The sequence below is a fragment of the Limanda limanda genome, chromosome 16 (genome assembly GCF_963576545.1).
Source record: "Limanda limanda chromosome 16, fLimLim1.1, whole genome shotgun sequence".
Lineage (NCBI taxonomy): Eukaryota > Metazoa > Chordata > Actinopteri > Pleuronectiformes > Pleuronectidae > Limanda > Limanda limanda.
Window position 1 is genome coordinate 18,057,967 of NC_083651.1, and position 243,793 is coordinate 18,301,759.

The following is a 243,793-nucleotide window of genomic DNA, read 5'->3' on the forward strand; positions in this document are numbered from 1 at the left end:
CAGGCCCTCACGCTCATCCCTCCCACCTGAAGGAGAGACACACACAGATTAATACAATGTTTGACAAGCCCTTAGCTTTTATGCAATAACAGTGTTTGTGTTTTTTGTCAGTCAGATTTTTAAGCATATTAAATAATGGTTCAGTGTTTAGACAAACTATAAAATGTTAAAGTAACAAAAATATGTTGTAACTTTAACATCAGATACAGTACATTAGATAATTTAATATTTTTAACACCTGCAAATGCCCGGGTGTGAGATGCCGTCATTGACTTGGAATGTTTACAGAGAACGTCTGCATACAAATTAACTTTGCATCTATTACATAAGATAAGAAAGAAATTAGCAAGGTATAAATATACGGAAGAGACAGAGGAGGATGAGGAAGATAACAGGGCTTGTGTCTAAATTATTATTTTATTGCCAACAAATTATTACTGACAATAAATCAATTAGTTGATCCAGTCGATTCAGTCAATCTACAAAACATCAGTTAAACATAAGCTCAAATGTAGGGAATCATTGCACATAAAAATGAATACACACACATACACACGCACACGCAAACTCTCTTCCTATTCAAACTCATTCACACAAATAGCCTCACTCTCATTTCCTCTCTGCACACACAAACACACAGACACACTAATCTTGGATTATCACGCAGGCCTTTTCAAGGGCACAGCTTCATTTACCCTGATGCACTGCGGTTCAGGCTCGATGTGGCTCTTCAGGATGACGTGTTACAAGGGTAACACAAATGCACATAATCAGGACAGACCCACACAGATTTCACACACATACAGCTGTTTTCTTTCTTTACACAAATAGCTGTTGTTCAAAAGGCCTCTCTTCTCATGAACCGGCACTCGATGAAAATGCTGCATATCCTTAAATTTTTGCTTCTGGTAAAAGCTCTCTATAAAAAATAGCCACTGATTGAAAATATGCCCCGAAGAAATAACTTGCCTACTAGATATTTTTGGGCTTGGGGTTGAAAATATAACCTAATTTTTTCACATCTAAAGTAAACTTCCCCATATTTATAAACTAGCTAAGGCATCAATTCAACTAAAGCTTTAAACCAAATCTTACATACAGCAAAAAGTGCACAAAGCAAATGTCCAACTGATGCAGTTGTCACTCCCATCCTGCACCCACATTGTTTAAATAGCTAACGCACTTGCAACTTTCTGAGTGAACATGGGAGTGTTGGTCTTAGTACATTGTTGACACATTGCTAAATCAAGGCAGTGGAAAGCTTTTGATCAATTAATCTTGTATTTTTTCCTCTCTGGACTTTCTTTATGGCTGCTGCTGTCATCTAGATGTCTGTTTTGCACTGTTTTCTACAGCAGAGTCAAATTCACTCTAGCTACCTGGAAATCCACCATTAAAATCCAAGGTTTAAGTGTGAGTGCATTTGACCTTACTAGGAGATGGCACTCAAAGTGGTTTATCGCATGTTACGCCCAAAACACTCTTGTAGAACATGTGTCAAACGTTGGTTCGAAACAGTCTGACATCAAAACATATTTTCTAATAACAACCCCACATAAAAATGACCTAGAGGTGTGTCAGTTTCCTGTCCTGTGACACAATCTGATGAAGAACCTTGAATTTTAAAATGCTGTGGTTGGTTTAGCCCTGAGAGAGACTCTGATAAAACAGTGGGTTCATTTTATGACAGGATATCATGTTGTGTGCTGTGGCTGCTATCAAAAGCAGAGAAATCATTTGTCTGGCGCTTTGATCAATCTGCTGCTAATCAATACGTGAATGATTGGACCATGCAGAAAAACAAGTGTGCAACTTGGGGCTGTCAGTGAGACATTATTCAGGTTTGGTGGAGCAGACTGATTGCTTTGCATGAAAAAAGCTGTATTTATGAATAATTTTTCAGAAGAAAGAGAGAATTATTTTCTACTGTGCTGGAAGGTTCGAAATGATTTATAACTCATAACTCATTTTGTATGATGGGTCAGATTAATGAGAGTTTGTCCCACAAAAAGTCGGTTTCAGTTTTTTCTGATATGAGATGTTTTTTGTTAAATGATGAAGATTATAAACAGGCAGCTTTTTTCTGGGTGTTTTGTGAGTGAATTTCTCAGCATTTACAAAACCTGGCTTATGACTGTAAATGGATAAGAACGTTTTCCCATGGAAGACATCGCAAACCTGCTTGCCTCTTGATTAATGGCTCAGGAAAACAATCATGCAGCAGCTTGACTGATAGTTAACTGATAAAATTAAATTTCGTAGCATTTAACCAATTTGGCCTCCAGAGACTTTTTCTTTCATGGAAGCAAATGTGATAACAGAAGACAAGGATGACTTCCTTTGTACGTCCAGTTTATCGATCCCACATATCACAATGTGTCATTTCATGGAAAACCTAATCCAGCTGCTATTCTGCATCTTTAGGAGGCTGCTAAAGAATTTATTATCATCGGCATTGAACTTTTGAACTCCGGGAATTAAAATGGGGAAATGGAAGATGAAGAAATCTGTAAATGTTGATAACTTTAAAAATGTACCTGATTTAAAACTCCATCCGTGACCTTATCACATAAGTTATAGTAGTTGATACCATTGCATTAAAGTAAATGTGTGTAAACGATTAACAAACTAACACAAAATTAAAGTACAGCTTCAAAATAAACAATTTATAATTTCATTTTTATTTTTCTTGTTGGGATGTACTGCTGTTTATGCAGGAGCACAATATTTTCCAACACAGAATAATTTAAGTGCAATTATTTCTCTTAAATATATTCACTTTCAATCAAAACCTACTCAAAAACACTTCAAGGCAAATTGCACACTGATAAATCTCCAACTCTGACATTTGCAGGTGCACAGGCTCAAACAATTAACTCCCCTCACGCAAGCACTCTGGTCACACTCCAACTGAAATATGCATCCACTCCGTTACGAGAGTCGGATCTATTTTACCAGCAAATATTCTCACTTCATGAATTATCTCAAGAGGTGGGGGGGGAAATTGAACATGGAGATACACTCTTTCCTCCGGGATCAGCTTCAATACACACGCAACTGTCTGTGTCTATGACGCACACTTGAAGTTCTTCATGTATTGATTCTGTGTGTGAGTAATCATACAGAGCATAGCTCTCAAGTCTTGTTATCTTCTGCTCAAACCGTCTCCAAGGATTCTCTGACACTGACTTTGCGGTGTATACTCAGAATGAATAAAGCTCGACTTTTCAAACTCGTGAACAGAATGGAAAATTCTGTCTCACCCTGGAAGCCATACCGTATTAAACATATTGCTGTACTGTGCACGGCACAGTTGGAGCAGTAATGTACTGCACCTTAAGTGGGTATTTTAAGAACATTTATTTTAAAATATTCTCTGCCAACCCATTTTATTTTTGTATTTCAGGAATCATCGCAAAACATCACAAAACAGAGTGATGTGAAAGGCTCCCATAAGGTCTCCACTCCTTCGACCACCTCCCTTCAATCAACACAAATACCACAAAACAAGACTAACATGTTATTATCGGCACATAATACGGCTGGACACTAAATCCTTACATCCCATGAGACATCCTGTCACATCCAGATATCGACATAAATCGTTACTCATTAGTTTCTTAACCAAGAAAGACTTTGTGGCCATGTCTTTGTAGATGCAACCTAAGTTATTAATGTTTCAGTCCACTGTGGGGACAAATTGCCCACTACGGATTTGTGGTGTGTGTGTTGTGCGTCACATTCAGGCAACAGAGCTCCCTCCTAAAAGAGAGGCTTCTACTGTCGCCTGAAAGCAAATTTTTTGCCTGAACATATGCTATGCAGAAGAACACAAATCATATAGTCATATTGCCGTAAAGAGTGATGTTTTTAAAGGGAAAATGTTGTTTTTCCATTGTCAGCCAACATGTATACTCATATTGCAAAGCCCTGGCAAATATTAACATAGTTTTACTGTGATATGAAATTGTCGAGCCTCTATGTGGGGGATGGAGACAATCCCAGCTGACATTTGACGAAAACACCCTGCACGGGTCACCGCACATCGCAGGACCAACATAGAGAGACAAACAAACAGTCAGATTGTGTGAAGAATTCAAGTAATCCGCAGAAAACCCACACTGACGCAGGTAGCATATGTATGTAAACTCCAAACAGAAAGACCCAGGCCTCTGTGTCATTAGCAGTGACCATGCGCTCTCCAAGGTGCTGAATCAAGAGTTCAGACTGTTTCAGAAGGGTGTCTTAAACTTCAGCCTTCATTACTTTACTGTTTAATTGTTAATACACAATTAACAATTGTGCATGAGCAACATTATCTTCCATTTGCATTTGCAGTCTCTGGACAGGGAGTACAACCTCTCTGCAATGTGTAAATAAGGTGGTCCAGCTCAAGTGGGTATTTATACAGACTGTAAAATCCCTAAGTAGCTGTTGTCAACAAGTGAAGTACTCCTCATCACAGCTACCACAGAATGTTCAGCAGTTTAACATGATGATTGAGTTGAGCTGAAACCAAACCCACTGACTGGACAAATAGAGTACTGAGTCAAACTTGATCCTGATAGCTTAATGGGCACAGCAGAAACGACACCAGTCCCTACGGGAGTGTACGTTTGAGGAGATGCTAATGGCAGTTAGCTCAGCTGCCAGTTCTGGGTTGTTGGCTGAGAGAGATGTTAGAGGAAAAAACGGGAAAACGCACTTCCTCCAACCACAGAATCCTCCAGACAAAAAGAACAAAGCACAATAATACTAACAATTAAACACAGTGGAATCTTACCACCAATGTGTCTCCAACACAGAGAAAGCTATAACCAGCTTGTGTGAAGCTGTTTGGTAGATCATGATAAGGAATATCAAAGAAACAATTTAAATGTTTTAGGAAAAACTGTGACAATTATAATTTCACATTTATATTTCTACACAACCTGTTACTAAGAAGAAAAGTCTGAAATGCACAACAAATATCAACATATAGTTCAGAGCCTGTGGAAAGAGCAAACTATATATTCTCCAACTGCACACATGTGAATATGACCGCAGCATTCATCCTTCTTTAACAGTGGAATTTATTTTCATCAGTTTCACCACAGGGCAACAAACACCCACTGCTATCACAAGTGGGATTATTGCTCCAGCTCCGGCTCACGGGCATCAACATCAAACCCTGAATCCTAAACAAAACACTTAAGTGTGTGAAGGAGCTGAACTGTTAATCTGAGTTGAAACCTTGAAGTGCAAAACATTAGAAGTGGGAGGCAGGGAGGACATCAGAGGTACTGATCTTAAGTGGCTCTGGGAATAAAAGATGAGGGAGTGATCAATGTAGTACATCACCTTGGTGAGTAGGTACAAGGTGGCACTTTAAAAAGGAAAGCAGAAAAGTGATACACCATATAAATGTATACGACATAAGGGGTTCATTCATTTGATAATGTCTGCGCAGTACACACACACACACACACACACACACACACACACACACACACACACACACACACACACACACACACACACACACACACACACACACACACACACACACACACACACACACACACACACACACACACACACACACACACACACACACACACACACGTATGTGTGCATGTGAACATGTGAACGTCCAGAGTTCACATGCTTTTTTTATTACTTGTATTTAAAATAAATGTTGTGCTTTTTCACCAAAACATTTAAAAAAATATACTTTGTAGGTAGTCAGTATTTTTGTGCTCTGTAAAACGATGATGTTTCTCACATACTACAAGAACCTGGTATAAATAGTTTCTGTCAATTCCTTTATGAGACTTTGTTGGGTCCCTTCCAAAAGCAAATATCACTGAATAATTAACAATTACCATAGAACAATACAAGACCTTGTTTCATGCAAAACTTTAATTTGCATTTCACACTCAATTTGATATTAACCTTTCAATCCCAACAGAGCTCAAAAATCATCTCACAGTTTAGTATCACATATTTTCTAATGATGAAAACAAACCTCAAGACGGATCAGCGGGGTGTCGGGAGGCATCTGAATGTGCTACTGACCTTCTGATACTAATTAAGGATTTCCGTCAGCAACAGGCTTTTACACAGACGATTCCTTCACCATTTGGGTTCACTGTACAATACGTATTACTTTAGTATAAGGGTATATCTCTGGAGCCTTTTATCTTGCTGTCGCTCCACCAACAGAGAGCCGTCTTCATTCAACTAAACTGGATGTAGTACATGATACACCAGGACGCCATACGAAGATAGGAATTGGATCAAATAAGGTTTAATTATTGTTTCCAGAAATTCATATATTGTGTAGCTTGGATCGTCTTAAATAAAAAGGTGCCTCGAACTAAATCCGACCAAAAGAGGTGGTCTTGTTCCGGATGAAACTGAACCATGGCTAGGTTTGGTTTGTAGCGTGAACATTTTTTTGGGGGGGGTAGTTCTGACTTTTGCACTGCACCTGAAAATGGTGATACTGGTAATAATACCATCATGATATTACAGTGGCAATGAAATTAACCATTTTATTCATTTTCTCCATTCAAGCGGAAAGACTACTACCTGTCAAACGGACAACACACACCATTGTCAGAAACTCGTCTGCCTTCAAACCAATCAATGTCAAGTACTAAGACACAATCCATGTAAGCGATGATGGCAGAACGTAAGTATGTCATACAAAATCCCAAAGTGTGCTCCCTGAACTGAATCTGAAACCAAAACTAACTGAATCAAATGGATTAAAGAAAGAAACCTTGGTTTGCATTTTTCAGGTGTGAAAATATCCGAACACTCTTTAACCCCATGGACCCTTAAACACGACTAGTTGATTCACAAAAAGATGTATTTTGACATTTCGTTTGATTATATGGGTTTATATTTGCCTCCTAACCTTTCCAAATACCTTGATTGCGACTGTTTCCATCTGCATCTATTTTAAAGCAAAGGTAAAAGAAAAAAAGACACTGTGATGACAGTGGATCATTGTGTTGGATGGTGCTGTTTACTAAAAGTCATAACTCTTAACTACAATTCCTGTGTCGTTTTCAAATTGATTGACAGGGATTCAATTAAACGTGCTGACATTTCCTACCACACACAGCCTGACACAAGTCTTTTCGGTTCTCCCTGTGTTGCCGCTGATCATCCAGCTGAAAACTCATTTAGGCCCATTTAGCAGTGATTAAGGGCGTTTTCACTATCATCTCTCAGGTTGCTGTGCCACCAGCTTTACACCTGCTTAAGCTGTGAGCGCGTTGACAGATTGCCTTGTCAAGCTCACTGCTGTAGGCAGGTGGTTATAACCTGGGCATAACTTACTTTTATGGATGTAAAGTCAAAATATTCAGAATATATTAACGTATCAAATCATCCAGCAGGCTCAACCAAATCACAATTTTATTCTGTTTTATTCCCAAGCATGAAGAAAGAGAAACTTTCTGACAGAAACCAACACAAGTTTTGTTTAATACACCATTATATATATCTTTTGAGGCTTTATGTGTAATGCTGCAACAGTTATATCAGTTTTGACATATCTATTTGTCTTAAAAGCTGGAGTCCATCCACACAAATCCATGTTTTTCAGCCCGATATAACATTTTCTCCTCATAAATTCTCAAGGCTAAATACATTACGAAGGAGAAAAGGCTACTCCTCCTCAAAGTTATATTATAAAGTTATATAAAGCAACGAGAGAATGAGAGAGAACTTACAAAAGGGTTTGTGACTCAGAAAATTGAGTGAGTCTGCCATCTAAAGAACAATGCTCCCCAAACAATGTTTTCTCTTTTCTTTTATCTTCTTATCTCCATGCATTTTGCTTTGGTTTATTTTTTTCCATAATTTATTGTGTTGCTCCAGGTTTTATTGCTTTCTCTTTTTTTATTGTTTGTGAAGCACCAAAGGTTATCATTAATATTAATATATTAATAGTACCATTTATTTTTTGAGTGAAAAGAGATGCGAGTAAGCCCAAGGGGAAATCTCATTGTCATACACGTGTGTTTACACTGTATCTCCTGCGATGCTTGTGTGTCTCATTTGTGTGGCGGTCTCATACTGTACCTATGATAACGTGCACGCCCAGGCTGGCCATGTGGCGGACTACCTCATAGCCGATTCCCCTGCCCCCTCCTGTCACTATGGCAACCTTGCCATCTTGTCTGGGCATCACTGGCAGAGGCAGAAGAGGACACACAGATATCAGGGACAATGTCATTGGATAAGGAAGCTGCTTCAAGACGGGACGCTATCTCACAACAAGAGAAGTCCTTGTAGTTCGACTTGTAGATAGTGTGCAGATCTCAAACTGACTTTATTTAGGTTTTTAACTTCAGGTTGTACTGTGAGAGGACTTTCCTTAGCTTTCTTAAACGATGTAAAATGGAGTCGCTTTTGTGTCCTTAAATCCCCTGAATAACAATTTTTAAAAACTGCTAACTTCCTGCCTCTTTCCTGAAAAAAAAAATTAGGACTGGGCAATAAATTTATATCAGTGCCAGCACAGTCAGGAGTTATAACACTTAATAGATATTTTCTGATCGTACAGAAAAGTCTCAACCCCCACCATGAAATTAAAACTGCTTGATATAATTTTGGGTAATATCGCCCAGCCCTATATTAAATCACTTCATATCACTCATAGTATGGTTTAATGTCTATGGAGTGCACTGCATGTAAGAGATGTTTAACACAAATTTTTTTGACTCAAATGTAGTTATAAGTATGACGTCATATTATAAGTATAAGTATAGAACAAATAAAACTAGTATAGTATAAGAATATACTTTATACTTAGAGTAAATGGAAAAAGGATATGTATAAGTATAGCTATATAAGAATATTATAAGTGTCATACTTTTCATGTATGATGATGACCATGTTGCATGACGTGTAGCCAACCTGTTCTATACAGTATACAGGAATTTGTCACTGTAGGTCTAACATTCAAAAACACCTACAGATAACCAGAACATTCATGTGAAATGATTTGCTGCAAAATATATTTTGTAATGTACAATTCATATTTGATTTGTTGACGTCATAGTGAAGCATTCATCATTGACCTGTGGCTGTGATACGTTCTGTCCTCTCGTGAACAGCCACCACAGACCAAGCCACATTATACAAAGTGTTTATTTAAGCCTACGCAGCTCGCTGACAAACGCAAACACTTTTAAAACGATAATTTCATGTTAAAATTATCTATTAAGCTGTTCCGGTGAATTCGGCTAACACAAGACACCAAACAGAGGCTAATGTCTCTGGTGTTTTGACTCCTTTCAGTCTAAAAACTAGCTAACGCGGCTAGCTTAGCGTCTGACACACGTTACAGCACTACGGTGACAGCCCAGGTTAGAGAATGGCTCCTACAGGCTCAAAGTAACGTAGCGACGTGTAACTTACAGGCTAAACAGCGTCCATCACTCACAGTACAACCTGACAGACACACAACACAACCTGACAGGTCCACAACAGCAGGTGAACCATAGGCTGAGCATGGAGGTGAAGGAACGCAACAGCAAAGAGGACAAACTTTTCTCGGGAGTGGGACCGACCTGGCAGCCGGAAGGCTGAGGTGAACAGCTGGAGCAGCAGCACCTTGAGCCCGAGCAGGTAGAGTCTGAGCACCGGGAGGACACGAGGCCACAGAGAGGACATGTCTGTCAGGACCTGAGGAGGAGCACAGAGGAGCCGCTCACTCTAAATGGTACTGATCCGCCTGAGGGACACGTTCCAATAGGAAGTCATTCAGCCTCACCTCGCTGCAGAGGCAGTCAAACCTGCGTCGAGACTTTACAAACTGAATTTTATGTAATTTGTATTTTAGGGTGTTTTTAAGCGCCCGACATCCTGTTCTATTTTGCAGTAGTTTTGACTGTATTTAAATTTTATTCCGTATTTATTCTGTATTTTATAACCAGAGATGTATGTTTTTATGAGGTAGGGGTTAAAGGGATAGTTCACCCCCGATAATGAAAATTCACTCATTATCTACTAACCACTATGCCGATGGAGGGGTGGGTGAAGTATTTGAGTCCACGAATCACATTTTGAGTTTCAGAGGTAAACAGTGTTGCAGCCAAATCCAATACAATTGAAGTTAATGGTGACCAATACTTCAAATGTAAGAAAACAACAGAAAAAAATATTAAAATGCCTCCATTCTGCTCCGCTCGTGTGATCGAAATGTCAGCGAGCACTAGCATTCAAATTTGATTCAATACGATCATGTTTTTAGCCTAAATGTCCGCTGTGATCCACGTACGAATGCGGCTTCAGAGCAGGATATCGATAAAGTCTACATCAACGATCCGTCCAATACCAGAGATGAACCTTCTGAGCATGCTCAGTAACGATGTAATAATTAATCCTTCTATCTGGCCCTCAAGGACTTCCTCCATTGTTGGCCCCGAAGACCGCAAATGTGTCCCGCTCTTATTGCTGTTTCCCAACAGCTGAAGTTGGACACTACGTAATTTTTTTAATGCCCCTTGTTTTTTAAAACATTTGCACTATTAGCTGTTCGGTTGAGGTGAAGCTTGATACTCGAGCGTTGGACATCTTGTCAGTGAAGAGCAATGCATAGGATTGATTGGGCCGGGAAAGGATCTTCCCGCTTGAGCCTTTGTTTCTCGGGGTCAAAAGGACAGAGCCTTCGAAATGTGACAGCCTTGTCGCACTGCTCTGATGCAATAGATTGCAACAGATTCCCATACATGAAGACAACACGGACAAAGATGTTATTTTGGAAAGACGAGATTGAAGAGCTGGGTGATAGGACCGTTGACATGCTGTAAACACAAACATGTGATTTCCACAGAGGAATATAATCTCCCTCCTGCATCCTCCACCAAGACACCACCCTTCGCCTGATTGTTCTGGTTGTTGTGAAGGCGTCTGTCCCGGAGAATCTCCTGCTGCATTCTTTATATGTGAATTGAATGCCTCTTATATGTGCTTTTCTTGAAAATCACCAAATTGGCCAATTTCCCCGATGAATAGTTGACCTTGAAAAGTCGGATCTCCAGTAGCCATCCATCACTTGGCTGTCGAGGTTGAATCAGCGCATGATGGAGGGGGCTCGTCGCTGCTGCTTGGCTGCTTGATGTGCCATATTATCCTTCTCTGTAGATCCAGCATATTGCTCCCTTCAGCTCACTGACTATCTCATTAACCACTGCCAGAGAGGTCACGCACGATGGAAGCAACAGAGGGATGACACAGTAGTTTGATCCATAATTTCCCAGGATAGGCTTTAAAAGCATGTTACTGGAGCAGCGCGGCTTCTGTCTGCAGCCTTATTGCTCCTCTTTTACTCGGAGGAAGTGATTTCTGGTTGACTGCTGGATGTTAGATTTTCCTCTGGGATCACTTGAGTCCATCGCACCAGTGTACTCTTATTAGAGGCCAGTCATGCTGCCGCGATAATTAGTCAAGAAGGACCTCAGCTGTGAAAGTCCTGACTTTTTCTGCAATACTAATTCAACACTAATTCTCTGATTTAATCGGCGCTAAGTGTCCCTTCAATTTGCACAGAGAAGATCCCCCATCTATGATGTGAAACAATAAGGTGTAACACAAGTATGTTAACTCAAATGGTGTTGTGATTAGAAAATTAACCACATACTGTTTTAATAGAAATGTCTAATATGCGTCATATCTGCTTCACGGACAGTGTTTGAATATCCTGCTTCCAATACACCCTGTAGATATGGAACATCAACCATTACACTAGGCATAAAGTTTTTTTTGTATCATAATTCTGCTTTAGTAAACCTTATTTTTGTTGAACAGAGTAGATAATAATGCTGGAAGTACTCAGATCCTTTACTAAAGTGAAATGTGCCATCACATGTACAATTTAAATCTCTCCATTACAAATAAGGGGAAATTATTAATAAGCAAAAGTAGGCTACACAGGTGTTCACAGCTAAATGTGCTTAGAAGCAATTCTGGAGAAAAGGGTCACAGTGACCGGAGTACAAAATATCCCATTATTAGACTGCTACTTCTGACACATCATAATATGTCACTTTTTAAATTTTACTGTTGTCAAAAGCTACATCTAGATATCTAACTATACAGGCGGCTGTGGCTCAGGAGGTAGAGCGGTTCATCCACCGACCAGAAGTTCGGAGGTCAATCTCCCCCTGGTGGCTGGGATGGCAGCGTAAGAGTGATGTGTGATAAGTAAATGCACTACCACAACTAATATTGTAGAACAATCTGTATTTGATCATGTAAACTGAACTGCCTCACATGACTGAAAAAGGAAAAAGCAACGTGTACAGTACATATCAGTCTGTATCAAACTGACAAGCAGGTAGAGGCCTTGTTCACACCAGGCAATAACACGTGTCTTCGGTAATCTGATCACAGTGGACAGCTCTGAGTACAACTGATCAAACACGGCATTAGAATGCGTCTCCACATGCGACACATACATTCAGGTTCCACTTTCTCGCTGGTCTTACCATTTGAATTGATTTAGCCATTGCCATAAGTCACCTTCCCTATTGCAAAATTATGCTAAGGGATATAAACACTCATATATGAAAGGGATGGACAAAACGTTGCACTGTCCAACTATTTTCATCCAAGCTTTAGCAAGAGTTCAAAAACAGGTCGATGAATGAATTTCAAGTTGGCTCTGTTGATTTGTTATTATGCTCAAGTAATTAAACATTTCCATTTACGGTATATAAAGCAGGTATGTGGCGCATGTCTTTGTCTTTTAGCAGCTCGGCTAAATTCAAACACTCAATCCTCTGTTAGCAAAGACAACAGGGTGAGCAATTGATTATCCATGTTGTGTTAGACGCTGGTGGCCAAGGCTAATGCCAGTTGTTTTTGACGAATCAGCAAAGGCTATGTCATGACCGAAAAGGCTCAATCAGCAAACAGTTGTAAGTCTCTACGTCATCTTTACCGAAAATCTCCGTTTCTGCCCATCCAGACTAAAACTGAACCAGTGGTTAGCAGCATTTCCAAACTTCCAAACACAGATGTGTTGTAGTGTTGAGGTAGCCTTAGCTTAGAACAACCGTTCTTCAGAGCATCTGGAGACTGAGGTGGAATGGACTAACTCACCTGCAGAAAATGGTATAAACATACACACACCACAGATCTAAGAACAACATTACTTCATAAAGATTTTAAGCTTGACGTTAATCTTTTGTTCATCTGCTGCAGTGATGCATCATGTCTGTGTTAACAGGCTAAGGAACCAGCCGCATCTGTTGTCCCTGGCGCTTTTAGTTGGCCAACCAAATTCATCACGACCCTCCCTTCAACCTAATTACAATAATTTCTGTTAAAGACAGGTCTGGGGGCATTCACAATAGCTTCTTCCTGTTTTCTCTTGGCAGGGAAATCAATAGTATTGGTTTGTGTCTTTCTCACTACCCAATAGTTAAGGTCTAACTCGACCGGTAGTGCTGACAAGCGGTTGGCCCCGGTTATTAAGTCTGCTTAGAAGGCAGCTAAATGAGCAGCAACCTAAAGAGACTGTGTCATCACCACTGGCCCCGTGGAGGCTGAGCTGCGGGAGGCTGTGTATGTTTGTATTTAAATGTGCGAGTTAATGCAAGCTGAGAGGACGCACGTGTGTGTGTGTCGTGTATGTGTATGTGTTTCTTCTGCCGCAGCCTGAGAGGTTGGGGGGTCACCGAGGCGAGCCGGCCTGCTTTTGTTAAAGGGAAATCGCATCTCACGGATGACTGTGGAATGATTATTTGGGTTGATGGAACATCAGGGAGACAGTTGTCTGCACACACACACACACACACACTCAAATGAAGACATATGTAACCCCCCCCCTACACACCAACACACACACACACACACACACACACACACACACACACACACACATAAACACACACACGAGACATGCCAGGAACAGGACGTGACAGGAGGGTGTGTGATGTAAATAACATTTGAACAGCAACAAAATAGCTCCAACCAACAGTCACCTAGTCTTATATGACAACCACTGGCTGGCTGCAAAGCCCAACTTGTCTTATTTTGTAAATTCAGGCTGACAACCCCTCTACAGCATCTCTGTGTGTTTGTGCCAGTTAAAAAGTAATCTCTGTTTCACATTTTACAAAAGTTTATTCCTGCTGAGACGAGAAGGTGGATGTTATTCGATATTTTTTAGCAGCTAATGACATAAAATTTTCAAATAGTGTGATTTTGACACGTTATCAATGATCGTTATTATTTTTACTACTGATCTGCTGTCACCCGGGGAAGATGGCAGGTAAAGTGTCATATTGTAATGAAAAGGCAATTTTCTGGCTCTGTCATGGGCAATTTGGACTACAGAGTGTAAAAAGCTTGGTCGAAGTGATTCAAACTAAGAGGTGGTGGCAGGCTGATTCTTTAAAAGGGATACTTCACCCAAAAATAAATATTCACTCGTTGTCTACTCGCCACTATGCAGATGTAGGGGTGGGTGAAGTGTTTGTTGAGTCCACAAAACACTTTTGGCGTTTCAGGGGTAAAGTTTTCAAGGTATAATAGGTTCAGTTGCAGTGATCTGTGAGTTTTTTTCATGACTTCTTAGCAGATTTATGAACGTCTATTTGTGACGGATATATATCATTATCTACTGTGAGTCACACTGCCTTTAAAATACTTTGACTCATGAGCCTCCCCTTCAACTCTCCTATGCCTCCCTAGGGAGACAAACAGTATCTCCATAAAGTTAGAAAAAAAATCGATGCACTAAACTTAAATTAAAGGGATAGTTCACCAAAAAATGTAAATTCACTCATTATCTAGTCACCACTATGCTGATGGAGGAGTGGGTGAAGTATTAGAGTCCACAAAACACTTTAGGAGTCTCAGGGGTAGACAGCGTTGCAGCCGAATCCAATAAAATTGAAGTCTATCGTGACCTTTTCTTCAAACGTAATAAAATATCATAAAAAACATAACTTGCTTCCATACTGCTCGTGCCGTGTCCGCAATCCCCGACATTCATATTCAACTCGAAGCGGCGTCATTTACACTGTGTGTTTAGCATAAAAGTCGTAGGCGCATTCACGTACCCTCGGGCACACGGAACCCCGCACACACAATCGCCCAAGGGCACGAGCGGGGGGGTGCACGAGCAGCATGGAGGCATGTTGTGTTTTTCTGTTATTTTATAATGTCTGAAAAGGGGTCGCCTTGGTTGAAACACTGTTTACCCCTGAGACGCAGGAAGTGTTTTGTGCCTCCATCAGAATAGTGGTGGGTAGATAATGGTTGAATTTTTTATTTTTCTGGCAACTATCCCTTTAAGCTGCTGGCTTCACCTTAATCTCACTTTCCACAAGAAAAGATATAATTGCATTTCCCAAAACGTCAAACTATTCCAATCGGCACATGTTTCAGTTAAGACTTCTATCAAGACATCTTAAATGAGGAACTTTTACCTACTTGCAGTTGTTTTGTGGGGCCCAGTACCATATACAGTGTATCAAAGGGTTTTATTGAGTTTCCAACATAGCCCCAGGTCTACATAGGGACAGAGGGAAACCACAACAACAAAAAACACTATTACATTGTAGGAAAAAAAAGAAAAAACTCAAGAGAGGCATTTCAGAGAGAGAGGGAGAGCGAGAGGGAGAGATCTCCTGCTTGTGCACTGTAGCCAAGGGTGGGAAAAGGCAGCGGACTGTACATGGACAGATTTGGTAATTGTTGTGTCGCCTCAGCTGCATCTGCCACAGGCTTTCCATGGGGAGCGAAGCCAAAGGCCAGCATGTAAACATGAAAGCGAAACCTGAGATTTTTTCTGCGTGTGTTTGCAGTAGGAAACTGCACACACCCTATATCAACATCTCGGAGACGCATCTGGTTTTGGATTTTCTCCTCTATTTTTTTTGCGACACAAAGGCTTAAAAATGTCCCAAAAGCTAAAATGTCCACTCTCGTATTAGGAACTCTTAAAACAGTTACATTAGGGCACTTCCGTTTCTATTTGCTGATTGCTTCTTGATTAGTTTGAAATAGATTTGCATGTGTAACGCATGTTGTAATATGTTTATTTTCTATCTATTGATATCTGGGACATACTGTAAAAATGTTTCAAGGTGTTTTAAGGTGTTTCATATCTGTTGGTGTTATTTTCATGCATACATGTGTGTTGCACTGTGTATATGTATATGTCACTTTTAAGGGGATACATTTCTGTGCATGTGACTGTGTTTGTATATTCTTATGTTCATCAAATATATCCCAGCACTGTAGAGTTAATATATATATATATAAGATATAGAACAAGGAGCAATGGGGGAGATATTTGCTTGCACCGATAAAGAGTGTCATTAACACCATTGAATGAACACACACATGCCGAGCACATATTGATTTCCTTTCATTGTGGTGAGCCGAAACCAAAACCATATCCCTAACCACAAATCTCATTTTACTCCTAACCCTAAACAGGACCTCAGGAATTATGTATTGCCCCATTAGGGCCACGCTTTGGTTTATAATGACGTCTACTGGTCCCGATCAGGTGAGTAATTATGGTGGAAAAGGTCCTAAAGAGGACAGCACACAGTATTTAACGCATTTAATTTAACAGCCTCTGAGTCTGTGTGTGTGCCTCTGTTTCAGTCTGAAACCTGTTGTCACTGAGACGTGGCCTCTGCATGAGCACAGAGATCCTGCGTGAGAGATGGTGTATTTAGGTCTGTCTGTGTGTGTGTGTGTGTGAATGTGTGTCTCTCTGTCTTTCCGTGTGTGTTTTGCTTCCTTGGCCTCTAGCCCTTCCCTAGCCCTCCATTTAACCCAACAACACAGTTTCTTCAGCTCCATGATGATATCCAGGTGTCCTCCATCAGAGACACGCACAGGCTTCAGACAGAAACAGAGGCACACACACAATGACTCACAGACTGTTAAATTAAACTTGTTAAATACTGTGTGCGTGTGTGACTGTGTGTCCTCTTTAGGACCTTTTCCATCCTAATTACTCACCTTGTCAGGACCAGTAGACGTCCTGAGGACCAAAGCCTGGTCCTAATGAGGCAAAACATAATTCCTGAGCTCCTGTTTAAGGTTAGGACTAAGATATGAATTGTGGTTATAGCTTAAGTTTAGGGTTAGGTGTGAATTGGCCTTGTTATGGTAAGGGATAAGGTTTTTCGTTAGACTAACCACAATGCATTTTGTTTCATTGTGTGATTGTGTAAAACAAAATAATTTTTTTCCAACATTTGCATCATCATTCCCAGGGTTCTTGGTGAAAAAAATCAGGTATGTTAAGGGGACTGACTTGTATGTTGTTAAGCAATCCTGCAAAACTCAAAGTGAGTCTCCACCATTACTACCTTTATTCGCCTCACCTTAATGAGAGCAACGATTTTAGTTAAATTAAGATCATTAAATGGGCCCATTTTACAACCCATTCCCTGCAGTTATTTCGAAAACACTTCAGGGTACATTAGAGTTTCATCGAGGTGGGAAAGCCTTTCAACCTGCATCAGACCACCAGGGGACAATAAAAGCCTCCATTCAAGGCCAAATTTATAAGGGAGGAAAAGAGATTTGCATGGAGGATGATTAAAGTAACTCGATATAAATTATGCAGCTTAAGGTTTTCCCATAGGAAACCCCTGCAGATGATAAATATCTAATCAAACACCCTGCACCACATCTGCTTTTTGGAGATAGAGGAGGTGACACAGACAGATCTGATGTTTTAATGAAGACGATGGAAAGCTCATGTATGTGCTCTAGATTCCAGCCCTTAGTTGTTCCAGGTTTACCAACATTGATTGAACTGTCCTCCTGGCCGTAGGGAAGCTGGATGTGGCTCATGTCTGTAACGCAGTGTTTCTGTTTCCAGTCTGCGCTGACATGCTAATCATGTGCGTTGTTTGGGCTGGAGGGAGTCTACTACGCTGACTGTATCACATCTATATCCACTGGGGGACACACACTGGGGAATGTAGCCTCAGAAAGGAAGGAAGAGGGAGAGAGGCTCGCAAGCACTCTGGGAAAAGTGTGTGTGTGTGTGTGTGTGTGTGTGTGTGTGTGTGTGGAAGCTCGGACACAGCAGACACGTGTCACCTCAGATCCAGTGCCGTCAAGCTAAACTGACATAAACAGCCCCAGGCGTCCCTATCAGAGATGGACTTTACATAACGGCTGAGTCACTCACAATCTATTTTTATGGCTTTGAGGTGTGTGTGTGCGTGTGTGTGCCAGCGCTTGTATCTTTCTAAAAGACAATTTGAGTTTTAGGTCTTCAGAATGAGGACATATTTGTGATGTCAGGTCATCCTGACCAGGCTCCACCGCTCTGAGGTGCTGTTTGAAGGCTGTTACTCTGGTTTTCAGGTTAAGGTTTGAATTTGGGTTATGGTTAAGGGAGGCTATGAATATAGTGCTTTTTAAACTTGAGATAGCCTTAAGGAGAGAGTAGAGAAGTGATAGGGAGGGAGAGAAGAGGGATAAGGGGGATAACTTGCAACAGGACGCACCAGTAATGATGGCACTGAATGAGTCAGAGAATGAGAATCCAAGGAAATAGAAGGAAAAAAACGACATTTTAATCTGGTTCTTCATCTGCCTCTGCATATGCCCAACTATTTCTCTTTTCTGTTCAAGACAGCGGAGTTAATTATGTGAAAAGGTAAAACAAAGACCTCAAGATAGATATGATGGAACGGAGATGTAATGTAAACATCCATCCTTCCATTATCTATATGCAGCTTATCATTTTAGGTTCGTGGGGGGAGCTGGAGCTTCCCAGCAGACATTGGGTGAGAGGCGGGGTACACCTTGGTTAGGTCGTAGAAGGAAATTTTAATTAAATTCACTTCCCTTCAGGGAAAACCACATAGCTACAAGGTTTGGATCTGAGTCTATGCAAACCACTGTATCCAAATTATGGAAACCTACAAAAACAACATAAGCTGACAATAATAATGATGTAATTAATTATTCCTGAGCTTACCCACCACTTAAAAAAAAACATCTCAATAAAAAATGTATATTCCAGCATGTATCAAAGCAAACTGTCTGTTCACGTGCTCCTCGGAGGATCCTGTTTCCTGAGCTGTGAAGTCGTTCTGACTTTGATATGTTCAAGTGCTCTGAAGTTGGAATGAGGAAAACGAACACTGTGAACAAAATGTGTTGAATTTGTGTGTTTAAACAACACACCGCACATTGACACCTCTTTCCAATGTTGGAATTATAAGAAAGAAAAAAGAAAAAGGATCAGGTGTGACAGGCTGGTACATGATTTAAAACCTGTGCACGTTAATCATGAAAATGTCTGTAGGGCAAAAGGTAATGGTGAAAGATGGAGATAGTTTGTCAGTGACAAAATGTAATATTGGACAAGTCGACTTTAGAAGCCCCTATTTGATTGTTAAATGAGTTGATTATAAAATTATGTTAACGGATTTATAAGCGATGAGGTAGCAACATTTTTGCCGGCTTTCCATATTTTTTTTCCGACTTGAGATGCCAGTCATGTTAATGTTCCAAGTCAGGACCCTAATTTTTCAAATTATTCCGACACCACACGAACGCACAAAATGACCAGATGTTCAATAGTCACATCATGCATACTTTTCCTATCACTATAAGAGGGAATGTGAACTACAGCGCTGTTAATACCACAGCAGCAATATTTTAATTTCAGTGGGAATAAACAAATTGGAACCCGTTTTTGATAAAGCTTCATTTATAAGGTTTACGAGCCATAACTAAAGGATTCATTAGCAGCTATTAAATTATTGAAACAGTTTAGTGATGGATTTTGGTCTACATGTGCTGCAGGCTTTTCCAGAAGATGAGTGGTCAAACAGACAACAGACGGGGTTGTCCTAATAAATTAGAGAGCTAAAAGTCAAGCTAAATGTCACAGGGTTTCCCCCAGTGCTGTATAGGCCTGGCGGGCCGCCAGGCTTCCCCCCCCCCCGCCAGGCTAAGCGTCGATTGTTTTTTTTATTTAAAAAAAAAAAAAAAAATCCGTCACTCGCGCACATCAACAACACTTCACTTCCTCATTGAGCCCCGATCACAGACATGGCCCCGATCACAGATATGAACACTAGATATCTCGGCCACGTTGCCGGCCAACGGAGACGAACGTCACCACATGGCGGCCCAAAACATTGTGTTGTTAGTGGTAAATAACCATAACTTGCTCAATTTGCAACCGATTTTGAAACGGTCTGGTTTGTTATAAACGTCAGAGATGTAGATATGACACTGTGTACTTATGAATAATTATGTTATTTTCTAAAAAAAATTAATAAGTTATGCAGTGTCATAACTACATCTCTGACGTTTATAACAAACCAGACCGTTTCAAAATCGGTTGAAAATTGAGCAAGTTATGGTTATTTACAACTACCAACACAATGTTATGGGTGAGAGAGCCTCCCGCAACAAGATGGCCGCCATGTGGTGACGTCCGGCTCCGTCGAGCGAGATATCTAGTCTTTATATATAAATGCATAAATGCCATGTTCAATTACTTGTACAAGTAAGTATTAAGTCCTACTGAAATGTCCTTGAGCAAGACACCGCCTATCCAAGGTCCCTATTGTGTAGCTGTAGCTGACCTCTGACTTCAGGCAAGAAAATTACTTTTAAATAGACTGAATACATTGTTTATGTAGGGAAAAATAAAACAGGATTTATATACTTTTCTTAAAGCTGCTAGTCTTACTGTTGTTAATTGTTATAGCTATATTTGTGTGTCACGGTGTTATTAGAGTTTATCACGGTGCATGTCTGTGAAAAATAATGTTCATCAGGCATGTTAATTGTTTTAGTGTTAATATTATTAATAAATAATAATAATATAAAAATAATAATGAAAATATTTATTTATATAGCACCTTTCAAAACACAGTAAGGTGCTTTACCAGTATTTTTTTTATAATTGACAGCAAACATGGGAAACAACAAAGCTATTTGAAGATCGCTCAGCATTAAAGCACAAATACGAAAATGGAAAATATATAAATAAATGAATTAAAATTGTAATTAAAAATGTATAATTGACCTTGTTATGGACTGACTGATAATGGAGGTTGATGTGAGGTGCATTACTTGCAGCTGTTTGCTAAATGGTATTTGCAGCTGTTCAACAACTAAAGGAAAATATTGAAAATTTAATTATAAATTATTCTCAGTATTTGCCCAACAATATTATTATTTACTCAGCTCTGACTTGATTCAGCTTCTGGGCCTTGCTCTGTGACCTTAAACGTCACATCCCAGCAACTCGAGCAGAAACTTTAACCTTTACAGCTGCGTTTTTAGTTTGATGATGCGTAACGTCTCTGATCATATCTGTGTTCATGAAGGCAGGTATTATGTGAGGCTTAGGAATTCATCAGCAATGGTGGTCAAGCCGCTCTGTCCACTATGAATTATTTGTCAGAATGAACAGCAGGAGGCAAACACACACACTCATTCATACACTGCCAGTATTTACACATTCTGAGGTCAGAAGAGGTTCCAAAAAATCAGTCTTAGCCAGTTTTAATAATTTACTTTTATCCCTATATTTTATGACTTCAGTCTACATTCATCAAGGCGTATTCACTTTCAAGCTTTCTGAAAGAAGCCACGTCTGTTTTCATCCTACGGCATCACATCAAGTCTCACTCTGTTGTGTTAGTGGAATAAAAATACCCCTGATCGCACATATGACCATAAAGATTGAGGTGAAACCAATCCAGTGTCGCAGTCTGACGCATTACATTAAAGGAGATGTGTATCTCTGTTTATGGAGAAAACTGTGGACAGTGATTTAAATTGTGGATCATATCAAATTCAATCCAAGAAAATGTAGAAAGAGAAAAATAATGACGCAGTGTGATATCTTTTAGCTATTTTAGGTTATCGCGACGCATTAATTATCGTATGATTCATTTGCTATGTGATATGTAAAAAAGAAGGGACATCAGAAAAAGGTAATCTTTTTGATACAGGTTAATGTAAGTTCATCTAAGTATATACAAGTATAAGTGTACTGCACAATGTACAACAAGAAAGAACTGCTGCACAATTTATATATTGTATATTACAAAGAATGGGCAATTGTCCAATTACACAATCTTGATCCCTATCTTGACATTGTACATTTCGATACGGTATTATTTCCACTTTTATGTTCTTTATTTTACTTACAACATTTCCCCCTTCCACTGCAACTTCCATGTGTCAATTTTGAATTTTCACTACGGAGGATCAATAAAGGTATCTCATCTCATCTTATTTTATCTTATTTCATCTTATCTTATCTAATCTAATCTTATTGTTTTGTAAAATCCTTTCCAGATTACAATGAAATTAACTAAATTCAAAACTAAATTGGTCTCCAATATGTCTGTGATTGGAAGTGTTGTTCAATTAACTTTTCAGCTCACGCACGCGGCAGAGAACATCACTTCTGCCATCACAGACTTGGTGCTCTGCAATATTACAGTTTGAAGGAAAAGATTTTCAATAAAGTTGAATTTTACTCCTGGTCATGTACACACTCTCCCACACACACGTGCACAGGAACACAAACACACCTGTCTCCCGTGCTGAGCCTCCTCTGCTCCACATTTGTTTTCCTCATCTGTCATTCTGGAGCACGTCAGTGTTTAACCCCCTCCCACGCTGGCACTCACAAACGCACACTGCCTTTCTTTTTTTTAACAAACTGCACAAACATACACACTCGCTCAAACACTGCTTTTTTTCCACACTTTAACACACACTTACACACACCCACACCCAAACACAGGCAATCCAGGGCAGTGGTTTAAACAGACACCAACAGTAAGAGCAGGATATTTTTGTGTTGTGGCTGATGAAGTTGGAACAGCCTGGAACAGCCGTTTACAGTGTGTGTGTGTGTGTGTGTGTGTGTGTGTGTGTGTGTGTGTGTGTGTGTGTGTGTGTGTGTGTGTGTGTGTGTGTGTGTGTGTGTGTGTGTGTGTGTGTGTGTGTGTGTGTGTGTGTGTGTGTGTGTGTGTGTGTGTGTGTGTGTGTGTGTGTGTGTGTGTGTTGAGAAGTGACAGAGGTTGCCTGTATATCTACTCATGGCTGACAGGAATCATTTTGTTGTCCGGTCAAAGAGGGCATCTGCCATCCCTCCAGACTCTCCTTCTCTCTACAGGAGAGTGCACACAGCCGTTTTACCGGGCTGCATCCAGCATTTAGGCTGCTTATGGATTTTTTTTAATTCTTCCACGTTGCGCCTGCAGCTCTAAATAAGAAGGTTTATGAAAAAAATAATCTTAAACTTTCATAAATTGTGTGGGGGATGCTTGGATGTTTAAATCCTCTGGGGGTGTTAAGTGGTGTTCTGTGAAAAGGGGCTAATATTACAGTGTGTGTTGCTGATACTGATTATCAATCAGCACTAATCAGGTATGAGTCATAATTCCTGTTATAGGACCACCCTCATGTTCAGTGAAGATGCGGATGTGTAATTTGTGTCGTATGGGGTTTGCTGTGTGTCCTTCTCTCCACATTCCTGCTCCAATGTCTTAAAAAAGCCTCAAAAGGCAACATGTCCTTGGTGTGTCCTTCACATTATCTACTTTAGAGTGTGCACAGCTTCTTCCTTCCCCCCTGTCTGGGGTTGCTGCGGATGAAAACATATTACTTTGGATCCGTGGAAAGCGGCAATCATATCTCACATGTTCATTATCTTCAAGATCTTTATGGGCCATGATACAAAACAAATGTAGCCACTGTGCAGGGGCCAACGTGCCTGCAATGTTGAGAGGTCCTTCATCAAGCGTGCGGCCAGGTTGTGTGTTCGTGTGTGTGTGTGTGCGTGTGCATGTGTGCGTGTGTGTCTGTGAGACATCTTACTATTAACTAAGATTAGACATATAGTGTGTTGCAACAAGCTCGCAGGATGTCCAGGGGAATATAAATGCGCTATGCGTAAAAGCATTAGAGGGTGCATTCGCGATAAGGGCTCCAAAACATGGCACAAAACAGATTAGGGAAGAAGACGCGAAGGAGCCAATGGAGATAATCCCGTTATCTCCTTGGATGTAAAACGCCAAAGTGGAAGCATCCACATAGACCAAGATGAACTGGACGTGAACTAACGCTGCAGATGTACAACGGGAGGAGGAGGTGGAGGATTTGGGAAGAGGAGAGGGTGGAGGGTGGAGGGGGGGCGCCAAACAATATTGGAAAACACTGTTGTTCTTGACCTAACGGGACACCCACCCCCACGCTGTTTACCGCAGTGTGACCGGCGGCCTTCGGGTAGCCTTTTTAAATTCGATACCCTCCTCATGACATTGTTTCACCTTTGAGTATTTCCCTGTAATTACAGCAGTGGGTCCGTGGTGCATAATGTTGCATATGGATAGATGACCGATATGAAGTTGAACAGAATTGATTGGGGGTCTCTCTCTGGGTTCAGGGTGCCGGGGTGCCGGGGGGTGGGGGGGGACGCACGCCGGTCATCACCTTTCTAAACCAGAGCGCATTTACCATTACGCACGATGGGATAGGACAACGATAGGAATGCACGCGTGTACACACACACACACACAGACACGCACTGCCACAGACAAGCCACAACACACACACAACCAGAAGCAGCAGCGGACAGAAAGAGCAGACTCACGGGATGACCCTGGGCTCCTCTGCGCGCCCCATCGCGAAATCCCCCTTATTCCCGTTGCTCTTTGGGAACGGGAGTCCTCAGATGCCGTGGTCGCAGTCCACGTCCCTGCAGATGTACCAGAGGATCACATAGAGGATGAGGAGGATGGCGAAGATGAAGAGCGCGACGAGGATGGCCTTTGTCACCGGAGAGATGATCGAGTGCATGTCAGGAGCCGAGCCGGGCAGAGGCGGCGTGCAGGGGGGGCTCCTCAGTCCGCTGTCTCCCTGGCTCTCCTCCGCTCCTCTCCTCCGCTCCGGGGGCAACTGTTGAGGACGGAGCCCGGAGCTTGGCCGTGCACGAACTCACACATTTAGACCCCGACGCACATGCACCCGCACTCCACGCCGTGAAGGTCTCCTGTACAGGGACGCGTGGAGGGGCTTCCCCGGCTGGAAGAGCGGCGCAGGAGTGAGTGAGTGGGCTGTCAGTCACAGGTCCTCTCTGTCTCTCTCTCTCTCTGCCTGTCTCACAGCAGAGGACACACAGCAGTGAGGAAGCTGGATAACGCGATGAAATCCAGCAGGTGGAGGTTCTGATTCAAATCCAGCAGAGAGACGTCTCTAGACTCAAGAGAGGAGAGAAGTCCCAGATTGCGCGCCGAGCTGCTGCACTTGTCAGCAAACAGGTTGATTAGTATTCCTCACATTGGAGGGTGTGTGAGTGTGTGTGTGTGTCAGAGAGGGGGAGAGAGAGAGAGAGAGGGGGAGAGAGAGAGAGAGGGAGAGAGGGAGAGAGAGAGAGAGAGAGAGAGAGAGAGAGAGAGAGAGAGAGAGAGAGAGAGAGAGAGAGAGAGAGAGACTATCATATCACGACCCCTCAACGTGATGTGTTGTGGTAAAACAGTCATATACCTCCTATAAGTCATAAAAGATTCCCTGGATCCTTCTTACTTGTGTATTAGAATAAAATATAATCCTCAAAATTACATTTTTTTTATTTCTTATGAGTTTTGTGAATGATCAAACCAAGAGAATAGTCTGAAACACATTTATTCTGTAAACTTTTCATTGACACCCTGACAGTGAGCCAGGGACCCCCAGGTCCACAGACCCTCATTTGAGAACGACTGAATATGACCGTTAAACCCACTTGATTAGCCCATTAGCCTACTTGTATTTTACACTTTTCTGATTCTAAAATATTCTGTATAGCCTTTATAGTTCAGGTTTTTTTGAGACACCTTTATTAAATTACTCCCCGTATTAAAGGGGAGATATTTGAGTATCAGTCGATATTAATAATCATCAAAATAAACGTCAGATTAGTTCTTGAAGGTGCTAGAAAAAATGTTGCTCCTGAGGGAAGTATGTGGTTTAAAACTATTTGACAACAGTTGATATATGTGTTAGTGTGTGTATGTGTGTGTCTGTGTTGAAACTATATATTGCTATAGCTGAGACCTTTAGTGTAATATGTATTTGTATTGTTTTATCGCCCAGCTTGAAGACTTGATAATTTGAGATAGAATATAGTAATATTAATAGTAAAAGGCCCATTCCATGAAACAGAGTTAAATATAAATTGGTATCAAAGGATTGTGGTTCGTTTCTCCTCGTTTGTTGATTTGTTTGTTCTGTTTAGCCTCATAAATCAAATGTGTTCAGCAGTTTCCACTTCAGCGGCGCCCTGCTCAGCGCACTAACCCCTCGCCACCGCTAGATGGCGACAAATAGAGACGTCCGTGCCTCCATGCATGTCAGTGATGGTGTGTGTGATTATTCCGCACACCATCGTTACACTGTGTTCTTCTTGCACAACAACCATGTCAGCCGAGCGGGTGTAGGACGGACAGAAGGTAAGAAGAAACACTGCGGCTTCAGCAGCTGACATTTCTCCCGTTTGCCGCCGGCACGCGCCGTATCGTTCGTCTCGGTAGCGAGCTACAGCTAGCTAGCTTCACTAGCATTGTGGCCTGTGGAGCAGGAAGCTAGCGCCGCTGAGAAGTTTGCTCGAACCGAAGTTGTGTTTTGTGTCATTCGTGGCGTTTGGTGCGAGTTGGGATTGATTCCCGCGTTCTGCGTGTGAGAGGACTCGTCCGTCACTGGACACATGCGGTGCCAGCTGAACACTGCGACTGCAAGAGCTGCTCCAAGACTGCAGCTACGTGCTAGCAGCTAATTAGCTAGCTTCATGCAGGCCGTGGATAGTGGTCGCATAGTAATAGACTGGGCTTCCGGCCGTAGCCTTCAGAATAAGGCGTCCGGTAAGACATGTCTTGGGTAGTCAGTGGAAGAGTTAAAGCAGATGTATTAAGTTTATCCTGTGACATTTGCTCGGTGAAATCATGTTATAGTTATAAGTCTCGACTTGAATAAAAACAACTGAAGCAAGGTCATATTTAGTTTTCAGGATACTTAATTTGCTTGCTTTATGTGGTGTATGGCCCTATTCAGATCGTACCAGTACCAGCTTGCAATAATAATCTAAATTTTATTGGTTAATTTGTTTATTTTTATAGATTATGTACACGCTGTCCTGTTCGAAATGATAAGCGATGTTTTATTTTGAAGGAGCGCCGGCTCCACATCCTACGTGTCCGCAGCGGTTCTGTTGTGAACGTGATGAAGTTCGCAGCTCTGACAGGCGCGGCTAGCTAGCTAGCAGGCTAGCTGCCAGGCGAGGGACTTAACCCACTTAACCCGGGTGACACAGTGAGTGTGTTTACATATGGGTCGCAGCGGTTGTTGTTTAACCCGGGACAGACACGTGTGCTGACTCCCGGGTCAGTGTGGATTAGCTCCCGTTCACACGTCCACTCATTTTAAACGGTAACACAAGTGCTAGGCTAGCTTGTGTCACCGTTTAACACCGAGCCACTGCTGGTTAACTAAGGAGGTGTTGAAGTGCAGCTACAAGTCAGTGTCATTGTTCAGTGTGAAATATATAGAAATGGTTTTATATCTACTCTCTCAGCGCTGGTCATATCATGATCTGACATTTAAAAAGGCCACATCAAACAAATATATTTGACCTGGATCATGAATACATTAACTTACACAGCCATCAGCCAGGACACTGTAAGGTTAATGGTTTTAATATTGTTTGTGATCAGTGCATGTGATCAGCTCTAAGTAAGGTTGACTTGCTATCTTTTATATAAATCTAAATAACTTGTATTTCTCTCTCTCTCAGACCACTGATACAGGGCCTCTTATAAGTTGGTGTCAACTTTAACTGGGTCAGCTGTTGTGTGTGATCAGACCTTACAGAGAGGGATATACAGTGTAAAGTAATAACAAATACTGTGATGCAACAAGAGGAAGTTTGAGAATTTACTCTTATTTTGTGCTTTTTCCATGGGCCTAGTGTTATTAAGATTATTGAAATCACGTACATAGATTAGTACGTTAACTTCTTTTACATTTTATGTTCCCATAAATTAGAATATGTTCTTTTAACACATTACTAATAAGTGACCTTCACAGAAGAAGGTCAAATTATGGTTTGTGAAGAAATGTTGTACGGAAAGTTTAAGCATTTCCTTCGTAGGTACAATTGTCTGTAATTTAGATAATTTTATTCATGATGATATTCTGTTCTATGTCAAATCATCACACTTTGAGCCACACCATGACAGATCTTAATGTAATCTGGCATAAATTTACCAGTGCATGGTTGAAGTAAGTTGATTTAATTTGGCCTCTTAAGACAAGATTTTACATGAGAGATGGGTGCATAACATGGATTCTACTATTCCTCCCGGTGGTGCTGTTTTGTGTTGTTCATAGTTAAAATTGTTACCAGAAATTGATTCCTACAAAATAAGCTATTGATTTTGTTGTGATATATGATTGTAAAAACAGGCACAAAGTTAAATATTTGTAATTGTCTTTTGCAAAACCTCTGGCTGTCAAAAAAATGAAAGAGAAAAAAAAGGAGACATTTTCATGCTGATTTAGTCACATGAGAAATCTATGGAACCTAATGTCATGTGTCTCGGATCCTAATTAAGGGAGATATGGACAAACAAAGCCTGAATCTATTTGAATAAATACAGTATGCTATCCCAAATATAAAAAAATAACATGAGTGATTATAACAGTAAAAAGGGAATTGCAAAAACATGGTGTTGGTTAGGCACATGCAAAATTGTCCATTTACTAGTTACAGCATGAAATATTTTACTAACATTTGCGACTGTGCGGCCCAGAAGTGTGATGGTTTGCAACAGAATGACCTACTTATGGTTAGTTTATTGGTTGAAGGCTTTTTATGATGCTGCTGATATTGACCTAGACTTCTGTTTCTCCACTATATTTACAACATGGACTAATGTGGCAATATAATGTCTCTTTTTTTTTTTCAAATAAAACTCCAGAACTACTCTATGTAAGATGAATGCTGACGACAAGTTGGATGGCATGCTGCTGAAGTACAGCAGCGGAGGGATAGATGGAGGAGGGCGAGTCGGGCTGGCCGGCGGAAGAGGACTAGTGGTGATGACCCTGGGTGAACGGTCACTGGTGAACCACCCTCTCTTGGACGAGGACGATGATGATGAAGACGACGAGGAAGATGACGAGGAGGAGGACTTGACCGGGACCTCGCTGGTCACTCACGACCTTGTCCCACCAGAGCAGCTGATGATGCAGGAGGAGATGATGAGGAATAATGGTGGTGGAGAAGAGGAGGAGGGAGGAGGCGAGGTGGGAGTGCATTTCCCCCTAAAACTCACCAATAAGTTGCCGTGCTTGCTACATATGCCAGTGAGTCCATGCTGGTTTAAGAAGAGTTCTATGTATTGATACATGTATTGTGTGCTTAATTCTTTACTTAATTTTACTTCACTTTATTACCTTTATTGGACAGGGACGGTTCATATTAACAACATTTCTGAAAATAGGCCTATTCCCATCTGTAGTCCCCTTGGCAGGCAATAAAAGCGGGACATAAACAGGGCCTACTTTACATAAAAGCAAGAGCAACAGCTGTTAAAATACACAGAAGGAACAGTACATGGCAACAAATAGCAAGACAACACAATTTTTTGTACAAGGCCTGGTGGTGACGTGTGAACACTTTGCACAAAGACATTGACAAGCAGAGCAGCTGCCAACCTGAGCAAAAAGATGACATGCAAAACCTTAAATAACAAAAATACCATTTTGTGGTTCACAGTTTTGATTTCGAATAAACCAGTGCTCTTGATGTTGAGAAGGAATGGTAGTTGGCACAGTTTCTTATGTGTTGCTGTACTTTTTAAAAGTATAGGAAATGTTGACAAATCTAAATAACAGTCACCTAAATAAAACCAAATCAAAATACAATAATTTAATACTAAATAATAGTTTCAGTGATTAGTACAGCAAAAATGCTCCAAACTCTCAAGAAGTCAAACACGGTGCAACCTTCTGTTTTCACATTTGTCCCGTGTGTCAACAGATGCTTCATTATGCTTGTCGTGTTCCTCCCTTCACACAGAATTGTTTTCTGCTCATCCCAGTGTGGGACTCCTCTCACGTGAAATACAGCCACGCTTTAGCTTAAGGTATTTTTAGGTTGTCGTGTGAACTCGCGTTTGAGGTAGCTACGTGCTGACTCTGGGCTTGTGTTACAGGCTGCCAGATCCTTACAGAGTGTCTGTTGCTACCGTACTTAAGTGTAATGTTAACTAGGCATGCTTATTGATGTTTATGTTGCCTGTAAGCAGGGCAGCTATTTCAGTAGAGCTCAGGCACTAAAATGAGGCACCGAAATGTGCGTCAGGTACAGGTACAGTACAGACCATGTACCAAACCTCTAATGTATCAAGTAGAAACACTAAGAAGGTCAACTGGTCCATAGTCAGAGTAAAGAGAGAGAGACGGCAAACTGAGGAAAGCCTCAACCAACATTTTTTGTGCTTTTTATTTCTATGCATCACAGATAAGATGAAGCAAATGTGCACCCAAAATGCTATTTTCCCTTTTTATAATAATTGGATCGTATTTTCATATGTTCAGGCCATCCAGTAGGTTATTTTTAGGAAATCTTGGAGAGTGGCAGTATAATAAAAAAAAAGTCTCTCGCAGGTTTTCTAGGACTAGAGGTTTTCCTCTGGTCTATTATCCCTCCAGCAGGGGTCCTTAGAGGATGCTTGAACCACATACACTGGCTGCTTAAGCTGTGAAGGAGTTGTTGCTAAATAGCGAGACCGCCTTGATTTGGTTGTGTGAGTGCTGGATGGTTTTAGTGGAGGTCATGTATCTGACTTATCTATGGTCCTACATTAACAGATAAGCATCAAGCAGGAAGTGAAGCTGTCTGAACCAGCGGCCCAGATAAAGAAGGACAAGAAGGCCTCCAAGGACCTGCTGGTGTGTCCCAAGAAGAAGAAAAGGAAGCAGCATTCACCAGCAAAGGTGAAGGTCACAACACAGCAGAAATTCAGGGTTTAAAACCTGTTTGCGAGCTTGAGAATGGAGGGACTGATACATCCTGTCAGAGACCGCTGAAAGATTGAAACAAATACCCGTGTTTGTCTTTGTTTTTTTATCGTAGATTCTCAGCAACAACGACGACGAATCAGTGGGCATGCAGAATCCCAAGTGTCACATCTGTGGTCACTGTAATGCTGCGTTCAGAACCAACTATCATCTGCAGAGGCACGTCTTCATTCACACTGGTATGAATTACTCAGTAGTGTGTTTTTTTACGTTGCGGATGGATTATTTTTCATTATTGAAATGCTTAATCCAAAAAGGAGCCTTTAGCAGTGTTCCGCTTTTTGTCCCTAAACTGAGGTTTCTGCATATTTATGTATTTCATTCAAACTCTAGGTGAAAAGCCATTTCAGTGCAGCCAGTGTGACATGCGCTTCATTCAGAAATATCTCCTCCAGAGACACGAGAAGATCCACACTGGTGAGTGGAGAATACAGTCAATGTTTACAAGGATTTTTATTCATCATTTTAGTTTCTTAGAAGTTAATCTAGTGTATCTCCATTTTGTTTTGTCTGTTTGTGTTTAGGGGAAAAGCCTTTTCGCTGTGATGAGTGTGGGATGAGATTCATTCAGAAGTATCACATGGAGCGACACAAGAGGACTCACAGTGGAGAGAAGCCCTACCAATGTGACTACTGTCACCAGGTACGTTGTTACATAGACAATCTGGAGATATAACGATTTGTAATATTCACCCAATTCACATTTATTTGTCCTTTTAGCATCTTCATTATTGCAGACACACTTTATTCTATTCTGTATATTATTATTTAAGAAAAAGAAGACAAAACAATCACCTAATAAGCTGTGACTTGTGTGTCCTCCATCCGCAGTACTTCTCCAGAACAGACCGGGTTTTAAAGCACAGGAGAATGTGTCACGAGAACAGGGAGAGAAAGACCAACAAGGCTGCTGGAAAAGTGGGAGCTTCACGTGAAGCAGATTCTTTAGGTCTCCCCATGCTTGCCAAAGAGTGCTCACTGCCCAAGAAGAAGCGGAAGAAGGGTGCAGACAAGAGCTCAGGCGCTTCCTCCACTGTCCAGACGGAAGGGCACATCATCGCTGTTGTAGAAACGGAGGAGAAGGAGGAGCAGAGACAGAAAAAAATTGAAGGTCCACCTCTCTATGATGTGACCTCCAAGGTCAAACACGAGTATGTGATTGCCGACTACTCAGTGGAGTTTCCTGAAGACACTGCCAGCCACCACCAAGAAGAAGAAGACGTGTCCTCAGAGGAGACGACCCCTCCTAAGCTCGTTCTGAAGAAAGTCCCCAAGACTAGTCTGAAGCAGTCCAGCGAACAGACTCCTCCTTGTCTGTCCACGTTGTCTTCCTTCGAGGAAAATACCAAGGTCACACAGTACACCTTTGAAATCGTGAACAAACAAGGCCTTCTAGAAATGGAAAGCAGCACTGCACTGGAGCCAGTCGAACCCCTTCAAGGTGGACCAATGAAGCCAGCAGCCAGCAGCACAAACTACGACGACGCCATGCAGTTCATGAAGAAGAAACGTTACCTTCAGGCTGCGATGGCCAACAACAGTCGGGATTATGGCCTGAACACGAGCAGCATCTCCTCCCAGCCGCCTGTTACACAAACCGTGGTGTCGGCAGTCATTGACGAAACTGTCCCCGTCACCATTCTGGAGTCGCAGCCAATCACCGCCGAGATCAAGGCAGCTCACGACAAGAGTGTGTTACCAGATGAGGTTCTTCAGACGCTGCTGGAGCACTACTCCAACAAAGCTAACGGCCAGTCGGACATTTCCTTTAGCGTGGCAGACACGGAGGTGACGTCAAGCATATCCATCAATTCCGCCGACGTTTCGGACAGCAGCCCCGTCGAGAGCCTCGGAGCCTCCAGCGCCCAGGCCCCCCCGGCGACAGAGAAGGTCAGCCTCCTGCAAGAATACTCCAAGTTTCTCCAGCAAGCCCTGGAGAGGACCAGCCAGAACGACACCTACCTGACCAGCCAGAGCCTCAGCCTGGTCTCTGAAAGCCCCACGCTAGCCGGACAGCCGCTGTTCTCCACCGAGAAACAGTTTCCTTCCCCCAGCAGGTTCAAATCAGGAATGAGCTCCCCGCTGAGGTCCCCTTTAGACAAACCTCACTTTGGATTACTGGTCGGGGACTCCCAGCACTCGTTTTCATTTTCAGGCGATGAAACCACCCCTCCCTCCGCAGTGTCGCCCGCTGAGGAGGACTTTCTGGAGCAGGTCTCGCCCTCTAAAAAGACAGAGTCCTCGCCGGGAATACTGCAGACATTTCAGATAAGCTCCTTCGATCAGAACTTCAAAACTCACTTCCAGACATCGAGATCTGGAGCCTCCGCACAGTTTACTGTAAACAACGGACAAGTAAGTCTCCGGGCACACAGCACGGACTTCGCAGAGTTCCCCTTAGTCAGAGTCACTGAGACCAGATCTCATCTGAACTCCTCCCCAGACGTTTCATCCAGTGAAACATTTGGCTGAAGGGAAGGGGGGGGGGTCATCATTCATTTCTGTCATTAATTTCAGCTGCACTTTATCTCATGTCTCCTGTTTTGCCAAAACAAGTCCTGTTGTAAACGAGTGCTCGTTCTCAAAGCATTTTATCACAAAACTCATTCATGATCTTTTTTCTTGCTAAGTTCAACCTTAACCGATGAATTAATCACGAGCATTTCCCCTTTAAAAAAGAAATGAATTCTAATCATGTGTGGGTATATTTCTCACCCCAGAATGTACATGGAGAGAAGGTGACCAAAGTGTAAAGTGTGAGGAAATAATACGAAAACAATAATGGAATATTCTCTCATACTTTTGCCATAGAGTTTATTTTGAATGTTTTTATTTGTCAATCAGTTTGCCTTTTGCTGCTTAATGCAATATTTCCACTATTTAAAATATAGGCCCTATTTATGTATGCCTTTTTTGCTCTTTCTGTAGCTACCTCCCCCGAGCTGTGTGTCTGGTTAAATTTCAGTTCCCTATGACGCCCGGGCCACACTGGATGCGTGAGCGCTGCTTGTGCATTGGAGTCCCGTCTCGCTTCTCATGTCTGTGCCTGTGTCCTCAGATCAGAGCGGCCACACTGCCCATGCTTTTCTTTTAGAGACGTTGGGTCTCACCTGTTTTCTCTGAAGTACCGCACTTGGTTCACAGCAAAATAGATGGTGAAAATTATCTTTCACCAGAGTTTCAAAGTCTAACGGTTGAATATGTCACAAACATGGATATTTACGTAGAAGCACCCTCGCGTTTCTGTTGACTGAATCCATTTATCTGTTTTAACACGGTGTTGTTATTATAGGACCATAAGATGCACAACTTTCCTACAGTAGAGTCCTGGCATTTAGTTGAGCACATCACTTTATTATTCTATTGATATCTATATATATATATATATATATAATTATAATAGTTATTTATACAGTTATCGAAGCAGAAACTTTACGTAGCAGCCCCGCAGCAGACACGCAACAGACACCTGAACAGAAGCAAGCGAAACGCAGCTGTCACACACTGCACACGCTCCCAGTGTGGCCCAGGTTGGAACTCCTGTTAACCTGCTCATTAAAATGAAACCAGCATTAGAGATTATTGACTAAATGTCCTTTTGAACTGGCCTGAACAGGGTGTTTCTACACAATGCGTGTAATGACAGTGTTTGTCAGATCTGATTCTCATTCACAGATTGAACCTAATTTGGTTTCTGTGATGTCTCAAAGTAATTCTCAATCATGAATTGTTTAACATTCATGGTGGAATTTCCAGGCAGTGACTTTTACCAATATAACGTCAGTGCAGTATAAACTGTGCAATATATAAAAAGGCTGGGCTAAATCTGAAAGATTTTCTCTTCCTCCCCCCCCAAAAAAAGCTGCACACATGTAATGACTGCAGGATAATTCTTATTTTCTCTTGGTTGTTGTGAAATCACATAACAGGATTGTGGTTAATGTTTGCACAACTTGCACATTATTCACTACAAGGGATGTGGCACTTAAATCACATGGATGAGTTGCATTATACCTTTATTTAAAAAAGGCAAAAACTGAGATTTCTGACATGGACCACTTATAGTGAAAGCCCCTGTGTCAGATTTACATTATGAGATGACCCTCTTTGCTTTAGTCACTTAGCTGCACTTCGCTGATGTCTCGTTCTTATCGGAGCTTGCACAGGTTTCTGGGGAACAAATCCACCATGACGAGAACCCTTTCTTTTCATTGAAGGTCAAAGGTCAAAGGAAACAAGGTGATTGGTTTTCAAGTTTCATTAGTTTTGTATTTGTGCCTTTCTTTTTTCTTTTTCTTTTCTCATTCTTTTACATGCATTTCTCTGCCAATGTTCTAAAGTTACTAATTCAACTTGCACAATATCAACACGCATAAGCTATATCAACCTGTTCAGTCTGTGATATGTTGAGATGTGGGAGCTTTGTTTAATTTTGCCCGTCATAGAAATAGCACAGAGTCAAGTCTCAAACCCCTATCTGTACCACGCTACAGTTTGTCCATATGAGTCATGTTATATATATATATATATTCGTAGTTTTGATAATGATCAGCTCGTAAGCAACATCTGTCTATAGGCCTTGTTTTAAATATGGTTGAGTGAGATCTCTTCTGTACTTTACCGCACTCTTCACTGTATTCCACATGTACATGTTTGTGTAATGTCTTAGGTGCTATTGTGTTGATCACTGTACCATCGGAAATTTAGGTTCGCTCCCTCCCCTTTGAGCTCCCTCTTGTTAAAGTCTCTGCTGACAATCAGGGACAGGCGGACATATAGGCGCCGATTCTGTGGGTGATCCAGGGTAACATTAGCATTGATTCGATACCAAAACTAGGATTGGTAATCCTGGAAAAGCTATCAAGAGCAGGCTACCCTTTGAAAAAATGCAACGAAACATCCCACACCCGCCCATTGGCTCTCTCGTCAAAGCTACGCCTCCAAAACACATGAACAAACACTGACTGACAACTGCTGGAAGCCGTATTTTCCGTGACTTGCCCGCCAACTTCCGTCTATCGTCTCTGCTTCAGCTGTGTGTCTCTCCAGCTGAAGACACCAGTCATGCGCAATCAGAGCACAGGCAGGGTGCACACATTCATGCAGGTTGGTTAGTGACAGACAGGGTTGCAAGCAATTGGTTTTGTTTAATACAGTTCTATGAGCAGTTGTATTTTCCCCGTCTTTATATTGTGAACAGGATTTCAACAACTAGGATTAAAAGTGTTTCAGAAACAACTGACCAAGCCTGAACTTCACGGATGGTGTGAGAATACAACAACTGGAGGGACCACACGTCTGTGATTGCTTGCTTCTCTCTCAGTGTCCTGCTCAAAACCCAAATCACCAATCTGTGTCAGTTAAACTTAAGATCTCCGGTCATATGTTTTATTAAGGGCGAGTGTCAACTGAGATGAAAGTTACTTCATGGCTGCGTGTGGGTCGTCCCTGTTAATTTCCTAAGGTGCTGAAGTGCACGCATTTGTCTACTTTTTACAAATCCGCAATTCAAGTAAGCTATGGTTTTTGCATTAGCTTTATTTTAGGACGTGTGGGTCGGGTCGGCGCATTCAACTGTTTCAAGCACCCATTGGCTGCAGCATAAATCGACATGCAGACAACCACCCGCATTAATCCCAAGATACTTTATTTTATCCTCATTGAACATTCCCTCTAGAATGTACAGACAATATTCTGCTGTAAATATATTGTATATTTTTACGTTCTGAGAACTGTTTGATCTCTGTGTCGGTTGCGGGACAAGGCTCATGCAAGCGACACTTTTTGACAGAGAAAGGCACATCTATTCGTTTAGAGCATTAAACGCTGCGTGTTCCTGAGGATAGTGTGTAAACAATGTTAGTAGAAGACAATTGACACTTTTACGGTTTTATTGGTTATAAAATTGCTTGGGATGTTGATTTTGCATCATGATGGGTTTTTACTGTACAAATCTGTATGTAGAAAAGCACCCAGAAAGTAATGCGCCAGCATTTTAGTATTCAACCTCAGCAGCTTAAATTCTTGTCAGTTCAAGTAGATTTTGAGTGGAATACTCAAAACAAATCTCTTTCCGTGGGTAAAATATTCCTTTACCTCCCTGTTTCACTGAAAGCAGTTTTAAAAGCACATTGCAGATGAGTAATTCTGTTTTGGGAAATTGTAAACTCCATTAAAGTGTTCATTTTGAATTCAGTTATAAAAAAAACTGTTGCTGGAGATTCATGACCTTATTATGAGCAGTACAACGGTATTTTTCCTTTTAATGAACTACTGTCAGTAACCTGGCCATAAGTGTCCTTGTATAAGCTAGAGAAAAAAAAGCTTGTCTGAAAAAAGAAAAAGATCTGAATTATGAATTTTTTGATAAAAAGTATTTTTGAAACATGTCCTCTATTGCTACCCTCGTTTTCTCTCTGTATAAGTCCTTTGTGTCAAGATGATTCAAACAGGATGGAGCGTGAACCTGAACCTGAACAGGCGTTTTCATACTTTTAACGAACTCTGACGAGGAAGCCTCATCGCTTCACTGCCACCGTGGGACGGGATGGCGTTGATCTTAAGTTAGACAGGGAGGATGTTTGCATGGGCTCTAACTTGTCGGTTCGAGTGAACTTGTTTTTTTTAATAATGTGCAGCTTTAATTGTAGCTGATAAATTTCAGTCAAGTAACCCCATATGATTACAACTTTTTGCAATATGTTATGGTTTGTAAACAATCAGATTAAATTGTTGTTTTGATTGTTGTGTGTCATGTCCTTATAAATAAAAATGATTCACACCATGAGCTTGGGTTGTTTTGAGATGAAGAGGCCTTTCAGCTTCTGGGGCCACATGTAGAATCACTAGTTTATTTAATTTGTCATAAGTCTGAGAACAATTGATGTGTTGTTGTATTGATTGTTCTTACTGGTAGATCCTGAATGGACTGTATTTATGTAGTGCATCCAGGGGCGGCTTGCGTAGATCAGTCACCTGTGAAGACCAGCATCATTTACCCCTGAACCAGCGCCATGGGTGGAACCAGGACACCAGTGGACACAGGAGCTGGGTCCGAACTCATGGGTAAGTTTGGCAGGCTGTCGTGTTGGCAGGACAAACAAAAATGAACCATAACCATTTCAAATTAAATATAAAACAAAATTTAATTAAATAAAAAAATGTAATTTAATTATTTTTTTTTTAAACTGCGCGTGCACATCCTGCGCAGAAGCTCATTGCGCAGGAATTGCGTGCGCAGTTTTTTGAAAAAAAATGTTTTATTCATTTATTTAGTTTAATTTTTCTTTTTTTATATTTAATTAATTTAAATGTAAGATATTGTGCAATGAATAGGTGGTTGAAGTCCTGCCAATTTTAGGGGTTCATTATCTTGCCAAGGACACTTTGGCATGCAAATGGGGAAGAGTGGGGATTGACCCACCAACCTTCTTGTTGGAGAAAGCCCACTCTACCCCCTAGGCCACACTGCCTGCTCATTCCCATGAGAAACAAAGCACACTAAGAAGATGGACAAGTTATTGTGTGTGTGTGTCTGTGTCATTCAATGCTGCTTTTGATACACATTTCAGAGAAAACCATTGTATTTTCTACTTTATTACATATATTTGACAGCCTTACTTAAAAGTTACTTTATATTTGTCATTAATAATGTCCATCTTAGTTTTTTAGAAGAGACAACTGTCAACCAAAAAAAGTATCTAATGAATGAATCAGCTAATTGTATAAATACGAGAAGGTAGTTGGAAAGTGAACAAACTTCATAAATTTGCTGTGAATCTTCTGCCACCTGAGGGATTATTATCCCTGCCACTGAAATCTTGTAAATAAACAGTTAAATCCCAAAGCACACTCAGGATTTCAGATCACTTCCTACACCTGCATGTTGACATTTCCGAGAACAAAAGAAAGAATCTTCCTCATATATTGAAGGGCCACATATTCGTGCATATGTTTCAGCTGTAATCATGAGTCAACCTTGTCTGCAGTGGGCCTTGCCAAAACTAACACAGGATCCTTGAGCAAAGCAGCACCACCCTGGAAGGTAACCAACACATCTACACGAACACCTGCTGCTGCTGACGTTTCACTGAACACGTGGACCTGATCACACTGACTGGATATAGATTCAAAAGGAAAAGAATGGATCGATGAATTCATCTGACATTTTACGCACGATTAACCCTTCTGCACCAGCATGGACTGACATGGAGCTCTGCCACAGGTACGGGTTCACTGCTCATTCTCAACATCACGCTGCACTCAATTAAAAAGTCTGTCAATCTAAAGTAAAACTTAAAGTAGACCAAGCTGTCTTGTGGAATTAGAAATAAACAGCGTCGGAACATATCGCCGCTTGGCCTCAAATGACTCGGCCGCGCGCAGTGCAGTCAATAAACAGACACTTGTTTTGCTTAACATTTCAATTTTAACTTGTTATACTTGTCGACTAATTCAATTGTTTGTTTTTTTTATTAAGTGGCCGAATTGCTTATAGTTTAATTTAAAACTGTCTCGTTTGATATTTAGAGTCTGTGGGCCAGTATGTTATACGCTAGACACCGGGAAACCTTAAATTGGAAGTTTTGTCAATGAGGTCTCGTTCCAAACGGTGTTCTACGCTTTGCACTGTGTAAACACGACAGCCTGTTAACGAGGAGACGAATGCTGTGTCTGAAATCATTATATCTATTCATCCTATATATTTTTTTAATATCCTCTTTTGTCTATTTAATTATTCTAATCAATATATTTATTGCAAGACAACATTTGAAAGTAACCACAAACATTTTGGTTTATGAAATCTACAGCTAAATGAGTAGACAGCTTAGTACTTGCTGCTGAGTGCAGGTCCATTTATCACTGTGCTGATGTGTTATTGTAAATACCAGGTTCACCATTCAGGTGCACACACCCTGTTGTATCCGGGTGTCCTCACCGGGAGAGGCGGGACTAACGCAGCCTTCTGTCAGTCTCATGACACAATCACAGCTTCACTGCCTCAGACGTTCATGCATTTGCTCAGTAATCAGAAGAAAAACGTACGTGGATTTATTTTTTCTTTTCATGTTGTCTTTTGACTTCTCGATCCGCTGCGGGACCACCCTGAAGGGGACATACCTGTAGGTTGCCATGGATACCCTCCCATTTGGTTGGACGGTCCACACTGGTGACCAGAATGGAGATGACCCTGGACTGTTGAAGGAGGGGGTCATCGACAACAACACAAACACACACGTCCAAGATCTGTTTCATGAAGATGCACAGGTATGATACGATGTAAATAAAACACAAGAGGTGAGAAATGTGCCTTGATATCTTAAATATTACCCAGATTCATGGAGATGAAGCCAATCTGATGACGAATACAAGAATGACTTTCTTATTTTTGTAAATTAAACAATAACAGGAGCCCTAAAAAACATCAGATATAGATTTACTATCACCAAGGGGATTGTGAGATTAAAAGGGTTACATAAATTGATATAGTTACTGGGTGGTGTCCAGTTGTGACTAGTTTTTAAAGGCGAAGTGAAGTAGTGTGGAAGTTTCCTCAGTCGTTTTATAAATGAATAACATGCAATGACTGTTTCCTCTTGTATGAAACTTAATCGTTAATCCCAGAGGTCAATCAGTAGAGTTCATAACTCTACCAAGATCAAATAAGGCCCCACTAAATTTCACTCACAAATATCAGTTTCCTAAATATTCCAGATTTTTTCATCAAGATTCCTGAATTATTCCCTTAGAAATTGGTGAGTTGTATAAATAGAAAACAAACACACTATCTTGGAATTTGACAGACGGTTTTGTTCTAATCTGTCCAGTAGTTTTTTGCATAATCAAACGGACAGTGGTGAAAACATATCCTCCTTGGTAGAGATACTAAATCATCTTAGATCTTCCAGCGCTGTACCGGTTGTGTTCCTGTGTTTTCTGGGTTTCCAGCAGCCGAGCCAGCCGTGGTGGAGGATCCAGGTGTTCGTGTGGGAGCCGGTGCGGTTCGGCACCTGGGACGGAGTTTTCACCACCTGCATGATCAACATTTTCGGTGTTGTATTATTCCTGCGCACCGGCTACCTGGTGGTGCGTTCACACTGCGTTTTACTCTCCATGTCTGTGCCTGTAGACAGTTATACAACCTTATCCAGTTAGACTCTCAACGTCTTTTAGAGAGAAGCTAAAAAATATAAAGAAATGCCATTAATTAAAAAGACAAAATCTGTAAGGAAAATGTCAAAACAAATGATGAAACTGATACGGATGTCCTCAGCCAGATTTTTTCCCCCTGACATCAGATGCATCCATTCGTCACTGTATCACTCTTCTGTAAAGGTCACAGAGAAGGAGTAATAACAGGAAATGAGACAGCTAAAAGGGGACAGACATGTTTCAAAGGTCCTTGGACATCAAACAAGGGACAGTACAGTTCATTGATCGCTTCTTTAACCCCAAGGCCACCGGGATTTCCCGTTGTCATTAGTTATCCTTAACATCAAGGCCACTAACAAGTGTGAGGAAGTGAAAATATGTTGGGCAGTTCCCTCCTGTCAATATAATTTTTAGTGTGCGGTATAAAGTAAAAAAAGTTATTGTTTTCTTTTAGAGAACTATGTAAGTTTTGAACATAGTGCAGCTTTATCTGGAATATACACATTTTTACATTATATTTACATTGAGTATGCAAACAGCTGTATTAGAAAAACTAGACATAAACTGAAAAATATTGGGGAAAATGTGGAGCTATATCTGTATATAGCTAACAACATTATAATAATAATATAAATGATAGAAACCGCAGATTTACATTAACAGTAGTATGTGCATTCATTAGTTTCTCATTTTCTCTTGTTTTACTATGAAAACTTCCAGGGGAACACAGGCGTGCTGCTCGGGATGCTCCTGGTTTCCTCGGTGGTGCTGGTTGCCTTGGTGACGGTGATGTCAGGGATCGGAGTGTGTGAGCACTGTGGTGTCGGGAGCGGAGGAATCTACTCCATGATCTCCACCGTCCTGGGCGGCAGGGTTGGGGGCACCATGGGCCTCCTGTATGTCTTTGGACAGGTGAGTATTTATGAAAGCTGAATATAATATTAGTTTGTGTGAAGTTTTGTGTAATATAACTTTGGCTCTGCAGTGCTCGGCTGGAGCCATGTACATCACCGGTTTCTCTGAGTCGGTGGCTGAGCTGCTGGGTCTGCAGACTCAGTGGGCGGTGCGCGGCATGTCGGCGGCAGTGCTGCTGGCCCTGCTCGGGATCAACCTGGCCGGCGTCAAGTGGATTGTCAGAATCCAGCTGCTGCTGCTGGCCGTCCTGGCCGTCTCCACGCTGGACTTTGTGGTTGGAAGCTTCACGCACCTCGACCCAGGTAGGATTTGAGCAGTAAATACTGATTTAAAGGGTAAAAAGGCAGATGGTTACTGACATTGTGGTTAAATCAGTTCTGCTGTGTCAGGCCGGTCTTTGTATGACTATTATCAGGTATATACCATGATCAAAAATAATCTTCAAATGATTCAATGGTGTAATATCACTACATCACCTGAGGAGGTTATGGTTTTATTGTTGTCTGACTCCTTCTTTCTGTCTCTGTTTCTCTCTGTCTGTCTGTCTGTCTGTTTGTGTCTTGAGGATTTTTGTAGATTTTTGTTGTTATTTTATTGAAACTTACTGGAAGGTTTGGGTATGGCCATGAATTTCTCATTCTACTGTAGATGGTCTTGGCTCTTTTTTGTTTCAGGTTTGAATGTCTGACCCGCTGAGACCAGCAGGTGGTGCTGTGGTACCACTTATGTGATCAATGCAAGTCTGTTTCCTGTGCGTTCTGAACACTTTCCCATCATACTGTGTGTGTGTGTGTGTGTGTGTGTGTGTGTGTGTGTGTGTGTGTGTGTGTGTGTGTGTGTGTGTGTGTGTGTGTGTGTGTGTGTGTGTGTGTGTGTGTGTGTGTGTGTGTGTGTGTGTGTGTGTGTGTGTGTGTGTGTGTGTGTGTGTGTGTGTGTGTGTGTGTGTGTGTGTGTGCTCTTGTACAGCTATCTTTGTGAGGACCAGTTTTAATCTACAACCTATGGAGTGAGGACATTTGGGGAAAGTGAGGACACTTTTTGACCGCCCCTTTAATGGACTGTTTTGGGGTTAAGACTTGGTTTTAGGGTTAGAATTAGATCTAGGTTAGGTCAAGGGTTAGGTATTTAGTTTGGATGATTAAGATTAGGGATAGTGGCTAGGGAATGCATAATTCCAATGAGTGTCCTCACTAAGACAGCTAAACAAATATTTGTGTGTGTGTGTGTGCTCTTGTACAGCTATCTTTGAGAGGACCAGTTTTAATCTACAACCTATGGAGTGAGGACATTTTGGGAAAGTGAGGACACTTTTTGACCCCCCCTTTAATGGACTGTTTTGGGGTTAAGACTTGGTTTTAGGGTTAGAATTAGATCTAGGTTATGTCAAGGGTTAGGTATTTAGTTTGGATGATTAAGATTAGGGTTAGTGGCTAGGGAATGCATAATTCCAATGAGTGTCCTCACTTAGACAGTGTGTGTGCGCTCTTGTACAGCTATCTTTGTTAGGACCATTTTGAGCCTAAAACCTACGTAGTGAGGACATTTCGGAGGAAATCAGAATCAGAATCAGTATCAGAAGGTATTTATTGCCAAGTAGGTTGACACCTACCTGGAATTTGCTCTGGTTATTGGTGCAATGAACATAGAAACATAAAAACACAATAAATACACCACACATAAGAAAAACAATAATAATAATTTAAAAAAACCACCAATATATATTTACTCACTATTTACTTCTTATTTACTCACTTTTTCTAATATTTATACAAGGTAGCATTTATTTAGACATAAACATATCTATATAAAAATATATAAAAGACAAAAGATATAAAAAGTGAAGTAAAAAGTGAAATTCAAAATGCAAAAAGCAAAACAGTGAAATTTTGGCAGGTCCTCACTTTGTGTCCCACCTTTAATGGACAGGGGGTTAAGACTTGGTTTTAGGGTCAGGGTTCAAATTAGAGTTAGGATAGGGTTAGGCATTTATTTGTGATGGTTAAGGTTAGGTTAAGGGGCTAGGAAAAGCATTATGCCAATGAGTGTCCCCACTAATATAGATGTGCAAACGTGTGGGAGTGTGTGCGTGTGCGCGTGTGCCATGTCTGTCTCGCTTGTCAACCTTTTAACCTGTTTGCCTACAGTAAAAAAAAAAGATTTCCCCTCAGTTTCTGTTTCCTTTTTTTCCAATATTCTGGTTTAAGCAGGTACAAAACTTGCATTGTGCTATATTCTTTTTTTTTTTGTGGTGCGGAAATGTTGCCCTTTTTAAGTATCTTGTATTCTTTTGCTGGCTTCAGGAAGTCCTTCCCTACATTTCCTGTTCTCACTGATTATCAACGTCCTGTCCAGTGGGCAACAAAGTAAATCACGAGTCGAGCCAGTAGTTTTGTGAATAAAGCAAGAACACACAATTTGACTTTACTTTACGCATTAATAGTAAGAGAAAACTCAGTGCACACACAATTGGCTTATATGGGTTTCAGACCACCTGTCCTATACTGGTTATTGTGGTGGATTCTGGCATGATCTAGCTTTAGTACTATAGTTTACCTCTGTGCCACTTACAGCAACAGTTGGTAGAGTAAAGTATGCCCTTGCTGAAGAACTGTGGGAGAACCGGGCGTGTAATGCCTTCTCCAGGTTTTTCCAATTAAGAGCTGCTGTGTGTTTTGCGGTGACCTCATGGTTGGCAGTGGACCAGCAGGTCCCCGAGCTAGCTGAACCAGCTCAGATTAGCTTGTGCTCGCTGGACGCCGAGGCACATCCTGAAGGATGAAGAGCCAATGCCAAAACCGTGTCGAAAATAAATGAGCAAATATTTAAATATTTGGTTCAGTTTCTAGTTTGAACCGTTATTTGAGGCTTTTCTTACTTTTTTATAAACGGCACCTGTAAACTGAATAGCACTTCATGAAAGGTCTAAAATGCAGGATTAATTAGAAATATTCATAAATTTATGATATAATTATTGAAAATATTTGCCAGAATAGTCAATACAGAAAAATATCTAATAATCGAATTATGTTTCAACGCTAAAAATGCATGATTCTGTTTATGTTGATTTTTGTTTGCGTTATCATCCAAGGTCTTAATGAGATGATCTTTCAAACTCTGATGCTGTTTCAGTCAGTTAGTTTATATATATATATAATGTACGTATTAGAACTCTCAGTTGTAGACTGACCTGGCTTCCTCATTTCTTCAGGCATTAGGATCTGCTAAGTGGCTTATAATGACAGGTCCTTCCTGCATAACTCTGACAGGTGGAGTTAGATTTGGTGACTGCACGGCTCCAACACCTAGAACAGCTCAGAATAGCGTTTTATCTTCCCATGTGGGAATCTGGAGGAGTTTTCCTTTTTCCAATTGGAGAGTAGTTAATAATTTAGTCTGGTCAGTAACACTGCCAAAGTATTGTCTCTGCAACTAAACAGTCCAAGTCCAAGCCGCTCTGATTGTGCTGCTTTAATGAAATACAATCTGACACAGATTACTCTGTCCCAAAACTTGGAGCGTATTCCCTACACAACAGGAAGCCATAATGTTCCCTTTGGGTCTGGAGTTTAGGGTGTTAGCCAGACTCACCCACATTTTTGGAAAATGAGGAGACAAGGCCGGAACTGAGATCTGAGGCTGTGGCCGCGACTCCAGGGACCGGCACACTTCACTCCGTGATTCTGTGGTAATATATGGTTCTCAGTCATCCCAGCAGGACGTGCCCCACCTCTGCAGCATCACAGCCGGCCCTGCTCCCCATGCACAGCAGTTTATAGTCATTGGTGTCGGAGAATAAGAGGTCAGTGAGTCAGGGAGAGAGGCCTCAGATGCTCATGTAAGCTGACTACACATTCCAGTCGGTATCAGAGGAATGCTGAGCTCAGAGAGGAGCCCCACTCCGCCTGTGCACTTGCTGTTCAACATACACGCTGAAATGTGGGTGCTGTGGTCTGTAGAGGGTTTTTAAAGCTGGGTTAGCAGCTCTGTGAGGACGTCAGGAGATACCTTGAGCTAAACGCTAACATCTACATCCTACATGCTCTCAATGACAATGCTAAAATGCTGATGCAGGATTACCACGGTCACCGCCTTAGTTTAGAATGTTAGCATGCTAAAATGAGCCAATTGGCACTAGCAATGTAATACAGAGGATAATCATGAGAATGCCAGTTGAAGAAAAAAATGAGAATGAGTAAATTAGAATGAAATAAAATGAATTGTGACCAGGAGGATTAGAGTTTGGCAGCACAACACATTGGAATCATTCCAATGAATCGGGTGCTTGGGAAGGAGACTTCCTCCTGGAGCCTCGACACTAGTGGTGATGGTGATGAGGAAAAAGAGCAGGTAGTTGGGATGTCTTATAAAGGCCTCTAATTGGACAGGATTTAAGTGTCCATTGAGATGGTGAAGGGCAGAGGAGGGTCACTAATTAATCACGGTACCGACAGCTGAATGACAGGAGGGAGGGAGCACATTTTAAACTCTGGCAGATCACAGGTGATTGGCTCAAGGCGAGCCTGTCAGGTTGTAATTCAATGAAAAGAAAGAATGATCCTGTGGAGCGTAAAGAAGGCAGAATCTGTGCATGTGACTTTGGAGAGATGTAAAGTATCGTCATCCAATTCATCTTTGTTATCTTAAATCTTTGTGCAGGCCATACTACAAATAAGAGCTTGGTATTGGAGGTGTGAGTTCCCACATAAACCGGAAAACACAACTTCTAAGGCATTTTTCATAGCTTTGTCCACAGCTCTTGAGATCAAACGCTGAAAACTCGGACAGTATTTCTAAACATTGAATTTGTGTTCATAGAAACACATTTTCCTCATAAATACGTGAACGCCCTCAACTGCAGAGAGTTGTTGGATGTTGGAGCATGATGTTGTAATATGGGTGGAGAGCCTGTGGTGCAGACATGGACACTGACTGGCCTGGATTTGTTAGATTGTGATTGTTTGCACAGAGGGCGGTCGCATCGGGTCCCAGAGTGAACAAGAGTTTGGGCTCCAAGTACCATTTGATGTCAAGTTTTTGTAGCCTCCTTTTAAATTCCTACCCTGGAAATTATGTGCACGAGGAATAACAAGCTTTTTCTTGGTTTGGGCTTTTGACTAACACAAAAGAGAAAGAAAAAAAAGTGCAAGGTCTCCCTCTCTCTCTCTTGGTCTCACTCTCTGTCTCCCTCTCTCGCTCGCTCTCATTCTTTTTTCTCTCAAACTTGGAAGCTGTTGAGCTTCTGAAAAGGGCGGCGACTTCCTTTTGGATAAACATGTCATTAATCTGACAGAACACATTCTTTCCCATCGCAAGATAACCGAGGGGGAAATGTCCGGTGTTGTAACAAGTTCAGCCTGCACGCTTTAAATGCCCCCCCCATCAGTGCAGAACAATCTCCCTCACTCAACCACCAAACTTAGACTCAACAACCCGCACTCATCTTTTATGCTGCATATTTTTTTTAAATGAATTTCTACCTATTGTTGTCATTTGTTTGATCGAAATGCACACAATTTAATCTCATATTCTGGACATGTGATCCTACAACTTGTTTAGTGCGTTTAAATTGCTGGGAATTGCAGATCTATCCAAATAAGTTCCTTAGAGTTATAAACTCCAGCTTCCCTTTGTGATGTACTGATTGTTAAGCCTTGTGTCTCTACACTTTGCAGACATGATGGGATATTTTCCAAACCTATAGTTTTTGGTATCTTACAGGTCTTGCATAAGGAAAATCCCCTGGTGCAGACATGATGTGTTCACATTTCCCGTTTTTCTCAATGTCTCCAGGAAGTGCAGTGTAAAAAAAACCCATCACTATTAAGCATCCTGGACAAAAAATTATGACTGAATAGAAAGAAAATGAAAACACCACTGCAGTAAGCAGCTGATTACATTACATCATGCTGTAGCTGGAGGGAGAAATAGAGGCTGTAGTCTGGCGATACAGTCATTGGGGAAAAGGGCTGATTTAAAAGTTGATTATCACATAGGAAACATAGAACAGCCCAAGGCCCAACGGACCCTTAGGAAAAAACACATATAAATTCACTAGATCCAGATTTTTATCTGAGTCTGCAACAAATTGCAGTCCCCTAAACATGTCTCTTTTTTTTATTAAGATCCATGAATTATTCTCTGAGATATCAAGTCAAATGTTTAAAAGTGGTAACAAATACAGTGAAAAAAAAAGCATTACTGGAACCGCCCCCTGATCCAGATCTGCAGCAAAAGGTATTGAGTTCTTTGGTGGGTCATGCTCCGCCCCTCCACAAAATTTCATGGAAATGGGTTGAGTAGATTTCTGTGTTAGCCTATAAAAAAAACAAAACAATAGCAAACGATAAGCTAATGTTCTGTGCGAAGGTACTATTCAAATATTGTTTATACCTTCTGTAATTTATACATAATGTGATTTTTATACAGCTCATTTTATACGTATATCTGCAGTTGACATGTTTATACTCACCTTGTCCCGACCTAAGGTTCACTGCTGATTTTTATTGTTCGTTGCTTGCTCTTCTTTCAGAGCATGGTTTCATTGGTTATTCACCTGAGCTGCTCAGCAGCAACACAAAGCCTGATTACACTCCTGGAGAAAACTTCTTCACAGTGTTTGGGGTCTTCTTCCCTGCTGCTACAGGTGATTAGACCCCACCCTCGCCTTTAATAGTTAGAAAACATGTGCTGTTAACTCTCCCATTCTTTCAGCTATATGGAATATTAAAAGATCCTTTTGTATTGTAAAGTATGTTGTGTACATTTCTGTGGTTTTCCTTAACCCATGTGTGTGTGTGTGTATGTGTGTGCGTAGGGGTAATGGCAGGCTTCAACATGAGCTCAGACCTTCAGCGGCCAGAACACAACATCCCTGTGGGAACGCTGGCAGCTCTCTTCACCTCGTATGACAACAGCCCAAACACACTCCCAAACAAACGTATACAACACAGCGATATTGTAAAAAGACGAAAACACCCCAGTGAAATAGTACACAATGAATTATATAAGACTACAGTGAAGGTGCACAGACTGACCAAGGTACCGTGAATGTAGTTACACGAATTCTAGAAAACCACCAGAAAACTGATTATTTCATAGAGTTCTTTTACTTCACTGTATGGATGGAATGATCCTTCTTAAATTTTGTGTTATCTTATAACAAGGACGGCCTTTTCTATTTCCACCAGAGAGAATAAACATCCCACATTCCCAGCATGACTCTATCTGTCACTTTTAGAGCTCTGATGACACAATTTTTCCTATTAATAGTGAGAAAGGAGCCGTTGTTAATAGTTCTGCGTGGTGTACTGTTGGTGACCCGCAGGTGGTTCCTGTATCTGGTCTTTGCCTTCCTCCTGGGGGCCATCTGCACCAGAGAAGCTCTGCGCTATGACTTCTTGATCGCAGAAAAGGTAAACTCCTCTCTTTGTTTCCATCCTGCCCTGTGAGAGAGGCCCTCTGGCAGCAGGGTTGAAAGACTGTATATATTTTCCTAAAATGGTTGAGATGTAAGAACCTTTGACCCTATTTTTTCCCTCAAGTGGACATTTTCATGTTCAAGCTAGGCAGATGTTTCGTCTGCTCATCATGAAACATTTTTCTGCTGCATTGTTTTTGTAAGTATTCAACAGAATTTGTGTAATTTCTTATTACCCTGGACCGATTACCATGACCACAGTTCCCAGACCTTTTCCCACACATGCCAATAGTGCCAGAGGGCGACCTACAGCCATGCAGCAGACATCACTTTGAATTTACATAAGTTACTTGGATATGCTAAGAGAACAGGAAGCATCACGTACAGTTTTAATGCAGTGCAAACATCATCACATGATTCAACCCACTCATTTGTGACTTTGAAATGTCATGATCATGCAACTTTTTTGAATCACATTTACTCGAACATTTAAAGAGCATATCAGCCCGATCTGTCACTTTTGGATTGGGTTACATTCACTTACATTTATTGTGTCTATTTCACTGATCACTCATTGGCTGTTTTCTTGCAATTATTATTTATTATGGAGTGGTTTCAGAAATTCTAAAAATGTTTACAAGCACACAATCACAAAGTGAAAAGAAAAAACATCTGGATTCGCCTCCTGATCCGGATCTGTACCAAAATGTCAGTGGTCCTTCCCTGAGCAATTCTGCATCATTTCACCAGGTCTTGCTGTAATTGGTCTTGTAGTTTTTTGTGTGACCCAGCTAAATAACAGACAAATAAACAAACGCAGATGAAAACATAAGCCCCTTTGCTGGAGGTAATAACTGACTGGAAGATACAGCTCATGTAACATAAAGACGTAAAATAGCATTTACACAGGTTTAACGTGGGTTCTATGAATTTCAGCAACAATGGAGCATGTGTCAGGCTCCATATGGACAACTGATGTGAGGAGGGCAGGGTAGATTTACATAGAGCAGAGCTGAGTTCATAGGGACAAACACAGGAAGTCTTTATTAAAGTGGGAGGGGGTGATTGAGCTGTGATTCTGATGACGAATCAATGATGTTTCGGATGCTGCTGAGTCATCTGACAGTTTGTGGCAGAAATTGTTTTAGTATGAGCTCAGCTGGTGGCGGACTACTTCTCACCATATAACAGTTTCAAACAGCAAGACTGTGATCAATATATTATCAAAACTCACCCATTACACTCGCTCTATAATGAAAACATAATATTTGGCTCAAACCCTCAGTGTTCGGCTCTCATTGTTTTCGTAAGGAGCTGGCTGCAGCGGAACTGAACTGGGTGTAGCTGTTGTGCGCTCTCGACCCCACCCCATCCTCTTCCACCCCTCTGTTTGTTTTCCTTCTTCCTCCAGGTCTCCTTGGTGGGTTTCCTCTTTCTGCTGGGCCTCTACGTCTCCTCACTGGCTTCCTGCATGGGCGGCCTGTACGGTGCACCCAGGATCCTGCAGTGCATCGCCCAGGAGAGGGTGATCCCGGCTCTGGCCTGTCTGGGAAAAGGGGTGGGTGGATGGATGAATGGATGGATGGAGCCACGAGGGGAGTGATGACTGGATTCACATTGACAGCTTGCTGAAAAATATTGGCTTAAGACTCCAGTCTAGATTGTTCAGTGAGTGAATGTGTCTAAGAGTGAGTGCACAGTAGTTACCTGCTGTTAACCAAGTTTAAACTTTCACACTTACACTTTTTTATCCGATGACCTGGTTTGGATTGAGTTGATGATCACAGTCAGTAGAACCTGATGAAATTCTGCTAAATTCATCATTTTGGCATTTTACAGCCTCAGACACAAATCCCATCAGAGCTTGTAACCTGGAGTGAATTAGAGAAGGATCATTTCATTTAGTTTGGAAATAATGTTTTTCCTTAACCTTAGTGTCAGATAAACATGCTGATGTCTTTTTAATGCCTCTGTGTGCAGTAATCTGAGTGAGATTACTCAGCTTTTTCCCAATTTATTCAGTTTCCACAGTTTTAGACTTTATTGCCGTTTGCAAAAACATGAGGACCATGGAAGTTTTGTGCAGTTCTCCAGTTTGGTTTTAAAAGAAATGTAACCATTTAAAAATAGTAAGAAAAGCTTGTACACTTTTTAAAGTATATATATCAAGTTAATTTATCCACCTTTGAAGTAGTTTGACAAAATAATTCCAAATAAAATTCCGCTTTTTTATGTCTCCAAGCCAGCGACAGCTCTCAGGTCGACTGTCCCGTTCTTATGAACACGATATCTTAAGAAAACCTTGAAGGTACTGTTCAAATTAGTTTTTGTACAAATGTTCATTTGGACTCAAGTATGACCTGAGTATAATTTGGTGGTGAAAGGTCATAGTCACCTAACAAAGCACGTTTATGGTCTTGTGAACGCAACATCTCAGGAGCACCTTGAGGGACATTCTTCCAACTTGGAACAGACATTCACTTTAACTCAAAGATGAACTGATTACATTGTGAGTGGTAAAAGGTCAAAGGTCACTGTGGCCTCACAAAACATGTTTTTGGCCTCTTGAACATGATGTCTCAAGTCAGCCCTTAGGAATTTCTTTTCATTTTAACCAGTTGTCACTTTGACTCAAATATGCACTGATTAGACTTCAGTGGTCAAAGGTCACAATGACCTGGAAAAAATGGATGTGGACTAAAACTGCATTGGTTTGCAGAGGCATACAACCACAGGTCAGTATTTTTGGTTGGACCTTTTTTTTTTAACTGTATTGTATTATTCCGGCACTATACTGATCACAGACATTCATAGATTGAACAGAAATACAATGATCTCAGTATTCACTGTACCTTCAAACTACAATCTCATAAAAAGGGAATGTGTGTTTTTTTTCTAGCTCAGACAAACAATCCCCAGGAACTGAACAACACCTTTAAATGTTTTTTCATTACCTGAATCCTTATTATTATTATATTTTCAGTAATGTTGTCCCAGATTAAGAGTAACTGACATTTTGTATGTAAAAAGTTTACTAAAGATGAATGTACAGGGCGTTGTGATGGCTGGACTCAAAAGGAAGCAGTGACACGACTACCTAATTATTATGTGCGGGCTGTTCTGTAGAAGTGCGTTCAGTGGGCTGACTGCATCACAGCCAAGACTTAAGACTCTCTCCTGCTACACACACATTGTCACGTTGCCGCTCTGACCTCGTCCACCCCAGCTTTCCTCAGACTACCCTGGGACAGCAGCAGCGCCTGACCTCTCTCAGCGGGCTGGAATGAGGCTCTAGACATCTTGGGCCAAATCAAAGCATCAGAACAAACGCAGGAAGGGCGACGGGCAGGGCTGCGCTCCGCTGTGTGCTCTGGAGGGCTGCCAGGCACACTGCAGGGCTCCTTAAACTCTACGACAGGACCTGGGAAGTGAAAGCAAAATGCTTATCAAACCACATGCACTGCAGAAAGGACAGAAAGAAAGCACTTGGTTTTAGAATTTTGAGGCCAACTCAAACTCGAGAAAAGATTTGAAGAAAATTGCCTGCAGTTCTGCCAACCATCTTTGGGGTTTTCTTTTTAGATAAAATATAACAATCAAATAGTAACTATTCTTGTGTTGCTGCTCAACATGGTCTGGTATAAACCAATTTACCCTTTAACCAGTGTATACCAAATACAAATGTATTTTTTATTTTATTTAGTGAAATTAATATATATAAATATACATAAACAAATTATCTTCTGGACACTCAGTAGTCACTTGGTAGACCTGCACAGTCTTGGTGAAAAGCCAGAGAATTCCTCTGTAGACCCCGTTGCATGACCTCCACTCTAAACAACACTTTTGTTATTTTGTGTCTTGCCATCATGCATTAACTACTATGGGTAACTTCACAAATGAAACTAAAGAATGTTAGCGGAAGCAAATTATTTCTAAGTTAAAAAGCTAACAAAGCCATTAAATATGTTTTGGTGACTTTAATAAATCCTAGTAACCCAAACAATCTCAAGTTTAAGTTTTACAGTGTAAAACAAGGTCTGACTTTTGACAAAGGAATTTTAGTCGAATTGTTTTTGTTCTCTTGCTTGAACCCATGTTTCACAAATGATATAAGATTTTTAGACCATCAGATTCAGTTAATTCAATTGTTTTTTCTCCTTGGACATTAAACCCTCCTGAAGTCAAACTCAAAACAACTTTTTATTGTGGAGAATTCTCTAATAGAAAGATAAGCATCATTTCTGAAGTGGGACTGACTTTCTCATGGGCCTTGCAGATGTCCAGGGTCAGGTTAGCCTGTGAGTAATGACTGAACGTGGCTCCTGACCAACCACAGGCCACATGAAGTCATGAGAAGATTTTGTGGAATGGTTTATTTAGTTGTAACAGAAACATGAACTTGTATTTTGATAGTTGTTTACCAAGATCTTAGTCTTACTGAAAGTATATAAAATGCACTATATTTACAGTATATACAGTATGTATGTATAAGACATGGTATAGTCATAAGTAAACATTCCAGTGCTAATTTCTAATAAATCCAAATATCATTGAGAGGAAGTAAATGATCTCTAAATAAAAATAATATCTTTCTGCTGGTTTGGTTTTATTTAATTCAATTGGTCAAAGGTCACAGTGACCTCAAACATAAGACTGGCATAAAACCACCATAATTGTTTTGTGTGGTGCGGCTGTCACTAACCTCACTGTGTGGATCTCTCGCAGAAAGGCCCAAACAAGACCCCGGTGGCTGCCATCTGTCTGACCAGCCTGCTCACCATGGCCTTCATTTTCATCGGCCAGGTCAACGTGCTCGCTCCCATCGTCACCATCAACTTCATGCTCACCTACAGCTTCATCGACTACTCTTACTTCAGCGTGGTCATGACCTTCCGGCTGCAGAGCAAAGAGAAAAGGGACGCCCTCACCCTGGCCCGGAGAAACCAGCGCAGGTCTGTCACACAGAGCTCCAGGCCGCTTCTTGAAGATTCTCTCCCCAACTATGGGAGCGGAGGCAAGAGTCCGCAGAGCAAAGGCACTTTATCGGAGTTCACCAAGGACATGGATCAGATGTTTCCCCCTGTCTCAAATGTTGACGCAGGGGCTGAGAACTCCTTTTCTTTGCAAGAGTTGAGCAGCCGGGGAAAGGGCAGAAAGGCTACTGCTAAACAGACACTGATGGACAGCTTTGGTTTGGACCTGAACAGAAACATGTTCTCAGAAGAAGAGAAAGGAGAGGAAACTGGTTCATACGAGGAAGTTGAGGTGCAGCCTGGAAGCGGTGAGCCCAGAACTGGAGAAGAAGAGTCGCAGGTCAAAAATTGTACAAAACCGGATTTAGGTGCCGACCATCACAACACAGGTGATTGGCTAATCCACTGAAACATTAGACAACTATTTGTACCTGCTTTTTATGACCCCCCCCTCATGTTATTTAACATGTCCAGGTGCTGAAGCTAAAGCAGAACAACAGAGCTTCGAAATCAAGGCCTTGCAGGATTCAGTCTACACAAAGTTCAGCAACCACTGGGTCGCTCTCATCGGGGTTCGTTGAATATTTCTTTTTGTCCTCATGGAATTATTACTGATAGTTGCAGAACTCAGTGATTTAGCTTAATTTGTTTTCCTTTCAGGCTTTGACCTCTTTAGTGATCATGTTTGTTATCCAGTGGGTTTATGCCTTGGCAAACATAGTCGTGGCCTTGCTGCTCTACTTCTACATCGGGAAAACAAGCCCCGGACTTCCCATAGGTGATTGTTTCACTTCATTTTCAGTCATCACTTAACCCAATAATTTGTTTTGATGCTGGTAAAAACAAATTGCTGTTTTTGTTGCATCGGCGAGTATATTAAGAAAACATAACTTCCTTGACTTAGGTAAAAATCCATGACAATAACTGATATGTGCTGCGTTATAGTGTTTCTTGCTTTGATTTTCGTAGAGGAAATAATGCGATTGGTACTTAGATCTGATTATCTTCTCAGTTGTTACCAACTACACTTCATTCACATTGCATTTTATGAATTATCTGTCTATTTATCTATCAATCTTTCTATCTCTCTATTCAGCTCTATATCTCTCTATCTATTCAGCTCTCTATATATCTAGATTATACATAATCAAATCCTATTTTATGAACATGTATTGTTTTCCATATTTACTTTAAATAGTCGTCTGCTGCTTTTTACCTGGTGTGTAATTTTTAACTTAACTTGAGGCTTTATAATTGTAAGTGTAGCCTAAAAGTAATGTCTTACATAACCTTGAGCAAGATTCCTGTCTTAATATTGTTAGTTGAGCATATAGTTTAAATTGTCTATATGTCCAGCAAAATGAATCTACATTTTACATTTGAAGCATGTAGATTTGATGCCCGTGCTCCGTGGTTATTTGACCTGGTAACGTAATTACACACATTGCTGGGAGTTTCACTTGCGGCCTCTTTGCCTGGAAGGCTGGCAGCTGTTGTGGCTTAGAGGATTTCTGGGATAGCTGGATGGGACACTCTGCATCTGACTCACCACAGTACAGTGTGCCAAGAGCCGTGAGTGTCAAACACTTGTTGCACAGGTGGTCGATGAGATTGTGTGTGTGTGTGTGTCACTCTCTGTTACTGTTACTCTTGCTATGTTACAGCTTCAGAGATTTACACACCAAGCAAGGTCTCCAATGTAAATTCAATCTTAATAAAGTATTATTTCTATTCTTATTAGCTCTGTCATTGCTGCTTGTAAGGGTTGGCTACAGGCCAAGGAAGAACCCATTCACTTTTGGTGTGAGATGTGACCAAAGGGGCAGATCTAGGATTAAGGATTACAAGGGAATTTCTCGACATCTTTGTGAATTGCTCAAGAAATAATGCAAAATACTTTGAACATTTGTAAATAGCAGATTGCAGATATTGCTGTGTATGTGGTATTTGTATATAATCTCAATCCATATGGTGATAAAGTGGTCTGTCAGCCTTGGAAGACGTATGAACTCTCTGACTAACCTTCTAGTTATACAGTTGTCTTCTGCAGATACAATTTGAATTAACTTGTTGAGCTCATGTGGAAAAAAACTAATAAATCTTATGTATTTGCAGGTATTGCAGCTCGATTCAGCTTTTTCACGTGGCTCAGATCAACACTGAGTAGCATTTGCAGGTATTGTGTGCTCGTATTTATCTGTTCAGATCATTGATAAAAACAGGCGGAATCTTGAGTGATTTTTCATCTTTTTTATTGGCTCTAATACAAGGTCATAAAACATTTCATGAGGAATTCTGCTTGTAATATTTTTTCAGTAATATGCTATTTTCCATCCCAACCTTACCGTTTTTCTCTGCACTGGTTCCCTCTCCTCCAGGGGCAAAGGATCTCCCCGGGATGAGGTCATAGTGACGCCCTCTCTGTCCGGGGTCGGGCTGAAAACCAGGCAGCTGACGGAGGAGAACGCTGACTTTGCCTCTCGCCACCGCTACCACCAATCCTCATTCATCGTGTCGGACAAGATGGTGCAACCGCCATCACTCCGCTGACTCAATCAGACACTGCTCCGGTTGCATGTCGTACAGCTTGACAGCCCGAACCCACACTATCTGCCTCAAATTGTGTCACATTTGTTCTCACAGTGACATTTAACGGCACCACGCTGAGGAACTCTGAACTGTTTCTAGAGTTACAGTGTGTGGGTTTGTGCAAGAGAACGAGAGAGATGTCTGAAAAAGTGGACGTAGCTGGAGTTTGTCGCTTTTTTTCTTCCATTAAAGAAAATAGTTTGTCTTAATATACTTTAATTTTATCAACTTTAACTGATAAATCACAATCGGTGATTGTCAGATTATTCTATTGCTGGGCCACTTCCAGGACGTCCAGCCAGCACAGTGCTTATGAGGAAAACATTATCCTTTGTACATACGACACATAAAGGTTTAATAAATAGACATAAACTCAATTCTGCACGTCTCCAGTGAATAATTGTTTTGGTGAGGTTGTTATTGAGCTTTTCTTAGTAAAATTGCAGGGTTAGGGTTATGGTTATATGGTACTGAGCTCTTCAAGGTATGATGGTGCCATATTATTAAGGGCCTTGAAGGCGAGGAGGAGAATTTTAAATTGTACTCTAAGTTTAACAGGAAGCCAGTGTAGTGAGGACCAAAGGCCATTCTTAATTCTAGGAACAGCGATATTTGAAAATGACCTGAACAGAAGGTCTATTTAGTGGCTGTTGTGGAACTTTTGTTCGAGAACAGCAAAAAAGAGAAATGTGTGCCAATAAACCAAGCAAAGAAGAAGATAAAACAGTTTTCAGACCATATCCATGCCAAAGAGTGTGATTGAGATGGCGGTAATGCACCTTCACATTGGTCTCCGGCCGCCAATAAACCAAACTAAGAAGTATTTTTTACTCTCCTATCATAGTTTTTGTTTGTATAGGCTGAAATAACAACAATGAGCCACATTGAGAAAAATTGTCAAATACAAGCAATGCAGAAATACAAAATAATAGGAAAAAAACAATAACGTTTTACCTTTTCCCTTAAATGAAGCATTGCATTTGGACTTTTTTGGGGGTAGCAATACAAGTGTGTGTGTGTCTCTGTGTGTGAGTGTGTCTCTGTGTGTGTATGTTTGTGTGTGTGTGTGTGTGTTTGTGTGAGTTTGAGTGTGTGAGAGAGTGTGTGTGTGTGTGTGCAGCAGCAGCAGCAGGAGGGGGAGGAGCCCGGGCTCCTCCGCCGTGATAACACGCTGCCTCCTCGGCTCTTATCTCCCGCTCCCCGCGCTGTGCGCCTCCGAGCACCAGCTCCTCTCCTCCGGACTCCGCCAGGATTTATCCTCATTCTCAGAGAACTTCGCCACCAGCCGACCCGCTCCTCTCATGCTGTCCCCGGGAGACCACCCCGGCATTCACTCGACTTCCCGGATACTATCGGCGACTGTGTTGCGGTCTTGAGGATCATGGAAACGTGGTTGTTGAATCACGTCCTCGGGCTGTCTCTGTGTCTGCTGCTGCTGGGTCTGCCGCGGCCCCTCGGGGCAGGGACCCCCGCCAGCAACAGCTCGGATCCCGGATCGTATCACTCCACCTCGGCGGATGAACTGAGCAGCGTGTTAAACAACGCGACTTCAAGTTCATACTCCAGCGAGAGTTTATCCCCATCACAGAGGAACCTGCTCACACACACCGGGGCTGCTGCTGCTGCTGAGGGGGGGAACTTCGGTAAGACACTGGTCCCTGAGGCCTGCTGCGGCAAGTGCACCCTCATGGTGTTAGTCCACTGACTTTATATTAACACTCCACTGTCCTTAACTTTCTATTAACACCCCACTGTCCTTAACTTTCTATTAACACTCCACTGTCCTTAACTTTCTATTAACACTCCACTGTCCTTAACTTTCTATTAACACTCCACTGTCCTTAACTTTCTATTAACACTCCACTGTCCTTAACTTTCTATTAACACTCCACTGTCCTTAACTTTATATTAACACTCCAATGTCCTAAACTTTATATTAACACCGCAATGTCCTAAACTTTATATAAACACTCCACTGTCCTTAACATTATATTAACACTCCAATGTCCTAAACTTTATATTAACACTCCACTGTCCTAAACTTTATATTAATACTCCACTGTCCTAAACTTTATATAAACAATCCCCTGTCCTAAATGTTATATTAACACTCCACTGTCTTAAACTTGATATAAACAGTCCACCGTCCTAAACCTTTTATTAACAGTCCACTGTCCTAAACTTTATATCAACAATACACTGTCCTAAACGTTATATTAACACTCCAATGTCCTAAACTTTATATTAACACCGCAATGTCCTAAACGTTATATTAACAATACACTGTCCTTAACTTTATATTAACACTCCAATGTCCTAAACTTTATATTAACACCGCAATGTCCTAAACTTTATATAAACACTCCACTGTCCTTAACATTATATTAACACTCCAATGTCCTAAACTTTATATTAACACTCCACTGTCCTAAACTTTATATTAATACTCCACTGTCCTAAACTTTATATAAACAATCCCCTGTCCTAAATGTTATATTAACACTCCGCTGTCTTAAACTTGATATAAACAGTCCATTGTCCTAAACCTTTTATAAACAGTCCACTGTCCTAAACTTGATATAAACAATCCACTGTCCTAAACTTGATATAAACAATCCACTGTCCTAAACTTTATATCAACAATACACTGTCCTAAACGTTATATTAACAATACACTGTCCTAAATGTTATATTAACAATCCACTGTCCTAGACTTTATATAAACAAATCCATGTCTTAAACTTTTTATAAACAGTCCCTTCTTTACCTTTATATTAACACTCTCTAGTCTTAACCTCCTGTCCCACATGAGAGTGGCTGGATCATATATTTACTTTCACTCTCACAACATTAACATGAGCTTCAGTACTAAGAACAATAACGTTAATTTATGATTACAGGTGGAGTTGTGAAATAAATCAAGTAATCAATCAATAATCATTGCAATGTAATTTCCACAGCAATATAACAAAGGTTAAATAATAATTATGATTTAGCCCTTAACATATAATGGATATAACTCAGATTTGTAAACCATAACCTTTACTCAGGAGCAAAAACCAGACTTTAAACTTTAAAATAGATAATAATGTGACATATGGTAATAATTATCGTAATCCACCACAATGTTCAGTCCTATTGTGTCAACATTGAGAGTGAAGTCACTGCTTGTAGCCACAGTGAAGATGATACATCCTGTTATTGACTACTTAAATTATTAGAATAAGTGAATTGAAAATCAAGTCTGCATTTTCAGCTTATAGGAAACCGTTCAATGCAACAGGTGCATTGTTTTTGTTGTTTTGGTTGCCTGTTTTAAAGGCTGCAACTAACCATTATTCCCATTAGAGATTCAAACTTTTATTCTCTGACTGAAATAAGGAAATTAGTATGATTATTTATCACAATACGACTCGGAGCGATGTGATAATGGATCCAATGGATAATGGATTGTTTGACTTCTATTTGAGTGTAAAAAGTGTGTTAAGGTTTTTACTGTATGTTCAGTGGTTCTGGTAAAGAGGAGGGTTAATCCACCTTAAAGAGATAGTTCACCCAAAAAAAGAAAATTGCCTCATCATCTACTCACCACTGTGCTGATGGAGGGGGGGGGGGGGGGGGGGGGTTTGACATTTGAACCCCAGCTCATGCAGATGTTGATAAGGCAGGGTTTCCCCCAGGGGGGGGGGGGGGTTGTTGAGTCGGATTTTGAGCTGGACACCATTATTTCTTATACTCTAAACATGTTGCACTTTGTTTAATATGCACACCTAACTTGTTTATTTTGAAAAGGGGTTAAATAGATACTTTGATATCTTTTTGAGTTGCACTGCTGACTTAACTTATAAGCCTTCTTTTTTATTTATTTTTATCACGTTGGAGTTGCTAGTTTAAACCTACAGTTTTGCACTTTAATATTTGAGCCTTTGTTTACATTTTGTTTTGTGCTGCATTAACATAGCAGTCAGGCCTCTTATTTCAGAAACAATGAACCGTAACAGTTTGGTTACCAATAAAAGGTAAGCCTACTACTTATTTGCTTTCAGCCAGCTACTCAAACAGACAAGCAACAAAATAACAAACAAACAAAATACACAGGCAAGTGTCGGCCTACTTTGAAATAAATTAAACACAGAACTTTGTAGGGCTATTTGAGTCCTCCTCATATTTGTGGAAAATGTATGAAATAAGAAGTACCCTATTTTTAAATAAATAAAACCAAATAGCTGCAGCCTAATAGTGTAACGGACTAGGTTTATGTTTATGTTTGGTTTTGACTTATGTTCAGTAAAACACTGTGTTGAAGGAGCGTTCTGATGTCTGACGGTCAGTGAAGGTGACGTATGTTCAGTAAAACACTGTGTTGAAGGAGCGTTCTGATGTCCGAGGGTCAGTGAATGGGTCTGGGTGGGACATGTGACTGTTTGGACCAATAGGATGGTTGCTTGGGGATCGGGGCCATGTCTCTGATCGGGGCTCAATGAGGAAGTGAAGTGTTGTTGATGTGCGCGAGTGACGGATTTTTTTTTTTTTTTAAATAAAAAAAACAATCGACGCTTAGCCTGGCGGGGGGGGGGGGGGGGAAGCCTGGCGGCCCGCCAGGCCTATACAGCACTGGGGGAAACCCTGATAAGGTGTATTGAAACCTTCATGAATCATTTCCAACCTCTGCTTTTTGGACACAGCAAGGTTAGGTTTGCTTACAATGTGCAGTATGCAGGACGGTAGAGTTCAGTAGAGTCCACCAATGAGCTCAGTTCAGCTAAAAACCACAATGCTTTCCCTTTATAATAATACATGTAAACTGGCGATGCTCCTAAAGGCCAATTTATGCTTCTACGTCTTTTCTAAAACGGATACATAAGACCGCCCTATCCGTCATGGAACGCCCTCTCCGAGCACCTCGGACAGCTTTTCGTGCACCTCTGATTTTTCTAACTGTCCGTGTTTATTTCGGAGACCCAACGGACAGACCTTGGCTGTGATTGTCCGCGAACGACATAATTTCCGTATGACGTCATTTCCGGACCTCAAACTTCCTGCTTCCTTCCCTGTGTCTGAACAAACCCAAACACAACTATGATTCTACGATTAATGTGACGTGTGTGTTAAGCCAGCAGAGTTGTCCGGCTGACGGTGGCTCGTTAGAGCACTGACGGCATGTGTGCACGGTCACATACCGTTATAACGAGCTTTCATAACGGCGCTAGCGTGCTAGGCTAGCGGGCTAGCCACCATGCTAACTGCGGTGGTAACGGTGCAAAAAACCCGCTGTCACGACTTTAATTCCACCTCTATCATGACACTGTTTCTATAATACCGTCAGGTTAGAAGAAAACACTGGGTAGTAGTTAGTGCCGGGAGTCCCTGCTGACTGTGTGTGGAAGCTGGGATGGGAGCTAGCTAGCTCCTTGTAGCCTCAAGCAGATTCAAGCTGTGGAATCAGCAACACAGTTCGGAAACAAGACCGGAGAACCGCTGCGCTAAGAAACGATAACATCAGCATTTTGACCCGCTGGGTGTCACTTTATTTAGTTCTGTTAGTTGCCATGGTTCAGTGTGTGGGAGGCGAGTCGACAGAGGTAAACAGACACACGTGGACTTCTTCTTCCCAAATGGGGTAGGCTTCTCTGAGCTCGTCTTCCGTTGCGCCACCTATGGGTTTGGCGGTGAATTGTTTTCAACGTACAGTCGTCGGAGAGGTAAAAATCAAAAAGACTCTCTGCTCTCCGTGCAACCCTCTCAGAGAAACGGATACGTAGAAGCATAATGGAGCCTTAAGGAATGACAAGTGGAAATAAATCACTTAATTCACTCAGCCTTTACCCCAGTGCAGCTTTCCTGCCGTGATCCAGTCATTCAGGTTCACTAACTGAGCTGCGAATCAACATTAGATACGTGACAATAGTAAAAGTCATCATCTAAAATCTCCTATTTGTAAATTAAACATTAAATATTCACAACACTGCTACCTCCTTCAATCAGCTGTTTTCATTACTGTTTTGGAACATACTGCATATACCTACAATGCCAAGCCACAGTGTTTATGAAGTATGACAGATGTGGAAAAAATCCTCACAGTGGCAACTGTGTTAAGAGTTGAGAGCTGAGCGATAAACAGCAGAGAATCTGGGAGTGTCCTTCACTCGTTGCCAACACCACGTTCCAGTCTGAGTTCTGCTGGATCAGAAGAGAGAAAATGAAATAATGAGAGAGACACATGCGGAGGAAGTGAGAGAGAACGATAGAGTCTGGTGGCCCAGTTCTCCCTACAACACTCCCAGTAGATGAGCTGTTGTGACACTTGAACTCCATCCCTTCATTGGATGGTGGCTGCTGGTCACTGTGTGGTGGATGTCAGGAGGTGTCAGGCTCCCACTGCTGTTGCTCCAGTCCTGGGAATCAGACACATAGAATGCTGGGGTGTGCTTAGAAAAGGCTTTAGGTCAGAGAGAGACCACTCATCTTTGTTATAACTAAGTAATATCTTGATGTCAACAACGGATCCTGTGCCCCTCCATTGGATCCTGACCAATAGGGATATTTGAGGGCCAATGCCGATGCTGATATTTAATTTAGTAGAGGCTTGATATTTTACAGTGTAGCCGTAAACAAATAAATAACTATAAATACAAAGAAAACATAAATACAACCAAAAATATAAATGTTTAATCAAGAAAATAAACGGAACTCTTTCAAATATAATTTTAATATAAATGCACACCGGTTCTGCATTGTTGACGTTTACTCTTCAAAATATGTATATATCGGCCAATGTTTTTCAGCCAACTGAATCGGTTGAGCTCTGCAATGCATAATAATTATCATCCAACTCAGTAGTTCCCCTTAGCACCGCAAAGTTTTCGGCGTCTTTTAGCGTCTTTCAGCAAACAGATGTTTGGTTTATTTTGTATTTTCATTGAATTTTTTTAATTTACAAAAATTTTGACAGTATTTAGACAAAATTATAAATTTGCCTCGAAACAAAGTTCAGTACAAAGTTAATAAAAATCCCAATATTTTATTAACAATTTGGTGGAGACCAAAATGGAGCTAACAGGGGGTAAATATTGGGATTAAATCTTGTCATATGCACATAATCTCTACATGAAAGGCTAATGCTAGCTTGTGTTTGCTAGATGTGTTTATAGTTAAAAAAATGCAGAGATACTATAATCCACTTAAAAAGTGATAAACGTTGTAATATGTAACTGTTGCATTCTCAGTTTGTTCTTCTCCCCCAAGTGGACAAATGATAATTATTGCCGCTTTAAAGTAGCGAGTTCAAAACCATTTTCAGGGAAGGTTGCTACAGATTAATTTAATTTAATGTCAGTCAGTACCCCTAGACTGAATCTGACAGGGACGAGTCAAACAGGGCTCTCTCTCAATGATCTCTGCTTCACTGTCAAATGTTAATGTCAAAATAAAGCAACAATCTCAACTCTATAACCTCATACTTTTCTTGAAATTTCACTTCTGGAAGTGTGTGGTTTAGTTAATACGACCTAAAGAACAATAAAAACACACAATGAACATGAACCCACGCCCAGATCCATGGTGACAGTTTTCTGCCAGCGCCTTGTGCTCGCTCAGCTTTAGGAAGGAAACGGCCGATTCCCAGTGGAGGCCGTCACCGCCATATTTAGGACATAAAGCCTTTGTTAGAGCAGACAAGCTCGGCTGCCAGTTGTTCTCCACCCAAAAGTTATTGCCCCTGCAGCAAACTACAGCACCTCACAGCAACCCCCCCCCCCCCCGTTTCTGCAGGCTGCACACAGTCTGCAGGGTCAGCGCCCTCAGGTGGCCATAGCATGTGGAAGTTCCACTTTTGACAGTTTGTAATTTGAATTTGTGATGAGAAAGCTGGAAGAAAACAGACTGAAGAGGAATATTGATTTCAACATCCATCGCATGAAAAGCCATATGTCGACCTAGTTGTCGATGAGACTGTGATTCAAGTATTAAGAGTTTAGATTACCAGTACAAACATTCACCTAAAAAAATAATAACAATAATAATGATAATTATAATAAGCTTTATTTATATACTAGAACATTCAGCTGATCTAAAATGGCGTGAAGGCTCATGGGAAGTTTGTAAATCCTTGTTGCACACAGGTTGTGTAAAGATCTAAATGTCATCAATAAAATCCTAAAATTATTGCCAAAACAAACAGGAAGCCAATTCAACGTTCCTACTGTATTAAAATTGAGGGTTAGATAGCAAGGTAATAAAAGAAATTATATTTTTTTCATTTAAAATATTAACAAAAATGTACTCGAAAAGTGATTAAATGATCATATTTGAGAGGTTGAAACCAGCAAATCTGCCATGAATGTTTCATTGATACATCGATTAAAAGTATTTTTCCGTCAGTCTAATAATAAATTAATTGACTAAGGGCTCTGTCACAAGTATGAATGTTTCAGTGGCAAACCTTCACCTTCAGGTTCACTTCAAATCAGTGCGATTGAGGGGGTGAATAAAACATTTGATTCTTATGGCGGAGCAAATCTAGCATGGCTTCACATGGAGTTAAACTTTGGTGAAATTTGACCTGCTATATTCCCTTTGCATTCACGAATGTGTGACCATGCCCTGATACTGTGAAGTTGTAATAACACGCCAGGGTTGTTCTTCTTGTCTGAAGATGAGAACTCTTCATTTAAAACATTGTTTTGTTTCCCCACAGACACAGAGGAGACACAAACCTTCACAGAAACGAGCAGCAGATCACTAGAGATCAATCTTTCTACTGAGCCGCTCTCCTCCACCCTTGTTGTAGCCACGACTGAGGCCAGCAGCAGCGGAGACAGTAGCAGCAGCAGTGGCAGCAGCATCGGCAGCATCAGAAGCAGCAGCAGCGGCATCAGCAGCAGCAGTGGCAGGAACAGTGGAAGCAGCACTAGCAGTGGAAGCAGCACTAGAAGTGGCAGTAGCAGCGCCATTAGTAGCAGTGGCAGCAGCAGCAGCGGTGGGAGGAGCAGCAGCAGTACTAGCAGTGGAAGCAGCAGCGGCATTAGCAGCAGTGGCAGCAGCAGCAGCATCAGCAGCGGCATTAGCAGCAGTGGCAGCAGCAGCAGTAGCAGCGGCGGCAGCAGCAGCACTAGCAGTGGAAGCAGCAGTGGCAGCATCAGCAGCGGCGGCAGTAGCAGCGGCGGCAGGAGCAGCAGCAGCACTAGCAGTGGCAGCAGCATCGGCAGCAGTGGCAGGAGCAGTGGAAGCAGCACTAGCAGTGGCAGCAGCGGTGGCAGCAGCAGCATCAGCGGCAGCAGCACTAGCAGTGGAAGCAGCAGTGGCAGCAGCAGCAGCAGTGGCAGCAGCAGTGGCAGCAGCACTAGCAGTGGCAGCAGCAGTGGCAGCAGCGGCAGTGGCAGCAGCAGAAGCAGCAGTGGCAGCAGCACTAGCAGTGGCAGTAGCAGCAGCATCAGTAGCAGCATCAGTAGCAGCAGCAGCATCAGTAGTATCAGTAGTATCAGTAGTATTAGCAGCAGCAGCAGCAGCATCAGTAGCATTAGCAGCGGCAGCAGCAGTGGCAGGAATGACTTAGGTATCACAGACCTGGTGCCCAGCGTCTCACACCCTGTCTCCTGGAAAGCCAGATCCTGGACGTTGACAGAGGACGCCAGCCGGCCCCAGGACCACCCAGACACCACTCTGCAGCTGAGAGACGCCACGGCCTTGGCGTCGCAGACAGCCATCCACACCGACCGCACCTACACTTCCTCAGACATCAGCCGAGCCGGGGAGAGGACCCTGCTGTCCGTCACCTCCTCCTCTAACAACAGCACCTCCTCTGCATTCACAGAGGATTCCAACTCCCATCAGCCCCCCTCTACCTGGGGTGTTCCGGCTCGGGCCACAGAGACGGAGGACTACACCCACAGCGCCCCATCCACTGGGACTGACAGCAGGGACGCAACAGAGCAACACATGACCCAGTCCTTCAAGGGGACGTTTTCCGAGACTGGGAGCCCAGAGGGGTCCAGAGGAACTCAGAGTTTAACTCAACCACCAAATGCCACCTGGCATCAACACACCTCAGAGTCTGAGGAGACCTCCGACTCGACGCCACCTCTCAGAGTGACAGAGCTCAGCACTGACCAATCAGACGTAACCGTTTCCTCCACGCCTCCTGTCACCTCAGCCGCAGGAGGTCCGACCAACACCTCAGGGACAGAGATGGAGACGGTGTCTGATGTGGGAAGCTCCACCGAGGCCTCGCAGAGCTTCAGCACTCTGAACCAGGAGGGCACCGAGGGGCTGTCATCCCAGACCAGAGAGGAGAGCATGGGCCCGGGTCTGACTACAGCGCCCCCTACAGTCAGAAGCAGTACACATGATATGGATGACTTTCTGACAGACACTCCAGTGCTGGTTACTGAACTCTCTCTCAACACTTCACCTGTTACTGTCACAGAAAGGTACATTGTGTTGTTTATTACACTTTTTTAAATAATTCACGGAAAGATACTTGACTGAACACTAGGTGGTGTTATGAGCCCTGTTCAAACTTTAAATGTAGATTTTTTAAATGAGCATTCATGTATATCATCAAAGAACAGTCATATAACTTAGATTAAGTTTAATTACAGTATGTTTTTAAATAGTTTTAACAGAGAACTTCAGCTCCATTAGAGTTTTAAGTTTCTGAGAAGTTGTCATGTCAGTCCTCAGATGAACTAGGTTGTAGTAATGAAGACATTGTTAGTTGTTGTCAGTAGTCAGTGAGAAACTGATTTATTTATTATCTCATCAACAGATCACAGATAACAGAAGAAGAGACTTTTAAAGCCTTCGCCTCCTCCACCACATCCAGCACCAGCCCTCCTCTACCAGCGATCTCATCCTCCCATTTCAGCAGCAGCACCAGCAGCAGCACGACGTCAGGGTTACTCACCGAGGCCACCGTCCCTTACACCACACCCCTCACCACAGCCTCCACCCCAGCCCTGCAGACCACAGCAGGGCACACAACTCGCCGTGCGTCACCGAGCCAAACCCAGGGTCCCTCAACAGAGAGTGCTAACCCCACAAAAGGCACCACCCTGCAGATCGAAACGGGCACTCTGGGAGGCACCACCTCTCAGGACCAGCATGTCACCACGCCCAACACCCACAGCACCCCGACCAGGAGCCCAGAGGTCCTGCACACCACCGGGAGACAGAGTGATAGGGGGACCACAGAGCTGGTGGTGACTACGTCACCAGCTGACATCCAACCCACCAAGGCACCGCCACCACCACCACCAAGTGAGTTCACTCTCTTCTTTCACTGTAAATAGCAATTATGGACATGCAGCTTTTAAACCAAGGTTGTTAGTGAGACTCTCTTTTCTTTCGGTTATGTAAACTGATAATAATCCTTTTTCACAGAAGCCATTTTGACACAAATAGTAGGTAAACAAAGGCATAAATAATCACGTGTGTAAAGGGTTGTGGTCTATTTAGGTATAGAGCCTTTTTTAATTAATGAAAACTTCTGTCCAGCTACTGCACCATGCAAATGAATCTCACCTATTCCAAAAATATAAACATACTAAAATGAGGTGTGGCATGGAAATGGGCATCGCAAACATTTTACATCATGAGATTAATAAGACATAATAAGAATAAGATCATTTCCAAAGGTTCAGTGGCATCTATTTTATGTTAAAATGTCTGTTCTCCCGTCTGACCTCCAGGAAACCCCTGTGTGTCGAACCCTTGTTTGAACGGAGGGATGTGTGTGAGCTACAATAGGCATCAGTTCACCTGTCAGTGTCAGCAGGCGTGGACAGGACCCACGTGCAACCAGGGTGAGCTTCTCTTGAGCTGCTCTTCTTTTTCCTGACTGCTTTAAGTTTTCCATCTCTGTGCATCCAAGCATGACATTTCCTGAAAAATATTTCATACTAATGAACAGTGTGGAATGTAGAGATTAGGTCTAAGCTCCATGGATTCAGTTGGTGTGTTATTGTAATAGCTGTTTGTTCTGTATGCCAAGATATGGATGAATGTGAGAGGGACCCCTGCCCGGTCGGCTCCAGGTGCGTGAACACACGAGGCTCCTTCAGCTGCGAGTGTGCGCTCGGCTTCGACCTCGAGGACGGACGCACATGCACCAAAGGTAAGATCCCTGTCTGCACACATACATACTGATTATTATTTTTCTAGCTGAGTTATTTTCTCAAACTCCTTTGCTTTTGATTTTTATGCACGTTCACAGCAAAGACATTTCTGGGAACGTTCAGCTTCAACAGGCTGCCACAAGACCCTGTAATCTTCAAGAGCTCCACCATGCATGAGATCCAGAGGGAGATTATTCAGCTGGTGAGCGGCCGTCCACATCACTGCATCGTCCTCTCTGCTCATTTCTGAGAAAATCGGAATGACCTCACACACAAGTAACTCACACCCACTTTCTTCCTGTCGTCACTGCAGCTCAATGCGTCGTTGTCGATCCTTCAAGGCTACAGCCGCTCGACTCTGAGTAAGAAGTGAGTTCTTCGATAAACCTTTTGATTTGTATGTCAGAACTGCAATATGTTTCAGTCTAAATGATACAGCCTGAGCATTATGTCAGTGTCGACGTCTGTGCTGACGTCTTCTCTCCTCCTGCAGAGAAGAGGACGGGCTTCGTATCTTTGCCGTCAACATGTTTTCCATCTCCAGCGACGTGACGAGCGCTGAAGTCTACAACAGCATCCAGATGTCTCTGAGCAACTGCAGCTCCTCCATGGCGCACTGCCGTATGGTGCTGCACCACCAGCTCACTTATACCGGTAATAAGAACCACAACAGCCACATTGTATACAACATAATAATGATTATTTCTGATTTTAATACTGTTTCCTCCAGGATTGAGGCCCCACTATCAAAGTTAAAAACATGTTCAGAGCCACTAGAGGGCAGAATGCATCTGTAAACTGTCCCCTGTGAAAGGTGCCATGATAGATTCGGGAAAATATTACACATCATTCAATATCATTAATAATAACTTGATTATAATAACATTAATAATAAAGTGGCTTTCAAAGTACCTATGGCTGGTGGGTTAATATATTATGTAACTTCTTGAGATGAAACCTGATAGTGAATCAAGGGAATGCAGCGACCGAACCGTACACATGAATTCAACATTCAAGAACTTTATTGTACTTGTGCTAGCACGACAGTACATAATTAAAGTAACTGAGACAATATGTCTACCCTGTTGCAACATCCCTGGGATATGACAAAGTAAATGTTTGGTGTTTTCCAACTTCTTGGGACATCTCAAGTTGTCAAGTTTCTGATCAGATTCCTGTGTCGGTACTAACTCTGTCCACGTTGCGTTCCAGCGGAGAGTCTGTGTGTGGCTCAGAAGGCTCAGTGTGACCCCGAGCGCTCCTCGTGCTCAGACAGCAGAGGCACAGCGTCCTGCCAGTGTCTTCAAGGATACTACAAACACAATCCTGAGGACTTGTCCTGCCTCGGTAAGCTCACTTTTTCTCTCTTCTGGTTCAAGCTGATACTATGACTACTACTACTACTACAACTAATAATAAAAATAATAGTAAAAATAATAAACTCTATTTTAAAATGACTTTTCAAAATATGGTTACAAAGTGCATTACAAGGTTGAAAAAATGTCAGGACTGAGGGAAACAAGATTGGGGAGTAAATTAATGTAGTGATAAAACATCAAAACACAGCAGTAAAACAATAACAATAAAAAAAACTACTGTCCAAACAATCGTTCATTAAAACTAACAAAAGATAAGAAAAAGATATGTTTTAAGAAGTAATTTAAAAGATCTCATTGATTCTGCAAGCCTCAGCTCTTCGGGCCTGGAGCTGAGGAGCCTTGACTACAAAAGCATGACATGCCCAAAAGTAGACAAAATAAATATAAAACAGATAATTTTATACAATTAAAATGTTACAATTCTGTTATACACGTTTCCTTCCTGGCAAAGTAGATTCATACAAATTAAGAACACTTAATAATAGTAAAACACTTTTGGCCTTGGTAACCCATAGAGGAAACTGTAATTGGATTTTGTTCTGAACAAAATGTTTTTCTCCAGATTGTGGGGATGGCTACAAGCTGGAAAACGGCACTTGTGTCCTGTAAGTTTGGCTCTATTTTTTTTTCTACCTACAGTATAAGAGGATAGATTAAAAGATGTAGGATCATATTCTCACTGCAGTTTCTGTCTCTGCTTTTCAGGTGCACGTTTGGATTTGGAGGATTCAACTGTGGAAATTGTAAGTCACTGTAAAAATTAACATTTCATTTATTTTCTCATCGTGTGATTGTTGTGTACGTTGATTTTTTTATGTGTAGTATTTAATACTGTATCTGGTTTTTTGATGTTGCAGTTTACAAGCTGATTGCAGTTGTGGTATCACCTGCAGGGGGCGCTATGCTCCTCATCCTCATCATCGCTCTCACTGTCACTTGCTGCAGGTAAGTCTGCAGATATTGTTTGCATTAGAACGTTGTCCCTGTTTTGCTATTAATCTCGTGTGAATCTAATGTCGATAAATTGACAGCTCAACAAAAGATATGCCAAGTCATGTTGATTGCCACCTGGTGGCTGGCTGCAGTATATGTAATGAACGCCACCTTCTCCAAGTTAGTGGATGGGACGTGGACCAAGCCAAAAAGTGCAACTGTAAAACTTGGCAGGGGATTTAATTTGTTTGTTTTTATCTCCCAGGAAAGATAAGAATGACATTAACAAGATCATCTTCAAGAGTGGAGATCTGCAGATGTCCCCTTACGCCGACTTCCCCAAAAATAACCGCATATCCATGGAGTGGGGCCGAGAGACGATCGAGATGCAAGAGAACGGCAGCACCAAGAACCTGCTGCAGATGACTGACATTTACTATTCTGTAAGGACACCTCAAATACCCTTCTTATTCTAAAACACTCTTATTAAATTGTGATTGTTCCTAAATGTGTCTTTCTTGCTCAAGTCGGGGTTTCGTTTTGTGTGTTTGGATAAAACTGATGAGTGACTCTACCTGACAAGAGGAAACTGTCAATGAAAAACATGTTGATTTTCTCTCTCTTTGTATCCATCCCCTCAGCCTGCTCTGCGTAACTCGGACCTGGAGAGAAACGGCCTGTACCCGTTCACAGGTCTGCCGGGCTCTCGCCACTCCTGCATCTACCCCGCCCAGTGGAACCCCTCCTTCACGAGTGATGATTCACGAAGAAGAGACTACTTCTAACTGCTCCACCTGAAAGACACGCACGGAAACTCACCGTCTCTCATACTGTGATGTGTCATGATGGTTTTCACAGTGAAGATGCTCGTGTGTTAGCTTCACTGTTTTAAAAAAAAAATTTGACCACCTGCATTCAGGGCTGCAAATTAATTATGTAAATGTTTGTGTGGGTTTGAGTGAGTGAGTGTGTGTGTTTGTGTGTGTGTGTGTGAGAGAAATACAAATTTTTGCAAGTAAAAGTAAGTTTGTGATGAATTCAGTGTTTTTGCATGTTTTACCTCACTTACTTCAACTTGCATGTACTTTACATTACCGCTGTGGCGTTAGAGATGGTGTCATGTGTTTTCCTGTCCTCCAGGAAGCCACTAATTCTCATTTGTCAAGAAAAACAAATTTGCAGACCTATGCAAAATGCGTAAATGCACAATTGAAAGTAGAAAAAGAAATTTAACTTTGTTTATCAACTGTGCAAAGAAACATGTGTGTGAGGAATCTGGAGAAACACATTTATATTCTATTCAAAACAGCAGTATTATATACTACATGTGATGTGTCCCAAATAGACCAGAACATGCAAAAATAACATTGATGATTTATGGTCCTTAAAGTGCTCAAATATGAATATGTGCGTGCCACTGCTGTCGTATGGAAATGATCCGTTTCTTCATATTGATGGAACATGATAATAACAAACCACTGAAGGTTGTAAGTTCATTTTTACACCATCGTAACGTGAGGAACGACTTCCTGATCTGATAATTATGTTTATTTATTCCCTGTATGTTGATATCCTGTATATGTAGCTAGTGAGCATCTCATTCATACACACTGACTGGAGGGGAAAATATGTTGCTTTAAATGCGCGTGTGTGTGTGTGTGTGCTTGTGTATGTCCTCTAAGTATTGATGATTGTGTGTGTGTGAGGAATAATGAACTGTATACCAGAATGTTTTTAAGTGTTTAAATGTAAAGGTGTATAATAATTGGATATTTCTGATGAAGTGCTATTGCGATGTATTTTTTTCATATGTCTTTTTAAGATCTGTTGACTCTGGCGTTTTAGTCAGACGTGCTTATTTAAATAAAAAATATAGCAGAGCATTTTGTCTCTAATGAAATTGTCTTTAAAAGTCTTTTCAATCATTTACAATTTGTACTCTGTTGTTGACACAGTTTGTGTTGCCACTGTAAGAGCTTGAATTGATATTGTTAAATAATTTAAAATCAAAATGACTGATAGAAAAATTAACATGTTGTGGAAATGTTATTTTCATCAATAATATAATTTTTGGTAAAATACTAAGTCAGATTTAAAATGTTGGCACAAAACAAGAATACCATCAGCAGTTACAATATATTTTAAATAAGTAAAAAAATACATAAAGTTATTATGACCTACTATAGATATTCCTATAATGTCATTGTGGCTTTATTGTCACTTTGTGAAACTACTGAAGTCATGAGCCTAGAGAGGCAGCGCTATTATCGTAGCTGAACAAGGCGTCCAAGTTACATATTTAGGGAGGTAAAGATAAATGATTACTCACAGCTAGATATCAGGAAAGTCAATGTATGTATCTGTCAACTGAAAGTTCTGGCTGGCTTTAAACTTTGATGCCTTTTGTTTGTCTGTTCCACTCAAGTTGGCTTCCTGTGGGTTAATAAATACCCATTTGTTAGGTAACGTATGGCTCACACATGCTAAGATAAGCTTCCCCCCCCCCCTGCTACCCTTGAAAAGTTTTTGAACGTCTTTACAGTCTGTCTGATGTCCTCAGAAACAAAACTAATGTGTTAACTAGTGACTAAACTGATGTCAAAAGCACTACACAACAATTTCTCTAAGTTTTAAATTGAGGGTGCATGACAGAAATCGATGTGTATGAATGCAAATGGATTAAACAAAGAAAGTACAACGTGCTTATTAGCGATCTTTACAGATGCTTCAAGTTTCGAGTAAAGCTCTCTCTCCTGGTTTTCAGTCTTCAGAGGTCAAAGTTTGTATTTACATGCTATGCCACATTAGGTCTGGTTGTTTACATGATGTATTACTGTTATGGTCCATTGGTTTCCCTTTTATTCGACGGGTGAGGAAGAGACCATAAAACAGGCACACTCAGAGAGGAACATTTCATACGTTGGACTTTTTTTAACCACCAATGGAACGTCAAAAGCTCTCTCTCAGTTCTCAGGCTTTTGTACTGATCAATGCTCCTCTCATCTTCGGCAACCTCACTGCGAACATCTTCTACGCTTGGTGTTTGATCTCCCTGTCGCACGGCCGAGAGAAACTCAAGCAGCCGTTGAAGACCATTCTGGAATGTCTTGTCAGTTGCTCTATACTTTATTGTGTCTTTTTGCCTTCCTTGTATTATATGTACATGGACCAAAATGACGTACCATTGTTTACCCTGTTATGGGTGATGGTGATGTACTTCATGAACAACAGCATGATGTGTTACGTTCGGCTAAACTTCTACTACTATGTCCAGATTGTCCCTGCACGGCGAGCTCTTTGGATCTGGGTAAAGAGGAACATAAAGTCTTTCATGATCTGCGCCTTTCTTCTCGACCAGATGGTTCTTCTGCTCAACGCCATTTTGAGTGTGTTCAGTCGATATTCCGAGAGCTTTACGTATCCTAACAGCACAAGGACAGAATGTAGCTTTGACCTGGACCTCTTGAACTCTTTAAGTTTTTACATCTTCACAGCTCACATCCTGGGGTGTCTGTGTGTCACAAGCGTTTCTAGCTTCTCAACGATCCTCTACCTCTACAGACACATGAGAAACGTGGCCAAGAGCGGCAGCTCCTTCAGCGCTCCGAGGATGCGAAGACATATGAGAGTAGCCGTCACCGGGGCCTGCCAAGGAGCCATGTACTTTCTCTATGCCACCTACTACCTCTTAACCTCATTGAGTATTGTCTACTCGCCACAGTTTTTCTTTGGTTACTGGGCCCTTTTCACTGGCGCCTCACTGTTCATATCAGGCACCACAGTCAACCTGGGGATCGGTCAGACTGTATTCAGGCAAAGGGCAGCCAGAACGTGGACGGCACTCAAAGCACTGTGTAATGTTGGCGTGGTAACAAGCGATGGCCAGCTGACAACGGGTTAAATAGCTGATAATCTTAACTGTTGTTGTCCAAATGTCATAGTGATTATTGGGTGTCTGATCAGGTTGTGTTGAGGTCCATTGGTTTGCTTGTTTAGAAAACAATAGAATAGATTATTAAAGAATAGATTACTTTAAAGAATGTTATGACCCTCAAATCTATATGAATGAATGCTGACGACGAAGCTTGTAAGAAATAAGGAATTCTTGGTTTGTATTTAATCGTATTTTGTTAAATCTCATTTTATTTGATCTAATCTCTTTTTATCTTGTTTATTCTCATCTTGTTTCACCTTATTTTATCTGATGCATATAAGACACAACTGTCTTGTGATCACGATTCTTCACAACTATGACAAATATTTGTGGTATATTACTGGTATGTTTTTTTGTAGCTGTGGGATATTTGTTGTTGTTGTTGTGGGTCAGACTTCTATAAAAACGACATATTGTACCATAATACTGAAATTGAAGTCTCTGTAATTTGTTGCCTGGTAAGAAAAATCGGATATGTCAACTTATCCGGAGTCAAATTAGCTTTTTCAGGTACAAACAAAACCGTATTTTCTGGAAATTTGAAAGTAGGCGGTGTGAAGGGGGGATTTTTCCCCTCCGAGTGCTCTGCGGTCTGAGCTTCTGTGGAGGCCGTGAAGGCACCATGAGTCCGGTCCAGCCGCCTCTCTTCAGATGTGTGTCAGTTGGACTGAAGAGGATTCACACACACACACACACACACACACACAGACACACACGTCAAGAAAAACACATTTGCCGACTTATGCAAAATCGTAAATGCACAATTGAAAGTAGAAGAAGAAATTTTACTTTGTTTATCAACTGTGCACAGAAATATGTGTGAGAGGAATCTTGAGAAACACATTCATATTCTATTCAAAACAGCAGTATTATAAACTATATGTGATGTGTCCCAAATAGACCAGAACATGCAAAAATAACATTGATGATTTATGGTCCTTAAAGTGCTGAAATATGAATATGTACGTGCCAATGCTGTCATATGGAAATGATCCCTGTCTTCATATTGATGGAACATGATAATAACAAACCACTGAAGGTTGTAAGTTCCTTTTTACACCAGCGTTACGTGAGGAACGACTTCCTGATCTGATAATTATGTTTATTTATTCCCTGTATGTTGATATCCTGTATATGTAGCTGGTCAGCATCTCATTCATACACACTGACTGGAGGGGAAAATATGTTGCTTTAAATGCGTGTGTGTGCTTGTGTGTGTCCTCTAAGTATTGATGATTGTGTGTGTGTGAGGAATAATGAACTGTATACCAGAATGTTTTTAAGTGTTTGAATGTAAAGGTGTATAATAATTAAATATATCTGATGAAGTGCTATTTTGATGTATTTTTTTTTATATGTCTTTTTATGATCTGTTGACGGCATTTTAGTCAGACGTGCTTATTTAAATAAAAAATATAGCAGAGCATTTTGTCTCTAATTAAATTATCTTTGAAAGTCTTTTGAATCAATCACACTTTTTACTCTGTTGTTGACCCAGTTTGTGTTGCCACCTTAAGAGCTTGAATTCATATTGTTAAATAATTTAAAATCAAAATGACTGATATAGAAAAAATAAACTTGTTGTGGAAATGTTATTTTCCTCAATAATATAATTTTTGGTAAAATACTTAGTCAGATTTAAAATGTTGGCACAAAACAAGAATACAATCAGCAGTTACAATATCTTTTAAATAAGTAAAACAAAATAAAGATATTATAACCTACTATAAATATTTCTTCAATGCCATTGTGGCTTTATTGTCACTTTGTGAAACTACTGAAGTCATGAGCCCAGAGAGGCAGCGCTATTATCGTAGCTGAACAAGGCGTCCAAGTTACATATTTAGGGAGGTAAAGATAAATGATTACTCACAGCTAGATATCAGGAAAGTCAATGTATGTATCTGTCAACTGAAAGTTTTGGCTGGCTTGAAACTTTGATGCCTTTTGTGTGTCTGCTCCACTCAAGTTGGCTTCCTGTGGGCTAAAAAAATATCCATTTGTTAGGTAACGTATGGCTCACACATGCCGGGATAAGCTCCAGCCCCCCCCCCCCCCCCCAATGCTACCCTTGAAAAGTTTTTGACCTTCTTTACAGTCTGTCTGATGTCCTCAGAAACAAAACACAGTGACAAAACTAATGTCAAAAGCACTACACAACAATTTCTTAGTTTTATATTGAGGGTCCATGACAGGAATCGATGTGTATGAATGCAAATGGATTAAACAAAGAAAGTACAACGTGCTTATTCTCGATCTTTACAGATGCTTCAAGTTTCGAGTAAAGCTCTCTCTCCTGGTTTTCAGTTTTCAGAGGTCAAAGTTTGTATTTACATGCTATGCCACATTAGGTCTGGTTGTTTACATGATGTGTTACTGTTATGGTCCATTTACATTGGTTTCCCTTTTATAAGACTGGTGTAGAAGAGACCATAAAGCAGACACACTCAGAGAGGAACATTTCATACGTCGGACTTTTCTTAACCACCAATGGAACGTCAAAAGCTCGATCTCAGTGAACAGGCTTTTGTACTGATCAATGCTCCTCTCATCTTCGTCAGCCTCACGGCGAACATCTTCTACGCTTGGTGTTTGATCTCCCTGTCGCACGGCCGACAGAAACTCAAGCAGCCGTTGAAGACCATTCTGGAATGTCTTGTCAGTTGCACTATACTTTATTGTGTCTTTTTGCCTTCCTTGTATTATCTGGTAAAGGACCAAAAAAACGAAAAATTGTTTGCCATGTCATGGGTGATGGTGATGTACTTCATGAACAACAGCATGACGTGTTACGTCCGGCTAAACTTCTACTACTATGTCCAGATTGTCCCTGCACGGCGAGCTCCTTGGATCTGGGTAAAGAGGAACATAAAGTCCGTCATGATCTGGGCCTTTCTTTTCGACCAGATTGTTCTCCTGCTCAACTCCATTAGAAGTGCAACAAGTGTTTGTTTCGAGTGCTTTACGTACTCCAACGGCACATTGACAGGATATAGCGATTACCTGGAACTCTTGAACTTGTTGATGTTTTACATCTTCATTGCTTACATCCTGTTGTGTCTGTGTGTCACGAGCGTTTCTAGCATCTCAACGATCCTCTTCCTCTACAGACACATGAGAAACGTGGCCAAGAGCGGCAGCTCCTTCAACGCGCCGAGGATGCGAAGACATATGAGAGTAGCCGTCACTGGGGCCTGCCAAGGAGCCATGTACTTCCTCTATGCCACCTACTACCTCTTAACCTCATTGAGTATTGTCTACTCGCCACAGTTTTTCTTTGGTTACTGGGCCCTTTTCACTGGCGCCTCACTGTTCATATCAGGCACCACGGTCAACCTGGGGATCGGTCAGACTGTATTCAGGCAAAGGGCAGCCAGAACGTGGACGGCACTCAAAGTACTGTGTAATGTTGGCGTGGTAACAAGCGACGGCCAGCTGACAATGGGTTAAATAGCTGATAATCTTAACTGTTGTTGTCCAAATGTAATAGTGATTATTGGGTGTCTGATCAGGTTGAGTTGAGGTCCATTGGTTTGCTTTTTTAGAAATCGAATAGAATAGATTAATAAAGAATAGATTACTTTAACGAATGTTATAACCCTTAAATCTATATGAATGAATGCTGACGATGAAGCTCGTAAGAAATAAGGAATTTTGGGTTTGTATTTAATCGTACCTTGTTAAATCTAATTTTATCTGATCTAATCTCATTTTATCTTGTTTATTCTCATTTTGTTTCATCTCGTTTTATCTGATGCATATAATACACAACTGTCTTGTGATAAGGATTCTTCACAACTATGACAAATATTTGTGGTATATTACTTTGTAGCTGTGGGATATTTGTTGTTGTTGTTGTGGGTCAGACTTCTATAAAAACGACATATTGTACCATAATACTGAAATTGAAGTCTCTGTAATTTGTTGCCTGGTAAGAAAATGTCAATATTATGTCAACTTATCCGGAGTCAAATTTGCTTTTTTAAGGTACAAACAAAAACCGTATTTTCTTGAAATTTGACTGTAGTCGGTGTGAAGGTGGGAGTTTCCCCCTCCGAGTGCTCTGCGGTCTGAGCTTCTGTGGAGCCCGTGAAGGCACCACGAGTCCGGTCCAGCCCCCTCTCTTCGGATGTGTGTCAGTTGGACTGAAGGAGACCCACAGACACACACACACACACACACACACACACACACACACACACACACACACACACACACACACACACACACACACACACAGACAAACACAAACACACGCACGCACACACTCAGTCCACAGAGCAGTGGATGATCTGATTTCACCGCAGAACAACCTCTGATCTGATTTCTAAAAGCTGCATCGGGAAAAACCATGAAGATCGACTAAGGAGAAAAAAGGGAGGAAGAAGACGTAAACATAATCAGGAGTAAATCCTTCAGGAATAAGAGATGTGACAAGTCAGCGGTTCACCTCCTGCTCAGGTGAGTGATCACAACACGTCCGCTAGCAGCCACTCACACGGTTAATTCACTGTTTATCTGATTCTACGTGATGAACTAACAACCACACGGTGCATTAAACCCGTCGTTACCCGGATCCTCCTGCACTTGTTTCTCATCGTTCGGTGTCGACCTGTTGCCTTGTTGTTATACTATACATCACGTTTATTCTACCGTTAGGATGTAAATACTCAGTAAGTTGCTCTTTCCAACGTTTTCCCAACGGTTTTACATCTTTCCAATGTCACCACAAAAAATACTCGTATAGTAAAGAACACTATGAGGAATGTTTGTCCTTCACCAAAAAGTTGAACCATAAACTGTATATAAAGATGTAAAACAAAAAAGTAGAAATATAGAAAAATATAAATGGAATTAAACTGATGAATACAGCGTAAAGAAATACATGATGTGAACATGTGGTGCTTTTGAGCAACAGCTGGGGTGTGTTGTTTTTGTTTTCCTGTCTCTAAATATGTATCGTTCCCGAGAGATTCTCAGGCATTAACCAGACACTGATGTTTTGCAGTCACAGTCGTTTCACACCAAAAGTATTTTCTTGGTTGAATTGTTCTTTAGAGATATTTTATTGCTTATTTGGCATCATGTATTTTGTTCTAACTGTCTTAAATGTCTCTCTAACCGTCAGATCCTTTAAGATGCACTCTGTGAAGTCTTCCATCGCGGCTGCCTAAAGCCTCAGGGGTTCAGAAAGCAATATGGCCCCAGCCCTGCCCAAAATCCTGAAAGATGGCCACGGCATCCACCTGTCCTCACCTCCTTCCTCTGTCAGAGGGGAGTCCAGTAGGGGAGCCGTGCACAGGACTGAGCTGGATCCTCACGTGAGGCCCACAGAGGACTGTGACCCCCAGATGTGGCTGAACCTCCCCTTCTGTCCCTCTCTGGACCCCTGCCTGCCAGCGAGACCCCTGAAGGTCCTTGCCAACCCTGTGCTTCCCCCATGTCTGGAGGCGTCTTCCAGCCAGCGTGAGTCGGCGGTCCTCTCCAGCTCAGCTTCTCTCCTCGGATTCCGCTCCTTTAATGAAGATCTGAGAGATTCTCATCAGGTGGTCTCTGTCCTACCAGGTGTACCAGACATGTTTTTAGGCCCTGTCCCTGAGCACAATAGCCAAGAGGCTTGTTTGCTGCATGGCCACGGTGCTGCTCATGAATGTGGGCCAGATGGTGGTGATGTGCACCGCTCCCCTTTCACACTGACTAGTGTTTCTCAATCAGATTTCTCTGGGGAGATTAAGTCTCAGGACTGGGCTCCCTTTTTTCCACCATCACCGACACTGACACAGGAGAGAGCAGCCACAGTGGACTGTGCTCCTCTAGCTTCAGAGCAGTCTTGCAGTGGCAGCTTGAACTTTGACCCGATGGTACCCAGAGCTGCGCTGGAGAAGGCCACGAAGGAGCAGCTCTCTAGGCAGGAAGACTTGCAAGGCAAAGCTTGGAGGCTGCAGAAGAGACTGCAGGCCCTGCTCGGAGAACACGCTTTGCGACACTGCAACCAGCAGCTGGAGGGGCTGGAACGGCACATTCATCTTGGGGATGGACTTAACGACAGCCTGGACTCCAGCCATCTTGGTATGGTACCTCCACAAGCGGGTGGGAATCCCAATCTGTCTTCACTGGAGTCGTCCACGGCGTCATCTTCCTTCACAGAGCACAGAGAGTTGAGCCGCTCCAGCCAGGCCGTGCTGAGAGGCCTGCAGGAGGCCTTGGACTCGGAGGCCACAGCCAGCAGCAGCTCAGACAATGAGGTGGAGGAGGAGAAGAGTCTCAAAACCACATCATCACGTGTGTGAGTATCCAACAAGTAGAACTAACTTTAATTGTATGATAAGACATATTAAATCCCTTAAGATGGCTTTTATAGAGATGATGTTTATTTCTCTTCGCAATGCAAGGTTGGCAGACAGTGGCAACTGTAGTGTTATTTTACTTCAAGATTCAAGATTTGTATTATCAAATGCACAACAATAACATTAAGCAGCCGCTGGCAATGAAAAGCTTGAGTCACAGGCTCTCTTCTAGCAATGCTCAATAATTACAACCAAAAAAATAAAATAGAAATAGTATAAAATAGAATAAAATAGAATATCAAAAATTTAAAATAGAAAGTAAAATGTATATAAAAATATATATATACAGCTCAAGAGAAAGATAGAACAACAATAGTTAAAATAGATTTACCTGTGTGTCTCATATGGAGCCACAGTGTGTATGTGGCCATCACATCTGGTTATCACAGAATCAAGCTACAAAGGAGAGACTGTAGAAACCCCCTGAACTGCAGGTTTTGCACATCAAACTGATGCGAATCATCATTCCACACATCGTCAGGTATAAAGTTACTCACAGCTTGTGCTATTTTGAAGATAACAACACCAGCTCAGAGGCGTCTGGACTGTTGTCCCGCTTCCAGGAGATCTGTTGTTCTGTTCCAGTAATGGCTTTCCAGACCCAGCTGTGGTTCAGGCTGGAGTCATTGGCCTCGATTTAACTCAAGACAAGTGGACAACAAACAGCCGCAGACTCTCATACTAGGCAACCTTTCAGTTCAGGACAATGAAGGCACTGTAAACAAGGTTAAAAACAGCTAAAAAATGTTGTAACTTTGAGTGAATGAGCATATTTAGTCACATCAGTTTTAAATTATAATTATTACAGTCAATCCCAATCATATGTAATTAATCACAAATGTCAGGGATGACGAAATAAGTATTTAATTCCGGATGACAGCATAAATTGCGGAAAGTCAGCTGTTCAGTGAATGAGGTCCACTGTTATTCCAAAGTGTTGGACACATATTTGTCTTGGCTACAAAGTTTACAGTGTGGTTGGCACACGTTTTGTCCTCCCAGTGTTATGATGTTTTTTTTAGCCATGCACACACATTTCTCTCTTTATGCTGCAGTTGTGACGAATTCTGCAATAAGCCAACCCTCCGAATCCACAGGGCAGGAAATCAACGCAGACATGCCAGCAACCCTGCACCGTGCCAGCCACTCTGTGCCATCATGCCTCAGCTCCTTCTCTTTATAGTGAAAAATACCTATCTCATATTTAAAACACCTGTATGATGCTTCTTCGGCTTGTCCCATAGTCTGTATAGAAAGATGGATGACCACATCCTCAAAAGTGAATCAAGGATATGGGTTCTGCCATTTTGGGCTTTTGACATGAAAAATCTGGTCATCAATGATTTTGTGCAGCCGTGACATTAAAGGGATAGTTCGCAGAAAAATTTAAATTCACTATTATCTACTCACCACTATGCAGACGGAGGTGTGGAGTGTTTGAGTTCACAAAACACTTTCAGGGGTAAAAAAAAAACAGAACTGTCCCTTTAAGGTCCTACCGATTCAACCAATAGTGAGACTCAGTCTCAGCTTTCAATCGTGACATTTCAACCCATTTTTATAGCATCAAATAACTAATTAAAACCAAATTTACTGTAGAAATTTGCTTTTCAACAAACATCAATGTAATATTTAATGTTTTAACTTTAAAGTTTGGTCAATATCCACTGACATGTAGGAAGCTGGGCTAATGACCTATACTTCAGGGGGCAATCCAGTTGATTAGGCTTCGCTTTTGGGCAGCTGTCATTTCCTCTGTCTTTTTATGCAGACTAAAGTATGTCCCTTGTTTTTTGTGTGTCACAGCTTTTGCAGAGAGATGTTTTCGCAATTCCTTCATTTGTGCGGATGGTCTGCTAAGTTCTGTCTTGCGTCATTGTATATCCAGGTCAATGCTCTTCCTGGTCAACATGAAGTGGAGATGTCAATGTGTTATTTCTGTTCTCAGAAGTGGGGTTACATCCTGTTCCTGATGGGTCATTGTAAAAAAGCTTTCAACCCATTATCACAGTGGTTTTGACTGCTGACCACTTTTACCTTTCTTTTAGGACTCAAGCCAGGTCTAGTTTAGATGCAGTGGCATTCATTTCTGTATAGTTCTTCAAGGTGTCTGCGATTTTCTGAATCAGTGTGATAAAAAGGTAAAGTTTAAGTCTGTTTATGTGAAAACATGGGACAAAGGGGAGTGTTTTATGAGTGCCTTTTTATTTGGCCAGCGTCAGTCGTTTAGGAGGTGTCAGCTTGCTTTTTGTCCGAGCGTGTTCTCTTCCTTCACGGAACAATGCTCTGTGCTTCGTCAGTAAATCTCCCCCTGGGTAGTTTTTGTGGCAGGTTCCTCCTCCTTGAGGATATCGCCATGCTGGAGAAGGAACAGGTCGTTGTCCTCCTCTAGAAAATGTGGAAACGGTTGACCTTCATGAACTTGTAACACACAGAGAGTGTTTTGATTTTGGTTTGAAACCATGTGTTCACGTCGCTCTTTTTTTATGCACTGACAGAAAGTCCTTCACACCTACAGCTGTTGCTCATTTTCTGTTTCCAGTCTGTTTAAATATACTGCATTGGAGTCTTCTGAAAGGCTAAATGCTAGAAAGTTAAACTGACACACCCTAAAACCCTAATGTGGCTACACAAGCCAAGAGCCCGTGTTCAAAGAGGGGAATTCATAAGCCTAAAGAACTACTTGCTTGGGCTGGCCTGGGATTCCACCAGGATTTGGCATTGCCAACTCATACTTTCTCACTGTGGAGGGAGGCCAGTGGGTTGCTAGACCTCACACTTCATTCATATGCGTCAATAACTTCACGACAAATAGTGTAAGAGACAGAGTACTTGTGAACTTGCACACTGTCAGGTGTAAACCAACTTCTCCTCTCCTCTCCTCCTCCTCCTGATTCGCCTAATGCTCTGCAAGTATTCCTGGAATTTTCTCATTATAGAGTTGGAAAGAGCCGCAGGGCAGCCAGGTCTGGTCATTGTCTATGGAGGAGAGACATGGCCTACTGCTTAGCAAAGGGTATCAGCTTAGTGTGTAGTTACCTTTTCCACTGGTCGAAAAACCAACTTACACCCACAACCATCAGATTTTTGTCTGCAATGGGAATGGATACAATCCACTCCTGGGTCAAATGAGTCCGCAGTAGACACAGGTTTTTATCTGACCCGACTCCGATAATCAGTGATGGAAATGTGACACCAGGGTGAAGTTGGCGAGACAGCAAACTTTTGCCTCAGGCAAAGTCCTTCACTGGCAATCAGAAAGGAGTCAATTGTCTTTTAAGCCATGTTTAAAAAACCCTCTAAATCCAAAAGAGATTAAACTCAATTTAGAGCCAGTCGATCACCATTTACTGTGTATACCTTGTTCTTCATTCTCCCCCAGATCAACAACAAACTAGGCTTGGGCAAACTAAACTAATTTCGGGTATGTTATTTACTTTCAGGCTAATATTAGTTTAGCTACCCTGTAATACCAAATATTATCGTAGTGTATTCTGTGAGTATCTGCTTCCTGCCTGGCCTAACCTTTCTCTGCCCTGCATCCGAGTGTGTGAAGTGGGGGGAGTCACTCCCTTTCTGAGCCAAGGTCCAAGAGCAGTGCCATAGCAACTATTGCCCCACTGTAACTATTACACACACACAGACACACACACAGACACACACACACACACACACACACACACACACACACACACACACACACACACACACACACACACACACACACACACACACACTCTCAAGATAAATGTTAACTGAACAGTCTAGTGCCATGGAAACACACGATAGACGCACACCACACAAATCAACAATGTTCTGTGGGCTAGATAAGCTTTTGTGCTTCAGCAAAATGCAGCCCTCCCTCCAAACTGTGTTAGGATGCTAAACAATTTAAGCTCTATATTCCAACATGGCTGTGTAAAATAGGTGGTATGTTGACTGTGCAGCAGTACAAATGTGTCTAACTGTTTGCTCTGTCTTTACTCCCTTTGTGTCGCTCAGTCTCGCTCTCTGGTGACACACATGTTCCTGGTAGGGATACTCATATGCTAAGCTCTTCACACACTTCCTGTGGTTGAATTTCAGCAGATGTATTTGGGTTTTTATGACCCACATTTAATATCCTTAAATTGTTGCTGCCTTTTTAACCAAATTCCAAAGTCTTACAAGGACATTCACTTCTTGTGAGGTTGGATCAGAGTCTGAAGCCTCTGACGAAAGGGAATAAAACATATCGTAATACTATAACATGGGTGTAACTGTTCTCTCTCTCTCTCTCTCATCTGCCGCTCCACCCCTCCTGGCAGCAGCAGCAGCAGCAGATGTGAAAGGCGATGGCTGGAAGAGAGAGCGGAGCTGGGCAGCAGATGGAGCTGGCTGCAGCTGCGTCTGTCCGAGCTGGAGGGGAGGATACAGCCACTGGAGGAGCTCCACAAGCATTTCCGCTCGTCCAAAGTAAAACAATACTCCTCTGTATCCACCTCAGTCAAGAGCAGTTGACATAATGTAACATCTGGCAGATATAAAGATATGATCAACTTATTGTATCTAGACAACTTTGGTGTCTTATTGTATCAGGCTAAGTTTTGTTGATCTAGGTTTTCTCACGTTCACATTTTACTGAGCAGTTACTAACCACTAGGGAACAGAGAGAAACTGCAGACTGTTTCAAAAAATTGACAAAATGGCAGCTCCCCAAAATGAGGGCGAAGGGCCTCAATCGCCCAATTGTGGCTGTCTACATTATAGGTCACAAACCCCACGTCCTCCATGCTACTGGAGGGGACATGGACCAAAGTCAGAATACACAGTAATTTTTTTCTCAGAGATGGTTTGTGTTATTTGAAGTAGTTCTTATCAAACATGTATTTTCAAATTTTTTGATCTTCCTGGTTTTAAATTGCTGATGTGATTATGGGTGAATCGTCACGATTGACAACTGAGACTGACTCATCACAATTGGTTCAGCGCCTTTATCGAAGACCTTCATATTTTTAGCTCCATCCAAACAATACCTTTGGTTCTGGAAGGCTACATGTATATGAACATATAATATCCGTGTTTTTCTATGGCTCTCAGGGTGGTGTGGTGCTTGCAGCGTCCCAGCCGCTGACCGACAGGCAGATTCAGCAGACCCTTCTGAAGGAAGCTGAAGGGTTATGCTGCACAGCCTCAGATGCTGACACTGAAACTTGCAGCCCCACACACCTTCTGCACAGCATACAGAGGCAGGTAGGTGAGAGGAGCTAACATACACAAACACACACACACATACACACACACACACACAGACACACACACACACACACACACACACACACACACACACACACACACACACCCCTGTAATGGTGAGTGTGTCTGGAGTCAAGAGGATTAATAATCCAATAATTCTTTGACACTTTGTTAGGACATCAACCTTTTTAACATACTTTTTTTTCATACCGATTTCTGTGAGGGAAATATTAAACTAATGAAAATTAAGTTATCTGTGTGTTTTTGTGCTAAATTGCAAATTACAAATGGGATGCATGAATTCCTACTGCTTTATGAAGTCTATTGTCATTTAAATCAAGAGAACATTTCCAATCATCCTTCCACCTGTAAAGACTGTCCCACTCACCTTCAGGCATTTAATCATTTCAGAGACATTTGTTTTAATAACATTTCCATGCTACACCTGAGGTTGTTGAATAGAACCCCAGCTGTGCATCCTTGGGGCCAAGATAGAGCAAAAATGGTATTTAGATGGTTAAGAATGTTTTATGGTTATGTATGGTTAAGTGCATATATTTGTTTGCATATATCTATCCTTCATAAGTGCCATTTAAAATCTGATGAAGTTATAAACAATGTGTTCAACAGCAGATGTAAGACACTTCAAGAAGTACAGTGAGACAGTTGAAAGGAATGTGTATTATAAATATTCATAAATATGTAACAAACGGTGAATAGAGAGGCTTCTGAGGTTCAAAACAACCAGGATTCTTTAATGAGTGTGTTTTCTTTGGTAGCATGAATAACAGGGAAGGTACCTGCATTAGCATTCTGTATGGAAACTCACACATCATGTGTCTCTCTCTGATCCTTCGATAATCACTTCAAAGCAAAGGACATTAGAGAACTGAGAGAACAGTTTGTTGGTGACTTCATCACACGCTGTCACTTCTCTTTCTGTTTAGACGACGGACTGTCAATTTGTCACTTGTGAAATGTATTTATGTTGGTGACGTCTCTCATTACAGAGCGCCGAGCTCAGCCAGATCGTCAGAAGTCTGATGCCTCCTCTCAGCTTTTCACCGCTCTCTAAACAAGCACAGACCTGTAAAGACAAGAGATCCTTCACCAGGTGGAGAACACACACAGTGAGAGTGTTGCACATATATCAACATAATTTGTGATGCTCATGAGTTGGGGTTAAAGGATACAATAGTTTAGAGACAATGTCTGTTCGTTTGTTGGTTAGTTTGTTTGTAAACAGATTATTCAAAAACTATTGGTCAGATAACCATGAAACTTGGAGGATGGTATGAGTCAAGGAACAACCCAGGACATTTGGGTGCGGATCCATAGATCTTGAAGAAGAAAATCCGGCATATTTAGGGAACTGACATTTTGGCTAAACTCTCTTTACAGCTATTTGCATTTGAATGCAAATCAATTAAAAAGCCACTAGCTGATGCATATTCATATGCAGAATGTGTTTACAGAGATTATTAAGTGTGTGCACTTGGGTGCAGATTGAATTTAGTGGATTGTTGGGACTTGGCAGAGGTATGTGCTGAGTACAATTCTGGTTCATCATAGATAATCTTAGACTCATACTAGGTTTGATCAGACATGCTGTTAATTTCCATCAGACAAGCTAATAATACTAAATAATAGTTTGACTGATCAGTTGTATCCACTGTCTGTTTTTAGCCTCGGCTGTAGAATACAATATTATGGCTGAGCCCATGCTCCCTGTTTGTAGTGTAACCCAGTGAAACAGTCGGGTCCCATCTGGCCTGACTTGAATCATCCCTTCATGTTCTCCCTTCTTGCTGCCTTTTTAACTCTGTGCCTGCCTCTGGAGATAAAAGCAATGTAATAAATAGAAGACTCTCTGCTTGTTAATGCATCGACAGGAAAAAGGTTTTTTAGGTAAATTATTTTTTTCAGCTCGTCCTTTGTGAACAGCATCTGAGAGACGCAAGACCTTCAGAATCTTGCCCTTTTATTGCCTGTGATCTGATCATGAATCACATCCCTGACATTTACATGGCCTGATGTGATCTCTTCCCTTCAGTGGTCAGAGAGAAGATGATGCTTTTCTGCCCGGCAGCTCTAAGAGACAGAGACTGGCGACCACAAGGCGGTACAAGACTGATCCGGGGGTTTGTGCCCGAACCCGGCCTCTGGTCTCCTACCACAAGCCCAAACTGTTCGCTTTCAACACACACGACTCCAGCAGTTCACAGGTAGGCCCGCATGCATCCTCCTCCATTACCCAGCCTGTCCATCTGAATATTTACTAACAACTAACAGTCGAACCACAAAAGCACATTCTCTATGACAACTGGAATATCTGTAGTGCACATATACACATCTGAATCCTGCTGTGTTCTCACATCGACTTCTCCTGGATTTCTACGGACATTATAGTAGGAGGCCAGGCGAAGAAAGTCAAACATTTGCTTTCACACATGCACGTCCTCCGGAGAAAGTTCGGAGGAACTGCGGAGTTCAGTGCATGTCTGAAAGCAGCTTATGTAAAGACTTCAGAAGCCCATCCCCCTAGCCCTTACATCTTCTCACTGTGTAATTATTCTTAGCTTAATCCCGCTCTGTGCTGCTCATACAAATCAATTTCGTCATGGATACGCTAGTGTTTATATTCATTAGTGCTTCTTGTATCCCTGCACAATGTGAGTGCCTGCATTTGTTATTTTCCCCCTTCTATCTATCCTGAGGACGAGTGCTCATCACTATGCTTTATTACATTACCACCAGCCAACTGTACGTAACGAGAGGGTTTCACAGTAAAGGTTGTAAAGCTGATGAACACGTCACATTATATAAAGGTTATATTCGTCGATTGATCTAATAAAAATTACTCACTTATAAATGTTAAATGTGTCTTCAAAGCAGTTGCTCTTGGCCCTGTTTCAGTGAGGCGTGCCATATCGCTTAAGAAGCCCCTCAAATTAAATAGGAATTAATGTTTAAAGCCCCACACCAGCTTTTAATCAAACACTAGAATCTGATGGATTTGCTTCAAATAAACAAATCTAATCTGTGGTATTATTTGAAAGTTCCAGCCTTTATTAACCTCCAGGGGTGCTAATGCATAATGCTTTGTTCTGACTGCCAGTAGATAAACAATATGATGCAGTTTATTTTTAGTGGCGTCTTTATTTAAAGCTGTACCAAACAATATGTTGGTGGATCAAATGACTGAATGTAAACCCAAGTGGTTGTTCTTTGTGAACAACTCACAGTGAACAAGTAACTCTGGATTGTAAGAAATCTCCTTTTCTGCCTCATCTTTGAGATTGAGCTTGTTCTAGAGGACTGTGGATCAGTCTTACACAATAGAACACAAGTCCATTGGGCCTGTGATAGAATCCTAAAATAGAATCCTTATTGCATGTGAAATATAAATACAGACTATTGAGATACAACATCTGGTTGAACACTATTATTTCAGACTGTTTAAAAATCCTAGAGCCGTTACAGCTGCTATAAACAACGGCACCAAACCACCATATTATTGCCAGATGACAAAGAAAGTGCTCAAGCTGAGACCTTCCTTAAAACCTTCTGATGACAATTTTCTCTGTCTCTTGTTTTCTTTTCTCTTGTGCTCCAGGAGCTGGGGATGTCCACATCCACACTCAGCTCTTCACTCTCTTCATCTTCCCATGCATGCTGCTCCTCTTCCGCTGTCCTGTGTTCTGATGCGGACTGCAGTTCCAGCAGCTCGGCCCTGACCTCCAGGAGAAAGAGCTCCAGACCTCACTGTGCGATGTCTCTTTCCTTTGGTAGGAGAAAACTTAAAATGGCATAGTGAGGGGTTTTATGGTCACAATTTTGTATCATATGTATTGTCCTTAATTGCATTTGTATTTCACAAAGAAATCTTTCTTCGGAAATTTTTACAATTTTGACCAAGGTCACGCTGTTTACTCTCAGGCACTCCTACGGCCCACCCCCCACAGAGAGCCCTCGCTCGAGAAGAATGGTCCCAGTCGCCCACTCCAGTACACTTCAAGAGACGCACCTCCACGCCACTGCACTACGGTAAGATCCTGCCCTTTACCAGCAGTGCTTACGTACCCTCTTTATCTTTGTTCTCTCACATCCTGTCTATTTCTATTTTTCTCCACTCTGTGAGGTTTGGTCCATTTTCACCAACACAGTAGAAAACATGCAGTATCTTATCGATCCAGTATGTTTAGATGGTGCCTGTGAGCAGGGTCAGAGCCTGACTGTAACCTGCTGTGTTGATGTCATAGTCAACCAATAAGCAAGATGACAGGAAGGCAGGTTTGCATTTTGAAAGACCGAACCTGCTGTTTTGTTGCCTTTATTTAACTAACAGATGGAGACCTTGCCTTATATTGGAATGGCTGGAATGGTGGCAATTCCCATTTTGAAACATAGAAATCAGAAAGCCTTTATTGTCTTTGTAAGAGCTTTTTGCTCTGTTTACTTTTGTTTGTTTTTGTGAGGCAGATGAACATGTAAATACGCAACTTGTATGATAGGCTGTGCATGTAAGTGTATGTACACGCACCATCATACTAACTTTATTTTAATGTGTAGTTATTTTAGTTGCCAGTATTATATATTTTATCTGCACTATCTTTTTTTAATCATCATACCCCGCACAAATATTATAAGACTGTTGTTGGTATGATTAATATTATACAAGAAAATGTAATTATTTATTAACTGGAAATTTATACAAAACAAGGATATTGATTTGAGCGAGTTCACAGAAAATTATGTTGTCACTTATTATCTCAGGAGTCATATGGAGACATTAATAATTGCTATTTTCTCTTACTTTCAAAGTATAATATAATTTGGGAATATAATATTATCTTATCTTATATTCTATTCTATTAGTTAATTTTAAACACATATATTATCATTATAAACTGTCTTTAAACTGTAATTATCTCATTGCTTGTCTTCAGTAAAGAGACGCTGTGGAAAAAGATGCTGCTGTAAAGCCTCCCACTGTGTCATCTTGTTTTCTCCCTGTGGACCAGTGTAATTGGTTGCTAGCATGGCAGATATCCCCCTGTGTTTGAATGAGGCTTTCAGGTGAACAGTAGATGGACATGAAATCATTCAGCATTTCATTGATTTTGAAATTGTGTCTGACTATATTTGTGTAATTAATGATTATTTGCCTTTGCATTTACACACCTATGGCAGCTATTATTTCAGTGGCTTTTGTGGTAGTCCACAATGGAGATTGATGAGCCACAGGAACCATTGACTGGTTGATTGTAGAATTTCCCCTGTTAATCCAGGGAGGGTTGACTAAAGCTTATATATGCACTTTTATCCTTTTTGTGTTAATTACGGAGGTAAAAATAGACACAGAATGGTGTACCAGAACTAAGAGGTTCTAAAGGTGGAGACACAAAGGAGGGAGATTGAGAATGGATGAACACATCACTCACCCATCACCCTGTCGATTTCCTGTCAGCTTGAATGATCTTATTCTCCCTTGTTTCGAGCAGAAGAAAGAGAAGACATGTGTGTCTCCTCATATTATCTCCTGACATGTAGCAACAACCTTGTTATCCTTTCTGGTCGTAGTTAATAAAGAATGAGTTAAAAGTCAAAACAAGCAGGAGATAGAAACATTGGCGACTTGGAGAATAATTATGAAAATGGATTTATCGGAAAATAAGGAAGCTGTTTTTTATTGAGCTTTTTTCAGTTGTTCCTAATGAGGAGGGAGCATTTGTGGAGCCAGTTGGACCCAGAATGTTCTTATGGGATTGGATGAAGTGCTCCTCAGTGTCCTGTAATGTGTCATTGATATAAAAGGTGGATTTAAAGCATTTGTCCATTAATTCCTTTCTTCATTACCTCTTCCTTCCTTCTCTTCTCCTCATGAATTCTTCTGGAGTTCTGTGTGTACATTTCTATTTTTTTTTTGGTTCGTTAATCAAAATGGGAGAAGAGGTTAAACACTGAGACCAATGGTTAAGATGAGCTTTTTTACACTTAAACCAGGGGAGGTTGAAGGGAAAGAATATTCCTGTAGTGTATGCACTCAGGCTTGTGTGTGTGTGTCATCAAAGGTCACAAATACAAGCAGCATGCAAGAGTTTGTGATGGAAATTCATCTTGAGATTTGAAATAATGAAATTCTCCGACTTATGTTGCTTTTGAGTCTTTATAATAATAAGCTCTGCAGAGTTTATAAAACAAGCATGGGTGCTCAAAATGGAACAACTGGCCGCAAGTTCACAAAAGCCAGAACTTATACAAAGAGGCGTTAGATAAGAAATTATATTAAAAAAAGAAGACATCAGAGACATCAAAGACATCTAAGACATGAGATCATTATCTTTGTCTTATCTGCTGTGTCCGTCCTACCGGCGTAACAGTTGGAAGAAAAACATCACCAAATAAAGGTTCCATCTTGTCAGGTAGACAGTATCACAGCAGTGAGACACCTAGTCAGGGGATTTCCACTACCTTAGACACTGGTCAGTGGAATTTTCCATTACAACATCTTAAAGCAGAGTTATGGGTCTCTCACCTATTAGGATGGCAGGCTCTTCTCAGGCTCGACACAGGAGAGCCAATCAGAAGAAGAGGAGAGGTGTGTGACGTATGCAGTGTATGTTCACACTGCATCGCAAGTAAACAGTAAATCAGTCTGTGACACTTGGCGTCACTCGGTTTGTGTGACATGTTTTAAAATCAATGATGTCTGTGTTTGTGCCCAGATTATAAAGATGTCCTGTACCGGCCATGTGAGCCGGAGGGAAGATCAGACGAAGTGCTGGAAGAGAGCTACACACAGTTTCCACGCAAGCGGGACTCTAAAGTAAATCATTTACAGATTACATTAGTAGACAGAAGCTTTTAAATTACTGTTTGCTTCTCAATCATAACTCACAAGAAAAATGGGAATTCTTCGATCTAGGTGAAAGGAATTTTATTGGCACAGAATCCGGATCATTTTGCATATCTGCACCAAATGTGCCCTGTTCATTAGATTAGATTAGATTAGATTTCTTTATTTTGTCCACACAACGGGGAAATTCACTTGTTACAGCAAATAAGAGAAAACTGAATTTAAGTAACAGTGCCGAAGCACAATAAAAAAGATCACAATATGTACACTACTAAACTACACATAATGAGAGTACAGAAACAAACAACCTCATAGATGTTAGCACTCAACAGAAATCTCTACATTATTTCTTCCTCGGCCCCGACCCCACACTTCAATCAATTTTCAAATCAGTTGATTCCTAGTTTGTTTGTTTTTTAATACTGCTAACAGACAAACAAACAGCGATGAAATTATTACCTACCTGGTCCAGATGATTACAATGTGAAATGTTGGATAGAAGTTAGATGTTTTTGAATTTTTATACTTTAAATGAAATTGTATATTGAACTAAATCCTACATTTACTTCAAATGATTCCCAATCACCAGACAAAATCTGTGTACCGCACAGATTAAAGTATCCACGTGCATCCCTTGATCACTGTATCTGTTAAATGTGCGAGGACTGTGTTGGTCTGTGTGAACGTGTCTGAATCATTGGTGTGAACTGTCACATTGTTCTTACTTCAGTTTGGCACGTGTTTCCTTTCAGAGCTCTGTTCGCAAACGTCAGAGAGAGAGTGTTTACAACATCAACAACATTGTCATCCCCATGTTACATACCAAAGTGGAGAAGCTGCAGTACAAAGAAATCCTCACACCGCGGTATGGAGCAAACCCACCCGTAAAGGATTGCCATAAAATTCTTGAAGTCACTTTTGTATTACATCTTAAAAATTTATTTTCTCCCCAGCCTAAAAATGAATACATGCATTAACTATATGTAGTTTTTTTAATAAATTATGAGAATAAAAAATAATTTCTCTTACCATGGACTTATTTCCCAAATTTACAGGTTGATATCTCGGATTTGTTACACTATTGGTTTCAGTTAACATTCTGCTTTTGATCTTTGAAAGATAGAAATAGAAAGGGGATTTTGACATTGTCCATTGATGTTATCATTCTCTCTGCAGGTGGCGGCTGTTGTCCAGCCAGTCTCCGAGAGAGAAAGAGACAGAGAGCAAGGAGGACAGTGAGGAAGCACAGGTGATGTCTTATACCTTTTAGAAATGAGCACTTTATTTTAATTCGTTCAAAGAACATCCTCCTCATCCCGTTGTGTTGTGTGCAGGTTGAGGATCTCAGCGATGAAGCCTTTGCTCAGAGGCACGCGGCTTTGGAGAAGAAAGAGAAACTGCGCCGGTCTTCGTGGGGAAAGACAAAATGCTTCAGGCATCCTACAAGGTACACACACACACACTCACACACACACAAACACACACACACGCAAAGTCCTAATATCATTCAGTATCCATATTGTTGTTTTAGATTCCTTGACTTGTTTTTAAAGCACTTCATATTCTTGCAACAGCTGACATGTCTCACATGCTTGACGTATATGAACCTTCTGGTAAAAATCAGTTAGCTCTTCCACAGTGCAGGACAAAAACCTGTGGTGAGGCAGTTTTCTGCTTTTATGCTCCAAACCGAGTTAAGGTCCTGAGAGCAGCCAGAAATACTGAAACCTTTAGAAGTAAGTCATCTCTTTAGTCACGTTTGATTGTGCTCCCACACAACCTGGAAAACATGGAAAGAGTACTTTTCTAGTCAAGGAAACAATCTGTGATTTGATCCTAATGACAAGATATCTTTGAAATAATCTTTATTGTCTTGGAATTTTTTATATCGCAATTTACTCCCTTTCTAACATCACCTATGTAAACTTCAGTGCATAAACCAAAATAAAACACCACATCCATATACCTACTTGATAATGTCTTTCAATAATGTCAGAAAGCTGGTAGCACATTTCCAAAATGCAGCATTCTCAAATCCAGCCTAGACTCCGGGATCTATACCTGTAAACCTCACTGAAAGCAACTCTACCACATGCATCAGAAATGAATAGTTTATCAGACTTTCTTAAATGTCAGAAACAACAGTTAGTGTTTGTCACAACCTTTAATACTTAAATCACAAGATCACAACAAAGAGAAGCATGTGACAGTGGGATTAAAATCCTGAGCTCACAAAGGCTGCGCTGACTCTGCCATGCAGCTGTTGGAGAGTCAGTGTGTTCACCTCTGTGCATGTAAATACAATCTGTGTGAAAGTGGAATGCTGAGAGATCTCTTGGCAGAGTTCCATGGGGTATGCTTGTTTTTTCACTCCAGATCTGGCAGCAGGCTGTCAGGCGGTGGGGGCGGGGTGCTCACATCAGGAGAGGAGAGCTCTGCGGAGTGGAGCGGTGCTCAGCTGGAAACAGACGAACAGCCGAGCTCGGAGGAGTGGATGGTGAGATCAAAAGCAACACAGCTGAAACCTCAAATCCACCAAACCAATATCTGAAGATTATGATCCTGGTGACATAGGCAGGAGCACACTAGTTATTTATAACAGAACAAGCTCTTAATAACAATTTCTCTGTCCTTCTTTAATTGCTTAAGTTTTATCTTTTCAAAGATAATTCGGTTTATGTTTTCACGCTTATAGCAGCTGGTAGTTTCTGAAATGGGTTTTAAACTGGAGGGAAGAATGTTTTTCTCAGATGTAACTCAAATTGAATAATAATGAGTCTGGGGTCAGAGTGGTTCAAAGATCCTAGTTGACAATTCTTTCCTTCCCAATCAAAATTATAAAAAGACCCACATTTGGGATAAATATGCGAAATATAAATAACGGCTAGGTTGACAGGTTTTGTTTTATTCGGCTGAAATTTATTTGTTTGGGTATTTGAGTTTTTTTCTTAAAAAATGCAACATACCTTTTTTTACGTGTTCCTCCAAAACATTTTCAGACCTTACATTTGCCACTGTTTCCTTCGGGGAAGTTCTGAAACGTTAAAACCTGAGTTTTGAAAGGGCATAGCTTTATTTTGAAACTCCACAGACATACACCTGCCCTCCTGTTGCAGTCTGTTATTTCAGAGTTGAGTTTGCAACACATAGTTTTCAGAGATTGACCCACACATTGATTTTGGCAGAGTTCTCCCGAAGCTCTGTTCTTGGAACTTCGAAACCCATGTTTTGATTAAGAGTAGGGATCCAGGAGGCAGGGGCATTTGCTAAACATATTATTTGCTCTGTGCTGAAATACAATAACATTTCGGGTTTATGACGTGTTGACAGACTATGCACAGGATTTTTTTTTTTTCAAACGCAGAATTTCGACCTTTCAAAGCCTTTTTTTCTTCTAGTTTTAGAATGTAGCTTAACACTTATCCCATACCCAGAGGTAAAATAGACTGACTGATGTATTCCTTTGCTCGTACAAAATTATGTCTCACTTCAACGCCAAAACATTGAGGGACTGAAAGATGTTTTATGTAGCGTTCCAGTCCGGGATGAATTTGTGTTATTTGTGCGTGGGCAGAATTAAAAAGAGTATGTTACATTAAAATGCACTGCAGACTAGTGTTGTGTGTGTTATGAGGCCTAGAAGAATTCTCGAGAGCCAACACAGATACTCGTCGCCCCTTTCTTGAATCGACGTTGCTCTGATTGAAGTGCTCTCTATCAGGTTTTTGCTTTAATTGGACGAGTGAGTCGATACTAAACCAGACCGTCCTAATCAACCTTCTCAACGCCACAAATTTCCTCCTTCACTGCCTTACACTACTTATGCACCCATACAAACCCTGATTGAAGCACGACGTTAGCTTTTTTATTTTAAAACCGGCATCTGAGCACTGCACGGTCTAAATTCAGAGAAGGGACGGATATGGAAAAAGCAATCGTCATGATTCAGAGCATTATTTTAGGGGGTCATTGCATAAATAATATATCAGATACATGTGTTACACTCTCATCTCTGTGTCTATAGCAATCAATACCCACTATACAAACTGAACTCTGTTGTGGAAAAACAAGCCAGTTACAGTTCTGTGCCCTTTCTGTCCTCCGGCAGCCTGTGACACCGTGGGAACGACGAGTGTTTCCTCTGGACGAGGATGAGGAAAAAGCCCTTCTCTCTGACAGTTCAGTGTGCTCAAATTCTGGTTATCGATCCGCATCGAAGAACTCCAACTCCCAGCTCTCCCCAGCAGAATCTTCAGGTGCTACACTGCCCTCTGGTGAACAAAGCAGCAGCATTACACCTTAAGGTCGCTGAGGAAGCAGTACCTTAACCCTTTTTATTGTAAGTCAGGAAATATTGTGAATTTGTGTTAGTTATCTGTTCAATAATGGATTCCTGATTTTATTTTTTACATTTATTCATTCATTCAGTATACTTTTTAAATTTTGGATGTGAATTCACTCAGAAAAAAATTAAGAATTTGGGTCCTTTTCTTCTTTCTCTACCTTTTTTAAATGGGAAATCTCTTTTTTTGCAAATTAATGAAAAGGGGGAACAAGACCCTTATTACTGAACTACACAGAGATTAAAGTTTCATTTCAAAACTGTTGCAGCTATCTGAAAACTTGCTTCGTTTTTCCAAATAGTTTTCATGTCAAATATTAAAAGACGAGTATTTCGCATTTTGTTGTACTTTTCATCTAATCTAGGACACTTTCAAACAATTCTAATAATTATGAAAGTTTTGATAGTTACTTATATGACTTATATGTTATATTTGTAAATTAAGTAATAATTGTACTATTTCCTCTCCAGATTGCCTCATATCTGGGAACGGGAGGAGAAAACGTGCCCTGGGAGCCTTGTTTTTTGATACTAAATACATTCGATTTGTATAGTGATCTGATGTCATTAGATAAATACTTTAAGTAAAAGCTTTTATTTTGTGAATATTGTAACACGTGTTCTTGTAACTGTAGCTCCTGCTACACTTTCAGGTTTTAATGTAAAGAAATGTATACCAGCACAACTTCCCTGTAGTCTCAGGTGTGTGTACTGTTTGTAGTTGTTACCTGCTATTTATTTACACTGTTGTCTTAACAGGTCTGTATATAAAGACTTAAATATATACATATGTCAACCTTCACCTGAGTTACTTGAGCTTTTTGATTTCATGGTCTTTGTTGATATATGTCAAAGCGACAGGTCAGTGGGCGGATATCGAATATATCCTTCTTTTAAGGATTTATTATAGTTAAGGAAATTACAAATGAGTAAACTTAGTTAAAAACAGTAGATGTCATACATTTCCTGCCTTTACATTATATTTATATTGATATTAATATTTATATTGAGTGGGAAAGATAAAGCATATCGTTTGTTTCGGTCATATGAAATATGTCTACAACTTCGACCAAGTTTATTTAGCTATGATGTCATTGATATGAGCTAATACTTGAAGAAGAGATACATGTGAGACAATTACAATGTTTTGACTTTAGCTGTTACCTCCATATTTATATAGTTAATATGGGTCATAGCTTTTTAAGGCCTTAGTCCCAGGGAAACAGCTAATACTTTGAACCCATATAATAACCTCTTACCAGGAGGCCTACTGGGCAGATGGTGACTAAGGTCGTCTTTCTCATCTGCATGTATGTGTGTCAGTGGCTTCACTGTGTTGATAGGAGTCTGGGTGTCACGAATGTGACATGAATTTATACATTGTAATTAAATGAATCCTTGTCATCGGGGTGAAATGGATCCTCAACATCCTCCCGTGAAAAATACTAGTGCGGTCTGGATACTTAAAATGTGCCATCTTGTACAAACACAAACATTCTTCACCCTACTTCTTCTCGAGAACTCACACAAACAGCAGTGAACAAACAGGTCGTTTTCACTTTGGCCAGTTGCTTCTCTGCTCAGGTGCCGTGATCAATAGGCCTTATACTGTCTCCATGCAAAGTGAAGAAGAGCCAAGAGTGTCCTCTTCCCCAGCAGGAGGTCTGCCCAAACTCTGTCCTCTCATGCTCCAGATTTCCACTGTGATCCTGATGGCAAGCACATAACCTCTCATGGCCACATGGGGGCCACCTTCCTCCTTTAGAAGTCAGCTTATAAGCAGTCAGTTAAGTAAATAGTTAAATAATACAATAAATGAAATTGTAAAACTATAAAATAGGGCGGTCACTTGTATCCTATATTAACTGATGTGTATATACATGGAAACAACTATGAAGAGTTTTACTTTGCACAATACACAATATGAGCTAAAACAATGGGCTGTAGTGTAAGAAGTCAATTTTAAAATGAGTCCCTCTGCTACACTGGGCGTTAAGACTGCAAAATAAACCTTTTTTAAAAATTTATTTTAAATTTATACATTTTTTAGTTGTTAATTTAATTTAAACATCGTGTTTTAATGGCGTTTAATCAAACTTTGACGCCACGCCACAGTCAAACCGTGTGACGAAAAACCGATCGTTGAGTTTGTGTGGAGATATAATGTGGAGATTAATAGCACGATTATTCACAGTAACAATGATTTAGCAATGAAATGACACCTCACTCACACACACACAGTGTCAGTACCTTAACCTAAACACACATTTGCTCTTAAAGGAACTCACTTCAAGATCCGGTGCTTCAATGGGAAAGCTGCGCAGTGCGTGAAGTCATATTGGCAGACTGAAAGCTGGCATTGTCTGCCCCCCCTTGATCTATTGCCAGTAGCGCCATCACCCTTTAAATAGCCTTTCAAATTATAACATCCCACAAGATCAGAGAAAGAGTCAGGGCATAGGGATTTTATTTCACACGAATGCTGGAATAAAAAGGCAGGTAGTAGTATGTCCTTTATAAGTCTTTTTTTATCAACATCATAAATGTATTTAATCAAAGAACGGTCGTATAATTTAGATTCCAGCTCAAAAACACACTTAATATGAGATTGAGTATTGACCGGGTTGACTACACTAAAGCAAAACAGACTTTCAAACACAGTTTTCATACTTTTCGCCTCTACTTCGGAGAATATGTTGCTTTATAAAGATTGAATGGTTCGAAATAAACCATGTCATCCTGACTGTAGCAGAAGAGAACACAGAGTGTTGTTTGGCTAAATATTCCCATTTAACAGTTTTTAATCATCTCCTTTAAAAAAAGGACAATAGCTGCAACACTGGTACTTTGTTCTACAGATTTTTCTACATGGTTGTAGCTACAGCAGTTACACTGAAGGGGGCGCTCTTGCATATCCAAGAACACCTTTACCAACCAAACACTGCAACATAATCTGTGACAGAATGACTTGTGTTATTCTTATCATTATTTCACTACAGGAAACCAAATAAAAATGGATGTCCACTAATATGTCAACTGTTCAAGTGGAAGTGGATAATATTGTTTGTGCTCCATCTGATATTAAATATACATTTTCAAAGCTGTTAACTTCCCTAAGGTGGTGAAAGCAACCTGGTTAAAAGAAAGCTTTTGGGTTCAAAGGTCACACGTGGGGTAAGTAGGATATAAAAAAACTGGATTTAGTTTGTTTTTAAATGTTCAGTGCACCATTGTTAGCTAACAAGCTACAGCTGTGGTTTCTGGTCTTAATTCCAAGCCATTAGGAGCTAGCCTAACCTCTGTATGCTAACTCCACAAGCTAGCCTCAACATACCTTTTTTAATTCAGTGTCATGTGGTTACATTTCTATGACTAAACAGTATGGGGTCTTTATTAAAGCAGCACGTTTTACTTTTAATAGCCAGTCATAAGCCAACCAGCACATTTTCATCATTTTGGGTCACTTGTTTGGACAAATTCTTCTCCAGCTACATACAATGTGAGCTCTAAGGTGGTAAAAAACATAAATACAAATATATAAATTAAATGTTAACAAAACTTGTGTGGGGGGTGGTGGAAACCCGAGAATATTGTGTTATGAGCTAATTTGCTACATCCTCACAGCCTTTTTGAGTTAGCTTGACTTGCTAATGTCTGCGTGCTAACTCCACAAGCTAACCACAACGGAACCATTGCCTTTTAGTGTAAATAAATAAATAAATAAATATATATATATATATATATATATGTTTTTTTTATGAAACTTGATGACTTTTCTTGATTGCACTCATAACTTGTACAAATTAAATATTCTTTAAACAAATTCCTCGAGATGTGACACAGATATTTCACCTCAGTTTTGTTCACAGTGACCCCCACTGTCTGTATGTCAAGTTTCAGAAGATTTTACTGTAGAATATCTTGGAAAATGAAATGCAAATTTGGTAACTTTTTAATTATTGCACTTATGATGCTGATATTAAATATTCTTTTTTATAAATCTTTGAGAGATATTGAACAGATATTTCACCAAACCCACACATTCAGACAGTGGGTGTCACCACTTGGTGTCCAAGGACCTATACCGTAAGACAACAGGTAGACTCGCATCAATTTTCAAAGTGTAGCTGGCGTGACCGGCTTTTCGCAAACGACGGACCACATGACCACAGTGATGTAACAATGCAATGTAAATAAAGTGGAAAACATATACAATCTTACAGATACACGTTAATAATCATTTCAATCCAGCTAGCAACATTCACGCGAATAATATTAGTAGTTCTACTTATTTATATTAGTAATGATCTCATAGTTCATTTTTCTGAATGTGTCATTTCTAGCAAATGGTGGAACACGACACCTTGATGACAAGTGAAAGCACGGCCACGGTGTAGCGGTGCGTCTGCTCCCGTCATTACGGTAAATGGAGGCTGCGGAGCCGCTCTGTGTCTGTCAGACCAGGAGTTGCTCTGGAAAACGCTGCGCCGGACAGGTGAGAAAAAATATATATTGCTCTTCTTTATTTCTCCTACAGCAATGCAATAGAAATGCATAACTATAAGAGACAATGCCCCAGAAACGGCGTGTCAGGGGGAGTCTTTCCAGCGGACACTGAATGGACATTAGAGGGAGCATTGAAGCAGAAATGATGAGGTGCCCCTCTCCCTCTGTGTGGATGGAGAAAGGACGCATTGTTCGGAACTGGGTCTGGGTTCTTGTGCGTTTGTGTTGCTGTTGTCTCATCGGTGTCGTCAGCCAGGTTCAATGACTCGGGACTGGAACGACACACGAAATCTCAGCTGAGCAACAGATCTAGAAAAGCAGATCTCGGAGATTTAAGATAGGTATTGTTTGATCCGATATCTATCGATCCAATCACGCGTTTAAATTGTTGTTTTTGTTGACGTGCCGAGAGGATTGTGTCTGCATTGTGCTCCATAAAAAAAGGCTTCACCTATTGCGGTCACTGCGGGAACTTGCGCTGCTGCGGTGGCGGTGCACAATCAGTGCTGTAGTATTACCACATTCTATACGGCTATTTAACATGAGGGTTACTGTGGGAAAATAACAAAGGAATCCACTGTAGGATTGTATAATATTTGATTTCTGATCTTCCTAGTGGGAGAGATGAGAGGGGTCCAAACGCAGGTGCTGAGTCATATTAGCTGTGCTTTAATTGATCACACACATTAAAGCCCATTATGTTAATAATTATTTTTGCCAGTCATTACCATATTATTTGTATGTTGAAGAGCTAATTTCATTCATTTTAAACTGAAGTTAAAAAGCTTATCTCTTGATCAAATCCCTGCTCCACCATAAAACACAGCAAATGCAGCTAAAGGAGTCTTGGCTGTCACACCTCCTTTACTGAATGGATATTAAATAGCGAGCTTGTACATGATAGAGCTAAACAGTACATGTAAGCTTCAGTCGAATCTCATTTACATACAGGAGGCTGGCTATTGATTCCCCTCTGTCAAGTCCACTTGCTCCAGTGTGTGCATGTACATTTAAATGCCTGATGAATTCAGAATGAGGCTGGGATGCATTGAGTCATGAACGGTCAGGCTGGCATGCTGGGAGCTCCTCCTTGCTGAGGGAGTGGGCTCGTGTTTCTGGAGGTGTAGGTTAGTCATCTATTGGTTTCTGTTATATCAGCTATGTCTGCTTTTTGCTTTTTTGGACACAACCCTTCGTCTACTAACCCAAATGCAAGGAAGCAGAAAATGTATCTCCTGCGCTGTTATCTGAAGATGTGTATAATTTATGGATTACCATATACTTTTTGTTGTGCTATTTTTTATATTAAGTAATACGCAGTAAGCTATTATTTGCAGCCCCCGAAAGTGCATTCCAATTGGCAGATTCTGTCTGACACTCGGATTGTACGCAATAATGTGCACAAAAATTACTCCTATTGCTGAATACTATACAGAAATGATAAAAAAACAAGCTAGATAGGTTGCTGATTGTATTTGTGTTTTCAATAAGACAGAAAATGAAAATGAATCTATCAGAGAAAAACATAACCATTTTTTCCCTAGCTGAGATAGAAGAACTCATTTAGAGACTCATCCTTAAACTCCTCCTGGTGCACAGTAGAAATTACAGTCTGATTTACAGAACTAATTTGATAGTAAGTGAATAGTCATTAAATATTCATCAGGGGAGGAGACATCAGCTGAAAGTGCAGATGTCTGCATTGGGTGAACTACACTGTTTCAGAGCTAATGAATTATGCCTGTGTTGTGTGAGGTTGATACAGCTGACAGGTTGGATTCAGAGACTGTCAGTCAGATATCGGATTGAGCAGTCAGAAGATGAACCAGAGCATTGAGTGGTTTTCTGACAAAGGGACGATCTTTCGAGTCTTTTGTGTTTCCAGTAATCCCAATGAATTTACACAATAGTGACGTGGACGACAAAAGCGAGTTGAGTTTTTGTGAATTCATTAAACAAGATGTGTTTCCCAGGAAATCTAGGGGTTTTAGTCTTGATGTGCTGTCTGATAAAAAACACCAGGGAACATTCAAACTTTATTGTCCTGTATGGAGTATGGATTTACATATAAAACAAATACAAAATATGGACAATCGTTATGTGAAAGAAATCCACAGTTTATTCATAAGCCAAAAAATATAAGATAGATCAAAAGACATGATTTTTTTTAAACACCAAGAAAACTGGACGTCTATCAAAATGGAAACTCTCCATTTGGTTTTCACTGACAAGAAAAAAGAGAGCCTGATAGTGGAATGGGTCAGAGCAGCCTCGAAAAAGAAGAACAGTTTCAAAATGTAATTTCTTAAAAAAGATAATCTGACTGGTGCCCAGTGAGGGGGGGCTAGTGTTGAGGAATTTGTGGACTCCTCTTAGTGCCAGTCTGGATCATGGTGGTGGCAGCATGTTAGACCACCTGCAGGGCTGAAAGCAAGGAAGAAAGACAGAAAAGAAGAAAGATATTAATACACAGAATGGCCCTATGTCACATTCGAAAAACACATAATGTAATGTGTCACTGGACTGAAGATGGAAACATTTAATACTTAAAACATTTTATGAAAATTCAGGACATTTACCACCTCTTATTGTTGTATTGACATTCCCTCAGTTAGGATACTATTTTAATCACAAACATGAGTCACATGAACAAAAAAACATGGCATCAACACAAAGAGCCAGTGATGACGAAGCACAGGTCAACATACCTGCGTTGTGTGTTACAGGTGTCCACTGCACTGATGATCTCATGGATGTAAACAGTGTAGATATTTTTGGAATCATATGCAACACTGGCCCGTGTTTCCAGCTCACGATAAGATCATTTAGATAATTAGGTTAAACTGGGGATTTGTTGTCTAAAACAACATGTGTTGCTTGCCCTGATGGACACAGCTGTTCGGGAATGCTGTGTGTCTGTATTCCTGTCACAGTTATAACATGTATGTGTAAGAAGTAGTGAAAATTGGTAGGATTAAATGGATACAAAAGAAAATGTAAGACCCAGGCTGTAAGGGACTTTTTTACGTTAAGACCCCACAAATATGTCTATTTAAATTTAAATGATGGAAATGTAAAGGATTGATTGATGGTTTCATTGTATATAGTACGGCCGGCCTTCAGAGAGAGCGCTCCTGGCTGAGGTGCCAGCTCACTCGAGAAGTGCCACCACGTACTGTAGGTCAGCTTCACAAAGGCTCCGTGTGCCAGTGTGAAAACCTAATCCTGATTCCTGCAAAGATACTTAGTCAGCTGGTCATTCACATGCACATACACACACACACACACACACACACACACACTAGAAGCTTGACGTACTGCTCTCTGAGTGTGTGTTTGTTTGGGTGTGTGAGAGACAGAGGAAGTGGAAGAGGCTCTTTGTATGAAAGAGAAGAGATTCTCAGTGGTACTTTGACAGTAGCACCAACAAACTCAGCTGCCACGTCTGCCTGCCAGCTGACAGTCTCTCCCTTTTCTCTGCCTCTCAGGCTGAGTAAAGTGCTCCAGGTTTTTAGAAGATGAGCTCATTGGTAAATCTGCTTACTAAGATTCAGAAGACGGTCCTTTGTTTCATTCCGTGGGTGAACTAAGGTAACAGCAACTTCCACAGCAACCATATGGTACTGTATGTCTAGATTAGTTTTTCAGATAAGCCATGCTCTGAGTCAGATTTGAACTCCTCAGATAATATCTCACATCTGCTGTAGTGATTTGATATCAATGTAATTTTGATAGTATTGACTGTCACTTCAAAACACCCAGTCATGAAATCTTTGTGCAATAGACAACTATTGAAAACAGATTATTGATTGTTAGAGTCATCTACTGACTGCGCAGATTCAGCTTCTGAGACCCACCACAAGTTGACCTCTCTTATTTTGAAGGGTAGGAGAGCAAATAACAACCAAGCTGGAACATTGGCCCCGTAAACAACTGGCATGTCATTGATAAATGTCTTGACATTGTACATTAGACGACTGCTTGTATTCAGTTTTACGTAAGAGGGCACAGGTTCAAGGATACTTACACAGCAACAAATCAATCCCTCTACCAGATATCAGGTCCGGCTTTATGGTCAGTGTAGATTTTTTGTATGTTGTGAAGATTGTCTCTTGTGTGAAATAACAGATATTGACACCTGGGTCAGGGTTAGTTACAGAGGATCGAGATTGACCTGGAACAGTTGGGGTTTTGCTCCAGAGCACATTCAGGTTTGTGGACACAGTCGCTTGAAACTTTAACCAAATGTTTGATAAAACTATGGTTCGTCAGATATAATGGTTTCAAGAAAAAAAGTTCATGAATGTCTGTTATCTAGATATCTATATCTATCTATCTATCTTCTCTATCTATCTATCTATCTATCTATCTATCTATCTATCTATCTATCTATCTATCTATCTATCTATCTATCTATCTATCTATCTATCTATCTATCTATCTATCTATCTATCTATCTATCTATCTATCTATCTATCTATCTATCTATCTATCTATCTATCTATCTATCTATCTATCTATCTATCTATCTATCTATCTATCTATCTATCAATCAATCTATCTATCTATCTATCTATCTATCTATCTATCTATCTATCTATCTATCTATCTATCTATCTATCTATCTATCTATCTATCTATCTATCTATCTATCTATCTATCTATCTATCTATCTATCTATCTATCTATCTATCTATCTATCTATCTATCTATCTATCTATCTATCTATCTATCTATCTATCTATCTATCTATCTATCTATCTATCTATCAATCTATCTATCTATCTATCTATCTATCTATCTATCTATCTATCTATCTATCTATCTATCTATCTATCTATCTATCTATCTATCTATCTATCTATCTATCTATCTATCTATCTATCTATCTATCTATCTATCTATCTATCTATCTATCTATCTATCTATCTATCTATCTATCTATCTATCTATCTATCTATCTATCTATCTATCTATCTATCTATCTATCTATCTATCTATCTATCTATCTATCTATCTATCTATCTATCTATCTATCTATCTATCTATCTATCTATCTATCTATAATACATTGCAAATTATGTTGCAGACTGGTCCCCACAACACACTCAAACACCACTAACCTCTATTAACACCTACACAGGCAACATGTTAAACAGTACAGAGAGAGTCTACAGATGAGACGCACAGAAGTACTCAAAACAAACCCCAGACTCAGACTTTACAAAAGGCTTCTGCCCGTGGCACACCATATGCCAAAGAATGATGGAAGGAGGTAACAGCTGCTGTTGCAACTTACATCTGCAAAGACATGGCCCTAGTTTACACAGTAAAGAAAGGGTATGGCTACTGAGAAACAAGTCAAGTCAGATGTTAATCTTAACTGAATATTAGGTTTTAGTGCCTTTACCACCTTCTCAATTTCATAGAAGGCGAACACACTCCATCAAGTCTAGTCTAGTCATTTTTGGCTGTGGTCCAGGAGTGGTATGGCTGACCTCCCCTGACCTGCATGTCTTCTGATAGATTTCTACCTGCTATATGACACAGTGATAAGAACATTTTTAAAGTCTTGTTGGGCTTCTGTTCTCCATCTGTGATGTTTTGTGCCCTGAGGGACACTTGGGCTCAAGCTTGCTGACCTTTAGTTTTCAGTAGGCTGAGATAAGTCAAGACAAACCCACAAGAGTCTGTCCCAACACACACACACTCTATCTGTCTTCCTGACAGCTCAGTTCAGGTAGGATTAAAAGCTGGACTGCTGTATTGCTCTGCATTAGTTTTAGCTTTGAACAAAGGAAACTGTGGACACTGACTGTATTATCCAGTCGTTTTGTACTTTTGACAGCATGGACAGGGTGTCTGCCAGTAATCCTATGAACACAACACACATAGCTTTACATGGTAAAGACCCTTTCTTCTTAAGCATACAAATGTTGTAAATGTTTAGCTATGGCTTGTTTGAGAGGTATATGTATTCCTATGACATATCACACTAAGAAAAGCAGCACAAAAATACTAAAAGACGGAAGTAGAATTTTGGATGGGGAATTTCTTTTGGGACCCTCCTGAGGCCAGAAATCTATAGAAAGGACCTGTTCCATAGAAAAATAGTCACCTCATCCAGCTGTATGTGAGAGAGCAGATCTGACAGAAATAAAAGTGCTGAACCTCCTCTCCTCTCCCTCAGCTTGTGTGTGGGAGTAAATGCTAATACACTGTGTGTGTGTGTGGGAGTGTAATGCCCGTGTGTAGGTATCATTTACAGTTTTATGCGATTGTGTTAAGGGAAAATGTCTTTTACTTTGATATCTCATGGCACTATTTTGTGACATAATGCTGTAATTTAGTTTCTTTTGGCCTGTTTCATCCAATTCAGTTTCACTCCAAAAAATTCCTATATTTTGCAGAATGATAAATAACAAGCTCCACAGTGGAGTGTGTGGGGACGGAAATACTCATATCATCGACCTGCAGAGCCGGAGAGCCCCTGTTCCCGCCCCCCAGCCACCGTTTCAAACGTCAAATGTGCGAGTCATGGAACCAACGTTTTTGTACTCACCACCATTTAAACGCATATGTGGAAAAGTAGGAGAACTGAAGTCTTTCAAGGCTGACAACATTATTAAAATGATATATATATTTTATATATAAATTAATTAATATATATATATATTATATATATATATATATATATATATATATATATATATAGAGAGAGAGAGAGAGAGAGAGAGAGAGAGAGAGAGATGTTTTTGGTCAATATATACAGTTAGTTAAAGTTAAAACAGCCTTATGGCTGCAAAATAAACATTATTTTAAAACATCGGTATGCCTATGCACTTACAAACACTAAACTTAAAGATATTTTGTTTGACCTTCATTTGGGCACACAGCCATTGAAATCAGAGTGGAAATAGAGAATGCTTCTTAAAGCTGCTCACTATTATGCCACCGGGGTATTTATTTGTCTATCACAGAGTGCTGTTATATATTTAAGCCTAGATGATGTAATACAAATACTCCTTCTCTTTGTGGGTCTAGAACTTGCGCACACTTAGGTGTAAAACGGTGCTTGTTAAACATAGGTCTAAAAAAGTGGGGGGCAGTTATACAACAATAACTGCAAGAAAGCCCAAAAATATAAAAACCTTCATTTTATAAAATATTTGAATTTACTTGAAAGCTGCTCAATAGAATTTATTAACATTGAGGGCCTCTTATTGCCAACTGGATAACATTTGCCAGATTTCTAGCAGCAGATGGATGCAATATATCAGTAATCTTATGCAATATATCGGTCAAACCCTCTGCGGGATCCCTGAGTTTGTGAACAGTGTGTAGACTGGGACTCACCTAGCTCATTACCAGAAAGCCAAAACCCCTGAGATGTTCCAAAGATAATCCTAAAATGGCGTCTTCCCACCCGGTGCCCATCAAACTCCCACCACCAACCAATTACACGTCCACAAGAGTTTAAAAATGAAATACTTTTCAGTCAAATATCTTGAATACCCCACAGCCTTTTCTATATTTTCCTCTTTTATTTCAATACATTTTTTGTCATGCGCTGGTAGCAGGCCTCACAGTCTTGACGTCTGACAGCATCGTACATCTGTCATCTGACAGATTCTGTCAATCAAGAGCATTAATCTATGAAGGAGCTAAATGGACAGGAGATTCCCAACGGTTCGTGGTTAGGTTTCAGGTGGAGCAGGATGACATTGAAATACACACAGCAATGGATCAATGTGGTTTTATGCTGCGCTTGTATTTTCATTTACTGCATTGGTTTTTTCTGAATTCCTACTTTGTAGTGTCCTAATCCCACAAAGATTTGTGTTGTCATCTGCATAATATAGTATTTCTTTATCAAATCCCTTTCTAACAGTCTAACTTACTGTAAATGCAGTAAAGGCCAATATGAGCTTACATAAATCGCTTGTGATACAGCCTCCATCTGGATAATTGGGTCTCAAATCACTTTACTGAAATGCTTTTATATTAGTGCCCTGTCTTCCATTCTGCTCCTCTTAATGGCTTCTCTTGATCGAGCTCAGGGGTTGATGGTGACGCCCCCTCCAAGGTTGTTCGACACAGACACACGTCTTCAGAACAGCAGCACTGCAGAGGAATAAATTCTTCACTTTTCTTTCTCCACTTAATGAGAAAACAGACAGAGAGCACTGAAGTGAGCAGCACAATATGAACTTCTTTCCAACTGCCTTAACACACGTCTTGGATAATGGCACTGTATTCACAAAAATGCAAAACCCCATCGTGAACCCAAGATAAATGACCATTTATTCACACCAGGGATTGGCAGAGATGCATTTAATCACATTAACAACAGCAGGGTTTAATAAAATGTCACTATGTCCCAGTCTACCAAGAAATATCAGGCTTGTAGCTGTGAAACAAGCAGAATGAGAATTTCTTTGTTAATTATAAGAGTAAATTGTGAGAATGTGATGTTTGTAGAAATAATTCTAAATGAGTTGTTTCTACTGAAAATGGGCTTTAATGGAGCACATCAAGCTTGATCTCCTCATTACGAGTTGAGATACAGTGAGGAGACAGGATGCATGAAATTAACTAAATGCTGATTCACCATTTTGAGACAGCTAACATCTGCATTCCTTTGTTTTCCATCCCCTTGCATGCTCACGTTCCCTGTTTCACACCACGAGTACCAGGAGACGTTTTGTGAAGTGTCAGGTGGTTCTGAACTTGTTAGAGATCTCTGGGTAATCGGGCCGTAAAAGCTTACAAGTTAGACATGAGAGAAGAACATGAATAATTCTCTCATTGTTTTGAAGCATTGTGTTTCATCTCTACAGCGTTTGTCATCGGGGGAAGCAAGTTTTCCCTGTTTTAGTTATGTAATAAACACCCATGCCTACACGTGGGAAGTCCTACTCAGAGCAAAACAGACACACATATCAACACATTCACACAGAAAGTACGAATGAATACACAATACATCCCTTGGGAGCCAATTAGTATAGAAGACTCCATCATCCATCTCTCAAATGTGGTCGTTCCCAAACCCTTTTGAATGTTGTGTGTCATTGGATGTGTTGTGGAAGACCTTTTTCTTCTCGACAGGCCAATCCCATCAAATAACTTCAGTATGACTGTCACCAGTATTCCTACTTAGAGCAAGATTTCACACACTACATTTAGCTTGATTCTGAGACATCTGCTGTCACGACTACAGGGCTTTACTCTGAGACTTCTACTGTCACAGCTGCACCATCAAGGATTACGTGTGCTTCCTTCTCTGAAACAACCTGTGGGCTGACTCCTCAGGAGGTGGCGGAGCAGCTAGCTTCTTTCAGGATTTAATCTTGGACCATCTGTTCAGGCCAAACCCTGTTTTAATCGCACCTCACCTCATACAACATACTGCACCTTGTTGTACCTGTCTAGTCCGAAGCCTCTATATATGGTGGAAGATGATTATATAAGTCATAAGTCAAGAAACGTGTGTATAATGTTATTGGTCCATGTGTCTAAACCTTTTTGATGGTGATTATTTTAAGCTTAAATACGTTTTAAAAGTGAATGATTACATGAATCAACTCATAAATATATGCAAAGGAAATGCTCCTAAACTAAATGAAGGGGAAAAATTGTTAAAAGAAAATTATTTTTGAGACACAGAGGTGGAGGTGCTGCTGTAAATAATTCTGTAAGAAAAGCAGCAGCGATACCTCCTCCGAAAACATATGGAAGGAGATCACACAGCATGTGCACATTAAGTCCTGATGGTAAACTGTAGCCAACTAAAAGCACCTCCGCCGTGAACTCTCACATGAAGGCTGAGAGAGGAGGTCACTGGTGAACCACTGTAGCTTTTAGCATTATCCTACTGTGCCCATTGATTCCTCCACCATCTCACACAATAACATAGAGGAAATCAACGGCAGCTTGATTTGATCCCTTAAGGTTTTATCCCTCTATCTGTTTGTTTTTGTGATAATGAAACAAATTCTAGAATTGTTTGTATTTTATAATTAGTATAATTATAAATAGAATTTCAAATAAATTCATAACATAATATAAGGTTGCTCTACATCAGGTGTTAGTCATTTAGGTAAGAGCCTTGAAATGTATGTAAATTTAATTTAGCTCCACATTTAATAAAATGAAGTATTAGAAAGGAGTGAAATAATAATTGGATATCACTTCACCTACCCTTGCCTTAAATCTAAATATGTATGGGACCAGTGTATAATCGTTTTTTGTAAACACTTAAAAACAAAATATTCTGTAAGGCTGGTTCAGGAAAGGGAGACTGTATTTACAAAAATGTAAGAGTACTAACTCATGTAAAACCAATTGTGGGCTTCTGACTGATCACCTGCCTTAACGTAACAACTCATAAGAACCATGAGACCTTCAGGCAGAGCTCACAGGACTGCACAAAGAGTTGCCCAAACAATGCAATGCTTATTAGATTACCAGGATTAAGGGCCAGTTTATATGTGATTAAGTGTGAGTGGGAACCTTCCTACTGGAGGAAATTACAGGATTACTTCAGAGGAAAAGAGGATGGGATTACTTTACTGTGAGTTCACACTCACACACACACGCACACAGAGAGAAAGGCCTATTGCAGGAAGGCGGTCTCTTGCTGACTAGGAGAAGAGTAGGAAGAAGCATGAATTTAAGTCAAAGTAAATGCAAGAGATTATTTTTCAGTTTTTGTTTAGTCAAACCTTTCAATTTAAACTGTTTGAAACTGCACTCAAGTACTATTCTCAACAAGGCTGTCATGACCAGTGGGAAGATGGACGACGCGTCTCTGCTTCTTCCCTTTGTGCACAAACAAACAATTTAGAAATTATTTGCAGCCAGAGTCTGCGTGTTGTGGAGCTGCCTGACGATACATTAGTTCAACCAATCACAAGTCAATTTAAGCTGTCAATCATAAAACTTCGCCCAATTTTGAACTAAAATTTTGTCCACATTCCACCCACTAACATGGAGGAGGCGCGTTTCTGACTAATACTGCAGCCAGCAATTAGGGGGCGATCAAGATTTTACTTGTGTTAAGCACCCAGAACTGAAGCACCTAAACAAGTCATTTAATTCCATATTCATCCTTGATGACTAAGATAGTCCAAGCTCCAGACAGTTCAGGCTCAGTTTACTTTGTTGCATAGTCTAGAAATTGCACGTATTCTTGAAGAAAGAATAAGGTACACTAAGGAAATTCATTCTAGAAATAAATCAAAAGCAAATTCATATTTGTTCAAAACCTACTTGGTAAATTAAAGTAATTACAGCCCTCTGGTAGAATGCGTCAGGGGCGTTTTTTTTTTTTTTAATTAAACTATTGCTTTACACATGGACAAGTTATTTATAACTCTAACATGCTACATATGTGAGTGCGTTTCTGCTGTGTATGTTTTCTCCAATTTAAAATCACAATCCAACAGCCTCTCATCATACTTAACAATAAAAGACAGGGCACTAGGACCTTGGGGAGTCTGCATCGCTGCTGCGCTGGCTTTCTCACTCTGCCAAGTAACGTCTCTCATCAAGACAGCAGGATTACAGCCAAGGAGTTTAGCTCATAGTAAACGATGCACAGAGTGAACTTGTAAGTACAGGTAGTTACAGAATGTGGCTATCTGTAGTTGTTAACGATTGATACCTGCTTAAATTTAGGTTTACTTGAGGCAAATGAAAGGGAATATTGTAATGAGCTATGTTAACACTAAGCTAGCTAGCTAGCTATTTTGTTAGAAAATGTCTCCAGTGAGCAAGAGTGTGAACGAGCAAATTTGAAATGTAAGAAATAACTATTGACAGCTCTCTATTCTTTGCATTAATATCTATCTCTAGTATTTTAAAACAATAATATCAGTGCCTATAGAATGTTTTTGTTTATAATCAGTTAATGCTAGTGAAAACTAAATGTCATAGTGTCCCTCATAACGCTATTGTACCGGTATATCATCCAATTCATTGACCAGATGGATATTAGAAGATTCTTTAGCAGAGGTGACAGATAACTTCTGTTATTTTATACTGAATGAATGCAAGCAAAGATACAGAGAAAAATCACACTCTTTCTGATTGAACCAATCTATGAACTATGAAACTATGAAATCTAAAAAAAAATTGGCGCGCGCTGCGCGCGCAAATATTCACCGTCCTTAGGGGCTAAGCCCCCCCTTTCTTTCAATCCTAGAAACGCCCCTGGAATGCGTCATACAGTTTTCTCAGATTGTGCTTGGTTATTTTAAAACAGCTTAGTCAGAATGATAATTGATATTCATTTAGTTCCTTATAGCCCAGATACACTCACTAATTGTCCAAATCCCACATAGTCTATACCTTCAGTCTGACAACAACAGTCTTACTCTGTCTGAACCAATACTATATCTGACTGGTCCTGACTAATCAAGAGCATTGTTGCTTTCCCCCTGTGGAAGATTAAGTCCAACCATCCACTGTCCACCCACTGTCCACACACACCCAAACACACCCACCCACCCACCCACCCACACACACACACCCACACACACACACACACACACACACACACACACACACACACACACACACACACAAAGGCTTGCTGCTCTTACACTGGCTTCGGTCCATGTGCCTCTTGTCTCCTCAGGCATAGATCTTATTTTATTTGCTCATTTCAGTGTTCTGCTGTGTTGCGGCACATGGGTTTAGGTGCCTCTCTCTTGTTTTGAGCAGCAGGGGCTGCAGGGATGAGAGAACGGATGAAGGAAGCAGGAAATGTTGGCGCTCTGCCAGTGCGTTCCTTATATATTCTGTAGTCACTGCTTGCAGGGGACACACTCGCAAGACAGGATCAGCATGATCACTCTTCTCATTATTCTCTATTGTTTCCCTCTCTGTGTTTATTTCATGAATGCCAAGTTTGCTCAACCGTTACATCAAGTCCCCCTTTTGCTTCCATGGCAACCTGGAGCTAGGATTCCAGTTGTGATGTGGAGATAACATAAATAATAATTGCTCACTATTGGGTGTTGGTTTTTTTCCACATCCACAGAGAGAATTTAAATCTGAAAACACATAATGCTTAACAAGCTGACAAACATTTATTGAGTCTGTTTCATGAAGGTGCAGACAGGGGAAGGTAAGATGTTTGCTATGGCACTACTGGAAAAACAAAATGGCTTCATGATGCCAGATTAGTAAATTGTAGTAATGATTTGAGCTCTACAGGGAATTCCCTCTCTGTCTCTTTTAATAGGGTAAGGGTGGGGTTAACTCAATTTCCTAACCTATGGAAGTTGATAGCATACAGTAATTTGTCTTTAGGAACAAATGTTATAACGTTTGACCGACATGTATTCTCCTACTATAGCCTTTGCACCAGTGTCCAAACAGCTTGTTAAAAGCTGTTTCAGGAGCTCTGTAAATGATCGATGAAAACAGTTAAATAGTGACACAGATTCCTGAGGAACACATCTGAAACACATCATATGTTATACTAAATCGTCATTTTGCCTATCTATACATCATTCTAAAAGTATCCATACTCATGTAGAACAAAAGATGGAAATATAGAAAACAGATACAAGTTTGCTTTACAGTAATTGTATTTTTATAGTGTTTTTCATTGTTGCATAATTTTGGCAAATCCAATGTTTTCTCTTCCAATTTAAAAAGGGTAAAAGAATAGAACTGATGATACAGATATGCTCCTTATAGACCATTTTTGAATGTAGAAAGGGTAAAGGAAAATTAAAGGCAGGGTTAATTTATTGTCATCATTCAATGTGTCTTGCGTTTACGATAGTAGGAGTATAGAGTAGAAATGTTGCAGAATTTGGTCAATTTGCAGCAAAGGCCTTCAGTAATAAATGGATATAAAAGGTTTAAACACCCAACAGCAGGTTTTTCAAATGTAAAGACAAAAGTAACAACGACATAAGTGTTGTTATTTTCTAATGTTTAACAACAAGTACAAATATTGGGGAAAAAAAATCTGATTTTACTTTTAAAAATAAGAAAGCTAACACCCTGAAAAAAACCTGCAAATTCATAAAGATGTCTTCTGTCTAGACATTTTATTTCAATTCAGATTTTTGTCACAGAAGCACAGGCTGTTTGTGGTAAACCCCCCTATGATTAATCATCTGTGTTCAGTTCACCAAAACAACTAATAGGCTGTGCAGCATGACTCATTTCTACACTTCATCCACACAAATATGGTCCAGTAGCTTTAGGGAAGCCAGATTCTTTTTGCAAATGTTAACCAGGAGTCCCCACTCCCAACATTCCATTTATCATCAGCTGCCTTTTTCAGTAATTTTTTTTATAAAAATCAAATTGTCTTGGTAGGATACGAGCCTTCACTTAGGCAGAATGAGCTAATGCTGTTATCAGTTGCCATGGAGACCGACTGAGTTAGGGTGTTGCTGTGGAAACGGAGCGGCTAGCTCATTACCACCCACAGCAGCCCTCCCCACTCCCTCGAGCACACCAGCACCACACAAACACTCACATAAAACACCGACACATATTACACCCTTTTAAATGTGTTTCCATGCTGTATCAGATGTGAATATAATGGATATGATGTGGGATTTTATTCAAACACACAGAAGGGATCAGTGTATGCATTCCTACACAAATGCAATGGCTTGCTCTGACATTATTGGTTCATGTAACAATGAGGAATGAATTGAACTGAGACAGGGATAAGGATGACTCATTGGTCAACATGACTGAATGTATTGTTCCTGATCCCAAATGTCATAAACCATGAAAGCAACCGCCTTGAAGCTCTGCATTTAGCCATATAAGAGAGGGCTATATGTATATATCAGACAAATAAGAGAGTGCTATATGGGGGGTGTACCAAGCCTGTGGCTGAGCGCACAGAGCCGGGGCACGGACTCAGGGACCCCTGACAGCTCCAGTGCTTTGGTCAGAGCGCACACAGTCTGGCCACAGAGCAACCACCCAGGGAGCCATTACTGCGTCTGTCAGTAACCTACTGCTGCTCGTCAGTTGTTCTGCACACTGCCAATTGAATAAAGCAACCCTGCCATCTTTTGGCATAACGTGCAATTTGTTTGAAAGTATTCTATTGCCCCCTGTGCACTCGCAGTCAGACAAAGCTGAACACTTTGCAGTGGACGTCAGTGGTGCCTCCTCTACTGCCTTACTTGGTTTGAAAGTTAACAGGTTAGCCTCTTGATAGCGTCGACCATTTACGTAGCAAAACAACGTGTATGGTCATTTAGCACTTACAAAACAAGTATTAGCATTGTTGTGTTGTGTTTGCGAGCAAATGCTGAATGTAGGTCTAATGTTTACTTTCGACCTATGTTTACCTTTTCTTCTATGTTTTTGGTTTCTACCTACCCCTTAGAGAAATATCTGGCTCCAAAGCTACTTATTACTTTTGTGCGTCAGCTCATCACTAACTGGGTCTGCCTGCAGTTTGGTGCTGGACAGGTCGTGTACACTGGGTATTTTGAGATTTTAGGTGGAAGAACAAGCTGAAACTGGTTATTTAAAGCTCCATAAAGCCTGCATGTTCAGGAGATGATTCTCTGTAGATTCATAATGCGAGCTATTCCTTTTAATTGGGAATACTATTTGATCCATTATTATTATTGTTATTTGATTGATTATTTACTTTTTTTAAACCTTGCTTGTGCTTTAAATCCTCATTTACCAAGGTTAATCAAGGTTATCAAGGTTTAAGCTCATGGCTCGGAGATAACAAAGTCTGATCTTGAAAACCTGGAATCAGTGGCAGTGAGAGCTGCACCCACCTACACTCGAATAGCAGTGAGGGATCACAGCCAGAAGTCGTCCATATGTGTCTGCTCGTGAGTCTTCTGTGTTGCACTGTAGGTTTGTGTGCACTGGTGTGTTTGTGTGATATCACAGACCTGAGAGTGTTGATCAGCTTGCTGGTAATATAACTGAGTACTGCTGTTTGTTTTGCAGCTCAAGTAAACCAATAAAGAATCAGTGAAAACGTTTGTAAAGAGCACCGCCATCTGAAGCTGTGCAAAGCGCCGTATTTGATGATACACGAGGTGACTCCTTTTTCACCGTGACCATTTAGAGACACCTGAAACAGAGAGAGCAACACAGAGGCAAAATGAGGTATAAGCAATCTAATTCTATCTGGGTCATTTTGTGATAAACCTTTTGTTATTATGTTAACTCTTTTCCTCTTCTTTTTTTTAAGCACAGGAAAGAAATGCAATTCATTGAACAGAAAAACAGGCAGCACAGAGAGGAAATTCACTCCCATAAATTTAAGTAAAAAATGCCTGTTTTCAGAGGTTTATTCTCTTTTTCTCCTTTCTCCTCCTCCGTTCAATTTCCCTTTCCCTGTTTTCATTTGCAAAGGGAAATTGGGGGTTATTTTGGTCGATTGTGGAGGAAACACTTGTCTGAAAGAGCCACAGTTCTTTAGCAGGATATTTTATCCCTCACTACTGTGCAGCAAAGTACCGAGAAGGACCACTCATAAAGCTAATGATAGCTGCCGATGGTCCTTTGACTGTATTTGTTTTTACTCTTTATATCATTCACCTTGTTTTTCTTCTGTGGATTCATTCCAGTGCTGGGACTTGATGTAAAACAGATTTGCGAGTGATTTTCAGCAAACCATTCAAAAATTGGGTTTATTGTTAGAGTTTGACTCATATGGATTTATGGGGGATTATACCAATATTGCAAGATGTCTCTGATATCATATTGGTTGCACTAGCATTTAAAATAAAAAGTCATGGTTTTGTTATGATTTTTAAGATCAAGCCCAATGACATAGAATGCAATTGAGGCTTGATATTTTAATTTCTTTTAATGTAAAATGTAAATATAAATGCACGTCTTTTGTGCATTTTTTTATTCTGCCAAATAAAACTGATCATATCGGTGCATTTCGGCAAACAAAAGATGATAGTCATATGTCTATGAAAGGCTCATGTCAGCGTATTGATTGAAAATGGATTTGGAATAGAAGACTAAATGTTGAACCATGTTACGTTTAAAATTTTATTTGACTTGTAGGTTAACTAAACATGATACTAGCCCAGTGAATTTTGATATAAATACTTAACAACTGGCTGGGAAATAGGACCCACGTATGAGATCTTACTGTATATAAGTTACAAAATATTTGTATATTTTCATTATTGAAAGTAAAAAGTAAAAAGCTAACAAACCAAACTCTTACACTGTTTAAACACCCTTCTACAAGTTGAAAATGAGCCTCCAGCAGCAAAGTAAAAACAGTACTTAAATCAAAAGATGCCTTTTTGAAAAGTCGATATTTTGCAGATTGCTTCTTTTATCATTATAAACTATATAAACTCATAGATAAACTGTTGATGATACAATAATTCAGTGTTTGAGATTCAATAAGTGAATTTGCTCATCCAATTATAATCAACGCTCCCTCTCTTCATTCAGCCTATAGGTCTCTTGACCACCACTGCTCTCTCTCTCTTTCCTCTTTGAGTTGGTGAAGCAACAATCGTCAAAGTGTGAGAACATTTTTCATTAGAACCTCAAAGAAAACGTGTGTCAAACTGATTTCACGTGGAACAGCAGCACATTAACACTGCGGCATGAACTGAAAGTTGTTTACGACCCTCCAGTAAACTGAGGGAAGAAGAAGAATGGTTTCAACATTTTCTCTTCAGGTTCTTATCACAGTGTGTTGTGATGCTGTTACATTTGAAATCAACTTTGTACAGTTTGAAGCTAACGGTCTAAAGTGTTGTCACACCTCCACCGTTTTTACAAACGTTGACTCCAGAGAGGAGGCCGCTGTTGCGTGAGATAAACAAGGCACCTCATTGGCTGGTTTACTGCTCCCACCTCAGGAGACGCTACCAGTCTGTGCCATGTATAGTGCAAGACCCGAATTATCGATTACTAAATAAGTTGCCAACAATTTTTATAATCGATCAGTTGCTGCAGCCCTAGTTCAAACTAGTGAACTTGTGAAGTCAGCATACTGATAATAACAACGCCAACTGAAACAAATAAACAAATGCTCATCTTGTTTTAGCATCACAGACAGTGATGCTAAACAGTCATTTCTATTGTGGGCCATGTGTGTGCTCCAGCGGAAGAAGGCAGCCGCCATCTTTCAAACCCCACCCAGCAGAACAGCGACTGATGTGGCTTCAGGAAAGACCACAGAAGACTGGGAGGACTCAGCTAGCTGGCTGTACCTCACATTTACCAACAGCCGTCCCAGAAGTGTTACAGCAACAAGGGATAAATATGTCTGCAGTTGTGGGAATATACTGTATCTGTGCATGAAAACATCCAAGAATCAAACAGTTTATTTGGAAACCATTCCTGGACTGGAAGTGCTGAAGTCTGCAAGTCTTCATCTTTGGAACTTTTCCTTGCTGAATGTCACAGATAAACTCTGGGTTTCCATGACTTTTTAACTTATCTGTTACTCTTAAATTTACTGGGCCTGATCTCAGCAACTTAGATCACTATCATTTAGTTAAGCACTTCTTGATGGAGCTCTTACCTGCTCCTACCAAAGCTTCATTTTGCAAAAACAAGCATTTTGGATGTGGAGTAGAGGACACACTGTTTTCCCCATTAGAAATAATCAAAATTATTTTGAAGCTATTATTTTAAGGTAAATAGTTCAATAATGTTACTTTAAGCTAATTGGTTACATAATTAATATTGTTCAGTACAGTGCCATTTGTCTTGTCGTCACGTTTGTGCCTTGCTTTGCTTCTTCTGTTGCCCAATCTAATTACATTATGAAACTCAAATGTGATTTGTCTCACTAATAATTTGTTGCCCAGGGACCAGGAAGGAAAGACTGATACTTTCTATTTAAAAGACAGGGATAAATGAGTCTGATGAGGAGGGATTTTAGTATTATTGTGTAGTTTATTCTCTTTTTTTCAGTTTCTCCTGACCTGTTGACCACCCCAATTATTTGATTGCTTTCTTTACCCTGTTGCCTACTGGTCTGTATATCATGTTGGCATAGGGAAGGAAGTGTCTGTTCTGTTTACCTTGGTGTTTCACCAATAAAAGTAGGGTCAGAACTGATCGTGCTCTTAATGCAGGATTCCTTTAGAGAAACTCAGGGATGGATTGAGAAACCCTTGGCCAAAAATAGATTAAATGAACAAAGAGCTCCTAATGACACTAGAGAGCCGAACAATAAGTGGAGTCTGACCTGTACAAAATGTACTATAGTAGCACAATAAAAAAAAGAGGTCTGTTCAGCAATTTCAGATGTTCATTCATGACACAAAAACATGCTGCTGTTGCCCTTGAACACCTCCATTAGTTATGCCTCTGGGCTTTAATATCTTCGGACGATGATAGTAGATCATTTGATTTCTGAGTCTCATTTCAGGGATTTTGCAGATGCAAACGAACTGGTTCAAGTTTTTATGTCCGTCTGTCTGTGTTTTTATTTTAACTTAAATTACTTCAATCTTATCTCATCACATCAGCATTTAATCCCATGTTTCCTTTTCAGTGAATAAAATGGTCCTAAGTAAAACACCATTTTATGAGTCAGAATTATGGGCAGAATTATGTGTATCACTATTAACTGAATTTGAATCATCAAAATGTTACTTTTTATGGCCTAACTTAAATAATGGAATTTAATTCATTATATAAGTTTGGAACTTAATTCAGATTCAGTTTTCTATGCACTTACTGAAATTACACAAATACATTTAAATTTTCGGCGAATATGCTGCACTGTTTCCTCCAGGTTGAAAACCTGTCATCAAGTCACTAAGAGCAAAAAGTCAAGATGACTTTAGCAGTTAGTGTTTCACTGTTTCAGTTGCTGATTTTAATCCCTGATTCCTAATTTCCTTTGTCACAGACTGTGTGTGTCTCTCTGGGCTTTGGTTTGATGGTGAATTATAGTTATTTCGCGGCTGAGAGATCTCTGAAAGGGCAGACTCAGTGGAATAAGTAAAACATGTACAGCAGCAGACCCGCTCTGCATTTAATAAAATATGTAGTCCCTTGCAATGCACCCAAACATACAACAGTGTTCAATACCTATGTTCTTGGGATAACATTATTAACTTAATCTGTGAGTAATCTAAAATGGCATTCCCATTTTATATTTATACATTTAGTTAAATCATAATCCCATCACACCCCTAAAAATATCTCATATAATTTAGAAATGAATAAATCTGAGTTTGGCAGCAGAAAAAGCTACTAAACAACACATCCAACAGGAAGACAACTGTAATTGTTGCCCACATTGTGACACAGCAAGCAATGTAGTGTCACATTACAAAGTAATTATAACAGATTAAAAAATAGCAAGTGAGACCACTATGCATTCATTTATGATTTTGAGCTGATCAGGTGGAAGTTCCTTTAAATTAAAGCAGAATGAACTCAAAAATGTCTATAACACATGTAATTGCTATTGCTGAATTGGTCCAACGCATGCACAATTTAAAGCACTGTCAGATTAACAGAGGCCAGAAGTCACTCATGGATTATACATGAGATGTTAATCACTGTATGTTTACCAGGGAGCACCTTGACACTCCATAAACGCTAAATTTCAATCGTTTGGGAAAAACATGCAGCTCATATAAGAGGTGAACAAGAGAACTATTACTGTACTGTGAAGGGGGGCATTGTTGAGGGGGAAATTGTCAGCTGTAGCTCATTAGAGGTTGGCTGCAGCAGGACAAAGACCCTAAATGTCAAAGTAATGACGACAAAATGCTATTCACACCAGACATTCTTATAATATCAAGCTGTTTTTTAGGAAATTCCTCTTAGACGTCCGAGCCACTGCTATCACAAGCGTTTGTTTGAGTTGTCGGGGGGGTTCGGCAAGGGTTCACTTACTTTTTCCTCCAACCCTGTGAATATTTAATATGCCTGTTCAATACACAATATATTTTTTGTTGTTTATTAGCTATTATATTTGTCTGTAGTGACTTAGATGAAGATCAGTATCCCATTTAAGGAAACATTAATGCAGATAATAAGGACATTTCAAAGGGTCACATACTTTTCCTTGCCCCTGTACATAGACAAAGCTTTAGTTAACTGGTGTCATCACATGTCTATAGATCCAGTACGCCCATTCAGGACTCCCTGTTGACAATTTAAACTTTTCATGTTTAGATGATCTTCATCTGATCAAACACCATTTGATTAGATGAAGAAGAATTATCATGAATAAGACGGCAGAAGGAAGCTGAGCAGGACAGCCTGCTGAGGTCTCTGAGGAGGTGTTAGGTTCCCATTCATCAGGAGGGAGCTGTTAAGTAGCATCGTAGATAACAAGAGGAGCTGCCTCCCACATCCTAGCTGGTAGTATAGATGTTTGTTTTGTCTTTAGAAGAGAATGGGTTGTTGGAAATACCTACAACAGCGAGGCATTGAATACAACTTTATATTGTATAGAGCTTTACAGCATAGCAAATCAAGTCTGTCTACAAGTGACTGATTCCAAGACCTTTCAAATGATCTTGGAGATTCATGGTGTCAAGCCTCAGTGACTGCTTTGTCCTTGGATAGAATCTGTTCAGAGTCAGTTTGATGAAACTCATACACTGAATGATCACTAACCGACTGATTGTCTGCTTGACTGTCTAATTGACTGTGCGTTGAGAAGTTTACATTACATACACGGGTACATAAAGAAGTCATGTCTCCCTCCTGCTTATGCCAAGTCAAGGAAGTTAAACAATATAATTACCTTCACATTACAACACAAAGACTTCTCCCTGGAATTAGATGTTGCTGATGTCAGGCTGCACTGTTGCAAAAATTGAGTGATCCTGCGTTCCTGTCCTTTTCTGATTGAAATGGATGTCACATAATTTGTTTTTTTACTGGTCTCCACTTGTTGTTGCATTGCAGCCACCAGGAAAGAATAATCATTGAAATGGACTCGTTTAGGTAATGACAGGGTACACTGGTCACAGATTTCATTTGCTTTGCGCTAATATGAGTCTTATTTTCATGAAATAAACTTAGTTATTTTATCTTGATACCTCTTGCCTGTGACATTGTACGTAGGCACAGTGCAAAGTGCATTTGTATTTCATTTATGAATCCTCCTGGATGTGCTGTGTACAAAAGAGAAAGTTTTCCTCAGGAGGTGCAGGAGTATAACCTACCAGGCTTTATACAGTAAGTCGTTCAGCCATTCTTTTATGTGCAGTCATTACCAAGATCAAAACTGATCTTGTTCTATGTCAAGCACATTTAGGGGCTATAGACCTGTAGTACATCGCCCCTTTCCCGTTTAGTTGCACTCATTAACAGATTATTGCAGCAGATGTCTGGATGATCCATTTTCTGAATGGGTAATGCATCTCCACATATTGCAGGTTTACACTCTTCTGTATTTTATTGTACAAACACATTATTTAGATGAGCTGTTGCTATCCAACAATAAATCAGTGTTGAAGAAAATGCGTTCTGGTAGTTCCTATGAGCTGAGTTTCTACTCATGTGTAATGGCTGCAATAACAAGAGCTCAAAATGTTTATTATGCCCATGGTCACAAGCTTTGTGTAATTACTGGAAGAATTTGATTGCAAGCGTCTTCACTGCTCACAAGAAGGTGATGAGTTCTCTGAAAGGACTGTAGGGCGAATATGCAAAGTAATCTATACAGTATTTAAACATACACCTTATATTCACCAGCAGAGCAGTTGTTTTTACACTAAGTTAATTAACAGTAAAATCACACACATCCAAGAGCAGAACTACCAGGATTAAGGAATGAAGATGTAAAAGGACTTCTGTCTTCATTTGCTGACCTTGTTGCTAGTGCTACTAAGATCTAGGAAACCTTTGCATGAATTAATTAATGACCCCTGATTGTTTATCCTGGTCTAACAATTAGAAAATGTCAAACCTCTACCCAAATTGATCAAACAGGGGGACTGGTTATTAGAAATGTAATGTCGCCCAAGTTCTTTGACATTGATGATTTATTTTCTCTGCCGCTGGTTCAGTGTAATTCATATCATGAACACATTGCCCTCATGCTGAGATACCCTCAGTGGCCCACGATGGGTGCATTTATCAGTATTTTCAGACTGTGGGTGTTGGACTGAAGCCAGTTAGTCAGCTCTCGTGTGCGACTGTGCATCTGATAAAGGGAGCCGCATGGTCGGGTTTACCCTTTCATGAGTATTTCCACTGTGTGTGTGTGTGTGTGTGTGTGTGTGTGTGTGTGTGTGTGTGTGTGTGTGTGTGTGTGTGTGTGTGTGTGTGTGTGTGTGTGTGTGTGTGTGAGAGAGCGAGAGAGAGGAGAACAGAGATGCAGAGATATGTCTGTGTCTTTGTGGCTGCTGTCAAATGAACGCTGTACATGTGGCATTAAATAAGGTGCACACACGTTCCCTCTTGCTGCCGCTTTCTGTAGATTCACAGTTGATTGAAAACCAGTATCAGTCACACTCTCCCTTCTCAGCCACTTCTTAGTACTTTATCACCTCCACCTCCCTTCCTTTCCTTCTGTCCATAAGATGGACTGAGGAAGTGTGTGTTTGTGTGTGTTAACTGAGGCGCCACCTGCCACTGCTCTCCCAAACTACTGGCAGCCAATTCTAATCTCTCTCTCTCTCCCCTCTCCCTTCTCTCTCTCCCCCTCATTACTGTTCTTTCCCCTTATCCTCTCTCACCCTCTCAGGTCTCGGATGTTATCCTTTCTTCGAGGACAAGGAGGACGACACCCCATCTAGTCAGGTGTGTAGCTCAGCCTCTTCCTTTCTCTCTCTCTCTCCCTCTCTCTCTCTCTGTTTTGCCATGCTCACACACCTTTTTGTCTCTCCCTCTCTTCACTGCATATGCCTTTGGGTGCTGCTGCAAAGATGCTGCGTCACTGTGCCGCTTTTGACTTGACACTATTCCAATTTTACTGTAGGATAGTAGCAGAAAAAAGACAATGTGTATGGAATTGCTGATTCATTGTGTGTATTTTACCAAGAACACAAGACCCAAAGCAAAATGTGGCTTTGTGTCATGCATTAATACAGTGCATGATATGATGGTTTATATGTTGAGTTTATATGTGTCAAAACAAGGGTATTCTTTGTGCGTGTGGTCATGTCTAGACACTCCCAGACAGTCTGTGTCATGGCTGAGTTGCATCGTGGAAGGGCACATTGTTCCCACTGACTGGGACACTAACGATTCACTACGTTTGTTCAAATTAATTTCTGGTGTCAGGTCTTGTCACTTCTCTGCCAACTGGATGAGACAAATCTAAAGGGTGACCTACAAATCGTCTGGCGCCTCATCCAGAGATGGATGGGGACCTCATGTATTTTGCTTTGTCATTCCTTTCGACAAAAGCAGCACAAACTGTCAGTTTTGGCCGATAATTTGCAATTTACTGACATCATCTCGGCAATTTAATACTTTGAAACGAGATCAATCATTTAATTTCCTCCTAATTATAAAAATCGTCATGGCTACTAGTTGCTTTCAATGTCAGTGTCAGGAGGTAATTTACCTCTGTTAAAATGTATTTCTCTTGATATTAGTCATTAATAGTCAAATATAATTAATAATCTTAAATGTTAAAATGTAATATAACCAGCTGGATGCAGGTTATGCATGTTTCACCATTTAAGAACCCGTTCGATGTCTCCACTTTCAGGAGAATCTGAAGAGATGTACGCCCACGTTATATGATGTAATCATTGACAAATGAAATGCATAGTGATTGGCTACAATTTACATTCTGGGAATGAGAAATGTAGATGGGCAAATGTTAAACATATTCTTATTTCCGGTCATATCCAGTTACCAACTGAAAATCAATGAATTCTTATAAAAGCCTATATGAAAAATACATTTAATCTTAGAATAAACTTAGGTTTATGAATGCCTGGGTACCTCAGGTCTTAAAGGGTTAAATAAGTACATTTAAAAGTCCATTAAGCAATTAATCTATTCTCAATACTGCAACAAACAGCTCCCTATGATGTGAAAGGGCTGCTGGTGAAGCCTATCCAGCAAATCTATGGAAGCTTTTATTCTGCTATGGTTTGCTGAGCCACATGGCTGTCATCAGATGCCCTCCATATAAAACCATTAACCTCGTCTTCCAGGTCATAAGCTCACACAAGCTGGTTGTAGCTCATCTGTCCAGCATGAAATGGTGCAAGACAAATGCTGAAGCCTAAGAGACATAAAAATGTCTACCCCAGAGCTGAGAATCGTATTTGTCTTTGTCTGCTGGCTTCGTAGGTGATGTAATGCAATGCTGATGCATTAGCACTTGATTTAATTAGATCTTGATATATAGTACCCTGTATGTTGATTATAATATATCTCCTGGATATTAAGAGCACTTTCACACCTGAAAGCTTGAACTAAGGTTCATGTCTCCTAAACTGTTGACCCAGTTAGTTTTGGTTTCACATTGAAATTTAGGGAGCGCACTAAATAGTTTTGTTTGACATATGTGTCGTCATCATCTACAGTATGTTGTGTCATTATGTTTATATCTGGTGCAGTACTCTCACTAGTTTGAATGCACAATTGGCATTTAAATGTGCTGTATCTTTGGACGTAAAAACAATGCAAGCAATCCTGATTTCTGCTTCAACTTTGTTTTCATTTTTCTATAGCTTAATGCTGTCTCAACTTCCTACAATTGGTCCAAAAGTCTGAACTATCTAAAACTCTCTGTTTTCAGACTGCAAACAATCTAAAACATGGTTCAGTTTGATGCAAACCGAGATCACCTCTTTTGTTTGGACTACATTTGGTCTGAGGCGCTTTTCACACCTGTTATTCTGATTCAAACTAAACTGAAAAGTCTAAACGCCTGAACCAAACAAGTAGGTGTTAAGCTTATATGTAACTTTCTAATACAATATAAAAAAAATATAATGCTCCAAAATGTAAATGACAGGTCAAAGTATTTTGTTATCCAGACTCATTGAACAGCCTGGCAGCATTGCAGAGATATTCTGATATGCAAAATACTGGAAATTCATCCAGTTTCCACCAATTTGCATTGTACCTTTTTAAACAGGAATGTTGGTTTTGTCTGCTTTTTCAATTAGTCACTATAGAAGAATAGCAATAATTACATAACTTCAGGTTGTGCAGAGTAATTACTCTGAACATGGCCTAGCCTGTGTGTGCAACATCTTTGTTCATCGCTTCCTGTCACACCCACAACAAAAAGATAATGGATGTCAGATAAAGTACTTAATCATCGGCCATCAGTCTGTCATCACCCACAGAACTGCTCCTGCATCTACTGTAATGTGCTGTGTTCCTGTTGCTGTAACTACACAACTAACATGAAGAAAATAAACATTGAGAGCTTGAGTTTCCTCAAAGATGATAGAAGAGATAAAATACCTAATGTGTGTTGTATAATAAACCAAGGTTAGACTTTTTAATTCAGTTGTGATGTACCATTGTGATGTATTTATTCTATCTTTCCACTCCCACCAACTCTTTTCTACTCTTACATATACACACAGGTATTTGCTAGTGCCTCGCAGGGCACTGCTGGTCAGTATCTAACAACAATGTGTACACGCAAACACAATCCAAGTATCCAGTGGGAAAAACGTGCCAGCCTCCCTGTCTCTCTCTCTCCCCTGCTGTCTTTGTGAAGGAAAACGTTAGTGGCATTTCACAGCAGGTCTGATTCACCTTCTCCTGTTTGTTTAGCTTCTCGTCCTCACTCCTCCATCACACATGGGGGTGGCTGAACCAGAAAGGCAGCCGACGCTGTTTTATCACTGAATACTAGGTCTTAAGTAATCAGAAAAACAAAATGAGCAAACGTTATCATGTGTCCAGGTCTGTTTTTTTTGTAGAGGAGGGCCGGTCTGTGTGTACTTTTAGTGGTAAAAAAACTCCTCAGTACACAGTAAGAGATACTATCATTAAATATTCAATTATTAAAAATGTAACTAAAATCCATTAGTAATTTAATGCAGAGTATTCCTACAGTAATTAGGGGAACTTAGAAAACGTCCTACACTCCTCAGATTTGACTCTCTCTCTCTTTCTGCTTGTCCACCTCTCCTCTGCATCTCTTTTCATCCCTCTCTCTTGTTTCATTTCCATCTCTCCGAGCTCCCGACTGCAATTCAATGTCCTTTTCTCACTTTGTCTTTCTCTCTCCTTCTTCTGTTGTCAACGTGCTCATACATATTTACTAGGGTTCTTATGAAATATACTTGCATAAGTGCATTCTCATTCTGAATAGAATATGTGTATTTTTGCCTCATTCAGCTTTTTTGGTATGGCCTTCAGAAACAACACTTTCAGAATAGAATGAGACGCAGCATGTTTTTTCATGAAAATGTTTAATTTATACTGGATAAAGATCAGTGGTAGTTTGGCTCATAGTTTGATTGGATATACTACAGTTAAACTAGACTAGATTTAGAGTTTTAGGTATCAATTTCATATACTATAGTTTTCCTGAACGCTGCCACGTGGACATGGTAAGGAGCTTTATGAAGTTAATGGATGGATTACTGTTGAACATTAAGTTCCACCCATGCAGTAATTATTTGTGGGGTAAAAACTTGCCCTCTGTGCTTTGAGGTGACTCAAAATTTCCTCTCTGGTCGTTTCCTTTTTTATCTTCAAGAGAACTTTTAAGTTCTCACTGGTTACAATATTTTTTTAGTTTTTTTTGGGGGGGGGGGTGGGGGATGTAGTTTAAGCTCTATTCAATACTAGAGTCAATACAGTGAGTCGTGTTGGTGTGCAGAGGTAAAGGCTTTAGCTTGCAGAGCACACACACTCATTAATAATTTAAGCTTTACATAACCATATAATACAGATCTACTCTACATAACAGCCCTGGTGGTCTAAACACATGGTAGAACTTATATCCATGAAGCCTTACATAGGCTGTAATAGCATACTGGACTAATTGGTGAGTGTGTTTGCCAGAGACTGGCCACAGCTCCAGAGCTTCACCAGACTTACTGGTTTCTTCTGCTGTTGACCTGAGTCCCCACAGTTCAAGTTTGTATCTACTCAAGGCATCCACCAAAGATTGTTCTTACTTATTACGAGTCATTTTACTTCAAAACATTTCCTTTAATTTAGCATCTTTACAGATTTGTTAGTAGCTTTTTTTAGCTGAACAATAATATCTGAATGATTAATTTGTATTGTCCTTTGATGCCACATGTGTTTATAGCACTATAAACCTTAAAAAACCTATTTCTCCTTCAAGAGGACCAGAAGGGGTTTTAAAAGAGACATGATTGTTAGCACCCCTGAGAGCCATAAGATTTCATAATAAGCTGCAGCGCCGCACCGTCTGCCTGAGGTGAGATGTCTCTTGATGTGCCGTGTACAAACCGACCTGTATGTTTACTCACACAAATATTTACAGGCATTTTCAAGGTCCTTGTCTGATGTATGACTCACTTGTGACCCTCGACTACTGCTGAGCTGAGGCAAGAAATAAAAATGTCTCTTCTGCTTTTGTTAACATTGTTGGTTTCAAAGCTCTGAGTGTTTGGTTGTGTTGGCTACGGAATGGAAGGAGTAAGGTCTTGAGCTCATCCAGGTCATGGTATATCCATGTGCTAAAAACAGGTCAAATGGACTCATGGATTTCTTTAAGACGTTTCACCTCTCATCATGAATGACTGCTGGATGTCCAGGTATTTAACTAGTAGGGTCGTTAGGAGTCGTTCAGGTTACCTGTTGGTTTCATTGGGAGACGTTGTGGGTCATTGACCCATCCACCCTCTGTGAGTCATGTGTCCTAAGTTGTGAATTGTATTGAAACTTCCTGGGGGGGGGGGAGTCAAGACTCGGAAGACAAATTGTTTGACAGAGGCGTGAAGGAAGCCATCTATGTCAGAGGAACCATCTCTAAACAGAGGAGAAGATTGAAGACACTTCCTATCAGCCACATGCAATACAGCCATGACTTCCATTCTGAAATGTCGATGAGAAATTACATAAAACGCAACTCCTTCATGGAAACCCTGTATTCACACTTTTTGTGGCCCCTGTTCGAACGTCTCGTTCACTGCCTCTCCTCCCTCCTTCACTGTCCGTGTGTTAATGTGTGAGTGAGTGGGGGAAGGACCAGCTCGAGGCCTATGTGTTTGAGTGTAAACTCCACAGAGGAGATGAGATGAGGAAGCAACACGACTCACTGGAATACAGACCAGTTACATTTTTGGCGCACCGGTGCGACCAGGGACATTTTTTTGTTGCTCTTCACATATATTGGGTTGTATTTGCACCCTGGAGCCCTGCAGACCTTTATTTTCCCGACTCTCCATTTTTGCCGGGATGGAAATAGATTTTGAGATTGAAGACATTAACTGAAATCACAATTCAGTGGGATTATCAGCCTACTGCTGCATTTGCTTTTAGATAAATATATTAGCATCCCAGGTGTGCAAGCATTTTTTATTCTTCTCACCTCCACAACTCCCAACTCCCCTTTTATTCAGTATGACGTAAGAGCATAGTCACTTTTTGGTATATGGTAAAGAAAAGGCTTGTGGTGCTGCTGACTCACTCACTCAGCTTTGATCCTTCAGAAAAAATTCAGACCTCATCAGCAGTTTGCCCTTAGAGTTGTACTAAACTATTTATGATAAAATTTATGATTATAAGGGTACTGTCCATACGTCTGTTGCAGGACAGGGCAGAAGTGGAATATGCTGGTTATCTACTGCAAAGTATACATATGTGCTTTTACAGAGTTTCATCCTCTACATCCCTACAAATATCTTTGTTTATACTGGCAATTGTAGTGATTCGATGATAAAAGCAGAAGTAGGATAGATACAGTAACAGTTTTTTAATTTTTTTTTAACAGATTGGTATATCGGTTTTGCTGTATAGGCTCAGGCCCCCTCATTAAGTTTAACACCGTCAATAAAACAGGACAATTGTTGTAAGCCTGCAGCTTTTCAGTCATTTTGAACCTGCATGTAAAATGTTTTAAATTATTAATAGGTCTGTTATCAAGAGGTAGATTCTTTTAGTATCCTTGATCTGAGCTCATTATTCAGAAAATCAAACAACTTTTTTTCATGACGATACTCAGTTGGTGTATGAGTATATACTAAGGTGCTTAGTCAACAAACAAATTATTCTGTTAAACAGTTGGAGTTTATATGCAAATTATCTCCACAACAGATGATGTGTGTTTATACTGTTTACAATTGCCAGTTTGTTATTGTGCCCCTTGCTGGAACATATGCAGTCTTATATAACAGCTCCGAAATAGGTTTTTAATGCAACCCATGATCATTAATCCTGCACCTATTCCCCGGTGTATTTTCATGGTCTTTAAATCTTGGACAGAGATGTGTATGTAATTTTTCATCTTTTGTGCCTCCGTTGTGTGGAATAGCTAAAAGAAACAAAACTGGAATCAATCCGTTTGGTTTGGTCCCCCTTTCTCTTATCAAATATTGCCAAAAACTGTTGACATGATTGAATTATGTGCTCCAGCTATCTTTCTTTCTTTCTGTTGTCCCCCAGAAAAGAAGATCTTTCCTAATATGATATTAAGAAATAAAAAAAAATATATATATTATATTATATATTTATAATGATGTTCTTTTTCATAATTGACAGGTGCAGCTGTGATCCTGGCCACACTTGACTCTCAGTAATCTTCTAAAAGTCCTGACCCCAACCCTGTGAGATTTGGAGAGAGGGCAGCTTGTGTCATCTTCTCAAGTTCTAGAACAACCGACCAGGTAAGGATGCCTGTTATGTGTTGCCAAATGTGGTTGCTGTTTTCCAAGACCGCAGAATCACAAACAAAAATTGGCTGTGCAACCCCCGGAACTTGTAAGAAATTATTATCTTCCTGCAAAAAGACATCCTGCCCAATTTTCCTTTGCACACGATCTTGTTACTTCCCATTACACCTCTCACGTCTCTGCACTATAGCTGACTCAGACTTGTTTGTCACTTTTCATGTAGGTGTTATAAGTGAACATTATCTCTCTCACCAATTGCATTCATTACCATTTAAATTAAAATATTGAAAATACTTAATTTCAGCCTTCTCATATGCAGTATCATTACCTTTGTTTTCAGAGTTTAACCTGAAGCACATGCACCAACACTTTTGGTTTTACCCTCTTGTTGTTGACCTATAATCTAGCTATACCATCATCAATACAATCATCTAAAGCTAAAATACATTCATGTAGCCCTGACCATGTTTCTGCGCTTATGCCATAATATTTTTAGCAATATGATGATGAGAGGTAAAGCATTATTGTGCACCATTATTGCTGTGGCGCCTCACCATGCCTGATTGAATGACGCTAAACACCCATACTGGATCAGAACTGAGCCTTTTCAGAACCACATTCATTTATCCTTAACATTTGAGACATGGTGAATACCTGTCAGAAAGAGAAAAAGTAACATTTTAGAGACAGAGAGACTGAAAGTACCTTCACAAATGAAAAAGCTGTGTGGGTGGATGTACATGTGAGTGCAGGCTGCTAGGAGCTGTGAGTGGGAAGTGGGTATTGAGTGGGAAGAGGAGAGCTGCTTTAGTGAGACAATCAGCACCAAGGCCCACTGAAACGCAGTCGTGCTTTCATGGCTTCTCTTTGTTTTCTGCAATCGTACAAAGACAGAGTTCCAGGTAGAGGATGGAGGGTTAAAGTTGATATTTTTTAATGTGCGTCTGCCATTAGCTATTTATGCATGTATATATGAGGGTCAGTGGGTTGTTCTCCCTCCTATTATTTCCATGCAAATCATGAGCAATCAAGTTTTACGGCGAAACAATATCAGGATGTAATGGTCTGGACAGAAACGCATAATGGTCAGAATGTGTTAAAAAGTGAAAGATATTGGGAAACTTTCAACTAAAACAACTAATTCAAGTTTTTTTAAGAAGCAATTCGATTGTTTCTGGTTTGTTTCAAACCCATAAATCCACAATTTTGCTCAAGGTAATGGACGTTTCATTTTGTTTGCCTTTTAATTGCGTCATATCCACTTTATTCGTGGCTTTGCCTCGGCTCTGATATATGACTATGTGACATATAACTAAGGAAAAACACAGTGCTAACGTAAATACAATTTTAATACGTTACCTAATTCATTATTGTTTTAATAGAGAGACCCCTAGTGGCCGAAGTTAGTGTAGAAATAAAAAAGATACAAATGAAAAATGTAATTTAAAAATAAAATAGTGTTTACAAGCTCTAATCAGTATCGTTGAGGAGGGATCCTCCGGACTGAAGTGGCTCTACTCTAAAACCATATAATTCCTGAAATGACGCTGCTAAGAGGCATTCTTTTATGTTGCTATTCAGCATCTTTTTCCTTTCATGTTTAATAATAATAAGTGGGTATTTAAGCTGCATTTACCATAGACCTTGAGCTTCTGTAATCAGGTCTTCTTATAACAGCGTCGCAAAGCATGCATGAGGCGAGTTTCATTTTCCAAAAAGGATAGTGATGAGGAATAGAAAAAGAGAATTCAGTCCAACAAAATAGTGAAGAATTATTCACAGAGAGAATGACTCATAAAATATTGTTATCTTAAGCTTAGCATTAACACGGAAATTACTAGTCTGGCTTTATCATAACAAATTTAAATACTTATATACTAGTACTACTTCTACTAACACCTCTAAAGTTAATTATGCTATGCTTAATTTGTTAAATTCATACAAAATCCAAAATGTTAAATTGACTATTACCTGTTTTACTTGGGGTTATGTGTCAGACTATTTTTGGCCAGGAGCTGTTTCCAGGCAACCACCTGAGCCTTCAGAAGGTTTATGGTCCTTGCCAAAAAAGGGCACATTGTTATCCCCTAAAGATGGTGAGTTGTTTAGTTTTGTTTCCAGTCTTTATGCTAAGCTAAGCCAGCTAGCTGCTGACTTCAGATGTATATATTTAACCTTTTATGCATGAGAGTGGTACTAACATGTATATTCTATTTCAACTATTGGCAAGTGAGTAAATATACTCAATAAGAAAAATTCCAGACTCACTTAGGCATTCATATATATGTCCCTGCTCTCAAATATCTGCTTGACATATATCTGCATGAGGCATTTATTTCGACATGTATGAACACACACACACGCACACACGCACGCACGCACGCACGCACGCACGCACGCACGCACGCACGCACGCACGCACGGACACACACACACACACACACACACACACACACACACACACACACACACACACACACACACACACACACACACACACACACACAAATGCTCAGAAGAACCCAATCTTGCATCCCTGCTCTCAGGCTTCTGCATTGAAACGACCCTGAAAGGAGAGCCCTGCAATGCAGCATCTGTGTGACTCACGCACACACACACACACACAAACACACACACACACACGCACACACACACACGCACACACACACACACAAACACACACACACACACACACGCACACACACACACGCTCACACACAAGCACTGTGGTATGGTGGCTCGTGAAAGCGCTCAGATCGTAGGAGGGAGATGAGGAGAGAGGGAGAACAGAGAGAGGGGAGAGATGAAGCGTGTTGAGCGGTGGTGGAGGAGGAGGCGTGAGTAGGAAGATGAACAGTGATGGGAGGAGGTTGAGGAAGGTGAAGAGGGAAGAAGCAATAACAGGTGGGAGGATAATTCATAGGTGAAAGGAGGCTTAGAAATCAGATAAAAAGATGTGAAGAAGCAGATAAGAGCCATGGAAATGACAAATGGAGTTCTTAATTATCTTGCTGATTACTTCGACTGGGCCCAAGTTTTGTGGCTGATGCATTCACAGTTTATGAGTCTGTTAAGTTTGTTTCATCTTTTTATTGAAACAAATGAGAAATACTAGAATATTCACACAGCGTGCAGGGCCATCTACAAAAAACATTTAGTTACTCTAAGATGTTTTCCTTACAATTTTGCTTTGCTAATTGCTATTTTTATAGTGCGAGAATGAGCTGCAGGAGAAGCTTGTATTATAGCCTTCAATCTGCCAATAACTGAAAATATCAAGAAATTATTAATGTCATTGAAACTTTAAATCTGGCTTTTAAGGTAAGATTTATTTTAGCCTTTGAATTTTTATTAATTTCAGCCAGCACTCGTCTTTGACCGTGGCCTAGCTGAAGTGATGCTGGTTTCCGCTTCACTAAGGTTGTCTTGCAATATGATGAGTGACCAGAACATTTACTTACATAATATAGTCAAACAATTGTCCCACATATAACCTTTGTGTTTGAAGTGTTTGTGTGCATGTGTTCCTCTGCCAATATACTTTATATTTTCTTTTAGATGATTGTTCATTATTGACTGTAGCTAAGTCATTTTGTATAGATTGTGCCTCACTGGGAAACTAAAGTTAGAATAATTGAAAGTTATGGTCTTCCCTCCCTTGTTAATTACTGTGAAGGCACTGAACTGATCATTTTTATGGTACTGCAGCTCAGTGGATGCAATCTCTGATTGTACTGGGCAGCAGACAATACAAATGTGTGGGTTGAATATGAAGTGTTTTTCCTGATTTACTTCTCTAGTTAGAGAGAGAACATTGCCAAAATCTTCTTTTGTCATTGTCTTATTTAATAGTGGGGCGGTGCAGTGGTTAACACTGTCACCTCACAGAAAGAAGGGGTTTGACCAGCGAGGGCTCTTTTGTGTGAAGTGTGCATATGAGTTTTTTTTACTCTGGCTTCCTCCCACAGTCCAAACACATGCAGTTTGAGTTAAGTTGAGACTCTAAACTGCTTGTAGGTGTGAATGTGTTGTTGTTTGTCTTTGTATGTCAGCCCTGCGATATGCTGGTGACCTGTCCAGGCAATATCCCGCCTCTCGCCCAGTGTCAGATGGGATTAGCTCCAGCTCTCCTATGGTCTCTTCATCTCTTTCACCAAATGACCTATTTCCAGTTTGAAATCAGACAGAGTGGAGGGAGAAGTACCATGAGTGATCTATTCTGAGGACACAGTGTGGAAAAGTGCCGCCTACAGCAGCATGATTTTCAGGTTTTCTGATACAAAAAACATCTTCTCGACTATTATATCTGGTTGGTTGACTCAAATCTTTGAAACTACGAAGAACATGCAACATTCTTTTGCTGAAATACATTTCATCACGCCACATTAACAGTGAAAAATGTATCTTGTCACAAGTAGCTAAAAGGCGCAGAGAAATTTGGATATTGGACGTTAATACTCATCCTTCTGTGTACTTGTAACACTTTCATAACACTTCAGTTTCATGCTGCAGTCCATGCAAAATATTGGGGATACTTGGATTGACATTATGATAAAAATATTAATCATTGAGGTGCACTGTAACTTCAAATATGAAGCTATAATCACAGTTTGGGTTCATACATACATACTGGACATGTTGCCTGGCAACCAATTTGATTGGCCCCTGTTGAAAACCCTGCAAGTAGCCTGGTGGGAAAATCTGAATCATCATTAAATATTTAGAACAAGTATAAATATATTATACATAAATTCTTCTTGAATTCTGGATTATTATTTTTTTAATATAGCTCTGTTGCACTGCTTGACAAACACAGTAGACTGACATTAGATGTATCATTAGATCAATTATTATTATTTATAATTAGTATGATTATTATTTTTTTATAATAACTATGCCCAAAAATAAAGCCCAATTTATTCATGCACATTAAGCTTCTACAGTATAGAGCCAGCAACTGATGTCACGTCTTGAGCTTTGTTTCATAGACTTTTGCTGAATTGCTTTATTTTCTTATACCACTAATAATCCTGTGTTTTTTAATGCATACTGTCATATTATGTTGCTATGCATCTCTGTTCTTACCATGATCTCAGAATGCATTGACTATTATGTTGAATATTACAATATGCAGTAATACTATTTCAATTTGAACAGTTTGACCTTGAAGATCCACTATTTCCATCAACAGTGTTCAGAAAAGATCAAAATCTGTTTGACTCTTTTTATTTACCAAAGAAAATGTAACTATTAGGAAAGCATAGCTCACAGAAACCAGCTTTGATATTACACTCAGCATACCAACACTCCCTTTGCTCTCAAAAGAGCCTCAGCACCTTGTAGAATGGATTCTACAAGAGGTCGGAAGCATTCACTTGAGATTCTCCTTGATGTTGACAAGATCTGTCACACATTCACATTCAAACTGCCAGTCTCCTGTTCTACCACATCCCAGATGTGTTCTGCTAGATTAAAATGGTGTGACTGGGGAGGCCACTGAAGTTCACTCATTGTTGTGTTCATAAAAATGAATGACAACTTTTGCTTTTGGCAACAATACTCAGATAGATTGTGGCATGCAAACGATGATTGATTGGTTTTAAGGATCCAAATTTTGCCAAGAAAACATTCCCTGCACCATTACACCAGCACCAGCAGCCGGGACTGTTGACACAAGGCAGGTTGGGTGTAAGCTGTTGGTGCCAAACTCGAAAACTACCATCTGCAGCCTCAGCAGAAATCCACATTCAGCGGACCAGGCTGCATGTTTCTGGTCTTTATCTGCCAAGTGTTGGGGAGTCTGTAACTTAGCCTTAGATTTCTGTTGTCTGGCTGACAGGAGTGGAACCTCATTGTTGTTAAGAAGAAGATACACTTTATTAATCCCACACACATGCACAAACATGCAAAGACACACTCATGCATTGGGGAAATTAGTCCTCTGCATTTCACCCATCTGGTGCAGGACACACTGCAGAGCAGAGCAGTGGGCTGCCAGGTACGGCGCCCGGGGAGCAGATGTTGGGGGAGTAAGGTGCCTTGCTCAGGGGCACTAGACAGGGTAGGGAGAAGAGTCCTTTTGAACTTTGGACAGGTCCAGGTTCGTTACACCATCCAGGCAAGTTTCCGCCGAAACTCCGAGGAGACGAACCGTGGAGTCGAACCAGCATCGAACCAGAGACCCCTTCTCTGCCAGTAGTCCAAGTTTTCTGCCACTAGTCCACCGCCTCTCCCTTGCTAATGCACCTGTTCGACATGTAGTTTGTTTAGTTCCTGAGATGTTTTCCTGCTTAGTACAGTTGTCAAGAGTGGTTTTCTGAGTTACTATAACCTTTCGGTCAGCTTCAATCAGTACAGCCATTCTCCTCTCTCTCTCCTTGACAAGACATTTGTGTCCATAAAACTGCTGCTCACTGGATGTTTTTGTGTTTTGCACTATTCTGAGTAAAAACTCCAGGGAATGCTGTACATAAAAATCCCAGGTGATCAGCAGTTTTCAGAAACAGTGAGCTGCTGCCACACGATTGGCTCGTGATGATTGTACGATGTAGAGGTTTTCCTAGTAAAGAGATGCATTAAAAGCTGCTAGGCGAGTTTAAGCAATCATTCTATTGCATTTGATTAGGAATGGATTAAAATATATCCATAGTCATGGACATTTACAAGTACTTGGTGTAAAGAGGTTGAGCTGAGTTAAATCCTAAAAATGTGAACCTGACGTTTCATCTTGAAGATGAACAGAGTAAATGTCACTATTGTAAGTTTCCAGTTGCCCTGTGGTCTTCTCTATATTCAGTTCCATTATGTTCATGGTGCAGGGAGAGTCTCAGTATCCCTCTGGCAAAGAGCCACAGGCTTTATGCCAAGTGCAGCTGACCTGCTGTCTACTGAAGTGCCTGATGTCTAACTCTGTCATATCACCATCTCACACAGGCACTTCCCGCTGGACACGATGCCTGGAGGACAGTATATCATCTGGTCAATATAAATTGTGATCCACAATTGTCTGTATTACACTTTTTTTCCGTAATTTTCTTACTTAATTAACCTTGAGTAGATTCTTCTTATTAGTCCCCCCTGTTCTCTCTTGTTAACTCTCTGCACCTGTCTCCTTGCTACTCACTGTTAATGATACCCTAGATTTTCCACATCATACAGTACACTGCAGTATATGGTGAGAAATAGGCCAAATACAATGCATCTTAATGAACAGGGATGAGACACAGTACTGCATTGCAGAGCCAGATTATGTTTTATGCTGATGATAGAGGTGCCGTTTCACATGATAATGTTTTCTAATGCCTCCCTAATCTCAAGACCCAGCATGCACTTTGTATAATGATTTGTAATAGTCCCAATTTATCGTTTCATGCCTTGGCCCAGCAGGTGGTGCTGTTTCATTTACACAACACACCCTTATTCACAAACAGGCAGACTATACTCTTAATAGCTCGACAGGCCTCCAGTAAACCAGGCAACAATGTCTTCCCTCCTCCTTCACCAGCACTGTCCCCCAGAGCATGCCCACCAGTCAGGATGGTGTTGTTGGGTCTGGAAATCAGCCACAGAGGTTTAAGTGACCTTCATCATCAGACAGGGAGCACTGATACGCAGCACCAGGACAGCAGGCTCATCCCTCTATTTTATGACTTTTAATATCGAGAGTGTTCTTCGTGGAGCAGGGGCTCAGTTGGTGAACAAGAAACAGAAGAGACAGGGACAGCGGAGGGACGATCTCAAATATACTGCTGTGGTTTTTTATCGATGGAAGCTGTGCTGCGTAGTCTCTGAACAGGCTTCATTCACACTGATGTTCCCTTCAAAGCCGAGTCATGCAAAGCTTCATCGACTCTGCACTTTGATCCATTTAGTGTGCGACAAGCCACAACATTTTCTTTACACTTCTATTCTGTGTTAAATGCAATGTGCTCCATCCTTATGCTTTTCTATACCTGTGATTTTTGTGTTATGTTTTTACTGCTTTGATCCATCACCAAGAACCTATTAAACTAATGAAATGTTTAGGATTGGTGTCACCATTTTAATAACATCTGTATTAGTTTGTGTACAAAGAAGGTTTGTACTTCAGCTTAAGTTAATTTTAACAATCACTATACTAAAGTAAAGACTTACTTTCTTATTATCTATTATTTGGATATAGTTTTCAATCTCTCCACATATTTACTCCACATACTAAGGTGCACCTGGTTGGAAATCTCCATTCTAGTCTTTATTTCAATTCTATTCTGTTCTGTTATTTGTGTGCAGAGAGTGAGCAGTATATTGGATGCACATTGGGTGGGTATGTAGTGACTAGTGCTCACTGTAGCACTACATCGGTCTTATAGGCTGCAGTTATTGACTCCTTTTTACTTCAGCAGACTTCCTTTTAGTCTCGGGGTCTCTGTGGACTGCAGAGCTAAATGACTAATTGCTCTCTCACACATACCCTTATGCACAACTACAGAGGCAGCTTGGCTCATGCTTGGAGTACAAACTGCCACAACCCTCTCGTAAAAAATGAAATCCCTTTCGGAGTATTTCCTTTAGATAGTGTTTGCATGTGTGCTAACGATTGTCTTTTCCTCATTCAACCCTTTGTTTATCTCTCGTTCTGCCCTTTCACACCAAGACCACATTCATTTTGGAGTTTGAAGGCCAATATTGATGTTGTTATAGTATGACTGAAACAGCCACGAATTATAATCATGTGTTGATATCCCTGTCAATGGGGAGAAAGAGGAAGTACATACAACAATTTGCAATAAAACTTAATCAAAATGGCCAATAGACTCATCCGGCTATCTCAATTATTCACAACATACAGACTGAGTTAAGGACCCAACATACACACCCCTGTGTATTGATCTCAAGGCTACATAAGACCAATTAATCTCTATCCGCCACCATCTGCACAGTTCAAGAGATCATTGAATCTTGCTGCCTTTCCTTCCTCCATCATGTGGGCTGATCAATAGTGTATCCCTCTTGCTGGTGTTTGAGCTCCTCTCCACATGTTTCTGATCAGTCATAAAACTCAGATTGGGTTTTCATACACATGTTAGCCCGACAGCAGGTGTGTTTCCATCCAGCAGTTTCAACATTTTCAATAAGCACATTAAAAATACCTGAGTGTTAGATATTCGTAAAGTTCGTTTTTTAAGAAATGGTGAAATTGAAAATTATGCAGTAAAAAAATTATGATGCACAGAAATCACTTGACTTAATGTCAACTTAAATAACACAATATGTCTCAATGTCTATCTAATTCAAACTATTTGTCTAACATCAGACTGGATCTTGCCAGGTTGATCAGAGCCGACCTACCATCCCAACAACCCTGAGTCATGCAATCCGAGGTCTGCTGTTCATTTTTTTATCCAGTTGTGATTTCTCCCTTGGCTACTGGTTGTGTGAGTCATTACACTCACAAATCAATAGAATTTCCTCCAATGGCTGTCACCTGCCCGCCTACATCCAAGGGCAGTATTTCTCACATCCACCTTCACACAAGCACAGATTTGCTTTCAGAGTTGTTGACAGGGAAGCTGAGTGGAGTTGCAGCACACTGACTGACTGACTGACTGACTGACTGACTGACAAAAAAAGATTATGGGAATGTAATTGATGCTGCGTGTCCTGGAGTCTCCTCTGGTCTGCAAAGTATTCAGTCTCCTCTGTGTATCATTGCAAACATTACAGTGAATAACACTAACAAGCCAGGTTCTGATCGTGCCTCGCCTTCTCTCCTCCCTCCGTCTCTTCTTCCCATCTCTTAGCCAGAAGGAGAGACCCCATCCCTCGCCCACCCTCCCCTGCTGCTAGCTAGCACTAGCATGGCAGACAGTCGAAAGCCAGAAGACGGTGCCCCCCAGTGGGACCCATCAAGAGGACAGGAGCCCGCTGGCACTCACGGAGCCAATGGCTACCCTTCCTCAGCGTTCAGGACCTGCCAGGCTGGCGGCGCCCACTTGGCCACATCCTCCTACTCAGCCAGAGAGAATGGCTTCAATGGGGAGCTCACTGGTGCTCCTGCAATAACTGCCGGTAAGAAGTTCTCGTAATTTCTCTGTTTTGCCTAATCAGTGGCTCACCTGGCATCTACTTGAATGTAAGTAGATTTGCAAAAAAATCGGGATGTGAAGAGGTCAGTGGGTACATTACATTGTAATCAGTGAAGATAGGTGGAAATGTTTGCGTATATAATTTGAGGGCCTTGTTTTTTGAGTCATCATTTTTACATAAAAAGTCATAAATTTGATGGTGCACTGCATGATTTTAACTTTAAGCATTTAATGCCTTTATCATGGAGTCGACAGTAAAGAGAAAGATGGGGAACGACATGCAAAGTCGAAAGCAAGGCACAGACAGGTGACGTGGTTTATGCTCGCTGCTTCAAAGCCATTTTACCACCAAGGCACCTGTAAGAAGTCAACACGATTTACTTTAAAACTAGTAAGGCAAGTGCAGACATGTAAATGTGCAGTATACCCATAACTGTGTGGATTAAACCTGGTAAAAAATGCAAATCCGGAAGACAGTTGGCACCCAGTAGAGGCGAGGTCTGACGACCAGATTCAAAGCAGTGTTGAGATGCACAAAGAAGGGGCCCTCTTTCTGACAACCAAGTTGCAAGCCCAAGCAAAACTCACAGTTAAGATGGTTGAATCTCTTCAGGTCAGATTATTCTCATTATTAATTTGGAATCTTGATGTAAACCGAAAAAAGGCTTTGTCAAAAGTAATTTGAATCTGTAGAAATAGCTGTTGTAAGTCACGGCAAATCAGATCAGCAGTTTGATAACAGCGATGAAAGTCCACACTAGAGTTTGTCTGCTGTTCTGGTTGTGTGAGTGTGTTTGTGTGTGTGTGTGTTCTTTTTCTGTCTCCTTGTGCGTGGCCTTACACTCAGTCCTCACTAGAATCACATACTGTTATTAGCGGTGCTGTAATTAACACATAAAATCTCTCTATCTACCCCCAGCTCCCCACCACATCCTCATTCACACCAATGGAAACAAGAATTATAATCTACCAATGGTGTAACCATGGCAACGGCTCCCCTACAATTTACTTTGCCAGGGTTTTTTGTTCTTTTCGCCCTGTAGCTCTTAAGCAGGCAATGATAAGAGCCCAATGAAACATCTTTCTTCCACATTATTAGGACTTTACTAAAGCTAGATTTGAAGGCTGATAACAGTGTTTTTAAGTGAAGCTGCTTATTGAAATTTGACAATTTTTATGGCACCAATGACGATCTTTTGTGACGTATTGTCATTCAGTCATTTCATGAATTTTCAGGAACATTTTGCAAATTTCATAAATACAGATCTGTTGAGATCAAATTAAGTTGAGTCTTATCTCTGCATGTCTGCTATCTGAATTCATTCCACTCTGCTCTGACTGGGTTGGGCCAAAATAATAATTTTCTTTGGTTATCCTATTAGATGCCTTAAGAAACGTGGGGATTAAATTTCCCCTGGATTTTTTATATACCATACATAGTACTGTGTGTTCTACCCAAACAATTAAAATGTTACAGTGCTCTTCGGCAACCTTCTTGTGAACAGTGATGCTCTTTTTGGGAGCAGCCATGCATCATGTTGTCTTTTTAACTTATTGGTCATTTTCTGTTGTGCGTCTGGAATCCAACCTCTATGGAAAGTGGACATATATCAACACCCTTGTACATTAAAAGACGATTAAAGCGATTGTTTATCTGTTATCACGTTTATGTTAGGTAAGAATGAGTCTAGTGGGTATTAGTCATAGTTGTCCCTCTGAGGTTTCTGAAAAATAAAAGGTCAGTACCTCTGCCCTCACAAAGTAGATCAAATCTTTGCCACGTGTGAAATGAATAATATTTGGAATCACATGTTATCCAAGTTTTATATTTTATTCAAATGAAACTGACAATCATGGATTTATAGTATTCCACTGATGGGAAGGGAGCTGTGCCTCTGCTTTACTTTATTGTTGTCCCACGTATGACCAATTTTGATCTATAATATTATCTGGTAGCATAGCTTGACTTTATTAGAACATGATGAAGATGTCATAGTTGAAGAACTGTTCTAAAATATAATCAGTGTTTGGTTTAAAACACATCAAGTAATAAACCTGGTCATTATTCAGACAACATGACAATACAAATTATATTTTTTCTGTGAAAAGTAGTTACACCTTCCTTCCCACTCCAAAGTTAGTGCTTGAACCTGATGATGAAGATCGTGGAATTTAGTGAGAGTCAGTAAAAGTCCTCAATTTCAGCAAATCTCTCAACTGTCTCTAGAAGCAAACACTATTCTGAAAAAGTGGCAGATGCACAATGGTACAAAATCAACTAAATGAATTGGTCCAAAAGATGACCTCCCTCCTGTCCGATCAATGTATCTCAACATGTTTTTTAATCATGTGTATAGAAATGACATGTTCTCTGCAGCTGTGTTACCAAAGCGTTGTTTGTCTGCAGAGAGTCCTGTCAGCATACATTAGCATTTCTCCAGAGCAGGGCGAGGGGGGGGGGGTATATTTGGGACAGGATGGGTGACAGAAGGGCTGATGCTGGCCCTCAGTGAACCTTCTCTCCCCGTGAAAAGCACTTCAGACACAACAAGAACGACTGAAGCACAAAATTGCCCTCTTGACTTTCTCTTTAAAATGAGGTTGAGGAAGCCAGTCAGCCATGCTGTGGCTGACTGGCTACAGAGTGGTCAACAGAAAGATGTGGCGAGAAGAAGAAAAACAGAGGGAGCTAATAGAAACCATTAGACCACGTAAAGTTATTGAGCTGTTTTTAATCTTTATTTCTATCAAGGAATCTCTTGTGTAGTATTTGAGATAGCATAGCCTGGACAAGATTCTTTGTTGTTAAATTCCTATCCCTCAATATGTTGAAGGGTATAAAATAGAAAATAGGTTACACAGACATGTCTCTTTGTATGTTAAATAATTTGTCTGACTAGACAGGGATAGTTTGAGAGAAGTAGATTCAGCAGAGAAAATAACTGTTTTCTTTGTAATGCACACATTCCTATTCCCTCTTTCAACCCCAGGTCAATATTACCCACAGTGCATCACAACCACCAACACTTCTGTTGGATTCTTATGTTACAAGTGGTTGATGTAGGCCTGAGCTAGCCTCGGGTAGAGATGTCTTTCTAACGCCACAGAGATCTTAACTTTTGCTTCAGTCTCAACCTGCACTGACTTAATTGACATCACTAAATACGACTTGTGTGTCTCTGCACGTGAAAAACCATAACCTGAAACAATGTTTATTTTTCTTTCTTGATAGGAAAATTACAGCAACGTTATCAGGAAATATCTCCAAATTTGTCAGGATTTAGTACATTATTACAAAATGCACCCATTGTTAAATTCCTTCATAGTCTTAATTACATGTATCATGTATCAAGTCAGATATGATGTTAATGGGATTATATAGTGTGACCAAGCTGAATGGACTACATCGCACAATCAGGACTTTGGAGTTTCCATCATGCAGATCTTGTAATTATGAGATAGAGATCTATAATTATAAGATTTTCCTGACGAGTAGCATCTTGTGGTTAAATTAAAAAATCATGTGACATTCCTCTTTCTGTCAAGTTTTTTTTTTTAATGCCACATTTAGTGAATGAATATGATTATGCCTTGGAGTCTTTGTTTTAAAAAAGAAAATAGAGAAAATCTGGTTTGCTAGTTTTTTCATTAACGTTTGTATTCACATATAATAGATTTACTATCAATTGGGTCATGGATCAGAAAAATTTGAGGAACAAGGTCCAGCTAAGACAGCTTCAGAGGCTCAGAGGCTGAGGCATCCTCGGCGTGTTGCTGGCATCTGAATTGCATATGGACCCAAGTCATCAGCCCACCAGCTGTCTGTTGCTATGGCAACCTTTTTGGCTTTACACATTTTGGTTGCTGGCTTGTATCATAACCAAACGACACTTCTGCTCCCGCTGTGCCCTTTCAGTCCTACTGTGCCTGTGTGAGGGTATGTGTGTATGTGTGTGTGTGTGTGTATGTGGTGCATTGATTTGGGGCTTACAGTCGGAGTCTCTGCTCAGAGAGAGAGAGGGTGCTTTCAGCTTCAGTCTTTCTAATCAGGTAATACACACTTTTTACTTCGCTGTGAGAGAATGTCTGTTTCTATGATGTAGATCCACAGATGTGATGCATCTTCTGTACAAATGCCCGTTTGTGCTTTTGGTTTATTCTGTTGTTGAAGCCAATAAAAGGCAAGTGGCGATGTCAGAACTGCTTAGACCGGATTTGTTTTCATCACTGCCTCCTCGCTGTGTGGATGTGACAAGGTCACTTTTACAGTGATATTGCTTTGTGATTGTGCATGTCTGGGGATTTGTTTGAGAGAGTTAACAAAGCACAATATCTGGTTGAAGGTAGTGCCCTAAAGTCACTTTATGAGCGTGTCTGAAAGAGATTATATGTATTGTACTTTTAGAAAAAGCCTAATATATTCACCTTTCTATTAATGTCAATCATTTTCTTTCAAGAATAAATTCTGTCAGGGTTGCGAAACCTTTAATTGTTAAAGACGCAAGTCCTCCTCATCTGAAACGGGTTAGCAGTGTTATGTTATCTGTTTGATTATTTCAGCTTTACTTCCTCAGTTCTGTGCTAATATTTAGAATAGCCTCTGTATGTTTTGCTTTGTACAAGAGACTTGTCTTCGATGCTGAAAGTGATCAGAAAATCGGAAAACTCATGTTTGAACTCTCCTCTCATCAGATCGAGTGAGCTAGTAGGATATTTCAGGAAACATTTAGTAACTGTTACATAAAGCAGAGAATGTTCCTTCTTCACACATCATCACTCACTTTGGAGGTGTTTTCTCACTCATAAAAGGGAACCAGTCACAAATCCACAGAGTTATTTCCCCCCCAGGTCTCAGCTTTATGGTCTTTTTTTAGTCGTTTGATGCTACACGCACTGATTGTGTTCCACAGTATCATCGATGTTCCAGGATGGGAAGAAAGGGTTTAGTCTGGAAGCAGTAAATAAGCCGAACACATTCACTGCACTCTGCTACTGAAAATAGAAAATGGCTGCTTTGAGTTGGTGAGTGGGCTGCATGTGTTAAGTGTTCCGGGAAGAAGTGTGTATATAAGTGTGTGTAATTGCATGTGTTTGTATGCCTTGTTGAGAGCTTGCTTTTGTTGATGTGTGGGTGATTGTGGAAAGATAAATGTCCTGAAACAGCAGCAGTTAAAGCATCACTGCCTCCCAATCCCACACAACCACTGTTACTATGCAAATGAACGCAGGTTTGATTACCACTGTGCAGCACGCATTATATCTGGACAACACTCAAACTGGCTCTTAGATTTAATAGTGGTATTAAGGGTCGGTCGTGGTTGAGGGGATAGAGCAGTCATCCTCCAAACAGAAGGTTGGCAGCTTGTATCCCTGCCCATGCAGAATTGTCCTGGTGCAAGATGCTTAACCCCGATTGGCCCCTCATAGTTGAATGCACTTATTGTAAGTAGCTTTGGACAAAAGTGTCAACTAATTGACATGAACTGTAATGTAATTGAGGCAGAGAGATGTAAGAGACAGATACAGATGTGGGACATTGTCTCTTTTGTTTAAATATTTGGGTTAAAAGCGCCTTTTATTAAAATGTATGTGTACATAATTACCACAGATTTACTTCTCTCTTTAAGAGTCACTAACTGTTTGCTTGTGGGTCTCAGCTTGGTCACATTCATCTCCATATTTAACACCTGCTGCCCACAAGTGTCAGACTGTGTTGACGGCCTCTTTCTAAATATTGACACGAGCACCACCATGAAAGGTTTAAACGCAAAATTACTTCAATTTCTTGCAAAAGACTAAAATTAACATTGCATTTTATTCATCTGCAAACTTGAAGTGTTTTTCTTTCACCACATTAGCTAATTGATTTGTTGAATCGTTTAGCTTCTCCTAATTGCAGGAAAAGGAAAAGCAGCGGAAAATTGGAAATGCAAATTGTAAAGAAAATTGTCCTTTTCAATGCCTGATTAAAATCTGTATTAATACGATGTGTAAATACAGTTTATCCAATCCAATTTACTTCTCTTTTTAAACTGCATTAAAAAAGGTATCTTTTTAATTATTTATTTGTGAACTATTTTAGGTATTTTTAATTATGTTCTTACAGTTTTTGCTCATTGAAATAATTTTGATTTGTATTGTAGTCCATTTATTTCTAGATTAATATATAAATGTATTTGTTTGACATGTTTTTATGGTAATATTATTGTAAACATATAATTTCCGTGACACTTTGTTCGCCATTAAAATGTAAAAAAAAAGCAGAATCAGTAGTAAACAGCCAATGTATTTTTAGTCTTTGAACTGCCGCAGAGTGAATATTACTGTATAAATGTAAGATCCATAATTTTTCTGAATCCAACATTCGAAGAAACATTAAATCGTTGCAAATATGATATCTTTTGCCTCTACTAGGTGAAGATTGTGAGAAATGACCACATGTTATAAAAAGAAACGTCTTTATCACAAACTGTGAGTCAGTCAGTTTGCAAGGATGATGGGTTTCCATGGTGACAGCCTTCAACAGCAACTTGAGTGTTCTGGCAGTTATAATAACACTTTCTGCTCCTCTCTGGCTTTCTACTCTTGAGTGACATTATTAAAAAAAGCAGTGTTGTGAAATTGATGGAGTCTTTTCCCAGCCAGTCTGAACCAAACTTATACCTTAAAGGAGCTGCTTGTAAGATATTGCTGTTGCTTCGTCTGACTTATGCGTAAAACATCACTATGGCACATAAATCCTTTAAGGGGGGTTTCAGGTGTTCAGATTTTCTCCTTTATCAAACTTTTTGATTGCAAGTCACTAGTCTGACATCTGCCCTGCAGAAATAGGGCTTTAAATGCAACGATGGTGAACGCTCCACCTGTCTTCGAAAACTTTTAAACTTTTCCAGCTTCTTAAAATTGACGTCTCTCTGTGTGTGTGTGTGTGTGTGTGTATGTGTATGTGTGTGTGTGTGCGTGGCTGTCTGTCTGTCTCTCTGTGTTTGTGTGCATGCCTCTTCCAGAGCAAGTGTCGGCAAGGATTGTGCAAGAAGTGACAGCAGAAGCTGTGGCAGTACTGAAGGGAGAACAGGAGACCCAAAGGCTGCCATCGGGTAATACATACACACACACACACACACACACACACACACACACACACACACACACACACACACACACACACACACACACACACACACAGAGCCATTTGCAGTATTTGATTTATATGTCGATACTCTCTACTTCTGTTTGCAGTTGAAGACACCACCAATTTGCCTCCCTCTCCTCCCCCCTCACCTGCTGCAGAACCCTTTGGCCCTCTGGAACAAGGTAGGGCCAATGTGTTTATAGGAGTACGTCTCTAATGGAGGAGTTTCCTTCCTTCACATGACTGTAAATTCTGGAGGTTTGCGATCGCCAACACATTGGGGTACTGATGTAGGTTGGCCCTGTTTATGCTCTTCAGCTCGTCTCAGGACATGCCCCATCTCTAAGGGACAAACCGCACATTGATAACCTGTACAAGAAACATGAACATATGAGATTTACCAAAAGCAGGAAAATGATTTCCATTTTTCAGACATCCATCAATTCTGAAATCCTGCTTCCTCTTCCTCATCGTACACCTGGGACGGATACACGTTGTATCTTCATTGTCATCACCATTTATCTAAAAAGGAAAGAAGGGCTCACATACATGTCCACCCTGTTATGTAAAGTCTTTATTTCCCATCCTCTTCTTCCGTTTCCATTTTCTAACCTCCATACCTTGCTGTCTTCCCACACACTAATATGACAGCCAATTTCGGTAACCCTTCAACTTCTCCTTGTCTGTCTTTTTCAGTTGGATGATGTTTTAAAGTTTTGCACTTCAAATTATAGTGTTGTATTGTCATCGTCCACTCGCAGTCTTTTATTTATGTGTTTGCTATAAAAATATATATATACGTTACTTGCAGAGTTACCGATTTTCTGGCTAATAGGCTACTGAAGTCTATAGTAACAATCGTAAGGCGGAAAGCACTCTGTTGAATTGAAGTATATAATCACTGAGTGATAGTTGGCCTTAGCTAGTTAGCCTAACCAGGCCAACTAGCACATAGGTAAGCATCACATCAACTAGCCTTACAACATTATGAATGCCACGCTCTGAATGGCAAAAAAATACCTCGTTAAAAAACTCAACAGAATGTGTCTTCGGTATCTTATTTATCACCGAAATGCTGTTTGTCTCTTTATTTTTGACTTCCAAATTTAAGCTTTGTAACAGTTTTTGTGAAGCTACCTGCAAGATATAGTCGTACCTTGTACCAAAAGTTAGGTCGGCTGTTTGTTTGGGCTTTGTGGTTTTTATGTCTGCTCAGTCTTGGCAGGAAAGTTATGAGGAGAGTCATTAGTCGGGCCAGCCATGCATTAAATTTAAATAGCCTGTTCTGTCATTTGTACTGTATGAGAAGTAACAAATCCTAGATAAAAGGTTAAATCATGCAGGGTGTGGTGTAACTGGGTTCTTGACCAGATGGAGTGATAAAGAGGTTCAGTTAGTGGTGTGTTGTTGTATCTATAGACACGGTACAGGACAAGTAATGAAAGGCTTGGTCATCGTCAGGTCTGAGAGGTGGTGTTCTGTTAAAGATGACCTTCTGAGATATGCCATGGTTTTACTGTGGCCAGCTGTTCGACTGGATCCAGAGGTTTTTTATACGTAGATGTTTGTTTGTGTTCTAGCAAAGGCAAAACATGTGTTACTTATTTGGTTACTACAACTACTGCTATATAGTATAAGAACAGTTTTTTAAGAACCTTTTGTGTATTTTATTTAGGTTCAATCATCCATATGTTTGTGTAGATTTAGTGTGATATACTCACTTTGTCGGTCTTAGAGTATGGCTGGTCCCTGAAGCTTGGTCATCTTTGAGTTGCTTGTCATCGTGTCCTTGTCAGTGTCCTGTGTGTGTTGTGTTTCTTTCTTGCTCTCACTCATACCTTATCTGCTCCTTGCATTCCCCTATCTGGTGACTTTCTGTTTTTGTTGCCTTTTTTATCTTTATTTTTATCTCCTCAAGCTTTATCTCCCTCTTTACTGCCAAAAATTGTCCAACTTAAAATTTTACTTAAAGATTTATCAAGGAGAGAATTTGGTATTTGTTTTTACTCTTCCTAAAAATCCAAAGCCCACAGCTATAGCTTAGGAGCTAAATCAAAAAGTAACAAGTAAACACATATATACATTTGTGCCTTTGTTAGGAAACTATACTTCCACCAAAGCATTTTTCCTAAATGTTTTATCAGAGATGCCATAAATCCTAGATTTTTGTAAATAAAATAAAATGAAATAAATAAAAACATTTATAAAAGAGGGACATTTCCACTATTTACTATTAAATCTGCAAAAGCTTATATGATAAATCACCTTTAAAGTGGACATTCTTTGGCGTGTTCTCCATTTTTTTGTCGTCTTCTACTTTTCTTTTATCTTTTATCCTCCTCTTCACTCTCTCTCTTTCAGTCTGTGTCCAGATTTCCCTCCAGTTCTTCTCCTTGTGTCTGTCTTGTTTGTAGATGTAGGGGATGAGGAGGAGGCGGGCCCTCTCCGCTGCTTCCAAAATTCTCGGGAGAGGTGCAAGTTCCTCGCCCCCTCCATCTCAGTTTCCGTGCCCGAGGACGACCCCTACCACTCCGACGAGGAGTACTATGATCACCCATTGTTCAGCCCAGAGTGGACGCACTCGGGCGCTCGCCCCACAGGGCAGGCTGTGGCCTTTAGACAGATTGAAGGTGAACCACGCATGGTTCCTTTTGCCATTTCCCCCCCTCCATCTCTGCTCTCTCTCTTTCTCCCTTTTCTCTTTTAAACACAGATTTCCTCTTCTTCTTCTTCTGTGATTTGATCTCCTCCCTCCATTTCTCCTTCGTGCCGTCCTTCCGTCTTTCCGTCCGTCAGTTCGTCTCTTTGTCGGTCTTTGTGTGTGTTTGTGTCCTTGTGATGTTTGTCTGCTCAAAATCTGAGCACTTTCATGTTTTTTGTCATATTTAGTTTTTTTTATGATTTATTTCACCCAAAGCTGTTGCTACCTATGGTTACCATGCTGATGAGTCAAACACATGACATTGAGGTCTCACTAAAGTAGGACAATGTTTTATTGTGAAACTCTCAATGGAACTAATTCACTTTTGCTTTCAGACCACACGGCCCACAGGGTTACCTTTTCTGACTTGATTAAAGGCCCAGGTGGCTTTAATAGAAATTTCACTTTGCACAAATTTCTCTACCAGTCATCTACCACAGTTCTGTTTAAGTTCATTCCTATTACCTCTCATTCATTTAATTACACTGCACCTCGTCAGACCCTCTATACTCATCTTAAACTACTCTGACACTGTGGCAACAAGGACGATTTTCAGCTCCACATACTCACCAGCGCATAAACAAACATATAGTCTTATAAAACCTTCTAAACTACATGTATTTCTTATTTTATTCTCTTTTAAAATACTAGACAAAGGATGGTTGTTTTTAAATTGATGGCCCAAAGACGTAGGCAGAAGTTGCTCAGCGTATTTTCGCTTAGGCTACACAATAACATAACTTGGCCATCTGTCAGTTCAAGCCCCTAAATGCATTGTTATTATAATAAATATGTTGCTTGGACAGTTCATCACAATCGATAATATCCTCATTATTACCTCTGTCATTTCCCAATGCCTACACAGAGAAAAGCTGATTCCTTCAATACGTCTCCCCGAGCAGCTTTTCTTATATAGACCAGCATTAGCATAAATCTAAATGACTATATAAATTGCTTTATTTATCATATTAAGTATTTGTACACGAAACACATTCCAAAGAGTTGTCGAGAATATACCATTGCCTGTGAAACTGAATAATGCTTAAATACTGTTAATGCACACTGATTCTGGATCTTGGCCTTCTCTCGAAGCCCCCCACAACCCTCTTCATCAATTCTGAGAAAATCATCTTGCTGAAATATTTATTTTGATCAACATCTATATATGTCATACCCAGCGACATTTTATGCTAAGAGTAAAGCAGCACAGTTAAAATCTAGTCCATTCTATGTCAGAAATTTGGGTCACACTGGACCTTAGCTCCTAATAGTTGCATATTCTGAAAGAAGTGCTTTTGCAAGAGTTTATTTATGTTCCATAATTTATAAACAACCCAAGCCACCAAGGAGTTTGGTCAATTTGGATTGAAGGCTTGACTAGTGGAAGAGATGGAGAGAGGATTGTTATCTTTTTCTTAATCATACAGTCAATAAAAAAAGATAATGTATTTCCTAAATGAATGCAAAATGTCATTCACGTTTGAACTTACCTTAGTATATTTAAATGGATTCCTTTCACAAGGGTTACACTTAGCCCCCCAAAAAGAAACATACAAGCATATACAGAATTAAAAAAAAAACACACTGTATGTGTAATGTACTGTACCTATATGTGTGAACAGGCAAGCACTTAGTCATCTTTTCCCAAAGCTGAAAGTGTCTCGTCAAAAGTTGTGTTCTCACATAACCCAAGTCTGTGTTGCCTGTAGTCTTAATGTGTCCCCCTCTCACCCTGTTTTTGATAAGAAGAGACCATGGAGGCTCTTACAGCTGAATACGAGGAGGAGGTTGAAGAGGAGGAGGATGAGGAGGAGGAGGAGGAGGAGAGTGCAGAGGCAGCAGAGTCCGAAGCAGCTCTTGATGAGCAGCAATGGAGTGGGGACGAGCCCGAGCTGGACAGCCCCCAAGCTGAGCCCTTAGAGAAGGCAGAGGCCATAGACGAGGCTCAGGACGTAGACCTGGAGCCATCCGAAGCAATTAGTGCTCCTGCAGAAAGCTCTATGGACAGAGAGGAGGAGGAAGCAGAGGGTGAGGAGAGCCTTGAGACAGGTGTGTCCTGCCCTCTGCACTCCCTGCCTGCATGTTACAGCATTGTCCAATGTTTAAGAACACCAGATATGTCTAAGGGAACCCGTAAGCTTATAACATGGGCATTAAAATACAGGTGGAATGGCAAGTGATCCTCTCTGTGCTCTGCTGCGGCTGCAAGGCAACACAGGCTTGTTGGTGAAAAGAGTCACATTATTTTTAACTTGGTTTTACTGTGTATCTTTGCGCTTGCATTTTTCTTTTTCTTGCTGTGATCTTGGGGACGGGCATTTCATATTGGTGTGATAAACTGCTATAAGCCTACAGGTTTTTCATTATATCCAGACATGGCTTGGTGCTAGTATGCCAGTGCTATGCTCTTTTTCTAACCATCAACATGGATCACTCACATTGATATCATAATTCTGTGTAGAGAATTTGCAGGGTAATATGTGTTGGCTGTCTCAGGTTCATTGTGTTACAGTTGTTCTCATCAAGTGCTTCACTTTATTTTGTTTTAGTCACTGTTAGCTGGTGACAGCATGCAGCATTTCTCTGTCATCACCAGCAAGGCGCTTCTGTATTTGTGCCGATATTGTTTCAAATATGCAATGACATTTGAAAGCCATAATTAACACCTTAAATTAATTTGATGTTCACAAATAATTCTGACCAATGATACATTTTATATGGACAAGGTTAAAAATATTGAATTGCACTTTAAAGAATGACAGAAATGCTATTTCTTTTAGTATATGATGTTTTGTTTTAGTCACATGGATATCCATCCTATCTGTCATCGCTTGTTTCCCATAAATCAGCATCACAGTCTCCTCATGCCGGTTCCGTCACATACCATGCCATATCCTCATCCATCTGTGAATTGGTGGACCCCCATTAACTCGCCGTACTTCTTCAGTGATGGCCGTATCATTGTGCTGTAAGTTTCTGAGGACGGCTTTGCCTGTTTCTGTAATAATTGCTTTTTCAGTTCCTGCCTTAATATTAATCCCACTCGCAGCATGCCAAAGCAAGTCTTTTTTGTGTTGATGAAAACAGCCAACTTACAGATGTCTTTTCAGCTTTGAAGATGGACTCAGACAAGCAGGGCAGTGGGTCCATGAGCCCAGACAGCATTGGATCAGAGAAACGCCCGGAGGAGTTTTTTGAGCCCCAGGTTCAAAAAGGATTTTTTGCTGGGGAACGAGTTGTACCAGAGAGCCCCACAATGGATATGCCGTCCTTTGTACCTCAAACCCAAGCCAAAGAATCTGCCAAACCACTCACACTTCAGCCTACATATGGTGAGCCAATCACAGTGTCGGAGAAGCAGCCGTCAGTGGAGGTGGTGGAGTTCAGCAGCATTGCTGCGTCTTCTGATTTCTGTTCAATGGGAATCAAAGTTCAAGGGGAAGACTCAACAAGAGATGCAAGAGACAGATCTGGAATGTCAGCATATTTTGAAACATCAGCCACAGAGGCTGACAAGGCTCCACAAAGTAAGGGTGAAGGTTATTACGAACTGAGCAGAGCTGGCGAAGACAAGAGTCCAATTGATTCCAGGTCTCAGGAGATAAGTTACAGCACCCTGGCTGGAGCCCAGGATCAATCTGAAAGTAAAAAAAGTACGACAGATAATACTGGAGTGTTTGCAGTTCCTGACAGGAATAATGAATGCAGGCTGTCCCCAGGTAAACTGGCCTTGGAGCAGAGGAGTTATTCACTTAACATCACCATTGGAGCAATGGATCACAGTGGCCAAGGCCAACCCAAGCACTTCTCCCCACTGGCCACAGATATAATGTCATTCACTAGTGGAAGTCTAGATGAATCAGCAGAGTACCTCCCAGTTACTACACCGTCTGTGGAGAAGCCTCCATCCTTCCCTCCCCTGATTCTGGAGACTGCAGCCTCCATCACTTCAGATTCCTCATCTCCTCCAAGGACCTGTGAACTAGATTCAAAACCTAGCCCTGAACCAGTGTTGCCTGAATCACCCCAGCTCCACAAGAATACATATAAAAATGGCTCAGTGATGACACAAGACTTGCCTGAGATGCTGGACCTTGCTGGTACCCGTTCAAGACTAGCATCCGAGAACAATGAGCCAGAAATAATCAGAAGAAAGTCAATTCAAGCTGATGTCTCTGCCTTTGCTGATGACCCACTGGCTAGCCTAATTTCAGGGGAACAAAGTCCTGGTCCGGTAAGAAGTGACAGCCAGCTTGAGGAGATGGGTTATTGTGTATTCAGTGAATATTCAGGGCCCATGCCATCCCCTGCAGATATGTTTAGCCCTACAAACCCCTCTGCACAGGTCTTCACCCCCTCTGTTCTGCAGGAGAAAGTGGCTGAACAGGCAAGGAGGCTTGCAGTCAGAGACTCGTCTTTGGAGGATAGCATCCAGCAATTAGCAGCTGCTGAGGTCACTGAGGAGAAAGATCAGAAGCAGTTAGATAGAAAGGTTTCCACCGAAGAAAAAGTCAAGGAGATTGAGGATGGTCAGTTGACTAAATCTGTAAGTGAGCAGAAGAAACTGTCTCCCCTGCACAGTGAGTCTTTTGTGACCCCAACGGTCACAGTGACTCTAGAAGAAGGTGGGAGGTCAGTGAGTGAGACTGAACGACAGGCCAGTGGCGAAGGCTCAGCATCAGAAACCGAGATCGCTGACTATGAGAGGCAGATCCGCAAATTGGAGATGGAGGACAGACCTCTCAGCATGGAGGAGGAACGGGAACTGCAGGAGCTTCGGGAGAAGGTGAAGCTGGTCCACCAGGAGGCCTATGAGGAAGTGGATGCCGAAGATGTGTACCAGTTGACCGGCGTGGCCAAGGACCGAATTGCCAGACCTGTCAAAACTTCACCTGCGTCATCTGTGGAGAGTAACATCGAAGATGATAAGCTGCTCTCCCCTGTGCTCTCACCCTCCAAGCTCAAACAACGAGAGGTTTATGGCTCCCCTAAAAGATCAGTGTCACCAGTAGCAAAAGACGAGAAGGCTAATGAAGAATTACAGAGAAAAGTAAAAGAAGACCACGAGAGGGAAGAAGCTGAAAAGAAAATGAAAGAAGAGGCAGAGAAGAAAGCGAGAGAAGAGACAGAAAGGAGAGAGAAAGAAGAGAGGGAGAAAGAAGAGGCAGAGAAGAAAGCGAGAGAAGAGAGGGAAAGGAGAGAGAAAGAAGAGCGGGAGAAAAAAGAGGCAGAGCAGATATTGAGGGAAGAAAAAGAAAGGAAGGAGAAAGAACAAAAAGAGCTGGAGGCAAAAGAGAAATTAGAGAAAGAGAAGAAAGAGAAAGAGGAGAGAGAGAGGAAAGAGAAGGAAGACATGGAGATCCAGGAACGACTAGAGAGAGAAAAAATGGAGCGAGAGGAGAAAGAAAGGAAAGATCTAGAAGAAAAAGAAAGAATTGAGAAAGAAGTGAGGGAAAACGAAGCGAAAGAAAAAAAAGAGAGGGAGCTAAAAGAGAAGGAAGAGAAAGAGAAGATTGAAAGGGAACTGAAATTGAAGGAAGAGAGGGAGAAAGCAGAAGAGATGGCCAAAAAGTGTGTTGACAAACCTGGGGAGATAGCAACACAACCAGGTGCTAAAGCAGAAGTGGAGGAACAGGGAGGAGAGGAGGACATGTTGGAGAAACCAGGGACAGCAGCTGGAGCAGAAGTCACGAAGGAGATCTCTGAGACTCGTGCTGCCATTGAATCAGTGGTGACAGTTGAAGACGATTTCATCACTGTAGTCCAGACCATTGATGAAGCAGAGGAGGCGGGACATAGCGTTCGTTTCTCGGCTCCACCTGAGGCCGAAACCTGTGTCGCTGCCCAGAAAGATCAAGAGGAGGAGGAGGAGGAGGAGGAAGAGGAGGAATCTATGGAGTTGGCCCAGGAAGCTGAAATGGAGGCTGCCAGTCTAGAGGAGGTGGCTGACGTTCCTGAGACCTCTGCCTCCCTCGAAAAGGAGGCAGAAACCATAGAGACAGAAGGACAGACAGAAAGCTATGACAGAGATGAGACCACAATGGATGACTCCATCCTGGACAGCTCCTGGGTTGACACTCAAGGTGAGATCTCTTTGGTGGTTTTTGCCTGACTATAGATTGTCTTCCCCTTCCTTTCTTGCATCTACTTGTTTAATAAAAGACATTTAATATTGTTAAATAGTGTCCTGTTTTATTGCAGATGATGATAAGAGCATGGCAACAGAGCAGATTGAGTCTTTGTCCAAGGGGCCCAGCCCAGTTAAGAAGCCTGGTGTGGTCCCAAGCAAACCATCACAACAGAAGAAACAAGAGAAACAGGAGAAGCCATTCAAACCGAAGGCCAAAGGAGGGCGCCCTAGAGGTAGAATCTCCACACCAGAGCGCAAACCTGTCCGCAAGGAACCTGTCTGCATCCCCAGAGAGGAGGTCAAGAAGAAAAAAGGTTCTTGTTATTTTGTTTTCCATTTGATTTTCTTGAAGTCTGTTATATCTCAATAGCTCATGGATCAGGGCTCTTTAACTCCATATTTTACTGTTGTTAAGCATCTGTGTCTCTCTGCTTCTTGTTGTGTCTCTGTCGATGGCCTTGTTTTATCCGATCATGTAGCTGTGATAAGGAAGACTGAGCTGACCAAAAAAATGGATACTCACATTCAATCCCCGTCCAAGAGGACTTTGATGAAACCAGCAGGACGCGAGACCCGCCCCACCCACCACTCCTGCCCCAGAAGGAGACACACAGGTGACACAATCCCTTGGTCTGTCGCAGAACTGGTTCTTTCTGCGCTGCAGGACAATCACCACAAGACCACTTTTCGCTATATTTTACCTCCACTGTCACCTTCATTTTGTTTTTTTGGCATTTGTTTTGTTTTATTTGTTGAAGAAGTATGTTTTTGTCTTTCCATTTAAATAAAAAAATACTGTCATACTTGTTTCTTTGACTTCATTCACCATTTTGGATTTGTTTTGTGTTGTTTTTCTCTTTCTCTCAATGGGCTTCTCATTTATATGATTCCAAATGTTTTGATGCTCTCTTTGATAATCATGGACATGGTGGATGAGGTCTTTTTTTTCAAACCCTACACAACCTCTCTGACTTCTCAGTTCATGCACATCCACTCCACCACTTTAACCAGTTTCCCAGGCAACTGGTAACAAACGTTTTTATGTTATATGGCCCTGATGCTGTGGAGATGCTGCTCTGTACCAGAGGCGGTTTGCTCTTCATTTTCCCCTAGTGGACAAAAGTCTGTGTCAGTGATGATGAAAGCTCACTACGCGGCTGCTGCTCTGCCCCAATTAGATTATTTTAAAGGTTGCATTACATAACCCAATATCCCTCATTCTGTGTGATGTCTTGCCAAGTCTTTTCAGAACAGTGCTCTCAAGGGGGCAGCAACACGCTTCCATAGAACATTATATTTGACATGTAGCTTACACTGCCAAATTTTGGATTACAAAGCTGAATGTCTATATTTTTAGATTTCCCTTTAGGGATATACATATAATGAAAATCATGATATATTATCATAAATTGGGACATTTCAAATTTTCCTTTAAATATAAATGTAAGACATGTACTAGATTATGTCCATTTCCCTGAAATTCTGTTTCTCTCTCTGTCCCTCAGAAGCCCGACCAGATGGCCGTCAGCCTCTCAGTGTTGCAAGACAGTCTCATGACAGAGCATCAGTAAGTAAACACACCAGCCCAACAATGGCTCAACCTCTGGCATCAGAAACCTCCAGAGAAACACCGTATTGAAACGTTACTGGCCAAGAGCCTGAACTCCAGTTGGGTTTGTGTCAGAGCAACTAAATAAACATCGGTCAAGACAAATTAACCTTGAAGATCAAACCTTAAACCTGTGAGAGCCTCTTCATGGAAATGAGAAGAATGCCTTTGGAATACAGTGCAGGGATACAAGTGTGCAGCATCTCTTTATCATAAGCAGATCTGATGTCTCTGTCACCAGGAAACTGCAATTCCCAACATTAATTCTCTTGTTATCTCTCATAGTTTCTGGTGCGATTGATTTCAAACCATTAATTCCTGGTCCCCATATGGAACTGCAAATACTCCAGCTTGCCTTGTGCATTTTTAACTGTAAACACTGAAACACTTCGCACCACAATAATTAGGCAGAATAATTTTCTCTCTAATTAAGATTCATTAAGAAGTGTATTGTGTGTTGTGTAGTCTTCTCATGTGACTTCCATGCAACCTAATCATCTATTCAGACAAACACATTACATAAAGTCTGATTCAGAATCACTGCACGAAAAATGTCTTTTTTGTATGAAGACTTTTTCGTCGCATTTAATGAAAAAATCTTTTTCTACTTCAGATTTTTGTTAAATGTTGCCATTGTTGCCTTGTTTAATGGCTTTTTGCAAGCGTAGATGAGACAGATCCATTTAGAGTGTTGTTGTTTTTTTGTGAGTGGGTGTTGAATCACCCTGTGACATTTCTCCGGCGACATGTGGTCGTGATTCCATTTTGCTCTTCTCCATGGTAATGACACTTACTGTGTCTTAAATGTCATGTCATTACCGAGTATTGTGTCACTCTGAGCCCACATACACTGTATTTCACAACGGATTTGCACTCTATTTATGGTCTTTAAATAAATCTGTTACTATGCAGTGCAACTTGAAAACTTTGCATGGACACTGTATTTGTTTGACATTTAAATGGAAGAACATGCTTCTTTCATTAAAATGGTGTGTTCACAATGATTTTTCGGCAAACATATAATACCTGATGTTAATATCTTATTTCTTATCTTTTATATATCAGATCTTTTACATTGATAGAGCAGAAGAAGCACTGTGTTATTTTCACAGTGTATTGTGGAGCCCTGCTGCTTGCCCGTTAGGCTCCATTGTTGCATCATCTCAAGTGTCATGCCCATCGTTTGCCCCTAACAAAGATCCCCACCTCCATATCCACAGTGGCTACCTTATTAGACAGACCTCGTCCATCCTCAGCAGAGCCTCAGGGCTCTACAGTATAACACTGACTCATAGCCAAGGTAGGCGGATGTATGCCAGTTTATGCCTGGGAAAAACAAAAACACAATATTTTCACTTTCTTTTTGTTATATTCTGCATCTAAACCTGTTGTTTCACCTCCTATTAAAAATCTATCACAGCCACACTGGCCTAAGGATCTCCTTCTTGTCTCTGGTGTGTTTGGCTCAACAGGATGGTGGATCACGAAGCCCGGACAAGAAGTCTCTGCCGCGGCACACCTCCATTCTGAGTCGCCGTGGGTACCATGACCAGGAGGAGAGTTCCACCTCCATCACCAGCTCCGGCTCAACAGCTCCCCGCAGACCCACATGTAGGCCGCAGCTCCTTCAATCCACTCACTGTACAAAGTATCAGGGTTCAGGTGGCATCAGGCAGCACAGAACCAACAGCAATAACCTCCATCAGTCAAAATGTCACTGATTCAACCAATATTTCACCAAATGTTGACTTGAATGTTGATATTAAGACATTTTTTAAAGTTAAAAATACTCTTAGTGTATTATGGAGTGCTGTAGTGAAAGCAACATCATCTTGTCGGAATCCATTTGGATTATTTTAACAAGTCCGAGCTTTAATTGTCCAATTAGAGATTTACATATTTGGTATTCTAACCACAAATCTTTTTCCTGTTTCCTGTTTGTTCTTGGACCAAACTTCATCCCTCTCCTTTCTTGCTTTGTTTAGCGTTTCGCACTGAGATGAGGGCAGAGCACAGGACAGGACGAGCCCCCAGTATGACAGGTAGAATGGATTTTCTCTACCAGATAATATTCACAAAGGATTGTTGTATTGGGTTGTATTAGATTGTAAAGGTCTACTTAATCAACTGTTACATGGATGTGGGTAATAGATCTTGATGGGGTGATAACTGCATATTTCTTTCTACAAAACAAGTCCAACTTTAAGCCCCTTACGTTTCCCAACCAGTTGCAGAATCAATGCGCTCGCGTTCAGCTCGCAGTGGCCACTCCACTCCCCGCACTCCGGGGTCCACAGCCATCACCCCAGGGACCCCTCCCAGCTACTCGTCATCATCGAGGACCCCCGGAACCCCTCGCTCCCTCAGCTTGATTTCCCAGGAGAGGAAGGCGGCAGTAGTCCGCACCCCACCCAAGTCACCCGCAACCACACCCAAGCAGCTTCGCATCATCAACCAGCCGCTGCCTGACTTCAAGAACATCAAGTCCAAGATTGGCTCCACAGAGAATATCAAGTACCAGCCCAAAGGAGGACAGGTGACCCTTCACTCCCACACCCAAACACCTGTAGCTTCTTCTTACATGTTTGTCTTTCATCTTTGCAATGTTGCTTGTGTTTCTGCCTTTACTATATGTCTCTTATTTCATGTGATCAGAGATAGATGCCTTCAGTGAGATGTTTATTTATGTTAGTAAAGGAGATATGTCGATAGAGCACAGTCAGCCTCTTCTCAGGTTTTTAGTCTCCTACCACACTGTTCACATGATTCTGTTCTTGAACCACAGCGCAACTAAGGGTACAACTCCAATAAGAAGAAATGGGCAAACACAACAACCCTGCAATGTCTTAATTTATAAAAACTAAATATAGGACCAATGGTAACATTTTTAATACAAATTGTATTTAAGTGTGTTTAACACCATCTGCCTTCTTCTTCTGCTTTGACAGGCCTCCTTCTCTTCGACCTGTTTCACACTTTTTGTGTCTTTTACCAACTGCTCTCCACTGTTAGCTCAACAGTTATCCTGCTGACTCACCGAAGTGAAGACTAATGAATTTAGAAATAATGGAGGATGAAAAGAATATCAGCTCCCACAGCTATTAAATAAAGAATGTGCACAAATTTAAACAAAGATAACAAAGACTATTGCACAACTTTTCTTAACTTACAATGCATTTAATGTTAAGTTTCCCCAGGTCTTGAAGGTGTAAGGCAAAGACTTACTCCCAACTCTGCCGTTCCCTGAAAGTTTAGTTGCTTTCATTTTTGACCAGTAGAGAACCTCCCAGTGTTTGACCTATATTCAACTAAAGGGAAGCCATTTGCAGCAAGTGAGGTCACACATACTAAGTTGAAGTACTTCCTGTCCTCTGCATAAGATAAGAGCCCCAAGAAAGCTGTCCTTAGAGATAGGAAAACAAGATGAACCAAGCCAATGCAAAAGTTTGACTAATTATCAGGCTTTCCTCAAGTAAAATTGTACTTATGTTATTTCTTAAAATGTTCTTTAACTGTCCATTCTCAGGTTCTAAATTTAAACAATCAGAAAAGTGATCTGACTTTGACATCGCATTGTATTTCAAATTTGTGAGTTGCATTTGTTCCTTCATCACTTACAGCCTACAGGAACCTGCGTTTCAAATCAAATTTCCCTTTGCTGCCCAGAATCTGCATTAACAGGCTGTTAGGGAGACTATATCCCACAGTTTGACAAATATCTTGCTCCAGCATTAGTCTGAAACACAAAGTCAGCGCTAAAAAACAGCAAGCACAGTAATGAAAACAGTGATGTGTCTGTAGCCATCAGCTCTTACAAGCCTCCGCTGATGACCTGATTAGAAGTCTGAGCATTTGGCTGACAACTTTATGACTTGCCAAGTCTCTGCGTTCTGCTCTGTGGAGCCAGCAGAAATAGGGAGGGATCGTGCTCCCAACGCCTCCCTGTCAGCTGCAGGAGAAATGGCCAGAGTGGAGTTTCTGTGCATGTTTGCATGTCTGTGTGCGCAAGCATGCATGCTGCAGGGTCATAATCAGCGCCAATGCAGAAACTGACAATGTTGTTCCTGTTATGCAAATCTCTTTAAAGGTAAAACTGTGTAGAGGGTAAGACAGATGACAACCCGCAGAAGGAATCACATTTTTGGGGGGTGGGGGATTTGCAGTTAAAGGTAATTTTATCCACTGAGAATATGTGATTTGCCTGACAGTGTAGACAACCCAGTGATGCCCATCAATTGCTACAGGACTTTGGATGTTGTTGGTCCATGGTTGGGTAGAATTTTGGTCCTGTGTCTCCCAGCAGTTTTAATACTAGCTTCAGTATTAGGTATGTTTATTTATCCTTATAAAAAACCTCCATGATAGCAGTGACAGGATTTCGCACTGTTTCCATTTGATCAAGTGAGAACAATGGTGATCCTTAAATAAACAAGATCCAGTCTCCCACTCCTCAGTATGTTTCTCTCTGTCTTGACAGCTGTGTTTTTGCAAACTGCAGTGTGAGATGCATATACAATAACTGCTAAAAGACTCTGACACTCACTCAGTTTGAAAATCGAGAAAATAAAGACGCGGGGGTTGCCAACCCATTCCCCTTTCATGTGTCCCCTGTGACTGAACTATCCTTCAGCAGAATATTGCTGTATCATGCAACAAGCTCCAGGGAAAAACAAGAAATATTTGTTGTGAGCACAATTCCTGTCTAGATGGTAAAATCCTCTTAATACACAGATTTCGTCCAATATTTTAATCAAACATTATGTACAAGAAACCATTGTCATATGACTCTTATATACTTGTTGTAGTCCTGAGCAGCTCCAGGTAGTTTGTGTTATTTAAAGCAGCTCCTGTAGTGAGCCTCTCTCAGCCACTGACCAGACCACCATTGTCCTCATAGAAGCACACGGACCAAAATACGCCACCAGAGGCCAAACACAAGGCTTCTTGGATCTGGAGGTCATTGCTGCGTCTCATCTCTGTAACTCTGTGTGTGTCAGCGGCACAGAGTGTGACCTGGACACAAGACCTGCTGGTACACCTCAGCACTGTTAGTTATGAAACTAAGTGTTTTTTTAGAGCCCCGATAAAAGTGTGCCACTGAAATAACAATATCGAGTAAACAATGATAACTTTGAAAGGCTAGATTTTGATCAATATATTTGTATTTCAATGTGGAGTAAAGCCAAAGATTCTCTTAAATGAAATCATAATATTTAACAAAAAACAATATAGCTAACATTTTTTACATGATGAATTGATCTATATGTATATATAAGTTGTATATATACAGTTTGATATTTGATTAAGCTGTCATATTTAGGCAGGTGTCACATGGGGGATTAGGTCATTCAGAGATTTTGCTGTTGTTAGACTTAAGAAGTTAATTGCAGGGCTTACACGTCTTTAAGTTCAAGATTTTTGTCTTTAAATAAAATAAAATATAATTTATTGGAAATGTTAAATGTTGAAAGAGGAGATAAACTAACTTTAACTATTTAATTGTTGAACTTTATTTATACATATTTTGGGGGCATTTTTTCACATTATAATAACTGTTTGTCAATTGATCATTTGACAACTAATTATATATAGATATATTGTGATTATATTTGTAAACATATTTGTAAATTATAAATGTCCAGATTTATTTCAGTGGCACACTCTAGGTTCCATAGTTTTTAAAAAGTAGTATTAGACAATTAAAAGAATACACCAAGTTTCCTGATAAGAATGCAATGATAAATGTAGAAGTTGTAAAATGGAAAAAACATGTATGGCAATGTCCAGCAAGGATTGTTGAATACGATCACATTTATAGAAAAAGTTATCCAAGGTAATGCATAATGGATGGTAGATAAATGTATTGTCACTTAACTGAAATGGTTTCAAACCTGCATCTCCCTACATCACCTATAGTATAATTTAATTTAAAGGACTATAATAGAAAAAGACAAATAATTGTATCTTTTGACATGGGGCTTTTTACTGAAGTTTTTCCCAGAGAACTGGAGCAAATAATGAATGCCCATTGTAAAGTCAATACAATGTATTCAAATTACCTCACATTTGTCAGTAGATTGTTCATCCCTCTCCTCTAGCATCTAATCCACACAGTTTATTGACAGTTTTTTTATTCTCATCCACCATGTAAGAGGTCCATTTGTGTATTTCTCCATAGAATCATATTTTAAACAGGAAGGTGGACTTCAGTCACGCACTGTCAAAATGCAGCTCCAAGGAGAATCTGAAGCACTCTCCTCGTGGAGGCAATGTATGTACCCTTCAATCTTCAGCTTCTTCCACTGAGGAGATGGGTGATGACCACTGTGTAGTTAGATTTGAGTCCAGTTAAGTGACATGGAGCAAGATGCTTCGTAGCTTTGCGGTTGAGTATCGTAGTACTCTAGTTATATTTCCTCTACAATCCCTACTTCCCCACTCCAGGTTGATTCCTGTGCTTGAAACGTGTATATGTAATGTATACTATAATTTATTGTCTCTAGTTTTCCCGTGAGCTTGTTGGTAACACATGAAATATTTAAAGCTTATCTGTATAATTGTTGTATTTTATACCAAATTCTACCCACAAGCAGGTGTTAGCAACATACCAACTGGTGTCAGCCTCTGTTTTTAGCCACCCTGCAGAGTTATGCCATAAAGCCCAGAATACCTTAACTGTCGCACCAAGGTGGTCTCATGATTATACGACCAAAGCCATATGTTGGCAAATGTCTTCTCGGCTCATGTGAACTTGAGTGAGACACTTTAAGTCCCATCAAATTCTTCTCTGAAGAAATCCCTCTGGTCATTTATATTGAGTTAGATTCTACATGTAATCTAGTGCTTCATACTGTACATCTTGGGTCTGGCCTGTGTCTGGTAGTTATTTCCAATTGTGTGGTTGAAGCTGTGAAAGATCATCCCAGATCCTATATGTGGATCTATGAGTTAAAGGTGTTTTTCTTACAGTAAAAAAAGATCTGATAGTTGTTAGTTTGCTCCAATTCTAGATGAATCCCAGAGGGAAGCTTCTTTTAGCTTTTTTAACTGTGACCCTCAAGTCAGGCGGTGGCAAGAAATGTGTCATTTTATGTTTGAATTTCACGATATAAAAAGCAAGTATATATTAAATGTTTGAATTGTCTGCTGTAAGTTATTCTCACTGGATGCAGTAAAGATAAAATATTTTAAGCATTTCTATTATTTTAATGAGGAACAGATTATAAAAGATAATTTCTTATTAATTGTTGTGAAGAAGAGTCTCAAGACAAAGAAAGAATAACTTGGATCAGTTTTTATTTATAATTTATAATGAATTTCAAGCTTTGGGGGTGAATTTATGGTAATGCATTTTTTATTCAGTTGTTTTATGTCTTTTTAATATAAATTACTTAGGACCCAAAATACATTTAATGTACCCTACAAATTTCATAGATCGAAGGGAAAGCAATGGCAGAAAACACTGCTAATTGAATGAAGAATTGGACCCATTCAGTTTACTACCAACAAAGTTCCGTTTGCGAGTTAGGATTTCTCAGATTTTCAATTTTGAATAAGCCCCTCGTTCAAAACTGAAATACCTTATGCATTTTTGACACATCTGTCTTTTATACTGTCTCTGTTTTCCCCATAGATGAGCTTTGAATATATTTATCTTATATTAAAGTAGCCATAGCATATAGATAGTTCAGGGCTCACAGACCTCTCCACTCCTGAATAAACTGTACGTCATTTTTCACCCCCTAGTTTAGTTTGTGATGCTTTCAATGTGCTAGTGGGAACATATGCATCACTGGTAGTAAATGTCTGTGCCAACTGGTTGTGTCTGCATCTCACTCCTGCTCTCTCTCCTTGCAGCTACACAGCTGTTCAGTTATATATTTTTATCATCCTAACAGTCTCAAGTATGACCTGCTTTCAATGTGCATTTACTCGTATTTGTATCTGAACAAAGGAAATGTTGACAACCTATTCGAGTATCTTCTCAAGAAGTTGACTTGATTTTGTCTGGTGACACCTTGTAAAGCTACGATTTCCTGACTGTCCCTGAAGTCAAAGCAAATTAATTTCAGCAATATCTTCAAACATCATGCTATTCTGCTACAAAGCCTTCTTCTTCCTACAAATCCTCAAGGGGACAAAAAGCACACTGACTCTCTTTGGCTTCAGTTACACAGCACCATCTTTTTGCAGGGAATCCATTGTTTCACAGAATGTCAATGTTGATTCAAAGAAGTAGACAATCTGCTGAGGAGTCACCAGATGTAGCACATTTTACTACACACAGGGTTAAAGGTTCAGGCTGTGAAACTTGTAATGAGAGGAATATTTCCTGCCTTTTTTGACTCTCCTGATTCGGACAGGGGAACCAGTGGGTCCAGTTATTACCGCACTGCCCCACAACCCATCAAACTAGCATATCAAGGATAGAACATAAAAAGAGACAGAGGAGAGAAATTGTGTTTCAGAGATGTTTGAAATGTCGTGCCATGCCAGAACGCCTTCCGCGCTTCTTCCCACCTCATTCCTGACCTCCACCCCTGCAGGTTCTCATCCCCAGTGTTAAGCTGGACTATAGCCATGTTCAGTCTAGGTGTGGGTCCTTGGACAGGCGGGGCTACTCAGCAGGAGGTGGAAATGTGAGTCTTGTGCCACAAGTCCATTGTCTCAGTGTGTTTTCTGTGTGTTCTTGTTGTATTGTTTCTTTCTTGCCTTTTCTTTTCCACCTCTTTTACTATTTCCCAGTTCTATTCCACTCATTTATTAAGGCATCATTGCTCTTTTCCTGATTGCTCTTCATTAACACAGCGCTCTCCTGTTGTGCTTTGTGTCCTGCGAGGATTTATTTTATACAAAAGGCTGAATGTCTCCTTCTCCAGCACTTGAAACATTCAGGCCTATAACCCTCATCAAAATTTTTTGTAGAGGGGCAATTCTATTTTGCACATAAAGTAATCTTGATATGTGTTTTTGTGAATATAAATCTTAATGCATGGATTCAACAAAACAATTATACCATTTATTGGTAGCAAGACTCTAGCCAACACCTCTCATCCTCAAAAGGATCTCGCTGCATGAACCTCTTCCCTCTTAGCTAATGAACTCAGGTTACAGATGTTTAAAGCAGGTACAGTTTGTGCTCCATCTAGAGTCTCTACTTTGAGTACTGCACATTATCAGAGCACATTGTGCAAGCCTAATAATAATAAGACAATTAAAATCATTTCACCCACAGAATAGCCTGTTCTCATCACCGCCTCTTACAAGTCCGTGACGACAGCTGCCTGCGTCGTCTCCCTTTCAAATAACTGTTGAGAGAAGCGTCACATTTATAAGTGCAAAACTGATTCATGGCTTTTTATGTAACCATGTTTGTTAAGTTTGAAAGAAAAGCAACCGGAAACGAGGATTTGCTCGTTTCCGGTTGAGAACCACTGTATGCTCTGGTCTTCCAGTATGTACACAACCTCTAATTTGACATAGAGACATCTGTTGTCTATGGCACGTTGGGACTGACAGATGGAGCCAAAAGGTAAACAGTAAATAAACAGAAGATGTTTTACACTTTCATAGATTTTACAAATTGCTAAAAGAAAATTAACCATTTTACCTGTAAAAACCAAACACAACTTTTTTTATATTAGTAAAACTTGTGTGTAACAGTCACATAGTGCAACATAAAAGAGCCAAAACAAAAAGACAGGTATCTATTGTTGAACCACAGCAGGCGGCCAATGGCGCATTATCACACTTAAAATCACTTCTTTATATAGCGAGCACATGTCAAAGTTCAGGACACTGGTAAAATTGACAAGTACCAAGTGGAGTTCAAGGTAACTGAGTCAGTGAATGGGTTGTTAAATTGAACAATCACTGGACTGGATCCCCACAGCTTTAGAAATATGGAGATCAAAATGCAGAGTAAAATTTTCAGACAGAATGATAGACACAGAGATCTTAACACTTGACCAAATTAAAACTCATAAATTGGTTGTAGGTCTATGTTTATGTTAAATCTGTGCAAAGGTTGTTTTTATCCACAAGAAGTAAAGGATGGATGCTTTCAAACATATAAGCTTGAGTAGTTTCTAAGTCTGACTTAGAAATAACAACATAAGAAATCTGGTTATCTAGTATGACCATCCTTGGCCTTTTAAACTGCACCACTTCTCAAATGGGTTTTTCCCAGTATCTTGGAGAACTTACCTAACTTCCTTTGTGAATGTGAGCTGTGTCTTAACGTAACTCCAGACTTAGCTCCATGTTGCCGAGATCAGTGCTCTCTGGCGGATGCACCATCTGTTGCAGGACTCCTTGTTTGCTCCTGAACTGGTTTATTTTTATGTGAGGTCGTTTTCCTGCTGCAGAATGATTTGTAACCACATCACCTGCTTGTATAGTGTGACGGAAAAAAAACTCTTAATACTTAATTTGCCTAAAACCTTTGCACAGTAACATACATACATACAAATCTGCATGATGATTATTGGCCATTACTCTTCATTCTATTACCAAAGTGTACTTTATATTAAATTAGGATATTTGTCCCCTCTCATGCTTTTTAGAGTCATGAAAAGATCAATGTGATTGACAACCAGTAACACACCCACTGAACTATTTTGGCACCTTGCTCCTTGGTTTACAAATAGATAGACGTTGTAAAACCTTTTAAACTTTTTACATAAACCACATGACCTGTTGAAGAAAACTTCACTGGTTTGGATAGATCTGTTATGAAGTCGGTGAATTCTACTGTCTAATTATAAAATAAATCATATTTTATAGCAGTTTGGGAGATTATGTTGCAAAACCAATGGTGCAGATCTAGTTACCTCTTATCATATAGGATTGGATGCAAATTTACCATCTGGAGTTGAAGCAAATTTGTCTATTTCATAATAAAGGTTTTATTTGTGAAGCATGCACGTACACAGTCTTGGAAAGTCCAATTTCTATCAACCTGTAATACCACAGATAAAACCAGATGTTTTTATTATTTATAAACAATGAAAATAAAGAAAAACATCAAACAAAATGCTAGATATCCCTGCTGGAGAAGTTAGCCAAGCAGCAGCCTGATGTTCACCCACGCCGACACAAACCACATCTCATCTTTGCTGGTGTTGTGCATGTGTAAAGAACACTGGGTAGATGAACATGCTCCAGTGCAGACTGGTTTCGTGGCTTCTCATGCGGCTCATGGTCAGTGTTGTTCATCTCACTTTTCCTGTTGAAAATAGTTTTCAGCTGAATCTGTGACTTGGCAAAGTGATGGATGACCACAGGCGTGACCCAGTGTTTGTCGTGTATCTCCTCATGTTCGTTGTGCTGTGCTTTAAGCTTTATATCTCCGCTCTGTTTGCTGTCTCATCGGTTCACTCCTTTAGTATCTCTCATGGGGTTTGCTCTTCAAATCCCCAGGGTGGGTCACATAGCCGCATATATATCTACTCTCCGCCTGTGGCCACTTTCAACTAAAAACACTGATCAGAGTTGTGGTGTACAGTATATCTGACAGGTCCTTTGAAAGTGCCCGACACATTTGAGCTCAAAGTTCAGTCCCGGCACCCACATAGCTCGTGTTCAGTCTTGGTTGAGCTGGTTGAACAGACACCAGCAGGTCGCCTCCCAGCAGAGCACAAGGACTGTCATGTAATGGTCACTGGTTTTCTGCTCTTGTGCTGTCTTACTCGTGTTTTCAAAGAATTAAGTACAATCTGACCTCACTGTCAGAATGTAGATAGCTGCAGCTTTTCGTTCAAGACAATCTCAAGATGAGGGCAGATCAGATGCATTATATTCTTCTCTGTAATGCGTAAAGGGAAGATAGATGACTCCTAGCCTCATTTTGTAACTGCAAGCTCTGACTGGGGTTTTTCCTGTTTCTCTCAGGTGCAGATACAGTACAAGAAGATTGACTTGAGCCATGTGACCTCCAAGTGTGGCTCTCTTGACAACATCCATCATCGACCTGGTAACCTACAAGATCCTACTCAAGCATCCAGTTTACACTTGCATAAGCACGCGATCTGTTTCTGGATATGGTAAATCTATATCTGGATATCATATCTGTGTGAAGAAGAATCGATGCTAATGCAAGGTCTCTGAGCCGGGGGGCAAATTCAATCCATTCAGTTGACCTTATTCATCAGAGAGAAATCATTATTAGGCCACTTAAGTCTACATAGCAGGCGAATAAATAAACAGTCCATAGCCTGTTTTCATGAGTTGGTTTTGGGCATTTATCACTTTGAATTCAATTCTTCTCCCCTCCACTGTGTGGGGCTGGTTTTGTGGTGACTCCTTTTCCTCCTGCAGCACCATCTGCTGGCCGTCAGGTGTCTGACTCTGGGCACACAAACACTCTTTCAGGACTTTATTACTATCAAGGATGAAATTACCTTATATGAATCTGGAAAAAAATGACGTACACGTGGTTAACGGAGGCCTGCAACTGCAGTAGTTATTCCTCTATATGTTTCTTACACTAACTCTGCTTCTTCCCAGGGGGCGGTCACGTGCGTATAGAGACTGTGAAGTTGGACTTTAAAGACAAGGCCCAAGCCAAAGTGGGTTCCCTGGATTATTCTCGCCACATGCCTGGTGGAGGCCACATCCCGGTGAGTGTCCTCAATCCGTCCTTTAAAGGAAAACATCAGGTTTTTGAGAGATTGTCTCAGTTATCAACATAGATGGAGAATACATGACAACAAACACATTCCTATAGTAAATAATATGTAATCTACTTGTCACTGTGTGCAGAATTTTCAGTTACATAAATTTGTTGAAACATCCCTAGTCTGTGAATATTTCTGTAATTATAAAAGGTATGTAGCATTGCCATAATCTTATTTAGAGTCAAGTTTAAAATAATAATTATTCATACATACATATGTAAAACATATAAGACATGTTCAGTCCAAATTTCAAAAACATCTCTATCAGCCAGTGAGGGTAAAGAGAAAGGTAAAGTATATGCTGCTATCAAAAAGTAAGGTAAAGGTTAATCATGCTCTGGTGTCAACACAGGACTAACCTTTGAGTGACGACTTCAAAACAGACTCTGAAGTTAAACATCATTTGCAGTTGATCTCAAGTGAACTCACAAATAAGCATTCCTATATTTTTTATTTGACACATAACGAACATGGTGTATTTCTTCCCTTCTATCCACTTCTCCCCTCGCGCCATCTTCTTTTATTAGATCGAGACCCACAGGCTGGCGTTCCGCGACCAGGCCAAGGCCCGGGGGGACCAAGGAGCCGAGATCAGTGTCCAGTCGCCAGTCGTGTCCGGCACGGTGTCCCCCAGCCGCAACCGGGACAGCCACCTGTCCTCCTCCGGCAGCCTCAACATGACTGAGTCGCCACAGTTAGCGACCCTGGCTGAGGACGTCACCGCAGCTCTGGCGAAGCAGGGTTTGTGAACTCTGGACCTCGGAAGTCCTCGCCATGATCCACTGAAACTTTTCTGCCCACTCCTGCCACCCTGAGGCCAACCTCAGCTAAACCATGAACATCTCCGCCTCCAATACCCATGTCTCAACTCTGAGTAGAAACTGAAATTAGGAGCTACTGTACTTTGGTCCTCTTTATTTTCCATCTCTTTAAAGAGATGTGTGTTATTTCTGATTCATTTCGTTGGCCTCTCTTTCTTTGGATGACGTTGCATAGAATAGTTCAGATAGAGCGCTGGCCCTAGATCAGATTGAGGACCAGTCACTGACGTTAACTGTCCTGAATTAGTATTTTTGAAGAAGCTACAGCCTTGGCCAGCGCACCATGCAGCACGTGTTGTTCTTGCTCAGTAACTGTGCATGGACTCCAAAACCCCCTAACAAACCAAGCATCCTTACTGCGAGTCATTCTTGTCATCCAATATATAATATATTCAACAAATATATATAGAAACATGTATAAAAAATACAAGTCCTTTGCCATCTAAATGTCCATGAAACATTTTAAAAGGAAGCGACACTATGGCTATAAAATATACCTGTAAAATTGCGTAAGTGCAAGAACTAGGTCTCGTGTTATGACAAGCATGTATCGATTCAAATATTAAAAAGAGGCTATTTTGTAATTTAAAAAAAAGCAATTTTAGTAAGTTATTTCCTCACTTATTGGATAAGACTGAAACAAGTTCATGTTTTGTAGTTATTAGTTGTTTACAGTGTAACGCTTGGTGACAGTGTCAGACAGCCGATGTGGTGTTGCTACGGGATGCATCTCAGTCCTGTTGAAGAGCAGCATACACGCGTACCTGCTCAGTAGTTCATTATAGGATCCTGTTTACACGTCAGAACGTTGTTACACACCGGAGTTGGTCCACACGCCTCCATCCCAGAAAGGAAATGGCAAAAAGTGTGTTGTCTTTACTGCTGCGGGTAATCAGATTACATGATTGACGAGAGACCAGACTGATGCTGCGCTCATCAGGACTGAATCTGAACCACAGAGGAAGACGCTACTGCTTGCAACAGGTGATATAGAGGAAGAGCAGCTAGTGTGTGTGTGTGTGTGTGTGTGTGTGTGTGTGTGTGTGTGTGTGTGTGTGTGTGTGTGTGTGTGTGTGTGTGTGTGCGTGTGTGTGTGAGCGTGTGCGTTCGTGCATTCGGTGCAGATCCCACGTTGTTTTACCACAGATGCTACCGTATGTGGATGTTGAGTGGCAATATGTTGGTGAAGAAATTGGTTTTCTTTTCTTTTCCGCTTATCTTTTGTTGAAACATCAATAATCAAAACAACACTCGATGAAGAAAAATAAATAAAACGACAGAGGAAACTTCTGTTACATCTGTTTTGAAAAAAAAGTGTTTTGGGTTTATCTAGTTTCTCTTTCAGACACCATCTGTGGTATATCCTGCCTCCTGCCTAATTACTGCCCTCACCCGCGACTTGTTTGTTTGCTTCTGTGTTTCTTCTGCACCCCCCACCCCCCATCTCCGTGTGCCCCTTCCCCACCTCCTGCTCAACCATACAGCAACTGTAAATGTATTTAAAAGGTCAAGTAGATGTACGCAGTTTTTCTCTTGTTGATATGACACCACTTACAATAATTAATGACAATAAAAAGGACAAAAACTGATGCTGGAGCTCTGTCTTCTTTTTCAAATGACAAGACGGTAGTTTGAGAATGAGATTGTTTTCATTAAAAGATTGACATCACTCTTATGTCTACAAGGTCATTGAGTCAAAATCCTGTTAGCATAGCTTAGCATCAATTGTGGACAAAGCTGGCATGATTATGTCAATGTTTCCAAAATCCCTCTACCAGCATCTTTTGTTATAACCTGTATAAAATACTATGTCTAAATTAGCAATTCTGCATCAAGGGAATTGACTACAAGTTGTATCTTCATATTTAATTGATGCAGAGTATAATCGATGATCTAATGTTATTCTGCAAGAACACTAACATAACCTTGTTTTTTAAAACGTTTTATACATTTATTGTAAGTGTTTGATCTTGTGAAGAAATCATTCAGAAATTCGTGGGTAAAATGGGAGTTTTTGAAAATTTATTGTGAAATGGCAGTGGCTACAATAAGTTAAGACTTAGGGAAGGGCTGGGGGAGGAGTGGATTCATTTTTGATGGTTGCCAGTCCTGGGCCAAATCAGTCACTTCACCGGCGGATCGAGCCCCAGCCAGAGAGTAAAAACCAGTGACGATTCCCAAAAGAAAAAAAAGAAAAAAATATCCCCAATGAGACCTGGGTGAAGATGGTGAAAGACATCTGGTTGGAACGGTTCCCACAAGAGGAAGGGGGATGAGAGAAAAAGGGGGGAAAAAAGCACCAGTTGGACATACGAGAAAAAAAAAAAAGGTTGGAACCAAAGCAAAAGGTTTCAGGAAATGACATCTCATAGTCCTTTGTTCCCCCTGCTTCCTCAGGTTGTAGCAGAAAAACAGTGAGTGGATGTCGTGACACCATGGGGTCTGCACATGTACGATGGTCCCGCCGCAGTGGGTCCTTACACGGACATGATGTGCTTGACAAAGGCTGTGGACAGAGACCAGGGCGGCACACAGACAGACAGGAGAGGAGGGAAATGAGTGAGTGAGGAGACGATTAAGTAAATAATACAAAAAAGAAAATAGAAAACTAAAAAGATTCAGATGCACGGCCACTACACAAATAACATGAGACTGCTGCGATATTGTCTAAAACACCATAAAATATCTTCAGCCTGGTTTAAACAACCTTATAAGTCACTACTGTATTTTCACTTATGCACAAAATCAACGTTAAATGGAAACATTCTGGGTGAAGTATTTATTTAAAGGGTCACTCCAGACTTTGTATACTTTCAATACTATGAAGATGGGGACTCATGGGAATCATATATGGTAAAATTCAAAGCAGCACAGGTCAAATGTTCCTGAAACATCAGTTATTTCATATATTAAATAATAAAGTGTAGAATATAAAAACGTATATGTGCTCATATATTTGTGTTTGTAACTCACCCTCATAGTTGATACAGCCGTTCTCGTCCTCCTGTCCTACCATGAGAGAATCGATCTCAGCCTCAGTCATCTTCTCTCCTGTAGGGGGAGACAGAGGACAACCGCAGTTAACAACACAGTGACACACACACTCACACGCACACGTGTAGAGAGGGTAACACAGCAGGTTCCTGGAGGCTCACTCACCCAGTGTTGACAGGACAATACGCAGCTCAGCACCCATCACTGTGCCGTTGCCCTCCTTGTCGAAGACGCGCAGACCCTCAACGTAATCCTCGAACACGGCCTTGTTTGGGCTGTTGATGATGCTCTGGAGCATGGGCAGGAAACCCTCGAAGTCTACTCTCTTGTTGATCATGTCTGCGTGACAGGAGACACAAATAACTGAATCAGCTGCACCTGGTGGACGAAATCCTTTCAACATGTTGTTCCACTTCTCCACTAAAGCTCAAGCATCCCATTTTGTATTTGCAAAAAAAAACTATGTTGCCATTTTTCTTTAAGGTTGCAGAGATTTCTATATTTCTGTGTCTTCCCTGATTTGCGAACCCTAAACGTTCAGTTTCAAGAGGAAGCAAAGGTAATGTTGCACTGACCTCTACAGGCTGAAAGCTGTATATTCAGTTACACGACCAAGCACTGAGATACTAAGTACTGCAGTAGGATGTGGAAAAGTGTTGATTTTTACACACACGACCACAGTCATCAGTGATGTAGCATTTCACAGTGCAAAGAGCAAAGAGCTGTTACTCTGCAGGGTTACAACACCAACCACTGGCAGCACAAACACGGGTTTCCACCTCTTAATAGTTGCTCTGAATGAAATATATCTCCAAAAAAATGTAGATTCTGATTCAGCTCTGAAACTCTGCTCCATGTGTTTTCTCAATAACACATGTTTTATAGTACAGGCTGAAAGAAAAGAGGCTCATGAACCTGAACGTGATTAATTTCAGCCACAGGAGCAGTTACTGATAATTTCTTCCTTCTAATCCTCCACCCAATGATTACACTGCAGATGGGGTTGAAAGAAAACACAAAAATCATCAGAAATACGACAAAGAGGTAGGTCTGTGTCTTCCATGACCAGTAGGAAACATTTCACTCCCACGGAAATTAATTTAGTTAGAAAAAGTATTTTATAAATATATAAATGTGATGAATTGCACCAAACACCCAAACATCACCTCACTAAATCAATCATGTAGTGAAAGATTTCTCTCACCATCAGCGGTGGGGTTTCCCAGCAGTTTGTTCACCTCCTTGTTGGTGGGGTTCTGTCCCAGAGCGCGCATGATGTCGGCGATCTGGTTGTAAGCCACCTTTGCGTCACCAACTCTGTCGAACAGACCGAAGGCCTCCCTGTAGTCTGAGAGGGGGGGGGGGGGGGGGGACGTTTACATCTCAGTGGATCAATGTTGATTGTGTGCGTCAGACATGTTAAAGTTTACAGGGACTAAACTTAACTTTGTGACGATTGGATACTACGTGATATTATATTTGCTCTCCGTTTTAATTATTTTTTTCAAAAATATACTATAATTGTTATCAATTAAATATACTGGTTATTTGCTTATTTATTATAGTGCGCTACCATGCTAGAGTTAGCATAGAGCTGAAGTACAACAGTGGAACTAACAGGATGTTTATGTCTGCATCTGAAACTTGATTTGGTGTCATTTCTTGTATATTCTTGCAGAGTCCTATTAGAATATCATTATATAGGTTCATTAAAAATCTTTTTGCAGTACCGTCTAATAATCTGTGGAGGTCAGTAGATGAAAATCTCCTGTCAACTTCCTGCACTTTGCATACATTTGTTTTAAAAGTGGACAAAGGGTGGTATTTGTATATTTAGATAACAATATTTATTTTAATGGGCCAAACTGTTTTCTTGATATTAGATATCTGTGGATAAGTATAAGTAAAATGTTTTATTTTACCCAAATTTTAAGTCAGTAGTTTGAATTTGTGTTGTCGACCTGCCAGCAGGTGGAGGCAGCTCCTCGACAAACAAGGGCAAGACCTTTCTCTATAGGCTGTGGTATTAAGGACTGAACAGACTGACTCCTGCCAAGCTGCTTCAACCTTCAGACTATTTCTATCTCAGCTGTCTCTCTCTCTCTCTCTCTCTCTCTCTCTCTCTCTCTCTCTCTCTCTCTCTCTCTCTCTCTCTCTCTCTCTCTCTCTCTCTCTCTCTCTCTCTCTCTCTTTCTTGGAATTGATAAACATAGCTGAGAATATGAGCCCCTTCCTTTTACAGGCAAGGCCCCCTGTGGGTGATCGGAGTTAATGCTGACTGCAGTGTAACCTGCAGAGACCACACACAACAGGTCTGATGCGCTGGTGTCCACAACCCAGGTTAGAAAGCGTCGACCTTAGATTTATCGAAAACACCCAAACAGTCGTACCACGGTTTTTCTTAACTTTATCCTTCTGTGATTCCGCTAATGAGCTGCTGAATATTTTTGGCTGCAGAAAGAAAAATAATTTTGCCTCTTGGCAAATGCTCTGATATCACAGATCCAGTGACAGAGAGTCTCATGCCACCGGAGAGCTGCCAATAACAACCTGCGAGTTAATTTGAGGACACAGGGATTGGTTGACTTGAGTGTGTGACGCACTGACCCCCACTCATGAATGTGACCCTGTGGCCTCCAGTCTATGTTTAATATGAGATTTAATGTGGTTTCTTTTGAAGATGAAACAAGTTAATGCAGGTTTTTGATTTACCTGCTGCAGTACAATGAGCTGCTGCTTCTTTTTAAATATAAAGCCTGCAGATAATCAAACTCATGTTTTTAAACACTATTACCTGCAAATGTTGCACTGACATTTTTTTTTTTATATTATCAATGCATTGTTTTGGATGTTATTTTGAATATTCTCTCGAAGTTTTCCAGCCATGTCCAAACACAATTGACTGCCACAAACAGACTCTTTAAGAAGTCTGTTGCAGGCTGGCCTTGACTTTATGTTAATCTCGAAGGGAAATTTTCTTTGGGCTTCTTATAATATGGATTATATGGATGAGTTTTCTGATTTGTCAACACTTTGGGTAAATGAGACACTCAAGAAAAAGATCAGATGATGTAGATGCGAAAGTAAAATTAATTTTTCTTACCATCCATCTGGTCTGCGCTGAATTCCACCTACAAGCCAATACAAAGCAACCATGTTAATGTATGAACATACATATGCAGAAGTTTTGACACGCCATCGTTAACTAACAACATAATCCCTCATTGTCTTATTACTAAAAAGCATCAGCACAAACACGCAATTTTGATTCCCCTCTTAATCTGGGTACCACACAATCAGGACTAGGATTAAATTAGTCTCTTTGCCAATATTAGGTTCACATTCTGGCTCCGGAGTCAGGAGTGGTCCATCTTTAGCTACATTAACATGTCCACATTTGGTGTTAGCTGGGCAGCGTCATCACGCAGTGCTTCACCGCTCTGCTCCAATCAGGAGAACCGGGGGGGCGTGGTCTGATGGACCATGGGGAGCTATCCATGGTTCTAGTCCTTTACCCCAGACCATGGCATAACCCAGAGGGGGGTCCTTTAAAGTCTGCAGCTGCTCCCACTCACTGGCCATAAAGTGAACGTCCACAAAGGTGCCAGTGTGATGGACTTTGCCAGTTAAGTCAAAGTGAAGATAGATGTGTGTTAAACACAAAGACCTTTAATTAAATAAGAAGTTGATCTTCTCTTCCAACACTATCCTTTTTCTTTGATATGATACATGCATTCTATAAATGTATCTATCCTCTCTTCATTTCCACTCCTATAATCAAAGTAGCATTCTCATTATCCTTCCTTTAAATGCATAAAATAGAAACGGTTTTTCCCGGGTCTCCATCGTCATCATCCCCTTCGCATTTTGCAGTCTGCTTCTGCCATGCACCCCTGTGCGTAAAAGTCGAGTCCCCGCTCTTCATCCATCCTCCCATCTCCATCCCTCCCCACCGCAGACCACCTCATGCTTTCTACCTTGACGGCGGACAGGTCGACAGCGGCAGGTGCTGCGGGAGCAGGTGCGGGCTCCGGGGCAGCTGCCGGGGCTGGAGCTGCTGCGGGCTCGGCCTTCTTGACCGGAGCCTTAGGGTCCTTCTTTGGTGCCATTTCAGCGGATAGTCAGATGTAGGACAATTCCCGGGGTGAGTGTGACAAGTCAAGGAGTGTACAGCACAAAGTGGACGTGACTCGGAGCAAGAAATCACCGTCTGGGCGTATATATATGAGGCTATTTTCCCTCTTGACCCCCGTCAACGTCTTCCCCGCGTAAGGATTGGACGGTTGATGTGAGGGGTGTGTGTGTGGGGGGGTGGGGTCCTCTCTAAACATGGCATATATTGGGCAGCGGGCCAGAAGGTGTTTATTCTGGCCGTTGATCCATTATCAAAAACGAAAACATCGGGAACGGTCTGAAATGTTATCTGACCCCGGGGCCATTTAGGTCTCAAGTCAGGCTGCTCCACTTTTTACGCACGGCGTTACGCACCGTTACGCGCGACGCACAGGACTCGTGTCTCGTCTATTTGGGGAAGGAATAGGAAAATTAAAGCCTGATAACAGCAGCTGCTCTGAAATGTCCCATGGTCCAGGCCCAAAACAAGAGACCCCCCCAACCTTCAAACCCCCACGTCAGGTCAAGTCTATACCAGTGTTTATAAAACTGTTGCTTATTGCCACCAGTTTAATCTGACCCTTTTATTATTATTTTTTTTCAAATGGTTATTATGAAGTCTAATGTATATTATTCTAAACTTGATTGTGGTTACGTAACCTCTTATTTACTCTGGTAGACATCAGCGTCTGTCAGATAGAAATTACTGTTCCAGTGAAAGGTTGGTAACAAGATACTGGAAATGACGAAGGGTGTTTCCCAAAAAAGAAGAGGCCATAAGTAGTGATATGCCTTTGGCATCAAATACCAGTGTAGATCTGAGATAGAAATGTTTTTATGGCATCTGAGATGTTTTGGATGGTATCTGAACCTTAACTCGCCATGTGTTTCTTTACTTTTATCCTTTGATCCAACATACACAGGGGTCAACTCTCACATTAGCAGTGTTTATCATAGTCTCTAACAGGCGGGGGTTATGTCCAATCATCATTATCATGATATATGACGCATTTTTATCACAAGCATGGAACTGTGTCTGTACAATAAATCCCAGCATTCACAGACACGCACTTATTCTCCTCATCTGGCTGAATTTGGGTAAATCTGTATAAGATTGTGTATGAAATGATGCACAACACAGCAAACCTCCTTATTCTGTTTTAATCTCTCTTAAAGAGACATTTTCTGTTCTGATCTTACTAACTATTACATTTGTTTTTATTTTCAATACATTTTATTTTAATTCGATTTTATGTTGTTTTACTCTTTCCTCCATTTTCTATTTTTGTATTCATGCTCCAATGCTGCTTGGTACTCAAGTTAATATTACCTGTTTCCTATTGTTTGGTTTCAAGTTTTCATTTTTACACTATAGAGCCTCTGTAAACATGCTATATAGATAACATTTATATATTATATGTAATATGTAGGATATCTGCACTTTATGTAACAGTGCTGCCATAAAAATGTTGCATGTTTAGAAGAAAACTTTATTCACTTTGAGCTTCAGTGAAGTGACGAAACCAAACTTTGACCCAAAAGAGTCAAAGGAGCAGACTTTTGGACATGGAGGTGTTTTTCAGTTCTAATTATGAGCCCTTGTTTATTTCCAGTCAGACATTGTGTGTTAGGTAGAGCAGCACCTGTGCCGTCCAGCTCCCCCCCGGGGCAGGATGTGGCGTTTAAGTACAGTGCCCGGGTCGTCTAGTGGCGCTCTCAGCTGCTGATGCCAGTAACCCAGTCAAGGCTAAGAGGGCAAATTCTGTCTTCTTAATTCTTGTCTATATCTGTCTCCCTGTGCCAGCGGTGCTGCACTATCCACGGACGCCGCCACCACCACAGCTCCCGGTGATGACGGAGCTGCATTAACTCCTCCACTCTGCAGGCCCTTCCCTTCCCCCTACATCCACTTGCTTTCACTGACCCCATCTCCAGCGAGGGCAAGCCAGAGAAAGCCTCTGTCCCTCAGCTGTCATCTGGGCTCAACCGCGGCACCCCATGGCACCTTCTCCGGCTCTGACTTCCCCTCACTCCCTCGCCAGATAGAAACTCTGCCCGGTCCTTGCACCTGAGCCGCGGTCCAGTCTGAGTTCTATTATAGAGTCTTGATGTATACACCAACATGGCGGAGCTGGGCTTTATTAAGATGTGATGGTTGGTCAGTGTGAGTAGAGGAAAGAAACGGCAATGAATAGTATTTGGTATTGTTGTGTGAATCATATACAGTACGTGAGTTGCACATGAACTGCATCACAGACATGTATGCATTCTGTTAACAGCCATTTCAGGGAGTCAAATTTAGTTTTTTCATCCGGTGCCAGTTATAACTGTGAGCTGTATAAACCCACTGAACCTTAGCCTCTATAATCAGTTTCCTGTCAAATAACAAAAAAAATATCCTTTTAAATGTGACCTGTTTTTAAATTAAGTGTAGCCTGCTGGTTTGCGTGATCTTCCTGTGCTGTTGAAGGTTTTCTCTGGGTCTTCTCCTTCCTCCCACAGTCTAAACACATACAGGTCTGGGTTGGGTTGATGTGTGAAAAGGTTGTTTATCACTGTATGTTGGCCGTGTGCTACGCTGGCGACCTGTCCAGGATGTACCCATTCGCACAATGTCAGCTGGGATTGTCTCCAGCTCCCGGCAACCCTCATAGAAGGATAGATAATGAAGAGAACCCCCCCTCGGAAATAAAATGGTTCATCTCAAGGGGTTTCTCTTCATGACCGAACTTTACGAGATGGATGAGATGTAGCCTCTTGTTACTGAGTCATTCTAAGTATCACATTAGTGAAATAAGCGCTTGAACGAAGTCACTGTCAGTGTCCAGCTCCTCTGGGAAAGGAGATGCTAAGTCATATATCTTTTTTATAGAGGGGCGGGCGCTTCAGGGATATAAAGTGAACCACACCACCTGAAGATTCATTTCAACTGCATGTTGACCTCTGCTGCTACTGAATGTCTGTACCCAGTTTCATGGCGGTCCATTCATCCAATACTTTTTGAATACTTTCAGTCAAACGGACCGACTGACCGACAGAACAACATCAACACCCCACGAGTCACGTTGTGAAGATGACAAGAAAAGAAGTTGTAGCCACTTTGCATAAGTTCTGCAAAGCTCAAACAATAAGGATGTAAAAATATCCTAGTTAACCTCTTGAATGACAGCTGTCAGAGTATTTTTTACTTGACCTGTGATCCTTCCTCAGCAGTCTGCTCCACCAGTTGGCTGACATGTGCTTTTCAGGTCTGACTTTTCACCTACCTTCCGAATCATCGATCATGTTTCTCATAGACATCGTGAGACCACAAAATTAACACGTGCAAAAAGTTCACAACGGATTATGGTAGGAATTCAAAGTTATTTATTCAACAAGAATATGGGTGTCCATTGGGGGCACCATCAAACATCAGTGGGATACAACAGAGAAAACGGAGTGAATTTAAAAAAACTGTCTTATTCAACCAAATTTTTTCATTTTATTGAATTCATTTGCATGAGAGAACTCTGCAGTGATCTCTCCTGGCTGCAATATCACTGCTGTCGATCACCAGGGGAGATCTCGGCATTAAAAATATGTTGATGGAAATAAGCAGGAGGCCTTAGTCAACTCATTTTCATCAGCTGAGACAAAGAAGTTATATTTGGAGTCTATCACTTCAGTCTGATGAATAGAACGCCCGGGGAGGAGGGGTTCATGGGGGTTATTCTTTTGCGGCCTAGTATACTTGGATCTGTCTCTACATCGCCACCTCGCTCTCTTGCTTTGTCCTTGGCATTGGTGTTTGTCTCTGTGTGTGTGTGCCTGTAAGGGGAGGCATTTATTTTATTATTTATCACCTCCAGGTTTGCTTAAGGACAGGCGCTATAACCGTCTCCTGCCCGGAATGATGGTGTGATCTGAAGCTCTCACGGCCTGCATGTTGCTTGGCGTCTCTCAGGTCTGCCGTCTGCTCCACTGTCTTTTCCATCCAACTATCCTGACGTGACCCCCCGGAGGAGGGGAGATTTCAGCCTTGTTTCCAGGAGGCCCGGGACTAAAGCCATGGACCCCCTTGAAACTGTGAGCCCCGTAATTAAGATTCTGTGAAGGAGAAGTGACAGAGGCGTGATTAATGAAATGTGAGCAACCTGAGCTGTTGGGGGTAGTAAAATACAAAATCATGTGATGGGTACAGTGTGGTGTAAGGTTCCAAAGACAGTCGCTGGTATTCTGCCTCAGTGGGAAGTTGGAGCGTCACGAGGGGTTTACGCCGCACTGAAGGAACTTCCTTTGCCGCGAAACACGCAGCAGAGGTCACCCGGTCGGCCATCTGCAATGACTGGGGAGTAGATTTTGGACTTTGACTCCCCGCGAACCAACCGCCTCCCTTTCTGTTCAAACCGGGAGAGCTTCCTTCCCCGGCCCTCCGACCATGCCAAAAGGAATGAGGCTGTAACTGAGCCTGGGGGGACAGATGGAGCCTATTTTTAGTGCCCACAGAGAGGTGTGAAGTTTCTTGGGATTTCTAAGAGCAGGGGCCATGGCTCCTTAAGGGGGCTGATGCAGCCTCTATGGCCTGTGTGCCATAGAGGCCCCCCCTCCCCTGGCTCTTCCTCTGAAGCCCTTCTCTGGCCACACAGGGATTAGAAGGGGGCAGGCTAAACAAAGACACTCGCTGCCCCCCTTTTCTATTTTGTTTCACCGGAGACACTAGCATCACTGGAGAGGAAGGGAATCTGATAGGGACGGGCTCTGTCTGCTTTTCTCTCCAGCTGATGACTTGATCTTCCTTTAACGCTGTGGAAGTCGTGAACTTGCGGCGGCCGTCACAGACAATCACACTGTCATCGCCCCGAAACAGAAATGGTGACGCTGGGCGAGGGCGTTGTTCGATGTTGACAGCACACACTGTGACATGGGGCCAAAGTATGGTTCTAAAGATGGTGATAATAGCAGCTCCACATTTACCGAACCACCTGAGTGAACCACTGTGATGACTATATATACTCTCACAGAGACAAATTCAATAATGCAAAAGTTGACTGAATGGAATGGCAATAAATTACATTTGAAATCATTTGAAACATTTGAACGTAGAGTCTGTTTAATAACATGGAGGTTTTTAATTATTTAGAAGCAAACATACTCCTGTTGAAGCTCGACAAGACAATAACGATAAGTCACAATAACCTACACTGTCACTTCTGCTGCAAGTAAAAAATGAATAGAATATGGAAGAATAGAATAGAACGCCTTTACTGTCATTGTACAAGGGGTTTTAGCAGTACAACCAAATTAAAGCTGCTATTACTGAAAAACTGTGCAAATTTATGAAAAAGTTTAAAATCGAACAAAGGACACAAACCAATACGAGAGGGCCTTTTCGTTGTGGCTCACAATGGATGTTGCACTTACATGGGATTTCAATATGTATGTAAACACATCCTAGTTGGGAGTTGGTAGAGTTTACGGTTCAAAGTGTGTTATAACAGGATAGAAAAAGTAAGGATAAGCAGCGATAAAACTGTTTTACTATTAAATACGACTGTTGGTCAATACAATGAACTGAATCACATGGATAATTTCCTCCGCCCAAGCCTCTAAAATCCTCAGTTCTCAGATTCAAACCTTCGCTGTCCTGCAAAGTGAAGGTTTTCCCCCAGAAAACACAAGGTCGGCTCCAACTCTCATTTACTTCAAATTAAAGCTTAAAATGCATTTGTTTCTTTTCAATGTAAAAACCTGCACTTTTCACTCATGTCTTACTATAGATTGTAACTGCTCTGTAAATCTTCTTTTCTGGTCTGTTTATGTCTTTTGTAAACTGTGAACTACTCAGCTGCTGAAAGCTGCCGTACAAATAAACCCGCCTTGCCTTTGAATAATATATATTAACATCAATACCCTGTTTAATTTTAATATCCTCAAACTGTCAGACCAGTCCGAGCCGCCATCGTGGATCCTAGAATCTATTATTTTTGTCGTCTTGGGTCCTGGGCTGTGCTCGGAAACCTGGCAAACAGGGCGGCGAGGGAGAGCTGCCCCCCCGGCCTATTTACGTCCTCCCTTAAGCTTGGTCACCATCTGAAATGTACACTTGAAACTGCAGACAATGTGGGGTCCCTCCGCCGAGGACAGACACTGGAGCTCATTAGGCCGCAGGCTGGGCCAATCAGTGGAGGAATTTGGAAGGCAGCTCACCGCGGCCCTCCCAGTAATAAAGGGCCACGCTGTGCATTGCACAGTCGTCTCGTGTTCTCCCAGTTCATCGCCCAGCAATTTTCCACTGTGGGTGATTCTGTCGTTATTGTCAGCAAAGAGCCGGGGCTGCGTTTTGAGGCCATATTTATATTTAAGTCAATAAAGTACAGCAAAACATTATTATTGTTATCTAGATGCTTTTTTAACAAATCAAGTTTAATCAATCGACTACTAAAATATACTTTATTTTAATATAGATAGATTGTGTGAAATAGTGCATAAGTGGGTGTCTTTCCAATAATCATATAGCTTAATTTGCTTTACATGCATCCAAGAGACACAAGTGTGGGGATGTGCATTTACTTTCCCCATAAATCTGCTTTACTTATACATATTATAGAAAAACACTTCAGGTATGTAACTTTTGATTTTGGGGGTTTTGAGATGATAAGGACCCTGCTACGAGGAATTTATTTTATAGAAGGACATTTGTCTGGTGGTGAAGTTTTACCAAACTAATTTCCCCAGTAAAGGGTTTTATGGTTTTCAGTTTTCACTCTCTCTAAATATTAACATTCTGTGTCATATTTCACGGAGGCATTGAGCAGGATTATAAATCCTCTGTGTGATGGATGTTCTCACAGACATCTTCAGCTGGAATGATTGATGAGTGCACATGGAGTTGAGGCATCAGGTAGAAGCATCGGTCTGGGCTGAGTTTCAACAGTTTCCAAAGCCCAAATTAAGGAGTGGTGATGGACAGATATTTAATCAATCCACAGTTACCTAAGTTAAACCTAACTAAGTTGTATCAAGCAGAACAATGAGAGGCTAAGCATGGCAGCTTAATGATGATTATTACATATTTAATCTCACTTGGGATGCGTTCATGGCCTGTTTGTCATTTTAACCTCCAGAGTGACTGCATCCTCTCTCTGATAGGCTCTGCTCTGGTGCAAATCTCATAGTCACTTTGTGCTTAATTTGAGGGGCATAGGCCAACTAAAGTATCAGTATCAGTACTTTCACTTGTAAAGAATCAATAAATCAATCATATTTTATTCATAAAGCCCAATTTCAAAATTAACAATTTTCCAAATGGGGCTGAACATCCTCTGTCCTTAACCCTCAGCAAGAGGACAAACTTCCAAAAAATGTAGAAACCATGGAGAAGCAAGTGAAGGATCCCTCTGCCAGAACGGACAGAAGTGCAAATGATGCCGTGTGTAACAGAGCATGTCAACAACATTTACAACATTCATGAGAAAAGACATAATGGAGAGGTGGATCCATGTTTAAAGTATTGATTCAAAAGAAAATGGCTGACCGAGATGAAGGAGCAGTGATGACAGTTGTGATATTAGAAGTATAATCAATATGTGAGATTTATTGTATATCTTAGGAATCTAGTTGTAATCGTAGTCCATCAGCTGCCACCAGGATCTATAATAATGATCCATGATTGAAGATACACCATCATGATCCAGAATCCAAGTAGAGAACTAATTATAATGAGACCCTGTACTTGAATGCATCACCTCCCACATGACATAAATACACATTTGCATCACTGAAGACTTGTGGTTGTCACGTCACCTGTAAAGCTGTGACAGCTTCTCCTTCATGCTGACAGCTAGATGATACCAGGCTTCTCACTTGTAAATATATCTCATATACTGTACATATATATATTCATAAAGAGTGAGAGCTGCAGTGTCTCCTCCACATCAAATCGCCACTACAACACTGTTAATAACTGAAATACCTCTGAGTCTTTAGAGCAGGAAGTCACCACTGGATGTCAGCAGAGCTCCACACGTCAAGAGAGGGAGCAGCTGTTAAATTTTGACAAGAGGAACATGAGCTGTGGCTGCATGGGGCTGGAGTTCGGCTTAATAAATAGATACAGATTTTAGTCAATGAAAATTAGGACAAAGGACACAGATTGGTCAGGCTATAAGATATTTATATTTTCCCTTAACATACACGTTATGTGCATGAGCATGAATGGGTTTAGATGGACCCACTTCAGTGACCCCTCCTCACATTTTTCATTGTGAAGATCTGCACGTAACATCATAGCTTTTTTTTCCACAGTTACACAGTGGATTGTTCCAGGTTGTGACTTCTCGAGTGGGGAGGCATTTCCAGATCTGCACAGGTCCCATTACTCACACCCACTTTGTCCAGACTGCTGAACCCAGCAGAGTGGCAGTCAGGCAGCCTTCTCAACACAGCGCCGGTCATGCAGTGATCAGCAAATCCACGGACCGCCCTAATCCCCTCCACCATGGAGCCTGCCCATGGTCAGTGTGACCAGGAGAGAAAAGGCTGTAAAAGAGTTTGCTGCACAGAAAGTAAAGCAGGTTTCTGTTAGCTGGTGCAAGTCACAGTACGGGTTATTTTTAATGCTCTACAATGAAGACTTTGCACTTATTGTAAGTCGCTTTGGATAAAAGCGTCACACTATTAAGTAGAAGAAAATGAGAAAAAAGAGAATAAAAATTTTTTTAAATAAAGAAAAATATGGTATTTTTCTTCATAGATAGGCTGTATGATATTTGAAGTCGATATAATGCTGCCTCTTCTTTATGTGATGGCCAGCAGCTGGAGGTGGTATTGGATACAAACTGTTCCTCACAAAGATAGCTGTATAAGAGCATACACACACACATAAACACACACACACACACACGCAAACACACACCCTTCTAATTAGGATTCTGCATTGACATACACTCATTGTGGACGGCCCCTGATCAAAACCGTATCCCTCTAACCCTGACCATGAGCAATTCATGCCTAACCTTAACCTTAACCTTACCCTAATCACATATTTCCCCTTACCTTAAACAGCACCTAAGAAATGATGCTGACACAAAATCCTGTGTGAGGACAACACAAGCAAAGATACTATGGATGACAGAGAATCTCAGATACCCTTATCCTGACCTTACTCACCACAACTAAACCAAAACAATGGTTACGTCAACCAAACTAACCATAACTAACACAAAATTAGCCCATTGAAAGTGGGTCAGCACTCTCCCTCTCTCTTCCTCTCTATCACTCTTGCTCTCTCTCAAATGAACATGTCTCTCTATAGTTGTGAGGACAATAATTGACATAATGAATTCCATAGCCCTTCCTACTACTATCCTTAACTATCACAACCTAAACTTAATTCTAACCCTAACCCTAAAACCAGGTCTCAACCCTGGCCAAGATGTCCTCAAATTGACCCTAACTTTAACCCTCCCTAACCCTTATAAGTTGACAGCTTCAACATTTGGCTTCAGCACAACATGTTTCAACAGTAAAATATGCCAACGTCGTCACCGGAAATCTCTTCCTGGATTTCATCAGACGTGAATTAATCCCAGTTGCATCAGTTCTCATATGTCAAAAAAGACAAAAAAGGGTGTGTTCCCGGGGACCAATCCGAACGCTGTGCGCGGGGTGCGATGAGAAAAGCAACGAGCTGGGCAGCCAATCAGAAGTCACGAGTGAAAGCGCTGAGTGTGAGTGTGTGTGAGGACACGAGGAGGGGGGGGCTGCACCAGCTTCTCATCCATTCATCAGTTTCAGGCCCGAGTCCCCCCCCCCCCGCAGTCCTTCTCCCAGCACCTTGCTCCCACAGCCGCCACTGGGACCAGCAGCAGTGTGAATATGACCAGGATCCTTCGGGCCTACAGCGCAGTGAAACCCCTCAGACATGTGTGTGTGTTCGGCAGACAGCTGGGCAGCACGTCGCCCTGCCTGAGGCTCCAAGCTGCTAAACTCTACAGTGTCAAGGTAAGAACCAGTGCGTGTGAGCGGAGATGTGTTGTCGGTGGGGAAAGTTTTCCAAAACTTTCTGCAAGCTCAGCGCTAACGCCACAGTTTGCCTCGGAACTCTGCGCCGAACTCCATAGAGAATTGTGTAAAGTCTAAGATATCTTGCCTATATACAGAAGTGCAAACACACAAAACCGTATTACCGCCATGGGCATAATCAGCAAAGATTGTTTATTGTTTCGGCTCACACCCAATAGAATAAGACGTTCTTGTTTGAGCGTATTTTGAACTTGAGCTATAGTTGACCATTTACGGATAAAGCGCTCTTGCATCAGAAACAGCATCGTGGCAGGGCAGCATGAGCCAGTAGAAAAAGATTGAACTCTGCTGAAACATGGTCACTATGGTGGATTGATACCAAGCCGAATTAAAACACGACTCTATTCGAGTAAAATACAATAAACACGGGAAGCCATCTGCATTTCGTTAATGTGTCATTTATTTAAATCGCAGTAAATCAGCAGTTTCTATAATGCAGTTTTGAAAGTTTTAAGTGAGGTCCGCTGACATGATGATAAGCACACAGATGCAGAACGTGTGTGCACCATGTGTGGAAATACACCCTGGTTGCAATATGCCTTTACAGAACACTTTACCAAAAAAGTCCACTAACTTTTAAGTTTAAAGTTTATAAAGTGAGTTTAAATCAGTGTCATGGTTGAAGTGTTGGTTATAATTTGAAATAAATGTAAAAGAGTCAAATATGTCCAAATCTGCTCCAAAATTTTACCCAGATCACATCTTCCAGCAAGTTTTGTATTACTCCGTCCAGTAGTTTTTGCGTAACCCTGCTAACAGACAGACACATTAGTATTAATTCATCATATACACATATACACATACACCAACACGGATCTTGTGTTAGTAAGTGAACTATTTTCCTGTGATTTAAGGAACTAACTCTGGTTTGACTATTGGTCCCTGGCGATGTGATGTTCAGCAGCTGGAGGTCATTGTGGGTCACTGCAACCTTTATATACACATATTCCCTACACGCGCGCACACACAACACACACACACACTAACACACACTGAACAGAAGAACAGATTTGTGTGTCTCAGCATTCACAGCACAATCCACAGTGACCTGCAGCTTCAGCATGAAGTCCCAGAGGCTCAGTGCTCTCGCTGCTCACCATTTTAAGTGTTGCCTCTGCTCTCTCCAGTGCATCAGTCCTGGGGGAGATTTTTGCTCTAACATCTGCCTGCACTCTTTCTGTTTGTCTCCCCCGTGCAGGCCCAGACAGCCCACCTGGTCTTGGAGGATGGAACCCGGATGAAAGGGTTCTCCTTTGGGCACAATGTGTCGGCCGCAGGGGAACTGGTCTTCAATACGGGCCTGGTGGGGTAAGGAGGAGACGTGCTGACATGAATAAAAAATACAAAAGTGCATTTGAACAAGTGTGTGTCAGATGCTATGAAAACAGAAAATAAAATGTAAAGACCCCTTGTAACCTTTCACTGCCACTGCTTGACAACCTTGTGTGTACATTTAATTAGTTAAGTTTTTCAAAAGGCCATATTTTAATATAAAATCTTCAGGTATCCTGAGGCCCTGACTGACCCCAGCTACAGAGGTCAGATCCTGACCCTGACGTACCCAATAGTCGGGAACTATGGCGTGCCCAACACCCAGGAGCTGGACGAGCTGGGACTGAGGAAGAATGCTGAGTCAGAACGCATCCAGGTTAGAAACACTGCTGTGGTCCGAAGCTTTCAGGGCCTGCATTTCATTTCATCTATATTCATAAATATAGACGCTTCAATTTAGTTTTGTCCTTGTCACTTCCCCGACTCGAGTTATTGACAAAGAATATTTGTCTTGTTGTCTATTTGATTGTTTGATGAGTCGATCAACAGAAAGTTGGACCTAGATTTTAATAATGAAGTCATATAACAAGTCTACTTTTATAATAGCAAACTAAATAGAGGAATCTGCTATTTTCCATTTTTAACGACAACAAATTGACCTGTTAAACCTGTTTAAACTCCATTTTGATATTATTTTGTCAAAGTATTTTCATTCAGTTGTTGGTTCAGTATAACATAGTTTACATTGGTAGGGCCAGGGTCCTGAGTTGGATTCAGATTGCCTGCCCATGCGTGATGAGGGATTTACAGGAACAATTTCTGCATGTGATTCAGTGCAGTTTTATCATCCTCACTGTTCACTCTCTTTTCACTGTGTCAGAGCTGCTCGTGCAAACCGAGCACTGCACTTCACATTGAAAGCTCTCAACAGGTACAACACGTGGTTTCTTTTATTGTGGAGCAGCCACAAGAAGTGCGGGGTGATGCATTAAGCTCATTCATCTTTTTTCTTCAGAGGATCATTTTTGTATTGGAGATGGGCTTTGGTGATGCCATATGGAACTCTTCAGAGCTTCCCCTATACTGTACAGGGCTGGTTGAGAACCCCCCTCCAACAAACAATATAAAAAATAAATAATCTAAATTACGAAATCAAACGAAAGACAATTCGGCATTATTTTTGTTACTTATTTGTGTGTGTGCCTCTGTGCAGTGTGTTTGGTTAAACTGTAAACGGATACACCAACTGATCTTCTGTTATACTTAGAATTAACAGGGTTTTGGCAAATTGTTAAAAATCTGAATTTAATGTTTAAATATTTGGTCTTAAATATATTTCGGTAGGTCTTAATAATGTTGACATTCTTTGAATGTTGACATTCTTTGAATCCTACGTAGTTAACCCCGTTTAGAATGAGTGTTTTACCTTTTTAAGAGAAATGTTTTGGCGACATGCATAGTTTGTAACGTATCAATCTGTTGAACAAACTGATAAAAACTACAGAAAAGACCAACATGGAACTGAGAGTTAATCTCAAAACACAACAGTCAGAATTCATCTCAGTACACTCTCAGAGACTATGGATACTGATTGTCTCTGTCTGTAGTTTGTGCGATAATGTAGCATTTCGAGAATCCTTCTCCACTCGGTAACCTCAACTTATCTCATTAATTATGTTCTTAAATGTACTTCTTGAAACCCTGATAAAGTCGTCTGCTCTAGAAGTATTTGTTAAGGCTACCAAGTTGTTCTTGCTGCCACCACAATAATCATGGTTGTCACTAAATCAATCAGGCCTGAACTACTCAAGATCATTACATTAATTGATTAACTAAATTGGCAGATTAGTTAATGAATTATTGTTTGTTATCTTTTACATCTAAAGATACAAACAAATATAAGCAGCAGAGTGTACTCTCTGGGTGTTCTTCCTCATGCTCAGGATGTGCTGGCACGCTGAGACACATTTTAGTATTTTATGGCAGCTCTTGACACCAGCACACACACTTGGAGCAGGTGCAGTTTAGTTGCAAGAGTTTTAGTTTTGACCTTTCATTTATTTCCCGGGCTAATATTTGTGCTTCTGTGCCTCCAGGTATCCGGTCTCCTGGTTCAAGACTACAGCCACGAGTACAGCCACTGGAACTCTGTCAAGTCCCTGGGTCAGTGGCTCCAAGATGAAAAGGTTAGGATTCAAATTACCTCCTCCTCGGGGGTCATGTTGGAACAGTGAATAAGACCTGGCTTTTTGACAAGCTAACAATTTCTTACTTCCCCTCCCTGAAGGTTCCTGCACTGTTTGGGATCGACACCCGAATGTTGACCAAAGTTATCCGAGACAAGGTGCAGTAAATGCACAGTTCTGGTCTGGTGCATCATTGAGTAAACAGACAGCCGTGATCGCTCACTGATGATGATGTGCTCGTGGTTTCAGGGCACGGTTCTGGGGAAGATTGAATTTGACGGACAGCCCGTTGAGATATCGGACCCCAACCTGAAGAACTTGGTGGCGGAGGTCTCCACCAAGGTAACAGCTGCTACCATTTATTTATGGTTATCGTCACACCAAGTTCATACCTGATATTAATATCCATCCTGAGGGATTGAACCACAAGTGGACAATGTTAGGTTCAGGATTGAATGCACCCAAACACATCTAAAGCCCATTCTGACGTGGGACTTGGTCCGTCCTGGTTCACCTGTGGAGGATCACATACTAACGTCCTCTGGCCTGCTACAGTTTTACAGGGATCGAAAAGTATTTCTACGCCACCACAATATAATCACCGATCATTACATAATGACATTTAATTTCAACACTCCTCTGACTCCTCCGTACCTTGAGATTTCATACAATGAGCAATGACATACAGGACATACAGCACTTTTATATATCCTATATACATACATATACCTCCTTGAGAGGAACACATGTTATCGATTAACCTCTTTAATCTTTAGAAATAGGTGATCAGTATCCTGTCTCCTACTCTGTCTCAGACCCCTTGAGTGAAACATCAGTTTTCAAAGATCTCTTATCAATGTTTTACAACCCACTCACATCCCCTGTCCTGTGAAGTCGTTGTTAGGTGACCCTGTGAGTGAGGAAGTCATATAACATCAGTTGCTTGAGCAACACCCTGATATCTAAGGGAATCCATTTGCTCATCTTTCTATACATCTAAGTGGTTCCTTCCATCAATCACTGCCCATATGGTAAAATTGCCATCACAACCCGACACACATTTGCACACACAACAACAAACACACAGTGACATCGGACACCTCTGTAAAAACATCATTTGGTCTTTGTGAACAGAAATGAGGTGCATGTTTATTCTGCATCTAGAGGGGAAAGGGAGGTCCAATGACGAGTGACACATTCAAGATGTATTTTAATGTCATGTGTCAGGTCAATGTTCAAACCAGGTCTGACCAGGATCACAATTACATCAGTTCACACTGGACTCAAAACACATTTTCCTCTTTTTACAAATGACTTTTATGATCACTAAACTCCTGTTGTGTTTGCCCGCCCCCTCACCTCACAGGAAACCAAAGTTTTTGGAAAAGGGAACCCAATCAAAGTAGTGGCCGTTGATTGTGGCATCAAACACAACATCATCCGCCTGCTGGTTAAGGTGAGAAAGTAAAACCCTCTTGTTCATTGTGCTTCCTCATTTGATTCCACACTCAGGAATGATGTGTCTGTGGCTGAGCCCCTAATGAACCTTCTCTGCACAAATATAGGAAAAGAAAATTGACACTTTGTTTTCTGCAACATGACCTAGAAAATTTCAGATAGTAACATTAGGTCTTAATGAATCATTCTGTAGAAGTAATTTGTGTCACGCAGCTGCAACGGAAAATGGGTTTCTTGTTTCTTTCTTTGTGCTCCACTTAACGATTAGATGTTATTTATGATTTTGGTATAATTGGTTGTAATAGTAGTGGAGGAAAAACAGCCCGCACACTTTATTACAATAGTCTGGTTATTGTCTGTTTATCATATAATTTATCTTCCTTTATTTGTTGTTGATTGGTTTGTTGGTCATTGTGTGGCAGTGTGTAGAGTTTCATTTGTCAAATAATTGGTCAAATTAATAGTAATTATCATTAGGGAGGATTTTTGACTTCCTAGTTCGTAAAATGGAAATGATGACGCTGTTGCCTGTTTATTGTGTTTGAGGAGAGAGTTTACTGGAGGAAATGTCACATTAATTGTGTCATAAATCTGCATATGATTATTGTCATTGTCTGAGGACCTTGGAGTCTATTAACTCCAACTTCATTATAAGTACTGAATCTTTGTTAAAACTAGAGGGACAAATGTTGATTTAATACTGTTACATTATACTGAGGGACTCTGTCATGACCATGGTTAAGTGGCATCCTAAGACTACAGAGTGGGTCAGTGTTTCAGTATTTGTGTGCAGAGGGGGGCAGAGGTCCATCTTGTGCCGTGGGACCAGGACTTGCTGAGTCTAGACTACGACGGTCTGTTCATCTCCAACGGACCAGGAGACCCGTCTCTGGCCAAGAAGCTCATCCAGAATGTCAGCAAGGTACGGCATGGAGATTTTTAAATCTGTAGGGCATCAGTAGAATTAAAACTGAAGTCCATAGTTCTGCAACTTGTGAAATTGGACCATAAAGAGTGGAAGTTCATGTTGAGACTTTCTTTTTTTTGAAGACTGCATCATAAGCCAAAATCATTGATCTGTATTTTCACTTGAGGGCACATCAGGTTATTTTTATTATCATTTACATCGAGTAAAATTCAAATGTATTTATGAATGTTATGTCCTGTAGTCACATCACCCTAAAAATACAACATATTAGGGCCATATGAAAAAAATGCCGTAATATTACAAGAATCAAGACATCATTTATCGAGAAAAAAGTGAGAATATGGAAATAAAGTTAGAATCTTATGAGGATAAAAAGTCATTACGTGAATAAACTCGTTATTGATTGAGAAAAAAAGTCGTAATATTTAGAAAATAGAGCAGAGTTCCACTCCTGGATACAAAACCTTGATTTGTTTGATAATATATTCTTTTCCCTTTAAGTGGCCATACTTTTCCATCGTATGATAACTTTTCTATCATGATCTAAACTAACATGAGTAATAATTGTTTACATTTTGTCCTGAAGGTGCTGGAAAGTGATCGTCCCCAGCCGGTGTTTGGTATCTGCATGGGAAACCAAATCACTGCTCTGGCTGCAGGAGCTGCATCGTATAAACTGCCTATGGGCAACAGGTGAATTTTTAAAATAACATAATTAAGAATATAAACAACATGTAAACTCTTTAAGGAGCCTCATAAACATTTTAGTGTCTGTGGACTTAAACGCTGTTGTAGTTAATTGTGATGCTCTATTTTTCAGCTATTTGCTATCATGTGGCCCATAAACAAATAATAAACAGTGTGGTTATTGTTCTCCAGAGGCCAGAACCAGCCGGTGCTGAATGTGATGACGGGCCAGGCCTTCATCACGGCGCAGAACCACGGCTACGGCATAGATACGGAGTCCCTGCCCCCGGGGTGGAGCCCGCTGTTCGTTAATGCCAATGACGGCACCAATGAGGTTCATTTCTCTCACATCACTGACAAAATGGCATTTTAATATTTCCGTTGTATATGTCGACGAGTTCAATCGAGCAGAAATAATATATTTCAGAAAGAACCACCTGTTTTCGAGATGTTTCTCAGAGAAATGCAGAACTGTAATTTGCCGCTGGCTTTCTTTTCACTGTCAAACGTGCTTCTTTTCCAGGGCATCATGCACAACACTAAGCCTGTTTTCACGGCTCAGTTCCACCCGGAGGCTAAAGGGGGTCCCACAGACACAGAGGTAATTAAAAACTCTGATAGCAATGCATTAAGTACCTGAATACAACACTGAAGTTAAGTAAAGGCATATACTCGCAGGGCGCAGCAAGGGAGAAGTCGGTAAAAGTTTGAGTCTGTCCTTCTATCTGTCTGTCTGTCTATGTCTTCACCTCCATCTCTCTCTATACCTAGATCTCATAAATCTCTCTCTCTTTATCTCTATCTCTACATATCTCTACATATGAATTTATAAATGTTTTATTTAAATTTACAAACTGGAGACAGACTCAACAAAAACAACACAATAGACAATATGCTGGTCCTGTAGCCTTCATCCAGCTGCTGAGTGATGCTAAGCCTGCCTAAAAAATGTAGCCTCATTGTTTCCAAGCAAATGTGGCAACTATCATCTTTTGCATTTTTCGGAAAAATGTTGGAGGTCTCTTTCCCCCCCGTCGTTGTCCACAGTACCTCCGTGGTGACACTATGAAACAACAAACAGGGGAAGCAACCAAAGCCGCTACTACCTATATTTATATCTCTATATATCACTTTTTATTCTAAATGTATATCACTATTTATCTGTATCTCTATCTCTTTGTATCTAAACAATGTATGTAGCTTTATCTCTTGACATATCTTTAATGTTATATCTATATTTATATAATCACGGACGCGTCAGGGCTCAGGTGGAGTAGCACTCACTAACAGTGTCTCTCCGTGTCCTTGCACAAACCCGTTGATTGTTCTGTCCTCAAGTTTCTCTCTGCCCCCCCCCCACCGCCCCCACACGGCAGACGAGGACTGCAGTTCAAGTTCTGGTCAAAGTATGTTGTAACCTCTGTCACGTTGAGGCAGAATAATAAGACCTGTCCTCCACAACCACAACATAAACCTGACAGCTCAGTGGGAGATTCTCTTTGCTTCCACCTGGGCTGGACTGCGGGAGACATCACCAGCAATTTGCACAGGGGCCGATGACAAATGTCTTACCGGCAGGGAGGTGCAATGTTTTTTTTAATGCGTCTGTCTCAGACATGGAGAATATTATTGATTTTTTTCCCTGCGACTTTCTGAATAACATGACAAGAGGATAAGTTAACTTGTCTGTCAGTAAACAGTCAGTTACAGTTTGTTATCGAGACTTCAGACACAGTTACCACAGCTGACATTTGTCACTGCAGCCAAACTTCTTACTCTTTTGTTACTGAGGCCACAGATAAGTTTCCACAGATTTTAGATCTACCTCCTGTTCAACCCCAGATACATGGACTAAAACAAAATTTACTCTATAGCCTTTGAGTGGCTGAATGTGCATTATATCATCCATTATCTGTACCGCTTATCCTTTGAGAGCACTTTTCAAATCCTTGTTGTATTGTTATTTCTCTCTCTGTCCACAGTTCCTCTTTGATACCTTCATATCGTTGATCAAGAAAGGAAAGGACGCCAACCTGGTGTCAGTCATGCCCAAGAAACCCTGCATACCCCCGAGAGCCAAGGTACAGTACGACGCTCAGGCTCAGCAGGTTCACCTCAAGCCTCCGAACAGTGATTTGTTTAAACATTGGCTTAAAAGAGAATATACCAAATGCATCACTTTACAGGAAACTACCAGGATTGAGTTCGACAAGGAACCAAGTTTTAATTTATAAAAAATGCTGCTCGTTACTGTACTTTGTGACTAAGCGTTTTAAATCAGGGTCACAATATGAGCACTGAGAAAGATGCTGAATGGAGCTTCATGCTGTGCAGTGTCAGTAAGTGTAACCTGCAGTTAATCACTGTGGTCATAGTCTGTTTGTGTTCACGCAGGTGTCGAAGGTGCTGGTGCTGGGCTCTGGAGGCCTTTCCATCGGTCAGGCTGGAGAGTTTGACTACTCTGGATCTCAGGCCATTAAAGCCTTGAAGGTAAGAGGTAGTAACACAACGTCCTGATGCCATTTGAATGTGTTCTGCACCAAAAACCATTCTCCATCATTCTCAAGTATGGTTGTAAAGTTAAAGAGGATATCACTGGGCATCAATATAATGTGCAGTGTGATTTGAGAAGAGAAGTAATGTCACATATCATGTCAAATAATTGGCGCTTCGAAATCATAACCTATCCTGTTATTAGTTATACATGTCATTTTCCTGCTGTGACATTTTAAATGTCTGCAGTGAACAAGTATGTGTTGTAAAACTCAGAAATAAAATATATAAAAAACACGGTAACACATGTGAAATATAGAACATGTGGTCAAATTAACACTGACAACTAATCATCACACTCACACTTTTTAAAATATTAATATTTGACTGCGTGTGCATGTTGTAGGAGGAGAATCTGAAGACGGTGCTCATGAACCCAAACATAGCCTCGGTTCAGACCAACGAGGTGGGAAGCAAACAGGCCGACTCGGTCTACTTCCTGCCCGTCACGCCACAATTTGTAACTGAAGTAATCAAGACCGAGCGTCCGGACGGCATCCTGCTCTCTATGGGCGGACAGACTGCGCTCAACTGCGGTAGGACGAGCATATGTGGATACACTGTTTTCATTTTTTTTCCGTGGCTTGGGTTTTGACCATATATCTCTATGTTTGTGTGGCGTTCAGGAGTAGAGTTGTTCCAGCGTGGCGTCCTGGAGAAGTACGGGGTAAAGGTCCTGGGAACCCCGGTGGAGTCCATCATGGCCACAGAGGACAGACAGCTTTTTGCTGACAAACTGAATGAAATCAATGAGAAGATCGCGCCCAGTTTCGCTGTGGAGTCGGTGAGGACCCCGAAAACACTTATACATTTCCTGTCCAGTCACTTCCCAAGTCTGTGTAGTATTGTATATAGATATCTTTATTCTCTATTTCCTGTATTGGGTTATTAAAGCTTTATTTTTTATTTTTGGGGAGTAATATTTGTGTGCATCTTCCAGGTGACTGATGCGTTGAAAGCAGCAGAGCGGATTGGATACCCGGTGATGTTACGATCGGCCTATGCCCTGGGAGGTCTGGGCTCTGGTCTCTGTGCCAACAAAGAGATCCTCGAGAAAACCGCCAACCAGGTCAGAATAACTACTGCTCAGCAGGCTGGTCGACATTTGGCTGCAATCGTAATAGTTTTTCTCTGTATTTATTTTTCTTGACATTTAATAAATCATTCCTATCAAACCAGCAAATTAAGCATTTTCCCTCAGACTTTTACTGACACACTTTTAGTTTTGTACCTTCACCTGTTTGCAGCACAAACCTGCACAAAGATAACAGCTTTGAAATTGTTTAGATATGTGTCTTTGGTCCTCTTCCACGAAAGGAATAGTTCTCTGTTGCTAAGCAACATTCCTTTGTGCTCGTCCAGTATCCAGCTTCATGTCTGGCAGCTCAGTTGTTTCTAATGTGTGATCCCACAACTGCAAAATGAACTGTCTGTGCTAGACTGTATTAGATGGACACACACTGTTTTTATGCAATGCACTGTCTTCTGCAGTTATTGTTATTTCAATAAAAAATACATAATAATTCATTATTTTTATTATAATCTGGAGGTATCAGTGGTAAATCTTTGTTCACCAGATATTGTTGGTGGCAGTTAGGCTGGTTTGTATCAAAATACAGGTCTGAGAACTAGTTCTTAATGTCTGTGTTTAAGAACCTGAGGCAAACACTTTTCTTCAACCCCATGTCCTTGTTATAAAAAATATTTTTATGTTAATTACTATCATAGCATGCACCAGTAGAAAGTTGCACGGGGGTCTGCAGGATCTCAGAATTTAAGACCTTAAAGTGTTTATATGTTCCATCATGCTTTTAAATGAATATGTATATATTTTTTTAAAAGAAATGTTATGGCAGCATGTATAGTTTGTAATGTCTCCATGAGTTCTTTCTCAATGACACAGATATGAGCACGCTGTAATAAAACTACAAACAACACCTTTAACAACCACAGTTAATGTAATTTTATATTCTATAAATCAAATTTTTCATATCTGTCATACATACATATAGTGGGTCTTAATTTAATTCATTATGTTCTTTAAAAGTTTTAAATTCAACATGTTGTAACCTGCTGATAAGCTGACAAAGCATCTAAATTGATGATGTTCTGTGGGTATAAATCCTAGGCTCTGGTCATGAGCAGTCAGATCCTGGTGGAGAAGTCTCTGATGGGCTGGAAGGAGGTGGAGTACGAGGTGGTGCGAGACGTGGCTGATAACTGCGTCACCGTGTGCAACATGGAGAACTTCGACCCACTGGGCATTCACACAGGTACCAAACAGAAACATTCAGTACACACTGAATAATAACTTCCTCTTCAAAACTATTACAGGCTCTGTTTTGTCCGTCATTCCCTATGTACCTATCCGTCTGTTCCAGTCTTTTAAAAACAATATTTCAAAAGCCTTGAGGGAATCTCTTCAAATGTGGTGCAAATGGTCCCGTTGACTCACGGATTAGCTGATTAGATTTGGGTTGTCAAATGTCACATTGGCCTCATGCGAGTCTGGAAAATGACTTATGTAGACTGAAACTGTAGAAGTGTGTGGAGGCCACAGTGCAGTAATTCCACTATGATCTGGTGTGTTTGATTTACTTCTGTTTGCTGCTTGTATTCTTGTTGTTCTCAGCTGAACAAGTTACTCATGTTGACCGAGCTCGCTGCCTCACCTGGTGAGAGGATGTAGGACAGCGGTCGGCATTATTTTTGTTGTTGTTGTTTCGACAGATCAGTAGAAAGCGCTGAAAATCAATAGTTGAATGGCAAAGTGAAGCCTTTGGGTTTAGCTCAGTTCTCATAGCCAACATCCAGCGCTCGTACTGACTGAGACACTTGAAGTGTACATAAGATTAATGGTGGTTTGTGTTCGTCTTGTGTACTTTACAAAGTCCAGAGGATAAACAGAAAAGTATTGTTTTATCTAAAATGCAATATGTTTCTGAGCCCAGAGTTTCCTTCACCTTATAAATATCTACCTCTGCCAAGGATGTTATATTTCCATCTGAGTTTTTTTTGCAGTATGACACAAAAACTAATCATCAGATTTCCATGACATTTTTTGGAGGGAGGGGGATGACACATTACATTTTGGGACAGATAAAGGAATTTTGCTGTTCGAGGGAAGGATTTTACCCACATTCTCCTTGATTTCTCAGAGAATAATATTGGATATTTATGAGTCTATGATTTGCTGTAGATCCAAACATAAAACTGTATCTAGTAAATCTAAATGTGGTTTCATAAGGGTACTGCTGGGCCTTTGCAGAGGTATGCACTATTCTTAATATCCTTTTCGTTTTTTTATGCAGATGTTTATTGGTGATTTTTAAGGACTTTGTAGTATTTATACAGAAATTAAATGACATCCGAAAGACATCAGATGACACTGGCCCAAATTTTTGGGGTTGTTGATGTCCAGTCAATTATTGAATGTGAGAAAGGAAAGGAAATAGACATTTTAGATTGGAGATGAATGGTGGAATTCTTTAAATTATATTTTTGTACCTACTCAGATTAAAATCCAAATGAGAAGCACACTTTTGTTGCACTTTGTCATCCACCAAAAAACTATTGATATATAATAAGTCGCTCTAACCCCACATCTTCTTCTTCCTCAGGTGACTCTATAGTAGTAGCACCGAGCCAGACGCTGTCAAACGAGGAGTACCACATGCTCCGGGAGACGGCCATCAAGGTGGTCCGTCACCTTGGCATTGTAGGTGAATGCAACATCCAGTACGCTCTCCACCCTTTGTCCCTGGAGTACTGCATTATCGAGGTGAACGCCCGGCTCTCCAGAAGCTCGGCTCTTGCATCCAAAGCCACCGGGTGAGAACATTAGTCCATGTGAACACAACACACATACTACGGTTTCAAATCAAATATAAAATGCATATTAAGGAGTAGGTAATATGCAGTATATATAATTGTGTCCCAGGGGATTTCCTCTTGAAGCTTAGTTATTATGTCTAATTATCTTGGTTGAGGCGAAAGGTTTATGATCTCAAAAAAATAACTTGAAGAGGAGTTCCTCTGCACCATATTTAAACTCAGCAGTAAGTTTTGTTCTTATGAGGCTAGATATTTAAATTACACACACACAGTATCACACACACTGAAAGGTAGTTACCATGAAGTAATATAAGATGTAAGCAAATTAAATTTTAGATTGTGAAAAAATTTGTCAAAATAAGGTCTTTGGTCTTTTTCTAAAAGAGTAAATATAATCATCAATACAGAGTTAACATTTATTCAGGATATTATTTTTAATGTCAAAAAAAGTTTTTGTTAATAAACTCTGCGACTAATGTCCAGCTTCAGTTAATTTTGTTCTTCTTTCTGCTCTGTCCTTGTCTCACAGGTACCCGTTAGCATTTGTAGCTGCTAAGCTGGCACTGGGAATCCCCCTACCAGAGATCAAGAATGCGGTATCGGAGAAGACCACGGCCTGCTTTGAACCCAGTCTGGACTACATCGTCACCAAGATCCCCCGCTGGGACCTGGACCGCTTCCAGGGCATGTCCAGTGAAATCGGCAGTTCCATGAAGAGTGTCGGAGAGGTGGGGGAGGACCCACGGATAAACACCCACATCCTCACCCTCTTATTTACTGTGCTCACACCGATATTTTATCGTCTTGTAATCCCCTCTTCCGGATTCAGGTGATGGCAGTGGGCCGGACCTTTGAGGAGAGTGTTCAGAAGGCCCTGCGGATGTGTCATCCATCAGTGGACGGCTTTGTGCCCCACCTGCCACTCAAGAAAGCCTGGTCTGACACGCAGGACTTGCAGCAGGAGCTTGCTGTGCCCTCCAGCACCCGCGTCTTCTCCCTCGCCAAGGTACACTAATCTTTCATAGCGTTAATAATGAATGACACCAACTACAGTTTTCTCATTAAAATCACATTTTGAAGTGTCAAGAAAGAATTATCATGAAAAAATCATGAAACACGGGGAAGAAAAATGTGTCCCTGTCCTTCCTGCATGCCGAGCCGTGAATGCCTAATTGTGTGGAAATGCTTGTCTTTGAAATTGAGATTGACTTAAATAGATGCAGAGGTGTTTTAGGTTGTTATAATTCCTGGGTAACACCCGTAAACGGTAATTATCTAACTGACAGCAGGGTCTTCTCAGATATTTACTAATGTGGTTAATCATCTGAAATGTGTTTTATTTATTTTTTTCTTGCCTGATACTTTGCTGTTAGTCTGTGTTTCTCATATAAAGAAGTGTGGGTGAAACAACACTTAAAAGCGCAGGGTCAAGCTCTGTCATAGAGATGCAGCATGAACTCATACAAGGTTAAAACCTCTACAGGTTCCGGCTCTTGCAGCAGAGAAGCAGCAGAGGTTGTGTCAGTGTTGAAACCTCCAGCTATGTGAGCTCAGTGTCGTGACAGCGCAGATGGATACGTTTCCTTAAGTGTGGAGTGAGATCATCTGCGATGGCGACGTCATTAGGGATTAATGAGCCATATCTTATATCCGGGCAATCAAACGCCAGCTATAGACGTAGTCAAAAGTGTTGGTGCCCTCGCAAATCATTAAAAGATGTCTCCGTTCCAGAAGGGTGAAGAAATTAGAAGCTCTATTACGATGCCTACCTACCTGCCTCTTGTCTGCAGTTGAAACAAACAAAGAAAATAGCTGAATTATTGCTTCTTCTTCAATGTCTCTATTATTGGCGCCCTTTAGAAGTGAGGATAATTTGGATTATAGTGACATTTCAAGCAGGCTCTTTTTAATTATTATCAAAGATTTCTTGGAAGTTATTCAGTGTATTTAAATGGAGGAAAAGTTCTCATTGTGCTGTTTTGGTATTATCGTTATTTTAGTATAAGCAGATTTTCTTCTGTTCCTGTGACCACTTGCTTACATTTTGTAAGTTTAAGGTTCCGAATAATCAGGTCAGCTAACTTTTATTACAGCGTACAGATTCGTCTTTTGGTTTATTGGGGGATGGTAACCAATGTCAAGGTGCATTACCGCCATGCACTTTTAGTTTCAATATCCTACTTCTTCTTCTTCTTCCCCATTTGTTTCTGTATCTCTTATTACCCTTCATATTTGATAGCTTCTCCTTCTTCCTGGTTTGTTCGTTCAATTGTGCTTGTTATAAGATAGTTGAATGGTCCAAAGATGACAAACAGCCTCACCTTCGATTGTTAATGAGTTGCAATGCCTCTGGGAGAGAGGGCTGTGGCCAGATGAAACACAATCAGAGTTCTTTCCGAAGTCACATTAGCCCCATGTGTACACATGAGGAAAATAAATTAAGCTTTCAAAGCACAGAATCCCCCCCCAGGGAGGCTCGGTTATGTTATGTTGGTGCATATGGCACAGGGTGATTCAGGGCACAAGGAAATCAGAAGGTTATCAAATATTTATTGGATGTAAACCTTCAGTTTGTTGCTGCTACTTTTGCAGCTCAGGGACACAAACAAAACGGGCAGGATTCTTTGACAATGGTTACATAGTCTATTATAGAATCACAGGATGTGACTACATTTGAAAAGATAGGTACTGAAATAGGCTAGGTCTATGTGATTGCAATATTCCACTGGAAGTCACAGTAATCACCGGCTGCACCACTGCAGCTCCTGATGTCATAGGCTCCACTGACTTTACAGACCGCTCACTAAAATCCACGTAATGCTCATCTGAAAGAATTTCATTCGTCAGAAAATCTAACATGTTTTCAGGGGCAGAATCTCTGTCGTGTTACAAACGTTAATAAATGGCCAAAATTGGCAAAGTAATATTGTATATCGTTCACTCTTTTGACTTGAAGGAATGACCATCAACTTGTAACAGGATTTTAATTAAAAGCAACTGATAATTAGAATTTGTTGAAACTTTGTGAAACCTACTGGATGTCTACAACAAAGAACATGTACTATGAACCTGTCAAAGGTAACACTGAGTCTGTTTGGTGCCCGGTGTGTTTTAGGCTCTCCACAGTGGCATGAGTGTGGATCAGATCCACCAGCTGACGTTCATCGACAAGTGGTTCCTCCACAAGCTGCGCAAGATAACCCACATGGATCAGCACCTGGCAAACTACAAGAGGTAAAGTTCAATGTGATGTCCCTAATGTGCATGTCAGTTCCTTTGCTGCTGGATTAAAGGGATATGATTAATTTTAGCATTTAAAGTTGTTAAATGCTTCTGATTTACTTATGTGGTTGTACAGTGCTGATGTGCCTGTATGTGACTCTGCAGTGTGTTTTCTGATTATCCTTAAGACCTAGAGCAACAGTTACTCTTTATTATAATAATACAAATAATGTACGCCTCCTGCACATCCCCATGAAGCTAGTTTTACACAACTGACAAGAAGCCAACTTCGTAACTGTAAAAGTCACAAATTTTTTAACAACAATTGTCTCAGCCGGGTTCATACGTTTCCTGTTTGTCCCCTGGAAACACATCTGTTGTCAGCTGTGCTGCTTGCACCATGTTTTTGTGCTTGTCTGTGTTGTGTTTACTTGCAGCATTTTTTAATAGTGTTGCATGTATTTGCAACACTACTGCTGTTTTCATGAAATTTATTGGGTTTTGTCTATTTAAGGCTGCTGCACATTCGAGGATAATCGGGCTGATTTAGGACCCATAAGCCTCTGCTCTCTGTACATCTGTATGTGAAGTTGACCCTCAAATAATTTTAACCACATTAGCCATATATCATTGTTATCTCCCTTATTATTTCTGCAGTATAGACTTAGTTGGTTTGCAGATTACTTTTGGCCCTTTGCTACTGAGAGGTGGTTCACATTGACTTAAACAGATCAAAAGTTTCAGCTAAATTCTTTTCTCTGTTTTTAAACTTTTGAATTCAGTCTCATTCTTATTTTATTGGCATTTCATTACAATGCAAAAAAATTCAGAAACACAAACACTGTGATGGCTCGCAGCTCCTATATTATACATACAGTTGGTACGTAGGTTGCTGTTTATGAATCAAAGTGCCTCAGGAAACTACACAAGATTTTATTTAAAACATGCATGAATGGAGGTGGAGGCTTTGTTTTCATACCATCACTTTATGTTGAATTTTCTTCAATGCAGGTTTGCTTAGACAGCTTCTTATCCCTGCTTCCTTTTTTGGCTTGAATACTTCCACAAGAGAGAGTTGAGATTTAGAAATTGACAGATTATATAAAGAGGACACAGTTGTGGGGACTTTTTCTAAATTACTTCACATTCTTCAGTTCGAAAATGTCGGGTCCTCATAAATGAGATGAGCCCCAGTCTCTTCACGTCCGTGTGTCTTTCCCTGCCGCGGTTCACCTCCTCTCAGCCGCTGCCCTCGCTGTCTCTCTGCCCTCTGGCTCTTACCTGGACAGCTCAAATCAAAGCCGCTGTGAATTTTCATGGCTCAGCCACAGGTAACCCGCTGCTTTCCTCTGGCTGAGCTGTTTAATAATTAATGCCTGGCTGTCTGGTTGGCTGCCACCGCTACACGCTGACACATAGAAGTGCTGTTGTAGTCTCCACTGCCTCTGGAGCAGGGGACATTGGGATGGAGACACAACAATAGGCTGCTGGTGGCAGACTGATGGAGCGTAGCGCTGAGTACAGCTGGACTTCGGGCTCTGCTGACTTGATGTTTGTGCGCATTGAAGTGTTGGTTCTTCGATTGCTGTAGCTTGGACTGGTTGATATTTAATATATTTAATGATCTGTATTTGTACAAGAGTCACTATCGAAATTCTGATAATTGTGTCGATTTAGATCAGAAGTGATATGGAGTCAGTTTGCCTGTAAACATTTGCTGTTGATTGAAAAATTGTCTTTGTTCACACAGTTGATACTTAAATAACTACTCTTATTGGATCATATAATGATGATTCAGATGATTGATTTGCTCTGCTGTCACTCTTCTCACACATTGACAATGGACTCATCTGTACAGTTAGTCTTGCTAAAACAACGTAATTATCAAATCATGCAAATTGATTTGTTTCTTAACATCAGAAAGACTATATAAGATAATTTGGTCAACTTTTTATAACTGAGTGAAACGTGAAGTTAATCCCAGTGTCCAGTGAGAAAAATGTAATTATGCTAACAGAATTTACGTACACGTGTGTGTGCATCTAAAGTGGGAAGGACATTTCTGAACAGACAAGGTCACTTGAGACACATTCTAATGCCAGATGTGAACTGACAAACTTAGAGCTGTTCACTTGTGATCAGATCACCTGAGGAAGAGGAAGATGCCAATACCTGATCTAAACACGGCCTGTAAATCACGTTATTGGGTTTGTATGCTGCATCAACATATTATCATCCACATTCCATATCCTTTACTGAAGTTTTAAAAGACTCTATGATGAGACGCAGTCACAGTTTCTGTATCTTTGCCTCCAGAACCATTGGAGTACTTGATAATGACTGCAGTGTTCCTAATGGAGACCTGGCAAACACTTCATATGTAAAAGCCTGATTACACAAAGCAGAACACCAGTACACCTGCGTGTGAGGACATGGATCATTAGGTATATATAAGCTCCCGGGCATGACATGAATTACAATTAAGAGAACAGCAATTACACAACACACAACAGTATCATTCTAATATGGTTCAGACTTAATTAACTGAGAAATTAACAAACTGAAAAGTGTGAAATCACAGAAATTGCTTCTCTTCAACGTCAAGTTCAGTTAGATTGTGAGCGGCTGCATGTTTTTATAATCATGTGCGAGTCTATGTGACAGTTCTCTCCCCTCCCTCACTGCACACACACTGTGTTGATGCCTTTCAAGGTTTATTTATGTGGGAAGTTCAGATTGTGAAGGATTTACCTCTGACTGAAACTGGTTTTCAGGTGGGATAAGACCAGAAATTCCCCCCGAGAAGCTCTGAGAGTGAATGTCTGGTCTTGATTTCGTGATTCTTACTCTCTCCTTGTGCTGTTTCTGGGGTTTGTTATTCCTGGGCCCAACTGTGTGCAGTGGGAGTTAAAATACATTTGAAATGTTCAATACTGTTAAGCTACAAGGTCATGAATAATTCATTGGGCTTCGCCAGATATAAGAATTCCTCTGTGTCCTCTCTAACTGCAACATTATGGGAAGTATTAGTTTTCTTGGGGGGAGCGAGATGAGATGATCAATACGACTTTCATCACAGTGCATCCATGTGTTTAGTTTAACTTGGCACAAACGCAGAAATCGAAGGGAGACAATTGGCCAAACTTTGTCAGAGGAGCATTCCAGTAACTCTATAGCTGCCATGGTTACACAGTGTATAGTTCTTTCATCTATCAGGTGCTCTCCTAACTGGATACCCAGCTGACTTCTAATGTATTGCTGCATAGCTTTCTGGGAGATATCACTCGACATGCTAACAAAAAAGTTTAAAGGGAATATCTTGTATAGATCTTAATATAATAACTTCCCCTTGGGTTAGGTTTAGGCATTTTGCGACGTCGACATACAGCAAATAGCAGCTGCTTGACAACACTTCCCTTGGGTTTCAAGTATTAGAACGTTACACTGACATGAGTTGTAGTCAGACGGTCTGTAACATGTAAACAGGAATATAAAGGAAATATTCTATTAGGAACTCATGTAAACATTGTAATTGGAGTGATGTCTTATTCACAATCGTGGAAATGTAGTCAGTGACGCACTGTGATGCAGAAACCATGTTTTCCTGCCACAGCAAAGTGTCTTTCACTTCTTGAAGCTCCTGCAGATCCGACAAAGAGAAACCTACATGTTGATCAACAAAACAAAAATGGAAATGTAACCAACAGTCACAACAGAATTAAAATATATTTTGTTTCATGTTTAAGTGCAAATATAATTGTGAACACGTCTGTACTTATAACAACATATTTGCTGTCTTTATTGTTATTCATGATAGGTGGGTTTAAATGTACAGTTATTTCACACATCTGTAAATGAGGATACAAGGAGAGAGATTCAAGATATCTTGCGGCTGGTTTTTAGCCTTCACTGGTTCGGCACTTTTATCTGAAGGAACCCCATGTCCGATTATGATTTATCTCTGAGTTCTTACTCTGTCTGGTTTCACTGTTTCTCTGTGATATGCTCCAGGGCTTGTGTTTACTTTAAATTCACTCCAGTAATTTTATTTACATCCATTGATTCAGACTTGATATGTCCTTTCATTTATCTGAGGTAGTTAAACCACCTTAAAAACCTCTCTTCCTCTTCCATTATGTCCAGGCGGCCCCATTTGGCAAAGCAGTAAATGAGTTGCCAACAATCATTATTGACAACAAACTGCACTTTTCAGTCAAGTGCCTGAAAGCACCGGTCAAAATGTATTCGAAGGTGTGAAGGAAACCTGTTTTTTATAGATGTTCTTTCCTGCTGTTCCAGTTAAAAAATTGCCTCTTGACACAACATTTTGTTTCTGCTACAATCTTTCTGTTAAAGCTCACAGTTTGCATTAAAGTTTAATCGATTTAAAATGGATTTTAAATGGTGCACTTCCCAACCTGGTGGTCTGGCAGCTCCGCGCCTTGTTTGTCGATGTGTTATTGATCTCTGTGAGCCGGGCCGCTCCCTGCAGTCCACCCTGCTGGGGAGGCAAGCCAATCATGACCCGCCTGCTCGATTGACCCTCTTAGTGCAGTGGATTTGAAAAGTGGGAAAAATATACTCACTTCAGTACCTCAGTGCGTAACTGTTTCATCTCACAACACTTCAGGTATTTTGTGTTTTAAACCTTTAAGCTGGAGACAGACTGACATGTGTCAGAAGGAATTTAACAGTGAATCATGCGCCTCTTTGGCATAAATGGGGATTCAAACTGTGCAGGAAGTAAGACGTTTCTAATTTGAACGAAACCACCGTATAGTAACCATTTGCTTTTTTGTTGTCTCCCACAGCAGCACAGTAACCAAAGACCTGCTGCTGCAGGCCAAGCAGGACGGGTTCTCAGACCGACAGGTTGGTCAGCTTCTGGGCTCCAGTGAGAGCGCGTGCAGAGAGCTGAGGCTCACTCACGGGATCAAACCGTGGGTCAAACAGGTGAGTTTCACTGGGCTCTGACCGGAAGCTCCCAGCACAGGTCAGATAGACTGAGGTTCAGTGCACTCATAAGTGACCTTGCTTAAACAATAAACACATTCGCACACTCACACACACACACACTGTTGTTTCATGTTACCACAAAAGTAAATGGAGTATGAAAATTCATATTATTTTGATTGATTAACCAAAGCTTTAATAGTTTTTACTTTACACATGTTTTTAGACAATAGTAGTTATTTGGAAGAAACGTGTAACAGTGTACATGACTAGTGCCTACATGGATTTCCTCACTGTGCTACTTCACAAATATAACAGTAGTATTTAAATATTTTTCATTACTTACTAACTTCTGTTACATGTGAAAGAAGAAATTACCCATTTGAACCTTTTGTTTTCACAGATCGACACCTTGGCAGCAGAGTATCCAACTATGACCAACTACCTGTATTGTACATATCATGGTCAGGTATGTGGTCCCCTCTAATAGAGGAAAATATACACATTATAGGCACTTGATGCATGTGCAAGGTATGTAAGCCATTCAATCACTGAATAAATATTAGTAAAACAAATTTATTTTGCTATGAAAAAATACATCTGTTTACTAATACTGATTCATTGTAAGTAGTTTGTTTCTGTGTTAAAAAGTAAACACTCACAAGAGTGCATTATTAACAACAATGTTTTTAATTTATTTATTTCAACAGGAGCATGATCTGGAATTTAAAGATCAGGGAATCATGGTTCTTGGTTGTGGGCCATACCACATCGGTGAGCCAAACATTAATCTTTTGTATCACTTTAACCTGCCTGGATTTTTTTTTTTTTTTTTAAACAACTTTGATTTGACGTGACCATTAAAACATGTTTTATACAGTATGAATCTTTACATAATCGATTATTAATTTTAAGTATCAAACAAATTAAGAAGCCACTTTGCCATTCCAAATGTAGAGCTATAAAAGTTTGGCAAAACTTAGTTTATCAGCTCTAATCTAATTGTCCGAAATAGATGAGGGGTTTATGGGAATCATAAAAACAGGAAGTGATGTTAAGAAACTGTTCATCTCCAGTAGTGTAACATATCACCAAATGTGGTTGAAACACGACATTTCTTATGTTGAATTTCGTAAATTAAGAAGTGCTGAAATGAATCATTGGTTTGATCCACCAGGGAGCAGTGTTGAGTTCGACTGGTGTGCGGTGTCCAGCATCAGGGCCCTGAGAGAGATGGGTAAGAAGACGGTGGTGGTGAATCACAACCCGGAGACCGTCAGCACCGACTTCGATGAATGTGACCGACTTTATTTCGAAGAGCTGACGCTGGAGCGCGTCCTGGACATCAACGACCAAGAGGTTAGAACACACGTGCACAGGTTTAGAATTTCCTCGTCCTTTCATCATTGCAAAGAGCATGTATTGGTCGATGGCAGAATTCTTCAACTCGCCAATGGAACTTAAGAAACTACAACTTTTATCGAAACCCTTTCACAAACTCCTGGTCTAAATCACTGGGCCTATCCCAACATGCATTGGGAGTGAGTCAGGACTTTCTGGTGTGGTCACCCATCTATCACAGCGTTATATCAATATTAATAAATACTTGTGTATTGATTAGAATGCGATTGAAATATTGCCTCGCAATCAATTTCAGGGTTCCCATAGGCAGAGTACTATTGATCAATTTCACAATTCATATAATAAAAGAAATGCATCATGTCATCCAGGTCGGAGGTGGGAAATGTCAGCGCAGTATAAATAAAAAGTGATATTAACTCAATATTAGTGGCAGATGGATGTGTTGCTCTGACACTGGTGCACATACACCTAATGGCCTAATCATTTCTCTAGCTTAAACACTCAAGTTTTTGGGGATTAAATCTTTATTTACAAACTAAGGTCTACTTGTTTTACTGGAGTTTCACAGAGCAGCAGAAGTTCTCTGCTGATTCTTATTTATATATAAACTCAAACCTAAACTAAAGCATTTTCTGCTTTATCCTGCAGAATGGTGACGGCCATTAAACACAGTGGAACAAAACCTCTTTCTCTCTCTCTGTCAAATAGAAACCAGGAAAACTCTGAATTGGTCCTAATGGGGGCATGTATTATGCAGCACCATAGGCTCAACTAAGATTTAGGAGCTTAGCTTTCTGTAATTACAGGTGAGAGGATTTTATTTCTAGGTTTTTAGTCTTTAATGAGCTTTCGGTTACATTCATAGTTCATTGGGTTGAGCTTGTTAAATTGTTTTTTTAAGGTTTAATTTGTTCTTAGGTGGTCATTTTACATCGCTGTGAAGCTTTTGGGTCATTTCATGGAGGAGTTCTATAAAAGTTCATTTTATTTACGGAAACTGGACATTTCTTCTGTTCACTTTTTTTATGAACAGCTGTTTCCCAATTATTTCACAAAGTTTTGATGTATAATATCTGTAAGTCTTCTAGTGTCATTGATCAATATAATACACTATCACAATTTGTCAGGATCAGTTTGCTGTCGTAGTCATAGACTGTGAGGCCAAAGTGTTTTGATCGCACCCTGTTGGATGGCTGCAGTACAATTCATAAAACCCGCCGCCTCCATGTTAGTGGATTGGACATGGACCAAATTAAAAAGTCAAAGTGCAATAACATTTTAGTTAAAGCTCTCCCTTGCAGAGGAATTGGAATTGCACTTGTAATCCAGTTAAAGTTGTGCTGGCATCGGAGTCTGATGAAGTGTTTGTTTGCTCTGGGACTTTGCCTTACCATCCATCCCTCTGTCAGAGCTACAGTCCCCTCTTTCTTTTAATGTGGGTCTGTGTCTTAAGTACGGCATTAGATCCTGGAGATAAAGCCTGGACAGGAACAGGAGAGCAGCTCCATGAATAATGAAGAGATACAACCTGGCATTGCCATGGAAACAGCATCCCCCTGGATCAGCTCGATAGAAAAAGGGGCTGGAGCATGGACACGCACACACAGACACTTATACAGATCCTTCAGAAAGTTTTCAGAGTCTTCACTTTTTGTTGCAGTCTTTTGGTAAAATCGTTGAAATCATTTCCCCCCTCATCAATACCCCATAACGGCAAATTGAAAACTTAGACATTTATCAATAAAGAAAAACATTTACATAAGTGTTCCCCCCCTTTGCTATGACACTTGTAATTAAACTCAGGTTTCCCTCGTTTCTCTCCATCCTCTTCGAGACGTCTCCTTGGATAGAGTCCATCTGTGGCAAATTCAAATGATTGGACATAATTTTAAGAGACACACAACTGTCAATATTAATTCCACTACTAACCCTGTGGATGTCCTGGGGTGACGCGGCCCAGAGCCCTGACTTGAAGCCAATCAAACACCTCTGAGGACCTGAAAAAGGCTGTTCTCTCCATCCAGCCTGACAGAGCTGGAGAGGATCTGCAGGGCAGGAAATCCCCAAGTCCTGGTGCAGAGCTTGTCGCATTAAAACTCAGAAGACTCGAAGATGTAATCTCTGTCAGAGGTGCTCTAACAAAGTGCTGAATAAAAGGGCTGAATACTTATGTCAGTATGATATCACAATTTTGATCAATCTGCAACAAAAAAATCAGAAATTCTGTCTACACTTTATTTTAACAATCAATGGTATTAATGATTTTAGCATTAGAAAGCTCTGCATTGGCTTTATGATCTTAATTTTGGATTTCCACCACACAGACAACATAATGTGTAACGACTTTCTGAATGCACCCTATACACCATCTGTCATAACTAAACATTTATATGGTAAAGCCAACATCAAGTGTTTTTGTCCCATATCTTCACTCTGTCATTAGTCTGCGGAATAATTTGATGTGCTCTCAGGTTTCAGACTTTAAAGCTTGGCTGAAAGGCCTGAGGCAGGAGGACCAAGACGTGACCTGACATATTTTATTCTTAATGTTATTCAATCCTATATCTCCTCTCCTCTTCTCCAGGGTTGCTCAGGCAGCATCGTGTCAGTGGGAGGCCAGATCCCCAACAATCTTGCCGTGCCGTTGCACCTGAACGGGGTGAGGATTCTCGGGACGAGCCCCTTGCAGATTGACCGGGCTGAGGAGCGATCCGTCTTCTCCAGTGTCCTTGATGACCTCGGGGTGGCCCAGGCCCCATGGAGGGCTCTCAGTTCTCTGGTGAGAGAGAAGATATAAATAATGGAGAGTAGCGGCATAGATGGAAAATTATTATTATCTTATTTTGTGATGGGCAGGTTTGCTAAGAACTTTTATTAAATGCCTCTCAAAACAAGGTATGCATTATTACCTTTTCAAGTTAGAATGCAGAACATGATTAGGATCCTGAATATGAGCACACTAGGTCTCTCTTTAAGAGAGTTATTACTTTTTTTTAAACTGAAGTTCATAGGTAATCATACTGAATCGTTAAAAGAATTTCCCCCTTATCATCTCCTCCACTAACCATTCAGTGTGAATTATCCAAAACAACTTTTGCTTTCACAACATAGTTTCCCAATCAATGATGCTTCTTTAATTTGGATCAATCTTTACTCTTTTGCTAGCTAAATATTAACCAAATACTCAACAATCATTATATCGTTCCCTACAACTGAACTCTACTCATCATTTTGAGAACTTTCTTCCTCGTTGAAGCTCAGAACCCCAACTACTCTTAGTCTTGTGTTTGGCCTTTTCAACTCGCTCCCGGCTCAGGCAGAACAAAGCACCGACAAACCCCTCTGTGGAACACGAGGATCACTGAGATGTGTCTGCAGTCAGCGCTGGAATATTCCTCGTCCGTATAACTGTTGCACATGAGCTCCGTTACCGCGAGGAGCGATTAGCTGGGACGCGCACAGATAAAGTCCCGCGCCTCTCCAGAGACCACCTACAGCCCCCATTTCCCTGCCGATCTTGATGAAACTGTTTGTTTTTATCGGGCCGGAATAACTCAGACGAGCCGTGGGGAGATGCGTCTTGTGTTTGTTTGTTTGTAATTGGTACTCCACCCCTGGCGAGTGAACAGTGGGTAATGGAGAGGAAAAGGCGAGTCCTGCAGAGAGTCGGATAGAGAAAGCGATGATGATAATGATGATGAGGAGAAGGACATACCACATTTCTCTCACTGTTAGACTCCCACCACAACTCCCACTCGTTCTCGCAGAAGAAAACCGAATCAAAAGGGAGATGAACTGAGGCGCCACTTACGGACTGTTGAAGCACTTATATTCTCCCTCCCGCTCTTTTCATTAGTTTTGTTTTGGCAGATACGGCAGCGTTCTCTCTTGAAGCCGTCTAAATTGTGTATCGTTGAATTGAGAACAGGTAAAATAGGAGCTTATTTCATGAGAAGGGTTCTTGCAGCAAGGACGAGCACAGCTTGATAATCATTTTCTCTCTTTATTCAGACTCCTCTTAAACATGACATAACTAATTTAAAAGTTGCATAAATATTCAAATACACAACAAATATCCAGTGTCCTCATTTGAAAACCTTCTTTAAACTCCTGCTTTCTGAATCACTCTTTATTTTTGAAAGAATGTCTCTTTGGTTGGTTATAGATTGTGCCTGTTGTAACGGTGTTTGTTACAATACTTCTTGGTGTGCACTAAGAAAATGATCTATACCTCAGAGACAGTGTTTGAGCAGTCAGATGTGTTAATAACGTTTTACATCTCTACTCCCTGCGGCTATACAAAGTGAATTAAGTAACAGCAGTTAAATAAATTGGCTAAATGTTGTTTTTTAAATTAATATTTACTGTTTACTTTATTGAAGCATGTGTGTTCATATATGAATTAGTTCTTAGTTGTGTCACTGTTATTACGTGACATGCTTTGTCTTTCTAATATTTAATGAGCGTTCTTCGCCTTTCACAGGAAGATGCTTTTTCATTCGCCAACCAAGTGGGCTACCCCTGTCTGCTCCGCCCCTCCTACGTCCTCAGGTGAGTTTTACCAAAGGCCAGTCAACATGCAGCAGAAGACAGTGCTTACTGTGACTGTACAAACAGTAAGACTGAAGTGCTGTCAGTCGTCTCATGTCAGAAGCCTCTTATGCCAGTGTTAGGATTGACAGAAGAGGTCAGGATGAGCACTGGATGATCATTTATTGAAGTATTTTTTTATTTGCATATATTGTGATTTAGCTGCCTTCAGAACCTTGCTTATATTTATTAGCATATATGTATATATCTCCATTAAAATGTATTTTTATGGCGGCAGCAAGGGTGACGAGCCCAAGACATTTTTCTGTAAAACTGAAAAATGCATTTTGAATGTAAATCATGGATGTAGTGGCTGGCCTGTCTTAACCTCCTTACATTTGCTTATTTATTTTGTCGACAGCAGTATTATTAAATTACAGCACAATAATCTAAACAGGATTTGTGTCAAATATTCAGCCATTAAATTATGTTAATAAACACAGGCAGGAAAACCGTTCAGTTGTGTTTGGTGAGGCATGAGCTATTGGCTTCACTGTTTTATTAATAATTGAGTAAAATACAGTTTTAGTTATAATGATTAATGAACTTGACTCGCCTTGGTGCTTATTCAGTCATGCAGTGACACTTGTGTCCAGCAGATGTCATGATGGGACCCTGTGTGTAGCCTCAGGAGAACAAACTTGTGTAATGAAGTTTTGGACTTTTTATTATTTTCCATGCACCTGGGAATATAAAAGGGAATTAATCTGTACTTGTTGAGGATTATAGGAAACCCTCATTGTCTGACAAAAGGTCACATTTAAAACTACCTAATACCAAATCCCTTTAATTCATCAGTTTTAAAAATTTCCACTGACTGTTGAAGTAGCCAAAATCATATTATTAATAATATAGAGTTTATTATTTGTGTCAATTATTCTGTTTCTGCTGCCCTCTAATGAATACAGTTACATCCTCTTCTCTCCTCTGTCTAATCTCTCCTGTCTCCATATAATAACTTAATGACATATTTATGACTTATCTCATATTGCCATACAAAAGTCATGGATTTATTTTGGTTCTAAAAAGTGTACTGCAGCTGCTGCCACATGTAGACGCTGCTAAACACTGCTGCACAATGATGTGTAAAAGCAATTAGACGCGTTTCAACCTTTTCACTAGTGAAGAATAACTCACAAAAAGTGATGGAGAGACAGAGTGAAATTCAAATGCATGGTAGTTCTGTCTGTGAGAAGGCATCTGTGTGGCTGAGCGGTGTATCCAATCAGACACAAGTAATACACACCATCATCACTGCCCTTTATATTGTAATCCCATTGGTTTATAATTGTCAGAATAAATTGAATGCAGATTTTTTTTTTAAAGCAAATCAGGATGTGGTGGTGAGCAAGTGTGTTGGATCATCAATTCTTTAAATAATGGTCATTCAGACAGAAAACAATTATTTGCCATGTCTATTCCAACAGCTGTTTCCTTGAAAATGTTTTTGACCACCGACTAAGTTAGGGCAGAAGCCTTTTTCTGTAACACCAAAACAATAGTAATGTGAACATCAAGGCAAACAAGATAACACCATCTCCGCTCCTCATACAGCAGCAGCAACACAAGCTGGACTGATGGAGAGAAAAACAGATTTACATGTTCATTAACCCACTTTTGGTGCATATAATTTTTTCACACTCTTAATACTGCATCTGAATTGTTGGTCTTGATGTGAATGATTCATCTCAATATTTAACGTAGCAGGGACTAGATGGCATCCGAGTCAAGGATGTGCCTGAATGTGCGTATATGAGTCGTGTTTGGCTGGTACTTAAATGAAGGGTCAGTATTCAGTCTGGGATTTGGACATATGTCTGCCTCTGAGCTACAGAGGGCTGAGGAATAAAGCTCTGACCCGAGCCTGTGGCCTTCCTGTCCAGTTCCTCTGAACCTCTCCTTTTCAAACAGGAGATAAAAACAACCATAACAAAAAACCTCCTGCCTAAATCTGTTGTTTTTTAATGACAAAGTTCTGAACTTGTTTTCAAGAGCCTGGAGTGCTTTTCGACCTAAATAACTGTTCTCCTCCCTTTCTCTCCTTCTTTCTCTCCCGCGCCTTATTTTGACTGTTTCCAGACCTTGTTCCCGATGGTAATAGTGATGCAACGCAGAGATAATGAGTGTTTTGAACAATCATTAGAAGCCTGTATGTTCTCCTGTTTGCTCGCTTCTATTCCTCTCCTGTGGCCTTTTTTCTTCGGTTTTCTCTCCCTCTCTCTCACACACGCACACACACACATTCACACTCTCTCACTGTCTCTCTCCCTCTCTCTCTCTCTCTCTGTATCTCACCAGCGGCTCAGCCATGAATGTTGTGTACGGGGAAGAGGAGATGAAACGTTTCTTGGAGGAGGCCACTCAGGTGTCCCAGGTGAGATCAGTGTACACACACCTGCACCCGTGAGACACACAGAAAACTCCCTTCAAAAGTTTCACCTTGGACCTTCATTTTTTTTTGTTCTTCTGGCTTAAATTATATTGAATAAGCATGTTAGGACAAAGGATCTTATTCTCAACATCACACACACATACACACACTCTCGCTCAGATTTTCTGTTCTCCCTCTGCTTTCAATTAACTACTGCTACCAGCTGGCATGTCTGTTGGCTAGTATTGTGTGCCCAGCTCTACCTCACTGAACATGCAGGTGGCTCGGGGGCAGCTGGCCCCTCCAAGGGCCTCTACCTGGAGCTAAAAGCATGTGCACACACGCATGCATGCATACACACACACACACACACACACACACACACACACACTATCTCACCTTCAGAGCACGAAATCAAGTCTGTTAATGGTAGTATGACATTTAATTAAATAAAAAGTGCATACAGTGACAGATGTAGGTTTCATGAAAAGAGAGAGAAAAGGTCCTGGATCTTCCTCTCTGCCCAGGTCCCGGTCGTGATTCAATGGTTTCTGTCTTGGTCCATGCATCTGTGCACCAATTTTCGTAGAAATCTGTGTAGTAGTTTTAGCTGCTGATGACAAACAAACCAACAGACAGAACCTCCTGCTAAGGATAATAATCAATATATCGACGGTTGAGAACAGAAAACTAAGGACATTTAATCTCGGAGTTTCCCCTAATCAATATATAAAATAAAGTACCTGATTTTATTTATAGAATTTTGAATCTGTGAATGTGACACTGAGCCAAATTTGATGATTTGATGTGCAGGATGAGCTCCGATCACATCACAACAGCAGCATTTGCTCGTTTCGGAGCAGAAATAAGATTCGGCTGACTTTGAAACGATGATGTGAAAGGAGTTGCTTGTAGTAATGAAGCTACAGAGAGAACAAACACCTGAATCCGCAGCCATCCTCGGCTAGACAGGGTTTTTCATTGAGCCTGGGCTCGTTGTTTATCTGCCTTGCCCACAGCTTCACTGTTCTTTTTCACTCTCACTGCTTTCATCATGCTGCTTTCAGCTGACACTGTTAGTTGTTTTCAGAGAAAAAGCTCTTACAAACCCAGAGTAAAGTTTCTGCTCAACACCAAATGACGGACAGATACAGCTGGTGGACGTAGCGGCGCATTTAGCACATACGAAAACAGAGCTGAGAGAGGGGTTATTTCGGACTTCTCTCTGCCGGTTGGCCAGAAACGTGACTCCAAATGAATAATGATGTTTCTCTGTAACTGCTGGATGTGGAAAAAAGCAACTGTTTGTGTGGAGAAGAGAGCCAAACTACCCAGAGACTTACAGAGTGCACTACAATACCAAAATACCTTGTTCAGACTGGGTTATTTCACCTTTTTTTTTACGAGTTGACAGAATAACCGCCCTACTGTCTTTCCTCCAGGAGCATCCAGTGGTCATTACCAAGTTCGTCCGCGGTGCCAGGGAGGTAGAGGTGGATGCTGTGGCCAAGGCTGGCAGGGTGAGACTCTACTGACATGAGGTTCTGTCCAGTTATAAGGGGTTGTGTCTGTAATGCCTGTGAGCTGTCATTATGTGTATGTGGAGACGTTCTGGCAGAGCAGACTCACTGCTCTGGCAATGGAGGACAACTACACTGCATGCACCAGATGTTTTATTATGTTCTGCCTGCCATGATTAGTGCTGGAGCATAAGTTGCATACACACATAATGTACCATGTTTTGCAGCGGCCTGCAAAAACATTTTGTCCCTTTTTTATTTATGATCATTAATTCCTTTTAGTAATTTGGGCTGCAGTAGTCCAGAGCACAGCTAACTTTGAGAGGCTCTTCAGACACTTCACTTTTAAGTATATAAAAAAATAATAAAGATAAAAAGTTTAAGGTGAATTAAGACCCAGAGAAGTCACACACAAATATTATACAAAACAGGATAAAGAGTATGATCTTCTCAGGGAGATCGTTCTGAGCAGGGCCTTCGCTGAAGACATCAGGTAACGGACCTTAAAAGTCAACAATAAAGTCTTAAAATCCATTTAAGCCGATGAAAAGAAGCTAAAATCAGAGTAACTTGCTCTTTTAGTGGATATGGTGAGAAATCTGGCTCCTGCATTTTGGACAAGCTGTAATTTATATTCTGCTTTATCAAAGTTAAATGTTGGAATTGTTTGATCCCTGTGGAACTGCAACTTCTGTAACTTCTGAAGTCAAACCTGAGGGACTAAAACATTTGGTTTGTCATTACTGCGCGAGTGTGTAACTCTCAGGGAGCGACACAGCCGCCCGGCTCCTTGTCCTGAGCGCCCTCTCTGTTGTTCCTTTGTTTAGACTGCAGAGTCATTTCAAGGGTGTCAGTTTGAACATGGCCAATCCAGTCGTACGGTAGATTTTCTCCCTCTCCTTTCCCTGAATACAGCCCCTCCTTTATCTTCAGTATCACATTAACAAGCTGTCCATTCATTGAATACCAAACAGGCTTCATTATTCCTGGCCAGGCAGAGAGTGTGTGAGACACACAGAGAGAGAGAGAGAGTGGAGAAGTCAGAGATAATGCGTATTAATTACAGGCTCTATCTGAAGAGTGCTAATGAATGCTGTGGTTAGCAGCAGTTTAAATGAACTAATGACACTGCAGCTCATTTGCAGACACACACACACACACACTCTTGCACAGAGTTGCTTGGTGATAAAAATCTCCTTTCCTGAGGGTGAAATGTTGGAAGTTATTCTTTTGACTCTGCATATCCACCTACACTGTCACTTAGCGACTGTCCACAAACACAGGCCCTTTGTCCAGAGCCGGTTTTCAAGGAGTGTTGACCTGACTTGATTTATTTATGTCTTTCATATGCACAATGCATCATTCACAGCCTTTTTATATTCTATTTCACACTTTAGGTATAAACACATCCAGTCTGGAGATCTTCTGATCTTAGAAAAATTCATTATTCATTATAAATTTGTTATAATCTGTATGCAAATACTCTCTGTCCAGGTTGTGGCCCATGCCATCACAGAGCATGTGGAGGATGCTGGGGTTCACTCAGGAGATGCCACTTTAATGCTGCCAGCCCAGAGCATTAGCCAGGGGGCGCTAGAAAAGGTCAGTCAAGTCAAGACATAGTGACTCGAATCCTATCAATTGTATTGTATATCTTAGAACAAATGACAAAGTGGCGTTCTGCTCATTCTAATTTGTTCTGCCACAGTATCACAATGAACTGAAAAAATGTTCACACTTCTCATAATAACATAAGAGATGTCTAACTTGGTGTTTTGCTCTATTTCTGCATTGTATATCTGTGTGTTGCGCTATATACCACATGCCCAATCAGATGCTTATGCTATCGTCCGTAAAGTTTTTACCGACCACAACAACTGTCAGAACTCATCGTTTCTGCTGCTGCAGTGCATGTACCTGCAAGTGAAAAAAAATTCCTTGATCCTGCCCAAAATTGAATCGATTATTCTCTGAGCTGTACCGCATCCTTCCACCATGTTACGTGTTAATCTGTCCGGTAGGTGTGTAATCCTGCTAACAGACAAACAAAACAACATAAACACCTCGGTGGAGGTAAAAGTTCTTTAAATCATCATTTAGCCACTTTTTCCTCCATCATCTACAGGTATACTGGATATTAAACGGTTACAGACAGCCTCATTTATTCATATTTGAAATGTGCCTGTGATTCCTTTTTCCTTTTGCTCTCAGGTGAAATCTGCCACCCGCAAAATCGCGCAGGCATTTGAAATTTCCGGGCCCTTTAACACTCAATTTCTGGTTAAAGGCAATGATGTCATGGTGAGTAATAATTCTCAGGGTGACTAAAAGGTAGATCGGCATTTTAGCACCGGGTTACAGCGAATACACTTCACTCACAACTTGAGATCGGCTTGTGGTTGGATTTTAGGATCGATGTTGCCTTCAGTTTTGATGTTCCAGCTGCAGTATCTGTATATATTGTACATATTTGTTTAGTAAATTGGAATGTTAATGTCTCTATGGACTGTGTGAGTCTTTTGATTAGCATTATCCAATATGTACAGTAATTGGTCCGGGAGAATGTATGTGTGTGTGTGTGTGTGTGTGTGTGTGTGTGGTTACACAATTCTGCAATGACGGTAATGTGTTGTACTTCCTTTAAGGTGATAGAGTGTAATCTGCGGGCGTCACGCTCCTTCCCTTTTGTATCAAAAACAATCGGCGTGGACTTTATCAACGTGGCAACCAAAGTGATGGTGGGGGAGCCTCTGGATGAGGCCAGCCTGCCCTCGCTGGAGAACCCCATCATTCCTGTAGACTACGTTGGCATCAAGGTGAGAAGAGAGACCGAAATAACTGTTCACAGCCGCATGAAGGGAATAAGAAGTGTGTGGTGTAAGTTAGTGAGGACTTTTCCAACTGGTGGCTCACACACTTTTATAAGAACAAGTCATAATCATCCTGATAGGCCTTTTCCACAGAAGACAATTCGACGAGTTACATGAGAAATATAACAAGTGAGTTTAGATATTAAAGTTTTATGATGGCTGATATTACACCCACAGTAATGTATATTCAAAGTTGTTGTTTTGCTATACTCTGCCCTCTGTGTAACAGCCTAATGGAATTGATCCAGATGTGGATCAACTCAGGGTCAAGAAGGAACTGTGTTGACCTGATTGAATCATATAAATGTTTAATGCTCGGATGGCTGCCAAGAAATCGTCACAGTAAAACAAGCAGGTTGCCAAAGTAGCCTCATGAGGTGGACAACTGTGAACTGACAATAGTGACACAATCCTTGTTGCCATATCGTCACACCAGACAACACAGTTACAATACAATCACAAGTTTAGAGGCGACACAAGGCGATAAAGTCTACTTTTTTTTTTTTTAAACAAGAATGCTGAGGTCCAAGTCATAAAGCTGTGACATCATTGTTTCCCCGAACACTAAATTTTACACACACTTATACACAGAAGCCAGACTTTTGGGAAATCAACACTTTGGAAGGCTGTTTGTGACGAGAGGCCCAAATCCAGAGGAAAAAGTTAAATTCGCAAAGTATTCACACTCTTGTGGACAGGGCGACTATGGGTTGGATTTATGTCATCAGGCAGCGCTCTTAATAATAGACACTGTGTTTTTAAAGGGTTTTAAAGGCCTATGAAGTTGTGAATTGTTCTCAGCTCATACAGAAGCATGTAATTCTTAAACTGAAGTTCAAACTTTCATAATTAAGAGAATTCCATAACGAGTTCAGGGTTAATAGCTTCCTGTTGTATAAAAGTGACTTGTTACTTGGTCCCTAATAATCATGTCTATGAACTTCCCACGGTCGGATGTATCATCTCGGGTTAGGAAATTGGCTCCTATGTAAAGAGCCCCACATGTATGACTTCTTAATAGTTGGTGCAGGATCCACTCGTGCAGTTTCCATCGGATGCCCTTACAAAGGCGACAATTACTGCTCCATCCCTCCACCCTAGGCGTGTGCTGGGGAGTAATGGGTGACTTCTCATACCGGCTGGGAGGCTTACTTCTCCTCAGATTGGGTATGAGAGAGCTAACGTTACGCCAGATGTTCCAAAGCTATTTTTTTCCAAAGTAATTTCTCCCTCTAATTACAACAGAGCTGCGTTAACAATGGCTGTAGTTCAGAGCCAATCAGGCAGGTATAATCCCCCCCACTCTTCCTGCCACCTAAAGTTTTCAATTTCTAGGCTGCACAGTGGTGGAGAATATTAATCAGAGCTCTGAATACTCCCGGCGCCGGGCTTGAAAGACTTCCAGAGTTTACTTGGAGTCAATGATACAGACTTCATGTACCCCAGCTAGAGGTGGGGAAATTCCTTGATTCTTGGATGCATCACAGTTTAGACCTGGTCGACTCTGCATCGATGCAGAGACGGAACATTATCGATTCATGTTTTAGGCTACGGCCATTGGTTTAGCGATTTTCACAGCTTCATAATTCTAAAAACTGCTGCCTCACACACACACAGCTTGCAGACAGGAGAGAAGTACTTCCTGCAGATTATCACACAAGGCAGAATATATTGTTGTTCAAGAAGCGACGCCCCATTCATCCAGAAACATAAATATTCAGTCAGCAGGTTTTTATAAAGCTCAGTTCTGTGTGTAGGTGATTATAAAAGAGCAGAAGAGCAGAATCTCTTGTTGACCAGCGCAGTAATGTGCCTCCATGTTGCAGAGGGGGGGGCGCAGGCGGGGACACCCTGCTAAAGTAAAGGCTAAAGATGCATGACATAAGTTTAAACTGAATGAATGTCAAATCAATGTGGAGAGCACGACCACTGTCTGATATTTTTTTTATTGAAAACCTTATTTTGTAAATTACATGACAGTTGTAAAAATAGTAACGATCCAAAACACTTTGTGAGTCTAGTGATCGAATCATAGCCCTCTGAATGGGAATCAAATTATGAATTGCCTAAAGGTTCCCACTCCTAAGCCCGGTCCTGATATGTGCTGGAAAACCGTGCCAAAATACAACAGTTGAGTGAAGTTGTGCTAATCTCATTTTCATTTTGTTGAGCATAACCCAGCCACATTCACATAAAGCCCACCACTGTAAACACACTGTGATGTTTAAAACCATTATCCCGCCTCTGTAGCCTGTGAAGTGTGTGTCATCAATATGTACCCTCTCAGCCTTTATCCTCGCGGTATTATCACAAGGCTCAATTCATTGCCATCCAGAGAGACCATCTTCATTTATCTGTCTCGTTCCCTCCCAGCCGCTCTCTCCGTCGCTCTTACTGTCTCCTCTCCCTGACAGTCCCTTGTTTGAGGCCATGTTGTTTTCTCCTCGCTAACAAGTCCCCATTGTGCTATTTCTGTCTCAACATTCAAACTCGTGGGGAACAATAACACAGTTGTATTTATGACATTGAGAGGAGGAAGAGCATGAAAACAACTTTTGAGGAGGAGGAAGCCGATTTGGCGCATGTCCCCGGTGCACACTTAATGGCGGGAGAAAAATAACTGTGTTGGATGTGTCGGCCCTTTGACCGTGGCATGCGAGGCATTACGGCGACTTCTGAAATAGACACATTCTTTTGAGCCTAACGACCCGAGGAAAAATACAAGCTCCGAACATCACAGATATCAAACCTTACAAGTCAGGTGTTTAACCAACGAGGGTATGTTGGCATAAAAATATCTGCTTGTTAGTGTTTTATGAACTTCATGTAAAGGTTACTTTACCAATGAGACAGTAACTTAATTTCATAAATGACTACAGTCAAGTTTTTGCTTAAAATTATCTTTTAGTTTGTAAAGTTTTTTCATTTAAACCATTCCAGACTTCCACTCTACAACATAATGAAGTCAGCCACTCTAGCTAATCATGTGGTTTCCACAACAAAGTGCTGCTGCTACTGAAAGGACTCATGCTATCATCAGTACTGTTTCTGTAATTGTATGTTTGTAAAATGATTTTCTATTTTTATTGACCAGCTTTACACAATATAACTCTATTAATCCTGACTATAACTAGGTCTAGTGCAATTTAAAGAAGACGTAAAATACAAGGTGCAAACATGCACTGACAAACATCCATCCATTGAAATATAAGAGCTGTTCAGCTGAAAGTGTAACGTCTTTAGAGATAACAAAAGACAGTCGTTGAACTGGAGAAGCCGGGGATCGAACTACTTACCTTTCACTCTACATCCTGAGCCCTGTGAAGGAGGGTTGCCCTCATACCACACCCTAGCGACCACCCAGAATGACCATAGCAACAGCTTCCCTGGCAATAACATCCTAGCATCTACCAGCAATGTTACTACAACCACCATAAGTACCCGCTCACAATAGCAATGACAAAAACACCTACCTGGAGCATCTGGGTGACTATAGTGTCTATAGTGACCAAGCTGAAAATACTGGAAAAAGCTGAAAAAAAGTTACTTAACTATCTAAATAGTTCAACTACCAAATACTGGTAGTTGAACTATTTAGATAGTTAAGTAACTTTTTCTAAACTTTAAAGATATTCTACTACAAGTAAAAGTTCTGCATTCAAAAATTATCATTCAAAAAGGCTTTTTAAAGGGTTCAATTGGAACACATGAAGGGAACAGTTCATCCTTCAGTTTGTCACAAACATTTAACATTAAAACATCTGGACATACATGGTTTACACTGAAAAAAGTACAATTACTATTACCTTCTGAGTTGGAGTAGAGCAGAAGTAGAAAGTTACAAAGTACAAGTACCACAAATTTGTACTTGTAAAGTACTGAAGTAAATTATTTGTTGTCCACCACTGCCTCTTAGCAGTTTCTACACCACAAAGCAGTGACCTTGCATTGCCTTTCTAGAAATCTGAAAGCAGTGACCTTGTAGTGTTTTAGTAAAGACCCATGGATCACTTTGTTCTGCCCTATACCAACTGTTTGGCTGGGCTCAGAATCTGGGGCCTTTCATAGAACTTTTGTGAGAATATCTAAATATCCATCAATAACAACATAAGTGAAAAATCTGGAAATTGTCATTCAGAAATCTGTTGCTACGACTGCAGCTTCTAATTCCCATTCAGCTGCGAATATGAAGACCTGTACACTGGTGCCTGCACTTCCACCTCCAGTAAGGCCCGCTGTGAGACAAAATGTTATGTAGACACGTCTGACTTTATTCTCTCCCTCCACTGGAGCTCAGCTGGTGCCCCAAGATAACATTGTTCATGTTGTGGAGCCTCGCTGTGCTCCTGTCTGGGAGGAGTGGGCGTTCGGTGTGGGATAGGGAGATGGGGATGTAATGTGTGTGTGTGTGTGTGTGTGTGTGTGTGTGCATGTAGGATATTGAGGTTGGAGAGTCTCGGCTATTGTGGCAGTCACATACATTCTGTTCTGCAGACATACCAATTTCATTTGGAGGACACCGCATTACAAATGAAACCACTGAGTTATCTTATTTTTTTTTCTTCAAAATCCTTCTCATGAAGGCTCCTGAGTAGTTTCTCATTTTCAGAGCATTTAAATCTCCCCAGGTGATGCTGTTGCCAGTTTTTCTTCTCCCTCCATCCCGTCATTTCCCTTTTTCGACTTTTTTTTGGGTAAATTATATTTCCACTCTAAGTTTGGCTCCACAGTTGTGAACATTACGACGAGGCTGCTGAGATTTGGTTCTGCAGTCGGCGTGGTGGCGAAGGAGCCTTTCTCATTAGGATGATTAAATTGACTGTTGTGGATTTGCATTGAACGCAGAGACCCGCGAGCATATGTCTTTGTGCCGTCCTCGCTTTGTTTCGCAAATTGTCTTCAGTGTGACTAATTCTATTGTCGACTCTTGTCTCCTATTGCACATCAATAGTTCCCTGTCACTGTTGCTTCCCTCTCTGTACGTGTCCCTCTCCCTCCGTCTCATCTCCTTTCTTAGTTACATTCCTCCATTTTATCTCGGCGCACTTCCCCGTTTTCCTCCAACTCTTTGAACAAAGCCGTGATAAGCGACGCCGCCCCCCCCGTCTGCATTCCCTTCTCTTCGTCCCTACTTGCATTAGTATGCTAACATTACGTTCAGCTGATTAGATAACCCGCTTCAAGGATGAATCCCCCCCTTGTGGTCCTTGCCTCCTACGTGTGTGTGTTTCGTTGTGCGAACGCATGAGCAACACCACACCTCTCTCGCTCTCTCTCTCTCTCTCTCTCTCTCTCTCTCAGTAAATGGGGGAGTTGTCTACTTCTACATTGAAAAATAAGAATGACATTCCAAATTACGCCCTACTATTTTCTTTTTTCTGTCATACAATAAGAAATATTGTTCGCATACTTTTCTTTCAGTTGTGTTCTCCTCCCTGTCTCCCTCTTTTCACCTTATCTTCCCCTCTCCTTTTGTTTCATCCTCTTTCTCCTTTCCCCCTAATTTAATTTTCCTCAAATTTTGTTTCTCTGCTGTCGTTACATTTTTAACTGTAATTCATTCCCTCTTTTCTCGTCTTTACCACCTTCACTCCCTAACTTGTTCTCTCCATGATCTTTCATTTCACATCCTGTGCCTCACCCTGGTATTCCTTCATTACGCCACCTACCTGCTTTCCCCCTTTATCTCAGCGTGGAGGCCGCATGTTAAACAGGCTGTTAAAGCGACTGGTGTCCTGCTGTTCAAGAAGCCTCCTTTCTTTTAATATTTCCTCTTTCAGTCTGTCTGTGTCCGTCTGCATCTGTCTGTGCCAATATTGTGTTTCACCTCTCCTTATTTTCTGATTTGCCCTTAAAGTTTCAGAGCTGAAGCGTAAATTTCGGTTTGTATGAGACTAAATGAAATAGTGATTTGTAATGAGAATACAAAAACCCTCATTTATAATCTACCTGGGCTTTTATTTATCATTATTTGCCATTTATTCTCCCTAATGCATATACAACTGATAGAGCCTTAGTTTACCTGTTACAGTGAAAATTGCTTATAAGCGGTTGAAAAAAATGGCAAAGCATCTGCATGATAGTCCTGGAACTTGAGGAAATGGTAAAGGCATTTTTTTAAGATAAGCACGATATGACACTGCACACTCGCATATACGTGCGCATACAAACACACCCACACCCCTGCCGTTTAAAGTGTTGATTTGTCTGAAATGACGCCACATTATCAACACAAGGTGAATGATAGAGACACAGAGACCAGCATAAAGAAACTGACGGAGGCTTTTTAACAACGACATGTTCAGAGGAAGTGAAGTTGTTTGACTAGCAGCTTATTAACCTCACATGTGGTGATATCCTCCCACTTCAAAAGCGCATCAAAAACAAATCCGTCCCTCCTCTGTTCTTCGACAGGCGCCCATGTTCTCCTGGCCGCGGCTGAGGGATGCAGACCCTGTGCTTCGCTGTGAGATGGCCTCCACTGGAGAAGTAAGCACACTGTTAATACTTGTGTGTGTGGTTTTTTTTCCTCGATAATTTGGAGAGTCGTGTCCACAGTTACTCACGCCTGGTCTGTTCCTGTTGTTTTCTTGCAGGTAGCTTGTTTTGGACCAAACATTTATTCAGCCTTCCTGAAAGCTATGCTCTCCACAGGCTTCAAGCTGCCACAGAAGGGCATCCTGATTGGAATTCAGGTAAGTCCACAGCCATCTGGAGGTCCACTCGCCTCCTGCTCTAGGCTTCCTTTTGGCGCCTCCTGCTCATAAGACACCAAATGAGAGGAGCATCTCAACAAATCTTTTTGGTCATCGGCTTCTTACAATTCCCGCCTCGGTTTGATTCACACCACATCTGACCTTGACTCTCGTGACTGTCAACTTTCATGAGACTTAAGACTATGATGAGCTCTCAAGTGATGATGTGTGAATAGGCTCAAATACAGTAATAGATGCATGTTACAGCTGAATGAATAAGAGGAAATACAGAGGCATCAGTAACCATCAAAACCAACACGATTCTAATTTAAATTATCTCCCAGGGCGAAAAAAACGATTTACCCAACATGACAAAACTGCAGTATAAGGTATATAAAGAATTAAAACAATTACGTCACAAGAAATAGTAAATCATTGTTCCTGCATAATTGTGCCGCAAAATCATCTCGCTCCCGATCACCAGCCACAGAGATGAACTGTGAGCCTGGACAGTGTATTTAGATTTTAATGACACCACGTCACATGAGTTTTAGTAATTAAGCCACCATGCGTTATCAAACTGTGAATTTGACTAATGCAGCAGAACAAAGCAGTTCCAAGTCTAGCTGTGTAATTGGTGCTCTTAGGGAAAAGGTCCACTTAAAGCAAGTACCCGGGGTCACATGCGCACAGTAACATGGCTGACAGGCAGCTATATATAATGTTGTCATATCCAGAAAGCACAGAGACACAGTTGTAGAAGTGAAACGGCTTCATTAGATGTTTCTGCTGGATTTGATCCCTGTGTTAGTTCAGTTTGGAGAGGAGGAGACTTCTGGGGATAATCTGATTCCTGGTAAAATAAACTCCTGAATCAAACCCTGACGTCCCCAAACTCTACCTTTTGTCATTGCTTCGTTTAAAAAAAATGCTTGCAGAAAAAATTAGAAATTGTTCACCGAGAATAAGATCGACACAGTTATGTGAAAAGTTAACTGTGGGATCAGTCATCCTTTATTGTATTTTAACAATTTTTATTTTTAAATATTAGAGTTTCAAAGATGTAGCTTCATTTATATCTATTGGTTCCAACCTTTTACAGTATCATTTTTATACTTCTTACCCTTGTTCTTGCTTCAGTTTATATCTTTGAAAAGCAATAAGATCATTGAATCACAAAGACTGTTTTGTAACACAATTTAAAATGGCTCCAAATCTACAGTTTTAATTAAATCAACCAACTACCTGAATCCACAGGACAATTTAGAAGCAGGACCAGGACATTAAGGCAGATTCAGAACAGCCTTTCAGTGATGAACAGCAAATGATGGACTCTTCATGTTTGAACAGAAACTCGTATCAGAACACTCCCTGTGCTGGTATTCATATGTGTTAGCATTTTGTTTTTCATCAATCTGTCTTCTTCCCTTCCAGCATTCATTCCGACCCAATTTCCTGGCAACAGCGCACCAACTGAAAGAGGAAGGCTTCAAAGTGAGTGCTGAAACTCCACAGAGCTAACAAACAAACTTTCCTTCATGATTATCAACAATGGTGCATAGAGAGCCTCCTGGTTCTTGGATTGCTACCCTTATATTTGAAATAAAGACGTACCCTCAATATCATTCATGCATGTCTGTATATGTGGTAATGTTGCCTTGTGTCTGTCTCCTAGCTCTTCGCTACTGAAGCTACCTCTGCATGGCTGTGTGCCAACGACGTGCCTGCCACTCCAGTAGCCTGGCCCTCGGAGAAGGGAGAAGAAACCAGTTTGCCTGGTATTAAGAGGTTGGGACGTGTTTTATTTTAAAATAATTTTGTATTAATTACAACACATTCATTGAAACATGGGGGAAACAAGCCAGCAAATGTGAGACTCTGAGTCAAATATTTTTTTCAGGGTGAGACTCGGTTTTCCTGAGGCAGTGCTTAAGTAATATGTAAACTATGATTCATTAGATCCAAAATTGGAATATCTAATCAGCATAAGATACTGCCTTAAGATCTGAGGGCATAGCCCCATTCATTATCACCCTAATATGCTTACAAGATCAAAGCAGATGAAGCAGACTCTGAAGTCCACAGTCGTAGGAACCAGACTGGGGCTGGAACGGGGAGGATGAGGAAAGTCTTATGTCAGAGCAATGCCAGACAAATTTGGGGAAATTCAGAAACAGAAGCAGCTCAAGTGTCTCGGTCTTTTCACTTAGCCATGGCTAACTATGGAGGAAAAAGTCACTAATACTTTACTGAACTTAATAGAGCGCATTCATCCGCCAAGGTCCAACAGTCCCCCTCGTGAAACCACCTTTAAATTCAAAACTTGGTGGAAGGATACAGTATTGGTCAGGTTAAGTTGCCGGAGGTACAACCTTTTTCCACAGCTTCTAGTAACACATAGTAATTGTAGCCGGCTGACGTGACTGAAATATTCAGGTAACGATTCCACCAAAAAGTCATGATCGGGCGGTAAGGCCATTTGGACCATATGTTTGGAAATGAGCGAGTGCAGAAGAGGACGTAGAGGGAATGTAATGGGCCTGGATGGCATCAGCTGTGCAAAGTGGCATGGAGGCCAACCCTTTATAAAGCAGAACATGACCTTTGTTGTCACTGTCCTCCACATTTTCTATTAAAATCAACCACTAATTCAGTGCTGTCTGTCAAGGCCTTCAAATGAAAAAGGCTACACAGAAGTCAGGACCTCAGTGTGTGTGCGTGTGTGTTTGTGTGTGTGTGTGCGTTTGTGATGCTATAAGTATTATAGAAAAGAGGCCCACAAAATGACTCGTAAACACAGCTACAACACAATTTTACGTTGAAAGTAAATTTTTCTAGTTATTTTATTATGTCAGCTTTCTTTAATAAATAAACTAAAAAATATGTCATTTTTTGAAAAGCAAATTTTTGAAAAATACAAGAGCAGGCATGTTTAGATTTGATCACTTGGAGTCAGAAAAACACCAAAACAAACTCACAGCAGTGGAGCTGAACAAGTTCATACAGCAACCATGTTAGAAAAGGTCTGAAAACTCAGCAGAACAGTATTAGTCATGTTTCTGGGCCAGTAATATCAGTCGTTGACTCGATGGTCTGTTGATAATATTACACCTGACGCTTTAAGTGGTTTCCAATTTTCTGCTGTTATCATTATAGCTGACACCATTTTTTTGCTGTTTCTACAGACTGATAAGCGAAGGTCTCATTGACCTGGTGGTCAACTTGCCCAATAACAACTCTCGTCACCTGAAGGATAACTTCGTCATCCGCAGAATGGCTATCGACCACGGTGTTCCCCTCATCACCAATTACCAGGTCTGTAAATGTCATACCAATAGTGACTGGCTTTCATACTCATCCTGAGATATTCTTCCTTTTTTTGTTGCATTTTTGCGTCTGTCATCAATCCCCCACCACGATAGATCCTGCGGGGGATCTCCTGCTTTGTTCTCACATCGGCTCCTGCAGACTTTCTGCAAAGTCCAGAGGCTTTCTCTCGGATATTTGTGTTAACATATACATCCCCTCTGGAGAATGCCTGGAAGATCACTGGAGTTCAGAGCATGTCTGAAAGCAGCTATACGGTTTCTCTTGCCTGATGAACTTTAGTCTAATGTTTTTCTTTTTGTGTTTTTAGGTGGTGAAGCTGTTTGCAGAAGCGATTCACTACGCAGGTGAGCTCGACTCCACCAGCCTCTTCCACTACCGGCAGAAAGAAGCCAAAGAAAGAGGAGTGAGACAGCAGATCTAGAGCTTCCTCCTTGGACCTTCAAACACCTTTGGGGCACTTGGTAAAACAACAGTGTTAAGTGGGAGCAAAATGTTGTAATATCATTTCTTGTATCTGTTTTCCCACTCCACTCAACGTGGCAGGACTTGCAGTCTGTTGGGAATTACTTAGACCAAAACTTTATAATGGTGAAGCCAACTGCTGTTGCAAGTTTCAGTTTCCACTGTGATAAGGTGCCTTTTAAAAGGGTTTGTGATCTATAATCTGGGATTTTACTCTACAATTTTTTATAGAATTGTGGTTAAATATAGAAAACTTTGTTGTGTTTGTCCTCCTTCAGTCAGACTTGCTTATAACTGTAAAAATTCAAGAAGGGTCCTAACTGTGATTTAAGTTTGCATCTGTAAATGTAAATACATTGTTAAGAATTGATTGTTGACCAGATGCTCTGCAGATCTTTCCTTAAACAGGTGTCCTCTCATGTTGCAGGAGGACAAACACAGTTAAAGAGATTTTTATACTCGGTACTCCAAACATTCTTCCTATTAAAGTCTTATGAGTAAACTATAGATATGAGTTATTAGTTTACATTACTGTATAAAACCCCCCATAAAAGGTCAGTTATTATAATGTGATAACATGAGGCTAATGGCACTGCCTTTATTTCACAGTGTTTGCTGGTGTGTTACAGTTGTGGCTTTGCGTTTGTTTTGTATGTATGATCAGTGGGCCTATGTATGTATGCATTTTGTAATTTGAAATGACATTTTTCAACTTGTCAGCTCCCCCTTTGTTCATTTTAAAACCAATGGTATGCAAATAATTCAGCTTTAGACCAAAAATGGTTTTGAAAATGTATTATATGTTAAACATGTACTATGAGAATGAGTAGCAATTAGGGTCATAAGAGGAAATTTTAATTTTTCAAGAGCTCGACCCTCAGATCCTATCTTAAAAAGTTGATGACAACTGATGTGTTTCTATTTAATGTAGTGAGCGCTTCTACATTTAATATTGGTCTGCATTTTTTAAACTGACACCATTTTTTTTACATTTATTAGCTGTTTTACATTAATTGGTGACCCACTACATGTTTTACTTGCATAAAATCTTTATGCAGCCATTTGATTCACTTACTTACTCTCTCCCTCTCTTCCCCAAAACACATTAACAACATACCCATTGGCCTTTATGGGCAGTACCATGAAAAGTCCTCCCACATTAGTGGCATTTGATATGCCACAGATCAAATGTCATTTTGTAACAAACACTGCACTCTTAAAGTACATTTAATTATGTATAGAAATAATTCCCCTCACTGTGTACATTTTGTGGTTGTCTTGTTCATGTTTGTGTTGTGTAAAATCCAGTGAATTACAATGAAGTATTCTCTCACATGATGTCTCCTCTGTTCTTTGTTGTTTGCACAGGACATGCAATAAAATCAGGGGTGTCCCAAACACATCAGCCTCTGCTTTAAACAGCCCATTCATATACAACACACAATATAATGGGACTCTACAGTAGCCAAGAATGGACAAACCAAACACTGGCCCTAGAGAGTGCACAACTTATTCCTATTGAACAACTGAACTTAAGCTTTAGAATACTTGTCAAATGGTTTCTACAAGTCAATTCTAGTAATGCCAACAGTATGGATTTACAATTTCAAACAAAAGTCTAACCTGAATCTGACACAAATGTGGAGCTAGTAGTAACTTTTTCTATTCTTCGAGTTTAACTATTGTTTTGGCAACTTTATGTGCAGATAAAAAAATGCAAAAATGCAAACTTAATTACTTCTAGAGGGTAGGTACATGCAGCGTGTTGTACTTTTCTCCGTACTTTTCAATCGTTGAGCATATGTCATGTCCAATTAAGTAAGTGGAGCCTGAAGCAGTGCTGGGGCGGTTCACCAGATGCACACTTGCCATACCTCCCATTTAATCTATATCCTTTCAATTTGTTTTCCTGTAAAACATTGTAACTTGTCCAACTAAGTTTTCTTCGACACATTGTGTTATGTCAAAGAGAGATGGGCTCATTACTTCCCCCTGAGGTCCAAGGGGAGTATGCACCCATCTGTAGCTTACAGCTGGAGAGAACCACTGTTGAAGCGGAGGCCTATTCTCCTGACAATCACGGGGGCCTTTTCGACCACTTTAAAGCCATACTCTCACATATAGTGGAAACTGCTTATAGTGATCACAGATATAATGATCGAAATGCTTGGGAAAGAATATTTGATTATAGTGATCAGGAATTTATTTTGGGTCCTATCATGCATGTTTGGACCATTGAAAGTAGAATACAGCAGCTTCCCTGGCATTTCCTTAGTGACCATTTGGTTTCTCACTCGGTGGATCAGACTGACCTGAACAGGGCTGTAGCACAAGGCTTAACATGGGGACAGATTGCAAACTGTTTCAAATACACTCACCAGCAAACACCAGGCTAATGCTGGTATGAGGCATTACAGCATACTGCTAGCATAACAGCTGCAGGTTCCATTTACAGGCACAAGCTCTCCAAAGAGTGCTCGTATTGATTTGCCTGCAAATCCTTCTCAACCCTCCTCCAGCAGCTTTACCTTGGCTCACCAGCTCCAACTCCTCTGCCTCTGCTTCTGGAGCAGAGGTATTCAATTAAAGGTCAAAGAGGTCCAGTTGGAGAAAATTTCCTCAAGCAAAGGAGAAAATGTTGCTGCCCTCTGGCTCTTCAGCTGAGCCAAAAAAGCTGCGATTTCCCTCCGGATGGACCAGAGGTAGTCCAGCACCCTGCCTTTGATGAGCCGCCTCATGAAGTTGTGCAGCATGTGAAGCTGATCGGAAGAGGATGCTCTGAGCCCTATCATTCTCATCATCGTGTTCTTCACCTCAGCGTGGTGTCATGGTGGAGCATAAATTACACCATGGTAAGAGATAAACTCAGGATTGTCCTTCTTTCTTTCCACAGCTTTTTTCTCTACCTATCACGACCGCTCATACAACAGTGATTATTGAGACCACCTCCTCTTTTACATGGGTACATGTCCTCCCTGCTGGTACTGGTCTGAAGAGATGTAACATATACAGCTCTTCGCAGAACTCGCTCGTTGTTAAAGAACCCATTCTAACTAAGTCTAACCTGATGGCCACATCCAGCGGTGCAAGCTTATTCTGGGTTAACATTTACTTTTTATTTAATGCGTGACAAGGCTGCCTGATTTTCTTTTCCCCCAAGTATCTTTTTGTCACTTCACTCTTTGACGACCTTAATCAATTCTTTTTTTGTATTTTTTTAATGTTGACCACTAAAATCCAAGCAACTACGATTCTCAACGAATCGTTTATTTTCAAAGTTTCCTTCAGATGGGGTTTAAGTGTGTAAGTTTGTTCTAAAGCTTTGTGGCCGGTCTCATTGCTACTTTTAATAATCATTATAGTCTCAGAACATAAATCTACTGGTGTCAGACTGCTGCCAATGGGAATGTCCGTCAAGTCTTAATTGAAACTTCTGTTTTCCAATTCCACTTCAAGTCCACCTTCTTCCTTCTAGAGTAGGCCTTTGGACATTACTTGTATCTGAGAGAGATATCGAATATAAATATATATAAATATAAACAAGATTTCAAGGAAAGGTTCCATGTTTTTGCGTTTCTTCACCTTGCTCTCACACACATACAGAGAGAATATCAAATTTTGTTTAAGCAAAGTCTCAAATCCTGTTCAGTTGAGCTAATTCTAACTCAGCAGCCCAGGGCCATCAGAGTCACGATTCACTGCAGGAACAGTAACCAAGCAACAGGGCTGCTTGTGAGGTTCTTTGCAGACAATAACTCGAGGGTAGACCCCTATGTCTTGAGCAGCATGTCTGTAAATCCTACTTTGATTAAAGTGTAGTGTTAAATATAATCTCAATCTGTTATTATGAAAAACTGATCTTCTGTTTTAGATTTGATGGCCTTGAGTCATCCAGCAGTACGTCGAGTCCTGAGTTTCTTTATCTGGGCAATACTTCTAATGTAAAACTGACAAACATGTCTGCAAACCAACACGACATCTCTGTGTTTGTTAAAGTTACATTTAATTTAATCAGTTTTATAAACAATGCTGAAGCCTATTCCCAGACTAAATGTCCTTTTGAACCTGCTTAACTCAAAGTGAATTGCACATTGACTCATTTTAGTTGTATATTTAGCCTCGAACTACAGTGGCCAGCCATACGTGTATTTGATGATGGGGCAAATTCTTAGGACTGCTTGAGAGACAAAAAATTCTGTGGAAATAATATCTTTATTTAAGCCCAGACTTTTCAAGTGTTCACCCTCTTCTCTCCAAGTTCGGATCACTTAAAGGTTTCTCACTGTGACAGTGGGGGTTTGTGTGGTACCAGTCGAGCAGCTGTGTGCAGAGGAGTTCACAAAGACTGCAAGGCCCTTTGTGAAGTGAGTGTTCTGATGCTGCTGGGCCCAGTAAACTATAACATGCAATGCTTCGAATAAGGGCACTTCCCAGGGATAATTGAATCTATAGATGGATGTCACGTTGCCTTCAAGTGTCCATTTACTCCTGATGTTGAGGAGAACAGGAACAATCTGCAGCTATCCAACTGAGCCAGAAAAAAGATACATCAATGTTCTAGTTTAACAAGTATACATTAAGACCTTCTCCTGGTGTATCTTAGCCTCAGTCAGGTAAAGGACTTGCACTTGATTAAATCTGTATGGGTCCAGACACTAAGAACAAAAAGGACATCTGAAATGTACTTTCTTGTAAGATTTAAATATTACTGTTACAAAATTGTATCACATACATAAAAAAGCACGCTCATCAGTCAAATTTCAAATACAAAGTCGAAAGCTTGACGTCTGATGATGTCTGATGTCTGTGGACTGCAATGGGGGATAGGGCAGGGATTTAATCAAAAGCATTCAAATTAGTAATGCACAGTTCTTGTTTCCAATGTACTCATGAATATGTACAGACAACTATTATTGGGTTATTTTGATAAAGTGGAAATCTGACAAAGCCAAGTTCTGAAGTGCGTAGGAACTCAGTCCCTTCCTTAAGCTGCATCCTTGACTTGAAAAGCATTAAGGGCTTTAGAGTTTTTAAATCAAGGAGGTTGCCTTTGTTTTATTCAGGGTTTATGCTGAATATCAGAAAAGTTAAGTGATAAACATGCCACTTTGTTTACAATTTTAAAGAAGGTGCAACATGTTTCACTTCTGTCAAGCCGTGTTAACAGTAACAGTGAAGTTCCAATAGTGAGTTGAACTTGAGGTTAGATTTTTTACTAACCTGTTTGCAAAGTCAAGACAGAACCACCAAGCCCTTGTTTGAAAAGTCTGCAATAAGACAGTTTGTGCCACATTTAGTCAGAGTAGCTGAATGTGATTGCAGCTAACCTACGGTTGTCTTTGGATGTTCCTTGAGGGTACGTGCTGTGGAAATTTAACAAGCAGTCGTGGGACTTTTCCCCCTATAATCCACTGTGGCGGATATTAATCACTGATTTAATTACAGATTAGATTGGACCAATTTAACCTATTCTTAAGAAAAGAATTACAAAAAGTATATCGGGTCCACATCTACAGCTTTATCTACACTCGTATCAGGTGTGTCTGCTTGGCAGTGCCAGTGACCACTTACACATTCAGAATCATATTAGAGGTTTTTACGTCAAGTTTGATCTCCAATTTTAACATATAGATACTTTTTTTTAATCCATATGTTGATTGAAATAAATCTGTAGCCAACAAAGAAAAGAGCCAGCTGCTTGAAGAGCTTTTGTAATTAAACTGCATTAAGCAGCCAATGTTGGTACATAGTACATGAGGGTTGTTAAAGGAGAAACAGAAACTTAGGCCAATCACAGCAGAACACAGTGGCCTAACTTCCAACCTGTGCCCGCTAATACAAAAAGATATGCCTGCTTAAATCAAACAGAATAACTGGCTCTGTCAGACTTTGTTCCTGCTTTTTTTCAGACAGATGAATGACGCATCCAGAAATTTTAAATAATGCACTGTTTCTCTACATTTCTCTTGCTGGCATGAAAAGAAAGACCTGCTGTTTTTCATTGGAGGCAACAAATAAACCTGGCTAATTGATATGCGTTTTTCACACTGTGCTAAATGAATAATTTATGGTGGAGAGGACCAGACTGAGCATCCCTGTGGGATGAGTCACGCACTGAGCAAGTCGGAGGCCAATCACTACGTGTGCAAGTGTGTTCAAAGCAAGTGGCAACGCAGAGAACCAGAGGACACTATGTACTGCCACCCATACCTACTACCATGTGAAGCTACTTCTAACAAAGTTAGCGTCCGTACGTAACCGTGTGTTAAAGTAATAATAATTACAAACTAAACTATTATCAATGATAAGAGGTTTGTCAGTGTGGCTAGGTAACATTAAGTAGCTATTATTTGTAACCTTAAGGCTCATTTATGATGCCTTTAGGTACGAAATATATCTGTTTTTAAATATTTAAACGTCACCACCCACACTTCGATGTCAAGAAAAACAAACATAGCGACAGTGGAGGAGGTTGTGATAATGAACCTCTTAAGAAAGTCCCTGTCCTTGTGCCCAAGCGAAGTAACATCATACAGTTCAGTTGCCTGTACTTACTTAACAACAACCATTATTTCCCCCCCGTGTCTCACGGACTGTCATCTCAGGATCTGCTTTTATTGCCAAGAAGGTCGAATTTGCTGTGCGGACAATGTGCACAACTATGGACGTAACAAGTGAAGAGCACCAGCTGGACGCTCCATCCCTTTCCATATATGGATCTAGCCTTGAGAAAAATTTGCCTCTCTGTTACAATTCAGTCATAACAGAACAGAACATAAGCCCAGTAAACGTTGGCATCTCATTGTTCATTCACAATAGTTTAGCAGATGGAAATGAACTAATTTAAGTTCACGATAAACCCCAGAACATTTTACACCAAGTTAATGAATGAAGGTTAGTTGAACATTAGTTGGCATATGTTGTTATTGAATAATAAGAAATTAATTAATATTTTTGATGACAGGCTTTAAACCCAGCCCCACCCTACCCATCACTCTTCGAGACTCCCCAGTTGTCACTGCGGAGTCCTTCCGCTTCTTGGGCACCATCATCTCCCAGGGCCTCAAGTGGGAGCTGAACATCAGCTCCCTCACCAAAAAACTCAACAGAGGATGTATTTCCTGCGGTACAGTAAAAATGTTTAATATGTAGGTAGTCAGAGAAGTCATGAACACAGGCATATCAGTCTCCCTCTGAACTTATTGAGCAAAGTGTTTTTATAGTACTTTGAAATATCCAGGAAAGAACTGATTTGATTGTACACATGTTGGACTCTACTCCAAATCTATACAGTAAAAATGTTCGATATTCAGTATGTAGGTAGTCAGAGGGGTGTCTCTCTCTGAACTTATCGAGCAAAGTGTTTTTATAGTACTTTGAAATATCCAGGAATGAACTGATTTGATTGTACACATGTCGGACTTTACTTTGAAAAATCTCCAAATCTATACAGTAAAAATGTTTGATATACAGTATGTAGGTAGTCAGAGAGGTCCTGAACACAGGCATATCAGTCTCTCTCTGGAATTATTTAGCAAAGTGTATATATATATATATATATAAAGTGTTTATAAAGTGTAAAATCTCATAATGGATACTGTCAAAATGCTATTCATAAAAATGACACAGGTAAGACGATATATACTTCTTGTGAATTTAATC

The 243,793-nt window shown here is 40.8% G+C and overlaps 8 protein-coding genes and 1 long non-coding RNA gene across 13 annotated transcripts in view; 6 read left to right on the forward strand and 3 right to left on the reverse strand.

Annotated features, from left to right (window-relative positions):
• LOC133021250 (dehydrogenase/reductase SDR family member on chromosome X-like) overlaps positions 1 to 9,675 on the reverse strand; it is a 24,476-nt gene extending 14,801 nt beyond the window's left edge. The window contains exons 1-3 of the mRNA XM_061088033.1: positions 9,573 to 9,675; positions 8,080 to 8,187; positions 1 to 26 (exon numbers count right to left, since the gene is read on the reverse strand). The exon at positions 1 to 26 is cut by the window's left edge and continues 43 nt beyond it. Coding sequence (XP_060944016.1) covers positions 1 to 26; positions 8,080 to 8,187; positions 9,573 to 9,675 — 237 coding nt within the window. The remainder of the gene's footprint in view (positions 27 to 8,079; positions 8,188 to 9,572) is intronic.
• Positions 9,676 to 26,416: 16,741 nt separating this feature from the next.
• Positions 26,417 to 33,579, forward strand: znf148 (zinc finger protein 148). Of its 2 annotated transcripts, none has more exons than XM_061088779.1 (7): positions 26,417 to 26,477; positions 29,001 to 29,388; positions 30,898 to 31,023; positions 31,163 to 31,286; positions 31,441 to 31,524; positions 31,632 to 31,750; positions 31,939 to 33,579. In XM_061088779.1, exons 2-7 carry the CDS (start codon positions 29,017 to 29,019, stop codon positions 33,577 to 33,579), a joined length of 2,466 nt encoding a protein of 821 aa, XP_060944762.1. In that variant the 5' UTR covers positions 26,417 to 26,477; positions 29,001 to 29,016. The 2 variants fall into 2 exon arrangements, with proteins under 2 accessions (XP_060944762.1, XP_060944763.1); XM_061088780.1 differs by lacking the exon at positions 26,417 to 26,477 and adding an exon at positions 27,272 to 27,333.
• A 5,558-nt stretch (positions 33,580 to 39,137) lies between these two features.
• Positions 39,138 to 57,533, forward strand: slc12a8 (solute carrier family 12 member 8). Of its 2 annotated transcripts, none has more exons than XM_061088514.1 (14): positions 39,138 to 39,331; positions 40,219 to 40,374; positions 41,056 to 41,193; positions 41,980 to 42,171; positions 42,245 to 42,476; positions 48,704 to 48,817; positions 48,989 to 49,076; positions 49,499 to 49,586; positions 51,003 to 51,149; positions 54,320 to 54,956; positions 55,042 to 55,139; positions 55,228 to 55,345; positions 56,683 to 56,743; positions 56,946 to 57,533. In XM_061088514.1, exons 2-14 carry the CDS (start codon positions 40,240 to 40,242, stop codon positions 57,115 to 57,117), a joined length of 2,220 nt encoding a protein of 739 aa, XP_060944497.1. In that variant the 5' UTR covers positions 39,138 to 39,331; positions 40,219 to 40,239; the 3' UTR covers positions 57,118 to 57,533. The 2 variants fall into 2 exon arrangements, with proteins under 2 accessions (XP_060944497.1, XP_060944498.1); XM_061088515.1 differs by having other exon boundaries at positions 41,059 to 41,193.
• An 831-nt stretch (positions 57,534 to 58,364) lies between these two features.
• Positions 58,365 to 73,456, forward strand: heg1 (heart development protein with EGF-like domains 1). Its single transcript, XM_061089029.1, has 14 exons — positions 58,365 to 58,799; positions 65,852 to 67,583; positions 67,922 to 68,412; positions 68,844 to 68,957; positions 69,146 to 69,268; positions 69,368 to 69,471; positions 69,583 to 69,638; positions 69,763 to 69,923; positions 70,482 to 70,616; positions 71,211 to 71,253; positions 71,354 to 71,391; positions 71,506 to 71,593; positions 71,847 to 72,024; positions 72,223 to 73,456. The coding sequence occupies exons 1-14, from the start codon at positions 58,538 to 58,540 to the stop codon at positions 72,364 to 72,366; spliced, it is 3,669 nt and encodes a 1,222-aa protein (XP_060945012.1). The 5' UTR covers positions 58,365 to 58,537; the 3' UTR covers positions 72,367 to 73,456.
• A 6,287-nt stretch (positions 73,457 to 79,743) lies between these two features.
• On the forward strand, positions 79,744 to 99,100 carry kansl1l (KAT8 regulatory NSL complex subunit 1-like). 2 transcript variants are annotated; one of them, XM_061089245.1, is made up of 15 exons: positions 79,744 to 79,976; positions 80,644 to 81,801; positions 86,170 to 86,317; positions 86,942 to 87,094; positions 88,108 to 88,211; positions 89,151 to 89,322; positions 90,714 to 90,885; positions 91,037 to 91,144; positions 93,826 to 93,926; positions 94,709 to 94,821; positions 95,133 to 95,205; positions 95,291 to 95,403; positions 96,333 to 96,453; positions 98,065 to 98,295; positions 98,770 to 99,100. In XM_061089245.1, exons 2-14 carry the CDS (start codon positions 80,714 to 80,716, stop codon positions 98,257 to 98,259), a joined length of 2,661 nt encoding a protein of 886 aa, XP_060945228.1. In that variant the 5' UTR covers positions 79,744 to 79,976; positions 80,644 to 80,713; the 3' UTR covers positions 98,260 to 98,295; positions 98,770 to 99,100. The 2 variants fall into 2 exon arrangements, with proteins under 2 accessions (XP_060945228.1, XP_060945229.1); XM_061089246.1 differs by having other exon boundaries at positions 86,173 to 86,317.
• Positions 99,101 to 143,371: 44,271 nt separating this feature from the next.
• map2 (microtubule-associated protein 2) lies at positions 143,372 to 174,706 on the forward strand. Its single transcript, XM_061088454.1, has 17 exons — positions 143,372 to 143,582; positions 150,607 to 150,696; positions 150,839 to 150,913; positions 153,146 to 153,361; positions 155,179 to 155,481; positions 156,543 to 159,515; positions 159,634 to 159,876; positions 160,042 to 160,176; positions 161,068 to 161,129; positions 162,644 to 162,782; positions 163,157 to 163,213; positions 163,400 to 163,707; positions 167,350 to 167,442; positions 169,718 to 169,810; positions 173,064 to 173,145; positions 173,679 to 173,791; positions 174,376 to 174,706. Exons 1-17 carry the CDS (start codon positions 143,372 to 143,374, stop codon positions 174,595 to 174,597), a joined length of 5,415 nt encoding a protein of 1,804 aa, XP_060944437.1. The 3' UTR covers positions 174,598 to 174,706.
• Positions 172,147 to 174,574, reverse strand: LOC133021553 (uncharacterized). The gene is made up of 2 exons (XR_009682965.1): positions 174,208 to 174,574; positions 172,147 to 173,811 (listed from the first exon to the last, which is right to left on the reverse strand). It is a non-coding gene; the product is annotated as an uncharacterized LOC133021553 (long non-coding RNA).
• A 2,440-nt stretch (positions 174,707 to 177,146) lies between the features above and the next one.
• On the reverse strand, positions 177,147 to 181,772 carry myl1 (myosin, light chain 1, alkali; skeletal, fast). Its single transcript, XM_061088568.1, has 6 exons — positions 181,641 to 181,772; positions 180,767 to 180,794; positions 178,868 to 179,011; positions 177,829 to 178,002; positions 177,643 to 177,720; positions 177,147 to 177,175 (listed from the first exon to the last, which is right to left on the reverse strand). Exons 1-6 carry the CDS (start codon positions 181,770 to 181,772, stop codon positions 177,147 to 177,149), a joined length of 585 nt encoding a protein of 194 aa, XP_060944551.1.
• Positions 181,773 to 191,581: 9,809 nt separating this feature from the next.
• On the forward strand, positions 191,582 to 237,466 carry cps1 (carbamoyl-phosphate synthase 1, mitochondrial). 2 transcript variants are annotated; one of them, XM_061089197.1, is made up of 38 exons: positions 191,582 to 191,757; positions 193,037 to 193,146; positions 193,342 to 193,486; positions 195,207 to 195,296; positions 195,398 to 195,454; positions 195,546 to 195,638; positions 196,663 to 196,752; positions 197,548 to 197,676; positions 198,269 to 198,375; positions 198,562 to 198,703; positions 198,893 to 198,970; positions 200,352 to 200,450; positions 200,764 to 200,859; positions 201,269 to 201,458; positions 201,549 to 201,706; positions 201,863 to 201,991; positions 203,051 to 203,195; positions 204,543 to 204,753; positions 205,286 to 205,484; positions 205,586 to 205,762; positions 207,872 to 207,990; positions 212,790 to 212,931; positions 213,335 to 213,400; positions 213,642 to 213,705; positions 214,109 to 214,290; positions 216,878 to 217,072; positions 218,777 to 218,844; positions 221,182 to 221,257; positions 222,697 to 222,774; positions 224,269 to 224,376; positions 224,986 to 225,075; positions 225,420 to 225,590; positions 232,059 to 232,133; positions 232,241 to 232,339; positions 233,774 to 233,833; positions 234,015 to 234,127; positions 235,525 to 235,654; positions 235,977 to 237,466. In XM_061089197.1, the coding sequence occupies exons 1-38, from the start codon at positions 191,632 to 191,634 to the stop codon at positions 236,088 to 236,090; spliced, it is 4,521 nt and encodes a 1,506-aa protein (XP_060945180.1). In that variant the 5' UTR covers positions 191,582 to 191,631; the 3' UTR covers positions 236,091 to 237,466. The 2 variants fall into 2 exon arrangements, with proteins under 2 accessions (XP_060945180.1, XP_060945181.1); XM_061089198.1 differs by having other exon boundaries at positions 212,793 to 212,931.
• The last annotated feature ends 6,327 nt before the right edge of the window (positions 237,467 to 243,793 follow it).

Bases quoted from the DNA above. Each gene is read 5' to 3' on its own strand.
- znf148 (XM_061088779.1), top strand. From the start codon at position 29,017: ATGAATGCTGACGACAAGTTGGATGGCATGCTGCTGAAGTACAGCAGC. The intron at 31,525-31,631 runs GTGAGTGGAGAA...GTTTGTGTTTAG, and splicing joins ACACGAGAAGATCCACACTG to GGGAAAAGCCTTTTCGCTGT. The intron at 31,751-31,938 runs GTACGTTGTTAC...CTCCATCCGCAG, and splicing joins AATGTGACTACTGTCACCAG to TACTTCTCCAGAACAGACCG.
- slc12a8 (XM_061088514.1), top strand. From the start codon at position 40,240: ATGGATACCCTCCCATTTGGTTGGACGGTCCACACTGGTGACCAGAAT. The intron at 40,375-41,055 runs GTATGATACGAT...CTGGGTTTCCAG, and splicing joins TGTTTCATGAAGATGCACAG to CAGCCGAGCCAGCCGTGGTG. The intron at 42,172-42,244 runs GTGAGTATTTAT...TTGGCTCTGCAG, and splicing joins TCCTGTATGTCTTTGGACAG to TGCTCGGCTGGAGCCATGTA.
- heg1 (XM_061089029.1), top strand. From the start codon at position 58,538: ATGGAAACGTGGTTGTTGAATCACGTCCTCGGGCTGTCTCTGTGTCTG. The intron at 69,472-69,582 runs GTGAGCGGCCGT...TCGTCACTGCAG, and splicing joins AGAGGGAGATTATTCAGCTG to CTCAATGCGTCGTTGTCGAT. The intron at 70,617-71,210 runs GTAAGCTCACTT...GTTTTTCTCCAG, and splicing joins TGAGGACTTGTCCTGCCTCG to ATTGTGGGGATGGCTACAAG.
- kansl1l (XM_061089245.1), top strand. From the start codon at position 80,714: ATGGCCCCAGCCCTGCCCAAAATCCTGAAAGATGGCCACGGCATCCAC. The intron at 89,323-90,713 runs GTAGGCCCGCAT...CTTGTGCTCCAG, and splicing joins ACGACTCCAGCAGTTCACAG to GAGCTGGGGATGTCCACATC. The intron at 95,206-95,290 runs GTGATGTCTTAT...TGTTGTGTGCAG, and splicing joins AGGACAGTGAGGAAGCACAG to GTTGAGGATCTCAGCGATGA.
- map2 (XM_061088454.1), top strand. From the start codon at position 143,372: ATGGCAGACAGTCGAAAGCCAGAAGACGGTGCCCCCCAGTGGGACCCA. The intron at 150,914-153,145 runs GTAGGGCCAATG...TCTTGTTTGTAG, and splicing joins CTTTGGCCCTCTGGAACAAG to ATGTAGGGGATGAGGAGGAG. The intron at 162,783-163,156 runs GTAGGCCGCAGC...TGCTTTGTTTAG, and splicing joins AGCTCCCCGCAGACCCACAT to CGTTTCGCACTGAGATGAGG.
- myl1 (XM_061088568.1), bottom strand. From the start codon at position 181,772: ATGGCACCAAAGAAGGACCCTAAGGCTCCGGTCAAGAAGGCCGAGCCC. The intron at 179,012-180,766 runs GTAAGAAAAATT...CCCCCCTCTCAG, and splicing joins CAGCGCAGACCAGATGGATG to ACTACAGGGAGGCCTTCGGT. The intron at 178,003-178,867 runs GTGAGAGAAATC...CCTGTCACGCAG, and splicing joins GGGAAACCCCACCGCTGATG to ACATGATCAACAAGAGAGTA.
- cps1 (XM_061089197.1), top strand. From the start codon at position 191,632: ATGACCAGGATCCTTCGGGCCTACAGCGCAGTGAAACCCCTCAGACAT. The intron at 200,451-200,763 runs GTACAGTACGAC...GTGTTCACGCAG, and splicing joins GCATACCCCCGAGAGCCAAG to GTGTCGAAGGTGCTGGTGCT. The intron at 204,754-205,285 runs GTGAGAACATTA...CTTGTCTCACAG, and splicing joins CTTGCATCCAAAGCCACCGG to GTACCCGTTAGCATTTGTAG.